The sequence below is a fragment of the Plecotus auritus genome (genome assembly GCF_963455305.1).
Source record: "Plecotus auritus genome assembly, chromosome: X".
Classification (NCBI taxonomy): Eukaryota; Metazoa; Chordata; class Mammalia; order Chiroptera; family Vespertilionidae; genus Plecotus; species Plecotus auritus.
This window is the reverse complement of record NC_137784.1, coordinates 8427301-8673329: the sequence shown is the minus strand read 5'-3', so window position 1 is coordinate 8673329 and position 246029 is coordinate 8427301. Positions and strand designations below refer to the sequence as shown.

The 246029-nt window shown below is 39.3% G+C and overlaps 5 protein-coding genes across 8 annotated transcripts in view; 4 read left to right on the top strand and 1 right to left on the bottom strand.

Moving 5' to 3' along the window:
• Nucleotides 1-17821: 17821 nt before the first annotated feature.
• ACE2 (angiotensin converting enzyme 2) lies at nucleotides 17822-56979 on the top strand (the record flags this gene model as incomplete). The annotated part of the gene is made up of 18 exons (XM_080652905.1): nucleotides 17822-18007; nucleotides 26504-26662; nucleotides 29720-29810; nucleotides 30239-30382; nucleotides 31762-31874; nucleotides 33659-33764; nucleotides 36007-36104; nucleotides 38302-38471; nucleotides 40549-40775; nucleotides 43280-43424; nucleotides 44932-45030; nucleotides 45968-46090; nucleotides 46509-46702; nucleotides 47507-47565; nucleotides 50085-50185; nucleotides 51593-51709; nucleotides 54122-54316; nucleotides 56035-56979. 18 exons carry the CDS (start codon nucleotides 17822-17824, stop codon nucleotides 56141-56143), a joined length of 2436 nt encoding a protein of 811 aa, XP_080509031.1. The 3' UTR covers nucleotides 56144-56979.
• Nucleotides 56980-59443: 2464 nt separating this feature from the next.
• BMX (BMX non-receptor tyrosine kinase) lies at nucleotides 59444-105857 on the bottom strand. Of its 2 annotated transcripts, none has more exons than XM_080652527.1 (19): nucleotides 105616-105857; nucleotides 99424-99570; nucleotides 97985-98089; nucleotides 96582-96663; nucleotides 93938-94057; nucleotides 91671-91735; nucleotides 87322-87443; nucleotides 82138-82206; nucleotides 81412-81465; nucleotides 80804-80858; nucleotides 79268-79347; nucleotides 76689-76816; nucleotides 73178-73252; nucleotides 72060-72231; nucleotides 68996-69212; nucleotides 68034-68098; nucleotides 65000-65118; nucleotides 61855-62012; nucleotides 59444-59909 (listed from the first exon to the last, which is right to left on the bottom strand). In XM_080652527.1, exons 1-19 carry the CDS (start codon nucleotides 105616-105618, stop codon nucleotides 59835-59837), a joined length of 1911 nt encoding a protein of 636 aa, XP_080508653.1. In that variant the 5' UTR covers nucleotides 105619-105857; the 3' UTR covers nucleotides 59444-59834. The 2 variants fall into 2 exon arrangements, with proteins under 2 accessions (XP_080508653.1, XP_080508652.1); XM_080652526.1 differs by having other exon boundaries at nucleotides 87268-87443; nucleotides 105616-105734.
• A 4851-nt stretch (nucleotides 105858-110708) lies between these two features.
• PIR (pirin) lies at nucleotides 110709-203356 on the top strand. Its single transcript, XM_080653490.1, has 10 exons — nucleotides 110709-110961; nucleotides 112264-112403; nucleotides 118092-118184; nucleotides 135630-135713; nucleotides 137767-137973; nucleotides 167607-167691; nucleotides 172573-172617; nucleotides 188745-188827; nucleotides 199010-199076; nucleotides 203033-203356. Exons 2-10 carry the CDS (start codon nucleotides 112308-112310, stop codon nucleotides 203143-203145), a joined length of 873 nt encoding a protein of 290 aa, XP_080509616.1. The 5' UTR covers nucleotides 110709-110961; nucleotides 112264-112307; the 3' UTR covers nucleotides 203146-203356.
• An 804-nt stretch (nucleotides 203357-204160) lies between these two features.
• Nucleotides 204161-234177, top strand: VEGFD (vascular endothelial growth factor D; the record flags this gene model as incomplete). The annotated part of the gene is made up of 7 exons (XM_080653489.1): nucleotides 204161-204250; nucleotides 217768-217969; nucleotides 220927-221117; nucleotides 224179-224327; nucleotides 226424-226524; nucleotides 232719-232914; nucleotides 233535-234177. 7 exons carry the CDS (start codon nucleotides 204161-204163, stop codon nucleotides 233659-233661), a joined length of 1056 nt encoding a protein of 351 aa, XP_080509615.1. The 3' UTR covers nucleotides 233662-234177.
• Nucleotides 234178-238957: 4780 nt separating this feature from the next.
• Nucleotides 238958-246029, top strand: part of PIGA (phosphatidylinositol glycan anchor biosynthesis class A) — a 14672-nt gene continuing 7600 nt past the window's right edge. For 2 of the 3 annotated variants that reach the window (XM_080652848.1, XM_080652847.1), the window contains exons 1-2: nucleotides 238981-239018; nucleotides 241167-241940. In XM_080652848.1, coding sequence (XP_080508974.1) covers nucleotides 241226-241940 — 715 coding nt within the window. In that variant the 5' untranslated portion in view covers nucleotides 238981-239018; nucleotides 241167-241225. Of the gene's footprint in view, nucleotides 239019-241166; nucleotides 241941-246029 lie in introns of all 3 variants that reach the window. The other variant, XM_080652849.1, reaches the window with a different exon arrangement.

Genomic DNA, 246029 nt, shown 5'->3' with positions numbered 1-246029 from the left:
GTGTCCTACATTACCCACAAGCAAAGCATAAATAGCATAAATATCCATCTAGAAAGACACCACATGTAGATCTGGTAGGGAGACAGTGGGTAGGCATTTTCAACACAAAGAAAAAAAAACACCTCCAAAAACTCTAAAAAAAAATCTTTCAAGTACACATCACCTCTAACCCTAATAATAATATAACTTCCCCCCAGAGGATATCATCCTATATAATCCCTAAAGAGAGACAGAGACAAACTTGTGGCAACTCAGCTAATTATCCCAGTATTAAATTTAACTCAATTAGGTAATGATCATCACGTTTTTAAATGATTATTCTTTTTTTTTCTTTATGACTATCATTGAATCAGTTGACATTTATTAAATCAATTAGTGTACCAATAAATTCAGTTTAAAAAATCTGACTGATGGACAAGCTGTTTTGTTGAATTAATTAGTCAATATGGTAGAACCTTGTGTATGTAGTCAAATTCTAATGATATTTAGACTCTCTTACATTGAGAATGGAGCCTGTGACTTATCTGCCAGGTACATGGGGATGAGTCACCTATTCTGTTTTTACATTTCCTGGAGCTCTTACAAGCAGATTCAAAGTCCCTGGGAGGATGGGGCCACAGCCAGCAGTGGAACAATTCATTCATATGATAAGCCTTTGGCCTTTATTTAGTACAGTTCCATGGACAATCTAACATGTTCTTTGAAGAACTAAAGAAAATTTAAATTAATGAATATAAGAACTCAAATCTGCTTGCTCAAAAGTGACAGAAGCTTGCCAATGTTAATTTCTTTGCCATTATTTAAGGTTAATTGAGGCTCATGTTAATTCCCATCACATGTTTTAGTATTTGCTTGCTAGATTATCATCTGCTTAGCCATAAAGGGAAATACCAAGGTTCATTTTAATTGTACAATGATTGCAGAAAACCTCAGGTTTATAGTTTCAAACATAATGCTTTGACACAGCACATTCCAATAGATGAGCAAATAAAATGTCATTTACAAAACCTACCCAAGGATTTTGCCAGAGTCCTTGAGGGGAGGGGATTGAGGTGTTGTGGGGGCCAGAAATTAGAGTACTTGGCAGTTTTCCTCATAGTTTCGTACTTCTTTTTTCTTTGTCTTGGGAATCCAAACAGTGCTTTACATATATCAATTATAATTGAAAATAAATATTCTTTAAAAGGAAAGTTGCAGTTCTTGTTACTGTAGCCTCTGAAATGTGCCCTGTATTACCCACAAGCAAAGCATAAATAGCAAATGATCTAAATCAAGTATAGCACAGAAATGGCTAACAAATTGAAAATGCTAAATAGTGAAGCAAAAATATGATCCCAATTTTAAAAAATTTCCAGTTGAGAAATATATCCAATCTGTTTAAGATTCTGATTCTTTCCATGCCACTGCCCATAGTTCTGTATTCAGGATGGACAAAGAATAATCCTAGCAATCACACTGCACATTACTCAGGCATGGAGTTTCAGGCACCCCAATACCAGTTCTTATCCTCCATTGAGTACACACCTGCCACAGCATAGATGACATATGCAACTTATTCCAGGAGAGGAGTTGATGACAAAGTGTTTTTTTAAATGGAAATAAGCTAAAAGTCAAATGATAATAATTAAAACATGGAAACTGAAAGAATCGGTTGCTATGAATTCTTTAACACAATGTATGAGCATTTTAAAATACTGTATAATTTGGGCAAGACATTTAAATTGGCTTAACCTCTGTTTCTTTTAAGTAGGATTAGTAACACTTGATATTGAATGAAATAAATAATAAAAATCCGTAAAATTAGTGAATAACATGAACCGTGTGATTCAATATACCTTATAAAGTGATCTAGTAACCACCCAAATTAAACAGTTATTACAATGTTATTGACTCTATTCTCTATGCTGTACATTACACCCCCAGTATGTAATGAGACCAGTGCATATACACACATATAGGGTGTCCCAAAAATGTATACACACTTTAACAGCTGATAGCTCTTACATTTTGAAAATGAAATGTATTTTAATAAACACTGCCTTTATAATTATTCGAAGTGTCTATACATTTTTGGGGACACTATATATATACACACATATACATACATTGGCAGCTTTACTGTTGGGAATAGGGAGTTTACTATTGTGCTTGGCACTGACTGAGGTAGAATCATGTACACATGTTAGTTCTTGAGAGCACTATGATTATAGCACTGTCTAAACCAGGGTCCCTTAACCTCAGCACTTGAAATTTGGGCTCAAATAATTCTCATTTGTGGGGCCCTGTCTGGTGCATTGTACAATGTTTAGCAGCATCCCGAGATGTAGTAGCACCCTCCCCCAAGTTGTGCAAACCAAAAATGTTTCCACACGTTACCAGTTGTCCTCTGGGAAGCAAAATCACCCTGGTTGAGAACCACTGCTCTATACCACTGATATGGATTGGCTTTAAAGAGAACAAAATTATTGCCATGCCATCTGACGTTGTCACCTGGGAATCTATGATCTCTAATCACTCCCTATTACTGAACATTCTCACCCTACTGAGAAAAACAGCTTTTTAACAAGGTAGGGTAGAGCCCCGATGCTGTCCTCTCAGTGAAAATCTTGATAAGTGCAATATAAGAAGTGCAAGGAGAAACTGTGTTGGTAACTAATGCAAGTTGTTTTTTTAATTTCTTTATTGATTAAGGTATTACATATGTGTCCTTATTCCCCCTTTACCCCCCACCTCCCATTGATGCCCCCACCCCCCTGTTGTCTGTGTCCATTGATTAGGCTTACACCCTCCCCTACCTTCCCTGAGGTTTGACGGTCTGATCGATGTTTCTCTGTCTCTGGATCTATTCTTGTTCATCAGTTTATGTTGTTCATTATATTCCACAAATGAGTGAGATCATGTGATATTTATCTTTCTCTGCCTGGCTTATTTCATTTAGCATAATGCTCTCCATCTCCATCCATGTTGTTGCAAATGGTAAGAACTTCTTTTTTACCACAGCATAGTATTCCATTGTGTAGATGTACCACAGTTTTTTAATCCACTCATCTGCTGATGGGCACTTAGGCTGTTTCCAAATCTTAGCTATGGTGAATTGTGCTGCTATGAACATAGGGGTGCATATATCCTTTCTGATTCGTGTTTCTAGTTTCTTGGGATATATTCCTAGGAGTGGGATCACTGGGTCAAACGGGAGTTCCATTTTTAGTTTTTTGAGGAAACTCCATACTGTTCTCCACAGTGGCTGCACCAGTCTGCATTCCCACCAGCAGTGCACGAGGGTTCCTTTTTCTCTGCATCCTCGCCAGCACTTGTCATTTGTTGATTTGCTGATGATAGCCATTCTGACAGGTGTGAGATGGTACCGCATTGTTGTTTTGCTTTGCATCTCTCTGATGATTAGTGACTTTGAGCAGGTTTTCATATGTCTCTTGGCCTTCCTTCTGTCTTCTTTCGAAAAATGTCTATTTAGATCAGTTGCCCATTTTTTGATTGGGTTGTTTATCTTCTTATTGTTAAGCTGCATGAGTTCCCTGTAAATGTTGGAGATTAAACCCTTATTGTTGATATCATTGGCAAATATGTTCTTCCATGCAGTGGGATTTCTTGTTGTTTTATTGATGGTCTCCTTTGCTGTGCAAAAGCTTTTTATTTTGATGTAGTCCCATTTGTTTATTTTCTCTTTAGTTTCCATTGCCCTAAGAGCAGTATCGGTGAAGAAATTGCTTTGGCATATGTCAGAGATTTTTCTGCCTATGGATTCCTCTAGTATTTTTATGGTTTCCCGTCGTATGTTTAAGTCCTTGATCCATTTTGAGTTTATTTTTGTGTATGGTGTAAGTTGGTGGTCTAGTTTCATTTTTTTTGCATGTATCTGTCCAATTTTCCCAACACCATTTACTGAAGAGACTGTCTTGACTCCATTGTATGTTCATGCCTCCTTTGTCAAATATTAATTGAGCATAGTGGTTTGGGTCGATTTCTGGGTTCTCTATTCCATTGATCTCTATGTCTATTCTTGTGCCAATACCAGGCAGTTTTGAGAACAGTGGCCTTGTAATACAGCTTGATATCTGGTATTGAGATCCCACCTACTTTGTTCTTCTTTCTCAGGATTGCTGTAGCTATTCGGGGTCTTTTTTTATTCCAGATGAATTTTTGGAAAGTTCATTCTAGGTCTCTGAAATATGCCATTGGTATTTTAATGGGGAGTGCATTGAATCTATAGATTGCTTTGGGTAGTATGGGCATTTTGATGATTTTGATTCTACCAATCCATGAACATGGTTCGTTCTTCCATCTGTTTATGTATTCCTCTATCTCTTTTTTCAGTGTCGTGTAGTTTTTCCATGTATAGGTCTTTTACCTCCTTAGTTAAGTATATTCCTAGGTATCTTAATTTTTTTGGTGCAGTGGTAAATGGGATTGCTTTCTTAGTCTCTCTTTCTGTAAGTTCATTATTGGTGTAAAGAAATGCCATAGATTTCATGCCATTAATTTTGTATCCTGCTACATTACCGAATTCATTTATTAAGTCTAATAATTTCTTGATGGAGTCTTTAGGATTTTCTATATACAGTATCATGTCATCTGCAAAAAAAGGACAGCTTTACTTCTTCTTTTCCAATTTGGATGCCTTTTATTTCTTCTTCTTTTCTGATTGCAATGGCTAGTACTTCCAGCACTATGTTGAACAGGAGTGGTGAGAGTGGGCATCCCTGTCTTGTTCCTGTTCTTAGGGGAAATGGTTTTAGTTTTTGCCCATTGAGTATGATGTTAGCTGTGGGTTTATCATATATAGCTTTTATTATGTTGAGGTGTGATCCTTCTATTCCCACCTTGTTGAGGGTTTTTATCAAGAAAGGGTGTTGGATTTTGTCAAATGCTTTTTCTGTATCAATTGATATGACTATGTGACTTTTATCTTCCAATTTGTTCATGTGATATATACGTTTATTGATTTGCGGATATTGTACCATCCTTGCATTCCTAGGATAAATCCTACTTGGTCATGGTGCATGATATTTCTGATGCAGTGCTGGATCCGATTTGCTAGAATTTTGCTGAGGATTTTGGCATCTATGTTCATGAGGGATATTGGCCTGTAATTCTCTTTCATTGTGTTGTCTTTATCTGGTTTTGGTATTAGGGTGATGCTGGCTTCATAGAATGAGCTTGGAAGTGTTCCTTTCTCTTGAATTTTTTGGAATAGTCTGAGGAGGATAGGTTTTAGTTCTTCCTTGAATGTTTGGTAAAACTCCCCTGTGAAGCCATCTGGCCCCGGGCTTTTGTTTGCTGGAAGCTTTTTGATGACTGCTTCATTTCTCCCATAGTTATTGGCCTATTGAGATGTTTAGATTCTTTCTGATTGAGTTTTGGAAGGTTATATTTTTCTAGGAATATGTCCATTTCCTCCAGGTTGTCCAGTTTGTTGGAATAGAGTTGTTCATAGGATTTTTTAACAATCCTTTGTATTTCGGTGGGGTCTGTTGTTATTTCACCTCTTTCATTTCTGATTTTGTTTATTTGGGTCCTCTCTCTTTGCTTCTTGGTGAACCTGGCTAGAGGTTCATCAATCTTATTTATCCTTTCCAAGAACCAGCTCTTGATTTTGTTGATCTTTTGTATTGTTTTTTTTCTAGAAGCTGCTCTACTTGGGTATTTTTTCCTACCTTGTTTTCTAGCTCACTGATGTGGTCCTCTGCTTCTTCTAGTCTACTCTTGATGCTTTCTATTGAGTTCTTTATAGCAGTGATGTCATTTTTCATTTCTTCTTTGTTCTTCTTCATTTCCTCTTGGTTCTTACTCATATTGTCGAATTTGTCTTCCATTCTTTTCAGCCACCTTATGACCATTTCTCTGAATTCTTTCTCTGACTGATTGCTTGCCTCCATTTCGTTTACTTCCTTTTTGGGTGATGCCTGCTTTTCTTTCATATGCGGGTTGTTTCTTTGTCTCCCCATGGTCTCTCTTCTCCGGGTGTCTGATTATGTAGTTCTCTCTCTCCTGAGCTTTGGTGTCCAGAGTATTTACTGGGGTTCAGTCATGTAAACCTGACCAGGTACTCTTGTAGCTGATTTCCAATCACTAATGCACGTTTGATGTCATCCATTTTTTGAGCTGTCCCTCCACGACTTTCATGCTTCTTCATTCCTTGATTATCCCTCTCTTCTATGTCTGCAATAAGAATTGTTTCAAAAATCCCTTTCTGACCAGAAAGAGTATGGACTTGAAGCCAGACTGCTGAGGTTTGAATCCCAGTTCATTGCTTTCCAGCTTTGTGATCTTGATTCTGTGCCTCATTTTCTTCACCTAGAAATGAGGATGGTTCTATTGCTCACTGCATAGAGTTGTTGTGGGGATTAAATGAGGGAGCACATGTACTAGTACAGCAGTTAAACTCTTCCTGGCACATAATAAGCACTCAACAAAGTTTCAATATTATTATTGTTACTGTTATTAGTAGTATTAGTCTTTATGATTCAGAGTCTCCTCTCCTTCAGAAAGCTTACCTTATTTCTTGGGCCCATGCTGACCTTCTAATTCTCTGAAATCATGAAAACTTTTTAATCTTACAAATTAGAGTTTATTCACATCATCTTTCATGTGTGTCATCAGAGTAAAATTTTTCCAACAACACAGGTTGTATGAGCCAGAGATTATGTGTTCCACATGGTTTGTATTCTCTCATACATCTCATTTATTGGGTAAGGAGTTAACACTGTTTGCCCACTCTTATCTGGTTACTAGAGGCCCAGCACGTGAAATTGCACCGGGTAGCCCGCCACTGCTTGCTGCCCAGCCCACCCACCCGCTGCTGCTCGCCATGCTCACTGCCCTGCCCTCCCGCCGCCTGCCTTGCTGTGATCAGAGCCTGTAGGCCATGGGGGAGGGACCGAGAGGTGCTCAATGCACCTCCTAGTGACCAGTCGTTTGGTCATCCTGGTTGTCACAGACACTGGCTTTTTATATGTATAGACTAGAGGCCCAGTGCATGAAATTTGTGCACAGGGCAGCGGGGTGTCCCTCAGCCCAGCCTGCACCCTCTCCAATCTGGGATATCCCTCTCACAATCCAGGACTGCTGGCTCCCAACTGCTTGCCTGCCTGCCTTCCTGATTGCCCCTAACCACTTCTGCCTGCCTGCCTGATCACCCCCTAACTACTTCGCTGCCAGCATGATTGATGCCTAACTGCTCCCCTGCCAGCCTGATTGCCCCTAACTGCCCTCCCCTGCAGGCGTGGTCACCCCTAACTGCCCTCCCCTGCAGTCCTGGTCACCCCTAACTGCCCTCCCCTGCAGGCCTTGTCCCCCCCAACTGTCCTCCCCTACAAGCCTGGTCCCTCCCAACTGCCCTTCCCTGCTGGCCATCTTGTGGTGGCCATCTTGTGTCCACATGGGGGCAGCCATCTTGTGTGTTGGAGTGATGGTCAATTTGCATATTACTCTTTTATTAGATAGGATATCCTACATAGTCAGTCAGTGGGTAGAGGCATCAGTATGATATTGATACTAAGATGGAAACTCCCTCCAGACCAAGGTACAGTTCAGGAAGATCTTGCATGTTCTGTCTTCTGTGCCTGAAATTCATAAGAACCCAAACTCATGGTTGGAATAAAATTTATTTTAAAAAATATATATTTTATTGATTTTTTACAGAGAGGAAAGGAGAGGGATAGTTAGAAACATCGATGGGAGAGCAACATTTATCAGCTGCCTCCTGCACACCTCCTACTGGGGATGTGCCTGCAACCAAGGTACATGCCCTTGACCGGAATTGAACCTGGGACCTTTCAGTCCTCAGGCTGATGCTCTATCCATTGAGCAAAACCGGTTAGGGCTGGAATAAAATTTCTTTATAGAAAATATCCCCAGAAACAACCCCTCTACAGTGGGTAGAAAAGCACTACCTATATTACCTATATGAAAGACATCCTTCCTACTTCCTTAAGGCAGAGCCAAGTTTAGTTGGATGTCTACCATTTTCCAACATAAACCAGATGTATATCTTTATTAGTCTAATCCATTTATCCAAGTCCCCTGGGAAAGTTTCCCTTGTTATTATAAAAATTCATTGAAGCCAACCAGTGTGGCTCTGTAGTTGAGCCTCGACCCATGAACTAGGAGGTCACAGTTCAATTCCTGGTCAGGGCACATGCTGGGTTGTGGGCTCAGTCCCCAAAAGGTGGCATGCAGGAGGTAGCCCATCAATGTTTCTCTCTCATCATTGATGTTTCCATCTCTCTCTCCCTTTCCCTTCCTCTCTGAAATCAATACAAAATATTAAAAAAAAAAATAAAAATTTATTAAAAAAGAGAGATTCACAGGAAAAACAATTCCTCTTTTCCCACATTGTTGTTTTTAGATGTGATGCCTGAAATGAATGTAGCCATCTTGTGACTGACCACAAGCTTTAATCAGAGCAGAGGTCAACATGCTGAGGGTGATACAGTGGAAAGATGAAAGAAACCGAGGTCTTTGATGATATCATTAAGCCACTAAATTAACCAACTCTGGATTTAACCTGTCATAGTCTTTTATGTGTATGTTAATATGTTTTCCTTATTGTTTAAGCAGTTGAGTAAGAGTTGCTTCTTACTTGCAGCCCCAAAGCATCCTGACTGAATAGATAATTTGAAAAGACCTTAGAGAAGTTAAGAGAACGTAACAATTAGCTTTTGCTACATTAAAAGCCACCCCCAAAATCCATGGCTTAAAACAACAGCCATTTATTTAGTTCACGATTCTATGGGTTGACAGTTTTGTCTGTGCTCACCCGGGAAGTTTTGGTCTCAGCTGCTCTCACTCATACATCTGGAGTCAGTTGCCAGAGAAACTGGAGGCTTGCTGGTATACAATGGCCTCAGTTTGATTGTCTCATTTCTGGTTTCTCAGTGAGTGGTTTCTGACTCTCTAGGAGTTTAGCTCAGGCTTGTTCAGTGTGTGGCTATTCGTCCCTCAGGAATAGAGACAGAGAGAGGAGAGAGGAGAGAGGAGAGAGGAGAGAGGAGAGAGGAGAGAGAGAGAGAGAGAGAGAGAGAGAGAGAGAGAGAGAGAGAGAGAGAGAGAGAGAGAGAGAGAGAGAGAGATTCTTGAGGCCTAGCTTCAGAATTGGCCTACTATTACTTAGGCTACATTCTGTTGGCCAAAGCAGATTCAAGAAGAAAGGAAATACATTATATCTCTTGATGGGAGATGCTGCAAAGTCACATTGTAAATGGTGTTGATACAAGGAGATGGGAAGAAGTAGTTTTATAAACTACTACAGATATCCTATAGTAAATATTTGCAAAGCCCTCTCCCTAATTAGTTGAGCATTATGATGAATAAATTAATTAAATGTGGCCACCTCCACTTTTTAATTAGACTTGGGCTGTTTAGTTAGCCTCTTTAAGTCTTCATGTATACTATTATTAAATGGAAATTATAATAGTTTCTTACTCATAGGGTGACAGTGAGGATTCAAGAAGATAACGCTTATAAATTGTTTAACACAGTTCATGGCATATCAATACCAACCATTATTTGTAATCTATAAAGACAGATCCATACTCTAGTTAATGCCCTAAAATTCTCTTTCTCATTCTTTCCTCCTCGCTTTGTTAAATAAAACTTAGGTAATTTTTTTTATCCATTCTGCCTCTACTCATCACCCCATTACTATTTTAGTTGGCAGCTTGACCACAGCATCTCCATACATGTCAGAAGCTCTGTGGCCCCAGTGGAGAGCTTCAAGGTACTGGATTGCCAATGCCTAATGCTCACTGATGAGTGTTCTTGGGGCCTGGTCTAATGCTTTGCCTTGTCCTGGACCTTGAAAACTCTGAATTTTTATTACCAGTAGCTTTCTCCTCTTTCTCCTTAGAGGAGTGCCAGGTTGAAATTCCAACTGAGTAATAGATGGAGATTTTTGTCCTCCCCCACTGTTTCTCCAGTTTACTAAGGAGAGTGTTACTTTGAGGCATGGATCCAGACTACCAAAAGTGTCTCTAGAGTGTCTGTGCTCTTAAGCATCATAGGTTTTTCAGCACCATCTTATGGAAGTGTTGGAGTTATTCCTGAATGTCAGGTTCATATTGAATTTGTATAAATCTTGGGCCTAAGGAGTTCTTGACCAAATAAATTCAGAGGGGATGCTGAATTATTTCCTAAATATTATCAAGCTACCCAGTGAGCTGTAACTGACTCCTGCTCCCAGCTAATTTTAGGGAGATTCCAGTGTTGCAATAGGGGAGAGAAAAAAAACTTGGGGTAACACCAACCACAAAACCCAGTGAAAAGGCCGAGAAGAGAAAGACATTCAGTATGAGAGCTCCTCGAAGTGTTTTCTCAAGTTATAAATCCTGAATGCCTAACATCTGCACTTCAAGGAGGATCAATCTGGAAGTGAAAAATTGAAGGGTAGCCCAGCCAGTATGGCTCAGTGGTTGAGCACTGACCTATAAACCAGGAGATCATGGTTGGATTCCTGGTCAGGGCATATGCCTGGGTTGCGGGCTTTATCCCCAGTAGGGGCTGTGCAGGAGGCAGCCGATCAATGATTCTCATGATGTTTCTCTCTCTCTCTCCCTCTACCTTCTTCTCTGAAATCAATAAAAAAATATTTTTAAAAATAAAAAATTGAAGGGTAAAATCTTTAATCCCATGTTCATATGAATACATTCAATTGAAATTATAATGGATCAGCCTTATTATTACTTCATTCTTTGTCATTAAAGACCCTCCTGATATTTGCCCACCTGTCTTCAGTCTCATCAGGAATCTTCTTTGGTTGATAAATATGTTCAGTGCCTCATTCTGAAGTCTGAGGTAGAGGCCAATAGGGATGCAGGCTTATTCTAAGATATTTAGAGCCAATTGGGAACTATTAACCAATTAACCAAAGTGTAAAAGTCTTTAGTCACCTCATACTCTAACTGGGAGGCAGAAGCTGGTTCCAAAAGGAGTTTTCTATGCTTTAAATGCCCAATTGGCCTTGACCTGAACTGGTTCTAAGCTACTTGACTTTGACCATCTCTCATGTAAGCTGCCTTCCCTGAATCTGTACCTTGGTCCAACTCAACCTTCTTGTCCTCCTGAGATGTGTCTACTTTGCTATAAACCAATGAAAAAATGTAATGCTCTGGCCAAATTCACGAACCTTCCTGATGGCTCCTTGGGGCTGGGGGTTGTTTCAAGTAACCTTTTTCCTTATTTATCCATCCAAATTTCCTCTCAAGGTCTGGACTAAGTAATAGTTTTCAGCACATTGGGAGTCTGAAGAATTAATATTGTTTCCTTTTGGTCTTAACTGAAAAGACATATTTGGCTAACCATCTCTAGCTGACAATTCTCAAATTTTTATCCCCACCCCTGATCTTTCCACCAAACTGCAGATTTGTTTATTTAACTGCCTTCTCAATACCCTCACTTGGATCTTTAACATATATCACAAACTTAACTGAACTCTTACTCTTCCCTTCAAACTGTTTTACCTGCAACTTTCTCCTAAATCGATGTCAACCTTGTCCTTCTACTTGTTCAGTCTAAAAACCCTGTAGTAATCTTTGACTTTTTCTTTCACATCCTACATCCAATTCACCAGTAAGTCCTGTTGGTTTTACGGTTGAAATGTATTCAAGATCCAGCTACTTCTCACAGATTTTACTGCTACCATCAAGCCACCATCATAACTCACCTGGATTATTTCAATAGCCTCCTTACCGGTCTTTCTGCCTATAATAGTCTTGCCCCTATGTAGTCTGTTCTCCACACAGCAGACAGAGTGATTCTTTTCAAAGGTGAGTGAGATATGTCACTCCTCTGTTCAAACTCTGCCATGGATTATAATTTTCCTTAGGATAAAGGCTCAAGTTTTGCTCCTACGGCTCTAGATGTAAATTTATGCTAGTGGCTCTAGTGTTGCCTGATATTTTGCAGTCTGGGTATGAAAATAAATTAGGGTTACATGGCAAGCACTGTATTATCATAAATTCAGATCAGTAATAATCAGTACAAACTCCCTGAAATCCAGTTTGTCCTCCCAAGTTTGAACTTTGTTGGAAATATTTCTCAATTTGGCTACTGAAGATTATATTTGCTTCATCTATAGGGAAAAAATGACCGCTATGCAACTAGAAATGTAAACAGGAAAGAGCTTTAGCTTTTCTTTTGGGCTAAAAAGCCAACTTATTTACTTTCTCTAAAGTACTTATAAATTCATTTTGTATAATAAGTATGTGGTCAAAACCAATTTTACTAAATGCAAATAATTATTGGCCATGTAAGTTTTAAACTCTATATGCTTTATATTCTTGATATGCTTTCTTATTCCTGTCAGAAGAATTATTCTATCAATTTTAAGATAAGAAATTGCCCAAAGCATCATTTTTTTCCTCTGAAGTTTACCAAAGTTATCCTCTCAACTTGGGGAATTTGAAGAAGTTTTTGCTAGAGCTATTTTGCAATCTCACCATTTATGACTATTGGAAGTATGTAAAAAGTATGAGCAATAAGGGCACTATGGATCTCAAAGTCTATGCACTTTGCTCCAGCAGAGTGGAGACCCACCCTCAGATCTGAGCCTATGAAGAGGGAGCTCTCTGATTGAACTCTATGGTTATCTAGTTTCCATTTAGGTTTTAGCTGGTAGCATATCAGAAACAGGGAGGGGATTTATGGTGGGCAGGGCTACTAGAAGTAGATTCTTTAAGAAGTGACAGTGAATTCAGAGCCTACATAGATAGCAGAATTAAGAGCAATAAAGCTGTTTGGAGCCATTTAATGTAAAGCCTTGAAGACATTGTCACATTACAGCTTACTCAGTAAACAATTTTCAAGTTGATGACAGTGAGTCATTGTAAAAAAAAAAAAGAGTGAGAGATACAAAATAATGTACAGGCAACATCCTGATTAGGATAGAATATATTTTAGAAACATTTCTACCTTAAATGGTTTAAAAATGCAAAACTGGTATAACGCAAGCAGTACATTTTAGTTTTGTTTATGTGAGCCTGTTTATTCTTGGACTATACCAGTTTCCTACAGAACTGCTATGGACAATTCTCCCGTTTCCCTCATTTCTTAAAGTTCCCTAATTATGACACAACTCCTCTCATTTCGAGTGGCTTTTATTATTAGGCTCACAGCATTCTTTTCTGTGTTCTCAAGTATTGATTCATATAATACACTACCCCTATGAGATTGTTATTAGCTTTGAAATAAGGAAATTAGGTACAGGGGAATATTACCTGCCTAAAATCACATAATAAGTGGCAGAGTAAATCTGTTATGCTACTTAAGTCTTCTAAATGATGGCCCCATGATGGAGGAGAACTGTCCACCCTAAGTCTTCTCTTCCATGTCTGAACTGTGCTTCAGATGACATTATTTTAGATCCATTTATTTATTTTCCTCTGGATGCTCTCATTGTCTCTGAAAATTGTGGTTATCAGAAATGAGCATGATGCTCTAAATTAATTTGCATCTAATACTTGTATTAACAAAGTCTAAGAGCGTCTAAGATGGATTTGCCTTTTGTTGGGCAGCCAAGTTGGATTTACAGCTCATATTAAGCTTTTATTCAACCTGCTTGACTGGGTTGCTGTAGTAGCTCCCTGGCTGGTCTACCTGCATCTACCCTTCTCCCTTAGTGTCTCCTTGCTAATCGGCAGTGATCCGGTTAAAACTTTTGCCAGATCACTTCTCTGCTGGGAGCCCTCCAGTGTCTTCCCACATTACTCAGAGTAAAAGCCAAAATCCTACAATTGTCTGTAAGGCCCTCCTGGTGTGGCCCCCAGCCTGGGCTCTGGCCACAAAGGCCTCTCATGTTCTTGAGATCTGCCTATACTCTTTGCACTTGCTCTTCCCTCTGCCTAGAACAGTCTTCCGCTAGATATCCACACAGCTTTCATCCCTTCCTTCAGGTCTTTGTTCAAATGTTAGCCCTCTCTTCCCCATCATTTACCATCCTCCTTTGCTTATTGCAAAGTCATAGCATTTATCATCAGCTATTTGTTTCTTCCCCCTACCCAATGTCATATAATATGATAGCCACAGGAACATTTCCTGTCTTATTTATTAGTGTACTAGTATATCCAACATATGAATAGTGCCTGGCATATAGTAGTGTTAATGTAAAAAAAACCCACATTGAAACCTGTAAAGGATTTTTGTGTGTTTATTTGAGCCAAACTGTCGGCATATGCCGGGAAGCAGAACCTCAACGAATTGAGATCATGCTCGGGAGAATGGCGGGTTACGTTTGTATTTATACATTGCAATCAAAGGAGGGACATAGGTGGGTTACATGAAATCCATTGGTGATAGATTAAGGAGGTGGGAGACAGCAAAGTGGGGCAGCGGGAGACCCCTGGGATTGGATAAAAAGTAAAATGATGGACACATACTTAGGTGGGTGCAGGAACAATCAACATGATAATGAAGGAATTTGTGGTATCTGTCCTGGCGCCCACCACATTTGGTTGTGCCCCAAGGGGGTCCAGAAAAATGGAAGTTACAAGTTACCCAGACATTTCAAGGGTATGTTATCATAGATGCAAAAAGACAGTTAAGATAAGGTAAAGGTTGACTGGCCTAGGACGTAACTGTCCACCATAACTGCTTTTAGTTAAAGTTTGATTTCAGACCATCCTTTGTGGTTCCTTTACGTCTCTGAGTTTGCAAGACCGCCATGCAGGCCTCCCCTGAGCCTGTCAGGTCAGCATGTGGCCCCTTTCGTCCACAGTAGGTAGACAATAAATCATTATTGAATCAAAATTCTTGTTGTTTTGGACGTGAACTATTGTTGATCAGAGGACTGCTTAATCCTACAGTGTGTGGTTGTTTCTGGGATATTTAGATCTGTCTGGTAGAACTTAACACTTTGTTAAATCTCTTATTGAAATGGAAGATACACCATCTTTGTTTGTTTGTTTGCTCTTCTATTCTTTTATCCGAAAGGAAACGAGGCAGGCAGCATTTGACTTGTTCCTAGTGAATCCTTAGGTATCCTATATAATAAAAGGTTAATATGCAAATTATCCCCTCAACTGGGAGTTCAATCACGAGTTTGACCAGGGGGCAGGGCAGGCCTGCCAACCTCCTGCGTCCCCTCCCGGAAGCCGGCTGGCCCCATCGGCTAGATGGGGCAGGCTGGCGGGACCCCACCTGTGCTGGGCCTCTATACAGTATATTTAGGGCCAGAGATATATATTTTCCAAGTGCAAACCACATTCCACAAGTTATATTTTATAGTTTTGTGAGATGTCAAGATCAAGAGCTCTTCCTTTTACCCTTTATGCCTTTGTAAAATTCACCCTCCAGCCTTTTTGAGAAGTAGAACAGGTTTTCTGCATCTCCAATCTCCTAATGTTCTCTGGCTTCATTCTTTCTCAATGACAATCCTTCCTTTAGGCCAGTTGTTTATATGGGTCCCACCCCCTGGAAATGAGGTGGGATTTCCTTTAGTGGATTTATTTGCATTTTCAGAATGGGCTGAATGCTTCTGGATAGGTGTCAGAACAGCGACATCTTCTCATTGCAGAGTGAAAAAATTCCACCAATACAGTCACTACTTGCAGTTGGCCATCACTGAGTTGATTTTCCTACAGAATTATTGCGGACAGTTTACCTATTTCCCTTGCTTCTCAAAATTTCGTGGCTTCCAGAATTTTCCTGCCTTGCTATCTCAGGTTCTTTGACACTGTTTTTAGCTTTCAGAGTTTACATCCTGCTTTCTCCATTTTAATTTGAACACATTAATCTTATTTGCTGCCTTAGTGAATTGGAGTTGGACTACTCCCATTTTTTTCCTGAACCCGAGCTTCATTCAGGAAGTGACCTCAGTAGAGTTTTGTTTCAGCTTTTATTTACGGTAAGATTGTAGCTCTTTGTTCAGAGCCTTAGGCTAAGTTCTCCCTTTTCTTGACTGGTTATTCTTCTAATGCCTGTAAGAAGTGAGTGGGTCTCAGCTCCTCAAACGTGGGAGGAGCCTTACTGAAATTTCACTGATTTCTCGCCCCCCAGGTTACTTTCTTTAAAGTTTGTTATTTTAATTACTTAAATTTATCAACTACTTAACTTCTTAAAAGATTTATGTATGATGAGTCACAACAATGGCTGTCAGAACCTACCTCTTTTTGATGTGGTGGGACCAAAATCCATGATTTTCACAGACACACGGCATCAGCACTGTCCCTCTGCTGGTCTCGATCTACACCCCATCACTGCTCTTTACTGACTGCAACTTAAAGGCCTGTACTCTAGAATCGAGCTGCTTGCCTTTGTGTCCAGGCTCTCTCACGTACCAAGGGAGTGAAGTTTGACAATTTGTTTCACTTCTCTGGGTCTCAGTTTCCTAATCTGTATAATGGTGATAAAATATTTACCTCTAGATTGTTTGTAATGCTTCAATGACATACTATAATGGAAAACACTTGCTTATAATTATTTTTCCTATTCCACAGTAATATGTACAGCTTTGCAGTAAGGGGAAGAGGTGAAAACTTTTTTACAGGCTTAATTACTGTAATTTCACCTGGACCTGGAAGACTTGTTTTTCTAGGTGAAGAAATGTTTCCCCTGTGCGAAGGTTTCATAATCACAGTCACCCAGACCCACGAGCCTTGCCATTTAAAGAGGCTCCTCTCCTTTATCTGTGGCATGAATACCTACACCTTCTGAATGAGGACACTGATTCAGCTCCTGAAGATTCGCCAGGATAACCACTAAAGTTTCTTTGAACTCTATATTGCCATGATCCTATGGCTAAAGATAACCAGAGCTTGACATGGACACTCCTTGAATTTCATACCTTGCAGAGGCATTCTCATTTCCTTGTGACCTTGCCTGAGGTTTGAACAGGTAAGTGAAAGGGAAGGAGGCACACAGTGAAGTCAGCCATAGAGCCAGTGTTCACCATAGTAATCTCAGAAATAGAAACTGAACCTTTTTAAGTTTTTCCAAGCTAGATCAGGAGAGTTAACCTGTGGAGTGGAGGGGAGTCTTATTATTTTAAAAAAATAATTGTGTGAAATTTAAAATGTATCAGAAAGAAATGAATTTCATAAATACAAGGGCTAAATAATTTATTTTAAAAAAATATATTTTTTTATTGATTTTTTTACAGAGAGGAGGGGAGAGGGAGAGAGAGTTAGAAACATTGATGAGAAACATCAACCAGCTGCCTCCTGCACACCCCCTACTGGGGATGTGCCCGCAACCAAGGTACATGCCATTGACCAGAATCGAACCTGGGACCCTTGAGTCCGCAGGCTGACGCTCTATCCACTGAGCCCAACCGGTTAGGGCTAAGTCATTTATTTAGGAAGAGAAAATGTTACCCAAGTAGATAGTTTCTGTGAATATAAGCTTGAAATAAAAAGAAAGTAGGGATAACTCACTGTTAATGGAATTGTCTGAAAAACATAAGTAACAACATTGCTTACATGATCCTTAATTCGAGCCTTCTTTGGGTCACTGTAAAATTATAACACCTTCAGTGTATTTTTAACAGCTTTTTAGGAATTATTAACCAAATGTACAAGTTTTGATTTGGCCATAAAAGCTAGGAAAGCTATGATTCTCTGGGATTAATGAATAACATTTGTTTATTTGATTTACTTTAAAAATCATTTTAAAATATGCGTACATATCTGTCCTCTCCAGGATGAACTTTCTATTGGTTCATCAGATTGTTTACTGTTGCTTCTTCCTTTTTTTTCTGTCTTCCCTGCTCAGTGCCCAACCCAAGTTCAAAGGCTGATGAGAGAGAAAAACTCATGAGGAGGTTTTACTCTAGGGAAAGTTGTTCAGTGGATGGGATCTTGGCGCACAGGGAAAGATGTCAGGCTCTTCCTGGCTCTTTCTCAGCCTTGTTGCTGTAACTGCGGCTCAATCCCTGACTGAGGAAAAGGCCACGATATTTTTGGAGGATTTTAACTCTAAAGCTGAAGACCTGTCTCATGAAAGTGCGCTTGCTTCTTGGAATTATAACACCAATATTACCGACGAGAATGCCCAAAAAATGGTGAGTGCGCATGGCTTCATATGAGTATTTATTGCTTCTTACAGGTTAGATTACTGCCGATACAACTGAAAAGGAAAATCGAAGAAATACCCTGAGCTGGGAAGTTGGATATTTGCCTCAGTATTTCTGATTCCGAAGTCCCAGATGACTTAATTGAACTTGGGGTTCATTTTGGAAAATTGTTACAAAATAGTTCACTGGTCTCCGTTCAGATTCTTGGAAAACAGTGAATATGCCTCATAAGGTTGCCACCATAATTGTCATCATTGTCAGGGTCTCCAAGCATTTCATGGAAATGCCATAAGGTAGTGATGTGAGCAGGAATATCTAAAGACTCTCTAAAATAATATGTTAACTGAAAAATGCACCTGGAGGCTTGGTGAAAGAGCTAGATAGTAATTATCTAACAATTGGTTGGGTGGGTGAGGCTAGACTTAGGAATTTCTTCCTTCGCTGTCACAGAGCTCTCTCCGAGGGACTTGCAAAAGTCACAGAATCCACCCAGAGCCCTCCAAGAAAAAATACAATTAAAACAGTTCTGACAAATCTCAGAATGTTCTGGGAAGCAAGATGTTTTGTTAGACGAATATACGGGTTTGAGGTTTCTTCTCTTACAGATCCCAAAGAAGTATCCTTCCACATTTAGTGCTGGATATTGAGCAACATTATTTAAGAAATAATTTTTGTGGCACTTGTATGGCAATACATTCCTTCAAAAATGTAGTTCAGAAGTTTATTTTTTCAAATGATTAGTAAGTTTGTATGCTTAAATTGAATAACTCATTCACTGGACAAAATAACTCTGACACCTACTATTTTATTTGAAATCTGTAAACAGAGTTGTTTTTTCCTTCTTTTTCTAAAGCTCAAAGAAATCCAGGAGATTTTGACATCCCAGTGTTGTCAGAGAAGATCATGTTTTTCTTGTCTCATGTTTTTGTCATACCTCGTTTTCATCTCTTCCTTGTTGCCATTTTCTTCCTTTTTATTTGATCTCTGTTGGAGGTGCTTGTAGTGTATTGTGCATTTGTTTTCATGTTCAGCTGAACGGTCCTGTAGGTGGTGATGAAGGTGTACCAGCATCATGCCTAAAAGCTCTAGAACCAGACTGTCTAACTTCAGATCCTGGCTCCACCACTTTCTAGCTGAGTGAACTTGAACTAGTTAATCAACCTCTCTGCACCTTAGGTTTTTTGTCTGTAAAAAAAATAACATAACTGTCATGTTTGCCTTATAAGTTCATTGTGAAGACTGAATTAGTACATGAAACCACCAGAATAGGACTTGATGCTCGTGAGCCTGGAAAAATAATAAGATACCATTGTCGTGAATGTGAGAGGGAGTTATAATTGCTGAAGAGACTTGTAACACTTCTGTTGAATGCCCAAAGGCTGAGAAGGCCTGTTATACAGTGATATGCAGTGATGTTTACTGAAATCATCTCTGGATCACTAAGTGCTATTACTTTTGAATTGCACCTATTGATCAGAGCAAAGGACAGAAATGAAAGAACATAAATATGAAGTGTGGCCAACCTGGAGAAAGTTTGGGCCTCTTAAAGGAGAGTGAAAATATTTGAATGCAAGAAGCAAGCAGGGGCTCAATTTCTCCTTCCTCAAGCAGTGGTGAAGGGTGCACTTAGGTGCACCTGTGTGAGTTTACCCGGGGAGGGGAGCAATAGGCAGGGAGGGAAATGACCCTTTCTTCTATTCTCTTATCACATATATATTGATATGCCCTAACGAAACAGGCACTACGGCAGATGCTATGAGAGGTACCAAGATGAGCAGGATGCTTAGAAATGCTGCCGGTGGCCATTTTAGAAATGAAGAATTTTTCCCCAAAGAGAGCAACTGGAGTGATTTAATGAGATCAGAAAGAATTAGGAGGGAAAGCAGAATTAGCTATACAAAGCCTGACTCACAAAGAAAAAAAAAATAGTCTGAGGAGAAATAAGAAAGGATAGCATGTTCACAATTGTATTGACCAAATCCCTTCATGCTAGAAACATGGTACTTTTGAAAACTCAAAAGAGATAAATTTATAACAAATAGAAGGAGGTGCTATTTACACCACAGGTGGTAAAACTGGTAAGACTTGTAAAACTAGGCCATTCATTTTTTCAACCCTCCCCCCCACCCCGCCACCTCCCTCCCCTTCGGCAAACATCAGTTTGTTCTCCGTATCTATGGGTCTGTTTTGTTTAGATTTGACATATAAGTAAAATCATACAGTGTTTGTCTTTCTCTGTCTGACTTATTTCACTTACTATCCTCTAGTCCATCCATATTATTGAGAATGGCAAGATTTCTTTTCTTTCTTTCTTTTTTTTTTTTTTTTTTTTTTTTTGCCGAGTGATATGAAAACTAGGCTATTCTTTAATCTAGAAAAGCTAGACATTGAAAACTATAAATAGGTTCTTGAAGTATTTAAGCAAATGTAAAGATTGTAGATCCACTCCGGGTAAGGAAGTATGGTCAAGTACATTGAGGGACCCAGTTCTTTACCCTTTCCTATATCAAAGCCCAAGGGTATGTCACTTTGCAGTGCCATTCCACTGAAAGTGATGTAAATGTGTTCATCATGTCACTTAATTAGATCAATGGGATGTTAGCAGACATGATGCAAGTGGAGGCTTCGAATGGACTTGAACGATGGGGCTTGTCTTTTGCGCCTTTGCTTTTGCTATGAAAACATGCCTGGGCTAGCCAGCTAAAGAATGAGAGACACATGAAGTAGTTGTCCCAGCAGAAACCAACGCCCCCAAAGTGGTAAGCTAATCAAGTCAATATCAGCAGAGCTGTCTGGCAACCTCTGTGATCCCAGGCACATAAAAAAATACACTTATGCCCTGACCAGTTTGGCTCAGTGGATAGAGCGTCAGCCTGCAGACTGAAGGGTCCCAGGTTCGATTCCGGTCAAGGGCATGTACCTTGGTTGTGGGCACATCCCCAGTAGTAGGTGTGCGGGAGACAGCTGATCGATGTTTCTCTCTCCATGTTTCTAACTCTCTATCCTTCTCCCTTCTCTGTAAAAAAAAAAATCAATAAAATATATTTCAAAAAAATACACTTATACCATTAAAGATTTTTGTTTTTTTGTTATGTAGTATTATTGTAGCAATAGATACTATGGTAAGGGAAATTTGGACCATATTTCAGAGTCAAAATATTGGATTTGTCAGTCTATGAATCTGACCTAGCATGTTGATTTTTAGGTCAAGTTGTGTGAACATACCTTAAAATAATAGAAGGCATCAAAACTTGATCAGTGTAGTGTCCCAAATGCTCCCTACTTAGGAGAGTTCCATCAGATAGAGATAAGGAGAAAAGCTTGGTTCAAAACGGGTTTCCAAATAGTTCAGAAATTCAGTAAAAATAAATTATCAAACACTTGTAATATATAATACATTTTCCTCTTTATAGCAAATACAGTTTTCATGTTTGAGACTTGAGTATTCACAATTAAACTGTATGTATTTTCCGAGTAAAATAGTAGTACTTTTTTTTACACTGTCCCTTTTTTGTAAATTTATTGTTGGCTTGATTTTTGAAATAGGATCCATATAAAATCAAAAGGATTTATTTTTGCAGAGAGGGAAGGTCTCCTGGACAGTTTTATTTCTGGAAGAGAGCAAAAGGATCCTATTGTGGCAGAGACATCCTGGTTCATTGTTCCAGTGATTGTCAGTAACTCCTTGCAACTCATGCAGCTGAAGTGGGTGTTGAAGAATGCCCTCTTGGAGCCTCAGAGGTCTCAAAGAACCCTTAATAAATATTTCTTGGGGAGCTGTAAGAAACTGTAAAGAGAGAGCAGGATGCCCATAGTTAGCCTTTGGATACTCTCTGGGGCTTCTTCAGCCCTTTCTTTCTGGGGTCCCCTAGAGTTCTCTGGCATTTCTGATTCCTAAACCTTGATTCCTCTGCCTTTAGGGCTGGAGTCACAGTGAACTTAGAACAGGGGAATTTTAAACTGCTATTATCTGCCCAAGAGAAGAATGTCGACTTCATATCTATCTCCAATGAGTCTGTCCCACCCTCCCCGACACAAATAAATACCTACACACAGGTACAGGTTGGGAAAAGCTCATTGTGCTGGGAATACAATGAAATTCAGGAAATCTGATGCTCTCATGACTCTTCTGAGATGGCTGTTGATAACCTTGGTCGAGTCACTTACTTCTTTGTCTCTTGAAATGGAAGGGTGTAGATGTGAAAGATAATTCAGTAGATAACATTTTTGAATGGATAAATTCCTCCTGTAGACAATTAACATTGGTGAAGTGTATTAGAGGCCTTGCTCTTACTGGTTTCCTTTTGTCATGAAAACTTGATAATGTCCCAGTTCAGTGATGTAATTTTGGTGAAATTAAGATTGAGCAACTCAACATGATATGGTTAAATACACCCAAAGTTAGCACAATTATTCATCGATCTAAGCACTCTGACTGGATGCCAGGCAACCACCAGCTACACCTAGGGAGGGTAGTCTGGTGGTGAGTGACTGCTGCTGCCTCTTAGTATGCACCAGGTACCTGGGTAAAAGAGCATTCCATTAGTTTGGCTAAATCCTTTGGTTTAGAGCAGTTCCATGGGGATTTCAGATCTCGTTATAGGACTTAGAGAATGAGGTGATTTTTTTTCTTTGCTTTTACTATTGCAGGCTGTAACAACAACTTAATTGTGATTTAACTTATGCAGCATAAAATTCACAAATTTAAAGCATACAATTCAATGCTTTTTAGTATATTTACAGAATTGCACGATCATTACCATCTCTAATTTTAGAACATTTTAGCTACTCCAGAAAGAAACCATTTGCCCAGTAGCACTCTTTCTTCCACCCCCAGCCCTAAGCAACCACTAATCTACTTTCTGTTTCTGCAGATTTGCCTACTCTGAACACTTCCTATCAATACACTCGTACCATAGGTGGTCTTTGTGACTGGTTTCTTTTACTTTGCATGTTATAGCATATAATATTACTTTGTTCATTTTATTGAACAAATAGTATTCCATTGTATGTATTTTTATTTACATTTTATCATAACATTTTTGAAACATGTGAAAGAAGAAAGACTAGTATATCGAATCTCCTAATAATCATCACCTAGCTTCACCAATTATCAATCAACACTTTGGCCAATCTTGTTTTATTTTTCTCCCTGATCCACATTTATTGAATTATTTGAAAGAAATCCAAAACATCATATAGTTTTATGTGTAAGTATTTCAACTTGTGACTCTCAAAGTAAGAATTTTTACAACAACCTTAATAATACTCCCATGCCAAAAACTTTAACAATGATTCCTCAGTATCATCATATAGTTTGTCAATAGTCAAATGTTCCCTACTGTCTCCTTTAAAAAATTTTTTCAGCTAGTTTATTTGAATCAGAATCCAACAAGATTATTTCCTTTCAGTAGTTTTGATGGATGTACTTTTTTAATCTACAGAGTCCCTCTCTCATTTTTTTTTCCAATTTATTTGTGGAGAAATTGAATTGTTGGTCCTATAGAAACTTCCACTTTCTGGATTTGCTGATTGTGCACTCTTAGTGTTGCTTTACATGCTCTTTTGTCCCCTGTATTTCCTGTAAGTGTATAGATCAAAGTCAAAGGTCAGAACGCTTTTTCTGTAACAGCCCCGATAGTAAATATTTCAGGCTTTATGGACTCTCCCACCTTTATCCTACTCTGCCACTGTAGTGTGAAAGCAGCCATAGCCAATATATAAATGGGTGTGAATATGTGACAATAAACTTTTATTTACAAAATAAATGGTGGTCAGATTCCCCTGTAGATACCTGATCAGACTCAGGTTGCACCTGTGTTATTTCATAAATGTAGAAGTTGAATTTACACTACTAGCATAGTGCAGGAAATTGTGAGTTGTTTTCTAAGTTGATTGAGAATAAAATTATTCCTATCATTTAGTATCAAAATTTTACCAGAAATTTTTCTTGACAGTAAGTCATTCTGGATTGGGTGAATAAGGGTAGGGATTGAGAATTGAGTACTGGGTTGCATCAATGAGTCTGTGCTGTAGACAAAATTATTCTTTCTGTAGCTCACTCTTCCAACTCATGCATGTTAGACAGAAGACTAGAATGTGTCTAATGCAATCTAAGTCAGTGGTTAGAGAGCATTAGCTTTGGAGGTAAATATATCTGGGTTGGCATCCTGATTCTTCCAATTACTAGTTGTGTGACCTAGGTAAAGTTATTTATCCACTCTGTGCCTCATTTTCCTCATTTGTGAAATGGAGATAATTATAACTACCTCACAATATTGTTTGTGACGATTAATTGAGAAGTAGTTTCTGAGGGGTTGTTTGAGCTCAATAAAGAGAGAAATCATTTTCCATTTCTACTGCCACTTTTTCACCTCTTGTCTGATCCATTGTTATCACTTCCATGCACCACTTCCATCATGTCAGATGCCTGCTTGGAACCCCTAAGTGACTCCCTGGTATTCACAAGTTAAAAGTAAAATTTCTTGGTCTGAAAAGTGCAGTCATGCCTGGAATCTGTATTAGTTATCTATCGTGTAAAAAATTACCACAAGCTTAGCAGCTTAAAGCAACACACATTTATTAACTCACGGCTTCTGTTAGTCATAAGTCCAGGAAAAGCTTAGCTGTATCTTCTGCTCCTGAGTCTCTAGTTGCCATCAAGGTCCTGGTTAGAGCTGTGGTCTCACCTGAGGCTTGACAGGGGATGAATCACTTCCAAGCTAATATGGTTAGTGGTAGCATTCAGATCCCTGTATGCTGCTGAACTGAGGTCCTTAGTTTCTTGCAGGATGTCAGCCAGAGCATCCTTAATTCCTTGCCATGTGGTTATTTCCACAGGATAGTTCACAACATGGCATCTTGCTGCATCAAAGTCAGCAAGGGACAGAGTCCTCCAGCAAGATAAAAATTACAATCTTATATAACATAAACATGTATATCCTGTCTTCTTTGGTATATGCTACCGCTTAGAAGTGAGTCCTGCTCACACTCAAGGGGAGGAGATCACACAAATGTGTACCACCAGGAAGTAGGGATCGTGGGAATTATCTTAGAGTCTGTCCACCACAAGATCCAAGATCCAGGTTCTGGCAGATGATTGCCAGCTCCACTATTATTTCTCTCAGACCCTTAATGCACACATGAAAAATGGATACAAAATGGTTTTCTATCTAATGGGATTGTTAAGAAGATCAAATGAGGTAAATTATTTTGCAAAGTACTTTACATACATCCAACTCCTACCTACTTTAAGGTCTGTCTTAGGTCCCACCTACTCCATGAGGGCTTGGCCAAGTCTAGTTGTCTGAATGAATCTCTCTTTTCCTATAACTGAAACTGCTTGACTTACTCATAGTTGAAATATATTATCATATGCTCTTATGTCTCATTAATGAAAAATTCATGATGCATATCTTATCCGTCAGATAAAACTCCAAGCAATGTAAGAACAAGGATGTTTTTCTATTAAGTACTAAAATAGCAAACTTTCCTTAATCAATAAAGAGAGAAAAAAATAGCACACTTTTTTTTGAAAGCATAGGATGCATTGGGCACTCTACTAAGCATTTTCTTATTTATTCATTCTTCTTACCCTTAAAACAATCCTTTGAAATAAGTTTTATTATTACTCTAATTTTACAGATAAGGTAACTGCAGCTCAGAGAGGCTAAGTAATCTGCCCAAGGTCACACAGCTAGTGGGAGGTGTTTGACTCCAGGAATGCAGCTCTTTCTTACTTGCCTCATATGCTTGCCACTTTTATATGGTCTAGAGAAGTACAATGTACAAAGTAACTGCTCACTTTAGTCTGATAAATGGAAATTTGTGCATTGAGGGAAGACTGTACTAGAGAAGTCTGTAGGAGTCCATTTGCCTGCTGATGTTCAAGATGGGGGAGAAGTGAGTCCTGGCATCATCATGTGCTTGTTAGTTTATTTTGAGGGTAAAAAAATCAACATGGCTACCAAATGGCCATATTCTGGACAACCTTCTTTGGGGAACATAATTTAAGATCACAATATCTGGTAAGTCATGGCACTGTGGAGCTTACTGCAAACCAGTGCTCATTTCTCATGGTTCCCATAGTCATGAGAGTCTGTAGTCACATTAAGTCCATGCTAAGCTCTACTAAGCTCTCCCTTTTGAACATTCACCCTTGAATCCTGATCAACTCGCACATGTCACAGTGCTAAGGCTATAAATTCCAGGGTCCTACAATGTGAATCATCTGTGAGAATTTACTTCCAGTTCTAGGGACAGGACTCTTGGGAAAACTAGGCAGTGGGCCAGAAAGAGAGAGTGACCAAGAGTGGCCTGGTCACTCTTAACCTAAGCCTCGACCTTCAGCAAAGTAGAGAACTAAAACACTTCGGAAATATTAGATGTTCCACCAGATGTTTTTTGGACCATATCTTCTATTCTATCTGTTCAAGTAGTGTCATTCTGACTTTAATTTTATATTTTATATTTTTGTCATTTCAGAATGAAGCTGACAGCAAGTGGTCTGCCTTTTATGAAGAACAGTCCAAGCTTGCCCAAACTTATCCACTACAAGAAATTCAGAATCTTACAATCAAGCGTCAATTGCAGGTCCTTCAGCAAAATGGGTCATCAGTGCTCACAGCAGACAAGAGCAAACGAGTATGTGAACATTCTAGCATTGATCTCAAGAGTTGAAATATTGGGGAATAGTAAACATTCATATCACCCATGGCTGCTTCCTTTATCTGCAAAGAGTGGCATGCTGACATTAAAAAGAACTCTGGGCTTAGGTGGAGTGACCACATAATTTATCATCCAAACTAGAATCTTTTTGAGAGTGAAAGAAGACATGTAATAATTATGTTAGGACACAGAGTTAAACTGGGATTGTTTGGGCACTGTAGTGTATATGGACACCCTAAACAGAGGTTATCTTCCTGAGGAACAGGCAGCCTGAATAATACACTTAGTCTATGTGCATGGTTCACATTATGGGTGATTTTTGCCTCCCATGGACATTTTAAAATGTCTGGAGACATTTTTGGTGGTCACAATTTGGGAGAGGTGATATTGGCATGCGGTGGGTAGGGATGCTGCTAAACATTCTGATATGCACAAGGCATCCCCAAACAACAAAGAATTATCTGGTCTAAAATGTCAGTAGTGCCAAGTTTGAGAAGGATCATATTGAAGTCTAATCCTTTCCTCTCTTCATTCTTGACTCTCCTCTGCAACCTCTTTAACAAGCGGCTAAGAACCTCAGCTCAAACTTCTTTAGGGGTGGGTGATTCACCTCTTTCCAAGACATCAGTTTCACATATGGTTTCCCCTAATTGATGGAACGATACTCACTCCATTGAGTGGTAGGGGATTTACCTACACTTTGTTCTGCCATCAAAAGCCAAATTGCTCTTTCCTATAATAGTCTTTAAATAAATGAAGGCTGCTAATATTTTTTTAACTAGTTGAGTCCTTTTCTCTCTAGGCTAAACATAGCACTCTGAGTTGGTTCTGGTCTGCACAGAGGTGAGCAGCAATGTAACATTCTGCACCTTGTGCTCTATATCTACTAAGACAATCTAGGACTATACTAGTATTAGGTCTTATTGTTTGATTGTGTGTGTGTGTGTGGGGGGGGTTTGACAAATTCCATGGTTGACTCATATCAATGTCACTGTCAATGAAGTCTCCAAATGTTCTGAAAGGATACCTTTTAAAATTATATTCTTAGGTGGCTAGTTTGTACACATTTGAGAAAGCCTATATTCGCCCCTGTTTCATTCCATCTCTCTTGCCCAGGAGTCAACAAACTTTTATACAAAGGTAAAGATAGAAAATATTTTAGGTTTTGTGGGCTGTATTGTCTCTGTCATAATAAGTCAACTCTGCTGTTGTAGTGGGAAATCAGCCATAGCTAATGCATAAACAAATAGGCGTGGCTGTGTTCCAATAAAACTTTACAAAAACAGGAAGCAGATAGGATTTGGTCTGTAGATCATAGTTTAAGACTCTTCATCTAATCTATTGAAATATTTGGCTATTTAACATCAAAGTCTTATTTCTTAGTTGCTTTTCCTCTGGAACTCTGTGTTCTAATCTGCATCTATAAAAAGAAAAAAAATGCATGAGAAGAAGAAAGATGAAACCATATGGCCCATATCTTCTTACAAGTTGATATTTATTATTTTGCATTCTTTGGATTTACTTACTAACTAGGTGTTAATCCACATTATCTTGTCCATTCCATGCTTCCCCATCTTTCCCACAAAGATACCATGTGAAACTTTGCCCATTGATCTGGTCTATCCTAGTTGGAACCGGACATTCTATTTTTAAAAGATCCAGATACTTCTAATGTGCAGCCAGGATTGAAAAGCATGAAATGCATGTAAGAGCTTGAAGTGTTTGGGAAGAGGGGAGACTCAAAGATGCATGAATTCAATGGAAAGGAAGAAGGGAGAGGTTGAAAAAGCAGGCAAATAGAGAGACCATGAGGGTTTTTGTGCCATGGTAAGGAATTTGGGTTGATTCTTTGGACTATTGGATCTTGTTGAAGTGTTAAGCATTAAATCTATTTTATGTCTTAGGATAGCAACTCTTGTAGCAGAATGAAAGAATAATGGAAGCAGGAAATAGGAAAAGGGGAAACAGGGTATTTCATCTGGTATTTCTTAAATCATCTGTGGGAGAGAACCAGCCCTCCTTCCCTTCCTCCCTTCCTCCCTTTCACCTCTTCTTTTATTACCAATCTATCGCATGCCTAGATGTCATGGAAACATTAAATGGTCTTAAAAGTTTATAAACATTTATTCTCTCAGTTACTGTACTTATCACATAATGGAAACAAACCATTTGCTGACTTGCATCGATTCATGGACCATATTTTGAGTAGCACTGCTTTATTATGTCTACTCCCCTTTAAACTCTAACTACAGGGTACAGTTTAAACTTTTCAGTATGACATAAAAGGTTCCTAATAATCTGGCTCCTGCTTATCTCTCCATTCCCACGTCCTTCAACCAGCACTACTATTCTAGTTTCCTTCAACGTGTCATCACTCCCTGAAAAGGCCATGTCTTTCCCAACCTCCTTCCACCTTTTAGGCTCTGCGCTCCATCTCTCTTTTCTACTTGACCAATTTCTGCTTCTCTTCCAAGACATAGCTCTAATTTGCCTTCCTTTTTGAAGCCATTCCTGAATCTCCTCCTCATACTCCCACATTACTTTTTGGTGACAGTTATAGCCCATATCACTCTGTTATATAATTCTTAATGTCATGGCTCCCTCATTGTCCCATGACTGTGGGGTCCTTGAGGATCAGTGACTTGTTCATGTCAGAACTGTCAGAGTGTAGAACATAGTAGATGTTCAATAAATGTGCACTCAGTGAATGCGGAATGTAACAACAATTGCACTTTGTGCATGCGAAGGTGAGAAATGTTTTGGGGATTTTAGTAGATCTGTTTATTTTAATCACTTCACATATATTTATTACAAGTTTATAAGGCTCTGTTGATAACTGATGGTAAGGAGATTTAACTGAGAGATTCCTGCCCGACATAAAGGAAGATACTTGGCAAAGAAGTTGTGAACTGCTGTATTTGGATTCATAAAAAAAAAAAAAAAAAATCACATGGCTAAAAGGACATCTTTACATTAGCATTTTCTTTTCCATATTTCTCATTTTTAACAGTGTTTATTATCTTTAATTTGCAGTTGAGCACAATTCTAACTACAATGAGCACCATCTACAGTACTGGAAAAGTTTGTAACCCAAATAATCCACAGGAGTGCTTAACACTTTCAGGTAAGCTATTAATTTTGAGCAGTGATTATGATATTCACTTTTCCCCCAAGTTTTAAAAATGAAATTGATGTTAGATAATGGCATTGTGCCTTTCACATGGATAATCCAAAGGTGAGAAGATTCCAAATATGTGATTCAGCACATAGACAAACTTAGCATTTAACAAAACTACATTTGTAAAGTCTGTCATATTCAAGTAACTTAATTAAGTTAGCAGTTAAATGATGTCAGTGGTTTATTTTCTCCTCAAATATTTTGGAACTATAATAAGGATGAAGAAATTAATGAATCATGATATTTCATTTTATAACTTTATGACCTTATGTCTGCCAGCCTTACTTTTAATTCTTGAAAGTTCATGTAATTGTTTACAAATAAAAATTTTACAAACGCAAGTTTATTTCCCTTTGGGTGCTTTGCAATTACAGGCTTGGAAGACATAATGGAGAAGAGCAAAGATTATAATCAAAGGCTCTGGGTTTGGGAAGGCTGGAGGTCTGAGGTCGGCAAGCAGCTGAGGCCATTATATGAAGAGTATGTGGTCCTGAAAAATGAGATGGCAAGAGGAAATAGTAAGTTTGCTGGTCTGTAGAGGTCTTTGAGGCCATGGTGTTTTTTCCCCCTCATGGATTACCAAGGCTGCCCTTTGATATAAGGTATATCCCTAAATTAATGATCCTCTGCTGAATAATTCATGTTGCCTGTCTCAAAGAGGAAACTACTAATAAGGAAAGGTGAATTGACATTCTACAGTTAAAGAGCTCAACTACAGGGCCTCAAACCAATCAGGTGTCTGGGAAGGTCTCAGGCCCCCAAGGTTCCTGAGGTTGTCTGGGGATTAAGTGGGAATTCTATTTCTCAGAAAGAATGAGAAACAGAGGCAGCCTCTCACCTAAGCTCCCATCTAGCTACAGTTCATTCTCAAAAGTCATTTGTGTGTTTACCTCAGGGTGGTGTCACAGAAAGAAAAAAATCAGATTAATTTAGGCTGGAAACTCATTACTTTCTGCAGTAGTAATCATAACTCAAATCACGTGGTCATAAAAATCTTAACATGGGGAGGAATTCCCATCTTTCTTAACTTACTCTCCTGCCTGGGTAATGAGCTGAAGCCATGGCATTATGAATAACTTTATTGGGGTTGAGCAAGGAAGAATTTTTTCATCTGTGGTTTCCAGATATTTTTCACTGATACATAAACTCATATTCTCAAGCTATAGGTAAGCTGGAGAGAGTAACTCATCACCATATCCTTCCATCCAAATATTTATTTCTCTCCTCATCTTCCTGATCATTCATTGCCAATGTGCCTGTAAAAATAAAATTATTAATATACATTTGCAAACTTTATTAGCTAATAACCTAACACAAGCTCATGTTTCCTGATGATGAGATACTACATAAAATGTAAAGAGATGTACTGTTTATACATATGATTTGCAAATAAATACAGGCCCACTGTGGCAATGTCTAAGATGAGTTGGGTTGGATTTTAAAATATATGGCCCTGAACAAAATGGGAATTTAAAAATGCAGATGCAATCACATATTTTAAAGCTAAAGATGTAAACTGATCTATGGAGAGAGTAGAGACCCAGGGTTAGGAAAGTAGGAGTGTGCCTCTGTGCCTTACTAGTTGTGTGCAACCTTGGACAAGTGATTTAATCATCTAAAAACAGGCTGTTAATCTGCACAGTGGGGATTATAATAATGCCAATCTTGTAGAGTGTTTGAGTTTATTAGATGAGATAATGCAGTTAAATTTCTGACACAGAGCAAGTGCTTAACAGACATAAGCTAGTGTCATTATTCATTTGCATTCCTTTCAGTTGATATTTAGAAGGACAGTAAAAAATGTGACATATCTTTGGATTTTTTAGCCTCCAGGCAAGGCTAATACATATATACATTATGCTTTTACTCTTTCTTTCCCTTGTGTTCTTCTAAACAGATTACGAGGACTATGGGGATTATTGGAGAGGAGATTATGAAACAGAGGGAGCAAATGGCTATAACTATAGCCGCAACCAGTTGATTGAAGATGTGGACCGTATCTTTTTAGAGGTAACTAAGGAATTGTACCCAGAGACAGATGTAGGGCAGTGCACAGGAAGAAGGGAAAGTGATAAAAGGCATTCTGGCTTGTTCTAACACACTGGTCAGTCATTCCCAGGCCTCATAGTTATGTAATATTAGAGCTTGAAAGTATTTTAAAGAATAACAGGACAATTCCTACAGATGATCAGTATTGCTCTACTCTCAGTATTGCTCAGTATTGCTCTACTGTCAGAGCCTTTCTCAGGACAATTGGTACTATTGTTTCCTTATCTTTATAGGAAAGAGAGAGTCTGTGAGTCGAAGTACCCCATGGACTCTTCTTAATGTCTCCCTCTTCCTTCATTTTGATCCCCACATCTCCTCCTTATTTCTGTGCCTTCAAACTTCTTATGTGTAGTTACTCTGTCTATCCATAGTTGGGCAGAGCTATAAAAAAATGAAAGCAGGACAAATATCCCCCCCCCCCAAATAAAGAGAAGTGGGCAAAATATTTTAATAAGTACATCATCAAAGAAATGGCAAATAAGCAAGTAAAGCATTATTAGGAAAATTAAAACTATAATTAAAAACTACTACACACCCACGAGAATAGCTGTAATTAAAAAAGACTGACAGCCTGACTGGCATGGCTCAGTGGTTGAGTGTCGACCTATGAACCAGGAGGTCACTGTTCGAAACTCAGAGCACATGCCTGAGTTGCAGGCTCCATCCCCAGTGTGGGGCATGCAGGAGGCAGCCGATCAATGATTCTCTCTCATCATTGATGTTTCTCTCTCTCTCTCCCACTCCCTTCCTCTCTGAAGTCAATAAAAAATATATTTTAAAAAAGACTGATAATACCAAGTATTGGTGAGGATATGAAGATACTGGAGCTCTCATACCCTGCTGACAGAGATGTCAAATGGTGCAGTCACTTTGAAAAATAGTTTGACAACTTAAATGTTAAACATACACTTACCATATGACTAAGTTATTCCACTCTTAGGTGTCTATATGACAGAAATGAAAATGTATATCCATACAAAGACTTATACATGAATGTTCATGGAAGCATTATTCATAATAGCCCTAAACTGGAAATAACTTAGTCATCCCACAACTGGCGAATTTTATCCATGAGATATTAAATGAAGCAGACTCAGGTGTATTCATACAATGGAATGCTAATCAGTAATAAAAAGGAATGAACTACTGATGCATGCAATAACATGGATGAACCTCAAAAACATTGTTAAGTGAAGGAAGACAGACACAAAAGGTTACATATTATATAATTTCATTTATATGAAATGTCCAGAACAGGGAAAACTACAGAGACAGAAATCAGTTCAGTTACCTAGGGCTGAGGGCAGGAGTGGAATAAACTGCAAATGGGGGTAAGGAAATGTTCTAAAACTGGGTGGTGGTAATGGTTGCTCAACAATATAAATTTTCTAAAACTCATGAAACTATACACTTAAAGATGGGTAAATTTTATGCTGTGTAAATGGTATTTCAATTTAAAAACAAAGGAAGTAGGGTAGCATCTTAGAAACGAATATTTTTGCATCTGCTTTTATTTTGGAACCTGTATTTCTCCAGGTGTGTTTATTGCTTTATGCAATGGAGCTAGTTATCATCAGCATCTGGAAAGAAGGAATACTTTCAAACTCTCCATAACGTTTGAGAGGAACAGAAATGGAACTTTAGGGGCATTCTACTTGTCTAAAGAAGCTTCTATTTTTAGCATTGAGGATTGGAAATAGGAACCAGCTTCTCTTGGTCTTAAACTTTCTTCCTGGGCTTTTCAGATTAAACCATTATATGAACATCTTCATGCTTATGTCAGGGCAAAGTTGATGGATACCTATCCTTCCCGTATCAGTCCGACTGGATGCCTCCCTGCCCATTTGCTTGGTAAGAAACTCCACAAATTCTTCGTATACTTTGTTCTATGTTATTTCCACTAATAAAGTTCTTTTATGGAGTGAGGCCCAACATAAAACTTTTGGAAAATTCTGTGAATGGAATTAATAACATCATAGAAATTATATTTTGAAAGCACTGTCTTCAATAGAAAAGTCATTTTAAAATCATTCTCTATTGCATTACTTTATTTTGTACATAAACAGTTATTATGTTGGCTACAATTCAAAGGATAAAGGGGTGATTAAGACAACTAGAGAAGGAACGCCAAGTTCAAATGAGAGTGTAAATGGGGAAAATAAGTCTTATTATTCAAGTTGGTTGGCTAAGCTCTTGAGGTGAATTTGAGATCTTAGTATCATATTGTCGGAAGAATGAAGCTTGGTAGGCTGGAGGTAGTCAGCCATGAGAGAAAGGCTTCTAGAATTAAGGTATAGCCTGAGTTAAAGCTTCATAAGTTCATTCTTAACTGTAGCAATTACTTTTGCTGGAAAGTACTTGGTTTGGAATCATATGAGTATGTATGAAGTCTTTATCATGAAGGAAGATGCCTAGCTTAGGAGAAAAATCAATCTTCCAAAAACCTTGGATCCTGCCACAGAACCTTTGTAGACCATGCAAGACCTAAGGCCCTTTATTGAACCTGCTAATTCCCCTCCAGAGAGTGACTATCCTCCACTTCCCTCTCCATCACCCCAGAAGCTGAAAAATTCATGTCATGTATACATAGTATTACTACTACAGTCAAGCTAAGTTACTGGCAGCCAATTCTTCTCCAAGGCCAAGCCTCGTTCAGCAGAAGAGACTATGGACAAAGGACTTGTGGAGACTTTTTACTCTAAAGCAATATATATAAATACTCTCTACAATGTCTTTGCCATGCATTCTTCAGTAATTCAGTTTCTGCTTAAACCTATCTGGTGTGATGTAGCTTTTTCTTTCTTCCAAGGCAGGCTATTCCATTGCTCCATGGCACTAATTATAAGAAATTTCTACTTTGTGTGGAACTGAATTAACACCCCCTATTGCCTTACATTCATTACACCTAATTCCATGTTATGAGGTTACCTAGGGTATATCCATTCTTCTTTTACAAGATGGCCTTTAAGATATTTGCAAATAACCATCATAGAAGACATAACATAGTATCTGGCACAAGAATATGTACTCAATATATTTTTGTGAGCATTATTGTTATCATCATGCATACACCATTTTCTTATTTTAAGTTAAATGTCCTACACAGAATTTTTAAACCATTCTTTTAAAATATCACTTTTCTAATTGTTCTTCTTTGGATAAGCCATCCTTTGTTGATGTCACTCTTCAAATATCATGCTCAAAACCGAACAGTTATTTTAATGAGGTTTAACCAACATAGAGTAAAAATGGAACTGTGGCTTCCTTTGTTCTAGATACTTTGATTCTATTCATTTACGTTATGGTCACATTTGGGTTTTGGAAGCGATGTCATACTGTTTGTTGGGTCCCTTTTGGCCTGTGTTTCAGCCTTATGTCACATATCACATATTTCCACAGTGAATAGATATATCTTTCTTTAAAACATGACTTCATTGGATCATTCTTTGTATAGTTAAGTTGCCCTATCTTTTGATGTCAGGATTCTGGTCCTGCTATTAGATTGACTTTTTCTACATCCATCTTCCCTTTTAGGGCCTGGCCTTGAAATTCACTTTAACATTTATTTGAGATGTTTGAAAAATTACCCAGTTAAGTGTATTACTATATTATAGGAGTAAAAGTGAAACGTAATCACTAATTACTAGAGGTCGCTGAGTGATGATCCTATATGATCTCTCTTGAATCCCAAATTAGGGATTACTAATAGTTTAATTTGTAGTATTTTTGCCCCTTGGATGGTGAATTCAATAAATATGCTTCTAATCTATATTAGCTATGATGTTCCACATATTTAATAAATTGTGCTTTTTGAACCTTAAATGGGAGAAACTGGGATGATTCCCTAACAAGTTTTGCCTAATTACAAAATCTTCTGCCATTTTAACCTTTTATAGGTGATAGAAAAAGATGGGAGTTTTGAAACTAAAATAAAAGAAGAGAAAAAGAGATAGTGAAAAGGAAGCACAGAAATTAGATTAAATGTAGAATACTATGTGGCCTGTTTATCAATCTCACCTCATGCACTATGTAAATATCAGTTCTATACTTCTGCTGTCCTTTTTGTGTATTAACAAAATCTTTTTTTTAATAGGTGATATGTGGGGTAGATTTTGGACAAATCTGTACAATCTGACAGTCCCCTTTGAACAGAAACCAAACATAGATGTTACTGGTGCAATGAAGGAACAGGTAGGAAGAAGAGGCATTGAAAATAAAATCTAAATCCTTAACTTCATTTCTTTTTAGGCTATCTTTCTCTTCTAGCTAACAGATGTTAATTGTTATATGAAACTATATAAATAAAAAATTTCAAGCTAATTAAATGTATTCCTCATGTAGCTATCTCTTCATGGAAAAGTGGTTTACAATTTCAATGACATCAAGTACCTTGAATAACAGGTAGAGTATTGATCTTACTGAGAGATATTAAAAATGAAGAGGACCTAAGTTTTCCATTAAACAGTGAAATGTGGAATTATCAACTGGCTGGCCACACTCTTTCCAAAGTTAGTCATTACTAAGCAATCAGTCAGTAATCTCTATGAATAATGAAAAAAAAAGGACATCATTAGATAATTTTTGCATATTTAAAATTTATTATTAAAATATTATAAGAGTCTTTAAAATAATTTTTAAATTACCTTTCTGTTGCCATTTTGGTATAATTGTTTAAATTCTTTGTGTTCCCTTATATTGATGACATTATAATATATTATTAAATTCAAATAATAGTCTACATTTCTGGGTAGAATTCATAGTCATACTTCTATTAGCTGTGTAAAATTTCTTCAGATAGTTGCACCATAATTTACATTTTAGGTATTGCTGGACTTTTTTGCTTATTAATAATTTTAAATCTGTAAGCAATGAACATTTTCACATATATAACATACCCCCCATACTCCTGGGAAAAGTCCACAGCTGAATAAAAACATGAAGCTGTAAGGGTCTCCAGACTCCTGCAGCTGTTCTAGCCCTATTTTATAGTTGAGCAGTAGCAGAGGCCTATCTTTATGTTACCCCTTAGCTTGTCTACAGTGTTTTTACACCCACCGTACCTCCTAATGTTACCTTTACAGTAAACCTCTGGGACGATCAGAACAGGTATTGTGATAGTTCCATATTGTAGCTGAGAAAACGGAGGCTCGGGTAAATGATTTGCCAAAGTAAAAAAGGCAGTCAGTGGCAACTAACGTATGAACTCAAAGCTCCTAATATTTCCAGTGTAGTTTTCTATTCATTCATTCTTTATTTAACAGATGTTAATTGTTCTTACTAGTCTACACTGTTGTGGTATACATTCATTCTGTTCAAGAATGCCTTGCTCAAAACCAGTATTGGCTGATATTAAGTCTTTATAGGTCAATAATTTTAAAAAGCCATAGTGTCATATCCTGTTTCATATCCCCAGGGCTGACATAGGAGAAAAACCAGACTTCACTGGTCTTTGAGATCAGAGGAAATTTTCTGTGTCACTAGAAGTGATTCATGAAGCATATGCCGATTACACAAACTTAGTTTGCCTGATGTGGGCCTTATCTCCAAAGAAGTGTTAGCTCCAGGGACACTGGTTCCCACAAGAGTTTGTTGGATGGGAGATATCTACTGCTGCCTGTGTCTGATTCCAGAATATTCTAAAGTTTAGATTCCCATACAGACTATAAAGCCAATGCCCAACTACACATTGGCTATTGGGTCAGATGTGGGCCTTTTTGGTTCCAAAAGCCCCTGACTTCATGTCCACCTTACTGTTTATGTCTTTCACTGAGCCTAATACCAAGGCCTTACTCCTTGAAGGAGCTTAATCGGTGATTGTTGGTTTGAGTTAAATAATTTTTTATCAAAGAGGTCGTTGTTGTTTCTGTTATACTTGGAATATAAAGAATAAAGACAAAAATACATCACACATAATGTCACCCAGTCTATGAATATTTTTGTGCATTTCCTCATTAAGATTATGTACTATATAAGTGGTTTACGTATTCTACTTTTCACTTACTAATTTATTACATTTTCCATTTCACAATGTCATAATTATTTATTTAACCATTCTAGTGGTTATTTCCATTTTTCCTTATTAAAAACCATTTTACATGTTGTACACCTTAAATTTACACAATGTTATATGTCAACTATTTTTCAATTTAAAACAATAATAAACAAAAAAACAGTTTAAATTTAATTCTTTGACCTAATTTCTGAGAAGTTCCTAGGTTAGTTCTCTAGAGACAGGATTACTGAGACAAAGAGTATAAATACTTTGAAAATTGTCCATGCATGACGTCAAATTGCCCTCCAGGAAGGTTATGCCTTTGTACATATCCAACACAAAGAATGCTGTTGTTTTAATGCTAGAATTAAATGCTGTTCTTTTTTTTTTTTTCAGTCCTGGGATGCAGAGAAGATATTCAAGGAGGCTGAGAAGTTCTATGTGTCTGTTGGACTTCCTAGTATGACTTCAGGATTCTGGAATAACTCCATGCTAACTGAGCCAGGCGATGGCCGGAAAGTGGTCTGCCACCCCACAGCCTGGGACCTGGGGAAGGGCGACTTCAGGTAGGGAGGCTGATATACAGCTGGTACTAAAATGGGAGACAATGGAGGCATGGAAAAAGATGAATTTAGATTCCTGCTCTGCTTCTCTGAGCACAGAATTGATGAATGAACTTCCCTTTAACGAAAGCTGGGAGTCCATGAGAGTACATCTGGGCTTTTCCAGGAAAAGGGGATTGTCAGCAGGCCCTAACTTGAACCTTTCGACCAGTGGTTCTCAACCTTTCTAATGCCGCGACCCTTTAATACAATTCCTCGTGTTGTGGTGACTCCCAACCATAAAATTATTTTCGTTGCTACTTCATAACTGTAATTTTGCTACTGTTATGAATCGTAATGTAAATATCTGTGTTTTCCGATGGTCTTAGGCTCTACAGCAGCGGTTCTCAACCTTGGGTCGCGACCCTCAGGTTGAGAACCGCTAGCAGCGTCCAAGCAAAGATGTGGTCTCAGCTGGAGCCTTGCCTCAGCCTCATCCCACAGGGCTCTCTGGAGCGTGATTTGTACCTGAGTTGGTCATACCTTGAGACAAGGTGTATGTAACGAACAAATATGTACTCTCATATTAGTCACTCATTGACTGTGGACTGCCTGAGTCGGGGAGGGGAACATAACCTCCTGGCTGAGGCACCTCACATTTAGCCAAAAACAGTGAAGAAGAAAGCAGCTATAGGCTGTTAAGGGCTATGCCTCAGGCAACTGGAAGATGGGTGGATGTGCCTGGTAAAATAGATCTGGGCAGGAACCCAGCAGAATCCACTGGAGTGGCAGTTGGCAATCCTTTTCTATAAAGGCTCAAATAGTAAATAATTTACATTTTGCAGGTCTCTGTCGCAACTACTTAGCACGACAATAGCTCTAGGTAACTAGTGTGGCTGTGTGCCAATAAAACCTTTTTATCAAAACAAGTGTTCAGCCTCAGACCATAATTTACTGGCTCCAGTACTATAGTGAGGCTTAATATAAGTATACATAAGTTTTCTAGCACAGGATCTTACATACAGTAGACATTATATATATAGTAGCTATTCTTATATTTTAAAAGAGAATAGAAAATAACCAAGTTAGAAAATTAGGTTATGTTGGGGTATATAAAGAAGGTTGAGTGTATTCATAAGCAGTGGGGAGTCCAAAGGGTATTTATCAGGGGGATGATATGGTCAGAGTGGTAGCAGGAAAATTAATTTTGGAACCTACTGAAATATGATCCTCCCCCTACATTCATCTGAATGCTGTTGCCAAGTTGAAAAGAACCACTACATAATTGCCACATGCAGTCCTTATTCCATTGGGCCACAACAACATTAGATAACATTTACAAATTGTCTTTGAAATGCTGTTTTTCATTGGCCTCTGCATTGGCATCCTCTTCTGGACTTATTTGACTTGTCTCCCTAACCCCTTTGAAGAATCTTCATCTCCCCACTCTGTACATACTGGGACCTCCTAGGACTTTGTCTTTGGCCCTCCTTTTCTTGCCATTCTGCCTATACCTGCTTCCTGGACTTACAAGCTAATTATTCCAAACGAACAATTTCCAGACCCTTCTCCTACTACTTCACTATTCTGACTGTACCAAACTGCTTGCAGTGTCCTGAATGGCATTTTTTTCTTAAGCCTTTCTTACTGAGCACCTCCAGGAATGTCAACCTCTTGTCCCTCCCTGCCATCTACCTGCAAACTTCTACATGCTGATCAAGGTTCAGAGTGCTCATTGCATCCTCAGTTATGCCCTTCTTGGTACTTCTAGAACACTGTGCCTCTATTCACTCATTGTTATGCCCCAAACCATGCCTACTGATCACTTACAGAGTACTTGCCTCAGAGTTTTTGTAGTAGAGGACTCTGCTTATTTTTCTTTCTGTTAGCCTGTGACCAGGAGAACAGGATTCAATCCTGCCCATCACTTTATATTCAGCACCTAGCATAGTTTCTATGACCTAAAAGGTAGGTCCTCAAGATTCACTGGTGAATGAATCTTGGAAAGATGATCCATGCTACCAAAATCCTATACAACTCTACTGTGATGGTTAAATGAAACTCAATGAGATTCATTTTAATCTTGTCCATTTATGTGCAGGATCAAGATGTGCACAAAGGTGACAATGGATGACTTCCTGACAGCCCATCATGAGATGGGACACATCCAGTATGACATGGCATATGCCACACAACCCTACCTACTAAGAAACGGAGCTAATGAAGGATTTCATGAAGCTGTTGGGGAAGTCATGTCACTTTCTGTGGCTACACCCAAGCATTTGAAAGTCATGGGTCTTCTGCCATCTGATTTTTCTGAAGACAATGGTACAGACATTTTTTTCATGGCTTGTTTGGTGGGTTCTTTAGTTTGATGTGGGGAAAGATATTTATTATCATGCATAGGATATATTTAACTTTTCCACATAAAGTATAAGGTATTTATGGGTAACTAGAAATTGCTACTTGTAAAAAAAAATAAGTATTTATCACGACATGCCAATTTGTGGTTTTGTAGCTTTGAAGAGGGCATAAGAGAGGTAACTGAACGAATGGTCTTGGGACTCTAAGAAACATCTAGTAAGATATCTTTAAACATTTAAAATAGGCCCACAGAACAGAAATGACTTATCCAAGGTCGCCTAGCTAATTACGGTTAGAGTTCTGACTAGATCCTTCTGGTTCTAGGTAAAAATCTTCCCAAAATGTTAGAGGGAACAGATTCTAAAAACCATTTTGCAGAAGAAGCAAACTGAAGATGAGAGGGAAAGTAACCAGCCCAAGGTCAAAAAGCAACGTGGCTAAACCAGAGCCCTAATCTAAAGCTTTCCCCATCATATTATGCAAGTAAATGATAACTTGAAATTTGGGAGTTCTTAAAGAACAGGTGGTGGAACATCATGATTGGAAAGGACTGAAATGTTTTGTTTATCTGCAGGAAGCATAAATCTGCCCCGTAACATCCCTTCAGATCCAAACTCTTTTCAACATCTTTGCTTAAGATAGCCTGTTTGTCTTTGGATGGCTTAGACTTGATAGAACATGACAAATGTTCACAATATCCAAATTCTTCAGTGAGGATGCCATGGCTTTTTATTCTTCTTTGTAAAAGAAGGACACTTAGAGCCAAATATATTCTTCTCTTTTGAATATTTCTGTCCTCTTAGTTATTTGATACATAAATATGAGCTCTGCTGGTTGGACAGTTCGGTCAACAAGGTCAAGGTCACAAGCTCCATTCTTGTGTGGGCAATTCACTTTGCCTTGATTTCTAGCTCTAGACCTTACTGATCTCATGAGAACCTGGGAGTATGTCAGTGTAAAGCCATCAGCATGTCTGAAAAAGTTACTATAAGCAGGCCCAGTGGGTAGTAGATGAGTAGCAGCATCTTCCCATGAAGGGAACAACAAACAAAAGGAAGTTCACCATAACCACACCTGTTTCCTAATTTTAAAATATCATCATCAAGTCAACTAATAGACAATTATTTGTTTTATCATTAAAAAACATTCTCTAACAGCAGGAAAAGATAGTTGAATCACAAAGACAGTACTAAACATGGTTAAACCACTTGTTTGAAAAACTCTTCTTTTCTTGGTTCTGCCCTGATTGGTGAAGGATGTTAAACAAGTAAGTTCCTTTTTCTCTTTTCCCCTCCACTTCTTCCAAAAATATTAATTGAGCACATACTATGTACAAGGCATATGTCTAGACCAGGGGTGGGCAAACTTTTTGACTCGAGGGCCACAATGGGTTCTTAAACTGGACCAGAGGGCCGGAACAAAAGCATGGATGGAGTGTTTGTGTGAACTAATATAAATTCAAAGTAAAGGAGCGGAGGGGAGAGCAAGAGAACCGGATAGAACAGCCGGATCCGGCCCGCGGGCCGTAGTTTGCCCACGGCTGGTCTAGACACTAGAGATAGACTGGTGTGACAAATAAATAATATTCCCCTGGTTACATTTCAGTAAGCTTCATTTGTACACTGGAGTGAGCTCTACTGCCTTTTTATATCACTAATAGAGGATAAATGAAATAACAATTTCTTAAAGCATTTTAAACTCAGGTAAGGAAAATGTCAGTACATGTAAAGAATATTGCACTTCTGATTATCCAGTAGATCGTTAAGGGAGGGTCTTGTTTGCTTGTTTGTTTTACTGCCTGGTTTACTGGCTTTTGGCCTCCTTTGTTTATTATTTGTTTATTTAACAAAGACACAGAGTGCATCATGTAGCAAATGCCAGGCTAGATGCTGGGTTGGAGAACATCCAGCCCGAGTTCTGTGTAAGGCCTTCAAAATCATCTGGTCTGGCCCCGCCAGGGCAACCGTAGGTGGGACTCGAAATTCAATAAATCTAGGAGCTTTTTTTCATGGCAACATACATTTATATTAAGCGAATGATGTTATAAATATCCAAATGCCCCTTGGCAGAAAAAGATTCTTCACCCCTGATATACAGTCTTGAATGAAACATCACCAGTCACTGCCTTCATGGAACTTACAAAAAATAAACAGTATGACTGGGAAAAGAGATGAAATAGCTTTATCTCTGATAACAGGTATTAAGGAAGGCAATTGAAACTAATAAAAAAATGAGGATTAGGGGTTACTTGTGGGTTTATCTTGTCTGTTCTATCCAAGACTTCACTTCAAATCCCTTAGGTGAGAAAATGAATATATACATATTATGTCCACTGTTAATATTTCTCATGTAATCATCCTTATAGTAAGTATATCTTGAGGAATATTTTGAGATTAGGAAATTAGCCAACACAAAACATCTACTGTCATCCTCACTTTAATATTTACCCTTTTCCATTTTACTTTCAGAAACAGAAATAAACTTCCTACTCAAACAAGCACTTAATATTGTTGGAACTCTACCGTTCACTTACATGTTAGAAAAGTGGAGGTGGATGGTCTTTAAGGGTGAAATTCCTAAAGAGCAGTGGATGAAAAAGTGGTGGGAGATGAAGTAAGTCAATGAATGTACAATCAGTAAAATGTTTTCTCATAAGTTTGCTGTTTATTTAAAAGCGTTTGACTGATAACTTGCTTGATAATACATCTTTTAAGGGCGGCTTTTCTTTCCCTGTCTCACTTCCTCACTCGTTTGCCAATGTTTCTCAGAACCTTGTCTCAGGGTCTGCTTCTGTGATAATGCAATCTAAAACAACTAGGATTGGGGTTCAAAATAACTTGGATTTCAACAGTTAAATCTTGAAATATGCTGAGGTGGGCCAAATATGTGAAAATGAGAGAGAAGTGCATTTGGGCTAGGGAATGCCATCACTAGACACAACACACACACACACACACACACACACACACACACACACCATCACCACTACTACCACAACACATGAACTTCTATTTTTTTTAAGTCTTTATTTGGGTTCCCTCTCCTCAGATAAATGTGTTTTGGCTCTGCCTCCCACCCAGGCAGGACCAGGTGACACAACTTCTTGCACTGTCTTCTTCAGTGTTTGGTCAAACTGTGATATTATTTAGGAAGTGATCAATTTATTCATTATATTTATTCTTTTAAACAAAAAGATCAATTCTTCATTTTAGGCAAAGCCCTGGGGATCTAATGCTGATCATCCCAGATATCATTCTTCAAAGAACTTTAGTTTATGAAGAGATGTGGAAAATGAAACTACTGCAACATGTTGTATTGTGATGGGAAGAAATGGGGATCCATGAGCAGCCAAGTGGTGTTCCATGGCCCAGTTTGATAGGTCAAATGAGGAGAGGCATCCAAATTGAGCTCTGAGAAAGGTGCAGGAGTTAACCATGTGTATGTAGAGGGAAACAGAAAGAATTCCAAGCTAAAGAGAGCCTGGCACATTTGGGCAACAGATAATAATTCCTTTCAATAGTTTCAGCACTACATTATTTATTACTGTTTCTCAAGTGCTTTGCATAGCACCTGACACATGCAGATATGAAATAAATGGGTTTTGGATAAAAAATTACAAAAGAAGACAGAAAGGAAAGGCGGGATGGAAGGAAGGAGGGAAGGGCAGAAGGAAGGAAAGAGGAAAAGAAGGTTCACTGTGCTGCCAGTTGGGTGGAGGAAACATGGGGCAGGCCTCTAAGAAAGGGCCATTTGAACTAGCCTTGAAGAATAAGTAAGATTTCAACTTTATAAAATTCTGTCTGCACATAAACTGTGGTGCCAGAGGGGAATTATTAGGACTTTCACTGTTTGTTTTAGGCCATGCAATGCACTTTATTAAATCAGTATTTTGAAGACACAGTTATTTGCTAATGGTATAGTCTGGCTGAATTAAAAAAAAGGAAGAGATAACTACATAATAGGCTGTAGTCTGTCATTTTTGGCATGGTTTCTATTTCGCCTGACAGCCAATTATAGTATAAATACCATTGGCTGATGAAACCACACTAACTGCACCCAACTGTACCTCCTCATAGTGAGTCAGGCACAGCTAATGTATCTTCTTTTTTACCCCCCAAAGGCGAGAAATAGTCGGAGTGATGGAACCTCTGCCCCATGATGAAACATACTGTGACCCCGCATCTCTGTTCCATGTTGCTAATGATTACTCATTTATCCGGTAAAGTATACTTTCTCCTCACTGTTTAACTAGTAGGGTTTGTGGACAGCTGTGCTAATGGCAGATAAAAAGGGATCTATTAAGCAAAGGCTATAATTTTTCTTTCTATCTCCACCCACTTTCCGCCTTCCCCCGCCGCAAACCTCAAAATAGATGATGAATTTCCATTCAATTTAACTCAACACAATTTATTGGGTTAAATAAAACTGTTTGAGATCTTTTCTCTTCTATCAAGGAATTTATGGTACCTGGTGATAAAAACAAAAAAGTATTCACAATTCAGAGTGATTGTAATAGAAAGACCATTTTTAACATGAAGTGCAAAAACCCATGTTCTTCACCTATTAGCCCCAGACTTGAATTTGCTGAGCCTCAGTTTCCTTATTTGTACAGAGGAAATAATATTATTGACCTGCCATAAGGACTGATTGGTATCATTTATATGAGAAAGAGCTATCCATCTGTAAAACACAAATGTGAGCTAACATTTAACAAAATAATACTACCTTTTTATCAGCTGATATAGAAATGCATGTAGCGCCGAAACTGGTTTGGCTCAGTGGATAGAGCGTCAGCTTGCAGACTGAAAGGTCCCAGGTTCGATTCCGGTCAAGGGCACGTACCTTAGTTGCGGGCACATCCCCAGTAGGAGGTGTGCAGGAGGCAGCTGATCGATGCTTCTCTCTCATCCATGTTTCAAACTCTCTATCTCTCTCCCTTCCTCTCTGTAAACAATCAATAAAATATATTTTAAAAAAAGAAATGCATGTAGGTTATGATGAGTCTATAAGGGTTCATGTTTGGGTCTTTCTGGAGAAAGAGGTTTGATAAGTATCTCTTTGATTACTAGGGCCTCAGAATTTAAATATGTGCCTCAATATGACTTTATCATAGTAACTAAACATGGGCCTGCTTGTTTTCTTTGTCTCTTTTACAGTTATTTCACAAGGACCATTTTTGAATTCCAGTTTCAAGAAGCCCTCTGTCAAATAGCTCAACATCAAGGTCCCCTGCATAAATGTGATATCTCAAATTCCACTGAAGCTGGGAATAAGCTGCTGTAAGAAATGCTTCAAAATGTTGAACCTTTCCTACTATCCAAAATTACTCATTTCAACACCTACGCCTATGTTTAAGTTTGATTTCTTTTATCTAAAAAGAAAAATTTTGGCCTCAAAATGTACTCATCCACTAATTAAATGTTTATTTTGTGGTCATACGGGAACCTAGACCATGTGGTGGCTGGACAGGTCACCTCGTTTCTCCATGTCAGTACTACAGAGTTCCCTTTGTAGTGTTTGGAAAGGAGAAGAGATTGAAGGATAAATACATCTATTAACATGCCTTATTTTCTTATCTGCCAGGAGCAAACTTACCCAAGCCAAAGAGGAGAAACCATAGATCATACATGTAAATATATGTACACCTGAAATCCCTCAAAAGGCCCTGAACTTACCCTGCCCCCTTTTTTCATGTAGTGAAATGCTGAAACTTGGAAAATCAGAACCCTGGACCTTAGCACTGGAAAAGATTGCAGGAACAAAGAAAATGGATGCAAAACCACTGCTCAACTACTTTGAGCCTTTGTTTACCTGGCTGAAAGAGCAGAATGGGAATTCTGTGGGATGGCACTCCGGGAATTATATGGAATACTCCTCTGACTGGAGTCCATGTGAGTTTACTGAGTTGACACATTTCAAATCCCTCCCTCTCTGCTTCCCCTGGTTTTCTCTGGCCCCAAACTACCCCTCCTCCTGGTTTGTTAGCCTGATATTTAAAATAAAAGAGTATAACAGCCCCAAACCCACTGTACTCAAATCCTACTCTTCAAAGACAATAAAGCTTAATAATGATTTTTAATAAAGAAATTATATATATATATATATATATATATATATATATATATATATATATATAATTATGTCTGCAGAGCCAAGTAATATACTATTTTATATCTTTTATTTTGTGCCTTTTGGTGATAAAAGGAGGTGGAAGAGTAGGCAGAAGTGCATGTCTAAAACTGGCCAATAGAGAAATAATAAGATAAATAAATTGTTTAGAAAGATAAAAGTAATTGCCAGAAAAAAGTTAATTCAAGAAAGAAGATATAATCCAGGAAGCAGTGGATTCAACCCAGAAAAGCAGCAAAGGGATGAAATTGAAAAGAATATTTGATATATTGAAATAGTTTGTATCTTCTCTCCACCCCCAGCTGTACCTGAATCCCAAGCCTCTCTGGGATTCTCTGGGACTTTTGAGGTCTGCACTGCCTCTGTGTACAAATTAGGCCATGGCTTCCTGACCCTTGAGAAAGCACTTACCACTCCTCCATTACTTCTCATTTTCCAAAAGTGTGTTTATATCTCTTTTAAAATTCATTTACTATCATTTTAATGGGATTTTAGGAGGGGAAGGAAATAAACACACATGGTCAACCTGTCATATGTAATAACAGCTATGGTTTCTCTTTAATCAGATGCTGAGCAAAGCATTAAAGTGAGGATAAGCCTAAAATCAGCTCTTGGAGAAAAAGCAGTGAGTATTCTGGGCAGTGCGTCCATGACCTTTCAGTGTACTCCCTTAAGTAGGACACAATAACACAATAAGCCCACAATAAGCCCATTCCAGCGGGGTCTACAAGATGAGAGCCCACATGGTTCTCTTAGGAACTGCAAGTCCCCCATTCTGGCCTTTGGCTCTTGTTTATTTACTTTCAGCAACACATTCCTTATTGGATTGGCTATGTCTACTTTTTCCTTGTTACCTTGAAGGTGTTATGAAGACCATTGAGAACTTAAACTTAAATATCAAATACCCACCCTTACAATTCACTCTTATCATTATTACTTGTATTTGAGGAGGAGAACATAGTTATATTTTGAGAGATTGTTTGTTTTTAGAAGTAATGCAGGGAGCTTTGCTTTGCTTTGTTTTATTCAATCTATATCCTGGAAGTGTGTTAAAAATGCAGAATCTTAGGCCCCAGCCCTGGACCTGACTATTCAGAACCTGCATTTGAACAAACCTCCAGGTCATTTGTAAACACGATGAAGACTGGGACACTCTGATTTAGAACACTGTTTCTCAAACCTGGCCGTACACTGGAGTCATGTGGAATGTCTTAAAAATGTTAATGCTTGAGTCCCACTCCCAGAGATTCTGACTTAATTGCTCTGGGGTGTGGCATCAAGAGTTGGGAATCAAGTGTTTTGAAAGCTCCCCAGGTGATTTTGATGACAGCAAAGCTGGAGAACCACTGATGTAGAGATGCATTTTTGGATAACAAAATGTTTTACAGAAAATCATATAACTTACACCCTCTTGTGAGTTACTTTAATCAGCTAGTGCTTTCTTCTCAACACTGTTTCAGGTTATCTAGTCTGAAGAAGTAGTGGCTTTGATTGGAGAAGGGGAGAATGTTGTCTCAGGCAGATGGGAATCAAAGGACTGGGTGGGGGGCATGGCACCCTGAAGGTTCTGCAGGATTAGAGAATAATCTGGGACTATTGGATAAAACAATCCAAGGTGCTATAGTAAATTGTTATTTGCACTGGATAGATCCAAAGATTGCATTTCTATTCCTTTACTTTTCCTGGGAAGTTAAATATTATGAAAGACTCCACATTTGTTGTACAATAATTTTCATAAATAAGACAGCCGAATATAAGTAACATAGTAGGAGTGAAACTGAACATTTTAAAAAGAAATAATAAAAATGGAGATGCATCACTTCCCAAGCCCTAAAAGATACACTTCCTATTTCTTATCATTGGGATTCTTTCTCTTTCTTGCATTATTAGCTCTCCATTGACCTCATAAATTTTAATTACTTTAAAGTATCCTGCAGATTAGGTTCCTTTTCAATTATCTTCTTTTTTTTCTTAACATTTGTCTCATGTGCTCTTTCCATGCATTGAGGGATTGGTAAATACTGAAGACTATTGCCTTCAGAAGGTTTGAACATTCTGAGGCTGATTCACGGAGCAAACAGCTCTTCTGATGAGACCAGAACTATACTTTTAGCACATCTACTGCACATCAGGGCTAGAATGTCTGTCCAGCTCGAGCTATTTCATGGCAAAGTTTAATTGGATCTTTTGAGAAATCATCCTTTTTACCAAAGAACTTAAATGCATACATGCATAATGCACACACATAGACAAAATTGTGGGATGAAGGCCCAGGGAGGGGGCCGAAGCAGGGTGGAGAGGTCAATGGGGGGAGGAAGGGAAGGGGACATCTGTAATACTTTTATCAATAAAAATAAATTTAAAAAAATATAGAAATAGTAACCAGAATATTGTTAGTAGTGAATATTAATAATGTTATTACTATTAAAGCAACCTTTTCCAGAACTTGAGTGATATCAAACTGAAGCTAATGTAACAGTTCTTTTGTGAAATCTTGTAATTGTTTTTCTTAAAAGAGAAAGGACAGATGCAAAATTTGTGCCATTCATTAATCTCTACTGCCAACTACTGGAGGAAAGAGTGAATACTTTTTTCTGTTGTAATTAGTTTTTCATAGACTATGCAAATACACAAGATATTTGTTTAGCACTGAAAAGAACAAATTACCTTATTTATAAAATTATTTTTCCTTTGAATCTCAAGTTTTTTTCTTTTGCACTATACATATTTGAGAACTTATTATAAAATAGTAAATCTCAGCACACTTGTCTACAATATATGGACATTCAATCAAAACCCACGGCTTGCATGACTCCTGTCTATAAGCCTACCTTCAGAGTGTTTATTTCATGTTACAGAAACTGACGTTAAAGAATCAGCGAATCTGGGGGTTCTTAAAGTGTGGTTGCCTGACCATCAGCATCAGTTATCATCTGGGAACCTGTTAGAGATACAACTCTGAGGGTGGGGCTCAGGATGCAATGTTTTAACTAGGACTCCAGATGATGCTGATGCATACGCTGACTTAATGAATAACAAGGATCTTTGGAATATTAGAAAATTTAAAAATAATGCTTGTGGGCTATCAAGCCTTGCATGTATGCTATGATCCCTACTGAGCAGTGTTTTCTTTTGAATTTGCAGTATGAATGGAATGACAATGAAATGTACTTGTTCAAGTCATCGGTTGCATATGCCATGAGAGAGTATTTTTTAAAAGTGAAAAACCAGAGGATTCCTTTTACGTGAGTTCATTTGCTGTGCTTTCAAGTTATTCCAAGTAGTACTTCCCTCATTCTTGGGTCTGAGGAGATAATTTTGTTTAACTTTTTATTAAAGTGAAATTAAGAAAATCCTCCTAACAACTTTTAAACTTCTTTTATATCCTAGAATGTGGGCCATTCTATTTACGGAACTGTGACTTGTTTGACTTGCAGATTGCAAAAGTATTGTTCTTATTAAACGCTTTCTCCTCTCCCTTTCAATTCCCTCCCCATCCCCTTCCCTCCTCTCTTCTTTTTTCCTCTCCTCTTTCCCTCCCCCAAATGCTCCCATGTACCCTCAACACTGAAAGAAAAAGGTATAAACCTCCCTTCACAGAGCTTGTATTCTAATGGATATATTGTGTGTGTGTGTGTGTGTGTGTTACAATCAACAAAATATATAAGAGAAATAAAATAGTATTAGATAATGATAAGTGCTAGGGAGAAAATTACAACAGGCAGGGGGGTAGGGAGTGTGGCGTGTATGTGTGTGAGTGTATAGAGTTTAATTTTACGTAAAATGGTCAGAAAATGCCTCAATATTTGAGCAAACATCTGAAGTAGGAGGGAGAGAGAGAGCCAGTAATACAGACAATGTTTCAGTCAAGGAAAGTAGCAGTTGGAAAGATCCTGAGGAATGGATATCCTTCACCTGTTGAAGAAACAGCAAGGAGTCCAGTGTGGCTGGAGCAGAGTGAGCTAAGAGAAGACAAGCAGGAGGCACTGTGGTTAGGGTGGTATTGGGACATGTGGGTTGGAAGGGGAGAAGAAAGTTCATGTGGGCCTCACAAGCCATTCTAAGGACTTCGGTTTTTATTCTGAGTTAAAAGGCCAATAAGCTACATGATCTGCTTCAGATTTTGTTAGGATCACTCTGGCAGCTGTGAGAACACATTGTACTGTAAACCCCATGCCTCACCCACATCCATAGGTGTAACATACAGTTCTGTTGAGTGGGGCAAGATTGCAATGGTGTAAACACACCACCTCTGGCCATGTTACTGCCCACCATATTATTCATTATAATCCCGGTCACTAATGATTCCTCACTGATTCTTCTGGTGCTTTTAGTTTGGATTTTTCTATCATTGAAAAAAATGTGATTTTTATATGGTGGCAGAACAAATAGTGCAAAGACATGCTATCACAACTTATGTAGCTGAGTTCATGTGCTTTGGGCATGTTAAGCTTTTTTGGGTAGGGAGTGCTGGTGTGTGTGTGTGTGTGTGTGTGTGTGTGTGTGTGTGTGTCCTATTGTTTGCCCTGACCCATATTTCTCGACTTAACCCTGTGGTCCTCTACCAATCTCCTTTTCACCAGTGGAAGTCTTATTCTACTCATTGTGTTCTCTGTGTTACAAAGGAGGATGTTTCTTTTGTTTCTCCACAGGGCGGAGAACGTGTGGGTGAGTGATGTAAAACCAAGAATCTCCTTCAAGTTCTTTGTCACTTCACCTAATAATGTATCTGACATCATTCCTAGAAGTGAAGTTGAAGATGCCATCAGGTGATATTTTACTTTCAAACTATAAGTTTGAGGGGCTTAACAAATGCAACAATCACCATAACTAACTCAATAGTGTGCTCTTATTGTGTGCCAGGCACTGGTCTGAGTCATTTACATATTTTATGTAACCTTTTTAAGAAATATGTTTTTATTGATTTTAGAGAGAGAGGAAGGGAGAGGGATGCAGAGATAGGAATATTGATCGGCTGCCTCCTGCACACCCTCCCCACTGGGGATTGAGCCCACAACCTGGGCATGTGCCCTGACTGGGAATCAAATAGGGACCTCTTTATTCATGGGCCGATGCTAAATGACTGAGCCACATCAGCTGTTTTACTTCATCTTAAAAACTTGGGGTTTTATTCCAGAAGGATCTCATAGCAAGGGAATTGTCTTCATTTGAGTTCCTCCAGATGCAGGCCCTTAGACAAGGATTTGAGTGTAAGCAGTTTATTTGGGAGGTTATCTCAAGAAGCACTGGTAGAGCACTGTGCACAGGAGACAGAGAATGGAAGGAAGATAATACATCACATATTACCAAGCAAGTTACCACTGTGGGCAACTAGAGCTCCAATTTTGCTGGGGAATTCTGGGATACCATGTAGAACATGCACCTAAATTGTTCCAGCAGAGCTGGGGTATTTATTCACCACCTCCCATCAGTTATTGGTTGAGAACTGCTTACAGGTGACAAATTCCCCAGCATTTCTGGCCTGCAAACAGGGCAGAATCTTGTGGCCTGAGAATGCTCTCACAAAGGCAGCAGGTACTGGATGAAGAAAGTCTAGCCAGCACTCATGGAAAATGGTTTCAGTGTGGAAGGGACATGGACAGGTATTGTCATCATTTGCTATGGGGACTTGATTTAACTCACCAAAGTCTGAAACAAAGTAGGCAAGCATAGATTTCCTTAGACATGGTTAGCCTCCTCCACACAAGGAGAGAGACTTGCTGTGGGCAGTGAGTATTTAGAAGGAACATCTTGCCCAATTGCCTCAGCTGTTTCCCAAAACAGCAAAAGTGAAGATGGGTTCCCCTTGTATTAAAAGGCTTAGGATATTTGACAGTCTGTTCGATGCTTCTCTGCCTCTGTATCTATCTTTTTGTTCATCAGGTTATAATGTTCTTTATTATCCATAAATGAGTGAGATCATGTGGTATTTTTCTTTCACTGCCTGGCTTATTTCACTTAGCATAATGCTGGGGAGTGTTGCGGTGGGGCGGGGGTGTGTAAGAGATCAACCGAAGGACTTGTACGCATGCGTATAAGCATAACCAATGGACACAAGACACTGCGGGGGTGCGGGTGGTGAGGGGAGGGGAGGCCGGGGGAAGGTCAATGGGGAAAAAAAGGAGACATATGTACTACTATTTGTAATACTTTAAACAATAAAATAAAAAAATTTAAAAAAAGGCTTAGGATAGCCTGCTAGGGAGAAGCACACTAGATGGCCCTCTTGAGCTGCTATTCACCTTTGGAAGCAGAACTAAGACCTGCTGGGCAGTGTATGTGCAGAGAAAATCTGGCTTAGGTGGGTGTACAACCTAACCAGACCCAGAGACTCACTGCCTCCATGAAAGAGCCCAGCCCCCCTGTAAGCTGCAGGGGACCTCAAACTTCCTATTTCCAGAATGACTTGAGACACTTTCAGGCTAAGGTTGTCAAGGGTTACATGACTAATTCTGCTTTGAGCACTCTATTTCCCTGGGTGGGCTCTGACCTCCTGACCTGCACTGTACTCAAGGGTAGGACGATGGGATGCCAGACACTTTAGTTTTCGATCCAGAATATTATCCATTTCACTATTTTTTGTTTTGCTTTTAAAAGAATTTTCATCCTTTTTTTAAAAAAAATCTATAAAATTCAGCCATGTCCCATGCCTGTGCTGGAGAAATTGGCAAAGGCCCTTTTCCCGTGTTCCTGCCCAGTGCCTCTTCCAAATGTCAACACCTTTTATTTGGAAAATACAACTGGGTACAGGACCTTATTCATTTATAGAAGAGGTGCATTCAAATTGTCCTTTTCCATTATTTGACATAAAGTCATTGTAGATATACTCTGATAGAAGGGAAGTTCTTGCTACATATACTAACTTTGCCTTTGCAACATAATCATCACAAATGAACAAATGCCAGCCATTTGCATGTTTCCACACTTGCAACCAATTATCCAATGAAGCTGTTGCCAAACCTAATCCAGATTGCAAGATATTAAAGGTGCATAATTGTTAAAACATATCATTCCTTGGACCTAGTGATATACTTTGATTTCATTGCTATTTAAGGTGTACATTCTTAGGACAGGCCTTATCAAATCCTTTCAGGAACAATGATATAAGGAGTAAATAATTGCACACCATTTTATTTTGCCTAAATGTTCCTTTTGCCTAAGTGTTTTACTTTTGGGGATAGGATGTCCCGGAGTCGTATCAATGATGCTTTTCGCCTGGATGACAACAGCCTGGAGTTTCTGGGTATTCAGCCTACACTAGGACCCCCTTACCAACCACCTGTCACCATATGGCTGATTGTTTTTGGAGTTGTGATGGGAGTGGTAGTAATTGGTATCGGCGTGCTCATCTTCACTGGGATCAGAGACCGAAAGAAGTAAGTGACCTTTCCTAGACTTATCTATCCTAAAACAGAAAGGTTTAGGGAAAACTAATTGGAAAATTTGCCGTAAGTGGTAGGTTGTACAGGATAATTGCCACATTTCATCAGCACTTCGCTTACCTAGTAAGCCCTACCACACAGCAGAGGCCCAGCCTGAGGTTTACTAGCATTCCTTGGTAAACCCAATCCTGGCCACAGCATCGTTTTCCTACTGGCAAGAGGCACTGAAAACTCAGTAGTGGGCTGGCTCAGGGGATTATCCTTACTGATGAGTCCTCCATGGTCCATGCTGGATTTTTGATAGGTTTGAACTGTCAAACATTCAAGAATGAGCTCTGAGCTTTGCTTCAAACCGCTACTCTTTAATCATCTTCATTTTCTATCAGTTAGCATAGATTCACTATCATCTCCTTAGTTCATGGGTCAGGGACCCTCTAATTTGTTCTTGAGTTGAAGGTCCAAGTTCATTGAGGATTTATGGTCTTGCTCTGCCACTAGATTATTTTTTCCTGGTCTTGAGAAATCATTTACTTTTGTTTGGCTTATGTAATTACACTTTGGGCTGTTTAAACACATTATTGATGGAATTTTTACATGCATTAGTCAATTTTGCTCAATTTTCCTCACTGTAGAGCTTTTTAGTTCCCCAAAGAAGCTTCATTTTAAAAAATAACTATTAAATAGAATCTATCTATATGGTTAAAATTTTAAAAATACAAAAGGATACTTAGTCTCTCTGTCACTCTTTGCCTCCAACTTCCCGTCATAAAGCCAACCAAAATTATCAATTTCTTGGAGACCTGTTGTATTAGAATCTTAATTTTAGTAAGTCCTCCCAGGTAATTTGTGTGCACATTACAGTTTGAGAAGCACTCTTCTACATACTAAAAATTTGCATATGAGATACTATTCCAAAGTTAATTCATTAAATACATTATTTGGGGACACCTATCCTTCATGCCACACACAATGTAAATAGAAGGTACACAGAAAAATAACACTGGCTACCCTGCTCAGTACTTTCATACATTAATGTTTTTGGAAAACCTATGGTATAAGTGTGTAATTATCTTCATACATATGTAAAACTGAGATTCAGAGAGGCTAAGTAACTTTCTCAAGTTTACACAGCTAATGAGTAACACATTGGGATTTGTACCCAGTTTCCAAAGCTGGTTGTTGTACCACAAAACTGTCCTAACCTGATCTTTATACTTTGGAAGTTGCTAATATAGTAGGGAAGCTCTTTAATATGGGGTGATTGGCTAAATGACCACTGAGTTCCTAATAATAATAATAATAATAATAATAATAATAATAATGGTTAATATTTATTGAGGGTTATATGCTAGGTACTGTCAGTGCTCTGCCAGTAATAATGCTCTCCAAGCATTATTTCATTGTCTTTACATAGTTGCCATCATTTTCTGAATAGGCAAACTGAGGCACAGAGGCCCACCTTTCTCTGACTCCAGAGCTCAAATCCTAACTCGTCTCTTATGCTCTGCCAGCCAGGGTGACAACCTTGGAGCTAAAAAGTGAACCCAATGCACTGCAGGTGTGTATAGTCCATTAATAGGGAACTGATATGCAAACAAATACACCAGTGATTAGATGTTGAGATGTAAAAGATGCCTGGGCCCAATAGGGCCCAAGGGAGGCAGTGTCATTCTAACATCACTGTATTAAGGTGACTTCATTTTATTTAACAGGATAAACCAAGCAGGAAATGAAGAAAATCCTTATTCTTCTATGAATTTGAGTAAAGGAGAAAATAATCCAGGATTCCAAAGTGGTGATGATGTTCAAACTTCATTTTAGAAAAATCCATTTTATTTCCTCTTGAGGTGATTTTATTGCATGTAAATGTTCATTTCACATTAAAGAAAATATGAGATTATAAAGATGTCATTAAACATCAAAACCATGGCTCTGTTCAGGAAAACTATCCAGGGAAGACGTGCTGAGGCCTGGAGGGCCTCTTTACTTGCATTGCTTTTAGTATTTACTTCTGCCTCAAAATTTGAGAAAGTGTGTCTTTGGTCTTCCAGGCTGTTCAGGGGTAACGGAAATACAAATGTTTGTTGTGTTGCTGGAGTTGGGAAAAAAAGCATATATGGCTGGAGAATTCAGTGTAAGACCCTTATATGGAGTCTGGATGGATGGCTTTTAAGAACAGTGCATGTAAACTGATGGAGCTACAGATATTGAGAATGACACACATTGTTCACTTTATTTTAATTCATGTGTAGAGTATGACATCTTATCTTCATATTAACTTAAATCTAAGTACAATAGCAATTTGCCCAGTGATGATTGGACTAGACCATGTGTTTCTCAGGGTGACAAGTCTAAAGAAGAGAGAAGAATCCAGAGAGTGTCAGAAGATGTTGCCTTCTCACTTCCAAACTACTTGATCATCATCTCCCTGACAATATTAAAGTAGCCCCTGGGGCCTCCATGACACTGCCCCCACCTAGCACACCTGGTAGAAACTCACTTCCATTGTTCTCTAATGGTGGAGTGAATGGAAATCCAACTGCATGTCACCCTCTGAAGTGGGCACTTAATCTCTTAAATCTTTTGTTTTTACCCACAATGTCTGAGTAGCACTGAGCACAAAGCAGATACTCAATAAATACTAGATTTGCACACTCCTGTGGTCTCCTGGGTACTTATGTACTGGGGCTTCTGTGGATTCTGTCCACTTCCAGGGACTGGGTTGCTGTTTGAATGTCTGGGACCTTTGACCTCTCAAATGTCTTAGAATGTATTCCAATTTTTAAAATGTATTTATTGTATGAAGCAACTGAAAATTCACTCTAAAAAAGTTGAGTTAAGATGATATATACCCTTAGGTTAGGAATCACAAACCTGATGTGCTTTTATATATATCTCAGAGCCCCTAGCCCAGTTCTGAGCACAGCATCCACTACATACATAAAGACTGATTTAAAATAGAGTAAATAAATGAAACTATCAAAACTCTACCTATCGATTCACTCTGTGTGGTAATCAGCATAATGTTAGATAACTTTGTTCTTAATAAATTCTATAGAGATATGGGTCAGTTAGCCAAGTCACGGGAGGATGAACATTTTCTTCACTTCCAAGAAGTGTAAGCAGCTCCCTGGTTTAAAACAACAACAATGAATGCCAGGTATCACACTAAACAAGTTAAACAGCATTTAAAATTATGATGCATGTTTTAAATAGTATGGATGTTGTTCCATTACCTGGCCCCCCCTAGCATCACTGGACTTACTTTCTGATAAAGCTCCACATTAAAATCTTCCTTGACTTGATTTTTGGAGCCAGGCTTTTAAGCCAGGCTTTGGCATCTTTTCATAGTAGACAATTCTGTATTGTTTGAATTTTTGTAACAAACATGTATGACTTTAATTATAAGGGTGATTATTTTTAGATCAAATACATAAAGATAAGAAGAAAAAGGGAGAACAACCGTCAAGGGGGTGGGGCAGAAAGACCTAGTTTGGGCCTGGAAAATCTTCCTCTGGCGGGTAACAGTCTGTGCTGCAGTCTCTTGCAGACAGAATCTGAGAGCATAGCATGGCTGGCACTCCCACCGGACTGTGACCCACTGAACCTGGCACCGAGAACATGCTAAATAAATGCATGATGAATGTATAAATGCCCTAATAGTTCTTTTTAAAGTTTCATTTCATTATAAATTGAGATTTGTGTACTTCTGTAAAAAAACAAGACTATTATAAGTAAATTGTGCTGAAAAGAATGGAATCATTAAATGTCAAGAAACACATAACTAAGAGGGATAATTTGAAATAGCTGGGGGGTGAGGGGATAAGTGGGACAAGAAAAGGTATGAATCTCTTGAGGGAGATTATTAACTTATAGCTAGAAAGTAGTAGCAGGGCTTAATTAGGGTGTCTTTTCATTGTAATAGTGCCCTCAGCATAACCTCTCTTTCCCTTCTTGATATTATAGAGATGACAATGAAGGACTCCAAGAGAGATGAAAACCTATGGGTTCAGCAGCAGGCTGTGAAGGAGGGAAATCTCAGGAAGAGTTTTAAAGCTAAAGTATATTTTAATAATAGCCATGGGAAACTAAACTCATACTTCTGCACCTTTGTGTCAAGAAGGAAGACTGAAATAGAAACTTCAGTTGTCAAATTAGCCAGAAGCCCTAGGGCTCCAAACTCCTAAGGATTTAAAATGACTAGAAAGCAACAATCTTATCAATTCTAGATATAAAATCTTGGTTACACTTGAGTTAAGATTTATAATGGTTAAGGGTAAGGAAAAAGGCACAGTTATACCTTAGCACCTTTTAAAATTTGCTCTATGTGAAACATAGTTAACATATTATGGAACTAGAGGCCTGGTGCATGAAATTCATGCATGGGGGGGGGGGAATCCCTCAGCCCAGCCTGCACCCTCTCCAATCCGAGACATCCCTCTCGCAATCTGGGACCGCTGGCTCCTAATCACTCACCTGCCTGCCTGCCTGCCTGATCACCCCTAACCCCTCTGCCTGCCTGCCTGCCTGATCGCTCCTTAGTGCCCTCCCCTGCTGGCCTGATCACCCCTAACTGCCCTCCCCTGCTGGCCTGATCACCCCTAACTGCTCTCACCTGCTGGCCTGATCACCCCTAACCACCTCTGCCTCAGCCCCTGCCACCATGGCTTTGTCCAGAAGGAAGGCAGGACAACCAGAAGATGTCCAGTCGACCTGGTCTAATTACCCTTTTATTAGTATATTACCTTTTTATTAGTATAGATAATATTGTTGAACTTTAGTTTTCTATTAGTGTACATGGTGATATAAAGTCATTGTTCTAATCTAAGCTTCAAGCAAAGCTTGACAATGGTCTGTGATGAGAATTGTGTTATTTGGATTAAGTTGTGGACCACCTAGTGATGCCCACCATATAATGAAGTCTCCTAGGGCAGTTCTGTCTGCACAGGAACATCTGGACACTTGTTAAAAATGTAGATTCTCTGGCTGCACTCAGACCTGCTCTACCAGAATCTCTGGGGTAGTTCCTAGGAATCTGTGTTTTAATAAACTCTCCATTTGATTCACATGCATGTTAAAGATTGAGAACATTGAAACATGAAGGCAAATGTCCACATTTTTGTACTTATTAATAGCATATTTAATTATCATGGGAGTGACGATATAAAGAAAAGAACAAATATGGAACAAATAATTTTTCAGTTCTGTTCAATCTTTACATGTGGTATATGCCCTCTTTACTGCAATCAGGAAATGTGCTTCTGCTATAGGCTTGGAAGTATAATATTAAGAGCAGCATAAACAAAATTATTAATTTGACCTAAATTTCAAGGAAATCTTTTCTTTCCTACCTTGTTCATTTCTAGATAATATAACAGACAAACAGCTCACAGAATACCATTAAGAAGAACTCACTAAATTAGGTATTCTGTGCCTTGCTACGTTCCTTAAAAAGAATGAAGATGTTGGCTAACATTTATATCCATTCTTATCAGATCTCCCAGTTTCTTCTTTAAGGCTTGTCTTTTTCCCGAAGTGGTTCAATGGAAGCCAGAAGTTGCTGAAATGTGGGACGCTTTTCTGGAAGCTAAATAAAAGAAAAAAAATTGGTTTAGTTTATGATGGTTGTGATTAAAAATAAAATATATAAAATATTTATACCTGAATCCTAAAGCTAGCAACATTTAAATGTGGAAACACTACAGACATTTTTACTAAAGAGACAACAATTATAGTCCTACAAATTGAAAAGAAAAAGTAAAAGTATCTTTGTTTACATAAGATATGATTGTATACTTGGAAAAATGAAGAGAATCCATGATAAAACCAACCCATATAATAAATGAATTCATCAGAACGGTATATAAAATTAACATACAAAATCAATAGCCTTCATATATATGTACAATAACCAATTAGATGATATGAGAAAACCCATTTACAGTAGCAACAACACCAAAATAAAATACTAACAAAAATGTACCTCCAAATCAAGAAAACTTTAAAACACTGCTAAAAAGTATAAACTTAGATTTCAATACGTAGAAAAAAACATTGCTTGTTCTTGAGCATTACAAATCAATATCATAAAGGAGTCAAATTTGCTAAGTTAAAATATAAACTAAATACTCTCACTTTATAAAGGGATTTTAAAACTTGAGGCAGGGAAAACAAAAACCTGTTAGGAAAAAGATCAAAGACATGACACATAATACTCAGGAAGATATACAAATGCCCTTAAAAATATACTTCATTTATAACGAATAGGGACATATGAAAGCTGCTCTAACTGCCATTTCTCATATATCAGATGGGCAGAAAATCAGATAAATTGGAACCTAATGAAAATTGTGAATGTTTTGCAATAAAATATAAGTTGAGGGGAGAGCCCTAGCTGGTTTGGCTCAGTGAATAGAGCATCAGCCCACGGGTCAAGGACACATACCTCAGTTTCAAGTTTGGGGCACGTGCAGGAGGCAACCAATTGATGTGTCTCTCTCACATCAATGTTTCTCTCTGTTTCTACTCTTCCACTCTCTCTGAAAATCAATGTAAAAAATATCCTCAGGTGAGGATTAACAAAAAAAAAAATTGAAGGGAGACTAAAATGCTCACTAGGTGCAGAATCTTAATGGGGGATTGTCTCTGCAAACCCTCTCAATGGATTCTACCATACTTCACACACACATGTGGAGCAGCTGTGGGAAGAAGGCAGTTCCTTCCTGTTCAGGGCTCCCTGTCCAACTGATGGTGCAGTCCTAGTGTCTGGAGCTAGAGTGGCGAGGGTCAAGGAGGTCTGGCTTCAACTCAAAATCCCTTGTTTGCTCCTCTTCTTCAACTGACCAGTGATGGCAGTAAGTCCTGTACTTGTTTCTGTTTATATTGCGCATGTATAATGTGTATAGTTAGAAACTGCTTGGTGTTTTCAGTTCCACAGTATGAGTACACGTGTGTGTGTGTGTGTGTGTGTGTGTGTATACTGAGTTCTGTGAGGGCAATCAATCTGCAATTTCAGCTCCATGTCTACCCCAAAACATATTCTTATGCCTTATCTGCATGGAGTGCTTTTACTCAGCATTTGGTAAGTGTGGGAAGAGAGGACGGAGTCATGTCCATTATGTATTCTCTACACATGGTTATAAGTTCTCTGTTACACATTTTCTACTCGAGGAGAAACCCCATAATGTGGTTAAGAACAGGGACTCCAAGACCAGCCAGTCAGCGTCTTAATGGCTGTATGACCTTGGGCAAGTCACTTAAACGTCTCTGGGTCTGTTTCCTCTTCTGTTAGTTTTAGCCATGATATCAGTGTGTTTACTGATGAAGAAATAAGCTAATATTTATGAAGTTTGTCGAACAGTGTTGGGTATAAGTTGTTAAATGTTGGCACCTGCATTTCTTGTTTTTAATTACAAACACTTGCGGGCAGAGGTCCCCGGCCATTTCCACCTGATCTGAAGCTGGTGCCTCCCCCTCAACAATGCTTTACCTAGGGGTGGCATGGCACCCAGTTCCCCTGGTGGTGCACTTGCCTCATGCCAGCAGCTGTACATGATCTGGTAGACGGTGTCCGATGCCAGTTTGGGCCGGTAGAGCCTGTGGCCCTGGGAGACCTTCACAACCACCTGGGAATTGTCGTACAAGTCGTAGGGCTGTTTCCCCAGGCTGAACACTTCCCACATCAGGATCCCTGCACCACACCGAGGGGCGAGGGGCGGCGGGCAGACAACAAGGAAAGAGAGCCAACATCAGAGGGTACCCAGTTTGTTGAATGAGCTTCACGTGCCAGGTCAGGAAGGCTATGGGTCAGAGCGAGGGAGCCCTGGGAAATGAGTCCTTGCAGAAAGGACAGGGTACGAAGGGTGGGTCATCACTTCTGGAGCTTGGGGTCTGTCCTCCATGTTTCCTGAGTTGCAGTCACCCATTTTTGCTGGTAAACGGGTAAATAGCAAGGACAGCTGCAGGGGCAGCTACTTAGGGCCAACATTCTTGGGCTGCTCCAGAGAAGCAACTGGGGTCTGGGTAAACCCACACACTACCCAGCTCCAGCTCTTAGGAGTTATTGATCAAAGTCATCACTTTTCCTTTTTCTCTGCCTTGGCAGTTGTGTGAAACAATTTCATTGCACAAATTACCTTTCAGTGGAAATGTAAAGATAAAATCATTGAAAGTGTTGCTGCTTTTCTTTTTGCAACAGTGGGTCATTATATTTTGTGGGTCAGGTATCCCTTTGAGAATCTGATAAAAGCCATTGGCTCTCCCTTGGGAAAATGAATGCACAGCATTTCTGTGTTTGGTTTCTGGATGTCCACAGTCCCCCATCCAGAGCATCATGAACTCCAGGTTAAGAAACTGAGTTCTGGTTATTGTGGTCAACAGGCTGGCACTTGGGGTCAGTCAGATGTGGCCTTTGAGGCCCAGTTCTGCCACTTACAGTCTGGGCAAATTTCTTACCCTTCTCAGTCAGGTTCTCTGTCTATAATATGCAGATATTTGCACATCACATAGTTACCATGAGGATTAAATAGGGAAAAACCCCCACACAGAACACTTTAAAGAGCACAGGGCATTTTAGCTGCTCTCTAAATCTGGGGTCCTCAAACTTTTTAAACAGGGGGCCAGTTAGTTCACTGTCCCTCAGACCGTTGGAGGGCCGGACTATAGTTTAAAAAAAAAACCAAAAAACTATGAACAAATTCCTTTGTGCACTGCGGGCCCGGGACGAGTCGGCTGCTAAGCAGGACAGGCAGCGGCACCCGGCGGGCCGGATAAATGTCCTCGGCGGGGCACATGTGGCCCGCGGGCCGTAGTTTGAGGACGCCTGCTGGTGGCTATTTGCCATCATCCTCATAGCCAAGTGAGAGAATTTCAACAGTCAGCCAGCATCAAAACCATAGAAAATCAGAAATATGTAAGGAGGAAGAAAATTGTTCTAGAACCATAACTGAAGTACTACCTTCAAAAACTTCTCTTTTACAAATATTTTACATAAAATAGGATAATACTACAAGTTGGTATGGCTGCATTCAAAAAAACATTCTGAAACAACTATCCAAAGCATCTTGCTCCCTCACAACACTCTTCTTTGTAAGGATAGCATCTTATCTCAAGAATAATTTCATTGCTAAAAATATCTGTGCAACTCCTTTTTGAGAATTGCTTTCAGAGGCCCTGGTTCATTTTGAATATCTTTATTGGGGACAAATTATTTAAGAATGGATTTAGTTTTTGAAAACAGCCAGAAAATGCCAGGAGCCAAGTTCTGGTGCAAAGATGAGTACTTAATCTGGATAATTCAATTTTTGGTAAAAAAACAAGGTAGAACTATTAAGTAAGCATACTGTTTTTAAAAATATCTCTCACAAGGCATATTAACTGGAGCAAGGAGATTGAAACCAATTTTGACAAGTTAATCAGCACAAAATATTGTCAAGTATTCACCAAAATGCTATCTTTGTGGTTTTTCCTTTTTCTGTATACACTGGATTATTATTATTTTTTACAATGAACAATAGCACTTTTACTAAAGGAATATTTTTTTTTAAATCATGTTATATAAAAAAGTAAATGCCTAACTAAAATTTGCTTTTAATTTTTTTCTATTATTTTATTTTCCATCACCATTTAGCCCCCCTATCTTCTTTTCCACCTCCATCCACCTCCTCCTGCCCCACAATCACCACACTATTGTCTGTGTCCATGACTAAATTTTTCTTTTTAAAGGCAGTCTTATAGATGTCATGTAGAAAGTCAAATTATGCTTATGGACCAAGACAAGCATGAAATAGGTTTTAGTTGAATTAAATACATTCTATAGCTTGATAATAATTTGGATTATTTATCCTGGATGCATCTGATGGTGATTGTAAACAGGTCTGACATCCCTCACAATGTAGAAAAACATCAGCAAATCTACAAAATCACAATTTAAGAATTAATTTCAGTTTTCTAATCATCGTTACTAAATTTAGATCTTTTAATAAAATGGAGGCCAGAAAACTTTTTCTGTAAAGGGTCACATAGGGACTATTTTAATGTTTTTTTTTTTGGTCATGCATCTATGGCAACTGCTCCGCTAGTGCCGCACAAAATCACCCAGAGACAATACTAAAACGAATGGGCATGGCCTGGTGCCAATGAAATTTTAATTACAGAAACAGGTCACTGGATTTGGTCCTGGGCTGTGGCTTGCTCATCCCTGATTTAAATTAGGAATTTTAATGAGGACACTAGTTGAAATTGGTATGGGCCAAAGAGAACACTGAGTCATATTTGTGTGTTTTTTTTTACATCAGGCATGTCCCCCAAATGGGTCAATTCAGAAAGGAATGTTTATCACAGCTGCTTTCATGCTGAAAATAGATGATTCCGTTGTAAACCCTTCATGCAAACTCGGTTTTCGTTTTCAATGACTCATTTTTAAAAATTGCTTGAAATCTTCAGTAGAACAGCTTTTATGAGAAGGTGGTAGCAGGATGCAAAGTATAGAATATGTGCAGACATCATAGCACCAACTCAAGGAAACATCATTTTCTTTTTCTGTCTCTTGCTTGCCTACAGGTAATTTTGTAAGTGCTCAGGGTTTTTGCTAAAAATGGATGTTGTTACCCTTGTGGTTTCCTGTTGTGGAAGCTGGCTTGTGAAATGGGGCTGAGGCCTGTGTGGCCACATTCTTACCGAATGCCCATACGTCTGACTTGCTGCTGTATTTGAAGTAGTGAAACACTTCTGGGGCTGACCACTTGACGGGAAACTTGGTTCCTACTGAGCTGACATACTGGTCATCAAGAACATACCTGTGTGGGAGGGGGAGGACATCGATACAGACCTTAAGCTGCTTGGCTGTGCAGAATGGGAAGAACTCTGCTGGCTGCCATTGGCTGGTGGTAGGTAGTACAGGCAGCCAGTCAGCCGGATGCCTTGACCTTCTGGATCTGTTGCTTCCATTCATAGTGTATACTTAGCTATAGCCTGCTTTTGACTTGTAAGCTTTAAAAAATGATACCTAACTTTGAAAACACCAAAATATGAATGCAAAATGTTTGGTAAATATAGAAAAACACAAAAATGTAAACATAAAGTCACTCAGAATCCCACCCCAAAGATAACCTGTAATTCTACCACTCAAGACACATTTTTGCTTATAGTTTCCAATCTTTTTTTCTGTATATAACATGAAAAAAAATTAGGTTTCTGTCATGTTGAAATTTCCTTTTATTTTTCCTTTAACAGCATATCAAGAACATTTTGTCCATATGGTTACATTTTCTTCTGCATCATCATGTTTAATGGCTGAATTCCCTCTTAAGAATTAACATAATTTGTTTAACCATGTAAATAGCTTCTAATATTTTGCTGTTATAAACAATGATGAACAAAAATATCCTATGGAGTTATTAAGACCATAAAAATATATGTTCAAGGATATTCACTATACTGTGGCTTATAATAATGATAATGAAAACAATCTTAATGTCCACATGTTGAGGAGTGAATTAATATAATGTGGTACATTAATACAATAGAATAGTATGCAGCTATTAAAAAATAAGATAACTATATTTACCATAAGAAAAAGAGACCGTGGGTATATGATTATATGTAAAAGCAAGTACATATAATGTGATTCCACCTTTATGGAAACAAACAGTAAATGTACTTACTTGTATACATGACTGGGTATACCTAGGAACCAGGTATGGAAGGACATCCACCAAATGTGTTAGCAATAGTTATTACTAGTGCTGAGAATGGGGTAAAGGGTCAAATTCTACTTTTGACTTTATACACCATTGTTACATTTCTCACAATAAGCACATACTATTTATATAATTAATATAGGGGAACCCAATATATTTGCCCCCCAAAAAACAAATAAATAATGACTCATAAATAGGACAATAAGAAAATACAAATTATGGAAACTGAAAATTTAGATATAATTTATAGGAAAACCATACACAACAAAATGTGTTAGAGATATATACCATAATTTAAAACATCAGAAATAGCTGGTTTGGCAAGTCATTCTATGTAAATAATAGTAATAATGAATAACAACTTCATAGGGTTATATATAGCACCTTCCATACTTTCCTCCCTGGGCCTCTTCAGCTCCGCAGACACCACAAGACACCCAGAAATTACACTGGCACCCCCCAACTGATAATTTTGTGTTGTTTAACCCTTTCTTCAAATCATTAGGACCAAGTTAAGTCACAGGCATCTGAATGATGTGACACATAACTTCATGACAGAAAGGGCCTGGTGCATGGCCCCCAGCATCCCTTATTCAAAGTAAGACTTGTGTTCCCTTTTTCTAAGCAACAAAGGACTTGAGGTATATTCCCTGTATATTGGCACAACAGCCAATATTCCTACTTTAAGAACAAGGTGGGAATCAGCCCTGTTCTGGGAGCTTCTCCCTGCCCTCAGGAGCAAAGATCAGCTTTTCCTTTTGCATTTGAGAGAGATACATATATGGAATGTCAATGCAGGAGACTCAGTGTATCATGTTTGGAGTGATGGCAGGTAGCAGAGCTAAAGGGTACCTTGCAATACTGAGGGGTCCCAGAAGAGGAGCACTTCGTAATACAGAATTTTGGAGAAAACTTAGAGACAGATCTTCCTATGGTGTTTTAGGGCTGTTTGCTAAATACAGAGCTGGCCTTGGTAAACTCATCAGATCTGTTTGAAACTGCATTATTCCTCCTCAGCGTTATGTGAGTTTATGTTGAGTCAGCACAATTTTACAGCTGTATTTTGTCTCAATGTCAGTAACATCTACTTGCCCTTTAGACCAACTGTTGGCATTTTGAGGGCAGGGAATATCCCATTCATATCAGTATGCCCCATAAGTCAAAGGAGTCTAGTAGGAACTTGATAAATGTTTGTTCAATGACAAAGCTAGTATGTATGTTTTCATTTCCTATGTAAAATCATGAAAATTGGCTTTAAGGCTTAACTAGTATGAGAATTCAGAATTAGGGAATGGAAACTTTTAAAGTGCTATCAGAATCAAAATGATTCTCCAAATGATGAAGTGGTGATAGAACACCCATCAAGAGAATCTCAGAGTCTACTTTCATGCCTTACTTCATGATAAAGATAATTTAATGACATGACAACAAAATTTTACTGGTGCTAATGCTCTACCCATTTGGATATACAGTATATTAAGAAAACCCCCAGACAGGGCTAAAGGAACCTTGATAGACTCTATCGATCTATCAATTATCTATCTATCTATCTATCTATCTATCTATCTATCTATCTATCATCTATCTATCTATCTATCTGGCATCTATCTATCTATCTATCTATCTATCTATCTATCTATCTATCATCTATCTATCTACCTATCATCTATCCATCCATCCACATATTATTTATCCAAATCATCTGACTGTTACATGTTATATTTAAATATTTAGGATCTTGTGTGGAATTTATTTATAAGTTTAGAAAATATTTATCAGGATGTTGAAAGAACTAAAAGGGACTTTGTATGATTTCTAAAGTGCAACTTCACCTTACAGGTAAGGAAATGTGTTTCATAGGTAGGCAAAGGTAGTATGGGGAAGGGAATCCAGGTTTCTAAGCCCCCAATTCAGCGCACGTTCTGTATCCCCACAGAGCCTTTAATGATGATGGCATTGAGTTAAGAATGGAAATCCCCCTTTCATTGGTTGCCCCTTTGGAACTGGCTTACCTTGTCATTCCAAAGTCAGATACTTTCACAGAGAGATCACTGTCCACCAAGCAGTTCCGAGCAGCCTTTGGAGAAAAAAACCCCAACAACACAAAATCATCAAGCAGTAAAGGTGACCATGAATCTTCTGTCATCTTTCTTCTCTTTGGCAAAATTCCCAGCAAAATCCAAGATTTCCTAGCAAAACCCCAAATGTTGGGGAGTTGTCTTTTTTCCCTTTGCAATTTTTGATTTTACAAAATAAAAACATGCTCTCATAAGTATTTTCACCCACGCATCCATCCTTGTCAAACACAAAAGGTATTACCCATTAAACACAGAGCCTGAGCTCCTCAACGAGAAGGGAAAATCAGTTCGAGAGGTTTCCTCAAGGATACCGTGCAGCAACATGCACTCTTGAGGTATAAATGCTGTACCAGAGACTCCAAATGCACTTGCCTAGTGTGCATGTCATGTTTTCTGTTCAACACAAGAAAATCTCTAAAGATAAATACCAGTGCATACCAAGCAGAACGCTTTTCCCTCCCCTTCTGACTCAAACACATACACAAGTTTCACTTCTCTCTGGTTTTTGTTTGTTTTTATATTTTCAGTTATTGTATTAAATGACTGCTTTAGCACTAAGCCCTTCTTAGAGTAAGGGTCAATTTGGGTTTAATGGTTCCTAGAAACACTAAATTGACCAAAGACTTTCCTTTCCATCCCTTTTCCTTCAAACAACACACAAAGACCTTGATGGCTTCTTTTACTCTCTCCATTCTTTCTGAACTTCAAATATTTTATTTTGAAATTGTGATTTCTTTTTAAATTATACAAGTGTCATGTGCTTAAGCAAGTCACATGTGAGCAAAGTAAAAGCTAAGGTGGCCTCCTTGCCTTTCCTCCCAATGGCCCCACTGCTGGAGGTGGGAACTGTGGATTGCTTTCTTTCCTTTCTTTGAGTTTCCAATGGCTTTGCTTACCAAGTCCCGATGTATGAACTGGTGGCTCTCCAAGAAGGCCATGCCTTCACAAACATCATAGCACATTTCTAAGAGCTGGTAGGTTTCAAGTCCTTTTCCATGACTCTTCAGATAATTAAGCAAGCAGCCATTGGTTATATATTCAGTCACTATGTATATTGGGTATCTCTTTGAGCACACTCCATAGAATTTCACCAGCTTGGGATGGTTGAGTTTCCTGGAAACAACAGATTTTCAAAGTTAAGTATTGAATTTCCACACTCCACTTTCCAGATGTCCTGAAAAAGTATCACTCTCAGATATTTGTTTGTTTGAATTCCCCCCTTCTACTTGAACAGGGAAAGAAGAAAAAGTTTTGAATCTTATTTTGGATCTTATTAGTCTTTGAAGGAAAAAATGCTGTCTTACATTGGACATTGATAACCCCAGCAGCAATTTAGTGGTTATGGATACTGTGCTCAACTTTCATACAGAGAAGCAGGGAAGCAATGGTCTGGTGCCTTGGAAATCCTGTTTAGTCTAGTGGCATCTCGAGGACTTCCATGACTGATTTGGATGAACCTACACCCTAAAATCACACACTTCCATTTTAAAGCATCTAACTTTCATGTCTAAATATTTCGTTCTAAAAAAATTGTATCAAAATATGAATGGCATAGATAAAATGAAAATAGTCACTATGTTAGGAAAATAAGACTAGGCATAATTTTTCTTTTTTAAAAAACTCATTGTTACATTATTTTTTCAATAATAAATTTAGAAAATAGTAAAAACATGACATAGCACTTCTAGTAGGTTATGATGGATGGACACTCATCTGTTATGATGTTTATCAACTTGTCCTTATGTAATCTATTCTTATCAATTTACAGGATGATTCTTTAACCTTCAGATGTGTAAAGTAAACCTAAACTTAATATGTCAACTTTTAAATGTTTTTAATAATTGAAGAATTATTAAATATTTAGTTATTTTCTTTCTTCTTGATTTAACTGTAGGGACATGCCTTATCCTATTACTCAGGGTGATGAGCCCAGTTATGCACCTTTCAGCAACTGTAGAGACCTGGTACTCATCAGTTCTCTCTTCAGAGGGAAGGCTTGGGGCAGGACAAAGGTCCGTCACCCAATAAAAGCTCTTACTTGAGCAAATTCTGTCACTAACCAGAGGGCACATGGTGGGAACACCATGTCAACTGGTATCCCCCACCTGATAAGCCTCAGTTGATCATTACATGTGGGATTTAACATTTACCCTTATGGTACACTTTGACCTCTTTTTTATAACTAGGTGATTTGTTAATGACTTTTTATGATTCTGCTTGATTACCAGCCTTCTAATAGCAAAAAGTATGTTTTAAAGTTATACCAGGACATGGGGGTAGGGGGGTTACACCATGAGCCTAAGGGAGTTTCTGTGAGATTTTTCTGTCCTACAAAAGGAAGAAGACATCAGGGATTCCCTCCCCAGTTTTATGACAGTCCAATTGCCAAAAGCAGAATGAGCTACATAATTTGCAGGAACTGGAGCAAAATGAAAATGCAGGGGTGCTTATTTAAGAACTAGAGGCCTGATGCACGAAATTCATGCATGGGGTGGGGGTGTCCCTCAGCCCGACCTGCACCCTCTCACAATCCGGGATCCCTCGGGGGATGTCTGACTGCCAGTTTAGGCCTGATCGGGCTTAAATCGGCAGTTGGACATCCCTCTCACAATCGGGGACCCCTCGCTCCTTGCCTTCCGCCTGCTCGCTCCTAACTGCCCGCCTGCACTTGCCAGCCTTAAGCCCAGCTTCTGTGGGAGAGCACTGACCACCAGGGGGCAGCTCCTGCATTGATCATCTGCCCCTTGGTGGTCAGTGCACATCATAGTGACCAGTCGCTCTGGTTGTTCTGGTCATTCCGCTGTAATGGTCGCTGGGCTTTTATATATATATATATATAGATTACTAAGAATTTTAGATGGTGACAGAACTGCCTTAAACCAAGTGTGGAGCCCTTCTAAGGTGGGTTACATGCCCAGGCAGCCAGCCCTAGCAAAGGTTTATATTCAGGGAAGTCTCAGACAAAGCTCTATGGTTAGATACCCTTCAAAGTCTGATTCATCATATTGACAAGAAGAGGTAGAATCATTAAATTAATTCTTTGTACTTGCATAGGGAGAGAGAGAGAGAGAGAGAGAGAGAGAGAGAGACTGAATTAAAACAGAGAGAGAAAGAGAACACATTCACATACATACATATGTAGTGCTTGGAGTTGAAGCCCATTGGGAAGGATTTGTTCATTATCAGTGAGGAAAGAATAAGGTAAGAAAGGGATTTATCAGACTGTATTGAAGGTACCAGGAAGCAAAAGGATATTGCCTATAGGGCATTCGTTTTCAGTATTGTCTTAGTCCTGGCCACTAGAGGCTCCTGCCCTAAGGCATGTGCTTTACAGGGACCCACTGTGTTCTGCATTCCACCATGTACCTCTCCACAGGGCAAGGAGGCCAGAGGGCCAAGGAGACATGCTCACTCAGAACCCATACCTCCCTTTTTCCATCACAATTGATGTACCAGGACTATAATCCCCGGTCCACATAGTCCCGAGGCCTTTTCTAGGACCTGTGCAGACTCTTTTAGGATCTGCCCCCCAGGAGTAAGCCACCTAACCAAGATAATTAGCCAATAATTGTTTGTGGGATACACAGAGGGATCTTGGATATATGAATGCTATGTTTGAACACAAGTACTGAATATAGTGCAGGACAGAGCAGGGATTCGGAGGAGAAAGGGGAGGAGGGGAGTTTGTGGGGGCCATGGGCCAGAGGTTGACTCCTCTAAAGAGTCTTCAGAATTCTAAATTTGAATATGGCCTTTCAGGCTGTCATGAAGGTATACTTGTCAAAAGAGGAGCACAGCCGATTTTATTTAAGTGTGTTAGCTTGATTTTAACTTCTAAGCATTTATATCTATGATATATGGCCACTTGCTCCAGGTCTTGCAAATATTAGAGTCAGGCCTGTTAGCATGAATGTCCTCCCATGGTGAGGGCTAAACTGCCTTTCCTCAGAAGAAACTTACATCATGGTCTGAGCCTCCTGGAAGAATTCATCTTCTGACATGGAGCCCTCCTTGATCATCTTAATGGCGACATCATACTGCCCCTTCCACTTGCCCAAATGGACCACTCCAAACTGTCCACTTCCCAGCTCTTTCAACAGGGTAATCTCTTCTCTTTTCAGTTCCCAGATTCCTAATAAGGTAAGACAGGCGCTCTTTAGGATGAGAATATAAGGCTTTGGGGCTAACAACTTCCCAAGCAATTTCTCCCCCAATAACAGTTTCATATTGGCAATATGAAGAACAGCAAGAATTTTTAGTTGACCACTTAAAAAACCCTTAGTAATGTGGCCTTATGACCTATTAGGCCACATGGTAATACCAATAAGACAATATATTTCTAAAAGCAGCTATGATCATTGAAAAGAAAGCTTACAGTAAAACCACTTTGCCCACTAGAGACATCATGGAAAGACTCAGTGTCAAAATGTGCTGATGCTCTTAGCTTGGTAAAATATATTTTCTTACATATGTGACCTGGGTGGATGTCATTATCCTAAATACACAAGGGTGAAAACTGGCTCCCTTTCTTCCAGGCACAGAATCCTAGAAGAACTAACAGGCAATGGGGTTCTAGAAGCTGATTATTGGATCTAATAAGAGAAAAATTTTGACAGTCTTTTTGTCAAATGCTGGAGAGATTACAGAGTTAGGTTGGGAGGACAGAAAAGTTATTTGTTTATTTGTTTTTAGAAAATGAACAAATATATTAGAGCTGAAGCCCTTCCTGGCACAATCTGACAAGGACAGCCTTCCTGTCTTCCCTATTTTTTTTCAGTAAATTAAATATATATGTGTGTGTGTGTGTGTGTGTGTGTGTGTGTGTAATATTTTTATTGATTTTAGAGAGGAAGAGAGAGATAGAAACATCAAAAACATCAATGAGAGGGAATTATTGATTGGCTGCCTCCTGCATGTTGGACCGAGCCCACAACCCAGGCATGTGTCCTTGACTGGAATCAAACCTAGGACCCTTGAGTTTTGCTCTATCCACTGAGCAAAACCGGCTAGGGCTATATGTATATTTTAATAAAAAAAGGTAGGAAATGAAGTGTAAGAGCCCAAATGTATGTCCATACCACTTCCCAAAGACACGGAGGTGGGGACCTTGTTGGCCTTGGTCGACACAGGGTGGCGGAGTCGTGTGATCATGCCTGCAACAGAATCAGCATCATATTATCACATCACATCACATTACATCACATCACATCACATCACATCACATCACATCACATCACATCACATCACATCACATCACATCATCAGTTCACACCTCTGCTTATACTCTCTCCAGAGCAGCTGGAAAAGCAGAGTTTAGGTTGTGATATGCAGAGAATGAATCCCTTCTGATCATAGTCATCCTGTAGTTGTATCAGCTTACTTGACTTAACTAATTAGCTCAATGTAAAGCAAAAATTAAAAGAATAAAACCACTTTGTCATCTTGAAAATCCCATCAAAGTGAGTGGCTTGATAGAGTTTTTCATTTAAAAAAATTCCCATTTATATGTTGCTATCTTTTGATAGTCCTATATTTAAATATGTATAAACACAGCACACACATTTGGTAAAAAAAAATTCAAAGTGAAGAGGGGTACAAAATAAAAAGTAAACCACTTGACTTTTAAAAAATTAAACTGTCAAGTCATTTTAGTTGTTTACATCAAGTTATGATAAAGCTGGGTTAAAATAATCATAGTATTTATAGTGGCTTGAGAGAACTCATTCAAAAATATATGTTTGTTGCCTTTAATTGTGTGAGGCTTTCCAAGTCCTAGAAACTGTCACAGGTGTTGTTTTACTCTCCTTCCTTTTTCTATATTTATTTACTTTTTATATGAGTGGTCCTCAAATGTTTTAAACCTTACACCTTTAATTGTAAAAAAATATTAGTGCACTCCTCCAAAATATGCATATACACAATTGCTGCTGTATTGATACATTATGTGAATCATAAAGTGTCCTCACAAATAGTAAAGTTAAGAGAATGAGATTTTAAAAACCAATCTAAATAAACATTTTACTGTTTGTTTTTTTTCTTATACTGTGTGAGGTTGCTTGTGCATGCTCTGGAGAGGAATCATCACACTTGGAGATGTCTATATAATCCCTTACCAAGGGTCCTTTTGAGGCATTACAGGTTAAAATAAACAATTGATGAAATTGGGACAAAAGAAAAATTCAAGTAGGAACCAAAATTAAAGCGAGGAGTGAGGCCAATTCACTTAATGTGCATGTAATCAGGTTAGGTAAAGTTGCACGATTTGACTCTGAGCCCACAGCTTATTATTACTCACTGTTGGAAATTCATCCAAGCACTGCCTCTAAGTGGCACTAGTCTTGAAAAGACATTTAGAGGGAATTTTTTTAAACTTCTTTTTTTCTACATTTATTGAGATGTTACTTACATATAACCTATGTAACTGTAAGGTGTATAATGTGATGATTTGGTACATGTATGTACTATGAAATTTTTACCACAATTAGGTTAGTTAACACTTCCATTAGGAGGGATTTCTATATACAGTTTTGCCAGTCAATCAGGCAAAATTTGGTGAAGATGTGTTGGTGAAGATGAAGGCTGTTGCTGTTGGTGGGAGTGTACATTTCTGAAAAGCATTTGACAGTCTTTAAATTTTAAACGTTCTTAACCATTATCTCAGAAACTAGTGCCCTGGTGCACGGATTTGTGCACATTGAAAGGAAATTAATTAGAAGGTGGCCAGTGAGGCGGGACTGGATGAGATGGGCCGGACATGCCCTAGAGTCAACCTCCCACAGTCCCTTCCAGGCCAGGCACACTGGGGTGGTGCTGTGGTTCAAAGGGCATCTGCAGAGTGAGTGTGGTCCCTCCATCAGGCGGGGTCCCTCGGCCTGGCCTGTGGGGATCAGGCCAAAACCAGCTCTCCGACATCCCCTGAGGGGTCCCGGATTGCAAGAGGGCAGTTCTCGGGTGATGCACCCCAAAATCGAGCTCCCTCCTCTCTGGTTCCGGTTGCATCACCTGAGAAGTGCTGCTGCCAAGTCGCTGCAGCTCAGCAGCTCCTGTGTTGAGCGTCTGCCCCCTGGTAGTCAGTGCGTGTCATACCTACCAGCCAGTGAGATAGTCATGTCACTTAGCCTTTTATATATATAGACTAGAGGCCCGGAGAATGAAATTCATGCATGGGGGGGGGGGGAGTGAGGGGCCCAGCCCAGCCCAGCCTGCACCCTCTCCAATCTGGGACCCCTCAAGGGATGTCCGACTGCCCGTTTAGGACCCATCCTGATAGGATTGGGCCTAAACATCCCACACCATCCTGGTAGGATCGTGCCTAAACGGGCGGTCAGACATCCCTCTTGCAATCCAGGACTGCTGGCTCCCAACTGTTCGCCTGCCTGCCTTCCTGATTGCCCCTAACCGCTTCTGCCTGCCAGCCTGATCACCCCCTAACCACTCCCCTGCCAGCCTGATAGATGCCTAACTGCTCCCCTGCCAGCCTGTTTGCCCCTAACTGCCCTCCCCTGCAGGCCTGGTCATCCCTAACTTCCCTCTCCTGCAGGCCTGGTCCCCCCCAACTGCTCTCCCCTGTAGGCCTGGGTCCCCCCAACTGCCCTTCCCTGCAGGCCCGGTCGCCCCCAACTTCCCTCCTCTGCCAGCCTGGTCACCCCTAACTGCCCTCCCCTGCAGGCTTGATCACCCCCAACTGCCCTCCCTTGCAGGCCTGGTCCCTCCCAACTGCCCTCCCCTGCTGGCCATCTTGTGGCAGCCATCTTGTGTCCACATGGGGACAGCCATCTTTGACCACATGGGGGCAGCCATCTTGTGTTTTGGAGTGATGGTCAATTTTCATAGTACTCTTTTATTAGATAGGATTACCTTTCTAGGGAATTTGGCTGCAGAAACACTCATATAGTTGCACTGAGCTATGTTGGCAGGACTGCACTGAAATATTAATTGTAATGGGAAAATAGTGCATATGATCCAACTGATAATCAATATAGGGTTAGGTGAATATCTTATGAAGTAATTCTATAATAGATTTCTCTATAGCTGTTAAATAGACCAAAGTAAGCTATATGTATCTGCATGCAAAGACCTCCAAGACATGTTGAATAAAGAAAGCAGCTGGAAAGTGGCATGTGTAGAATGATCTCATCTCAGTAAAAATATAATGTATCTATTTATGCATATACATATATACAAATAATGAACAATAAGTGTTAGTACCAGCATAGAAAAAATTCTTTCAGAACAGATACCAACTTGTGTATCATTGGAGAGATAACCTACATGGACATATCTATAATGTTTGAATTTTGCAATCAACTTCTATAGGCAGAAAAAAACTGCAAATATTTTTATAAAGACAATCTCTATGTTTAAGTTATTCAGCTCACTCAACTTAAATTTTCTGGCATTATAGAGTGTATAATGCTATATTCCAGGAAATATGGGTTAAAAATCACAGCAGGCATAGAGCTTGAGAACATTTTTTTTTTTACTTTCATGGTTCCCTATATAATTGAGAATATTAGGAGGATCAGTAGCATCCAAGAAAACTGATATTTATCAACAAGGACCCATAAAAGAAAAACTGAAATAAATTACCTGCTGAATTGTGTTGATGATAGTGAATAAGCTTTGGAATGGAATCAAAACAGTAGTTTTCTGCCAGGTACAATTTGTTCTCAGCATTTGTATGCACATGGTAATGTTTGACGGTTCCTTTCTTATCACTAGTAATTAAGAAAGACTGTTAGAACATTTTTAATAAACAATTGAAGCTTCATTGCATGATGGTTAATTATATTAGGTGTATTTGCAAATTTTGGAGAGGGAAGTCAGAGAGGGTTTCCCAGTCTTGATATCTGGCATTTTTCTGGAGGTATTCATGACAATTACTAATTATGAAAGAGGGCTCTTCTCCAAACTCAACATATCCTTTGTGCACATACAGAATTCATGTACAATAAAATTCCAACTTTCTAGACTGTTCCTCCCTTAGGAAGTATAAAGCTGCAATCTTCTTTTGATGATTGAAAGCCCTGTAATTCTTCAGGATCATTATTCTAAACAGTAATTCTTTTTAATGGTAATAATGAAAATTAAAATGTGGGAGGCAATGGTGATTAGGCTGTGTGTATTCTTTCCTGGAGGCTCTCTGGGGAGTGGAACGGGCAGGATGGAGTGGGTGGGGGTGTCCTTTAATTCCTCATGTAAACTTGTACCATTTGTACATAAAACATTTTTCTTTTGCTCTACTTTTAGAAGACAGTGGTAAATTAGGCTAACTGATTTAGGCTAACCAGGAATAATATGTCTGTCTTAGATTTGAGAGGATTGCAGAGTGGTTAAGAACTGGACTTTGAGTCCAGTTCTACCGCTTGCTGGCTACCTTATCTGTTTGTTATAAAGATTGGGGAGATTATATACATACCAATCTGCATTATGGTTGGCACATAAGACACTGCTAATAAATTGTATTTGTTGCAATGCCAGCCTAGTTAAAACTGCAATTATAAAAGGGAGAAAGGGTACTTTCTTGTTGCAAATGGCTAACCAGCTCTTAGTGTCAGTATGAAACTCATTCAAGCCCATTGATGGTGTTTAGTAAAAGAAGGCTTCTCTATTCATTGATTTGGATTATTTTAACTTGATTCCTTATCCATTTGCTGATTTTTTCTACCTGGTCACCTTCAAAAATAAATCTGGTGTCAAGAAACTTGACTAGAAAGACTTCTGATATTAGGTTTGGCTAAAACTGCAGGACCAGAGGGCCACAGAGCTTTTGATATTCGGTGAACCAAGTCTTCTACCAGTTCTTACTGAGCTGGCTTCAGCCAGCATCCAGATGTGCAACCTAGTACATGAGATGCATCGGGGAATTCTGGCATTGGAAAATTCCGGATGACTGCTTAAAATACATCTTATTCTCTCAAATTGGAGATAGAAATTCTCTAAAAAGCCTCTAAAAATAACTTTTTATCACTTAATTATTGCAAAAATACATATATACACCACAGGGTAGGACACACATTCAATCCAACCATTGAAAGAGGATTGTGCACACAGAAAAAAATTTTGTTCAAATGCTCCTAATCAAGTTTTGTCCATGTTATTATTTCAGAACATTGGGAGTTTCAGTGTAGAAACCAGTGTGGTTGAAGGAACATGAACTTTGGGCTGTTAAAGGCACAGCTTCAAGTTGACATTTATTAATCTTGTGGATGGGTCTTCATAAGCTCTCTTTGAACCTCAGTCCTCTCATCTGCAAAATGGTGCAAATGAAAACAGCTTTCCTATTTGCTTCACAATATGCTTAGAAGGAAAAAAGAGCTAACAACCAATGGGAAAGTGGCTTGTGAAACTGAAGTGGTACCCTGATGTTGGTAAGGATGATGTGCATGAGATGACTGTGGATGTCTTTTATGCCTAGGTGTTGGGATGGAGGTGGTGGAGCAGGTAGAATTACTCTTTCACAACAACAATAATAGTAATTGTTATTAGTTTATTGAGTGTTTATATATGCCAGGCACTGTTCTGATCTGATACACAAAATTATTTTATTCATGGAACATAGTATTATTATGTTTCATTTTCAGATAAGGAAGTTGAGGCACAGAGTTTAAGAAACTTGCTCAATGCCAGAAAGCTTTATAAATGGTAGAGTCAGGATTTGGAACCTGAGGAGTGGCTTCAAATCAGAACTCATAACCACATGGAGAGGCCAGCATCCTAGAAAGAAACTATCTGGGGAACACAGCTACACTGATTCAACCTTTTGCTAACTCTGCACCCACTGTAAAAACTTACTAACTTCAGACGTTAGAGTAGGTTTCTCAGTCCAGTTTGTGGCCAGGACCAACAATGTAGAGGCTCCAATGCTATTTTTCTATTTTTAGGCTTGGGACTGAATCGGGAGGAGTAACCCAGGATTCCTTTAACAAATATTTACTGATGCTGACGCGTGCTGTGCACTGGGCACTTTGCTGCCACCTGGGATAGGCAGGAACGGACCCCTGAGAACAGCCTCTTGGAAGTAGCGGGGAGAAAGGCCACTACAAATAGTCTCATTCAACATAAATACTTAGATCGAAAATTTCAGAGTTTAAATATGATGACTAAATGACCAGCATATTCAAAGAATACATAAGAAAATAAAAAAAGCAAATCCATGTCATACTTACTTCACAGCCTTACTAAATAAAGACACTGTGTACATTCCCACCTGACTGGAATTTCTAACCATAAATGCTCCTTCTTTTCCCTGAAAAGGAAGGAAAATAAAAAGAAACAGAAAACATTTTTGTTGACCTTGAAAATGATTTTTTTTTTCTGGTAGGCAGTAGGAAACTAGATCTTTTAGATTCACTTTATTTTTTATTTTGTATCTTTTTTAAAAAAAATATTTTCTTTATTGTTGAAAGTATTACAGATGTCCCCTTTGTTTGTTTTTCCCCCATTGACCCTCTCCTCCCCACACCCATCCCTCCCAAATCTTCACCACCCTATTGTCTGTGTCCATGGGCTATGCATATATACATATAAATTCCTGGTTAATCTCTCCCCACCCCCACTTCCCCACCCCCACATTCCCTCTGAAATTCACCAGTCTGTTCCATGGTTCTATGTCTCTGGATCTATTTTGTTCATCACTTTATTTTGTTCATTAGATTCCACATATGAGTGAGATCATGCGTTACTTATCTTTCTCTGACTGGCTTATTTCGATTAGCATGATACTCTCCAGGTCCCTCCATGCTGTTGCAAATGTAAGAGATCCTTCTCATAGATTCACTTTAAATCTCATTGATGACACAGATTATTCAACAGTTGGTGCAGAAGAGGACCCACAGTGTAGCTTCTTTCTTTTCTCAGTTTCTTCCCAGATCTACCCTGTGTGCTTCAACTCTTTCTTACCAGTTAACTCTGAATACTCCCTGATAATTTTCTCTGTTTTGTATTTATGTAAGCCTAATGTTTTAATCTTTCAGAAATAAAATTTAAATGCACGTGTCATCATATCATACTCTTGAAAGTTTTAGAAAACCAAAGGTGTAGAACAAATCTTTTACTTCTATGCTTAACTTGTTCTTAAGGACTTGTGTTAATTCTAAACAAATCCACATTCAGACAGAGTAGATAAAAAATTAAGAATGTGTCAAAATACCAAGTTAGTGAAGTCCCCTCCCACATTGACTCTTGGCTGGGCCATGTGACTTGTTTTGGCCAATGGGACATTAGCAAACATGAAAAAAACAGAGACTTGATAGTGCTTGCACTGAACTGTAGGGTTCATCCTCTTCAGCCATTGCCTTGAGTTTACCATGCTGTACAGAAGCCCAATTTAGCCACAGGGAGAACTATGGCATCCAGGTTGATTGCCTCAGCTAACCCCAAACCCCCAATGACTGCATCCACATGAGAGACACTATACCAAACCTGCATAAAAACTGCTGACCCAGCTGAATCACTTACAGAATTGTGGGAAATCATAAATGTTGTTATTTCAAGCCATTACATTTTGAAGTGGTTTATTACACAGAAATATATAATGGGAACAGGGGAAGTGGCTATATGTGAAGGGCATGGTAACCTATAGGCTGGACAACCAACGCTATGATGATGTGACCCCTAATTAGCACTAAGGTTTCTATAAGAAGTGCATTACCCAACAATAGAAAGACATTCTTAGGTGCTATTTTAAAGACCAGATTATTTACCTTTTGTCTCAGTAACTGTTCAGCTTGTGACCTGGAGATGTTACCTGCAAACCAGCTGCAATAGGAAAGAATTCAATATTTGACAGTTAGTAATGTTTAATTGCAGAATTTGTCATCTAGCTTTCTAACCTGTAAATTGAGACATTGGCCTAGATCAGGGATTTCCAAACCTGGCTGCTCCAGAGAATCACTTGAGGAACTTTGCAGAAATATAGATTCCTGAATCTCCACCCCCCAATTATGATTCTGGGTAGGGCCTGCATATGTTTAATTTTAAGTGGGCTGGCATTTAAGAACCTTTGGCCTCTTTCTAGGTCAGTTGTCAGCAAACTCATTGGTCAACAGAGCCAAATATCAACAGTACAATGACTGAAATTTCTTTTGAGAGCTGAAAACCGACTTCTGCGCATGGGCCACGAAGTTTCAATCGCATTGTACGTGCGTGCCCGCACGTGGTATTTTGTGGAAGAGCCACACTCAAGGGGCCAAAGAGACACATGAGGCTCGCGAGCCGCAGTTTGCCGACCACTGTTCTAGGTGATCTCTGAAATACAATAGAAACATCTCTGTCTAGTTTTAGAGGTACACAGAGAAATTTCAAAACTCACTCATAGTCATCCAGGTTTTCCTCTTCTTCAGATGAACTTGACTCAGTGAATCCCCTTAAGAAGAGAGGAATAAAAATGAATTTTAAAAAACACCAAGAAATAATCCGAGTATCTAGCAGTACAATATCAAATCCCACCCTGCTTTCATCCATGTAAATGAAATGTAGACTATTAGGTTTCCCTTTTTGCACTTGGGGAGGTATCAGCAAAGTGAAGAGAGAGTGACTCAAAAACTGAGTTCATGCTCAGTTTAATGAGAAAATGGCTGTTTGATACAAGAAGTCCCCAGGAGGTCCCCAGGAATGAAGATTTCATTGAGCCTTTCAGAAAAGTGGGCTCATGAAATAGATGAAGATGCCTTCAGGGACAGCTGTAGTATAAAGTTAAAAAAATCTCAGGCTGTGTATAGAACTATTCTTAGAGAAGAGTTATTCAACTCAAGGTTATTTTTCTTCCTGCTAGAGATGCCTGCGCCAGGTATATTAGTGTTCATGTTAACATCAGTGTGCATCACCGATGATGGAAGTGAGAAATCAGAGTGAGGGTAATGGTAACCCACAAGTTATCAATTCAGACCAATTTAAGGATTCAGAGAAGCAAACTACATAGATTTGGGGAGTTTACTTTAAATGTAACGTCTAGTTGCAAAATTATTGCAAATTTGGTTAGTTTTCTTGCAAATGAAAGCAAATCCCCAGTGTAAAGGACTATCTAAATTTGGCATACCATGACATCTTTGAGGTGCTGTGATTCACATTTTTTTCTCTTTGGTTGCTGCATGCAAAATCTTCACTGCTATAAAAAAGGAGGTACATTTCATAAATTTATATTTATTTCTAAATGTTAAATGACCAAATTAATTTTGTTAGATGTGTTTTAACTTTATTAAACATTGCGACCCATGTGTTTCACTTGCTTTGGAAATTTAAGCTAATGAGTCATTTTCACATTTCTGTCCTTGCAGGGTCTCCAATAAAAAGCAGTAGTTTAACAGTATTCATAGACAAAAACAAATTGTTAATAATGGCTCATAATAGCCCCAAACAATAGAAAATTTGGATTAATAAATCATCTTTACTGGTTTTGCCCTGCTTTTCTTATAGATATTTGCAAGCATTATATCACATCCATGTTTAAAATAGGTTATTTTTTTTCTTTGCTGTTGTTATTGGAATTAAAAGTCTTGAAAATACTGAACTTTTAACTCCATGTGGACACAGATGGATCAGCAACATTTTTATCATCCTCTGTCATCCATCCTTTTCTCTTTCATTTTGGGTGTTGAGCAGAACATGAGGACTTCTCCAAGTTCAAAGTATGTTTTACTTGGAATGTAATACCTATTTCCTGTTTGCCTTCATATCCCAGGCTCTTATTCAAAAATCACACTTCATAACTGACAAGTTTTCTTAACAAGGAAATGCTCCTCGGGTTCCATTTCCAGGAGTGCCTCCCTCTCCGCCTTCCCAAACATCCTTGCTCACTAGCATAGCTTTTTCACTCCATCTCTTCAGAAGAAAATCCATATTTAAAATGCTAAAAATATAGTTAAAATGTTCAACTAAAATTTTTTAATTAAAAAGTTTGTCCATATAATGGATTGCTATATAGACATTCAAAATGGTGAGATAGGTTGCACAGCAACACTAATATACTGTACACTTAATAATGACTAAAATGGTAAAATTTGTTATGTTGTACCACAATTACATTTTTTAAATTAAAAATTAAGTATATCTTCATGTATGCAAATGGGAAAAATGTCTAAGATGTTAGGTAAATAGAGCAAGTGGCAAAGAAAACTTTATGGTAAGACCTGATTTTTTAATTCTATATATATGGCAACATGCATTGAAAACATTTTAGGGGAATATACATTGAAGAGTCTACAATGTTTGAATGCTTTAATTAGAGCATGGATTATTTTACTACTCAGAAAAATAAAGAGTAAAAAGCAGCTCAGGCTAAGATAGTATGAATGACAGAAAGTCAGATGTACTTATATGAGTTGAAAATCCATGACTATTTTTACAATTCAAGCTCCATGAAGAGCGTTTAGTAATTATTATAATTCATTCATAGGGGATGTAATGCTGTTTATGCTAAGAAGTAATTAATCAATCCTTTGTTCAGACAGCTAGTTTCCTGAAGTTCTAGGGGAAAACCTAGGGTCGGGACTATATCTTGGGTGCAAAAGCTAAGGGTGGTGTCAAAAAACTCAGTAACCAAGATAAGTAGTGTTTTAATAAAATATTTTTAAAATAAAAATTAATGCAAAAATCTATAATGAACAAAATATCAACATTTTAAACAAAGCAAGGATCTGGCAATCTATGAGTTGGTAGCTCTGCAGCAACCCCATGTGAATCAATAGTGCTGATTACTTATTTGAATACTGGTCAGTCAGTTTCACTGCACACCTCCCTTGATGAATCACTTGGGCCTCTGACAGGGAGGGGACCTGGCACAAAGTTGACAAGACATTCACCCTCCTTGAATCTGGGCTTATTGTCTCCTTCCAAGAACACTAGACTTTAGGCAAATAAATGTAACTCCTGTCCTCAGACACCAGCTATAGATTAATACACTTGGATTCTACCTGCACTTTGGAATGAAAGCTACCATGACTTGTTATACTGAAGACAATAGCAAGAATTCATTTATATCCTTTCAAGTTCCATAGAGCCCCTATGGCTGTACATTGGTATAGTGAGGCATTTTCTTTAGGTAAAAATGGTGAAGATGGAAAGAATAAAACAATAAAAGGACAAAGGAGAAAATAAAAGAGATATATGGTGAGTCAGAGAGATTCTCTGCATGCTTTGTGGAGAAATACAAACATCAGTACCCTGGAGGGATGCTAATAACTGGGTGACAGGATGTCAGACAGTGAATAGCATGATGGGGAAGAAGTATAAGGCAGCACATAAGGAAGGGTAGTCAATTGACCCTTTCTCTATTGTCATCTTACAATTCAATTTCATATTTAGTGAGCATCAAGTGTGGGGCTCACTTGGTACTAAACCCCAGTGATATATACAGTTTAGGTACTGTCTTCAAGGTAGTTTCAATTTTGGCTTTAGACATGAGGAGACTGAGAGAAACCAAGATGGTGGCATAGGTAATCACCTATACTTGCTGCCTCTCACAACCACATCAAAACCACAACTAAACGGCAGAGCAACTACCACCCAGAACCACGGGAAAGCTGGCTCAGTGGAAATTCCACAACTAGAAGGTGAAGAAAGCTCATCGGGACCATTAAGAGGTGCCTCTGGATGTGCTGCTTTTTAAACCAGGAGGGAGATACAAGCACCCGCATGCTCTGAACTCCAGTTCCAGGCGAGACTCTGGGGGACCCAGACACATTCGGGGAGAAACTGGACTGTCTGGCATTGGGACAGGAACGCGAAGGGGGCTTACTCTTAGAGGTGCTCACAGGTATCATTGTTCCTGCACGGAGGCAGGGAGGTGCATGGGACTTGGAGAACCAGGGACTTCTCTAGTTCAGGGCAGCCATTGCTGTTTGCTCCACCCTGGTGATTCCCAGAGACTCTGCTCCACCCAATTTACAACCACACCCAAGGCTTTTGCATATGAATGGCCTGTTCTTTCGCCTAAAACAAACTGCAGCTGGGTCCCAGAGCCCCAGAGATTCCAAAAGAAGTCCCACTACCTGGCAGCAGCAGCGGCCTTGCTTCACAGCTGAGCCTCCTCTGGGCACTTCCAAACCCCATACAAAGAGGAGGAATCTGCAGATATCTCTGTAGCTCCTGCTGGGCGTCCTCAGACAGTGGCTGACCTTTCACCTCCTTGGAGATCCAAGAGCCAGTGTACCCAGTGGTCAGAGTGAGACCATATCGGATTACAACTCTTCACATCCATAAGAGACACACTCAAGGGGCAGACTCAGTGAGCACCAAAGCCCTACTGAAGCAAGTCCTGCCCCATAAGGGTGTCCCCTATGCAACAGATCTTCCAGTGTAGACACAGCTGGTCATCACAGCCAATTGGCCTGGAAGTCAGTTCCTCCCAGTGACACCAACAACAATCAAGGGTTAACTACAATAAGACTGTGCAAACAGCCCACAAAGGGGTACACCAAGAGCATCCACCTCAGGTGACTGGGGAGGCTGTGCCACTGGGCCCTATAGGACACCTACCACACAAGGCCACTCTATCAACTCAAGGAGACTTAGCAGCTACCCAGTACATAGAAACAAACACAGGGAAGCAGCCAAAATGTGGAGACAAAGAAACAAGTCACAAATGAAAGAAATGGATGGAAGCAAAATACTGGATATAGAGCTCAAAACCATGGTTATAAGGTTACTCAAGAATCTTCTAGAAACCTCCAAGAAATTTAGTGAGACCCTCAAGGATATGAAAAAGGACCAATCAGAAATTAAGCATACACTGACTGAAATAAAGAATTATATACAGAGATCCAACAGCAGACTAGAGGATCCCAAGAATCAAGTCAAAGTTTTGAAATACAAAGAAGCAAAAAACACCCAACCAGAAAAGCAAAAAGAAAAAAGAATCCAAAAGTATGAAGATAGTGTAAGGAGCTTCTGGGACAACTTCAAGCGTACCAACATCCAAATTATGGGGGTTCCAGAAGAAGAAAGAGAACAAGATATTGAAAACCTATTTGAAGAAATAATGACAGAAAACTTCCCCCACCTGGTGAAAGAAATAGACTTACAAGTCCAGGAAGTGCAGAGAACCCCAAACAAGAGGAATCTAAAGAGGACCACACCAAGACACATCATAATTAAAATGCCAAGGGCAAAAGACAAAGAGAGAATCTTAAAAGCAGCAAGAGAAAAAAAGTTAGTTACCTACAAGGGAGTACCCATACTACTGTCAGCTGATTTCTCAACAGAAACTATGCAGGCCAGAAGGGAGTGGCAAGAAATATACAAAGTGATGAATAGCAAGAACCTACAACCAAGATTACTCTACTCAGCAAAGTTAGCATTCAGAATTGAAGGTCAGATAAAGAGCTTCACAGACAAGAATAAACTAAAGGAGTTCATCACCACCAAACTAATATTATATGAAATGCTGAAGGGTATTCTCTAAGAAGAGGAAGAAAAAGGTAAAGATAAAAATTATGAACAACAAAGTGACAACAAATACATATTTATCAACAAGTGAATCTAAAAATCAAGTGAATAAAAATCTGAAGAACAGAATAAACTAGTGAATATAATAGAATCAGGGGCATAGGAAAGGAGTGGACTGACAATTCTCAGGGGGAAGGTGTTGTGGGGGGTGCGGGAAGAGATTGGACAAAAATCTTACACCTATGGACGAGGACAATGGGGGGGTAAGGGCATGGGGTGGGGTGGGAACCGAGTGGAGGGGAGCTATGGGGGGGAAAAAGAGGAACAACTGTAATAATCTGAACAATAAAGATTTATTTAAAAAAAAAACAACATGAGACTAATCACATCCTCAGGAGGCAAGCTTGAAATTCTACTTGTCATTTGGCCAGTGATGCCCAAGCACTTTACAAATCAGCCCACTCTAAACTCTTTTCATATAAAGGACATAATTTAAATATTCTGAGTTCTGGAATGTGGGGTTATTAGGAGGGAAGGGGAAAGAAAAAAGATGGAATAAAATGCTCAAGTATTACTTAGATCATTAGATTGGATAGACTAAATGGAAATGTTGTGCTGCTCAGTCCCAGTGGGGCCACTGCTTCTGGCTCAAACAGTGAACATTTTGTAACAGGACAAGCCTATCTCAGCTAAGGCCTGTGTCGTCCTTTGAAACTGAGGTCCAAGGCAGTGGTGTAATGTTTGTTCTACCTGCTGGGCAACCAGACTAAGAGCTGAGGTTTACCTTTTCAGTTTTCTTACTTGCCACCAGTCAGGGCAATCTTCCCTTGGAACATACCGCATATTGACGTTTGGCTGGGAGTCATAGTTTTTCTTTGAGTCACTGTCATACTGCACTAGAGTGGTACTTGAAGATGGTTCATCCATTTTGAAAATAGGAACTGCTCGAGGAATCTTCAGCTTTGGAGGATAATATATATTAATAGATCATAGTGAAGCACACTCACAGATTCATGTACCAGGAACTAACAACCAAGGTATATCAGATTTTAAATTAAAAAGTTAAGAGTGAAGGAAGGCAGGAAGGAGGGAGAGAGGAAGGAAGGGAGGGAAGGGGAAAAGAGAAAACAAAAGAGAGAAAGAAATAGAGTGAAAGAAAAAAGAGGAATGAAGGAAGTAATATAACAGAAACTGTCAACTTTGCTGGTTGGAGTTTGAAGTGGTAGAACCATATTGAAAAGCTGTTTACAGAATCTACTAAAGCTGGACATGCACATGCCCTATGATCTAGAAAGTCTATATACGTACCCAACAAGGAAATCAAAAGACATGTAAAAGAATGCTTATAGTAGAATTATTTAAGTTAGATAAAACTGGAAATTACCTAAATTTTATCAGGATAAAATATTAAAGATATTGTGGTTGTAGTAGGCTAAATAATGTTCCCCCAAAGATGTTCATGTCCTGGTCCCTGGAACCTGTGAATATGTTACCTTACATGGTAAGAGGGACTGTAGCTGTGATTGATTTAGGGATCTTGTAGTGGGGAGATTATCCTGGATTATTGGGGTAGGTCCAATATAATCAAAAGGGCCCTTATAAGAGGAAGACAAGAAAGTCAGAGATTAAGAGAAAATGTGTGTATGGAAGCTGAGATCAGAAAGGAAAGAAGATGCTACCCTACTGGCGTTGAAGATGGAAGAACAGTTCAGGAACTAAGAAATGCAGGTAGCCTCTAGAAGCTGGAATAGATTTTCCCCTCAAATCTCCAGAAGGAACACAGCTATGTGGACCCATTTTAGACTTCTGATCTTCAGAACTACAAAAGAATAATTTTGTGTTGCTTAAAGTCACTAAATTTGTGGTAATTTGTTACAACAGCAATAATAAACTAATACAGTGAGTTCTGGCCAGTGTTCTCAGTGGTTAGAGTGTTGGCCCATGCAACAAAGGGTTGCAGGTTTGATTCCCAGTCAAGGGCACACATCTGGGCTGCGGGATCTCTCGCCACCCCCTCTCCCCCAGGTCAGGGCTCACTTGAAAGGCAACCGATCTATGTGTCTCTCTCAACTCCATCTCTCTCTCTCTCTCTCTCTCCCTCCCTCCCTCCCTCCCTCCCTCCCTCCCTCCCTCCCTCCCTCCCTCCCTCCCTCTCTCTCTCTCTCTCCCTCTCTCTCTCTCTCTCTCTCTCTCTCTCTCTCTCTCTCTCTCTCTCTCCTCTCTCCCTCTCTTCCTCCCTCCCTCCCTCCTTCCCACTCTCTCTCTGAAGAGCAATGAGAAAAATATCCTCAGGTGAGGATTAACAAAAACAACAAAAAGAAACTAATACAGTGGCATATTCACACACTGAAATTCTATATGGCAATGAGAAAAAATTATAACCACATAATAAAAAATGAGAAAATCTCATAAATTGAACAAAAGAAGACAGACAATAAATGACTATATGATTCCACTTACATGAAGGTTCAAAGCAGGCAAATAATCTATAATGCCATAAATCAGGCTAGTGATTACTGTTGGTGGAATGTAGTAACTGAAAGGAAGCATGAGGGTATCCCTAGGGTTCTGTGATGTTCTGTTTCTTAATGTGAATGTGGGTTATAAAGATGTGTTCAGTTTGTAAAACTTTATCAAACTGAACATATTTAGGACTTGTATACTTTTTTTAAGTGCATGTTATACTTCATTCAGAAATTTACATTTTACATATATACACTGAATTTTTATTTTTCCACACTGTATTTTACTTTTTTCCAGGGCGTAACATCCTGGAAATTTTAGTTATGCAGGACACTGCAATTTATGAGCTTTGGGGTGGTTATCTTCAAAGATAAATGCAGTGGAAAGTTCCCTAATCAGAAATATAAACAGAATAGCTAGAAAGCAAATTTTAATTTTCGTCAGCTCAGTAAGTCCTCTACTGAATACTCTGATAACAACAAAACAAAGGAAAACATACTTTTCACAATACTCTCTCTGATCCCTGATCCCTAGGGCGGCTTATAATCAAAACAGACCTTGGTCACTGATTTGCCTGACTGATAATTTTCAACACATTTCCCAAAGAATTCCTTGCCCATAGACTAGATGCAATGGTGTCTGGCTCCTAAATTATACTCTGCTCTTAGTTGTGTTTAAAACAAATTTTATTGGAGTATAATTTACATACCATAAAATTCACTTTTTATAAGTATAGAATTCAGTAACTTTTAGTAAATTTATTCAGTTGGGCAACTATCACTACAACCCAGTCTGAGCACATTACTATCATGCCGTAAGATCCCTAGTGTCGGGCAATCCCCATTCCCATCCTGGCCTCAGGCAACCACTAATTGACCTTCTGTCTCTATAAACTTGCTTAGTCTGGACATTGCTCTTAGTGTTTCAGAAGGCCATAATTTTAAGCTTCAGGACTGGAGCATGCATCCAAGACAAAACAGCAATATCACTGATAACAAAAAACACACCCAAACCTTAATAAGTGTATTAGTTTCCTGAGGACTGCCCTAACAAATTAGTACATATTTGGTGCATTAAAGCAACAGTCTGTCACAATTCTGGAGGTTAGAAGTCCAAAATCAAGGCTTCAGCGTGACCATGCTCCCTTGAAAAGCTCTAGGAGAGAATTTTTGCTTGCCTCTTTCAGCTTCTGGTGGTTCTAGACATTCTTTGCTTTGTGGCAGCATGACTCCAATATCTTCCTAGGTCTTTAAATGGCTGCCTTCGCTGTGTATCTCTATGTCTTCTCATCTTGTAAGGATAACAGCCTTTGAATTTATGGACCATCCTAATCCAGTATGATCTCAGCTTGGTCCTTAACTAATTACATCTGCAAATAACCTGTTTAGATCGCAATCTGAAATTCTGGGTGAACATGAAATTTGGGGGACCTAATTCAATTTTTGTCCTTCATGTTGGTTCACAAAAAAATTATATTGTTTTTACTTAGGAAGATAGAAGTAGTGTGTGTGTGAATGCGTGCAACTGAAAATAAGTATCCAAGACAGCATAGAGCTGATGGGTGGGTGCAGATGCTCCCTTAATTTCAGATGAGCTTCCAGAGAATCACCGGGAGGCCATTTTATGTCTCTCTTGGCATTTGAGGAGGCTGATGCCCGCCTGGGAAAACTAAAAGCAGGAGACTATGGCTATGAACTCAAGAAAGCAGAGCACAAAAGAGAGCAGCAACCTGTATTGTGAGAGCAAGCCGCATACAGTTTCACTAAGTAAAGCATCCAAGGTTTTGTTTGTTTTTCTGGAGGCCAACTTCACCCCTGGGAGAGGGCTGGCTGGAAGCCATCTTGAAAACTCTGCTCAAAATTGGTGAATTGACCCAGCAGAAAAGTTGGGGGCTAAAATCCCAAGAGCTAAGGGTCAAGACATTTCCTCTGTCATAAAACTACATATTTCCAGTGGAAAATCTCTAAGTCTCCCATAAGATAAAGAATCAGCATTGGAAAAGCCACCACTACCAAAGCATGATGGGACCAACCATATATGACTGTCTCTTTTTCAGTGGACTGCTCTTTCTGGGCCCCAACCCTGAAAAGGTCAGAAATTTCAGCCTCTCCATGAGCCTTTCCCTAAAGCAGGCTGTTCTCTGATGCAGACTTGAGCTACGTGAAGGAGAAGTTTTAACTTGGAAAGATATTCGAAGTTGTGTGATTATAGCATTGGATGGGACAATTAGAGGCTGTTCTCATGACTACTGGTAATTGGGAAAATTTATGTTACCTGAGAGTGACTAGAAGAAAACCCACTGAGGGGCTTTGAAAGGAAAATGGAAAGAAAGAATTATGTTGTTTTCTGCTAGTGTTCTATGTGGTCCCATTCCTTCACCAGAATTGCATGAGGCAGTCTTGGCCATGCTAGTGGTAGTTCAGGAATGATAGCTAGTAACAGCTGCCTGTTATATGTGATGCTATCTCCCACATGCACCATTTTAGTGACTATTTATGTGCTTACAGGTTAGAAAAAGGCCCTGTTACTAAATATAAAAATAAAAAATGGTAAATGGTTCTGTATTTGAATTTATTATTTGATATTGCCATTGCTATTGATGATGGCTCAGTTTCTCTCTTTGTTGGCAGTTTGAAAGAAGTCCATATTTTCTAGTCTGGAATCTGGCAACTCTTGATTTATTTACTATATCCTGATCATGGGAACAATTAGATGTTGACTTACCATTCTGTCTGGGAAGGTGGGAACTCTTAGTTTCTCTTCCTTTGTTGCAATGTGCAGATCAGCATCTAAAATATAGAACCAAGTAATATCAGAAGTAACTTTAAATAAAACAAAGCAAAACATCTAATGTTATGATTCAAAAGAACTGGCTTATGTAAGAAATACTGGAGATTAAATAAATTTTGACACAAAATCTTGAGTTATTGTTGTTTTCCTGTATAACACCCAAATAAAACACCACTCCTCCACCATTATCAGTATCCTTCCAAAATAGATAAAAGAGTCAAGTTCCTCTAAATCCTAAAAACTATTTATTTATACTGAATTTCCACCTTGTATTTGAGTAGCATATATCTAATTGCTTAGGAAGGACCTATGACCTTAGGATTCAGAATTCACATCTGATTCATCTTTAATTGACTCACACAGATGCTTATAAATAGCTGATTTATAAATGAACAAACCTGTTTTATTCATTTTTCTGTTTGTATGATAATTGTTGGTTTCTCTTTCTACCCACACATATAGATAGATATCCAGGCGGTGAGTGTGAAACCATTATATGCCTTATAAATGGGGTGGCCATGTGGTTTATTGACCAACCTGGAACATTCCTGATCGTGATAGGTAGGCTTTTGATATAATTATACCAGGTCACCAGCTGCAGAATGAGACTGTCCCAAACAAACTGGGGTGTATAGTCAACTTTTTCCTAGGACACGTACCCTGGAAAGAGGGTGGTCCAGAACATTTTGGAGACAGAAGGAAGCAAAGACACTCAATCACTTCCTTTCTGTGCCCATGGGGCTTTCCTATAACTCAGCAAAGGAGTCAAGAGAGTAAATTATTCTTGGGCAGACAGACAACATTACAGCTGCTTGTGAGACAGAATACTTCTGTATTCTGTAGTTTCATCAGAGGCTGGGAAAGAGCCTGTGGCACCTAGAACACATGGCAGGTGGCATCCAGCTGGAGCCTAGGAAGATAATCCAAAGGCAATGCTTTCTCTTGCCTTTCTCCTGATCTTCCCCTGGGAGTTAGGGCAAGGTCAGAGTTGGAATCCGTCCTGCTGGGTAATGATATCAGGCCATGCACAGAATAATTGGGGGAAATGATTAATGCTGTAAGGAGACATTTTCTTTAGTCCCTCACAGTGGAGGGAAAATCCACATACAGTAAATTCTGAATAGTTCATTAAATCACTATAATTCAAGAGTATAAAGGGCAATGTGATCCCATTAAGATTAATAAATATTCATTGTGCAGTCTAATTGAAATGGAAAACACAATGCATATTTATTCATTGATTTTGTTGTAAAATGACCAGCAGTAACATTAACATAATTGTCAGGTGTCAATACTGTTATGAAGTGAATGTGGATAACATTCCATATGTCTGTGTGTGTTACCGTTTATGAAGTTTTATCACACAGCTGATCTCATTCAATTCTTTAAAGTCATTGTAATCCAAGCAAATTTTGTTCAGGCTGCTATAACTGTTTTTGTTTATTGACAACTTCATGTCATTAAGCAATGGTAAACTGAAATATATAACACTGTCTCATGTAAGTATCCTGGTGAAGGAATGGGACTCAAGGGCACAAGAAGAAAGTAACATAATTCTCTCCCTCCATTATCCCTTCGAAACCACTCTGTGGGATTTCTTTTCTGTCCCCAGATAAAGTCTCAGGTAGATTTCTTTAGGAATAGAACTCTTTACTACCTCTTCTGATGTTATTAAGAAATCAACCAACATGTAGAAGAGGATGGCAAACCACTTTAAAAATATATATTAAAACTTGGCCACCCATCATTTTGTTATATATGGTGATTAAAAGTTTTACTTAAATTTTATCCATTGCTATATTTTAAAAAATAATTTTTTTTTCAGTTTATGATTTAATTTATGAACCATGGTAATATGTTCACCATGTTCTACCTATTTGGAGTTTATCTTAAACCAAAAAGAATTATAGGAGGGAATAAACAGCTCCTTGCTTGATTTAGGATTCAAATTTGAAAAATATTTCTCATGGAGTAAAAGAATGACAGATGTTAATATTGTTATTATTTTAATAAACATTACTCAATTGACCCTAGAATTAAACTTCATTTTCCAGATAGCATCTGTGAGGCTGAAATTTCATGATGCCAACCAATCTGGCACACCTTGTTTTCCTGAACTGGCGAGCTGTTTTGGCTTGTGGCAGATTTGCCTAATAGGGCACCATCTACCCAGGGTCCACCCAATAGAGGGGTCACCTTACATGCTTCCCAGAGAGTACATCCCGGGGCCGCTTTGCAACTCTGCTGGCAGCACAGGAACTTCCCGTCCACGAAGAACCCACTGTGGTACTTGATCAGCAGGTGGGGGTTGCCCCTTATCTCTGGGGAGCAGGCAGGAAGAAAACACATTCAGTAAGTGCTGTTATCAAAGAACAATGAAAACATCATTTTTGCCAGCAACCAGGGTAAGAGCAAATGGCTCCCAAAGGATATGTCTTTCATTTAGAAGTTAAAAAGCCCAAAAGAAAAATCTAACCATGTATATAGTAAGAACACAATAACTATATCAGTCTTTAAAAAAAAACTAGTAGAAAATGCATATTGATACAAGATCAGCTTGGTGTAGGATTTTAGAAATACATCCATAAAGGAAGGAAGCTTGTTATAGCACATGCATGTTGTGCTCTTGTAGCAGAAAGAGGCTGGAGGGTAGGACTAGATATTAGGAAAAAGAAAAAAAGGTTGTAATAAGCATATACATTCCCCCCACTTTTTATTTTGAAACATTTCAAACATACAGAAAAGTAGCAAGAATAGTACAATGAATGTCCATATACCCTTTACCCAGATTCAATTTTTAACCATTTGCCACATTTGCTCTCTCTCTCTCTCTCTCTCTCTCTCTCTCTCTATATATATATATATATATATATATATATATACTCTCTATCTCTCTCTATATATATGCATACACATAGATACCTATAGCTCTATATCTATTTAGATCTTATTCTTTTATTTTTTTAATTCTTTATATTGTTAAAAGTATTACATAAGTCTCCTTTTTCCCCATTGACCTCTCCCCAGCCGTCCCCACCCCCCAGCACATTATATTTAGATTTTAAATCATTGTTATATTTGCTTGACCATTTGAGAGCAAGTACAGATATTATGACCTTAGTAATGTCACTCAAAAATACTTCAGCATGTAACTTCTGTTAACAAGGACATGCCTTTATATAACCACAATGAAATTATCAAATTCAGGAAGTTTAACACATATACAATACTATTACTTAATATATATTTCATATTCAATTTTTTCTCATTGTCCCAATAATATCCTTTATAATCATTCATTTTCTTCTGATCGAGGATCCAATCCAGAGTCATAGCATTTAGTTATCTAGTTTCCCTTGATATAGAACAGTTTCTCATTTTATCGTTCATGACTTTGAACTGTTTACACTAAGAAATTAATGGTTTATGGGGCTTTTCTAGGAATATGTGCATATTTTAAAACCCATGGAAATAAGACAAAGAAATTCAAAGAAATGAAATTCTAAGAGTGCAATACGGTGTCTACAGCAAGCTAGTGTCTCTCGAAACAGCAGAGAAATCTACAAGGTCTTAATAGAGAATAGTTCAAGAAGAAACTGTAGATGGGGAGGGTTGGTTCAACATGCGGCTTCAACTCTTTCCATCTTGATTTTTTATTCATCTTAATGACTTCTTATTTTGATCCCAAGGGAATTCTGCTCCTCCTTTACAACCCTGACTCAAGGAAGTATATGGAGAGAATAATAACCACTTAGCTGGGTTATTGAGAAAATTTATGTAAAGCATCCAGCACAGTGTTTGGCTCAGAGTAGGTGTTCAATAAACAGTGGGCTTTAGTAGTATTATTCTCTTAGTTTAACTCAGCTCAGCTTACCTGAAAAGGCTGGCATTAAAAGAAACGTCACTGCCTGGCCGGCATGGCTCAGTGGTTGAGCATCGACCTATGAACCAGGAGGTCACAGGTTCGATTCCCAGTCAGGGCACATGCCCGGGTTGCGGGCTTGATCCCCAGTAGGGGGCGTGCAGGAGGCACCCGATCCATGGTTCTCTCTTATCATGGATGTTTCTATCTCTCCCTCTCCCTTCCTCTCTGAAATCAATAAAAAATATATTAAAAAAAAGAAACGTCACTAAATGCTAATGAGAATTAAAAATAAATTATTATAGAAACCACAGCAAACAAAAGGAGTTAAGTTTATAAAACACTAGTTTCTGACCTTGAGATTTTCCAGAAGCCTAACATATATACTGTATTGGTTAAAAAGTTGTATTTGGGTAATTGAATTATGAGTTCTCCATTGCTAGGTATGTGACATTGGCCATGTCTCTTTAACTTCACTTAGCTGAAAAAATGGAGACTAGTATGACCCATTTTCACAGAGTTGTCAAGAGGGTTACCTAAAAAAATGTTTTCCAAGTACTTGATACAGTAGCTGGCAAATGATAAGTGCTTAGTAAGTGTTAGCTATAACTTTATATAAACATCCAAAGTACAGTAACTAAAGGACCTGACACAACCCCAAAAGGACCTAGACTAGACTTTGCCCTGGAAAGGCAAGCAAAGTGGGTGGGAAGCAGGTGGCCTGGCTTCCTCCAAACTGCTGGGAAGGACAATAGCCAGCACTGTGCAGGGCAGGGAAGGGGCAAGAAGGGTATCTGATACCCAAGCTTCCTCTATGTAACAATGAGAATGCAAAATGCGGACAAGCACAGCATATTCTCTGGGGTTGGTAGGAAAATCAGTAGATTCTGTCTTGGCATTGAGTCCTTTTACTGTCATGTGTGTCTCCCACCAACCCTCAAAAGAACTCAATTGATGACTCCTTTTTATGACTTTAAAATTACCATTTTGTAATGCTTTCAACCATTGACTTCGGCTCTCTTCATTTGATGCATAGACATAGAGAAGCCCATCTTTATAGACAATCTGGAAAGGAAAAGATTTAGTGCATTTAGCTATAATTGCATCACAGTTCACTATGGTGCAACTGCAAATTTTCTGTTATTCAAAAGAGACCTTGAGTTTGCTTATATAATATCCATTAGCTCTGGAATTAGGTAGAAAAAAAATCTACTAATTTTTATCCTCCACCTTTCAATGTGTTTTATCCCAGACACCTCTACACTTTGGAAAATCACAGCAGAGAATTAAAAAAATTATAAAATGTTAACTATAACAGTGTTTTAGTGTTCTGGTCTACCCACCTATCCAGTACATAACTCCCTTTACAGCCAGTTGGAAAATGTTTATCTGCTGTATTCTTAAAAATACTTTCAGGGATAGAATGTCCTTCATTTCTACTATGCCATCCTCACCAATTTTCATATAGTCTCATCATTATATAGTTTATGCTTTTAGTGAGTAAAATCATGTCTTCCTGGAACTTATCTCTTTGAGTCATGTCCCACTCTAACAATCTTCAGCATGTCATTTTTCTATTCCTTAAGACACTGTTTAAATGTTTGAGGATTACAATGTCTCCCAGATCCTTCTCTAGTTTACTCACTTTTGTGGCGGAAATAATACAGACGATTTGTTAAACACCTACTAGTTTGGAAGATCTTTCCTAGATGCTTTAATATTTTAATCCTATTTCAAATTTGTGAAAAACTATGATTATGCCCATTTTCAAGTGAAAAATAAACTCAGAGAGAAACAGTATGTTGTCCATAGTTACACAAGTATAAGCAGTGGCTAGGATCCCTGTGGGGCTCCAAAGCCTGTGTCCTTTAAGTACTTCATACCCCTGTGATACAAATTTGAAGCATCTTCCATGAACACACACTCCCCTGGTTTCTCCCAATTTGGTAATGATCTTTTTTAAAGCAGGAAGTACAAATTGTTCAGCAATCAGATTATTTTCTCATTTTCGGCCACAGTTCTTTCATACTAGCACTGGGTAGTCTGGACAATGGAAGGGTAGTCCATCTGCTTTTACATCAGAAAGATAACTATTCATGATGTAATAAAAGTAGGGCTTGACTTAATTCAAGCCACTTCCCAAGGGTACTGTAGGCACACTCCCAACTCCTATCTAGAAGTGTTCCAAGTCTTGTCATTGCCCTAGTGAATCATTTTGCAACATCTTTATTTATCCCCGCTATATTGAGTTCATAATAGAAAATATTAAAAGAAGAGCCATCCATCCAATGGAATGTTGCCTCTCCCCTTACCTGAAATGGGTACTGTCTTTCCACAGGGGTAAAGAAGAGCCATCCATCCAATGGAATGTTGCCTCTCCCCTTACCTGAAATGGGTACTGTCTTTCCACAGGGGTCTGCTCCTCGAGATTGACTTTCTCCACACACCTGATGTTCTTAATATCAATTGATCCTTTTCTGCTACCTCTTTTCTGAATTAAAAAATATATAAGATGCCTCATGTGATACACAATGGTGCACAAAGAAAAGCATAAACTTAAGGTTATGCTTGGAAGGAAGATTGGGAAATGGGGTGGGCATGTGAGACTCATTTGAATTCTTCTGTAATAGACAAAATCCAATGACAGCAGAATATATTTTCAAGTATGGACACAAACTCATATATGCCTCCCAAAGCAAGTCTTTAAGCAGCACTTCATAATTTTGTTTGATAATCTTGAAACACATTTCAAATCACCTACCATGTGGTTAATCTACTCAGGGAAGGTGGGTGGGAAGAGATCAACCAATGAACTTATATGCATATATGCATAACCAGTGGACACAGACAATGGGGTGATGAGGACCTGGAGGGGGGGTTGGGAGCATGCTGGAAGAGGTCAATGGGGGGAAAAGAGGGACTTCTGTAATACTTTCAACGATAAAGATAAATAAATATAAGATAAAATATAAATATAGATAAATAAATAAAATAATAAAAAATATTTAACTCCACAAAGCATCTTCATTTTGTTTCAATTTTATGACAGTATTTCAGTTTTTCTATTTTATAGAAATAGCCTGATTTCCAGCATTGTGTTACGTAGGATCTTTCACCTTCAGCACTATTTAAGGCCAGATAATTCTTTGTGGTGGAGGCTGTCCAGTGCATTATAAAATGTTTAGCAGCATCCCTGGCCTCTACCCAGTAGAAGTCAGTAGCACACTATTCCCACCAATTATGGCAACCAAAAATGTCCCCAACCATTGTTAAATGTCCCCTGGGGGGGCAAAATCACCCTCAGTTGAGAAACACTGTTCTAAAGTGATTTGCAATTTGTCTTTATAAAGTTGGCCAATGTTTTTTTTTTTTTGTTTTTTTTTGTATGTGTGTGTGTTTGTTTTACAGAAAACAAATAAAAGGTTGGTTGCCTTTAAAAGGCTTCTCTGTCTCTCTATGACTTCCTTTTTTTCTTTATTGATTAAGGTGTTACATATGTGTCCGTATACCCCCATCGCCCCCTACCGTCCCACTCATGCCCTCACCCCCCTGGTGTCTGTGTCCATTGGTTAGGCTTATATGCATGCATACAAGTCCTTTGGTTGATCTCTCCCTCTTACCCCCAAAAGTTAGCCAATGTTTTAAAATTCTTTTTTCTTGAATTAATTATACCTTGTTAAGAAAAGACAAATGTGATGACTGAGTGAAAGTTGATCTTTACTGTGTAAGCTAAGAAACCTGATATTGTTTCATTATAATTAAGCACTTTGTGGAGGCTTAAGAAAAATAAATAGTATAATAGCAATGGAATAAATAGGGCCTCACCATTTTGTCATATTCATAGTAGGAGAGGTTTGTTTTGGTCAAAACAAAAAGCCGCTCTTTGTAATTATTTGGTGACATTTTCTTCTTTTGCTGTGACCTTTTGAGAAGAAGTTCTTCTAGAATGGATTTTGTATCCATACTGTCATCCTAAATAAAATAATTAAAATGAGTATTTGCATCATCTAGCTAGGTTCTCTTTTACTTTCATAATTTTTATTCCACTATTTTTCATTCAAAGATAATATAAATGATACAATTTTTAAAGTTAGATTTAAATTTATAGAGGAAAAGTAACTAAGCAGGCTCTTAACTAAACACACACCTGCACATTTTTTCTACTGCTATGGTTTTCACTTTTATAAATATGCTTAATTTTTATAGCATTTTATGAATTTTACTCATCTTACTCTAGATCATACATTCACCATCTTCATACTATTTTCCAGACCACCTCATCAAAATTCTCCTTGTTCCTTGCCCAGTCAGCATGGCTCAGTGACTGAGTGTCGATCTGTGGAACAGCAGGTTATGGTTCCATTCCCGGTCAGGGCACATGCCCAGGTTGGGGGAGGCAGCTGATTAGTGATTCTCTCTCATCACTGATGTTTCTATCTCTCTCTCTCCCTCTCTCTTCCTCACTGAAATCCATAAAAATATATTTTAAAATATTCTTATTTCTTGAGCATTCTATAAGCAGTTGTTGAATTGATTTGTATAGAATCAAACTTTTAAAAATTTGAACTCCACACAGCTCACCATATCTGAAGTAATTGATCAACTGAAATTTCTCTCCATTAAAGTGACCAGTTGTTTGACCAAATTATCCAAAGTACTGTGAGACTCTGACATCATTTTAAATAACACCCACAGACCCTGATCATGATCAAATCTTTAACACAAATGACATGGGTTTACTTTTCAATATTTCTGAGAATAAAACACTTAAAATTATATCAGAAGAGATTTAAAAAACTAAAAAATTATACTTTATTAACTAAAAACACCATTTTTCTTCCCAAACCATGTAAAACATAAATATTTTCAGGAAATAAATTTATTAATCTGATCATGAAAAGTACTGGTCAGCAGTAGGGCACAAGAGAAACTTTCTTGTGTTCTTTGCTTTGTGAAATCACATCTTTTTTAGCAGTCATATGTCCACTAGTTACCATCTTTCTTTCTTTATTGACAAGCTGAAGGTAATTAACTTTACTCACCTTATGTTGGAGAGCCTTGAAGTGTGCTTTAACTTTAACTCCGAAGCTCTAAGTAAAATGTTACAGCTCTGAGGCACCATCCCTCTTATCCCCTCTGGTTATGCCAGGGTCATGTATTAGAAGATATTTGCATCCTATTTATCACTCTGGATCAGGAAGCACCCACATGGGCATTGCTCTGTCTGGATGGAGGCAGATGCCAAGTGAACCTGTCCAGCCACTAATGGGAACTTCTAACTGGCTCAGGAATATGGTGGGTCCACGATGGCAGGGAGGTGGGAAGAATGGGAGACTAAGAAACACAACTTGGCATTGAACAAACCATGGTCAGGCCCAGCCAGCTTTTGTCCTACTAACCAGACCTAGTTAACCAGCACGTGTACCATGCCACATCTACTTTTCACCTTTGTCTCTATTGGAAACTCTACACATATGCCTGTTCAGATAAGATTATTTTCTACACCCAGAGTCCATGTCCAAAAGAGAATTTGCTTGAAGACTTATTGAAAATGTGGAGGGCCCACTTTTTGTGAGTTAAAGTCCCCTTTTTGGCATACTTGTAGGGCACCTTTGCCTTTTACATTTAAAAATTGACTATCAATGCAAAAAGAGAAAACTATGAAAATTCTTGTCAATTGTCTTTTATATTCACAGCTAATACATTACTCCTCAAAAACAGAGTGCTGGTTAACTAGGTCTGGTTAGTAGAATAGAAAGGTTACTTTTCAAAAATGTTTAGATGCTGAATCAATTTGTAACAGTAAGAACAGTGTTTTGAAAATGCAAATCCCAGTGTCCAAAGTAGTACTCAGTCTTTCCCAGTACTGCATGATGATACACTATTTTGTTCATAGATCTTTCATATTCATCCAATTAAAGATAGTGTTGGGGGGAAAGATAGTGTTGGGGGAATTTTACCTAAAAAAATTAATATTGTGAGTCACAGAAATCACTGACAAATGAAATTCACAAAGTTGCTTCTGTCTAGTGAAGGGAAGAACACTGAGTAGAAAGGAAGGTACCAAGTCCACAACACATTCTCTAATAAATCTCCAAGGATTTATACATGTTGTTTTGTCTAAAGCAATATAATTGGTCAACAAAATTGTTCGTTCTAAAATTCTGCCCTTTGTGAATTTTTTTTTGGCTTTCATTTAAAAAATTGTGTGATATATGTTTATTCTGCAAAGCCAAGAACTACAGACCAGCAAAAGGGGGAAAAAAATCAACATTTTGGTAGACATATCTTTAGATTTTTTTCAAGTATATGCACACATGTGTTTGTTTTTTAAAAATGAGTTCCAGTGGCTCAGTTGGTTGGAGCATTATCCCATGCACCAAAAAGCTAAAGTGCAGGTTTGATTCCCAGTCAGGGCACATACCTAGGTTTTGGGTTTGATCCCTGGTTGGGGCTTGTTCAGGAAGCAAACGGTCGATGTTTTCTCTCTCTCTCTCTCTCTCCCTCTCTCCCTATTTCCCTCTCCCTCTCTCTCTCTCTCTTTCCCTCTCTCTCCTTTCCCTCTATTTAAAAGAAAATCAATAAACATGTCCTTGGGGAAGGAAGGATAAAAAAAAAATACCCCATGAGTTCACATACTGTATACTAATATATGGATCTGTAATCTGTTGTTCTCATGTAACGAGCACTTGGAGCCACACGACTTTGAAGTCCTTCAAAATTCCATTCCCAAAACCGGACTCTCATTCTTCCTAAAAAACTTGAAGAATCCTGTTTAGGTGGCTCATACTTTTGTCATCTCCAGATCAGTTTCCTCTAAGACAATACCTGGTTCCTGCTCAAGTTTGGACCTACCTTTCTTCTTCTATTTGCTTTTATCTCTTTCTTGTATTTCTCTGTTCTTCTATATTAGCCTAAATTTTAAATTGAAGACATTTCTCCAGTCTCCCTTGGTTTAGGAGGTGATAATGAGTGATGACTAATTTTTAGAAATGTAATCTCTCTTTACTTGTATTAGCACAATAAGTCAACAGGGCTCAGGTATCATTGTTGATTCAAATGCCTGTCCAAAGACTCGCAAACATGGCTCTGTGTATCCTTATTTAAGGGAAATTCAGTTGGGAAGGTAAAAAACAAAACAAAACAAAACACCTTTCAAAATAAGATTAGATCTTAAAGCTAGTCTGTATTAACCAGAAATCTATTTCCATAGAGGAGCTGGTAGGATTTGGCTGGAATCATATTACCAGCTACATAAAATAGACATGTCACTTTGCCTGCCAAATAGCCCAAGCTACCTATTTCCATAAGCACATGAAACTAGAAAGAGATTAAAGCGCAGGGAGGGTGGCAACATTTTTAAAAAAAAAAAACTTAACAGAAATCAATATAGTATTTTCTGTAAGAAAGCCAGCAAACATTATATACCCTATAATATACATAAAGATGCATGCTGAATTAACATGACTTGGAATCACTAGAGTTATTTAGTATTTATGAGGAAATATCATGAGAGTAAGGAGCTCAACTCTGTAGGTCTATTCAGCACACTTGAATTTGAGCGTCCAGTGTGCTTAGAGTGACAATGAACAGGTTTGAGAGCTAGGTTTCACAGATGGTTAAGATGCAAAGTTTCGATGGGGTGGTAGACTCGGAAGGCTTGGAAGAGATGATAGTACTGTCATTTGTGAGCTGTGTCACACTGACAAAGCCTCTTTCTTGCTATAGATGTCAGTTTTCTGATCTGCAAAATGAGATGGGCAACAGCTCTTTCACTTTATTTAACTTAAATGAGAAATCTTATGTGAAAATACCAGGCACACTCTTGGCACCAAATCATGATTTAAAAAGAAGGTGGAAGGAAACAACTCATGTGCTAGAGTGGCGTCTGTTGTCTTTGCTATGAAAGGCTCAAGCAAGGGAAAAAAAATTTCCCTTAAGATAATCAAGAAAGATGGTATGGAACAGAGAACATTAAAATTGGACCTTGAGGGATATGCATGATTGTAGTAATAATAATCCTAGCTAACATTAAAGGAGGACTCACCATGTGGCAGGCACTACTTAAAGCACTTTAAAAATATGCTTTCAGCCTGGCTGGCAAGGCTCAATGGTTTAACCAAGAGGTGAGGGGAAATTGAGGACCCTGTGACAAACTTATCTTCAAATATTTGTCCCAGGCCAGGCCTGCTTACCTTCCTGTTTAATAACTGAACAAAATATGATGGTAAATTAAACAGGAACAAAAAGCTTAACTCAGAATCAGGTGAGTTGGTTCAAAGTATAGCTTTTAAGATGCTGGCTAAAGACAAATACCAGCTCCACTGAAGCTGCCAAATCACTCTTTCATATGATGTTATGTAGGAGAGAGAAAGCTACAAGTGTCTTGGCATGATATAGACAGAAATACTTTAACGTTGACATGCAAGTTCTTAGCATTTTGAAACACCATACCTTAATTGCTCCAAAATGAATTTATGAAGCCAGATATTTTAGGAAGTCCATTTTTTGCACAAAGAAGGTGAGCATTCCAATGTCATTTTTGTTGGAGCTAAAATTTGCATTAGGTGTGACATTCACATTTGGTGTCTAAGCCCTTCCTTCTTTTCAGCCACCTCTTTCCTTCTGCCCCCTCCCCTTTGCCAGGGCACTGCTCTGGGGACATTACTTACCAGAAAAACAGAATGTGATAGATCTCTGTCCTAATGCTTTATGCTGAATTAGTTTAACACATAGCACTGCTGAGGGAATACAGGTTGGTATGTGCAATAGCACCTAGCTCTGGTGGGTTCAAATCCCTGCTCTGTCTCCATGCAACCTGGCATGTTACTAAACCCTGCTAAACCTCAGCTTCCCCTTCTTAAAGGGGGTGAAAAAAAATAACCACCTCAAAGGGGTAGGAGGAGTCGAGAGAAAATGTCGGTAAGATGCCTAGCACACTAGTAGATGTTCCAGATACCCATCATCACTCCATAGGCAAATTTTTAAAAGGTCCATAGCAAAGTTTAAAACAAAATGATCCTCATACCCTTACCACCAAGCTCCTGGGGATAGGAGATAATGGGAGCCAGGAAGAGTTCCCATGTATTCGCTAGTCAATAAGCACCTACTCTGCAGGTATGTTATAAGCCTTCAGTCCTGGAACTGGACCTTAAAATCAGGTTGAGCCAGCCCCTTAGTGACTGCATGTTTGTGCCACCAGATTTCTTACAAACCAATGTAAGATGCTACTTAAAATGTACTCCCTGGACCAGCAGCGTCAGCATCACCTGAGAGCTTCTTAGAAATGCAGAGTCTCAGTTCCCACCCCAGACCTACTACATCAGAATATGAATTTTACTGAGACCCTCAGGTGATCTGTGTGCATAGGAGATTTTGAAAAGCACTGTCCTAGACCACATTATAGCGTACTATTTTTTAAACCCAATGAAATCACCACAGTCCACAACAATTTTCAAAACTATATGGATATAGGTACACCTCATCCGCTTAGGTTCACCTCCCTCACATCTTTTTATCTCCATCTAAAATACCCCTTCGTCTCTAATTTTGGGAGACTTCAGGAACCTAAGAACCAATATTTGTAGCTGAAACAAAATCATAAAAACAAAGAAAAAAGAAGGAATGAATAACATTTCTTTGCCTTTCAGAAGCAGTTATGAAGCCAATATGGAAAGTCACGGAAAGGCAATGCCTAAAAACTAGTAAGGAGAAAAATCAGAGGAAATAACAGAAAGCCAAATGGAGCTAGTGGTGATATACACATAACCTGACAGCTTCCCTGAACAAGATTCTGAGCCGGTGAAGGGCAGGGTGGGGGGGGAGGGACAGAAGGAGAGAATTACACAGTCCCATCCAAAGTCCCGGAGGAACCCCAGCAATTTCAAATTCCTATTTTTTGTACTTTTTAAAGTTGGCTCCCCAAAGTTTGTGAACTTGAAGCTCTACAACACCCATATTCGAACCTGTGTTCCTGTAGGATATGACATTGCATAGCCACTTGCCGCTTAAACGCACCATTTTGTCTTGTTCCGATGCGCGGTCCACCGCAGTGAAGTCAATCTGCTCTTGCAGGAACACAGCCTCAGCTGACCTCCTTCCAGCAGCAGCAAATTGTCTCACATTTTCCCTGCTGCCGGGTCAGAAATGGCTACATTACTCAGTGCCCCCAAAAGGTTTATTGTCCTGCAAGGCCTTACACAATCCCACAGGAAACCGCGCTCAACACTTAGCCAACACTTGTTGATCTGATTGAATGCAACAAAGACGGAGACAAAAGCATATTTCTTAAAGGTTCCAACTTTGATAACCAGGGCTCCTGCTTTTCCCAGGCAGCTCTTGGGTACATGTGATAACCCTGCCTTTGTTTATAGAACTTGAAGCTGGAAAGGACAAGGAAATATTTCTGCAAAACCCCACTCTGCCTCTGACTTCTCTCACATGAGTCAGGAAACCATGAGGTAACGCCAAAGTGTACAGAGGATAAGCAATGAAAATTTCAACTCAACATTGGATAAAGGGAGGTGCTTTGTCATCTAGCTATTTATGCACCTCTCTATCCATCCATCTGTCCACCTAATCGGTATTACTACTACTACTACTACTACTACTACTACTACTACTATTACTATTGTTAATTTTAGTGCAAAGTAAGTTGCTGGCATCAGTATACTTCATCCATAAACACCACAGTGTACAGAACATTAACTAGGTGGTTAATTCAAATTAGCCTTTATTTTAGCTCCAATACTATGATCTTGAAAGCAGTTTTCATTTGGCCAGAAGACACAACTTTATAAAAGCTGAAAAATGAGAAAGGTTATAATGGTCACTGAGATAAGTATCAAGGGAATCATTCACCTAAATTTCTCTATTTCCCTGGTTCACAGATGAATCGGCCTTTCAGGGCTGAGAGTATTGGGCTTGTGATGAATTCTAGGAAACTTCTGTTGCTTATAAGAAAGGCTCATAAGCCATCCTTTTCTGGCACACTGCCAAAAGCACATGGGAAAGACAGAAACACAGTTATGAGTTTTGTACAACTGACGATTACATGCAGCTTCTGAGCCAGAACCATGGTCGATGGAACAAACCAGGTCTGTGCAGATTGCTCTCACAAGAGTGGAAATGGGAGTCATGTATCCCCATCTTTTCTGGATATATTTGGATGTCCTCAACCACCAACACATTAATGGCCTTCATAAACTAATGCTTACAAAATATTCAGTCCCAGACTTAGCGCTAATTGATTTCCTGGGTTCAGTGAGTTTGTATCCCTAGTACGGAACTGTCCGGAGATATTTGTCATTTAATGAACAGTAGCAACAGTGTCACCAAAGTCTAATCAATCTGCAAGAAAGAATTTTTTAGTTTACTGCTTGAAGGAGAAAAAAAAAAGTTGCAAATAATGAGATGTACAAGATGTCCATATGTTTCTATAAAATATATCTTGGAGAAGAAAGTCAATAAGTCATACAGAAGAGAAAAACATATTTTTTGAGCAAAGAGGAAAAAAGGTCAAATAAAATGTATTGATTATACAGGTATCTTTAAAGATTATCATGCTGTTATTTGGAATTATTTAGGGAAAGCTCTCTTCACTGTCATATCAGCATGTAGTTTTCTTTGTTTCCCGGGGTTCCCAAGACCATCGATGGTCTGTTATTTACCCACTCATATATCCAGCTGCCTGCTTCACATCTCTGTCTGGGTGGCAAATGACAGTGAGAAAAGTGCTGAAAGCTCTATGTCACATTTCTCAGCTCAAAAGTGAGCCCTGCTATAGTGAAAGGTGACATGCCCCATATTCTATTTGTAAAAATTTGTCCCCTCCTAACTTTGTTTTTCCTCACTTTAAGTCTTTTAGCTTTTCAGGCCTGACAATGCATGCCCTTTGACTTGGCTTCTACCTGTCACTGGATTCTCAAAGAGAAGAAGAAAGGGAAGCTCTTACTCCTGTTATAGTTTCGGAGGTGGAGGGGATTCTGAGGCTCAGAGGAAGCTTTAAAAAGGTGATAAACTGAAAACCTCCCTAAGAGTATCACACATCCAGTATAGAAGTGGGTAAAAATGTACAGCGAAGTCATTCTCTCCTGTTTTCTTTTATTATGAAGTTGTCCCTGTGAATGCTACCTGTAACAGAGGAGCCTTTCAGGACACCTGAACTTCCAAGGTTAATGCTATGGCCTGTGGAATTCAACATTTAATCTCTCAAGTCTAGTTTAATAATTGTTGATCTTGCCCAGCCGACATGGCTCAGTGGTTGATCATCAATCTATGAACCAGGAGGTCATGCTTTGATTCCCGGTCAGGGCACATGCCTGGGTTGTGGGCTCTATTCCTAGTGTGGGGGGGTGGGGGCATGCAGGAGGCAGCCAATCAATGATTCTCTCTTATCATTGATGTTTCTATCTCTCTCTCCCTCTCCCTTCCTCTCTGAAATCAATAAAAATATATTTAAAAAATAATTGTTGATCTTGCTGGATTGCTAGTTGCCTTGGTAATAACATTTATTTAGACATATCTACTTTCTAATAGGGTGAATATTTGTAAGTGTTTTACTTTAGCCCAGAGAGCTTTGAAAATCCACTTTATCTCTCCTGTCACATAAAAGCATATTTTCCAATTATCACGAAACAAATGACTTGGAAACTGAGTGGCTTAAAATAACCATTTTTATTTGCTCACAATTCTGTGGGTCTGGAAGTGGAGAAGGAATAGTTGGGTATTCATGTTTCATCAGCTGGGTCAGCTAGGGCAAGGGCAAGAGGACCCACTTCCAAGTGGGTTTCTTTGTCTATATATCTGGACGTTCGTGTCCTTGGCCTCTGTCTCTTTCTTCACATGGCATTTCTTCCTCCAGGACCTCTCCTTCACGCGGCATGGGCTTCTCTTAGAATGGCAGTCTCAGAGCCATTGCCCTTCTTACACGGTAGCTGGTTTCCAAGAGGCAGGAAGCAGAAGCTGCCAGGCCATTTCAGAACCACACCCAGAATTGGCACAGTGTCACTTCCACCATATTGCATTGGTAAAACAGCTACAAGCCCTGTCTAGACTCAAGAGGAAGAGAGGTAAGCTCCACTTGTGATGGGGGAGATTGTCAAGGTCACACTGCAGAAAAAGTCAGGTCTGATGGGAAATACTGTTGGAGCCATCTTAGGAAAATAGAATTTTCCAAAGGATGCTGAACAGTGACACTGGTTAACAACTAGTAAGTGTGATGATTACTGTGTCAATCATCTCACCCGGACTTGAAGGGACAGAAAGGGAAGTTTTCCCAGAGGGAGTGATATCCCAACTGAGAGCTGAAAGATGAATGGTGATAAGCCAGATCAGTAGAGAGAAAGTTCCAGACAGAGTCACAGCAAGCCAACAAGAGAGAGAATGCACATTCCAAAACATAAAAGAAGTTCGTGCGAAGAGGGTGTGTGTGTGTGTTTGTGTGTTTGTCAGTCCTTGAACAAGTGTGGAGGGTGAGGCCAGGTTAATGATATCCTAGGGTTTTCTCTTGAGGACAATGAAGGTTTTAGGCAGTTATTCCATTTCCCTTCCACTTGGAGAATGGATTGGCCAGTGGTAGGCCTGAAGGCAGGAAGATTACGGTGGCTAATAGAGAAGATGGATGGTGGCAGTCAAATTGTGAAGGACTATATGCATTTAAGAGATTGGGAGCAGAATTAATAGGATTTCAAGATGAACAAAATGAGAACACTTGTGTTTCAGGCTCAGGCAACTGGCTAAATGTTGAACTTTTTTTGTAGGGAAGGCTATTTACTAAAGATTGCAAAGTGCCAGACAGCCCATGCTTCTATATTATTTGGAGACAGTTGCAGAAGTAAATAAATGATGATATAAGGCACAATATTTCATTTCATGGCATTTTTAATGCTCATGTGTATTATTTCATTTAGCTTGAACCATCTAAGTAAGGTGGGGAGGGGTTTTGAGCTCCACTAACAAGAAGTCCAGGGGAAGGCCCTTGTACCACTACTAACCTCTATTAGAGCAGGGATCTGCAAACCAGGTCTGCAACCACATCTGGCCCACTGCCTAGTTTTCACTTTGCCTGTGAGCTAAGAATGGTCTCTACATTTTTAAGTTGTGGAAATAAAAAAATCAAAAGAGGAATAATATTTTGTGACAAGTGAAAATAATATGAAATTCAAATTTCAGTATCCATCATTAAGGTTTTATTGAAACAGCCACTCATTTCTGGTATTTAGAAGACAGAAACATACCTGGTACCCCTGGTTAAGAATCCTAGCAATGTGATCTCACTTATGTATAGAATCTAATGAACCAAATAAACTGATGAACAAAATAGAAACAGAGTCATGGATACATGAAACAGACTGACAAATGTCAGAGGGGAGGGGTCTGGATGAAAGAAGGTAAAGGGATTAGGCAAAGAACATATATGCGTAGCTCAGAGATAGAGACAACAGTGTGGTGATGGCTAGAGAGAAAGGGGCTTCAGGGCTGGGTGGAGGCAGGCAAAGGTGGGGGGTTTGGGGACATCTGTAATAGTGTCATTAATAATAATAAAGGGGAAAAAAGAATCCTAGCAATGGATTAAAAAAATCCTAGCAAAAAAAAAAAATCCTAGCAATTAACTAGATCCCTTCAGTGGCTTCTGTAACTCCACCTTCCCCTGGGAAAACTCTCCAATGCCTCCCTACCTCTTTCTAAGTGGCAAACAGCAGGCAACTTATTTATGTAACAAACGATTGTGTAGTGCTAGTGACCTGCCAAGCTCATTTTATTTTCATCACAACTGTAACAGGTTCTATTGTATGATCATCAACATCCCCATTTTACAATGAAAGAAACAGAGTCTGAGCCACCTGCAAAAGGTCACAAGGCTAACAAGTGGTGGAGCATGCTTCAAACCTGGAGAGTCAAGCTCTGTGGGTTGTGTGGCAAGCAGACTCCAGTTAAAGACAGGTTTCCTACTGAGTCCAGCTGGGACCTTCACCATAATCAGAGCACTTGTCAGGCCAACACATTCCTCCGAGGGTCCAGTACTCTCCCCCCACCCCCTTCCTGGCTCAGGGGCGCAGCTCTCCAAGGCGGGCGGAGCACAGAGGCCAAAGGGCAGCGGGGCTGGCAGGGGAGAGGGAAGGGCGGAGCAAGAGCCTCCGCAAGACATACGCCCCTGCCCAGGCTCTGTGAGACCCTTGAACTCCCGCTTCCCGCTTCCCGCCTCCCGCTTCCGGCCTCCCGCCTCCCTACAGCAGCTGGCAAAGTGCTGAGTCACGGTGAGATGAAGGTTTCCCCGCGCCCTGCACGCCCTGCACGCCTCCTCCCTGCGCTCCAGCTCACTGCCGGCGCCCACATAGCTGCACAGACTCTAGACGCCGCCATGTGAGTACCTGGGCGCTCACTGGGTGGGTGGTGGGACGCATGGGGGATGCAGGGCAACAGGGATCAGCACCCAGCCTTCCCCATCCGGCTTCTGACGCCTAGGGAAGCCTCAGAGGGAGATGACTAGAGATGATTTGTAGTCCTTTGCAATCTGGTGAAAATGGTAGCCAGCTTTTCTTTCTGAGTTGTAGGAGCCTGGAAGGACCCAGCAATAGTCCAGATGGGGTCAAAATACTTTCGAATTGCTTGTAGGTGATGACTCTTCTTTCTGTACAGCTTTGAAGCTTGAAAACTTATTTCTGTGTCTGACAGTCCAGCACCCAATAAATATTGATTGATTACCTGCTCCTCTTAGTGGGCCTTGACTGACAGGGTAGGGCATTGCCAGGTAGAGTGCTTAGAGCACTGACTGCACTCCTTTGAGGTAGGCAGTCTTATCACTCCTGTTTTACAGACGGAAAAACTGAGGAAGGAGAGACTTAGCAGTTGGCCTTAGGCCACACACATGGTACATGGGGAAGTTGAGATGCAAACCCAGGCTGTCTGGCTCCAGGGTTTATGCTCCTAAAGCATCAGTTGGTTTGCGTGGGAATCTTTGAAGGGATGGATTATATTTCTCTTGAAGAAGAGCTTTAGGGATTGAGGTTACTATCTGCAAGCATTTGAAGAGGAAAAGGGACTTGTTCTGTGCTCGGTCCTGAAATCCTGGATGCGTTGACAAGGGTAGCTCCTCCAGGAATTTCCTGTGCTCTTGAAGACTTCATGAGAAAGCCCAAAGATTTCTTACCAGAAATGTTGGTCCTGGACTTCAGGGATAGATGGGTCTTTGAATTTGATGATGACCCTCAAAGATCCCTTTCAATGCCACGATCTTCAGCATCTGGAGAGAGTCATAGACCTCTTGTTTTTTCTCTGTGTTCCTGAGTCACCTTGCAAAGCTCTCTCAGCCTGGGGGGTGGGCGGGGGGAGGGAGAAAAGGGGAGAGCAGTCTGAGAAATTTCAGTGAGGTAAAGCAGATAAAATGCCCACATTGCTAAACCTTGTAGAAGATGGCTATAGGATCACATGAGATAACAGTAGTAAATAATTAGTAGCTGGGAACCAAGTAAGTATTCAAACACATTCGCTCACCATCATGACTGCTGTTTAAATCACCTAACCCACATGTCGTACATAGGAAGCAACCAATAAGTTAGTATTTTGGGTACGATTGATTTAAATATCCTTTATTTTGTAGTCCTTAGCTATGGCTTAGGACTTAGTGACTACTCTGTTTTGTTCCCCCCACCTTTTGCCTTTCAGCCTCTACAGTTCAGCATCAGAACAGTTCCTTTTTGGACTTCGACATGGTGTTCTCCAAGAAAGTCACCCTCTCAGTGCTCAGCCAGGAGCAGTCAGAAGGGGTTGGAGCAAGGGTCCGCAGAAGCATCGGCAGACCCCAGGTTTGTTGGTTTGGTGGCTGTTTTGTGCTTTTTTGAGGAAGGGACTGGTAGGACACTGAGGGCAAACTTGGGAATAGCAGGCCCAAAACCAACATGAGCTGCTTTGTGTGGGGCCATAGGAGCCAAGTCTAAATTTGGCATTTGTGGTCCCCCACGGACTAACTCCAACCAAAAGGGGATTTCTGTATTGTGGCTATAACTAGTATTTCTGTATTGTGGATATACCTAGTGCTGAGCAGAAGGTGCAGCTGAGCTTCATGAAATGTCTCCGCCTCTCTCTGCACACCCACATCTCATCAGCCCTAGCATGCGTATCAGCAGACATGCGTGTTGTATGCCCTCAACTTTACATGCCTACAAGTGAAAGTACAAGGGAGTAACTCTGAGTCTCAATTCCAAATTCCTAATAGAGAGAACCTGATAGGCTTGGCTTGGGTCAGGTCTATACCCTTGGTCAGTCAGCCATTGCCAGGGATATGGGTTCATAGGGAGACTGCGGGGACCCAAAACTGTCATCCTTTTGTGGTGGAGGAGGAGGTAAGTAGGGGCTATCAGAGAAGGCAAGTATAGGTTATGTAGATGTTTTTCAACATTACAGAGCTCTTTAATTTGAAAATTATGGGAGACATGGGACTTGTGGAAAAGAAAATCTTATATGCCCATTAAACGATGGTTATAACCAGGGAGTACTGTGCCCAGCACCCTACCAGATTAAAAAAAAAAAAAAGCCAAAAAGTTTTTTGAGGTATTAGTTTCAGGTGCAACATAATGATACAGTATTTGTATATATAGTGAAATGATCACCACAATAAGTCTAAATAACATCTGTCACCATACATAGTTATAATTTTTTTCTTGTGATGAGGACTTTTAAGATATCTCTTAGCAAATTTTAAATATGCAACACAATATATTAACTATAGTCACCATACTGGATATTACATCCCATGTAGGGCAATGGATTCATTTTGAAGTGTATGTCCCTCTTAAAATCTGCTCTGATATTCTCATACTCTTTCTATCGTTAGCTTTCTCTTTAACTATGAATATCTTTTGAGGTCCATCAACATTGTTTTCCAAAAGATAGATGCAAACAAGATTATCCTAAGGGATTATTAAATGCACAATGGATGTTGGGAGATGCAGGTGGATGTGGTGTCATATTCTACTAGGCCACATCACCAATAGGACAGTTGTAAAGAATTTGGACACCCATCAGTAAACCCATTATTATTTGTTGAGGGTAACTAATACTTTAATTACTCCATCTGTCAGGAACACATCTGCTGAGGGTTTCTACATTGTTTTTGACTTGTGAACCCCTTTTGATGGTTTGGTGAAACTTATCAATTCCTTCTCAGAATATTGTTTTTTAAATGCATAAAATACATAGGATTACAAAGGAAAACTTTGTGGTTAGCAAAATATTATAAAACAAATTTGTAATCTAATAGTTTTACATTAAACAGCAAGACTTGGTGGCAGTTATAACTACCTAATTTCTAAGTTATGAAGAGCATGAAAAATAGTTCAGTGTACCCCAAACAACTATAATATGCTATGAAAATAGCTTTGATTTGTATTGGTGACAAAGTCACAGGTACTAGTATTTTACTGTGGTTCTTTTACTACATTCATAATTGAAGGAAGTGTCAAATTTCAGTCTGGAGATGGATGCTGGTGACTGTGGCACACCAATGACAGTGTTCTTAATGCCACTGAACTAATACTTAAAAATGGTTAAAATGGTAAAATTTATGTTATGTATATTTTACTACAAAAAAAAAAAAAAGAAAAAAATTTCTGTTAGAGGTTAGTGAAAATAAGGATGTACTTTTTTTCCTCAACCAAGTTCACAGCCACCCTGAATTCTATCCCAGGTAAGAGTCCCTGGCTCACAACCTTTGCTTTAAAGACCCCAACATTTTACATATAATCATATATCTTACATCATGGTGGTTATGTAGACTATACATTTTTATGTCAACAATAAAATAAAATAAAACAAAAAAAACTTTCAGTAGATTGTTGAATTTGTGTGCATATGTACAATATATGTTACATATATACACCTGTGTGTGATATACATATACATGTGGTGTGCACCCATAGATAGTGAAAAGAAGAGTCAAAACCAGAGACAGAGTCAAAGAACGCATTTGATACTTTCATGTCTAATAATATGACAGAGTAGATACCTTGAAATAAACAAACAAATAAATAAAATTAATTAGGTAGCAAAATAAACCAGACAAAGACAAATATCATACGATTTCACTTATATGTGGAATCTAAAGAGGAATATAAATGAGCAAACAAAATAGAAACAGACTCATGGTTGCCAGAGTGGAGAGGGTTGGGGGGCTAAGGGATTGCTAAGTACAGATTGGTAGTTACAGAATAGTCTTGGGCAGGGGTCCTCAAACTTTTTAAACAGGGGGCCAGTTCACTGTCCCTCAGACCATTGGAGGGCCGGACTATAGTTTAAAAACAAACAAACTATGAACAAATTCCTATGCGCACTGCGGGCCCAGGACGAGTCGGCTGCTAAGCAGGACAGGCAGCGGCACCCAGTAGGCCCGATAAATGTCCTCGGCGGGCCACATGTGGCCCGCGGGCCGTAGTTTGAGGACGCCTGGTCTTGGGGATGTAAAGTACAGCATAGGGAATATAGGGGAATATACCACAACTATGTATAGTCCCAGGTGAGTGCTGGAAATATTAGGGAGAGCACTTTTTAACATATATGATGGTCTAACCGCCATGCTGTACTCCTGAAACTAATATAAAATAATGTTGAATGCAAACCATAATTGAAAATAAAATTTAAAAAATTAATTAGCTGAACTGATAGGAAGTTAGAGAAATTCACAGTGTACAAAACCAATGAGAAAGAAAGGAGAAATTAAAAATCTAAACAGTTTCATAGCCATTAGGGTAATTGAATCAGTATTTTTTTGAAGGTTAAGACAAAGACAACAGGTCCAGATGAGTTTACAGACAAATTTTACCAAATATTTAAGGTACAGATAATTCCGATAATGCACAAATTCTTCAAAAGATGAAGCTCCAGGGAGTCCTCAAATCACTTTATGAAGTTACCTTGATATCAAGACCAAACAAGGACAGCATGAAAAAGGATAATTACATCACATTTATAAATATTTTACAAGAATCATAAAGTATTAATCAACCAAATACAGCAATGTATAAAAAACATAATATATCATCACCAAGTTTGGATTATATGAAGAAAGCAAACGTAGTGTAATGTTAGAACATCTCTGTAATTTACCAACATTAACAGATTAAAGGTGAAAAAAAAATTTCAATCAGTGCACTAAAAATATTCAATAAAATTCAACATCTATTTATGCTAAAAAATTAGTAAACAAGGAATAGAAGGAAAATTCCTCAAACTTATGAAGACATCTACAGAAAACCTGCATTGAACCACCTGGTTACTGGTGAAACTTTAAAAAACTATCTGTAAAATCAGGGACAAGATAAGGAAGTCTATTACCGTCATTTCTACTCGGTTTTATTGTAGAGGTGCTAGCTTGCAAAAAGAAGAAAAAGGAATAGAAAGTATAAAGATTTAAAAATGAGGGGAAAAAGTTATTTGCTGATGGGTGTTAATTGGAATAGTTCCTTCCTCCTTATAATGCAGCAATTTTCAACCTTTTTCATCTCATGGCACACATAAAGTAATTACTAAACTTCTGTAGTACATTTTTAGAATATTTTTTTGCTGATCTGACAAAATATATTTTTTTTCTGATCTGACAAAAAATAGGCGTAATTGTGATTCATTCACACCTGATGGCTATTCTTGTGTTGGAGGTTGTCATTTTTAAATTTGACAATCTAAGGGTCAAGAGGTCAGTGCCCCTGACTAGTCAGGCATTGCATGTTTTAAATCTTTCCCCACACTGTTGAAAATCACTGCTGTAATGGGATTATGTACTCCCACCACTTTTAGCTTCGTTAGCCCTGAGTCCCATATGGAGAGTTTAAGTTCTCCCCTCCCTGACTTTGGCCTTGGCCATGTCATATGCTTTGACCAATATGATGTGTTAATGTGATTGTGCACCATTGGCTTGGCTCATTTTTGCTCTTGACCTTGGCTATCAGAAAAGCATCTTCTAGATAGTGACCACTGTTAATGCTTGGGACCCAGAATGAGAAGATATGTAGAGGCCAGCTAAGTTTAGCAACCTGCTACAGCTTTAATGTAAGTGAAAAATTTGTTTGTAAGCTTCTGGGCAAAAGCTTATTGATTAATATACTGATTCTGTGAATGTTTGCAAAGAAAACCCAAAGAAACTACAGATAAATTGTTAAAATTAACAAGAGCATAGAAATGTTCAAAATTGCCTTTCTATCCACATTTCTAATCCCCAGAAGCAAACTGTTTAAAAATATAATTTAAAAATACTATTTATAATACCTTTAAAAATGATGTTATCTAGAAAAAATTTATGCAAAATATTTGTGGAGAAAATAACAAATCCTATTAAAAGACATTTTCAAAGACCTAAATAACTGGAGATAACGCAATATTATGTAAATGTGCATTTTCCCCAAATTGGTTCTTAGATGCAGAGCAACTCCAATCTGTTTCTACCTCTCACTTGAGCTTGATATTTATCTTCCGTTGCCTTCTAGCTTTTGCGCAATATATTGGACATTAAATATTTAAAGTTCCATTTATATAGATAACATTTATGCAGATATCGCAAACTCAATGTGAATTAAAATGAAGTCACCATCGCTGCTTTTACTATATTCCTTGTGCTTCTGGATGGCCCTACTATCCTCCCAGGCACCATAGCTAGAAGTTTGGGAATTGTCTAATGCTCTTTCTTGTTCCCATTCTTCATCACCACTGCCATTGTCTTAGGCCTGGCATTTGTCCTTGCCTGGAGTATTGAAGTGACTTTCTAAATACTCTTTGTCTCCTTTCTCTTCCTTTTCTAAACCACCTTCCATATGTATGCTAGAGTGATCTTTCTAAATCTGATCATCCCAACCTCTGATTATAATCCATCCTCTTAAAGATAAAACCCAAACTTCTTTAAGGTTTGACCTCTCTCCTCAGCCAATCTCTCATCATCATTCTATGTGCATCCTTTGCCCCAATGGAGTCATTTCCTTGTAGTTCTTCAAGCTTGCCAAGCTGTGTCTTTGCTCTTTTTCTTGGAATAATCTTCCTTCTCCCCCTTTTACTGAACTGCTATATTTACTTCAAGACCCAGTTTAAGTGACATCTTCCCTGATCCTGCCCCACTCTCATACGTAATAAAGTGTCTTCCTCCAGAGCACTTACCAACACAGTGCAATCAATGACTTTCTAGTCTGTCCCCCCATGAGATTATGAATCTGTTTAGGATACAGACTGTATCAGTTTCTGCTTGACTGTTTAGATCTTATATGATTATGAAATGTTTGTCCACTCTTCACACTTCTCATAAAATGTCAATTCTAACTTAATCAGTGAATCAGTGTGTGTGTGTGTGTGTGTGTGTGTGTGTGTGTGTGTGTGTAAGGATTTCTTTTCATTTCAGTAAGTTGCTCACTGGCTATGTGGTTTTCAATGAGTTCTTGCTAGATCGGTTCATGAATGTAGTTCCTAGTAGTGTGGCTTAAAAGGCATGCCTAATCTGCTGAATTTTATTTTTATTTCAGTTAAAAAATCTGGATCCATTTTTACTGTTTGATGAATTTAAAGGTGGTAGACCAGGTGGATTTCCTGATCACCCACATCGTGGTTTTGAAACAGTAAGTAAAATAATTTAACTGCAAATGTGTGTATTTTAAAACTTGCCTCTGTTTTTAAATTTACTAATCATTTTTAATCATAAATTCAACTTCCGAAGCCATGAGTATTGGAAAAAATTAATTTATAAGTTCCTGGCTATTGACTGGCTATTAGAGAATTGTAATATCTACTTTACATGAAGTATACTCAAATGGGTATATTTACTGTTTTTTTAATATTCTTTGCATTTGTGCTACTGGAGACATTCCTATTCAAGCAGTTAATTAAGAGCAAGAATTGACTTCTTAAAATATTTATATAATTAAAATTTATTGGGGGTAGAAGAAAAACTTGCTAAGATATGATTAAAATAATTTTATATTTAAAACTTGCTTCTCTTCAAGACTATTCAGAAATAACCTCATGTAATATATTTTAAACCCAAAAGACAGTCTAAGATCACTATGAGTATTTAATCTCAGTTCTAAGGAATTTTATATAATCAAGGTGGTTAAAATAGAACATAGCCTAAAAATTAGACATACATATACATTTACAAAGTTAACTGTAAAATTTATAGAGATTCTGCTGCAAATTTGTTTTCAGTTTTAGATGTAGAAATAGAAATGTGTAATGTAATATTGTGGCACTTTCAAAGATTCCTGTTCCCCACATATACATATATTCTGGAAAAATACCAGGATAGTTACAAAGTTTAGCCATCTGATCCTTGAGAAAAACCAGTAATTTTAGGAACACACCAGGGCTTGTTAAAGATTTAGTGTGTTTGTCAAGCAAATTATTAAATGAGTAAATATTTATTGAAAGCTGGTGACAAGCAGGCATTGGTGTTGAGCGATCTTTTGCATGCTAGTGTGTGTGTTTGTATGTTGGGGAGTGTAGGGAGAACACAGAGGGAGGGAGGCTAGCAAAGAATGAGGCCTGACCATTGATTGCCTCCAGTATGCAGTCTAGTTAAGGAGGCAAAAGATGGACAGGTAAGCAGTTCACCATTACAGGGATGAACCAAGAAGCTTCTGGAAATAGTATGAATGATAAAAGTAGTCAGGTCTCCTTTTGTCATTTAGCCATTTGCTTTCCAGTTTCTTTCTCATTCCTTTCACCTACCCTACACTCTTGTTGGATTCTGACCCAGTTCCAAATCATGTGGTATGAAGACATCTCACCACTTCATCCTATTGCTCCAGTTACCATTTTGCTAATCTTTCATGGTCTTTTCAAATATTACTTTCTCCATCAGGTTTTCCAGATAATCCCAAGTAGATGCACTTGCTCCTTCATTTGGTCCCCTTTAGCATTATATTTTTACCGGGCTCATGCACATTAGAATATCAGGTCTCTATGGTGACCCCAATCATATCCTGTCTATCCTTTTTTTAAAATATTTTTTAATTGATTTTTTACAGAGAGGAAGGGAGAGGGATAGAGAGTTAGAAACATCGATGAGAGAGAAACATCGATCAGCTGCCTCCTGCACACTCCCCACTGGGGATGTGCCCACAACCAAGGTACATGCCCTTGACTGGAATCGAACCTGGGACCCTTCAGTCCGCAGGCCAACGCTCTATCCACTGAGCCAAACCGGTTAGGGCATATCCTGTCTATCTTGAATTGAAGGTGGCATTTGAAGAATTGCCTTAATTGCCACCTCTCTTGGCCATGCCCAAGAGGACTGCAAATTGCTTCAGCTGAGATAATCCCACACGTCTCCATGTTTTCCAGTTGGATATACTCCATAACTAATGGCTGAATTTAACTGGATAATAAAAAGAGATGGCTTTTCCTGAAGACAATGAATATATAAAAGGACAAAATATATTGCTTTCCTCTCCGCTATGAAAAGGGGGACCACTGTAAATTGTAAAGTAGTTCAACTTTAAACTACTCAGGGAGTTCAACTGTAGAATATTGGTATTTGACTCTTTTCTTCTGAGTAAGAATCTTCCTTAAAAATATATTCATAATTGTAGTCAATCCTCATTGTTTTGTGGATTCTGTATTCGTGAATCATCTACTTGCTAAATTTACTTGTAATCCCCAAATCAGTACTTTTGATTCATGGATGTGCACAGACAGGCCCAAGGTGCATGTTCCCAGCTGAGGATGAACAAGGTGAGGCTCTGCTTCCTGTTTCAGCTCTCATATTGTAAATGGGTGTCTTTGAGGCCTATGTAATGCCACATTTTTTACATGTTAGTGCTTTTTTTGTTGGTGAATTCACTCTTTAAAATGGCTTCCAACTGAAGTACTGTCTGGTGTCCCTAAGTGCAAAAGGCTGTGAGGTGCCTTACAGAGAAAAATACGTGTGTTACATAACTTTCTTTCAGGCATGAGTTATAGTGCTGTTGGCTGTGAGTTCAATATTAATCAATCAACATTTGTTAAATAAAGTGTCTTTAAATGGAAACAAATATAAAACAAGGTTATGTGTTGGTCAGTTAATGAAAATGTGGCCAGAAGCTTACAGGATCACATTCCTGTGTTTCTCTAGAAGCAGTGGCTCAGTGTTTGCTAATTCAGTGATCATGGCACCTTTAATAGAATATTACTACTAAGAGTAACTAGAATCAACTGTATCAGTTTCCCCCAGGAGTGTAGATAAGCCAAGGAGTCATCTTTGTCTTAATATAAACTTTAAAAGTATGCAATTTAAAACCAGTTCCACTTGTAGGCTGGTATTACCTCCTTTGTCTTCAGCAAGGGAGCATCCTCGAAAGGAGTTGCACATGTTTGTGTCTTTCCACAATGCCAGGTTTATTAGGGAAGACCACACCAATAAGCCAATAGAGTCATATGCAGGTTACACACGGAGAGGGGGAGTTTATGCGATAGAAGCGAGCAGAGCGAGTCCCAGAGCAAAGTCCCAATCACTGGCAGCATTTGCAGGTGGAAAGGAGTTCGTCATTCCCAAGCCAGGTGACTACAGTGGCAGCACCCTTCCGGTGGTGTGAAATCCAGCAGGGCTCTGACTATGACCCATGGTATGGCCAAGCTCAAGCATTGGGTGGTGGGAGCTCGGAGTTCTTATAGTCCACAAAGGGTGGAGGTCCCATTCATATTGGTGTCCCTATGGAGTCCTTATCCAAATGTCCAAACTTGTGGTTTTGGGTGTCCCAGGACCTCTCTAAGAGCATTCCCATTACACCCTATTACCTGTCTTTTTTTGTTTGATAATCCTCACCTGAGGATATTTTTCCATTGATTTTTTTAGAGAGGGAGAGGGAAAGACAGAGAGATACATTGATGTCAGAGAGACACATCGATTGGTTGCCTCCTGCATGCACCCAACTAGGGCCGGGGAACCTGCAATCAAGGTACATGTCCTTGACCAGAATTGAACCTGGGACCCTTCAGTCCACAGGCTGATGCTCTATCCACTGAGCCAAACCGGCTAGGGCTCATTACCTCAGTCTTGACACAGCACTTGACATAACAGTCATGGCTCACTGACTGCATATTGGATTGTCAGAGGGGTCCAGCAAGTATGCTCTGCTCTTTCTCTATATATCCCTGGAGCATTTTCTACAGGCTTCCTATAAATTTTGAAAATGCTAATTAGTACAAAGAACAAAGTTAGAATTACTTCTTAAGTTACCTTACCATCCAGAAGTAGGTATTGTTATTGTTTTGATGTATTTTCTTCTAGTACTTTTTTTCTGGTATCATGCTGTATATATTTTGTGTCATTTTAAAACTTAAATTATACTCAGCATTTTCCCAATATTCTTCAAAAAGCTAATCTTTACTGGCTTTATTAAACATCTGATGTGAAGGTTGTATCAGTTGACATTACTGCAATGATGTATGAGGGTACCTGTTTTCCCTCAGTATCACCAATACAATACATTTACCCAACTTCTCTTTATCTTTTCTGTTTTGACAAGTGAAAAATAATGCCTCATGATAGTTTTAATTTGTATTTCTTTTATCTGAGTGAAGTGATTAATTTCTCATTTTTAAACATTTGTTCACCATACATATTTCTATCCTTGCCCCATTTTTTCTGTTGGGTTGCTGGTATTATTATTTTATAGAAGCTCTTTTTATATTAAGGAAATCAGGCCCTTTTCAGTGACAGGATTTTCAATAGTGTTAGGAGGGATTCGGCTTGTTTTGCATGCCCCTAAAGGTAAACCTTTGGATACATAGCATAGAATCAAACCAAAAGAAGGATGAACTTTATAACAATTCATTATGCAGAGGTAGAACAGCCTCCCTGAGTTGAAGTGATTTTCTGATTTCTGGGAAATACAAACATGCACTGAATGTTAACATAATGGGTGTGTTACCAGAGTCAATGTTCCTTAAAATGGTTGTGTACTACATGAGTCAGTGCTGTGCTGGAATAAAAAAAAATATTAGACCTGAGAAGAATTTTAAAAATAAAAATGAAATTATGCTGTACTAACACATGAATGTAAAATCTAAACACATACCCATATTTGAGTGCATGCTCATTTTTTAAATTAATAGTGATACACAATCAAAGAAATGTGGAGAATATTATTCTACAAAATTCTTATTACCTCAGTGTGATGGGTATACCTGGTCTCACCGGAACCTCGGGCTCCTCCTGAGATTTATTGAATCAGAATCTGCATTTTAACAACATCCTCAAGTGATTGATGTGCACATTAACATTTGAGAAGTGCTCCTCTAGATGACTTTGCAAATTAGAGATATTGTAATTCTATGGGCGTGAGAACCTGATTTTACTGAGTTAATGTTAATAATTTTTTTAACACTTAGCTCTGTGGTTTGGCTAGCTAAATATTTTCTGTTAAAGACTTGCCTGAAAATCGAGGAGGGAGGAATGCCCTAGAGGAGGCACAGCTGGTGGTCACAAGACAAAGGGGAAAATTTGTTCAGTATTTCCTGCCAGGAGTTTAGATTCTGGGGGAGCATTGTTTTCCAAAGGCCTGAGTGGTAAAGGGTGGAATCATTTTGCAGTGACCTATTTCTGGTCAGGCCTGATATCTCTCCCCCGCTCCCCGATTTGTTTGGGGCAACTGTAAATGATCAGAAACAAAGAAAGATCTGTAAATTTGGCAACATTCTTCTCTTTTTAATCCATGCCCTGATAAAGTTTAGTTTAGCTTGAAAAACCAGTAACGTTCACACTCTGTTGATGTTCACCTACTCTGAGAAGAAATGTATTTTATGCCTTTTAACATCTTCCTTCAAATTATAGCCTTATGACTTTACAGATTTTAGCACTGAACATCCAGAGTCCCTTGGATCCCCTCAGTCCTGGGGAAACCAAGATGGTTGGTCACTCCTGCCTAGTTAAATTTAAGAACTGTCAGGACTAAACTGTCATGCCTGCTTCTCAGGGACATTTTAAGATGTTTTTGTCTATTATGTTCTTAGTTGAGCTTAGTCATGTTTTAAAAGTTCTTCACTACAAGCCTCAGCAGGTTCGTTGATCAGGAGAACAAACCTTCCTTGTTTCTAAGGGTGTGCCCACTAGAATGGCCACACTAGCATTCACTGGTTGGCAGCCAGCAGAGTTTGCAGGCAATGCCTGAACAATATCCTGGAGAGGAGGGAAAGGTCCCGGTGATTCACACGAAAGCTCACACTGGATTCAAATCTCCTGTCTCCCATACAGCCTGCTTTTTCTAGCTTGCTGTTCACTTTCAAAACTTATCATACCATTATTGAGTCAAGGTTGGGGGGAGGAAGCTTTATTAAATTAAAATCCATTTTGAGGGGAGGGGAGGGAAAATACTCTAGGAAACTAGGAGAGAAGGATACTTTCCCAACATTATAAAGACTGTTGTTCAGTGAACATCCTAGGTCATATCTAACACTGAGATATTAGATATAATCCTATTAATTTGAGAAAAAAAAGACAAAAATATCGACCAGCACTATTATGATTTAATATGGTTCTGGGAGCTTTGAAGCTGTTAGTAAGAGTTATAGCTGTTGGAAAGGAAGAGGGAAATATTTATTTGTAGGTAATATGCTAAAAAAGAAAACCCCACAGTGGTTGCCTCCAGCTTTGGGTGGCGATAGAACTGGAGGAGGACCAAGGGCACAGGACTTGTCCTGAAGTTATAGTTACAATGCCAGCACGTGGATTTTAGCTGATATGTTTATTTGGCATGGTTGAGAGGTGAAGCTAACAGATTATAGGAAAGAAGCTAAAGCCACCCTCACCTCCAAGACATCTCTTGGCACCACTGTGCTAAGAATATCAACCAAAACCTGGATATAAATCATGCAAAAACCACCCATTTTCCTGAATAAAAGCAATGACCACATATAATGGGAACATCCCATTCACAATGGCAATAAGATCACCATACAATCCCAGGGGAAAAATATTCCCTTTTAACCCAGTAATTCTACTTTCAGGAATCTAATTTCCTGGAAAAAAATTTCATCGTAAGAATAAAAGCTTATTATACAAATATTTATTCCAGTGCAATTTTGCAAAGTAGAAAAGGAACAAAGTAAGTATCCAAAATAATAGGGGAATTAGTATATATCTCTATCTCTATCTCTATCTCTATCTCTATCTCTATCTCTATCTCTATCTCTATCAACTCTATCTCTATCTCTATCTCTATCTCTATCTCTATCTCTATCTCTATCTCTATCTCTATCTCTATCTGTGTCTCTATCTATCTATCTATCTATCTGGAAATTATCTGTAGGGAAATTATTATCTATCTGGAAGATAGAATATTATGCAGGGTTATTTATAAAAGAAATAATGTAAATAATTTTTATTACTCACAGACTGTTTAAATCAAGATTTCTCAACCTTGGCACTTTCAAAATTCTGAGTGGCTAATTCTTTGTTGTGAGGGTCTGTCCTGGGATGTTTAGCAGCATCCCTGGCCTCTAAACACTAGATGCCAGAAGCACCTGCTACCTCTAGTTGTGACAATCATGAATGTCTCCAGACATTGCCAGATGTCTGCTACAGGGCAGGGGGTCACCAAATTGCCCCAGTTGATAACTAATGGTTTAATATGTGTGTCCATACAAGGGAATACTGCACAGCCACTAGGAAAAATTGCACAGCAATCAGGAAAAATTTCATAGCTTGCTATGTCCTAATATAGAACCAATCTCCATGATAGTTGGAAAGTGACAAAGGCAAGGTACAGAATTGGCAGCGTCAGATTTGTTTAAGAAGCAAATATAAAGGTATGAAAAAACTATACCTTTATTCTCTTAAAATTGTTTATTATCAATTCTATTGTGGGGAAGACAGACTAATTTAGTGAATGATTACTTCCACAGACTACATTGATGCAAAGAAAATAAAATTACAAAATTCATGTTTTGATGCCAAAAGAAGGTAATGCTTAGAGAAAAAAACAAACACATTATGACAGATACAAATATATATTCACCAAACTTTTTAAAAATTTATTACTTTTAAGTATATTCATATGATTGTGCAGGTATCACCTGATTCCAGAACATTTTCATCTCCCCCCAAAAAAGAGCCCATATCCATTAGCAGTAACTCCTCATTCCCACTTCCCCAAGCTTCTGGCAACCACACTTTCTGTGTCTATGGATTTGCCTATTCTGAACATTTCATAGAAAAGGAGTCATACCATATGTAGTCTCTCATGTCTGGCTTCTTTCACTGAGCATAATGTTTTCAAGGTTCATCCATGTTGTAGTTTATATTAGTACTTCGTTTCTTTTTTATGACCGAATAATATTCCATTATATGAGCATACCACATTTTGTTTATCCGGTCATCTATTGACGGACACTTGGGTCATTTTCACTTATGCCTTTATTCTTGGATATGCCTAAGTTTTCTCTGAAAGTATACCCAAGAAACTGGTAATGCACCTCCCAGGAAAGGATACTGGGTGATGAGGAGGAGTTGGAAAGAGTTAATTTTAACTCCCTCTTTTTCTTTTTGTATCTTTAGAGTTTCAACCTATGCCTATTGGTTATTGAAAATACTAATATTTTCAAAATGCCCTTTTCTTGTGACCTATTTAAAAAAGTGTTCTCGTGAAGCTCCTGATGCTCACCTGCTCTCCAGGACCTTTTGCTGAGGCTTTCGACTTGGGTCTGCTTCCTCCACCTAAAATCAGCCCAGTTTGCGTTCTATTTCAGTCAACCAGATAAGCTAATACTATATGGCAATGCATAATGGGGAGGATGGCCTAGGGCAGTGGTCGGCAAACTGCGGCTCGCGAGCCACATGCGCCTCGCGAGCTGCGGTTTGCCGCTCTGTTGACTAATGAGTTTGCCGACCACTGACCTAGGGGCAGCTTCTTCTAAGAAATATTTGTGGACTATGAGAGGTTCCAATGAAACTTCATGAGTGCTCAATTTATAATCACAACTTTCTCCTCTTCCACATGTAGCCTGGCTGAACAGAAATTAAAATAGTGTGTGTGTGTGTGTGTGTGTGTGTGTGTGTGTACATGCACACACGTGTACTTACGTGCATGTGTGAGTTAGTCCTGTGGGTAGAGGACTTCTACTTTGCAAGAAAGTTAGAAGAAGATTAAGAAAAAATAAGAGATGTCCAGTTGAAGAAGTTTCATGTTCTAAAGGGGAAGCTAGCACTTCTAACAGAAAGGCCGGGGAGGGATTCAGGAAAATTTTAGCCATTTAGTAAAATCTTAAGGAATAAGTTAGATTTGATTCTCTGGATAGTGGGGGTAAAGATGTAGGGCATAGTATGGGGATAGACTAAATGGTGAGTAGTTTATTTGGACTTAGAAATTGGATGTGTGTTTGGTGGGTGGGATCTAAGGCTGTAGGTTGAGCCATTACCAGGGACAGCCTTGAAAGCATAACTCATTCTTTATTTATAAATGGATGACCAAAATTGTATATCCTGAAACTCCCAAATTAATCCAATCATGTTCAATTAGAACTATCTTTAGCTTTCAGACTGTCTTATGTCAGTGGTTCTCAACTGAAGGTGATTTTGCCCATAAGTGGTAATTTCTGGAGACATTTCTGGTCATACCAACTGGAGGATGCTGCTGCCATCTAGTGAGTAGAGGCCAGAAATGCTGCTGAACATCCTACAGTGAACAGACAGTTCCCACAGCAAATAATTAAGCCCTGGTCTGTCAATGAACATAGGTTACATGAGGAAATAGCAGTTTCACTGAAATATTCTTTGAAAGTAGTTCAAATAAATTCTTAACAAATTTCCCCACTTCCCCCCCATCTGATTAATGATTATAAACAGAAACCATTTATGTCTGAGAGACTGCATTCTTAGAGTTAAGTAGACAAATTGGAGGCGCAATGTAATAAAGACTATCAACCAGTTATTAAATATTCTTTGATGTCACCAAATTTAAAATAATTCTTTTTAAGTGATCTAAACATAAGTCCACAATAAATTAACATAGATCATTACATGATAAAAAGCTCCTTGCAGATATTCAACACTTTTAGCAAAGCTGCTTTGGAGTTATCCATCAATCGACTTAAAACGAAATGCCTGACCTGACAGGATTAAACCCATATGACATTTGCCATGCAATAACATTAGCTTCCAGTTTCATGAGAAGCTACACAGGCTTTCAGTACATTACCTCTGTGCTTCACCAACAACCCTGAAAAGTAGGAATTTTACAGATGAAGAAACAGAGGCTCAGAGAAGTGCTGACTTGTCAAGCTCACACAACTCATACAGGGCAGGCTTGGGCTGGCCCATCTGATCCCAGGCCCATGCCTCACCACTCTCCCCTGCTCCTCGAACAATGTTGGTTTCTATACATCTGGTATTGTCTCAACACATTGACACATTAGTATTAGAAATTAGATTCTACAGGTGATACAGATCTCCAAACTAAACACCTCATACTCTTGCTGTTACTCACTTACTATGGGACTCAATGCTTTCAGGGTTCATGGTTGAGGGCTCCAAATTTTCCTGCCTGTCAGTGCGAAGTAATGCTCTCACTTCTCCTCTGAACTTCCAGTATAATGAAGAAATGGATTAGGTTGGTTAGCTGCCTGGATATTTAAGACAATCATTTAACTTTTTGTAGCCACAAGGAGACAAAATTATTAGCGGTAACAACATAATAAATAAAATTGTGCTTTCATTGCTTATGACTTTTTATTACAACCTAAAAACTCTTTTCCTCCTTCTATTTACCCTTTTGCCCCACCCCACTCCAGCTTTCCCCCAATATTCCAATCTTTTAAGGACCAGGTGGGGTCTTGCCTCCTCCATGAATTAATCCCCCATTCCTCCAGATTCTTATTCATCAGAATTCATCTTTGTTCTGTGTTTCCACTGGGACTAATGCACTTCTCTTTAGTATTCATGTCTTTTATCTGCACATTTTCTTAGTGTTTCCTAGGTGGGCAAGGGTTGGTCATTGTGTTCATTTTTCTAATTTTCCACTTATGAGTCTGTGATGACATTTTTATTGATTTCAGAGAGAAAGGGAGAGGGAGAGAGAGATAGAAACACCAATGATGAAAGAGAATCATGGATCGGCTGCCTCCTGCACACCCCACACTGAGGATTGAGCCTGCAACCCGGGCATGACCAGGAATCGAACTGTGACCTCCTGGTTCATAGGTCAACACTCAACCACTGAGCCACACTGGCAGGGCTCAAACCCCCTTATTATAAAATGTTTTGTTGCTTCTTGAAGTCCAAATTTCTGAGAACTGTGGCCCAATAATATCAAGTACAATGAACACATTGACTAAAGGTCTGAGAAATTAAATCCTTATAATTAATCGAATCAGGGAATAATAATAATAATGCACCAATCGAAAGATATCATCTGCTTAATTAAATTAAATATTATTATAATGGAATTTTAACAAAATATTAAAACAAGAATGGGACTTGACATAGTTCCCTTAAACCTCTCTCTCTTTGTAAGAGCCCTGTGAGCCCCAAACCTGCCTGGGACCATGTGTGCAAGGGAGCATATTCAGGCACTTCTTTCTAAAGCGTCTGCCTTGACAGCTTTTAACTAAAGACTGTGCTGAGCAGAAAAACCTCCCTCTACACCACAATGTGGCTCATCGTTTGATGTCTAAATGGCAACCTGCCACAGAGACACATGATCTGATTGCAGAAAAATATTGAGCACACATTTAGGACCAGCAGGGGGCACTCTTAAACAAAAGTGCTTCTAACGACCCACTTTTCCCCTGGGTGCAGACACAACACTTTTGTATGTGGGAAATTTGGCTCATCATAGAAGTTGGCAAATCATTTTCTTGAGATTCCTTCAATATAACCATGGAAATAAAACAATGAACATGAACACCTTGACTTTGGATTTAGAAGATACAAGTTATATCGGTTAAGAAGCTGGCCTGATGATTCCATAAGGAGCCATGGGGAGTTTGTCTGAGGAGATTCCCTGAGAGATTGAATCCTGAGTGGAGTTTGAAGAGGAAGGGCATTCCTGGCTTTGGGGTTTTAGAAGCAGCTGGAAGGTTCTCAGGGAGTCTGCAATTCAGCTCACCTGCATAGTTAGATTCAGGAATATGATCATCAGAACCTCATATTCGGGCCTTTCTCATCAGCCATGAACTCAACTTGTGTTTTTGTGTGTTTTTCCCCCCCTCCTTTTCCTACTCAGCTACCAAGAGAAAAACCACCATTTGAGGGCAAATAGAAATGAAAAGAAAACATAGTTTTATCTATAACATAGGCTTTTTGATTTAAAGTATAAGCCTTGCATTTATAATATCAAATTAGGTCATCACACTCTTCCTTCTGAGTACCAGCCAGAAAGAAACAACAAACTATATTATATCTTGTTCTGTGACTCTGATGAATTTATAGCTCTTTGAGGTATACCTTTCCTAAATTTCAAATTGCAAGTGACACTTTTCTTTCATTATTGTTGTGGGTTTGTGCCCTTCTCCTTCCGAATACAAACACACAAAATACAAAAAGAAATAAGAACAGACAAGGAAGCGAAAGTATTTAGTAGAGACCCGTGAAAAGCTTAGGACTAGAAGGAGGAAAGGATGAGCAGGATGAGGAAGCATGACAAGTCCTTTAAGAAAACACCTGTTTCCGATTACACATTTCTTACTTAATTAGACACATGCAACTCTTGAGTTTAAACATAACATCCCAAATCCATCAACCACCCATGGCAAGTCTCCAGGTGTTTGCGATTATGTAATGTCCTAAAAAATCATCTGGATTGTGTCAACTTAAAAAGTGTTGCTTGAGATTTTTAAAAAATTATTTGCAGGCATTAATTTAGACTTAAGGCATCAGTGTAGCATTTATAGCACTTAGCAAAAATAAATAAATTGAAAGATAGATAATCAAAGAGTCAGTCATTTCTTTGGTTTCAGATTTCCCCCCAAAGGTTAAAAGTATGTTTTTTGCTGTAAGTAGTCAAAGGTAGGCATTGCAGACTCAGCAAATCTTCATAGACCAGACTTCTCTAATTCAGATTTTATAGTATTTAGGATGGGAGAAGTGAGGTTTACTTTTGTATTACCAGAGAGAAGTAGAAATCCCCACCTCAAAACTAGAGGAAAAGAGGGACAATTGGCTTCTCAATCTTTTAGAAACAATGTTGGAATTGCTTTCTAAAATAAAGTTTGCAAAAACAAAACCAAAACACCAACAAAACACACACACACACACACACACACACACACACAACATCTCTCTTGGTGTCCATGTACATTTCCATCTTTAAATGAAATAATTTCATAATTTACTTTATAAAGTTGCCTGACATATTTTGAGATGATTAACAACTCGAAAGCCCCTCAACTTGGATAATTGAAAACTCTTTCGGGATGGAAAAAATATGGTTTGAAAGAGACTCCTTTGAGAACCTAAAGGAGAGTTTCAGTCAAAACAATGAAAATTGCCTTTTTTATGAAGTTATTTTAATTAAAAATGCATGCATAACAGGAAAAGAAAAGCAATTCTAGACAATGCTCCTGGTAGTGGGGCTGCTTCTTTGAAATTTGCAATTTTCAAGCTTTGTGCTTGAATCCTGTTTTGGCCTGAGTGTCCTCTATGGTATTTCCAGATCTTCTCCACTTGCTAATACATTGAAGTTAGAGCTAGCTATATTGTCCTCACATGTAACGTGGAGTTATTCTTCTGATTCTTAGTGTTTTCCCTTATGTCTCCCTGCCTGCCCAGCCCTAGTTCACCAAAATAAGGAACAAAGCATATCACTTATTTTCATTCACGGATTACCAGCAGCATCTTTATATTTTCCCAAAATAAATGACTTGTTTTTGTTGTACAAAAGTACAGTACTCATTCCAGAACACCCAAACTATAAGTGGAAAGGTCACAACATGTGGATGCAATTCCACCATCTGGAGATGACCACAGTTCACATTTTGCTGTGTGTCCACCCAGGCTTTGTAACCACACAGAAACTTCATTTCTTTAATCTGACCTTTTCTCCTTTTGATTTAAACTGGCCTTTTCCAGCCTAGGAGCATCCTGATTCACCTGCCTCCTTCTCTGTTGCATGTTCACTAAGCCCTCAGGACGAGATTCTGGTCAGCATCAATTAATCTTAGGAACAATGTCTAGGTCTGTTGACCATAGAGACAGGTCTTTGGTCAAACTAAATATGTCATCTAGGCCTCAGTTGTGTTTCAGCTCCAGGCCCAGAAAAGCAGAAAGATCCCACTGACCATACCCTTGGAAAAGCAGATAGAGCAACGCCGTGGCTGACATCAGGACCAGCTGCAATGATCAGCTACCCCTATCCTAGCAACAATCAATCAATAGAGACCACGACCCTAACTCCCTTAGTTACTATGATTAATGATTTCTCCCCTATATAACCCATCCCCTGGAAGCCACAGGGAGCCAGGTCTTAGATAACAGCTCACCTGTGTGACTCCAGGTTTGGCATCATTTCATTAAATAAACCTTTAGTTTTTTTGCAGAGAACTCCTGTTCAAGTTTGATTGGGCTTTAATGTGCACAGGTGAATGAACCCCTTTACATGGATCATTGTATATGAACCCTTTAAATAAAATTACTGTTCTGTAACCTGCTTTTTTGATTAAATAATATGTCATTTTCTGTATCAGTAAATAGAGATTTATATTACATATATAAATATTACTTCTAACAGTTGCATAATATTCCCTTGTATAGCTATACCATTATTTAGCTAAGTGTATTCTATTAACCCAGATTATTCCTCTTTTTGTTATAATAAAAATTTCAATGATCGATTTGTATGTACGTTTTATATCATTGTCTCCTTAGATTTAAATCTTAGAAGTGTATTTTTTTACATTTAAATCCTTCATCCATTTGAAACATGTTTCTGTGTATAGTGGGAGCTTACTACCTTTTTTCATATGGTCAGTCACTTGTTCCAATACTGTTTATTGGAAAATCGATCCTTGCCCCACTGATTTGAAATGACTGTCATCATTTATTAATTTTCCATACAAATGGTTCTCTTCTATTTCTGAGCCAATGTTGCACTGTTTCCATTGCTGTACTAAGTTCCCAGGTGGGGATTTAAGACATAAAATCTGGTCAGGGTTCTCCAGAAAACAGAACCAATAAGATATATAGAGATAGATATAAAGAGGAGTTTATTATGGGAATTGCTTCACATGATTATGGAGGTGAAGAAGTTTCACAATCTAGTGTCTACAAGCTGGATAACCAGGAAAGCTGGTGATATAGTAATGCAGTTCAAGGTCCAAGGTCCAAGGTCTGAGAACTGGAGTGGGGGTTTGCTACTGGTGTAAGTTCCAGAGTCTGAAGGATGAGAACTAGGAGCTCTGATCTAAGGGCAGGAGAAGATAGATGTTCTAACTAAAGAAGAGAGAGCAAGAACTGGCTTTTCCTTCACCTTTTTGTTCTGTTTGGACCCTCAATGGATTGGGTGATGTACCATCCCCCTGCATTGGTGAGGGCTGTCTTCTTTAGTCTATGGACTCAAATGCTCATTTCTTCCAGAAACACCTTCACAGATACACACAGAAATAAGGTTTCGCCAGCTATCTTGGCATCCCTTAGCCCAGTGAAGTTGGCACATAAAATTAACCATCACAATCTAGAACCTTCGATTTCTGTAGTCACCTGCTTGGGTAAAAGTTGCTACTGAGGCCATTCTGTACACTGTACGCTTAATGACATTGCTCTGCAGGATGACACATGGAGAGTCCTTATGTCAGCTAGCTCTGATTTGCACTGTAGTAAGTGCTCTATAAACATTTAGTTTCAGGAACTGGCACCCAATAGTTAGCTGAAGAAGAGGTGGGATTATTATAGGGTACAATATAAGATTTCAACAGTACGATGGTATCAGGTCTTTCATTGACGTTAGTTTGACGTATGAGAAGGCAAAATAAACAATGCCTGTTTTTCTAGCCCAAATTATGAACCAGTTGAGAAGATAAAAGAGTAAGAAAGATGGCAGACAAAAATATACCTTTATTTCTGATAAAGCTGAGATTGGAGAATGTGGCTTATATCTGCAGGCAATTGGGCTTCTGAATACTGAACCTGAAACAAACAGACTTTATTCAGATATCATTGGCTGTGCTGGATTCCTGCAGGCCACCACCATCAGGGTTGGCCCTTCTCACAGAGACAGAGAGTAAAAGAGGGCACTTGCTTTCTGTGGGAAGGAGAGGAGCGGGGCTTCAGCTATGCGAGAAATTTTTGCTTTCACGTCCACCAGTCAGATTAAGTTGTTTCCTTCCCAGGGGTGGTGAAGTACAGTAAGAGCCTAGGAGTGTTAATGTTAAAGGAGTACCCTCCACGGGGATGGAAATATCAAAAACATGGAAACCATGGTTAGTGACTACTCTGTTGAACAGCCCAGGATTTCTTTTCACTTTTAGATTTAGTATGGACCTGCCTCTGGAAAAGTTGACTTTAATTCACGTGAATTCATTTCACATATCTTACAAACATTCATTGAGTACTTAGTGAGTTTATGTGCCTGGTTTCAGAAGTACTTTTCCTTCAGTGTTCTCAAGTTAGCTTTTAGGTCTGTCATCCTGCATACCTCGGTGGATGTGGCATTGGCCACTGGGCCACTGTTGTTTCAACAGGAACTGCTTCTCTTACACCCTGAGCTCCAGGACCCACCATGGCAAGGCGATGGCCTATGGGACTAAGGGGTTAAGTGGGGGCTCCTCTCATTGGGCTGTGAGCTCTGATATGCTCAGGTCTGTCTCTGCTGTAAGGAAGTGGCTCCTATATGAAACTAGTGGCCCAGTGCACGAAATTCGAGCACATTAAAAGGAGATTAATTAGAGGAAATAATTTAATATTGCTATTTGCCCTTTCACTATAATAGAAGTATCAGAGATGAAAGAAAATTAGTAAAATGTATATGAAAACATTCCTCTTGTCAGAGTCTGGGGCACACCACGGGACCCAGAGTCAAGTCCCTGGCCACCCACATGTGCCTCAAAATCGTGTGAGACCCAGATCTGGCCAGCACCCCCATCCCCCCTTGGGCTAGATCCAGACCCTTGTCAAGCCCCGCTGGGCAGGGGGCGTAGCCTCAGGTCCCCTGGCCCGGCACTGGGAGGGGGGCACAGCCTCAGGTCCCCTAGTCCAGCATCAGGACAGGAAGCGCACCTTGAGGTCCCCTGTCAAGCCCTGCCAGGTGGGGGACATGGCCTGAGGTCTCCTGTCAAGCCCCATGGGGGCGGGGGAGGGCATAGCCTCAGGTCCTTGCTGATTGCTCATTAAGGCTCCTTATGAGAACTTGGCCTCAGCTGTGGGTGCAGCCATCTTTGTGATGGAGTGATGGTTAATTAGCATATTCTCTCTTTATTAGATAGGATTATCTCAAAGACGTTGTGTGGGCTAGCACGGCCCTTTCACTGAGATTCATTCCCTCAGCTGGCCCTCCTTACTACCTTTTTTTAAAAATATATTTTATTGATATTTTACAGAGAGGAAGGGAGAGGGATAGAGAGCTAGAAACATCGATGAGAGAGAAACATCCATCAGCTGCCTCCTGCACACCCCCCACTGGGGATATGCCCACAACCAAGGTCCATGCCCTTGACCGGAATCGAACCTGGGACCCTTGAGTCCACAGGCTGATGCTCCATCCTCTGAGCCAATCTGGCGAGGGCCACTCCGTGGTATTTTTATTATTTATTTATTTATTTATTTATTTATTTTAAATATATTTTATTGATATTTTACAGAGAGGAAGGGAGAGGGATAGAGAGCTAGAAACATCGATGAGAGAGAAACATCAATCAGCTGCCTCCTGCACACCTCCCACTGGGGATGTGCCCGCAACCAAGGTACATGCCCTTGACCAGAATCGAACCCGGGACCCTTTAGTCCGCAGGCCGACGCTCTATCCACTGAGCCAAACTGGTTTCGGCCCTCCTTATTATCTTAATTACTCCTGAAACACTCTTCAGCCTATTTTCTGTGGGAAAAGTAAACAACTATTTACAGCTATCCAACACCTACTTTTTCTTCTGCTTGTTTTTCAAAGGTATCTTACCTCCTAGAAGGGGGCAGCATGGCCCATGAAGACTTCTGTGGACACGTTGGTCAGTTGAACCCAGGAGACCTGCAGGTATGGCTAAGGACAAGGAATTGCTGATAGTTTACTAGTCATTGGGTGTGCATGCTTGATCTGCCAACTGCCCGTACATTCACACCTGGAAATTTGCACAGGTCTCTTATATTCCTCTTTCACACTTTTCTTGATTCCCTCAGTCACTTTTTAATTCCCACCTAGTCTTTCTCTTACATTTCTCAAAAGCGTAATCAAGAGTGTCTGTCTCAACTTCCCTTATCTTCCATTTCATTCTTCACTCACTGAAATCAGCATGGACCTCTCAGCAATCCCCACACATTTCGTGAAGCTATTCAGGTTATGGTCACTCATAATGTCCCAATTGCCAAATTCAGCATTCCAGTTTGAGTCCTCATCTTTATAGACCTTTCTGCTGTATTTGAAATAGTTTACTACTTTATCTCTAGCTCATTTGAAGGGGTAGGTGTTGTCACTTAAGACAATGACCCAAACCCTGACACCATCCTAGTCTTGTCTGATATGTATTAGAATATAAAATTTCTAGGAAATGCTTGGGTAATCTTTGCAAGTTTCGTAAGTCTCAACTCTGTATCAGCTACTTTCTGGGATCATTTACATTTCTGGCAGATTAATAACTGCAAATATTTGACTCATGGTGTTTTAATGAACGTGGAATTTGAAGGAAAAAAAAGCAAAAGGATAGAGTTGTGGCCAAAAGTTAACAGTAACCTTTCACTGGAGCAGAATATAAAGTGGAGATGGCCTTGAAATGTCTATATGATGACTAGTTGTGCCCTGACCAGGGAAGTGATGATTCTTCTGCCCTCCATGCAACAATTATAAAGTATGTCTGTGTGGATCCCAGTGGGGTTAAGCTCCAGGTACCCACAGATGTAACCTGCTCACTAACTCCCCTTTTTGGCTTTCTCCCTTGCCTAGCTCACTCTTCCCTGCTTGTGCTTTCGGCATTACTTTCCAAATAAACTACCAGCACTGAAGTCTTTGTCTCAGGATCTTCTGTGGGAGAACCCAAGCTAAGAGAGGCAGGAAATCTATCATGCTCCATTCTTCTTCCCTAATATGCTCTTAATAAAGAAATAAATGAATGCTTGAAGAATCTGCATAATGTGGAGACAATGACTGTTTTCTCCAAGTAGTGAGGGCTCCATGACTGGAATTGAGCAAGCAGACTCAAGTCACTCATCCATGGTATAGTGCAGTGGTTGACTAATGAGTTTGCTGACCACTGACCTAGACTCTCGATTCCAATAATTACAGGCTGTTGTTGTTCCTTGTGATTAAGCCCCTAGCCCAGTGGTCGGCAAACTCATTAGTCAACAGAGCGGCAAACCGCGGCTCGCGAGCCGCATGTGACTCGTGAGCCGCAGTTTGCCGACCACTGGAGTGGATATTGTGGGGCCTGCACATGTATCTTTAGGCCCTTGCACTTATCCATTCTCTAGCTGCTGCGGATATTGGCTGCTGATGGCTCGCAGCTGCATCCCACCCTGGGCACTGCCCTCTGCAGCAGGAACTGCCTCTTCCAAGGTTGTGCTCCCTACTGGGGGGTTGGCACACAATCCCTGGCTTGCTGATGTGGGGATAAAAAAACCTGGCTACCTCATCTTTAATTTGGGACAATTCTGAAGGTTTATCCAACTTCAGACCTCTCTGTTAGATTGGCTAAGGCCTTTGTTGTAACTGTATTACTGGCGGGCTTCTCCCCTGCCCAGTCATGCTTTTTTTTTTAATTCTTAAGATGCTCCCAAGAGCACTTCCCAATATACTGTCTGCCTGCATCTCCCCATCTCAGTGCTCAGCTGAAGACTCAGGATACTAAAGAGAGACTCCTTCTATTTGTATGAATTTCAGATCCGATGCTTTGATTTCCTATAGGAAGCATTGACACATTGGGAAAACTAGAAAAGATTTCAGCAGTTGTCATTGTTTTCTTAGTCCTCACAAGGCCCAGGACTGTGAAAGAAGCACTTGTAAGGTACCTCACTTAGTTACTGTGTCATAATGGTCCCACCTGCAGACTTATTCAAGTCTCGGTTACATTTCCTTCTTGTTGGTCTGGTATTTGCAGTGGATGACTGCAGGCCGAGGCATTCTTCACGCCGAGATGCCATGCTCAGAGGAGCCAGCCCATGGCCTACAACTATGGGTTAATTTGAGGAGCTCAGAGAAGATGGTAGAGCCTCAGTACCAGGAACTGAAAAGCAAAGAAATTCCTAAACCCAGTAAGGATGGTGTGACAGTTGCTGTCATCTCTGGAGAAGCCCTGGGAGTAAAGGTAAGCCAGGCTGCTGTGTGTGTGGGAAAACTGAGTTGCTCAGTGACATAGGCTGGCCCCATCCAGATTGTCAGTTCTCACTGGGTTTATCACAGTTCATGTGCCACAGTTCATGGGATGGACTTGCTTCAGAGGTGTCAGAATAAGTGGAACCTAAGGGGACCCAGAATTTTTTGCCAAAGAGTTAGAAAAATTATAAGAAAACAAGTTCATATTAAAAATGTGGTCAAAAAGCAATTTTAAAGGTATCTCTTAATATGTGTGCAGATTTAATGTCTTTTCTTTAGTTTATTGTGCAATTTTATAGCCCCTTGGAACTGCAAGATCACTAACACTAAGAAACAAACAAAAACCAAAACCAACTCCATCCACTCCCTGAAGGTTTATTTTAAAATTAATTTGAACATTTATTTATCCTGTACTTGTTTTACCCTGTACATTCTTCTCAACTAAGACTATGAAATTTCAGCTTAGGTTCCCACCATTTTCATCACGTAAGATCAACTGAGATTATGGACAGATTTGTGGTAGGAAAAGGGTATGCTAGGTACTATGTCAATTGCACATGAGAACTGCTGCTGGGGAGGCCAAGTTTGAAGTAGCAGCCAGCTGGGGAGTTAGCTGCATAGAGTGGTCTCTTAGGTAGGGTTTCCCAGAAGCAAAGCCAAGATGAGAATTCACGTGTAACTGATTTTAAAGGAAGTTCCCCCGGGGGATAGTAAAAGGAACCAGGATAGGAAGGGCATGAGCCGAGCAAGGGTGTCATCTTTTTTTTTTTTTTAATAGTATCTTATTTTTTTTAATATATTTTATTGATTTTTTACAGAGAGGAAGGAAGAGGGATAGATAGTCAGAAACATCGATGAGAGAGAAACATCGATCAGCTGCCTCCTGCACACCTCCCACTGGGGATGTGCCCACAACCAAGTTACATGCCCTTGACCGGAATCGAACCTGGGACCCCTCAGTCCGCAGGCTGACGCTCTATCCACTGAGCCAAACCGGTTTTGGCAAGGGTGTCATCTTAGGTAAAGTCCCAAAGAGGATGGGAACTCAAGGATCAGTACACCTCCAAGTTGTCCTGATCCATCCCAGTGCTAGGCAGCTGGGCTTTCATGCTGTCTTACCCCAAGTCATTCCTCATGGCCATTGAGTTTGGGGTGAGGGGCACAGAAATGGGATCCCAGGGGACCTGATAGGGGCCCTGACACCCAGTTTCACACACGCCAACAGGAGTTGAGAGCATCAAGAAATTATGAACCACTTTGCCATTCTCCCTGTGGGCAGCCAGCACTTCAAACTACACACTAATTTATATAAACTTAAATTTTGTTTAGATACACTCACAAGGACAATGGCTTGGCAGTGGCTTCTAGCCAACCACTCAGTGGGGTGCATTTCATGGGCAATAGGATGTTGATGATTTTTGGTTGGGACTTACAGATTTTGTACTTCCTACACTATAACCACAGTTCTTTACCTGTACCAGCCCTGGGCATGTGCATTATTTTGCTTTGTGTTTCCAGTGCAATCAGTAGTAATTGAAGGAAAAGGAATCAAACTGTGCTCCCTAGTAAGCAAATATATCTGCCTGCTCTCTATGTGTACTTTGCAATTGGGAAAATGACCCTTCATTGTGTTCCTGTGACTCATTTCTGTTTCATCAAGCATTGGGCAGTGCCCTTTCTAGCGGTGTGGTGAGAGTTTCCTTCCCGTCAGTGCCACAGAGGACAATTCAGATACTGTGGGGTCTTTCTGGTATAAGGCAAAAGACATAGCCGTGTGTGGAGTCAGTCAGGGAGGCCAAAGGAGAGCTGAATTCATGCACACGAGAAGCTGCATCCTCTGTTTCCTATGGGGCTTCTCACTCCATGTTTCCAGGACTCTAATGTTCTAGGGCCGTGGTCGGCAAACTGTGGCACATGCGGCTCTTTGGCCCCTTGAGTGTGGCTCTTCCACAAAATACCACGGCCTCGGCGAGTCTATTTTGAAGAAGTGGCGTTAGAAGAAGTTTAAGTTTAAAAAATTCAGCTCTCAAAAGAAATTTCAATCGTTGTTCTGTTGATATTTGGCTCTGGTGACTAATGAGTTCGCCAACCACTGGTCTAGGGACATGTCGGGAGATACCTCCGTCTCCACTTCAACCAGAGCACAAGGCTTTGTGGAATTGTCTTTAACATTTCCTTTACAGTGTTGAACTATCTGCAGCTAAAAAGAGAATGAGACCACTGATTTAATAGGCAAGCAAAGCCAACAATATCACAAATCCTCCGAGTTCACAACTGCTTTTCATTTATAGAAAACACAATGCCATTTTAATGTCAGAGCTGATTCCAATTACAGGCACAAGGACATTTAAAGCACTTCCAAGCAGCAGACTGCATAGTCTTGCAGTCACAACCAAGAGTTAGAGACAAACGGTAATGTTTTAACTTTGTAAAATAATGTCTTAATAGCTGCGGGCCTCTACGTTTTTTTTATTTTTGTTGAGTAAAATCGTTGAAGTGAATTACATTTCCCTAAGTCAATGATGGTTTTTATTATGAGAGCATTTTAATAAGGAACTCTTCCAACCCTGTTTAGTATTAATTTGAATTTTGAGAAACAATGTGTTGTTGTGGGTACCAGCATGGACGCTGGAGACAGATGGCCTGGATTAGAATTCCCACTGTGAAGCAGCTGTGTGGCTTTGGACAAGCCACTTAGCCTCTCTGTGTTTCAGTGTTCTCATCCATCAAATAGGATTGCTTGAGAGGATTAAGTGAGTTTTTATACATTAAGCTACTAAAACAGCATCAGGCACATTGTCAGCACCACATAAGTAGTAGCTGTTACTATTATTATTTTGATTACTTCATGTTACCTTGGGTAGGAGCTGGGCTGAGATTTATGCGTGCTCATTATGCTAAAGGGACTTGCTGGGATTTGACAAAGGTAATTAACGCGCTTTGAAGAAAAAGACACCAGCATGAGTCAGTGTAAAGATAGGGGACTATTGGCCATTTTTTTCTGGGTCTCATAAAAACATAGTTTTCTACATCTGAAACCTTAAATTATGCTCACCAAGGACTGACTGGATCTTAAAAAGTCTAGATGTACCATAAAACAAACTGAAGTCAATATTAGGTTAAATTACCAGGTGGGGCTGAGAATATACCTTTTCAAGAGATTGTTGTGCTTATAACTAATATAGAGTCAATAGCAACTCCCACCCCCACAAGTAAAATATCTAGGAAATGGAATTAGTGACCATTCCAGCACTTCTCTAACTTCAAAATTCATGATCACCTGGGTGCCTTGTTAAAACGCAGATTCTGATTCAGCAGGTCAGGGTGGGGCCCTGAGTGTCTGCATTTCTAACCACTCCCAGGTGATGCTGAAGCTGTGGTCTGGGGACCACTATCTGTAATGGGTGTAATGACCATGACATCCAAGACAGGGGGCTTACTCATCACTAGGACCAGTTTGATTCCGAGCCTATAGAAGGTTTTAGGGTTCAGCTCTGTGGTTTTTGGCAAATCTTATTTAACCTTTCTGGATTTCAGTCCCTACACCCACAAAAAAGGCTAGGGGGTTTTGTGCAAGATACTATTTAGTTTTTGCAAGCAACTCAGCTGTCCTTTTGCTCGTCCCAAGACAGATGTGTCCCTGTTTCTCAGTTTGTATGTGTCTCAGCCCTTGGGAAGCCACAGCCAATTTTGAGCAAGATTCTGCCAGAAGAGCAGTCTAAAGTGAAGGCTGAAAGGGGTGGGGGGAGATTGATAAAGATGGGATACTTAGAATAGTTTCTGTCACTTCTGGAAGGTCAAAATCACATGTTTATTTCATGAGAGTATGAAATCCTCCAAACCCCATTCCATCCTTATCAGGCAGCCAATCAGCAATATTTACTGCCAGTTTTCTCTGGAACATGATTCTTTTTCCAGCAAACGCCTCTACTTGCCTCCTGCTGTTTTAAATTCCATTATGTCAGAAGAAAACATTAAGGAGGCCTCAGCCCCAGTGGGGTCAGAAAAAAGCAATCCAGAGCCAGACTGCCTGGGTCAAGGCCAACACCACCACTGACTAACGTTAAAGAAGTCACTTACGCCTGCTGGGCCTCAGGGTACTCATCTGAAAATGGAGGTGCTTATACTGACCCAGAGGATCATTGGGAGGATTAAATTGGTTAATATGTGTACAAAACGTAGAACAATACTTCTTTGCAAAAACTGTGTATAGTGTTCGTGTGCCCTACATATGTAACAAAAGAATCTTCCTTCTGAAGGACAGACTGTACATTCATGTATTGGATGATAACCAAACGTTTAAACATTCATTTTCCAAAACAGCCTCATGTAATTCACTCAGATCTTGTTACTATGGTGTCTCCAGGGCCTGAATCAATGCCTGATACATACAAGACCATCAATAAATATTTTCTGGGTCCATAAGTGAAATCATTAAAATGTAAATGAGTGCTGGAATGAGAGAAATGTAGGCAAAGTAGTAAGAAGATAAGACAATATAGGGATTAAGAATTACTGTAATAAGCTTAATATGAGCTAACTAAAGAGTTGAGAGAACAATAAAATAAGCTAAACTATAATTTAAAATAAAATAAACTATTTAAGGGATTAGGAAGTAGGGAAATAAAAACCAGATTGATTTTTTTTCTTGAAAAGTGAATACTAGGCTGTTTTTTAAGACCCAAACTGTTTCCTGCAGGTTTCTTAAATTGAAACAGTGGCAACAATGAGGAGCAGAGATTTGGGGCTCATGGTTCTTTTTGGGGGTACACAGGGAGGCATCTTGCCTGCTTTAGCGTCTTTACTGTGGGCTTTCAGGGCATGCTAGATCTCAAGTAGGGGAACACATATCAGCTTTCAATGCATCCCTGCTGGATATATCTGTTCTTTACCCTGGTTTAGCTCCAGCAGGCATTGGAAGACCCTGTAACCCTTTGGCAATTCTCTCCCAGCCTGTGTTGGTTGTGGGTTGGTATGAAATGTATAACCCAGTCTGTGATTGTCACCTCTGATTCAGAGAGCTGATAGAGTCTTCGGGCTGTGGCAGGCCATTGGTGTCCACACATGCAGAAACACACACTGTCCTGGACCCGAACTGGAGAGAAACACCTGAGAAAGTAGAGAGAAACTGGACAGCTGAGAAACCAGAGAGAAAACCACATTTTCCAGCTTTTGCTTTCATTTGAAACACCTTATTACCAATACCAGTGGCCTGGTGCACGAAATTAGTGCACATTAAATGGGGATTAATTAGAGGAAATAATTTACTATTGCTATTTGCCCTTTCTCTATAATAGAAGTGTCAGAGATGAAAGAAAATTAGTAAAATGTATATGAAAACCTTCCTCCTGTCAGAGTCTGGGGCACATCATGGGACCCAGAGTCAAGTCCCCGCCCACCCACATGTGCCTTAAAATTGCATGAGACCCAGACCTGGCCGGCCCCCGCCCCCATTGGGCTAGATCCAGACCTGGCCAGTCCCACCCTTGTCAAGCTGCGCCTGGCAGGGGACATAGCCTCAGGTCCCCTGGCCCTGTGCCAGGATGGTGGGGCATGGCCTGAGGTCCCCCAGCTCAGACCAGGGTGGGGGGAGTGCCTTGAGGTCCCCCAGCCCAGACCAGGGTCGGGGGAGTGCCAGAGGTCCCCCAGCTCAGACCAGGGTGGGGGAGTGCCTTGAGGTCCCCCGTCAAGCCCCGCTGGGTGGGGGGGGGGCGCAGCCTCAGGTCCCCCGGCCCAGCACCTTGACAGGGGGACATGGCCTGAGGTCCCCTGTCAATCCCCGCTAGGTGGGGGGCATGGCCTGAGGTCCCCTGTCAAGCCCCACCAGTCAGGGAGGTGCAGCCTCAGGTCCCTCGGCCCGGCACTGGGAGGGGGGCACAGCCTCAGGTCCCCTGTCAAGCCCCACCAGCAGAGGAGTGCAGCCTCAGGTCCCCCGTCAAGCCCCGCTGGGCAGGGGGCATGGCCTGAGTTCCCCTGACCCAGCACTGGGGGTGCACCTTGAGGTCCCCCGTCAAGCCCTGCTGGGTGGGGAGCACAGTCTGAGGTCCCCTGTCAAGCCCTGCCAGGCAGGGGGGCTCAGCCTCAGGTCCCCTGGCCCAGTGCTGGGGTGGGGGGCATGACCTGAGGTCCCCCAGCCTGGTGCTGGGGCAGGGGGAGCAGCCTGAGGTCCCCTAGCCCAGCACCAGGACGGGAAGCGTACCTTGAGGTCCCCCATCAAGCCCCACTGGGCGGGGGGCGTGGCCTCAGGTCCCCTGGCCTGGCGCCAGGGTAGGGGGTGAGGCCTAAGGTCCCCTGTCAAGCCCCGCAGGGTGGGAGTGTGGCCTGAGGTCCCCCGGCCTGGTGCTGGGGCGAGGGGGGTGGCCTGAGGTCCCCCAGCCTGATGCCAGGGCGGGGGACGTTGCCTGAGGTCCCCTGTCAAGCCCTACGGGGGCAGGGGAGGGTGTAGCCTCAGGTCCCTGCTGATTGCTTGTTAAGGCTTCTTATGGGAACTTGGCTTCAGCTGTGGGTGCAGCCATCTTTGTGATGGAGTGATGGTCAATTAGCATATTCCCTCTTTATTAGATAGGATACAATTTGTCAGTATTCCTTCTACCTTACTTGGATTTAAAAGTTACAGTTTATGTAGCTTTCAGGGAAATACTTTTATAGCAAGTCCAAGCAGCAGTGGGGTTTTGATAATCATAATACTAGAGAGTAAACGTAGAACATTTTTGCATTGTACCTATTTCTCTATTTCAGGGGAAATTTGGATTCTTTGAATGTATGCTGCACATTTTAAATAGTCCTTGCTAACTTTGCAGTTGACCCCAAATTCTCAGCTCTTCCCGTCACCTGCCTTTCCGAGTTGGCTTCTGTTCACTTTGTGATATGGGGAGAGCTCGAAAGAATAACTCTCAAAAATAGCATTTTAAAAACTATTAAATCAGGAAAACAGGTAGCACAGGCACACTTTGTTTTTTTCTCTTTTTGCCTTTGAAGTACTCCAGCAAGTTCATGGATCTAGTTAAAAAAAAAAAAAAGATAGATATTCTCCTAATGGCAGAGATTGCGTTGGAGGCAGTGGGTTTGTGACAGGGAGCTTGTGATAACAGGCTCCAGCTGTCCCCCAGAGCTTGCAGAGGGAAAACAACCCTTGCTCAGAAAGGAGTTCTCCCTTCCAAAGGCCTCTCTTTTAATTTATTTTATTTATAAATCAGAGTGCTCTGTGATAGACTTAAAAACTGGAGATTCTAAAAACATTCCCTTTGGGCTGAGGGGTTGGGTAATGATGGACCTGAGACTTCTCTCAGTATGTCTTTTCTTTTTAATTTGAAAAATGTAAACACATATTTAAAACATCAAGTTAAATCAGAACAGAAAAATTAAAATGAAAAACAAGTGGAAACAAACGAAGAACCTAACATTTGTGTAAAGATATCAACAACATCACCACACAGAGAAAATATTTATTTTAAGGGCTTTTAAACATAATTCTCTGAGTGTACATTTTTAGTGGGAAATATACTAAAGACAAAAAGAACAGCACAAACTTTTGAACTTCATAGTTTTTTTTTTAAATTGAATTTATTGGGGTGACATCTTACCTAATAATAGACAAACATGTAAATTGACCGTACCTCCGCTACGCCACCAGCCAATCAGAAGTGATATGCAAATTAACCCAACCAATATGGTGGGTAAATTTGCATACACAGGCGGGGCGGGCAGCCCCAGGCCCCGCCCATGAGGTCCCCGTCCATCAGGGCCCAGGAAGGCAGAGCGGGCAGCTCCAGGCCCCAACCGTGGGGTCCTGGTCCATCGGGGGCCCAGGAAGTCGAGGCGGGCAGTGCAAGGCTTTTTAGGCTGCTGTAGGGCATGAGGGAAGGCCCACATTTCCTGCTGTTTCTAGCAACACAATTGTCTATTTATTGTGCCTGAATTCTTCTGCCCCCTTACAAGGACTCCAAATTCCCTTGGGGGTTGATTTTCAATGATAGCTGTTCATGGGAATTACTTGAGGAGAGAGAGAGAGAGAGAGAGAGAGAGAGAGAGAGAGAGAGTGTGTGTGTGTGTGTGTGTGTGTGTGTGTGTAAAGTATTCCAAACAACAAGTCTACCCCTTCAGAAATTAGTGTTCCAATTCTGTTCAATTTCCATAGATTCTGATTTTGCTGATTTGGAGAGTATCCAGCCAACAGTAAATTTTAAGTGTCCCTGAATGATTTTAATCTGTGGGTTAGAAGCCACTGCTTATGTTTATGCAAACACAAGAGACAAATGTCCAGGTAAAATACAGAAATCTGAATTGTACAGCTCAATAAATGTTTACCTATGTCTACACCCAGGTAGCCACAATCCAGAATGTTCTGTTGAATCTTTCTCCATTAGCAATAAAGGCAGAACCAGCTACTTATCTTGGAGAGAGGAAAAGAAAGGAGTATGTGTGGGAATATGTAATAATACCTCAAAACAGTACCTCCCAATAATTTTATTTATCAGATTATAGGCTCTTACTCATCTGTGTTGTACTTACTGGCAGTCAGTCTGACATCCCTGAGGGGTCCCACATTGGAGAGGATGCAGGCCGGGCTGAGGGCCCCCCGCCACCGCCATGCACAAATTGTGTACACCGGGCCACTAGTTGGTTAATAAAATTATATAGGTTTCAGGGGTACAGTTCTATAGTACATCATCTGTATATTGTATTGTGTGTTCACCACCCCAAAGTCAAGTCTCCTTCCATCACCATTTAGCCCTCTTTACCCTCTTCTACCTCCCCCCACCCCCTTTGCCTCTGGTAATCACCATGCTGTTGTCTGTGTCTATGAGTTTGTTTGCCTTTTTGCTTAATCCTTTCACCTTTTTCACCCAACCCCACAACCCCCCTCCCCTCTGCAGCTGTTTGTTAGTTTATTGTTATTGTTCATATTGGCATTACAATTTTATTTTTTAATTTTTTTGTTTCTTGATCCTCACTTGAGAATATATGTGTGTGTGTGTATCCTATCTAATAAAAGAGTAATATGCAAATTGACCATCACTCCAACACACAAGATGGCTGCCCCCATGAGGTCAAAGGTCCTGCCCCCATGTGGACACAAGATGGCCACCACAAGATGGCCAGCAGGGGAGGGCAGTTTGGAGGGACCAGGCCTGCAAGGGAGGGCAGTTGGGGGCAATCAAGCCTGCAGGGGAGGGCAGTTAGGGGTGACCAGGCCTGCAGAGGAGGGAAGTTGGGGCAACCAGGACTGCAGGGAAGGGCAGTTGGGGGCAAGCAGGCTGGCAGGGGAGCAGTTAGGCATCAATCAGGCTGGCAGGGGAGTGGTTAGGGGGTGATCAGGCTGGCAGGCAGAAGTGGTTAGGGGCAATCAGGAAGGCAGGCAGATGAGCAGTTGGGAGCCAGCAGTCCTGGATTGTGAGAGGGATGTCCAACTGCCTGTTTAGGCCCGATCCTACCGGGATCGGGCCTAAACAGGCAGTTGGACATCCCTCGAGGGGTCCCAGATTGGAGAGGGTGCAGGCTGGGCTGAGGGACACCCCCGCCCTGTGCACGAATTTCATGCACCGGACCTCTAGTGTGTGTGTGTGTGTGTGTGTGTGTGTGTGTGTGTGTGTATGTGTGTGTGTGTGTGTGTGTGTGTGTATATATATATATATATATATATATATTTTTTTAAAGCATAATGTGCTAATTAGACTGGACATCCTTCCAGATGACCTTCTGGACGAAGCCAGGGCTGCGAGGGAAGCCCGGGTCCTGGGTGCCAGAGGGAAGCTGGTGACAGTAGCTGGGGGAAGGAAGCCCTACTCTTGCATGAATTTCATGCATCAGGCCTCTAGTGTGTGTGTGTGTGTGTGTGTGTGTGTGTGTGTGTGTGTGTACACTAGAGGCTCAGCGCATGAAATTCGTGCACAGTATGGTCCCTATGGAAACTACCTTATAGAGATAATGGACATCTATTTTTTTAAACGTCCATTCAATGTTTAATGTAACAGTATTTTTCTGATGCCTGGCCTGCAATCAGGGCCATCTTCCCCACCTGCACACAGCCGGCCCTGGCCCCTGATGCCACCCACCCCTGGTTCCCCATTTGCCATTGGATGATCAGTGCCTGACAGCTGGGGGTAGGGACTGAGAGGTCAGCTGTTCCCACCTGCTCGTTGGCCCTCCCCCCACCATGGGTGGCCATCAGATGATCGGAGCCTGCTGGTTGGGGAAGGAGACCAAGAGGTGGTCAGTGCGCCTCATAGTGACTGGTCCAGTGGTCATTCTGGTCGTTCTGCTGTTAGGGTCAATTTGCATATTACCCTTTTATTATATAGGATATATATTCCTCACCTGAGGATATTTTTTTCACTGATTTTTAGGGAGAGTGGAAAAGAGAGTGAAAGACAGAGTGAAATATTGATGTGAGAGAAACACATTGATTGGTTGCCTCCTGCACGAACCCTGACCAGGGCCCAGGCCAGGGAGGAACCTGCAACCATGTACCTGCCCTTGACTGGAATCAAACCCAGGACCCTTCAGTCCACAGTCCGATGTTCTATTCACTGAGCCAAACTGGAATAGGGGCACTTGAGGATATTTTTCCATGGATATTTTAGAGAGAGTGGAAGGGATGAGAGAGAGAGAGAGAGAGAGAGAGAGAGAGAGAGAGAGAGAGAGAGGCATTGATGTTGCCTCCCACACTGGCCCCAACCAGGGGCAACCCAGGTATGTGCTCTTGACTGGGAATCAAACCTGAGACCCTTCAGTGTGTGGGCCGATGCTCTAACCACTGAACAAAATCAACCAGGGCAGCATTACAATTTTAAAACAGTTTTAAAATCAAACAAAGGAGTAAATTTGTTATATTTTTAGGAATCAAAATTTTCAGTGTAAGAAAAATAGGTACAAATGCAAAAGAAAAGAGCTAAGAAAAATACTGTTACATTAAACATTGAATGGATGTTTAAAAAAATAGATGTCCATTATCTCGATAAGGTAGTTTCTAGAGAACTAGTATGTTTGATCATTTTAGGAATCCAAGATTTTTAACAATGCAATTTTATGTTTCTGATAACAATTTCATTTTCTTCTGGTTTTTATTTACATTGATTTTTCTTTTTTGTTCCATGTTTAATTAGATGTTATGAGGAATTCTAAAAAAAGTCCCACCTAAGTGAGTCAAAATCACCCAATGAATTCTGGCTGAAATTCCTTTTTGAGACATTAAATAAATGTATTTTAATGGGCGACTGTAGGGAGAGAATTCCAGCATAAGGCAGAGAGCCTTCTGGGCCCCTTTGACATAGAGCAAAGGGGAAACAGAGCATTTGAGGGGAAGGGATATTATCAAGTGCAAAGTAGAAATGTGGAGTTGATTTCACCATCTCTGTCTCCTTGCCAGTATTCACCAAAGTCCAACGTACGTCCCCTCTCTTCAGTGAAGCCTTCTTAGCTGCCCTAGATCCACACAGCCATCTGTCAACCACACATGAGGTTTTTGGAGTGGCAGTTATTTAATTCATGTGTCCCCATTTCTCTATGAGCTCTGTTCATTCAGCATTAGGCACCTGCTGTGTGCACATCATGCAGTGCCCTAGAGATATATGAATGAGATACAACCATTGTCATCAAATAAGATCACATTCTAGCAGGGGAGAGAAACGGGTAAACATCAGCAGTATAATGTGATACAAGAAATGCTAGAATAGCAGTATGTAAAACTTGCATGGTAATCTGGAGGAGGGAGAATTGATTTTGCTTGTGTGGATGGAGGGAGGGAAAAAAAGAGAGGGGGCAGAGGTCATGTCTTACAATCCTATATAATAATCCTATATAATAAAAGGCTAATATGCAAATTGCCCAAATGGCAGAACGACCATTTGCTATGACGTGCACTGACCACCAGGGGGCAGACGCTCAACGCAGGAGCTGCCCCCTGGTGGTCAATGCGCTCCCACAGAGGGAGCACTACTCAGCCAGAAGTCGGGATGATGGCTGGCAAGCACAGAGGCAGTGGCAGAGCCACTCAGTCAGATATCCCCCAAGGGCTCCTGGGCTGCAAAAGGGCACAGGCCGGGCTAAGGGACCCCCTCCACCCCCTGCCCCCGAGTGGCTTGGATAGTAGGAGTGTAATAAGTGTGTGGGGATTGTGATGGGATGGGGTGCTGCATAGGCAACCAGACTTGGTGGGGTTGTGACAAGGAAAAGGGAAATGATGCAAAATATTGGGCTGGAGGGAAATCCAAGACCAAGTTTGTCTATTCCTGGATTTTGCCTAAGGCTGACTTTGGTTGTATGTATAATCCTGCATCTCTCTTTCCCAGGGTTTTCCATAGCATGGTTTGTGGTTAGGGTAGGGAGGGGTGCTGTGTGCAGTCCTGTCTCATCTTGAATTTTACAAAGCAATTCATTGTATAGGATTTGCCCAACACTGACCAAGTAGCCCAAGCAGATGATCGGTATCATTCCACAGACAAGTGCAAAACTTGGTTCTGATTCAGTATTGAGAATAGGCACAATTAGGTCTGTTAGTCTTGCTGTAAATCAGAGGACAACAAAGAAATGCACCCAACACTTCAAAGACTTGTCCTGTGGTAGGCAGCCATAGTTGGCACTTCATTTGCAGTTAGGAATGCTAAAATAAACAGTGGTCAGCATCTGATCAGATCAGCTGTACAAAAGCTTGTTCTTGCCCAGAGCAGCCCACTCATGCCAGAAATACCATTCTTGGTGTGTACAAAGGGTGCCAGATGTTTTTATTCCTTCAAGATGTCCCTGGTGACCTAATCACCTAGGAAGTACATTCCAATGGTGTTGACAAGCCCTACTTTGCCAGTAAATGAAGGGATAGGTGTACTTTTAAACCAGAAGTTACATCTGTGCCATTCATACATCATTGGCTCTAGTAATTGGGATTGAAAATTAGCAAGGAAATTTTGACTAAGAAGATAATGAAAGCTATAAAAGGGGTCACCTACAATAAAGATGAGTGACCACTTCACATATTAGTGTAATCACTTCTTTAGCTGTCAAGGCTTATACTTTTTGGATATAGTAAGTCTTTCCCCAGGAACACATCCTATCTAATAAAAGAGTAATATGCAAATTAACCATCACTTCGCTAGACCCACAAACCACGCCCACCAGCCAATCATGAGCGAATATGCAAATAAACCCAACCAAGATGGCTACGGCCACAGAGAGCAGGAGGGAGGCTTGGGTTTCCCCAGCAATGGAGGAAGCCAAGCTTTCTCTTCCCTTGCCGACCCAGGCCTCCACTCAATGCTACAAAGTTTCAATTATAGAAGATAGATAAATCCAAACAGAAATGGTGGCAACCACGGAGCTGGAAAGAGCAGGAGGCTAGGGTTGCCCCCAGCGATGGAGGAAGCCAAGCTTTTCGCACACCCTGGCCAGCCCAGGCCTCCGCTTAAGGCTACAAAGTTTCAATTATAGAAGATACATAAATTCCAATAGAAATGGCTGCAGCCACGGAGCAAGCAGAAGGCTTGGTTCCGCTCCAGGCTACAAAGTTTCAATTGTAGAAGATAAATAAACCCCAGATACCAGGGCCTCCACTTGGGTCGCCAGGGGGCGTGGCCGGCCTGCAAACCACCACAGGCCCCTCACCCAGGCTGTCCCATGCCCCAAGGGAACCCCCACCCTGATCCAGGACACCCTTCAGGGCAAACCAACTGGCCCTCACCCATGTACCAGGCATTTATCCTATCTAATAAAAGAGTAATATGCAGATTGACCATCATTCCAACACACAATATGGCTGCCCCCATGTGGTCAAAGATCCTGCCCCCATGTGGACACAAGATGGCCACCACAAGATGGCCAGCAAGGGAGGGCAGTTGGGAGGGACCAGGCCTGCAAAGGAGGGCAGTTGTGGGTGATCAAGCCTGCAGGGGAGGGCAGTTAGGGGTGACCAAGCTGGCAGAGGAGGGAAGTTGGGGGCAACCAGGCCTGCCGGGAAAGGCAGTTGGGAGGGACCCAGGCCTGCAGGGGAGAGCAGTTGGGGAGGACCAGGCCTGCAAGGGAGGGCAGTTAGGGGTGACCAGGCCTGCAGGGGAGGGCAGTTGGGGGGGACCCAGGCCTGCAGGGGAGAGCAGTTGGGGGGGACCAGGCCTGCAGGGGAGGGCAGTTAGGGGTGACCAGGCCTGCAGGGGAGGGCAGTTAGGGGAAAACAGGCTGGCAGGGGAGCAGTTAGGCATCAATCAGGTTGGCAGGGGAGTGGTTAGGGGGTGATCAGGCTGGCAGGCAGAAGTGGTTAGGGGCAATCAGGAAGGCAGGCAGGCGAGCAGTTGGGAGCCAGCAGTCCTGGATTGTGAGAGGAATGTCCGACTGCCTGTCGGACATCCCTCGAGGGGTCCCAGATTGGAGAGGGTGCAGGCTGGGCTGAGGGACACCCCCCCCCATGCACGAATTTCGTGCACTGGGCCTCTAGTTACATATATGTTCTCTAGCCACAGTGAAATATACAGGACAGCTTCAGGGAGCTTCAGAGGCTCTTGCATGTTCCATTAAAAGCTGAGCCCTTGTGGATATACATGAGATAGATATCAGTATTTTAAAGAACTGTATTGGCATATATACTGTATAAAGCTATGCTGTTGATAGCTGTAAACACTACTTTATTTTGACTGCAGCACAAGTTCTTGAGATCATGTAGCTTTTAAACAATTGGGTCAAACTCACACTAAAATGTAGTGAGAAAATTTGGTGTCAGATATAATTCTGATTACTTAAAGCTTAATTAAGAATTCTGCTCTTCTGGACAGGTAAAGGAAGCCCTAACACAAGCTGAAAAATCTATTACATTATCAAAGCTGTATCATCAGAGTCAATCCTTTGACAGTATGATTGATTGAATATTACATGTACTGTGGAGTCAAGTAGACCAGACCTAGGTCTAAATTTTAGCTCTGTTGTTTAATACCTCTGAGACCTTAGGAAAATAATTCTTGAGCTTTTATTTATCTGCTCAATAGGGATAATAACGAATAGTATTTGAGTTACTTGTATGTTATATAATGTGCCTACGGACATATAGGGTACTTAACAAATATTTCCTTTTTCCTATCTGTCTCCCTTTCTGTTCCCACATTCCCTTTTATTATTAGTCTTTACTGATAGCAAATCTCTAGAACTTCTTGGGAAGGGAAATGAAAATGGCTAATATCTCTTGTGGGCTCACAGGTTACTAAGTTCTAAGCCCAGAGCTGTCCAATGAAAATATTATGGGGCCAATATGTAATTTAAAATTTCCAGTCGACACATTAAAAAAGTAAAAAGAAATTAATTCTAACAATATACTTTAACCCAATTATTCAAAATACCATTTCAACATATATCAGTATACAAATATAATGAGATATTTTGTATTTTTGTACCAAAGTTTTGAAATCCAATGTGCAGTTTACACTTAAAATACATCTCATTTCACACTGGCCACATTTCATGTGCTCAGTAGTCTCATATGGCTAGTGATAACTATATGGAGCAGTGATGTCCTGAGTGCTTGACATGTATTCATTCTTTTACTCCTTATTTAATATGGGTTCTCTGGAAAACAGGTCTTGTGTACAATCCCAGGGCAGTGAGAGTGAGGGAGAAGGGAAGTGAGGCAGATACTTGCTTTGCTGGTGCAGAATACCTGTTCAGAAAACTGGACCTAAAGACTTCCTAATGGAGAAAGAAAGAGGAAGAATTTTTCTGTCGTTCCACATCTTCCATTCCTTTTTGGGCAAAGTGTGCCTCCTGGGAGCAGATTTTGTGCCCTTCTGAGTTGTGATACCTAGCCCCTTGAGGGAGCCTCTGAGGAGGCCACATCCCACATCCTGTGGCTTGGATCTTCATTCCAGTCTGGGTGTGGATCCAGAGCTTCAGTAGGTCTATCAGGTCAAGCCCAGGAGCTCTGGAGCTGCTGTATCTCCCTCCACCGTGGGCAATCAATGCCATTCCTTATTTGGCAGTCAGGAAGAGGCCAAGGCTGCTAGGGATGAGAACAGTGATGGCACCCAGGGGTCTCCATAAGTGGCCAAGAACTCAGGAGCTAGTGAAGCTGAGAAACTCTGAGGAGGCACATAAAATGTGTCCAATTGATTTCTCAACCTAATGTTGGAGAGAACTGAGGCATTCTAACAAGATGGCGGCTGCCCAGTTTGTGCTCTTAAACACAAGCTCATATAGGTCATTACCAGCTTGGCACAGCTCAATATAAATCCGATTTCCTGCTAAGAGCAGGTTTTTACCCACATAAACTTAAAAGACAGAGAGGGCCTGAGAGGAGAGATAGATATTGAAGGGTTCAGAGGACATTCTTGACCCATCTGTAATTTTGCTCAGGAGCTGACCACTTCTGGCTTGCCCAGGAATTCCCGAACCATTCTGTGTCCCAGCTGGGAGGCTGGTACTGACCTTTCCATAGGTCTCCAACCCGTCAGCAGATTTAGCTGGACAGAAACGTTCCATTCATTTACTTCTTCCATTGCTGTAATGGGCAGGGTATTAATATCTGAACGAAGTCCTTAGAGCAGCATGAGTCTAGAATTGATAGTATGAGATGTTGTTCAGAGCTGAACAGGAACTACTCTTCCTTTTTCTTCTGGAACTTCTATTGGAATCAGAATGCCTGGCAGCAATAGACATGAGAGGTCAGCTCTCCAATTCCAACACTTTGCAGATGAGGATGCTGCAACCCAACTAAGCAAAAAAGTCTTCTCCAAGGTCAGACGGCTCATTGTAGAAGGAACCTAGACCCACACTTAGGTTTTTAAATTTTTCCCATTTTATTTGCACAGTACCCTTGCCTTATCACACCATTTAGTTTGGGAATACCATAGTTCATTTTCATGGAAGGAAGTTTCCGAATGAACCTCTTTCTCTACGTCAAAAGAGTACCATCATGTCTGTACAAGCACACACCTCTGACCATGTCACAATGTCATGCAAATGATCACATAGGAGAAGCCCTGTGCCATAATAAATTCCCCCTTAATCATATCTACATAAAGTTATCAGTCCCCAGAGCTCTAACAAATCTTAACTTTGCCAAATAGTTTCTCATCTTGATGTACTTTCTTGCAAGAACTCATAAAAATATCTTAGTAAATACCAAATGTAACTAATAGAAATTAAAAATGTTATAAAGCCTGGTGAAGAATATTCTAGCATTGGTTAATAGATTTGCTGACTCACCTTGGAATACCTTACCCATGCTTGGGTGATAAGGGATAGGAAGGCTCCCTGTTGTCATATACAGGGATCATTTGTGGTTTTATTGTACTGTTGCCTTTGTAGGATTATAGATGGATTGGTCATATAAGAGATGAGCATATGCTCTCTGTTTTCAATTTTCAAAAAATTAGAACATTTGTGAGCCAATTTTGTTCAAGAATGCTGACTCAAAGGGTGAAGAAATCAAAGTCCAGTTTCACAATTTACATGTCTGTGGTTAAATTTCAGGACTGTGAAATCCTCTTCCCCTTTAGCTTTCCTACCCTCACTACTACTCCCCTAAAAAACAAAAGGTGAGAAGGAGAGGGATGAGAGTATTACTGTTGATTAAAGTGTTGCTTGAAAAGGATGCTATAGAGAATAGACTGCAGGATACTTTGGCTATGTCCAAAATTCTTGTTTAGCTGCACAGTTTGATGCTCAAGACTTTTCACAATCATTATTGTTCACAAAAGTTAAAAATGTTGTCTGGACCTCTCTAACTCTCACCCTATACAGAGCCATTGGCATTTTGCCTAAGAGTTTCTTGTTTTCTCTTTATGTAGCACTTCATGTATATGTCAAAATATGATTACAGGGTTTTAATCCTTCCCACGATACCTTTGGCACTGGGGATGGAAACTAATCTCTCCCACTCCTTATCAGAATTTTTTAAAATAACCAAGAATTCAGAAATCAGAGTGCTTTGGATGGAGGACAGAAGACATCATTTTGTTGAAGACCATCAGCCTATTCTAAACAATGAGAGTTGCAAATTTGATTTAAATAATGTGGTAAATCAACTTTTCACTTCCTCAAAGCCTTAAGATCTCCAGGAAAAAGAGGAAGGTATGGTTCTTTACACAGGGGCCAAAGAGGTGTGGTAGTGAGTTTCCTGAGTGTGTAAAGGTATAAGTGGTAGAGAAAATGTTCTGTGTTTGCTTTTTTCCCTAGTGCAAAGCCCAGCAGACTGAGTGGGAAAGTGATGGAAGAAGACAAGGAGGTGGGGAGCCTGTGGGAGAAGTACTAGATGATGACAAGAATTCCTTATGGCGTACATCTTCCTCTGTTAGTTGGGGTTCCTGAACTAGTTAGGGACGTTTTCTCCATTGAGGCTTTTCCTTGTGGTTGACAGAAACAGAAACTACCTGAAATAGACCCAAGTGTATATGCAAACTTAATAATGATAAAGAATATTACTATCAGTTAACTGGGACAACTGGTTAACCATTTATAAAAAGAAACCAGTTTAGCTCATGATCTCACACCTCATAGTAATATAGATATGGCATAGATCAAACAATAAACTGCTTAAAATGTTGAACTAGAAAAATGTAGGCAAATATTTAATTTCATCTTTGGATGGAGAAAGACTTTCTAAGTTTAAAAGCATTGGAAAGAAAAGATAGATCTGTCCTATATTAGAACTGCCATCAATGCGATTAAAGGCCAAAAACAAACTGGGAGATTTTTATAACAGATATTATTAAAAACTAATAACCTTACTTTATTTATAAAACACATCTCATATTAATTGGTAAGAGAAGCTCCCAACCCATTGACCCCACAGCCCCTAGATTCTCTACTCCCTCTCAGAGTCATACTTCACAGATGATTTGTCTGCACACATTATCTCCACTTCCCCAGTTCCCCAATACTCTCAACCTGATCTCCACCCTCATCAGCGCACTGAGTCACTACTGACTTCCATGTGGCCAAACCCAGAGGTCTTTTTTACCCCCGCTACAGTTAAATCTTCCTTTTCATGGGTTGAATGGTTCCTCCTCCTCACTTTGGCCTCTGAGATAATGCATTCCTGTGTCTCTGGATGCTCCTTACTCCTCAGTTTCTTTTCTCATGTAGGTACCTTTCCCTCTACCAGACCCCCTGAAATGCTCAAGTTCCCTGGATCTCAGTCCTGAGTCCACTTCTCTGTCATTGAATGTCATCTCCCTAGGTGACCTTATCCATCTCATGGATTTATAGCTGCATAGTATCCCATGTTGTAAATGTACCACAGCTTTGTTATCTGCTCATCTGCTGATGGGCACTTGGGCTGTTTCCAGATCTTAGCTATTGTAAAGTGTGCTGCTATGAACATAGGGGTGCATATATCCTTTCTGACTGGTGTTTCAGGTTTCTTAGGCTATATTCCTAGAAGTGGGATTATTGGGTCAAATGGCAGTGCCATTATTTTTTTGAGGAAACTCCATACTATTTTCCATAGTGGCTGCACCAGTCTGCATTCCCACCAGCAGTTTCATTCCATGGATTTATATGCCATTTATAGTCTTGTAACTCCCACATTTATATTCACAGCACAAGTCTAACCTCTGAGCTCTGTATACTCTCTCTCTGCTGACATCTCCATTTGCATGGCCCCCCGGCATGTCAAATTTTAAATAGCAAAAGTTGAAGTCTTGTTTTTCCCTACCCCCACCTGTCTTGACAACAAACAAATGAAAACTTGTTTTCCTTTTGGTGTTCTCCATTTTAATGAATGAATGGCACCATCACTTGCTGCTCAAATTTAAAACATGGTGGTCATCCTTAGTCCTTCTCCACCCTGACCCACATCCAGTCTATTAGTAAAACTCTATTTCCAAAATAGATGTTAAATTTATCTATCTCTCTCCCTGTCCAACCCTGGCCAGGCCCACTGCAACAGCCTCTTCAGGGGGCTCCTCTCCTATTCGTACTCCTTTCCAGTTCTCCACATGGTAGTAGCTCAGGACATCTCTTGAAGATAAATTTGGGTCAACATGTTGTCATTGAACTTTAAAGAAATCCTAAATTCCTTACTCTGACTTATACCTGAGGGAGTTTTTTCTAATTCTGTGAACTCATGCCATTCTCTCCAGCAACTTCTTTGTGTCTAGATATTGTTGTCCACTCAGTTCCTGATTCCTCCAAGCTCTTTATTGCCTCCTGGCCTTTGTACCTGCTGTGCTCCTTTCTCTGCCCAGAAACCTCTTACCCCCACCTCTTCTCATTTGAGGCTTTCTAGTCCCCATTTTATTTTCTCTCTCTGTACTCTATTTCTTTTACAGTCTGTATAATTTTATATTTATTTTGTTAATTGTCTACCTCACTAGAAAGTAAACGCCACGAAGTCTGACCAGATATTTTATTCACCAATATACATATTCAATGACTAGCACACTACAGGCTCTCTATCAGTATTTCTCAAATGAGGGAGCTAATGAATAGTTAATAAAAACGTAAATAGGTTAGTGAGAAGATAGTTTATAAAAAGGGAAACACAAGTAGCCTAATTAATATACATGAAGCACCTAGAATTGTACCTGTTAGGTACTAAGCCCTATATATATTTAGATATTGTTTTATAGTAATACTGTTTAATAGTATTTGGTAAATTAAAATTAGTATTGTCACCTAAACTGATAGTCAAATTAAAAGAGTAAGGAGATATCAACTTTTGCTTCTTAAATTAGGTAAGATTAAAAATATTAGATGGTCAACATTTTGATGAGATAGGTACTATTTACAGATAGTTACCAAGTGATTTGACAAAAAACAATTTGAATGAAAGCAAGTCAGTTAGTATAACAATTTACTAAAATGAATTTTTGTTCAAAAACAAATACTTGCTAGACAATGGTTGTTCAAGCATTGCTATTTGTACTATGGAGTTGGTGCCTTTAAACATTTTCAGGTTAAGCTTTTTCCTTATTTTTTTCTTTTTGCCTGTTTTTTTTTTTCAGATTCTCAGTTGTTTTTTTTTTCTTTACCTTTATTTTCAGCAATTAACCCTTTCGATGTTTGTGGCAAACATATATTGGAAAAAATCTAAGTGGGCAACAACAGGGGAATTGTTGGAATGAGTTAACTTGCTAGCAATAGGGAGTTATACGAAAGAAAATTTGTAGAGCACATACTAAGTTGAAAACTGCCTCGTGGTGAGCGAAATTAACAAGTCTAGAAAAACCAATGACTACTGGTAGATATGTTCAGCAAAACTGCTGTTTATGCACATGATCATGTTGACCAGTTTGCTTTTGGCCACATTGCATTTAGTCAGAAACCTACAGATATATCAAGCACCCTTAAAATGTCTACAGTTTTAGACCCAAAATTTCACTGTGAAGGAAAAAAAAAACCAGAAATGTGGTCAAAGATTTATCTGTAAAGATATTCATCAAAAGTTAGCAACCATGCAAAAGGAAAAAAAACTTACAATAACGTTCAACATTAAGGGCATGAGTCAACATGAGGGTGAGCAGCCAGGAATAGGTAGAAACATTATTTCTTTTTCTTATTGGATATTGAAGATTCACACTTGTTAGTATAGTTACTTAGAATAATTTGCTTAAGTAACATAGTATAGTAAGATTGAGAATTTAAGTGCATTTTCTGAAAAATCATCATATAATAAAGGGTCTTTGAAATTGTTCCCAGAAAGAAATGTAAAAGCATTTATTACGGCTCTGATATGTAACAAATTGCTGCCACTTGCTTTTAGGGAAGGAAGACCAGCATGGTGGCAAAATTAGCAGCATTCAGGGATAAATGGGTGGCAGTTAATTGTGAAAGTAGCTGTGGCAAGATGAAAGATATTTGCTTTGCCACTCTCACACATAGCAATCAACTGTAGCATGCTCTGGGAAGACGTTTGCAAGCCAGATTCCTTCCATGTGGAAGTGATTTAATCTCCTAATTAAGATCACATTTACAGATAAAAACAGGAAGGAAGCAAGCTTGACAGGGGTATCATACCAAAAGCCAGGTTAAGGGGGAAGCCTTTGAAGGATATAAGATGAAGGTAGTTGGGGTTCGGAAGGAAGTGGTTTTATAGACTGTTTGGTCTTGGTTGTTTTGTGGTCATTATTGGAGTGGTGTCTTTGGCTCATTAAAGGTTTAATTCTGACATATTTATAGAGAACGAGAGACAAGATTTGTATGGGTTTGGTAGTACTCCTGTTGTTGGTTAGCCAAAATTTACCCCTAACCGCTTATGAAGAGTTATTTACCTTCTAGAAACTTTGCCTACTTGATATTTGAACTTTAAGATTTTAATCCAATAGGCTTTTCACATACAGACTAACTCATTTAAAGATAAGTTTTCTAAATACTTTTAATAGAGAATTATGAAATGAGAAGAAAGACAAAAGAGGAATAGCTTTGGATTTTAGTACCTGTGCCAGCACTATTAATCAGGACCAACATAGAGAAAAGGAAGAGGGAAATTTCAGTGATGGAAAGGTTTTAGTTTTGTTCATGCTGAAACATCTGTAGAGGAATGTTTTACTTTAGGTTAGACTGGACCAATTTATTTTAATCCTATGGAAATAGATACATAGCTAAGTTTCTACCAAAAATGATTTATTTAATTAAATTCTCATTGTATTATGAAGGTTTATTGATAATTAATACTATACATAAAAATAAACAAAACAGAACACAGAAAAGAATGTGCCTATTGGTGATATTTATTTATTTTTGCAAATCAGCAATGTGTAATAGAAAAATTAAATCCAGGCTTGCTTAAACTGTATTTGAAGCTGATGTTATCATCCTTGAGTTAAACAAATATAATTTATATTTGCTATTTCAACAGAGTTACCATGGAAGATAAAAACTAAAAAAACAAACAAACCAAAATCTACCTGCTTTTCAAAAACTATGTGTGTTTGAGAATTTTATCACATTATTGATTAATTGAAATAGAATAATGTACTTTTAGGTTGGGGTAGTTGATTATTCAAGACGTGTGTCATATTGACATCTTCAATAATCTGATTTTTTAAAAAATATATTTCTTTATTGATTTCAGAGAGGAAGAGAGAGAAGGAGAGAGAGATAGAAACATCAATGATGAGAGAGAATCATTGATCGGCTGCCTCCTGCACGCCCCCCACTGGGGATCGAGCCCGCAACCCAGGCATGTGCCCTTGGCCGGAATCGAACCTGGGACTCTTCGGTCCGCAGGCTGACGCTCTATCCACTGAGTCAAGCCGGCTAGGGTTGATTTTCAATATAAAAAGGGTATTAGAATCAGAATTCTATTTAGGTTAATAAGGTGATGAAAAACACCTTCAAAATAACTTAAAAGTTTCCCTTTAGTCCTTTTCATGCTGAAAGACAATAGAGTATATTTGTGGCTTTGTAATGTTGTAATGTCTCTAATTGGTTTCTGTTTAAAATTTACGAATGAATAAAATTTATGAAAAAATAGTAACTTACCTCTCTAAGACTGCAAGTACATAGATACACGTGTATGTGCGCAAAACACACATACACGTGTATCTATGTAGTTGCAGTCTTAGAGAGGTAAGTTACTATTTTTTGGACAACACAAATGAGGTTGAGAAATTAGAGGCAGGAAGAAAAGTAAAAGCTAGCCCAGACAGCAAGATTGATGACTGAGCCCTAACCGGTTTGGCTCAGTGGATAGAGCGTCGGCCTGCGGACTGAAAGGTCCCGGGTTTGATTCTGGTCAAGGGCATGTACCTTGGTTGCAGGCACATCCCCAGTAGGAGGTGTGTAGGAGGCAGCTGATCGATGTTTCTCTCTCATCGATGTTTCTAACTCTCTGTCCCTCTCTCTTCCTCTCTGTAAAAAATCAGTAAAAAATATATTAAAAAAAAAGATTGATGACTGAGTTTGAGGGTAAGAATAGGCCTAGTTGCCCTCCTCACCCCAGCCACATCTCACTTTTCTATAGCTCTAGTCTGAGAAGTCAGAAGGGAATTTTAAAAATGAAAATGTGGAGGAAAACATTAATTTTCTGATTCAGAATTTTAGAATCAGAGAAAGACTTTAACAATCAGTGAGACTCAAGACGAGATTTTCAGATGAGTGAACTAAGCCCAAAAGAAGAAAAGTTTTTCGCTAGTCAGCAGGAAAAGCAATCCTAGCATCAAAGACTTGATTTCCAGGTCAAGATTATTTTTATGACTACATTCTGGGAGGATATTAGTAAAAATTAAAGAACCTCTGTGATTAATCTCTGTTGTAGGCAGGGATGCTGCATCTGCCACTGAGGCAGAGGTTAGGAAAGACATTTATATATGTGTTTTCTTAAGTTTTAAAAAAAATTGCCAAAACCGGTTTGGCTCAGTGGATAGAGCGTCAGCCTGTGGACTGAAAGGTCCCGGGTTTGATTCCGGTCAAGGGCATGTAACTTGGTTGCAGGCACATCCCCAGTAGGAGGTGTGCAAGAGGCAGCTGATCGATGTTTCTCTCTCATCGATGTTTCTGACTATCTATCCTTCTTCCTTCCTCTCTGTAAAAAATCAATAAAATATATTTTAAAAAAAATTATCTTTGTTTTTGAAAGTATTACAGATGTCACCTTTTTTTCCCATTGACACTCCTCTTCCCCTGTCCTGACCCCTCACCGGGCCTTCACCCCACTATTGTCTATGTCCATGGGTTATGCATATATGCATATAAGTTCTTTGGTTGATCTCTTCCCTCCCTCACCTTCCCTCTGAGAATCCTCAGTCTGTTGGATGCTTCCATGTCTTTGGATCTATTTTGTCAGCTTATTTTGTTCATTTGGTTCCACATATAAATAATATCATGTGATACTTGTCTTGGCTTATTTCACTTAGCATAATACTTTCTAAGTCCCTCCGTGCTGTCTCAAAGGGTAAGAGATCCTTCTTTTTTACAGTTTGCATAGTATTCCATCGTGTAAATGGACCACAGCCCTTTTATCCACTCATCTACTGATGGGCTGTTTCCAGATCTTAGCTATTGTAAATTGAGCTGCTATGAACATAGGGGTGCATATATTCTTTCCGATTGATGTTTCTGGCTTCTTAGGATATATTCCCAGAAGTGGGAGTCACTGGGTCCAATGGCAGTTCTATTTTTAATTTTTTGAGGAAACTGCACTCTGTTTTCCATAGTGGCTGTGCCAAGCTGCATTCCCACCAGCAATGTACGAGGGTTCCTTCTTCTCCACATCCTCGCCAGCACTTGATTGTTGATTTACTGATGGTAGCCATTCTGGCAGGTGTGAGGTGGTATATCACTGTTGTTTTAATTTGCATCCCTCAGATGATTAGTGACATTGAGCAATTTTTATATGTGTCTTGGACATTTGTATGTCCTCTTTGGAGAAGTGTCTATTCAGGTACTCTGCCTATTTTTGATTAGATTGTTTGTCTTCCTTTTGTTGAGTTGTATGAGTACTTTATATATTTTGGAAATTACTCCTTATCAGCTATATTGTTAGCAAATATGTTCTCCCATGCAGTGGGCTTTCTTGTTGTTTTGTTGATGGTTTCTTTTGCTGTGCAGAAGCTTTTTATTTTGATGTAGTCCCATTTGTTTATTTTTTCCTTTGTTTCTCCTTTGGGCAACTAGGCGTTGTATCAGTGAAAATTTTGCTATGTGAGATGACCTTTAAACCAAACAGGGGTTCTTTTTCTGGAAGAGGACAAAATATTGCTCATATAGAGGAGTCATCTGATATTATGTGACATTTACCCTTGATCTTCTTAGAGGTAATTTGAGAAGGCTTCATTAGACAAAACCAGATTCTTTCCATATGGTGCCTTGCACACCTAATGATTCTAGAGAATCAGCTCCTACATCTTGCTGGTGCTGCCCTTGTGTTATATATGTTTCAAGCTCCTCAGATTGATTGTGAATCTTTGGCCTCAGGTTGCACTTGATGTCACAGGTCTTTCTGGTTTCATTTATGTATGCACAAGGGAATTTGCTTTCCTGTCTTTGAAGCTGTATTGATGCATCTTGACCTTCTAAGCCATATAAAACCACCTACCAGACCATTTAAAGCCCAGAGCTTCAGTACATTAAACATTCATAGGAAAGGGAATAATTTTCTGATAGCATTATTTATAACTCTCTATTATACAATTTAATATACAAATGTACACTTTAATCATACCAAATCACCCTTCCTGAAAAAGGCATTTTGCTACATGCATATATGCATATAAGTTCTTTGTAGGTAAAAACATTGATGAATATCCTATGTATACTGTACATAAATTTATTATTATACATGAGATTTTCCATTAGGAAATGTCATTCAATAAATATTTATCGAACACCTACTATGTAACAGGCACAGTGGGTTGGCCTTGGATAAACATAATGTCCATGTTTTTGTGGAATTTACATAATTATTCTCTGCAAAGTGATGCCTTTATGAAGGAGAAAATAATTCCGAGCCCAATAATTTTGGACTATTTACACATTAATGTTTTTAATAACTGTAATCTTTTATTAAAATACTAGAGGCCTGGTGCACAGATTCATGCACTGGTGGGGTTCTCAGCCTGGCCTGCGGGGATCTGGCTGAAACCAGTTCTCCAACATCTCCTGGGGATCTGGCTGAAACCGGCTCTCCGACATCCCCTGAGGGGTCCCAGATTGCAAGAGGGTGCAGGCCAGGCCAAGGGACCCCACCGGTGCACAATCTGGGCTGAGGAGGGACTGCAAAAGGACTCCAGGGTGTGTCTAGCTCATCTAGCCCAGTCCTGATGGGGAGCATTCGGGGCCTATTGGGGCGGGCCAGCCAGAGAGGGACCGCAGGAGGGCTCCAGGGTGTGTCCAGCCTGTCTCGCCCAGTCCTGATTGGCTGGACCCCAGTAGCAAGCTAACCTAGTGGTCTGAGCATCTGCTCCCTGGTGGTCAGTGCACGTCATAGCAACTAGTGGAACGGTCGGACACAGCATTATTAGGCTTTTATTATATAGAATAATGTATAGACCTAGAGATATAGAAGCATGAATAGACTCTTGAACCTCAGAGGGAAGGCAGGGGAGGGTGGGTGGGAAGAGATCAACCAATGAACTTGTATGCATATATGCAAAACCTGTGTACACAGACATTAGGGTGGTGAGGGCCTGGGAGGGATGGGAGTGGGCTGAAAGAGGTTAATGGGGGGAAAATAGGAACCTATGTAATACTTTCAACAATAAAGATTATATATATATATATATATATATATATATATATATATATATATACTGAGTAGCCAGATTATTATGATCTCTGAACGCATAATAATATGGCCACTCAGTGTATATCCTATATAATAAAAGGCTAATATGCAAATTGTCCCCTCGACCAGGAGTTCAACCAGCAGGCAGACCGGCCAACTGCCCATGTCCCCTCCCCCTGGCCAGGCTGGCCGGACCCCACCCATGCACGAATTCATGCACCAGTCCTCTAATACACACACACACACACACACACACACACACACACACACACACTGAATGGCCAGATTATTATGCATTCAGAGATCATAATAATCTGGCCACTCAGGGTATAACATATATACAAACAAGTATACAAATCAAGTGTACAGCTCAGAGCATTTTCATCAAGTGAACACAGTCATGAAATCAGAAACCAGGTCAAGAAACAGAACATAATTATTGAGTAAATTAAGCAAGACCAAAAATTACATGTATATGATTCCATTTATATAAAATTCAATAAAGTGCAGGCAATGGTTGCTGGGGGATAAGGAGCATGAGATGGAGGGATTACAAAGAGGCATGAGAAAACTTCTGAGAGTGATGGGATATGCTTACTATCTTAATTGATGTTTTCAGAGGTTTATATATATAAAAATGTATCAAATACTGTGAAATAGCCCATTTATTGTCTATCAATCATATTTTTCAAAAGTTGGACTTTTTTAATTTGCAAATTAATTTTGGGGGTAATGACTCAGAAGGGACATGAGGAAGCCTTCTGGTGTGATAGTTTTCTTTGGCTTGATATAGGTATATAGGCAAAAAACAAAACGTAGCAAAGAAAAATCTGTATACTATATTTCAGGTTTGTGCATTTCACTGTATTTAAGTTGCAACTTCATAAAAATAAATTTTACAAAAAAAGTAAAAAATAAAAGAAACAGAACATTATCAGGCCCCAGAAACCCCCTTTTAAACTGATCCAGTTACCAAACTTCCCAAGGTAACCACTTTTCTGACTTTTAGCAACATAGACTAGTTTTGCTTTTTTAAAACCCTCACCTGAGGATAATTTACTGATTTTTTTTAAGGGAGGGAGGTAGAGAGTGGGAGAGAGAGAGAGAGAGAGAGAGAGAGAGAGAGAGAGAGAGAGAGAGACACGTCGATCAGCTGCATCCCATAAGCACCCTGATGGGATCAAACCCACAACCTAGGTGTGCGCCCTAACTGAAATCGAACCCACAACCTTTTGGTGCATGGGACGACACTCCAACCAACTGAGCCTCACTGGTCAGGACTAGTTTTCTTTGTTTTGAACTTTACGGAAATGGAATAATATGGTATATTATCTTTTGTGTTTGCCTTCATGTGCTTAGCATTATGCTTGTGAGATTTATCTGACTTGTTATTTGTGGTTGGGTTCATTCATCCTCCTTGCTCTGTAGTATTCCATTGTATAAGTATATTACAATTCATTATTTATTTTATCATTAAAGACATTTGGACTATTTCCAGTTGTTGTCTGTTACTGAAAATGTCACTATCAAGATTTGTGTACATGTCTTTAGGTGACCATTTCTGTTGGGGATACACTTTTGAGTTGGAACGCTGGGTCACAGCTTATGCACATATTCACCTGTATTACATACTGCCAGCTAGATCAATGAACTAATGACCTAATGAACTCTAAAGTTTTCTAAAGTTTTATACCAAGTTACAGTCCCTCCAGTAGTGTATGAAAGTTCATTACTCTATATCCTTACCAAATATGGCATTATGTGCTTTTTCATTTTTTGTTTGTATTTTAAGTTTAAAAAAACTAGCACTTGGGCTTTATGATAAACAATGAGGCATCATCAGGTTTATAGCAACAGTGATCATCCTTGGCTTTCGATCTATGCCAGTGACTCAGAATGGTATCATATTGCATTACAAACTCTATTTAACTGTTGCCAGACTCAAAGCCACTGTGTACAATGGAAAATCCTGTAAAAGTTTGCGTTTCTTACATTTGAAGTCATGGCTTTTCCAAGCCAGCAATAGTAGACCACCATTTTTTTTTTAAGAGGTCCAAGTTAGAACAAATAAAAAATGCTTACGGGTCCCTTTTTTATTTCAAAATACACATAGCTTTATTGGGACCTAGGGAAGAAATATACAGTTGGATGAGAGATATTAAGTGGAAATTTGGAGCAACTGCTGGCCAGTGAATGATTAACATCTGACCATATTTGAGAAATGGCTGTTGGGAGATAGCTGCCATCCTGAAATAGCTTGTCACCCATATTGTAAAGCCAGGAAGGCTAACTTTTAGACCAAGACCCTTAAGAGGGAGCTGTAATGGCAAACCATCCAGCCCCTACCCCCTACCCTGCTTTTACTGCACCTTCCAAAGGAGGAATTGTACGTAATGGATTCAGGCCCCAGGCCCTCTAGAAGGGCCCAGTGGAAGTAAAGAAGAACCCTATTCTTGGAAAGATGCTGATGGTTTCCCCTTTCTTTTCAGTCCAAGATTTACACTCGCACACCAACCTTATATTTGGATTTCAAATTGGACCAAGGAGCAAAGCATTCCCAGCCTGTTCCTAAAGGTATGATGGGTTCTGGGGTTTAGTGATCATTACAGGAAAAAAAAGGAGGGAGGGTACTTTCTCTGGAATGTTCTTGATTCTGAACCTCAGCACAAAGGTCTATGAATTTAGTTTATGTTAAATTGTGTGTAAACTAGCCAATATTGATGGGTCCTTTCAAGTTATGAAAATCATAGAATGTTAGGGCAGGACCCTCTGGGCCACTTCCCTCATTTTACAGGTATGAACACCAAGACCTAACAATTAGCCAGGTATCAAGGCCACATAAAGGCTTTCTGGACAAGGCAGTGTTTTCACGGATATCTCCTGACTTCCTGGCTACTATTGACTTTCAGTGTTCCTGGAGGCAAATTCTGACCTTCTTACTTATGAGCAAGCACATCGCTAATTGAGATACACATATCTTTGATTGTGGTACACACAACTTCGATTGAGATATACACATTTCTTTTTTAAAAAATATATTTTTATTGATTTCAGAGAGGAAGGGAAAGAGAGAGAGAGATAGAAACATCAATGATGAGAGAGAATCATTGATTGACTGCCTCCTGCACGCCCCCCACTGGGGATCAAGCCTACAACCCGGGCATGTGCCCTTGATCGGAATCGAACCCGGGACCCTTCAGATCCCAGGCCGACACTCTATCCACTGAGTCAAACTGGCTAGGGCAATATTCACATTTCTTGATAAAAGTATTGCTATGGAATACTTACCTTTAGGCTGACATTTAAATACAAAGAATAATTAGAAAACTCCCAGGAATTTAAGGCCAATTTTATTGAAAATAAAAATAAAAATAGAACCAGAGGCCTGGAAACATGGAACAGACTACCGGATCTCAGAGGGAAGAGGGAAGGAGGAGGGGGTGGGTGGGAAGAGATTAACCAAAGAATTTATAGGCATATATGCAGTGCCCTTGAACACAGACAATAGGGTATTGAAAGCCTGAGGTGGGGAGGGAAATGGGTGGAAAGGGCAAGGGGGAAAAAGGGAGGACATCTATAATACTTTCAACAATAAAGATTAAAAAAAGAACACTTTAAAGAAATGGTTACACCTGAGGTCATTAGTCATCAACCTCAGACCCATTATTTTCTTTTTTTTTTCTTCATTCTGCTTATTTTTAAGTACAACCCCCCCCCACAAATTGTCATTCACTTAAACATATGCCTACCCTTATACATAATTTTTATGACAATAAGTGTGGTAGATACTTTAACTTTTTTCTTTTTTTGAGTTTGTGTCCCCGTCCCCACATTCCCTTTTCCTCCCTTATCGGCCCATAGTGGTACCTTCTCTATATATACCACATCTAGGGAAATCACAGATGTATCTACACTTACTTTTGTACACTGACATATATATGCATGTAAATATACACATTTTGGGTTATTTTGTCATTGTTTTACTAAAACACATATATGTATAAGGAGTAGTTGTAAAATTCAATGAACTAGTGAACTCTAAGACTGAGAGGCAGAAGGAAAATGAGCTGGATTAAGCCAAGGAATGTAGGCCAAGTAAAGCTCTCACTAGGGACCTTTGCAAGAATTGGGAACCTCCATGGAAATGAGAGCAAATGCCACAGAAAATGATTTACATATTTAAAAGCAAAGTTTTACATTTTTTATGTTTGACTAAGGGAGTTCTGACTTAAATGTGTTACTGATTAAACTGTCCTACAGGGCCAGAGGTAAAATGTGACCTCCATCCCAGCTCATTTTCTTTCTTATTGCCTGAGGAAAGGGAAGAGTTTCCCAGCTGCAAAGAGCCAGTAGCTTGGAGAGGACATTTGTAGAAGACAGGAAATTGTAGGGCCAGTGACCTCTGACAGCACAATAAAAATGTGGGGATCGTATCATTCCTAGTGCAGGACATAAAAGTGGGAGGAGAGGTGGGGGAAGAAAGTGAAGAAGGATTTGAAAAATCTCACAAGATAACTCTTTGCTGATGCAAGGCAGAGAAGGAATTCTAATAAAATGTGGTGGTTCTTGAACAATTTGGCTCCTGCTTTGCTGTATCTTTAAGAAACAATGCTTGATGAAATTAATCTAAGTTTAACAGAAGCAAGAGCAGATGGACCACATTTTAAAAAGAAGGGGGGGAAAAAAGGAAATCACCCTTGTTCCTATACCATTCCTTCTAACCCCGTGTCTTCCAACTAGTGACATGAATTATGTTATTACTAATGAAGTTGGATTCTATATCCTAATAGAAGACTTTTTCACAGGGCAAAAATAGGTGAATGTACTTGATAGATTGAGTTGGCCATTCCTTTCCAGGGGTCCTCAAACTTTTTAAACAGGGGGCCAGTTCACTGTCCCTCAGACCATTGGAGGGCCGGACTATAGTTTTAAAAAAAAAACTATGAACAAATTCCTATGCGCACTGCAGGCCCGGGACGAGTCGGCTGCTAAGCAGGACAGGCAGTGGCACCCGGCGGGCCGGATAAATGTCCTCGGCGGGCCGCATGTGGCCCGCGGGCCGTAGTTTGAGGACACCTGCGTAAGCAAATGTTTGGTCCTTTTGGATCATGTAAGAAAATAAACAGGGAAAGAAAACAGACCCAGGCAATTATGTGTAGATTAGTTTTCTGCTTGGAGGGTGAGTAGGAATGAAGCAAAGGGGGTAGAGGAGACATGATATTAGAACAATCAAAATAATCCCCAATAAAAACCCAGTTGAGCAGGTGAAAACTTTGAGGTTCTGTCAAATTCAGAAACCATTACTTTTTAACACCTTATATAAATTATGATGTGTCCTTACAATGGAATGCTTTGCAGTCCTTCCCAAGGATGAGTTATTTATCTAAATTTTTACATGGAAAGGCATCCAAACAGATCATTGAGTTAATTCTCGTTTTTAAGCAAACACTATATAGTGCATAAAAGATAAAAGAAACAAAGTACAAATACAGAATTACTAACAATATTCATGTCTGGGTAAGTATGAAGATTGCAGAAAGATTTCTTTTGTTTAGATAACATCACATACTTTCACGGTATTAAAATACAGGCATGGGCAAAAGAGGGTTTACAGTTGTTCATACAGAAGAATACATACAGATTATTACAATAGCTTTATTAACTCAAAAGAATTTCACTCAGAATTATAAACCTACTTTTGTCCACACCTGTATTTTCAAGTTATGTGTATTACTTTTTATAATGGAAAAATCAATAAAGATATTTATACTTTAAAAAATTTAAACAATTTTCAATGGTGAAAATTTTAAAAAGCAGCTAAGGGAAGGAATGGGTTTTGTCGCAGAGTTTTAGTATAAATCAGGCTAAATAGGGCTAGGGAAGCTTAGCATCAGTACAAAGCAGAGAGAGAAGGCCTCTGGTAGAGCCAACCCATCCAGATAAGACACATGGAATTGGGGCTGTAAATTGTTAGCATGCACTTTCACATTTACCATGAACCTCCCTCCCTGAAATTATATGACTTGAAAATTTGGCTGTGCCTTATTCATTTTCCTATCTCTACCCACAGTGAGTGGTAAATGTTCACTAAATGATGGTAGACTGAACTGAGAAGACTGAGAGAGTGGGTCAATAAGGGAGAAAAAGTGTGAGTGAGCTATGAGCAAATAGTGTTACTTCCAGAGGCCTTAAAACTTATTCTAGTAAAATCTCAGGGAGGAAAAACTGTCCTCTACTAGAGGACTCAGTTAGAGCCCTGCTCTTCCACCTTGAACACTGACCTGCATTTACTTCCTAGGTTCTTCCCTTCCCTTCCCTTCCCTTCCCTTCCCTTCCCTTCCCTTCCCTTCCCTTCCCTTCCCTTCCCTTCCCTTCCCTTCCCTTCCCTTCCCAAGTACAACCCCCCCCCACAAATTGTCCCCGTCGGCCCATAGTGGTACCTTCTCTATATATACCACACTGACATATATATTCATTCCCTTCCCTTCCCTTCCCTTCCCTTCCCTTCCCTTTTTTATTATTGTCAGTATTACAGATATGTCTCCCATTTTGTCTCTTTTTGACCCCCTCCCGGATCTTTTCCTTTTCCACTGAAGGCATGGAGTGATATCCTAATTCCCTTTTGAGCTTGCCATTTATAGATTCATGTCTCTCAGTAGCACCACAACATCTCTTCTGGACCATGAGTACAATACATAAATGTCCATGAAAATCCAGTACTGGTACTCAAAGATCCAAAGGCAGGTGGTTCATGGTTCTGAGCTCTTGGTTCCATGGGTCACAGTAGGAATATGGTGAGTGCTGTGTACCCTCTTCACAGAAAAGTTTCCACACTAGAAAAATTCTGGGGACAGTTCCAGGGAGTGCACAGGCTGTCCAAAACCCATTTGTGGCCCCATGGATTATGCATCCATGGATTTCATACTTTATTTTAGGATAGATAAGAAGAAATTAATTCAATGAAAACTAACGTGCAACTAAGTAAAGGAAAGCATATTTCTAGCATTTTGTTCCTGGAGAGAAAGAAGCACAATGAACTATAGATAAGCCAGACTGGTGTGTTGCAGCTATTAGCATGATGTTAGAACTGGAAGGGACAGTTTGTTAATACAGCAGTTGGTATATAGATATATATAGATGTATAGCCAAGCAAATTGTACACTGTCTATTTGGGTGGCTCTACAACATTTGGGGCCAAATCATTTAGGTTTAGGAGTGTGTGTGTGTGTCCATGTGTAAGTGTGTGTGTGTTTTAAACAGTTCACAGAACTTAAATTTTTAAATATATATCTAAAAGGAAATAAAGGATTTCATCTCCAAATTTATTTTTTATATCTGTTATATAAATTTATATATTTGTATTTCATATAGACATATATTGTTAAATATTGTTATATCTTTGTTCCTTTTGGTATTCTAGACACTAACCTTTTAATTTTGCTGGTCCTTTTTCAGGGTGGACAAGCTTCATTTATACCATTTCTGGAAATGCGTATATTGGTAAGTGATGTGTATGCTGCTTTGGGTTCCATTGCAATATAATTAAATTACTGAAGGGGAGGAAAGGTAGGAAAGGTAAGATGAACCTTTTTATGTAATTGAATACTGCACTTCCTTCCGTCCAGCATCAGCTCTCTTTACATCCTAGTATATCCCGGTACACCCAGGATGGGTCACCACTCAGCTTCCAGCATGTTCAGAGCGGGAGGAGAAGACAAACACCAGTCATGACATCAGCCATTTTACTGTGGCCTGTGTGCAGATATAAGATCCAGGCACGATTATGTGGCTTGACACTTTGCTAAGATCTTGACAACCTCCATACTGATAAAGGGATAGAGTTCTAGCAGGCTTCAAGGGGAGCAGGAATCTATTTCCCATGAGGTGGAAGATGCTTTTCTCTTATCCTAAGGGTTGTATATACTAGTATGTCACTTGTTGAGTCTAGTCTAGAAGGGACGTTCAAGACTCAAACAACTCTCATTTTATCGATGAAGAAAGTAAAGTCTAAAGCAAGTTATTTAACTTGCCAGGGTTAGATCCAGGACCAGAACCAAGAGTTCCTCAAACTCACTTCCTACACTCCACCCCATATTCTTTGTACAATGACAATGCAGTGACCATACCATCTAGCTTGTCATCCTACCTCCTCAGGGCCCGCTGACCAATTTCCTACTGCCAGTAATGTCTATGTCTCTTGGCTTGAGGCTTTCTATGAAACCTGGGAAGGCTATTCTAACCCCAGCCAGTGCTGGAGAATTAACATTCCTGGAAGCTACCTCACTAGTCAGGTCGGATGACTCTGAGCCTGTGAGTGAGGCCTTTTCCTAAAGTTTCCTATGGGATTATGTTCAAGCAGCCCACTGTGGGTGTGTGTTTGATAACACACCCTTCATTGTCTGCCTTCCCTTTCCTAACTTTCTTAGAGTGGTGTTTCCTAGGACTGCCTCCCAAATAAACTCCTTGTACTCAAATATGCATAAAAGGCTTTGCTTCTGGGAAAACATAAAGTAAAAGAACCAGCCTTCCCTCTCCCCTTTCCTACCCCATATGGACAGTGATAGGTGGTGTGGATGGGGGATGGGACATAGCACCTGACTGCTCCAAAGGCCAAGAATCCCATTTCTGAGACCCTCTTGAAGTTGGGTACTTTCCACCCCACTTTGGTAGGCTAGCCTCCTCAACATTGAACTTCCTGGGGCCCTAACATAGCCACCTCCTTGGGCAATATACACTATTAATCCCAGACAGATGGCTTACTGATAACATCTGCTCAGGACTTGAAGGCCACACCCAGAGCCATTTAAACCATTCTTTATCTTCTCCAAAAGTGGTGTTCAACTGCCTGAAATCATTTTTTTTTGAAAAATCATAGTAACACAAACCCATGTATTTTGATTTTATGCAGCAGAAAGGGGCTTAGTCCCTCTTTCACTGAATAGCATTTGAATTATGGGTCAGAAGCAAAATTATTTTATTTTAGCATTTGAGAAAATGTGAAAAAATTATGGTAGTATCATAGGACCATGTGCACACAAACCCTTTTTTGGAGGTAGAATCCCAGACTTATGATTTCAGGAGAAACAAAATAATCTTGCACAAATGGAAAGTGATCAAGAAAGCATATGAGAGGGGGAAAAAATGGCAGTGGAATAGACAGACATGTCCTGAGCCTTGTCCCAGAGCAGATAGAAAGAACAGCTGAGGGTCGCACAGGGAGTGAGTTGAGGGACAGCTGTACTCCAGGAGAAGGTGGGGGACTGCTGGACGGGGCTCCCCTGACCGGGCAGCCCCCACTGTTTCTGGGTTCCCACCCGGAGCCACCAGCTCGGACGTGGAGACCACGCCATCTTGAAGGGGAAAGTGGATGTTATCGAAAGCCTGAAAATCTACAACTGTGGCACCCAGCAAACAGCTGCGAACCCCAGAGCACTGGTCCCCAATTAGTGCAAACATGCGGATTCAGAGGAGCTCTATACTCCACCATGGAAAGGTCAGATTTCGCCTGGGATAAGGTGAGGTCTCTGGTCCCAGCAGGACAGAGAAATGCGCGCACTGCAGGAGCTGGAGGACAGGGGGAAGTCTACGCCTAGAAAAATCCGTGGCTGTTGGGGCTGGCGTGATCTGTGAATGTGGAAGGGGGTCCTCAGAGCTGATAACAGAGGGGATCTCTAAAAAGCAACCCATTTTGATCTGACGCAGAAGGACAGCCTAAAAATTTTGAAAGTGTGCCGGCTGCTTGGACACAAGGGGGAAAAGGGGATTGAGCAGGCTTACGTGCAGACCCAGAGTTCGCACACTCGCGCTTTCTCCTCTTTGAATCCTTGCTTCTGATTACTGAGCCCAATACATAGGATCACCCAGTTGGGGACACCCTAGGAGACTGCAGGGGAAAGTTGTTTTTCTGGAACCTGGGGATCAGAGCGGGGAGTGACCATCAGAGAACCAGCTCTGGGGCAGCCCACTCCCACAAACCGGTATTGAGTGCCACAGGGAAAGCAGGATCTAAGCATTGGCTAGAGAGGACCTATAGACCCGGAGGTCAATCCAGAAACACTGCCACCCAGGGGCTGAATCACAAATTGACTCTTGTGTAATCACAAATTAAGGAATACAAGAAAGTAAGACACACCACCTACTTAAAAATCAGGACTGGCTTACAATACTGAGGAGCAGCAGAATGCAGGGAACTGCAATACTGTCCTGACTGGGAAACAGGCGTGCTAAACAGAACATTAGAGGAAGTGAATGAGCTTCACTACTACACATTTTATTTTTATTTTTTAAAATTTTTTATTTATTTTATTTTTTTCATCTTTTACTTAAGAAACTAATTTTTTTTCTTTTTTCCTCACTTGATTTTACCTTTTTAATTATTACATTTCTATTTTCAATCAGGATTATTACTACTATTATTTTACTTTTTTTTTTAAAGTGTCATTTTATTTTCTCTTTATTTGACTTTGAGATTAGGGTCCTACATTCTATTTTCATCTTTCCTTTAGCATCATTATGCTCTATCTCAACTCTAACTTTATGCCATCACTCTCTTCCTAACTTTTCCCCCTTTGTTGTCCTGTTTATCTTACCCTTCTCCTGCTTTAGATTCTCCCTATTCTTTCTTTTTACCCCCTGTTAAAATTTCACCCTACTTATATATCTAATTTCCAATCCCCTGCTCTGAGTTCATACACACCTCTCTCTTCTCTGTCTTCACTATCCAAAAAATTGTTTTTTTTTCTCTGTCCTTTTGTTGTTGTTTGCTTGAATGTTGATTACATCGATTTTTTATGCTTATTTATGAGATTTTTTTGCTTATTCTATTTTGTTTTGTTTTTTTTTTGTTTGCTTTGTTTTTGTTTGTTTTTTGCATCTGTTTTCCCTCGCCTCACTTGATATTAGTTGTTGTTTGTAGTTTGTATTCATCTTCAGGTACTTGTTGCTGGCATTTGCTGGGATTAGTGGCTGTTCTATTGGAGTTTTTTCCCCATATATATAGTTTGTTCCCTTTTTCTTTCTTATTCTCTTTCTTTTTTCTCTTACCTTTTTTTCCTTTTCCCAATTTCATTTTGGCACTCCTTTCTTTTTTCTCTCTCTCTTTTTCTTTCTCTCCTATCCCCTAATTTGCCTTTCTCTGGTGGTCACCTTTATTTGGGGTTATTAATATTGTGAATACATTTCTATTCAGTGCCTTGTGTGTTGTACCTGGTTGTGTATTTTTTTGTGCCTTTAAATCAACGCAGGAGAGAGAGGACTACATAACCAGACACCTGGAGAAGAGAGACCACGTGGAGACAAAGAAACAACCCACATATGAAAGAAAAGCAGGCATCACCAGAAAAGGAAGTAAATGAAATGGAGGCAAGCAACCTGTCAGAGAAAGAATTCAGATAAATGGTTATAAGGTGGCTGAAAAGAATGGAAGACAAATTCAACAATATGAGTAAGAACCAAGAGGAAATGAAGAAGAAATTAGAAATGACATCGCTGTTGTAAAGAACTCAATAAAAAGCATCAAAGGTAGACTAGAAGAAGCAGAGGACTGCATCAGATCATACACCATGACCAAGTAGGATTTATCCCAGGAATGCAAGGATGGTACAATATCCGAAAATCAATAAACGTGATACATCACATAAACAAATTGAGAGATAAAAATCACATAGTCATATCAATTGATACAGAAAAAGCATTTGACAAAATCCAACACCCTTTCTTGATAAAAACTCTCAACAAGGTGGGAATAGAAGGATCATACCTCAACATAATAAAAGCTATCTATGATAAACCCACAGCTAACATCATACTCAATGGGCAAAAACTAAAACCATTTCCCCTAAGAACAGGAACAAGACAGGGATGCCCACTCTCACCACTCCTGTTCGACATAGTACTGGAAGTATTAGCCATTGCAATTAGACAAGAAGAAGAAATAAAAGGCATCCAAATTGGAAAAGAAGAAGTAAAACTGTCCTTATTTGCAGATGACATGATACTGTACATAGAAAACCCTAAAGACTCTATCAAAAAAAAATATTAGACTTAATTTATGAATTCGGCAATGTAGCGGATACAAAAGTAATGCCAAGAAATCTATGGCATTTCTATACACCAACAGTAAACTTACAGAAAGAGAGACTAAGAAAACAATCCCATTTACCATCACACCAAAATAATTAAGATACCTAGGAATAAACTTAACTAAGGAGGTAAAAGACCTATATGCGGAAAACTACAGGACACTGAAAAAAGAGATAGAGGAAGACATAAACAGATGGAAGAACATACCATGTTCATGGATTGGGAGAATCAACATCATTAAAATGTCCATACTACCCAAAGCAATCTATAGATTCAAGGCACTCCCCATTAAAATACCAACGGCATATTTCCCAGACCTAGAAAAAACTCTCCAAAAATTCATCTGGAATAAAAAAGGACCCTGAATAACCACAGCAATCCTGAGAAAGAAGAACAAAGTAGGTGGGATCTCAATACCAGATTTCAAGCTGTATGACAAAGCCACTGTCCTCAAAACTTCCTGGTACTGGCACAAGAACAGATATATAGATCAATGGAATAGAATAGAGAACCCAGAAATCAACCCAAATCACTATGCTCAATTAATATTTGACAAAGGAGGCATGAACATACAATGGAGTCATGACAGTCTCTTCAATAAATGGTGTTGGGAAAATTGGACAGATACATGCAAAAAAATTAAACTAGACCACCAACTTACACCATACACAAAAATAAACTCAAAATCGATCAAGTACTTAAATATATGACGAGAAACCATAAAAATACTAGAGGAATCCACAGCCAGAAAAATATCTGACATATGCCAAAGCAATTTCTTCACTGATACTGCTCCTAGGGTAATGGAAACTAAAGAGAAAATAAACAAATGGGACTACATCAAAATAAAAAGCTTTTTGCACAGCAAAGGAGACCATCAATAAAACAACAAGAAACCCCACTGTATGGGAGAACATATTTGCAAATGGTATCACTGATAAAGGTTTAATTTCCAACATCTACAGGCAGCTTATACAACTTAATAAAAGGAAGATAAATGATCCAATAAAAAAATGGGCAACGGACCTAAATAGAATCTTTTCGAAAGAAGAAGGAGGGCCAAGAGACACATGAAAACATGCTCAAAGTCACTAAGTATCCGAGAGATGCAAATCAAAACGACAATGCGATACCATCTCACACCTGTCAGAATGGCTATCATCAACAAATCAACAAACGACAAGTGTTGGCGAGGATGCGGAGAAAAAGGAACCCTCGTGCACTGCTGGTGGGAATGCAGACTGGTGCAGCCACTGTGGAGAACAGTATGGAGTTTCCTCAAAAAACTGAAAATGGAACTCCCATTTGACCCAGTAATCCCACTCCTGGGAATATATCCTAAGAAACTAGAAACACCAATCAGAAAGGATATATGCACCCCTATGTTCATAGCAGCACAATTTACCATAGCTAAGATTTGGAAACAGCCTAGGTGCCCATCAGCAGATGACTGGATCAGAAAACTATGGTACATCTACACAATGGAATACTATGCTGCCATAAAAAAGAAGGAATTACTACCATTTGTAGGCACCTGGATGGAATTAGAGAACATTATGCTAAGTGAAATAAGCCAGTCAATGAAAGAGAAATACCACATGATCTCACTCATTTGGGGATAATGAAAAACATTATAAACTGATGAACAAAAAGATAGATACAGAGGCAGTAAAGTATCAAACAGACTGTCAAATTACAGCAGTAAGGTTAGGGAGAGGTGGGGGAAATAAGAGATCAACTGAAGGACTTATATGCATGTATATAAGAGTAACCAACGGATGCAAAACATTGGGGGGTGAGGCATGTATGGGAGTGGGGTGGGGGGGGCAATGGTAAGATATGTACACATATAATACCTTAATAAAAAAAAAAGCCATAAAAAAAATGGGCAACTGATCTAAATAGACACTTTCCTAAAGAAGACAGAAGGAAGGCAAAGAGACATATGAAAACCTGCTCAAAGTCACTAATCATCAGAGAGATGCAAATCAAAACAACAATGCGGTACCATCTCACACCTGTCAGAATGGCTATCATCAGCAAATCAACAAAGGACAAGTGTTGGCAAGGATGCGGAGAAAAAGGAACCCTCGTGCACTGCTCGTGGGAATGCAGACTGGTGCAGCCACTGTGGAGAACAGTATGGAGTTTCCTCAAAAAACTAAAAATGGAACTCCCATTTGACCCAGTGATCCCACTTCTAGAAATATATCCCAAGAAATTAGAAACACGAATCAGAAAGGACATATGCACCCCTATGTTCATAGCAGCACAATTCACCATAGCTAAGATTTGGAAACAGCCTAAGTGCCCATCAGCAGATGAGTGGATTAGAAAACTGTGGTACATCTACACAGTGGAATACTATGCTGCGGTAAAAAAGAAGGAGTTCCTACCATTTGCAACAACATGGATGGAGATGGAGAGCATTATGCTAAGTGAAATAAGCCAGTCAGAGAAAGATAAATATCACATGATCTCACTCATTTGTGGAATATAATGAACAACATAAACTGATGAACAAAAATAGATCCAGAGACAGAGAAACATCAATCAGAATGTCAAACCTCAGGGAAGGTAGCGGAGGGTGGGAGTAAGGGGGAGAGATCAACCAAAGGACTTATATGCATGCATGTAAGCCTAATCAATGGACACAGACAACAGGGGGCATGAATGGGAGTTGGGGGGTAATGGGGGAATAAGGACACATATGTAATACCTTAATCAATAAAGAAATTTAAAAAAAGCATATAATTCCTAAGGTGGTATGGATACCAGAAATGTGTGTGCAGAATGAGTAAAAGCAGGGGCAGCAAACTTTTGGTAAAGGGTTAGATAGGAAATGTTTTCTTCATTGTGGGCCATCCAGTTTCAGATGCAATGACACATTCCTGTCTTTTTTCTTTTAATTTAAATTCTTTACTTTTTAAAGTACTACATGAGTCTCTTTCCCCGCCCCCTCACCTATTGACCTCTCTCCCCGGCTGCTCCCACCCCCCAGGACATGCCTTCACCTCCCTAGTGTCTGTGTCTATTGGTTATGCTCATAGCATGCATACATGTCTTTGGTTGATCTCTTACCCCCTCGCCCCCCACCTTCCCTCATAGGTTGGACAGTCTGTTCAGTGCTTCTGTGACTCTGGATCTGTTTTTGTTCATCAGTTTATGTTGTTCATTATATTCCACATATGAGTGAGATCATATGATATTTTTCTTTCTCTGACTGGCTTATTTCGCTTAGCATAATGCTCTCCAGTTCCATCCATGCTGCTGCAAATGGTAAAAGTTCCTTCTTTTTTAGTGCAGCGTAGTATTCCATTGTGTAGATGTATCACATAGTTTTCTAATCCACTCATCGGCTGATGGGCATTTAGGCTGTTTCCAAATCTTAGCTATTGTAAATTGTGCTGCTATGAACATAGGGGTGCATATATCCTTTCTGATTGATGTTTCTGATTTCTTGGGATATATTCCTAGAAGTGGGATCACTGGGTCAAATGGGAGTTCCATTTTTAACTTTTTGAGGAAACTCCATACTGTTTTCCACAGTGGCTGCACCAGTCTGCATTCTCCCCAGAACTTGTCGTTTGTTGATTTGTTGATAATAGGCATTCTGACAGGTATGAGATAGTACCTCATTGTTGTTTGATTTGCATTTCTTGGATTATCAGTGATTTTGAGCATTTTTTTCATATGTGTCTTGGCTTTCTGTATGTCTTCTTTTGAAAAGTGTCTGTTTTGGTCCTTTGCCCATTTTTGGATTGGATTATCTTCCTTTTGTTAAGTTGTATGAGTACCCTATAAATTTTGGAGATTAAACCCTTATCAAGATAACATTGGCAAATATGTTCTCCCATGCAGTAAGCTTTCTTGTTTTACTTTGCAGAAGCTTTTTATTTTGATGTAGTCCCATTTGTTCATTTTATCCTTAGTTTCCATTGCCCTAGGAGCTGTATCGGTAAAGATATTGCTACAACATATGTCTGATATTTTGCTGCCTATGGAGTCTTCTAAGATTTTTATGGTTTCCCAGCTTACATTTAAGTCCTTTAGCCATTTTGAGTTTATTTTTGTGTATGGTGTAAGTTGGTGGTCTAGTTTCATTTTTTTGCATGTATCTGTCCAATTTTCCCAACACCATTTATTGAAGAGACTGTCTTGAATCCATTGTATGCTCTTGCCTCCTTTGTCAAATATTAATTGAGCATAATGGCTTGGGTCGACTTCTGGGTTCTCTGTTCTATTCCATTGGTTTATATGTCCTTGTGCAAATACCAGGCAGTTTTGAGAACAGTGGCTTTGTAATATAGCTTAATATCTGGTATTGTGATTCCTCCAACTTTGTTCTTATTTTTCAAGGTTGCTGTGGCTATTCGGGGTCTTTTTTTATTCCACATGAATTTTTGGAGAGTTTGTTGTAGGTCTGTGAAATATGCCATTGGTATTTTAATGGGGATTGCACTGAATCTATAGATTGCTTTAGGTAGTATGGACATTTTAATGATGTTGATTCTACCAGTCCATGAACACTGTATATTCTTCCATTTGTTTATGTCTCCCTCTAGCTCTTTTTTCAGCATCCTGTCATTTTCTGAGTACAGGTCCTTTACCTCCTTGGTTAAGTTTATTTCTAGGTATCTTAATTTTTACATTCCTGTCTTTGTAGTATAAAAGCAGCCACAAGTAATATGGAAATAATTGGGGTGGCTGTTCCAATAAAACTGTATTTATGGCCACTGAAATGTGAATTTCATGTATTTTTCATGTGTTGTTATTACTAAACTAAAGGGGTTTGTTTGCCTGCAAACATGAAAGCCCAATATGATGTTAATAGGAGTTTGTAGCAAATAAAGTAAAGGTTTATTTAAGGAAATGGCGCCAATTTTGGAGGCACAGGTGAGCTAGAGTGCTAACATCTGGCTCCCCGTGTCTTCTAGGGGATGGGTTATATAGGGGGAAAACATTAATCATGGTGATAAGGGAGTTGTGGTCCGGGTCTTTATTGATTGGTCAGTGCTGGGATAGGAGGTAGCTGATCATTGCAGCTGGTCCTGATGTCAGCCATTGCGTTGCTCTGTCTGATTTCCTAAGGATGTGGTCAGTGGGGTCATTCTGCTTTTCTGGGTCTGGAGTAAAACACTGTTGAGGCCTAGATGTTATTTCTAGTTTGACTAAAATTCTGTTTCCAAGATATACAGACCTGAGGCTTGGTTCCTAAGATTGCTTGATGCTGACCAGAACTGTATTGTCCTGAGGGCTCAGTGATTAAGGGAGGGGGTGTGAAAGGGGGAAGGAGGCAGGTGAGTCAGGTGCTGGATGAGGCCAGTTTGAATCAAAAGGAAAGATAGGAGAAAAGGTCATATTGAAGAAATTAAGTTACGTCATGAAGTACTACTCTCAGTATTTTTCAACCATTTAAAAATGTGAAAACTTTTAGTGGGCACTGCAAAAGTAACATTTGATTCTGGTTAAAATGTTGTAAGGAGAAAGGGGAGAAAATGAACAAATAATTCAAAACCCGTTTTAATCAGTAGTCATAGCCTTGTTTTCTGACCTTTAGTCTAAGAATTTATAGGTAAAAAGCTCAACAGTTCAAGGGGGAAGAATGAATTACACATCGATTTGTTTTTCTGTAGGTGAGGCATATTTTCCCAAGTCATCTCTACTCACTGGCCTGGTCCCCCTCGTGAACATGAGCCACAAATGCAACACATCTGGCAGGAAATGGGGTCACAGTCTATAGCATGGGAGTGAACTTGCATCTAGAGTCCAGAGTAAACTGGACCTTGGAGAGAATCCAGCTCATAAAATGGGCCTCTTGGGACTCTACTTTAGCCAATTAGTGACTGGCCAGATTACCTCATTTGAATATTATCTCCTTCCTTTCGTTCTGTGGACCTCCTAACAGAGATGTTAATGAGAAAAACAAGAGGGCAAAAACAAATCACTAGAGAAAAAGAAATGACAAAGTAGAAATAGCTATTGAATATATACTGATTTATGACATCTATAGAGAGAATTCAGAAAATGCATTCTGACTTTGCCTCAATTTTATCTTCCTTATAAAACCAGGATGGCACCTGCCAGCCACAGAAGGTAGGAGCTGATAAGCAAGTGATTTTTCTTGTCAAAATGTCAAGCACCTCTATTCTGTTTAAATAGGTATTATATATACACACTTTGTGCATCTGGCTGCATTAAATAGACAACACTTTGGGCTCAGAAAATAATCTGAGGCAATTTCATAAAATGGAGATTTAGGTGGACTATTAAAATATTAATTGGTGCATGAAGTGCTTAAAAGATGAACATCAGTAGATTTAGAGTATAGACTGGTGAAGTTTTGAACAGTAGAAAATGCTGGATGTCTAAGTTAGTCATCCAACATTATAAACTTCAAAGTGAGTATGGTGAATCCATGGAATGGTCTTCTAATGACACCCTAAAGAAAAGAAGGAGTTAACAGAAATAAAATAAGTTGAGTAGAATTAATACTTTTTATTTTAAAAAGTATGCACTTGAGATGTCTTATGCTTGTCTGTGATTTTAATTTTTGATACATTGGTGTTTTTTTTCAAGCCTTCTAAGCTGGCAATTAAATAGCTTTAAAAAATGTATAGGAGAGCAATATTTTTGACAATCTTTAACTGAGGCAAGTCCTGTGATCAGCCCTCAGCTGAAATCTTTGCAGTATACGATTTTAAAAATCTAAAGAAAATTTTAAAAAAACCTACATGGTTAGAAAACCAGTAGATCCCACATACACTAGCACAGAACCCCTTCCCTGTAGCTGTAGTGAAAATGGCATTACACATTAACACGGAGATCAAAAGGATAGAAAAGTTTAGATCCTGTATCCCTGAAGCTTGGGACAGTGTATCAGCCTGGATTCCAGTCCCCTAGAAGGACCATTATCAAGTATACTAGTACTGTTGGGGCTTAGAAAATATATTTAGGAATAAAAAATATTTGTCTGTGATTATTGAATTAACAGCTAACTGACTTATGGGTAGTAAAATGTTTCAAACTTATTTAAATAAGTAATTATTCATGCTTATTTTGTGCTCAATTCTTTGCTTCTGGTTCTGGGTAGTGTTAAGAAGTTTGACACGATTCCTGGATATCAAGAAAGGTGAGGAAACACACTAAAAGCCCTCCGAATTGACCTCCACTTACCCAAAATGAACTGGCCTAACTAATGTGCTTCATTCCATGGTGATTACCTTGAGTGAGGCGCCTGAACACTAGGATGATCAGCTCTCCTAGCTACCTGCCCACTGCCCCTCCCTCCAGCCAAATCCAAGTGAATCTGACAGTTACTATGAGTGCTCACAAGTCTGTTTATGCCAGTTGCACCAGTAATTGCAATTATGCGGTTTAATTAAACAAGATGTAAATTAATGAAATAATGTGAAAAGTTAGTTTTTCTAGAACAACTAAGTCAAATGCTTTGCAAACATGGACTAAAGAAAAGTTTTGAATTAGTATGAGGGAGATGACAGTAAAAGATTGGGGGAAACGAATAATCTAGAAGGATTTCAGTGGCTCATTATGTACCTGCTTTACAAGGAAAGATAGTGCTTCAATCCAATCAGCAGACCTGCCTTGGCTTTCTTTCTAAAAAATTGCCAGATGAAGGCACCGTTACACTTTAATTTAAAATAAAATGTTTAATACAGTTTGTCTTTTTCAGTTAATGAGCTTGATTGAATTAGATAAGAAGGCTACAACTGTATGTATAAAATTGATGATGTCAAAATCTATGATGGAATTTCCAGAGCACGTGGAATAGAGTAAATGGGACAGCAGTTCTTACAAAGAGAAGTAAAAAAAGGGAAAGCTAGCGTGTGGGGGAAAGCTGCACAGCAATTAATCACATACTATAGATGTAGCACTAACTTTAAAATATGTTTGAAAATATTTTGCCCATTTATAACTGTTTAGGCAAACAAAAATATTTATAATTCAATTGTTTTCAGTTAAATTTTCCTTAACTGCACTATTAGGTTTAGCATTCTTGGCAAAGCTTCTCAATGGAAACTATTTATTATCTGATTTGGCTCCATTTATAATTCAGAATAGTCAGAAACAATAAAATATATTTTCTTGGAGACTTATTTCATTCTCAGGAGATAACCAGATGGGTTAAATAGCATAGAAATGACCTGATGATAGAATCAGTCTTTGCTTTCTTTGATCCTGTTGTAAATATTTCATAAAAGAATACAGCAGGTAAGGTACACTTAGAATGATTAACCTGGAAACCTGACTCCAGTATCTGTAAGAAAGGTCTCCCTTCCAGGGGAGCATTTCAAAGGGGCTCTTCAGGATCAACACTGTGCTTCCTCTCCTGGGTCAGCAAGGACAGTAAGCAGAAATGGCATTTCTTATAAAGCTAGAATAAGAGCTCATGGGAAAACATGAGTTCTTTGTTTGTAAATAAAGATGTTCTCACAGACCAATGAACACCATAGTCAAGCAAGCCCCTGATACGAGGTGCAGAGAAATCCCAACCCAGCATTCTTTTTGAGTGCTGTCTCTTGCCAATTTACTCCATTAAAATATAGGGAAAGGGGCTGTAAAATTGTTTGAGTCTATGTATCAGGAGCCATCCTGCATGATAAGATTAGGGACCAGGAGTAGACCATGTGAGTAATGGGTTTTATGTATGAATTAATTGAAGGTAAAGACATGATTCCTTGCTCCCAGAAAATCTCAGTAAAGCACACTTAATAAAATGCTGCTCCATATCACAGTTAAAAATATTACTTGATTTTAAATGAGATTATTCTTAGATTCCCAGAACTCTCTTTTATTGTCAAATCCTTGCATGAGTGTAAAATCAACAGAGTTCTGTCATTCACTTTCATGGCATTTGTTGGCCTAAATCTTGGATGGAGAAGAACCCTTCAGTGGTATGCTGGCGCTGGCTCCTTCCAGCTTGCAGGAGCTGGTTGTGCACCTCTTCCCTGACCTCACATTGGTAGCTTGAAATTGGCCACAGTGGGAGCATTTACACCACATAAATTGGCACACACTGCAAATCAGATTTGTTCTCCCCCTTGTCTTCAAAAATTAGTTTTATTTTTTTTAATTTAAATTATTTATTGTTTAAAGTATGACATGTCTCCTTTTCCCCCCCATTGACCTCTCCCCAACTGCTTCCACCCCCAGCACATGCCCTCAGCCCCCTGTTGTCTGTGTCCATTGGTTATGCTTATATGCATGCATACAAGTCCTTCGGTTAGTCTCTTACTCCCCTCCCACCAAACCTTAGAGGCAAAAACTAGTTTTAAACATTGACTAGCACACCCCTACCTCTGGGGCAGAAGTTCTTGATCTTTTTTTGTGCCGTGGACCCTTTTGACATTTGCCAAGGCCCCCCCTCTGAACGACGTATTTTTTAACTCATTAAAGTCATTAAAACGTTAAAAGAACAAGTTTGTGATATAGTTATATGTGTGCTTCTCTAATGGCATTTGAAATAACATGACCCAGCAGCCGGTCTACTCTGAATTCTAATTAGTGATTAGCATAAAGTGTATTTTGAGATAGCTGTAACACTGTAATGTGATATGAAAACATCTGTGGTTTCTACTGGAGACAAAGTCAGTGGTCCAGTGAATACTACTGTGCTTTGTTGGCTATATTCATAACTGAAGGAAAGGTCACATTTCAGTTAGGTGCTGGTGAAAACCAAGATGTAATTTATCTCCCATCCCAGTTCGTGATTGCTCTGAATTCTATCCACAGACCCCTTCGGAACCTTGGGAACACATTAACTCTGGGTTGAGAACTCCTTCCCTATTAGAATCCTATTTCATGTTCGTGTGCATCAGAATGAACCCTGTTGCTTCATACAGAGTATTAGCAAAGTGGAGGATTTCTCTAGAAAATATAGCTATATTTGGACTCCAAGCAATATTCACAAAATTCAAAAATTGTTTCTGTTTATATAATAACTCCTTCAGCTATTATTTTTATTTCAATAAGCACTTCCTTATTGATTATTATTGTCCTGTAGGTGTATTCGCCTAGACATCTTTCTGAGCTTCTTACCCTACTTAGAACTTTCTGTTGTCCGTTCCCATGGCTGTTCTATCCTGCCTTAGCATCGTCATTCTCTAGCTTTCTCTTGACAAAGCACTGTTGTAATCTTCAGGTCACTACATTATTCTGCTCCTAGTGAGAATCATATTAGATTCTTCTCTCTCCCACTGTTGCCAAATCCTTTCGGTTCTTTCTCAACTCTACCTCTCAAATCCACCCCTATTTTTGTGTGTCCACGCTCTGTTTAGACTATAATTCATTTTCACTTAGACTGTTACAATAAACTCCCAATAGATTATCCTAACTTCAATCTTACCCCCTCCAACTTATTCTATGCTCTGCTCCAAGAGTTATTTCTCCAAGATACAGATCTCTCTCTCTCTCTCTCTCTCTCTCTCTCTCTCTCTCTCTCTCTCACACACACACACACACACACATACACACACTCTCTCTCACACACTTTCATCAAAGGCCCTCCATTCTATGTGGATGAGCATAGCCCTCAGGTCTCACTTTGATCTACTTTTCCATCTACTTTTTTTCATCTACTTTTCTAGTCTACTTTTTCATCATTCTTTCTGGAAGAATGTTCCAGCAATGGTAGAAGATTCACTGTTCTCCCAGAGATGCCCTACACATTCCCAGCGCCTTACCTTTGCACAGTCTGTCTTCTTATCTAGAATGCCCTTCATCCTAACTTTGCCTTTTGTGTGGTTCCTCTAGTAGAGCTCTGTTCAAGTCATAACTCCTCCACAATAAACTCCTAAGGTCCTTAGACCTGAATTAACCCCTACATTCTCTGTTCTCTCATTGAACTTTGCTTACACTTTATTGTTACCTTTCAGACACAATTTCATTTATGTTATTTCATCTGTGAGTCTTAGTACCGAAGGGATAGAAATGTATCCATCTTGAAGATCCCCCCCCCGCCCCCCACAGCATTTAGCTGGGCCTTTTTCATAGTTCACTAGCTATCCAACTTATATTTCAATTGAATTATTTATTATTTTGGGAATATTATTTTGTTTCTGCCAATGACATTTTGAATTATTTGTATACAAGGAATTTGCTTTGCATTTATTTGTATTTTTTCAGTACTAGAAATTGTAGGTGCTCAATAAATACTTGTTGATGATAGCATTTACTCATTTCCCTAAATATGCTTAATTCTTATGAGGCTTATAAGTTACTCAAGGAAACACTTTTCTTAGCATGTAATGTCAAGGACTTTGCTTATTAATTGATTACATAAAAGGTGTAAATGGAAGAAGCATAATGTAAGATTCACCTCCCTGTTCTTTTCTACAATGGAAACCAGCCAGTTTCAGACTTTAATAATGTACATTTAATCAACCAAGAGATTTAAGAAGAGTCCTAAGACTGTTATTTCTGAAGTTAAATGAATTTTACAGTACTATGTAGTTAACCAGATTTGTATCCATATGATAAATGTACTATGATGAGTATTATATTTAGTGGGTCACCTTTTTTTGTAGGGCCTGATGATGCACAACAAAAAATAGAACCTCATCACACAGCAGTGCTGGGGGAAGGTGACAGTGTCCAGGTGGAGAACAAGGTAAATATTAAAAATCTTTAATTGCCCTGGCCAGTATGGCTAAGTGGATAGAGCATCAGCCTACGGACTGAAGGGTCCCAGGTTCGATTCTGGTCAAGGGCATGTGCCTGCCGTTGCAGGCTCCTCCCAGGCCAGGGCCCTGGTCAGGGCTTGTATAGGAAGCAACAAATCGATGTGTTTCTCTCACATTGATGTTTCTATTTTTCCTTCTCTCTTCCACTCTCTGAAAATTAATGGAAAAATATCCTTAGGTGAGTATTTAAATCTTTAATTTTTCTTAACTTGTACTTTCTACTACTTTGCAGGAAGATGCCTGAATCGCCAGTGTTTATCAACCCCTTTCATTAACTTCTGTTATTTCTATTCGTTTATTTTAAGGTTTTATCAATACTGATTTCTCGTCTTCAAAAATATTCTATGTCCCTATTGTATACCCCTAGAAATTTGAATCTGGAGACAGCACATCTTCCTTGTCTCTTTCTTTATACAATTGATTTATTTTTAGTGTAAGGGAAAATAGATCAGCCCTTCAGGAGCATAAGCATCGATGTGCACATACTCACAGAGAGCCCTTTAGAAGTCCCCCCCATGTTGAACTGAGAGAAACCTATGATGCATTTTATAGTCCTTTTGTGTTAAAGCCCTTCTTTTTAAGTAAAATTTCTGATATTTTAGGAGTCTTAGGAGCTTCCTTCCCCAGGTTACCAAGTTTCTTTCCTATGTTTATTCATTCCCTTGGGTGATTCACTCACCCACTATCTTGTGTGTCGATGAAGCCAATCTGACTGCTTTGCATCATTCTAATAAAGAAGATTGAAGAGACAATTTTGCAAAAGATCCTGAAAAGATGAATTTTGAAAAGTAGGGATAAAAACTGTTTCACTGTGCAAGCAACTGGTGGAGATGCAATCTGACTGACTCTGGCCCTGTGACCCTGGCATTGTAGAATGCAATGGATTTGAGGAAATATTCTATACTAGAGGCCTGGTGCACGGAATTTGTGTACTTGGTGGGGGGGAATCCCTCAGCCAGGCCTGCACCCTCTCACAGTCCAGGAGCCCTTGGGGGATGTTGGACATCCTTAGTGTGCTCGCCAGCCATCAGCCCAGCTTCTGGCTGAGTGGTGCTCCCCCTGTGGGAGCGCACTGACCACCAGGGGGCAGCTCATGCATTGAGCATCTGCCCTCTGGTGGTCAGTGCACGTCATAGCAACTGGTCATTCTGCCGTTCTGTCGATTTGCATATTTGCCTTTTATTATATAGGATTAACCCATTTTCCTGGCAGCTCGTCTACTGCTGCCTTAATCATCTGTAACCATGAACTGTGAAGTAAATAGAAGAAAAACTCATGAGCACCAGATGAAATTCATATCTCAGTGTCTATGCTCTCTGTTATTAGGTTGACCTTTATGAAACTGCCACTTTTGACATACAAAAATGGCAATTTTATTTCTTTCAACCCCATGCAGGAAAGAGGCATGGAAGCTACACATAGGCCAGAACCTACTGATAGCAGATTAGTTTGTAGCACTATCCTCTTTAACTTGATAACCTCAATTCTTTGTATAATATAGCAGAGGGCACATTGTTAATGTTAAGTACTTGGAAGCTGAAATGAAACAGCAGAAAGAAATGCTGAGGGGAGCCAGAAAGATGGGAGGCAGCCAGGATAGAAAAGAATTGGGTGAAAACAGCAGTGTATTGATAAGCAGTGCTCCTAGAGGATGCATCTGGTTTCTCTGTTATGTGCATTCTGTAATTATTGCTGTCTATACACATGTCTGAGCCATAAAGGCATTAGAAAGATTTCTATGAAAAATTTTATTTTAAAAATTAACATTTAAATCTGCATCTGTTGCTTATATTCATGAAGAGTAGAAAGTCCCCTTTAAATTACAACAAAGAAGAGGCTGTGAAGGTGTGAATCTTGGCTTTACCACTTGTTAGCTGTGTGACTTTGGACATGTTTCTTAACCTCTCTGAGCTTCAGTTTCTTTGTCTGCAATGAAATAATGATGCCAACTGCATGGAGCGGGGATGAGGTTAGAAAGAATATATGTGATTACATTTGTCAAGAGTTGACTGTATCTGGCATAGGGGTCAGTAAATTATGTCCAATAGGCCAAATTCAAACCACTTTGTAAATTAAGTTTTATTGGACTAAAGCCACACCCATTCATTGCTGTTTGTCTATGGATGCTTTCACACCACAATGGTAGAGTTGAGTGGTTGCAATAGAGACTGGATACCGCAAAGCCTAAAATATTTACTCTCTGGCTCTTTATGAGGAAAAGATTGCTAATCCCTGGTCTAGTACATAGTGGGTGCCCAACAATGCTAGCTGGAAAATTCACTGATCTAAACACTTTACTTAACAAATACTTGTGCTAGATACAGGTTATCTAATGAGGATTCATATCTTAGGCCTTAAGGTTTAGGGCATAGAACAGTTTCTACAACAAGCAAAAAGCACTAAAGGACCTTGATTCCCTCAGGCTCCAGCCCAAGGTTATCTTCACTTGGAACTAGATTAGCCTGAGCATTAGATAAAGAAGGAAAATGTGACTTCCCAGTGCTCCCCCCAATCCCATTTGTACTGATTTATGGTCAAGAACGAGGAGTTGATACACTCCCTGGCTTCCTTCTAGCACTCAGAAGGCAGATTGTCTTTTGTTACCATTACTCTGAAGTCTTCCATGGCAGGCAGTAACTACAGGAGGCTTGGTTTATGCTAGATGTAAGAGTCTTTCATCCAGACCCTTTGACTTCTTAGAGGAAGCCCTAGCTCCAACAATGGCTTCAACATGGCCTTAACTTTTCAGAGTACCAACTGGGCCCAAGCAGCACAGGGAGCTAGTATAAGTGAAATCATATCTTTCTCGGTCTGACTTATTTCACTTAGCATAATACCCTCTAGGTCCATCCATGTGGTCACAAATGGTAAGTTTTCATTCTTAAAACAGAGGCTAGGCTGTGCTGCTCACCCTGGAACAGTCTCTGTTTCAAGAGATAAGGCTCCCTGTGCTGCTTGGCCCACCGTCGGTAGGTACTCTGATTGCCAGGATGGCTCCATGATCAGGGGCACATGGTTTGATTTGAAAGTTTTGATCTCACCTGCAGCCCCATGTTTATAATAGTATCATATTGAGAAGGCCTTAAACCTCATGGATTAGCAAATTTACTTGTTGTTAGTCAAGGTAGGCAATCAATTCCTCACGGGATGCCATCAAAACCATACTTGAGAGTAATGGCACTCTTTAACTGGCACCATTCATGGGGAATTCATTAAATTAATACAGATTAACATTTGATTAAAATAAAGATGGGAAGACAAAAATAAAACAAAGCATCCTATTAAAGTTAGAGATAACGTTTTTGCTTATTTATGTGTAAAAATTCATAGCAAGCTATTAATTTTTATTTATTTTTATTTTTTAAATTTATTTTTATTTTATTTTATTTTTTCATCACCATTTATCCCCTCTATGTTCTCTTCCACCTCCACCCATGCCCTTCCTTCCTACCACCATCACCACATTGTCCATGTCCATGAGTTCTCTCTCTTTTTTGCTTTTTGCTCAATCCCTTCACCCCTCAACACCCCCTACACCAGAGCTGTCTATATGCTCTCTATCTATGATTCTTTCTCTATTTTGACAAGCCATTAATTTTTAAAAACTGTTAATAGTTCATTGTTTTGTCTTTTAATTGGCCTAAGCAGTTTAAACAATGAAATCTAGTAAGAACAATTGTGTGCAATTAAGTCATGCTACAACTCAGTTTCTTTCTGGTAACTTTTTCAGGTAATATATCACTATAATAAATGTTCTTGAAGCAAAAGCATGCCCTTAGATTCATTCCCAGAGTCTAATCAATCAAACAAACTATGACTACATACTCATAGTGTAGAAGTTATCACCACTTTAAATGAATCATAGAGCCTTCATCTGGGCTTTACTAATTTATTGTTGGCATCAGTGGAACCCAAGACATATCTTGGCAATAAGATTTATGGCCTAACAAGAGCAATTTGTAAAAATAAATTATTAAGTAAACACAGAAGGGCCTAAGTCTGAACCAGGAACTCTGAGAATGTGCACCAAAGTAAAAGCAAATAAAAAAGAAAACATGTAGAGAAAAAGACATGGTCTGCGCCCCAAAAGATCCTGAATTTTAGTTGGGGTAATTATACATGAAGCAATAAGTGGGCCTCTGTTACCTTTGAATGGGGTCTTTCAGCAAACCCCAAAAAGGCATTGACTTAGATTGACAAGGGACTCATGTGTTAAACAGGACTTTCATTATCTGCTTTTGCATGATTTCCATCATTTGACATGATACTCAAGCTCACTCAACATAGACAGGACTTTTCAAGATAACAGAAATTGGAACTTTTAACTATATCAGCACTCAACTGAATATCCAGAAAGATTATTAGCTTTCACTAGTTAAGGAAAGAGAAAAGATACATTAAAAAAAAGAAAAAGACACAAAACATCTGGTTTAGGTTAGAGCAGAAGGGGCCGCTCAGAGGTTAATTTCGTGGAAAAGTCATTAGAAGAAGCTGGGACCATCCTTCAGATTTCTGAAATGAAAACCAAACCCCTGAACGCCTCAATACCCAGCAGTTTAATAATTTTTCATTTCAGACCAAATGCAAGTGTCCGTTTATCTTATTGTCCGAATTATAAATTGAAAGTCATCACTTGATTTGAGTAATATGTAAAGGAGCAAAACTTTATTATTTTTTAAATTTCTTTATTGTTAAGGTATTACATATGTGTCCTTATCCCCCCATTACCCCCATCCCCCCACTCATGCTTTAATTTTTAAAATATTATTCTAAAATGTATAAACTGTAGATGCATCTTCTCAATTAAAAAACTTGCAGTTTTAAAAGTCAGTGCAGCCCTGACCAGTTTGGCTCAGTGGATGGAGCACCAACCTTCGGACTCAAGGGTCCTGGGTTCGATTCCAGTCAAGGGCATGTACCTTGGTTGCGGGCGCATCCCCATTGTGGGGCGTGCAGGAGGCAGCTGATCGATGTTTCTCTCTCATCGATGTTTCTAACTCTCTATCCCTCTCTCTTCCTCTCTGTAAAAAATCAATAAAAATATATTAAAAAATAAATAAATAAAAAAATAAAAGTCAGTGCATCCGTGACACAGATGGTTGGCTTCAAAGTCTTTAGAGAATAAACCTTTTTTGATAACTGTGCTTTCTTTGGTTGAATTTTTAGTCATTTAAACATGGCATTAAAAAAATCATTTCAGATAGAAGTCTGTTCCTTTTCTGTGGGCTTAGATTCTATTATGCACAATTTCACTTATTCATAACCTTGGGACATCAACATATCAGTGAGCTATAAAGTATGATGTAAGTGGACCTAGACTAATTTTTAAGTTTCTGTGCCTGTTTTATATAGGTATTTTTATTTCCATAACTGATGTTAAACTATTTTATTGTATTGGTATCCACAAGTACTTTTCTGTCTTCTAGCTTTAAATCTCTTACAAATATGATAACCACAAATCCTGATTGTTAGCATTGTGTATAAAGCAAGAATAAGTAGGAATTGAGCTAAAGCACTGATCTTTAGTGTATGTGGTTTATGACATCTATTTTTAAAATTTGAATTAACAGAAACCTTTTTAGGCTTACTCTTTGATTTTCAACTGAGTTCAAATCAGCAAATTTTGGCAGAAAAATGTTTTATGGGTAGGTAAGGTGAAGATGTATAAATATATTCAGGCATAGGAATACTTAAACATATTTTAAACATAAAGATATGATTAAATCATCAACTGGGTGGATGAAGTAAATGACACCAGCCCTGGGATTGTAGGGAGTACATTAAAACTTTTTCAGAAAACATCTACCCTAAATTCACTTTTAATTTCTTAAAGTTGGAGGCAGAAGGAAAAATAAATGTTAGTCCCATAAAATACAATTTTTTAACTACATGGAAAGTTAAAGAATTCATTATTCATTTTTATTGACTTCAGTGATAACTCTTCTGGTACCGGTAACATTATAATGCTTTCTAATTAAAGAGCTTTATATTAGTAAAAACCTAGAAATATAATATATAACATATTATTTTATCACATATTTAGAATTATGCTATATTATTAGAATATTGGTGAAGATTTAAAAATTTTAAAGGCTTTTTAAAAAGTACCTAATAATTATGGCTTTACTTATTGTTTTATTCTAAATCAGATAAACCTAAGAGACACCTCAAAAGAAATACATAATGTTCAGTTATTTATTACTGAGTAGCACACTACCATATTTTTCCATGTATAAGACACTATTATTTTTCTAAAATCCTTAGATTGAAAATCAAAGGGCATCTTAGACACAGAAGTCAGCCCAGGAGGGAGCCCCATGGATGTGTAGCTTGACATACCATGTCAAACAGGCTTCCTCCAATCAAGAGCCTTATTGTTACTGACATCAGCTAATGCCATAATTGGAGGTGGAGGTAGAGGTGGAGAGTGCACAGATACAAAAGGGACTGGAGCATTCTGAGCCCATAAAGATGTCAAAAAAAAAAAAAAAGATAAATACCGGTAAAGGATCGTCTTACTCTGCAAAATTCAAACTGAATGTAATCAGCTCTGCAAAAGAGCATGGACATGGAGCTGCAGAGAAACAATTTGGACCTCCTCCCACTGAGTGTATGATCAGACAGTGGAGAAAACAGGAAGAACAACTCCTTAAGATGCCAAGAAAGAAGAAGGCCTTAAGAGGAAAACCAGCAAAATGTTTAAAATGTTGATTTCTTAATTTTGGGTTGGAAAAGTGGGGGGTGTCTTATACATGGGGGCGTCTTATACACAGAAAAATAAGGTACTCACTAGTGGCTTAAAATTGTTATTATTAGAGGCCCGATGCATGAAGATTCGTGTAAGAATGGGCCTTCCTTCCCCTGGCTGCCAGCACCGCCTTCGCTCTGGCCAGAGCCACATTTTCGCTCCAGCCCAGAGCTGCCTTTCCGCCTTCCCACACTGCCCAGAGGCCCAGAGCGGCTGGGGTGGTGCGGAATGCCTGCGTTGTCACCATGGCAACGACACAAGTGTCCCTCCCCACCCCCGGCATCTTTGTTGGGTTAATTTGCATACTCACTCCTGATTGGCTGGCGGGAATTGTGAAGGTACGGTCAATTAGCATGTTTCTCTTTTATTAGTGTAGATTCTCACCAGTGAGGTGGGGGTTCTGCTGGTTTCTCTGGCATTACTGGGTCAGAGGACATCAGTGGTGGAGGGAGTTTTTTAGCCACACTGTGAAAGTGCTCTCTGGAAGGATTCCTGTACCAATTTAAAACCTCCCAAATGAGAAATAAAAGTGTATCTTTCTCTGCACTCACATTAACACTAGATATTAACATTTTTTTTCAGTTTCAAGGGGAAAAAAATCTAGTCTTAATTTTAAACAAAATCTTTTAGAGACTTTAGCACAATAGGACTCTTTTGGAGATAAATTTGCTTGAGTAGATATCCCTTGGATATTTTTATAAGGTTTCATTTAGTGAAACATTTCTGGAGCATATTTTACATTAATAGTAATAAATATCAAAAGTAATAAAATCTTACTTTTGGATTTGGATAAACAATCTTTCATTTAAAGATTATATTTTTATTACAATATCATTGACTTTATGCTGTACTTTACATCCCCATGACTATTTTGTAACTACCAATTTGTACTTCTTAATCCTTTTGCCTCTTTCTCCCATTCCTCCAATCCCCCTCCCCTCTGGTTACCATCAGTTTGTTGTCTGTATCTATGAGTGTTTTAATTTTGTTTGTTTGTTTATTCTGTTCTTTAGCTTCCACATATAAGTGAAATCATATGATATTTATCTTTCTCGATCTGACTTATTTCACTTAGCATAATACCCTTTAGGTCAGCCGTGGGCAAACTACGGCCCACAGGCCGGATCCGGCCCGTTCGGCTGTTCTATCCGGCCCGCGGAGCCGAAAGAGCGGAGGGTTCTCTTGCTCTCCCCTCCGCTCCTTTACTTTGAATTTATATTAGTTCACACAAACACTCCATCCATGCTTTTGTTCCGGCCCTCCGGTCCAGTTTAAGAACCCATTGTGGCCCTCGAGTCAAAAAGTTTGCCCACCCCTGCTCTAGGTCCATCCATGTGGTCACAAATGGTAAGTTTTCATTCTTTTTTATGGCCAAGTAATATTCCATTATATATATATATATGTACCACTACTTTTTAATCTACTCGTCTATTGATGAATACTTGGGTTGCTTCCATAGCTTGGCTATTGTAAATAATGTTGCAATGAACATAATTGCTGCATATATTCTTTCAAATTAGTGTTTTGGGTTTCTTCAGATAAATACCCAAAAGTGGAATCGATGGATTTTAGGACAGTTCCATTTTTAATTTTTGAGGAAACCCCATACTGTGTTACATAGTGGCTACACTATTCTGTATTTCCACCAACACTGAACAACGGTTCCCTTTGCACTACATCCTTGCCAACATTTATTTGTTGATTTATTGGTGATAGCCATTCTGACAGGTGTGAGGTGATATTTCATTGTGGGTTTTAAAAATATATATATTTTTATTGATTTCAGAGAGAGGAGGGGAGATGGAGAGACAGATAGAAACATCAATACGAGAGAATCATTTATCGGCTGCCTCCTGCATGCCTCCTACTGGGGATCGAGCCCGTAACCCAGACATATGCCCTGGCCAGGAATCAAACCATGACCTCCTGGTTCATGGGCCAACACTCAACCACTGAGCCACACCGGCTGAGCTCATTGTGGTTTTAATATGCATTTCTCTGACGATTAGTGATGTTGAGTATCTTTTCATATATGTATTAGTCATCTGTATGTCCTCTTTGGAGAAGTGTCCATTCAGGTCCTCTGCTAATTTTTTACATTGGATTGTTTGATTTTTGGTGTTGGTTTGTTTGAGTTCTTTGTAATTTTTGGATATTAGAGAATATGTTCTCCCATTCACTAGGTTGTCTTCGTTTTGTTGATGGTTTCCTTTGCTGTGCAAATAACTATATGTGGTGCCAGGTGGGTTCTTGAAATAACAGGGGGAGCACTTTGTAAAATATGTGATTGTCTAACCACTAAGCTGTATACCTGAAACTGATATAAAATAATATTGAATGTGTACTCTAATTGAAAACAAAATAAAAATACATTTTAAAAATTACAGTTGGCTGTGCCTGAAGTTACCTTAATGGCCTTAACACAAATTCTGAGGTCAGCTTATTCTACTCCTTGTGCTCATGTCTTCAGGTTACAGAGTCTTAGAGTAATTTTTTTGAATGGGCACAAATAGAACTAATTTCTGCCTGAAAATACCTGAGTTTGGAGTGCTCCTACTTTGAAGACAAATTTCATCTGGATGGGGAGCAACTGAGAGACTTCAGTAGTTACCAGGAAATACTACTTTAAAATGGAATTTTAGATGAACATTTAGTACCTAAACCTGAGGTCTGCCAGGTCTTCCTCTGTATAGATCTGGCTTAAAATAAAGAGACGTGTTATGTTTATGTTGAACAAAATTATATTGTTAGTGCGAAATTACAAATCCTATAATCACATAGTCAATTCATAGCCAGGTCAGTCACACAGTTTGTCTTAAAGATGTTTCTAGTTAAAGAAAATCTTAATTTAAATTCTTCCTTATCTGAGAAGGTTAATACTTTCATAGTCTAGACCAGTGGCCGGCAAACTCATTCGTCAACAGAGCAGCAAACCACGGCTTGCGAGCCGCATGTGGCTCACAAGCCGCAGTTTGCCGACCACTGGTTTAGACTTATGTTCTAAATGCCACCAAAAATCTTAAGGAATAAGCCTTTCCATATTGAGTACTACACAGATAATATATCTGGAGTTTATATTCAGAATTAGAAACTTTGTCCATTTGTCTAGCATGTTAACTTCAAATTATTCCTAATTTAATATTCTATATAATAAAAGGCTAACATGCAAATGGTCTCCTCTACCGGGAGTTCGACCAGAGGACAGGGCTGGCCGGCCAACCTCCTGCATCCCCTCCCCCTGGCCAGCCTATTGGCCTCGATCAAGGCAGGTCGGACCCCACCCATGCACGAATTCATGCACCAGGCTTCTAGTTCAAAAATAAGCATGTTTATTGACTGATGCTTTCCACCTTGACTTTAGGATCCTGAGAGAAGCCACTTCGTTCTAATTGCTGGAGAGCCATTAGGAGAACCAGTTGTCCAACATGGTAAGCCCAAAAGATGTGTTCCTTGAAATCTCAGTTAATGAAGAGCATTTTGTTTGCTTTTTTAAAAAAAACTTTAAAAAAATTCAGGCATTTAAGTTATTCTATCACTTATTTGTGTTTAAAGATAGCCACAACCATCTATCCACTACTTGGGAATGAATTAGCTAAGGCCTTTGTTTCTTTTATCATGGAATGTCCTGAATTATGTGTCCACAAATTAAGTGCAGGATGTCATAGATTGTTGGACTAGGGAATGTCTGTAGTGTTGATGTAGTCATGGCCCTTTTATAAATGAGGAAAATGAATCTCAATATTTTACTTATTTACATAGCAAATCCTTGGGTAGCATCTACTATTTACTTGGATTGGTTGAAATGTTTTCCATATATTAATACATTTAATCTTCAGAACAAACTTAGGAGGTAGGTTCTGTCATCCCCATTTTACAGACGAGGAAACAGAGATGCAAAGGTTCATTGGCTTGCCTGAGGCCACATAGTTGGATTCACACTCAGGATCTCTGGTTTCCAACCATCCCTTCTGCCTTGCACAATGCCAGTTGCCCCTCACTCTGCCCTGTGGCTTCTCTAATGGGATACGATTGTTAACAGTGGAGCTCAGATTTGAACACTAACTCCTGATGTTTTGTGCTCTCTCCACTATAGCAAGAGTCTACATCATGAGAGATTAAATGCACACCATTTTTATTACAGGGGAGTTCAAAGGTTCAATTATAGAAGAGATAAAAACTGTAGTTTGAAAGAGGATTTATGAGATTATTGACAACTAGCAAACATTTTTCTTATTTATAACCCTTATGGTTGATCAATGAAAAACATGTTTTCTGGGGAACGTAATGTACAGCTTGGCAATGATAGTTAATATTACTATATCACACATTTAAAATTTCTCATCACAAGAAAAAAAGCTGTAGCTGTGTAATGCATGTTAAGTAGACTTATTGTGGTGATCATTTTACATATATCGAATCATTATGTTGGATACCTGAAACTAATATTATGCTTATTGTACCTCGATTTTAAAAATAAATACATTTGGTAATGTAATAGAAAGAAAAAAAGAACATGAGGAAAAGGAAAAAGAAACACAAAACTTTCTTTCTGGTTTCAGTTTTCTTTTTCTGCTTGAGGATTTGAGGAGATGAGCTTCCTCAATCTGACTTTGAAGGGCTCCAAGCTTCCAGTAATACTTCCCTTGTTTCTCAAAGTGTGGTCTGTGGACTAGCAGCATCAGCATCACTTGAGAGATAGACGTGCAGAGTTTCAGACCTTACTCCAGACCTCCTGAATCAGATTATAAATTTTTATAAGATTCCAGATGATTCATGTGCACACTATAAACTGAGAGGCACGCCAGCATACCCCCAGAAAAGTGTCAAAATGGAAGCCCAGAAGTGCACTGATTTTACAGGAAAATAATTAGGGGATGAGAGAATTGTTCCACAAGTCTAAACTATAGCAAAATTATGACATGCAGGAAATCAGTCCTTGGTCCAGCACCTGCTCTCATTTTCCGAGTTCCAATACTTTCCTCCATGTGTGCTTTAAAAACATGGCTTCTCCAGGGTGCACTTTTGGATTTATTATTTATTTCACACATGAGGGCTCTCTCATTTTTTCCTACCTGAGAGCATCCAAATCTCCATCTCCAGACTCCAGATGAAATTTCTCTCATGAACCCCAGATCGATATTTCCAACAATGTACTAAGCACCTCTGGCAGGAAGCCATTTTATTGTCTCTAGCACCTTCATGTCAAAATATCCAAAACTGAAATCCTTGCTCTCCCTACAGCATCCTATGGCCTGTATCTCAATTATCCTTAACAATCCTACCATCAGCCAGTCTCCCAGGTCAGGCATCTTCTCTATTTGGATTCCAGAGTCTTCTTCAAAAACTGAAAATCAGATCACGTTATTTTCTACTTAACTCGGTGATTCCTGATCACCTACAGAATTATGTCCAAACATCTTTCAGTAGATGGAATTCAAAGTGCAGAGGGGTCTGGCCTCTTCCTATACATCAGATCCCCCCATCCTTTCCTCCCTCTGATCCTTCCTTCAATCACTGTGCCTCCATTCTCAATTTTTCCAACATGCTAATCCCGAAATGCCATTCCTTCACGTATCCTGTTTGAATATCATCTCCTTTGTGAATCCTCTACTGGACCTTTCTTCCCCTTTCTGTACTGATTCCATACATTTTACATACTTTTATCACTTCATGTATCACAGTGCTTGTAATAATTTGTTTTCATATCTGTCTGTGTGATAGATTTGAAGTCCTTGGAGGAAGAGTCTGTCATTAATCGCTAGCTCCTAGCACAATGTTTGTCCTTTAATAGTCACTGAATAAATACTCAATAGGTAGGTAACTGAATGAATGAATGAATTCAGAGGCTTTCTGCCTGTTTCTCCTTGTATGATAATCTATTCCCTGCAACATCTCCAAAGGCCTCAACATCATCAAAGCATATTATAGTGAGAGTCGAAGCCCTGATACACTAACAGTGGTGAAGAAATTCTAAGTAATACAGTTCTATTTTAACTTGGGTCTCTCTGAGAAGTCCCCTTAGATGAGGAACTTTTATAAAAAGGAATGTCAGGAACCTATGCAGACTGGTAGAAGAAATATACTGAATGGACAAATCTGTCAACTGCTTTCAAGACATGTAAATGCCACCAAGGGGATCTTGGGAGTGTACAGTCGAGGACGGTGTCCCTTTGTCCCTAAAATGTGTGAAAAAAAAGGGAAGAGACAGACATTACAGACTTATGCACTTTTAGAAAAACCTGAATTTAAACCTAGGAATTAGGCAAAGGGACCAGCAAACCACTGCATGTTTTTGTAAAGAAAGTTTTATTGGAACACAGCTATGCCTATTCATTTTCATATTGACTGTGGCTCCTTTTATGCTTCAATGAAATAGTTGAGTAGTTGAAACAGACTGATCACAAAATCTAAAATATATAATATTTGTCCCTTTACAGAAAAAGTTTGCCAGCCTTAGAGAATCCAAAATATGATGCTTTCTTGATTTGAAATTTTTGTAATTTCCTGTTTATTGTCAACAAACTGTTACTAGTCTTCAAAAATTACATGCCCAGCCAATGTGGCTCAGTGGTTGAGCATCAACCCATGAACCAGATTCCTGTTCGATTCCTGGTCAGGGCACATGCCCAGGATGTAGGCTCCATCCCCAGTAGGGGGCATGCAGGAGGCAGCTGAACGATGATTCTCATCATTGATGTTTCTATCTGTCTATCCCTTCCTCTCTGAAATCAATAAAAACAGATTTTTAAAAATGACTTAGACCTGTCATGTAAGTACACAGTCTCATATACTGTGTAGACACCAAATTAGGATGAGATTTGCCAATTCTTTGTACCAGTTTGGTTCAATTATTGACATTAGCTAGTGCTATAAAGCTAGTACAGTAAATCTTAAGAGTTCTCATTGCAAGAAAAAAAATGGGTATTAACTAGATTTATTGTGGTGATCATTTTATAATATATACTAATATAAAATCATTATATTTACACCCAAAACTAATATAATGTTGCATGTCAATTATATCTCCAAAAATAAGGAAGAATAAAAAAAAAGCCTAACAACTACCAAATGATTGTAATAGAACCAAACCTAAGAATGTTTTGAATAAAGGAACTGCAGTTGTTGATGACAACTTTGTAATGGATGAATGAGATGTAATTGCCTTTGTTTATCTCAAGTTCGGTCTTTATAATCAAACACAGTCCTAGTCAAGAAACATGTGCTACCATCCTCAGAGATTGGATGCTGTGAAAATAACCTTTTACTGTTCAGATATGCCTGGAATTGTTTCAAATTAAGAACGACAGGAGCACATACCATTTCTAGTGGTAAAAGAACATGTAGTTGTCACCCAGAACTCTCTGAATGTCTCTTTCTGCCTTAGGTCCATTCGTGATGAACACCAATGAAGAGATTTCTCAGGCCATCCTTGATTTCAGAAATGCAAAAAATGGGTTTGAAAGAGCCAAAACCTGGAAGTCAAAGATTGGAAACTAGCGAAGAGCAAGCACAAGAGCAGGTCTCAATGCTTTCTGAAATTTTGCCATTTGTGGCATCCATTCAGTCAATGCATTCAATTTCCAAAGCTGACTTAGCCAGTGCTTCTGAAGAATTCCACACAAACGTGACAGCATGGTTTTTATAGCAATGTACATGAGATATTTCCTGGCACATACAAATAAACCTAATTGTTGCTTCTTTAAAAATCAGTATTCTTCATTTTATGTATGTTTCCTTTTCATGTGTGTATGGATATTTTGTTATTTTTGTGAATGTCTGAGATTTTAAAGCATGTTTGATTGCTTCTGTGTGTCACTGGCAGTTGATGCGTCATGAGCATCTGAGGTCCCTTACTGAGCACTGCAATTTCAATACAGAGTCATGCCTATGTGCAGAGGTTTCACATTACAGGTTATCTGCGTTAGAATAACAGCAGTCCTGAGCATTTGAGTCAGTTTTTAAAACATCCTTGCTATTGGTAGGGATGTGACAGGATAACAGCCAAGACTTCCCTGCATATTCTGCCAAAATCTGTGTCAGATTTAAGACACATGCTCCTGCAAGCTTCCATGAGGGTTGTGAAAAGAGTTGGAATCCAGAATTGGGTTCCAGTTTTTCTGTAGCTGCAAACATTGGTGGACACACCACCTCTTTACAAAGCAGCTAGAACCTGGGGCATAGGGTAGAGAGATTTTTTTTTAATTTGCTGGGCATGAAATGGATTTAAAGTGCTTTCTCATTGCAAGGGAAAACATGTTCACCTCCTGATTATTCTTGGAGCATGAGAACATTTAAATTTTTTTTCATCTCTCTGTCTGCATAAGATTGTGCAAAAACATACCTTGACTAATTGAAATCATTTCATTGGATTTTTATCACAACTGATTGTTTATTTTTCCATGTGAAATCTTGGGGTTTCGAGCTTTCCTTCTGGAGAATGCCTTTTGAAACAGTTTTCTCTAGCTATCTATTGTCAACTACTTGGTAATCAGTGGGTATTAAAGTGTTCAAAATGTACAGACAGTGGGCAGTGGTGAATATTTTCATGATGTTTTATCTGCAGTTGGTGCAAGACTCCAGTGATGAACATGGATCAATGAAGGTAGGTGAGCTCAATTTTTAATATGATGTAGATTTTTTTATTGGCTTACATGGAAGACTTTTCTTTTTTGCATCCTCCATTTGTTAATGAGTGTTCTGTTTCTTAGGCATCCTATGATTCTTGCTATGAGTGTTTGAAAATGCTGAGGGGTGTTTTGGGGATATAAAAGAATATGAACGAATATTCTAGAATCTTTTCAAATGGGCAAATTTCCCCTCAATTTTATATGTGGATGACATAGTGATTTGATTTTCTAATGAAGCACTGACTTATTTTTGTAACACATAACTTTGTGGCCATTTATTTTCAGGTTGTTTGTGAGCACCAAATATTAGTTAATTTAATTAGTTCATTACGTCTGTCAATGGAAACCTATGTGTTTGCCACAGAAATTTTCTGTCTGGTTTTCCAAATTAATCATTGCCACCATCTAGAAAAAAATTTTTTTGGAAGTTAATTTAGTTTTTTGCTCTTTGAAACTTGTAAAATTCAACAGTAATTGAATCTGTGATTCTATGAGCAAGCATTAGATAGAGCCCAATAGACTGAGAGTAATGCAAAAAATAAATAAACTGGGATGTTACTGACTGAGCAGTATGTTTTATGTATTTCATAGAATATATATTTTTTGCTTTTTATTTTGAAAATGATTCTGATATAATTGTTTTAACTGAAGCAGTGCTAAATCATTATTGATTTAGGAATTTCTGGCTGAGAATAATCAATCAAATGTGGCCTTGAGTTTTTGTAGCTGTTGTTAAGACATGCATTTTCACCAGGGGTGAATGTGCCCCCAACAGGGGAAATCGGTCCTTGGGGCTGAAAGTCTTATTCTTGTTATGTATAAAGCACAGATAAACATGCAGTACATAAACAGATATGCAGTATATCTTTAAAGGGTGAACTCTGGCTAGGGGTAGAGAGAGACCTTGTCAGCAGTTACACTTTTCTAACTCTCCAGATTCCAAACGCACGTGGGAGAGGTCACCATCATTCAGCTCCCCTTCATTGCCACCAGTCTCCATGTTGGATTTCAATGCCAGGTGGAAAGGGATCCAATTTTGAGCCTATTTAACAGGAGAGAGAAAAATCTGACTTGTTTGAAGCAAGTAAGACTTTTCAGACTGTTCAGCTTTTTCTTACGTGCACAAAACTCAGGTTTAGATGTGCAGAGTTAATGGAGTTGCACTTTTACCCCCACCCCCACCCCAGTATTATTGCATGGAGTTTTAAAATGTTCCCATTGTACTTTGAAAACGTCAATGTATTTGATGGGACAGGAAGAGACTATTTGTTGTAATTAAGTACTGTTCTTGAAGTTGTTCAACTCTTAAAGAGCACAGACTCCAAGAATTCTTTAGGTGCCCTGGGCACAGTGAGGTTTTAAAAGTTTCAAATTTACTGCTACCACAGAAACTCATTTAATGGGGCAACAGAGGAAAGCAGTTGAATTTGCATGTGACAGAAAACATGTCCTTCCACGTGGAAGATGCAGCATTATATGCTTAATAATATTATTAATGATTTTCTTCATATATATTAGAATTTCCTTTAAAAAGTAAAGCTACATATATTCAGCGTATATTCACCCAATCCCCAGCTAAATTAAATATGTCTGATGTTAAGTAAAGATTGCCTATAGTTAAACAGAAGTTTTGGTATAGATGTGACTGAGTGGTGAGGGAAGGATAAGGAGGTTTATCATCTATATATATATAAGGCTAATATGCAAAGTGTCCCCTCGGGAGTTAGACCAGAGACTGGGAGTTTGATCGCTCTCTGTGATGTGCGCTGACCACCAGAGGGTGGCACAGAACAAGGAAGGCCCTGGCTGGCAGCTGGAAGGAAGGCCCCACCGGCATCCGGAAGGCCCCGATCAGCCCTTATCACCGGCCAGGCCTAGGGACCCTACCCATGCATGAACTTCATGCACTGGGCTTCTAGTATTGTTTATAATACTTTTCTTTCCCCTTCTAACTTTTTCTTTAGAGAAAATCTAAAAAGAAATAAATATGTCTCTTAGTGTTAATGTTCCTCTTGTTTAAAGCAAAGTTTAGTATGAAAGCATATTCAGGATAGTAGTGTTTGGACACTGGGATATGAATTTTACTTTTTGCTTTTTGAGATGAATTTGTTTTATTTATTATACAACATTTTCAGGGTCCTCCTCAGTAGTAGGTCCAGGGGAAGGTTTTTCTCTCTACTCTTCCCTCTTCTAGCCACCTCTTTTCCAGAATGGATGGCAATGCCAGTTCTATCCCCAGATTACCCTTCCCCCATATTCCCCCATAGTCCTTACTTTCTGGTCTTGAACATTCTCCTTTTTTTTTTTTTTCCAGCTTAGAATATAGTTGCCTCTACTATAGTTACATGAATCTGTGAATACTTTTTTTCTGTAGCAACCATGTAAACAGCTGCTAATACCTTGGACAATTGTGTTTAATGCCATTTGAGTATATGGCATCCTAATTTCATTAGCCATGCCACTTGTACTCAAGAGAGCTGTTTAGGGTAAGCAGTGCACGGAATTTGTGAACTGAGATAAATATGTTTGAAAATCTCAACTCAAATCTGTAAATACTATTTAGCTGCTAAGTTTCTCAATCTAAGCAGAACACATTTTCTTCTAGAAATAAGGTTAACCCAATGCCTTCTTAAAAATTCAATAATATAACCAGATTAACCATCTAGATGTGAGATCTATTTCTGTGTCTATTTTCTTTAGCTTTTTTTTATACAGGTAGCATAGTCATATACAGTTGTGCAGGGTATGCACTGAACAACTCTAGGAAGCTCCAACCACGTAGACCTATATATGTATGTGACAGTCCTGAGTACAATAGTGTAGATACACTGGGCATTTGATAAATAAATACCTGCAACCTCACTGTCCTGTTATTCACATTCTGGCCAACACTGTTTCTGGTATATTTGATATGCTACTAGGGGAAGCCATCTTCCATAAATCTTTTCAAAGTCACTAATGCAGACATATCAATAGAGTGATGAAGAAATAATTCCGGGTCATGGTAGGCTTTCCCAACTCTTTTCTGGCAAAATTTGTTTCCTTCTCCCCCATACTTCCTTTTAGCCTTCTTTTTCTTTACTTCATTAGTAGAATAATATTGCTGGGTGCTGTAGTCATTCAAATTCTACATAAGACTGGAATATGTCCAAGATCCACAGGATGTGGGATAACTACAACTTTCATGAAAAAGCTACATGGCTGACAAGACTTCATAAACTTTGTATCACTTGCCTTCTCTGGAAATTTTCTCTAAAGTGAATTGAATAACAAGGACTGAGGTGCACTCTCCATATTTAACTCCAGGAAGCAGACTCATGCTGACTCCCCTCCCTATTCCCACTTTCAAAGTCATTAACAGGAAAGTCCATTCACTTTGTTCTTAGTCAAATGGCCCAACAAGCTTTTGTCCAATTTCTATGAGGCACAGTTCTTGGCATAAAAGACATTTGAAATGTTTTCCATTAATTTCTTCATTTATGACCTTATCATTGAATGTGTTCAATTACATACTTCTATATAAAGACATATTCTATCCTAGGTAGTCACTTTTAACTATTGGTTGAAGCTTTTATATCACTACTAGAGGCCCGGTGCACGAATTCGTGCACAGGTGGGGTCCCTCAGCCTGGCCAGACTGGGAGGGGAAAGGAGAGAGACTGCAGGAGGTTGGCTGTGGGAGCACACTGACCACCAGGGAACAGCTCCTACATTGAGCATCTGCCCCCTGGTGGTCAGTGTGCATCATAGTGACTGGTCGTTTGGTTGAAAGGTCGTAATGGTTGCTTAGGCTTTTATATATATAGATAGCATATTATTGGTATTTAGAATACAGTAGAACCACCTGCATCTTATATTTTGAATATAGTACTACTTTGTATGACTTATTTTTTAATTTAAAAACATGATTTGGATTGTAGATAAATCTTTACTCTAGACCCCTAAGGGTTCTAGAAAAAGAATAACATTAAAGCTGAATATTGAACAACTTCCATTAGGGAACCCCTCTTGGGATAGGTTTATAAAGACAATTTATGGAATGAAAATATAGTATTTGGACACATGGATGCTTCTATGTAGAACATGACATAATAAGATCTGAAACTCCAGGTACATTGATTATTTTCACAATTGACTAGAGGTACTAGGGAAATAGGGACACAAATAACAGTAAAATTGTTTCTGAGCACATTTCTAAGTTTAACTCTCTTCTACCACTTGAGATTAGCAGAGAGGGTGGGAATCTGCATAACTTGGATGTCATTAAGTTGAGGTGAGATGAGACATTTCTTCTTTGGTTGCATTTATGATAGCAACTCCACTTTTCTCTGTTTGCCACTAGTTTTAGTCTCTACCAAGATACTAGGACTTTATAAAGCAAACACACTCATAGGCCCCCACTGCACCATGAAAGCCTTGAGTGGTTGTGGTGTCCTAGTTCATAAAGAATTTCTCCCTTGTCTCTCATTAGAACTGTTCAGTATTTGACAATTCATTTTTTGTTGAGTACCTACTATATCCCAGCACTGATCTCAGTGCTGAGAATGCAGCAGGAAATAAGACAATTCAAGTGTAATGGAACTTATATTCCAAATGTGGTGGTTGGAAGCAGACAATATACGAATCTATACCAACTCAGGGTGCTAGTGCCGTGAAGAAAATTAAGCAGGGGGAGCAGACACAGAGTACCAGACACAGAGTAATGGGTGGGAACGCCTTCTCTGACTCATTTTCATTTGTGCAGACTCCTGAAGAAAGTAAGGGAGGCAGAGTCCACCATGGTGTAATGGCCATGGTGAGGGAAGGGTGGTGACTCGAGTGTTTGGGTATTAGCCAGGGCCCAGTATGACTGGAATAAGGAGTGGAGGCCAGTGCTGCAGTCATTGAAGTTGAAGAAGTAGCCAGGGCAGATCATGTAGGGTATGGCTGTATTCCTGTAAAACTTTACAGCCACTGACATTTGAATTGTATAACATTTCCATGTATCAGGAAATATTCTTCTTTTCATTTGTTACAGCCATTTAAAAACGTCAAAAATAGCCCTAGCTGCTTTGGCTCAGTGGATAGAGCACCAGTCCATGGATGGAAGGGTCCCAGTTCAATTCCAGTCAAGGGCACATACGTCGGTTGCAGACTTAATCCCCAGACCTGGTAGGGCACATGCGGAAAGCAAGCAATCGATGTGTCTCTTTCACATTGATGTTTCTGACTCTCCCCCTCCCTTCCACTCTCTCTAAAAATTAGTGAAAAAAATCTTTAGGTGAGGATTAACAAAAAAAAGTAAAAAATAATTCTTAGCTCATAGGCTATAGGCTGGATTTGGCCCACAGGTCATAGTTCGTCAACCCTGATATATATCATTACACTATTCATTTTTGTTTGCTTGTGTCTAAGATTATTGCTTTGTTACCCTCCATTAGAATGAAAGCCTTTTGAGAGCAGGGACTTGTCATTTTCTTGTTTACTAGTACTTTAGTGTCCCAATCACCTAGTACAAAGCCTGTGATAGAGTGGTACTAAGATATTTGTTGACTGACTGATGGACTAAGCTTCTACAATTTTGACATAACCAATTTGTGAACTACTACATTAAACAGTCTCCAACATCAACTCTTATTATGGTTTGTCTGATTTCATTTTTTTTAAATCCTAAAGCATTTTTTATAAGGCAGTATACTCACCCTGGTATATTTTCCTATGGGGATTAGAGAATATTTGGGTGGAGGTATCAAAAAACCCTTCAGTGTCCTTCCAGCTGCAAGCTATTCTATAAAGTGTTCACTTCCAGGAGCCAGTTATAGAAGGAAGTCACCTTAGCCAATTATTCCAGCTTGGTGGTCACAGAACAAGAGATGGGCAAAGCAGAATCTGGCCACACAACAGATCTAATTAAAGCTTTAACAACTTGATGATCTCCCTCATCTTTGAGATCCTTGAGAAGTGCTGTCTATGTTTTCATTTTACACCAGCTGGGTTTGTGAAGATATGGTAAATTATGGCAAAGTACTCTGGTCAGAAATGTTATCAGTCAGGCTAGACCACAACATGCTCAAATAACAACCCCAAATCTTTAGGGTTCACAAACAACAGAGACTTATTTATTGCTCATACCACATGACCATCCTGGTTCATCCAGGGTCAACTCTACATCAGGATGATACTGGCTAGCATCCACATCTTGAATGTCATTAATTACCATAATGGAGGAAAGGACATTCCTGGAGAGTCTTGCCCTGACAGTTAAATGCTCTGGCCTGGAGTGACAGACATCACTTTTGTTTACAAGCCCTTGACTCACCACCTCATCAACCACAAGGGGCCCAGAAGTGCAATCCTTCCATATGCTCATATGGTAGAAAGCTGTAAATATTTGGTGAACAGTATTAATGACTAACACACACAACTCGAGTTGCTTCTAAATGTTTTTCAACGTACCTTTGAGATGGGAAACAGCCATGGTTGGACGCTGGGGTAGACTCACTGAAGGAAGACACTCAGGATTATTTCTGCTGCTCAGGGGGCTCCTTCTCCCTGAAACAGGAAAGCTGTACATTCAGTTCAGTAAACATCTGTGGAATGTCTTCCATGTGCCAGGCATATGAGTGGAAGTGATGTTTTTTATAAACTAAAGAGGTCTTAGTTATTTGCGTCTTACCAACAGCCAAAAAGTTCAATTTGACCTGTGGAAAGACTCATTTTAATACCAAAAATTTTAAGTAACTCTTTATAATGAGTCTCATTTTGTTATTCATTGTTACCTAAATAACTGTAACACTCACATGGAGAAAAGTACTGTTTTCCTGAAATCTAGGTTTGGCTAAAATAGTTCCTGGAGAGAGAAAAATGATATGTGTTGAATATTGCTATGGCAAATATTTTGTTGTTGCCTACTGTTTTATTTTGGAGAGAGTCAGGAAGAGTGTAATTTTGGTTGAATGAATACCCTGAGTTCATCCTAAATAAGAGACTCCCCAAAAGGAACAGAGTGGGATGATAAAGTAAAAGCAGCCTTTGTAATAGTGTGCTTGGTTTATAACTACACCGTCACAGCAAGACTCAGGATCACTGAGTATCTTAGAGAATGCAGAAGATATTGGTGAGGAGGAGAAGGAGAGCAGTGGGTATTCACATGGAGCCACTGCATCTTTAGGAAGAAAGATGAAAGGGGGCATACTGGGCTTCCAGCAGCACAGCCAAGCTGCCTTGTAAAAAGGATGATGAAGTTCTGCATACAAATTCTCTGCCCACCCAATGGATTATGTTAGAAGTTACGTTGAAATAGGACTGTAGTAGTTAGTTATGGCCACAATAATGCTGTGTGACAAAGCAGTCCAAATTTCAGTGGCTTCAAACATCAAAAATCTATTCTCACTTATATTTCTGTGGGTCGGCTGGGAGTCAAGACTCAAGCCATGGGTTGAGTGTGGGTCTGCCCCACATGTCTTTCCTCCTCCTTGGATCAGTGGGCTAGAAGGAGCAGGTGCTTGTGGTAATGGTGGAAATCTAGGAGAACTGTGCAATCATAAGTACATTTGAGTCCTCTGCTTGTATCATGTATCCTATTGGTCAAAGCAGGTCACATATCCCAACATCATTGGGCTGAGAAATAGACTCCTTCCTTGGTGTGGGGAGCAGGAGAGGCAGTGAAATTGTTTGTAACAACCTAATTACTATAAAGGCTCTGGGTTGTTTCCTTAGACATTGGGCCCTTGATCTTTGAGATCAATGATAAAGAGACTCTAATTCATGAATATATATACTCATGGGGTTATTCAGAGCATCCTTTTAGAGCTTTGCCACTCAAACCCATCCCACACTCATGTGCCCCCACATTTTCTAAGCACAGATGCATCAAATGGGAGCAGAGACATTTTAGTAGAGTCCAGATTTAAAATGTATAGGGGGGCATAGACATCACCCCAGATGCTAAACAATGTGGCTGGGGAGAAAACCACCAATAACAGTCATCAAATTGGAGGCTTTGAAGGTCCCAGACATCTTAACCCTTTAGAATCCCCTTAAAATACCCAGACAGCTATGCAGACACTTTCACAGAAGTGTATGCATGCATGTGTATGTATGCACGTGAGCATACGCACGCACACACACTTTCCCTGCATATGTAGTTCCTTTCCTTAATCTAAGTTTAATTAAACAACCTGGATTTCTCATATATATGCATTTAAATATAGAACTGCACAAGTAAAAGAGCTGCTGGCAGCATGAGCCTTCCCACTCCCCATTCCCCACCAAATGGCCAGGTTTATGGATTTCAGAGAGGAAGGACCAGGCCTTCTGCTGGTTCTAGCTGAGCATCCGGAACAGGTGTAGCCAGAGCAGTGATTATTAGCAAGTGCCCACAGTTGGTATGCCCCCTACTGTTATGTACTATCTATTGTGGGTAAGGACAGACCCTAATAAAACACAAAGGTTTAAGAAGTGGGTCATTTTTTTCTGTATTCTTCTATAAAGATGTAAAACCTGAGCAGATACTTTAAATTGGCCTTTTATCTGAAAACTAGAGGCCTGGTGCACAAAATTTGTGCACGGGTAGGGTCCCTAGGCCTGACTGGTGATCAGGGCCAATCGGGGCCTTCTGGCTGATGGCCAGGGCCTCCCTTCCCTGGCTGCCAGCTGCTGGCCAGGGCCTTCCTTTGTTCCGTCCCACCCCCTGGTGGTCAGCACATGTCATAGCGAGCGATAGAACTCCCAGTCTCCCGGTTGAACTCCCATGGGGACACTTTGCATATTAGCCAGGAAATGTTTTTTTTTTTTTTAAAGGAAAAGGAAAAGTCTGCCCTTGATTTACCCTGGAAAAGGTTTCCTCTTTTTAATTTTTATGTACTCTAATTGGAGTTGCCTCATCTTGCTCTTTTCAAACCCACCTCTCTGGTTACTAAGGAAAATCAAGGGCCATCAGAGACCTATAAACCCCAGCAAAGGACCATATGCCCTGCTCCTGAGAAAGGAAAGGAAATGAACTTCATTGAGTGTCTACTCTATACCTGATCATTTCTCACATATGACCTAGTATAAGCTCCACATCAGGTCTATGAAGTATTATTAGCATTACCATCTCTAAATGGGGAAACCAAGGCTTAAGGAAGTTTAAAAATTGACCCTCAGTCAAATAGCTAAAAAGGAGCAGTGCCTGAATTCAAAGCCAGCTTAGTTTATTTTTTTTAAGTTACTATATAGTAAAATCAACATTATTGCATTTTGATGTGCAGTTTTATGAAATTTAACACATGTATAGATTTGTGTAATCACCACAACAATCAAGATACAGGAAAATTTTCATTTATGCTACCCTTTTATATTCACACCCTCCCCCAACCTCTGGCAACCTCTGATCTCTTCTCCATCACTATCATTTTGGTTTTTTTGAGATTGTCATAAATGGAATCGTACAGTATGTAACCTTTTGAGATCGGCTTCTTTCACTCCCAATGCCTTTGAGAGCCATCCAAGTTGCTATGTGTACCACAGTCCATTTTTTTTTTATTGCTGAGTGGTATTATGTGGGATGGATGTAGCACAGTTTGCTTAACCATTCACCCACTGAATGACATATGGGTTATTTCCAGTTTTATTTTGGTTATTGCGAAGAAAGCCAAACTATAAACATTCATATAAAGCTTTTTCTGTGAACATAAACCTTCATTTATCAAGGGTAAATTCCTAGGAGTGGGACTTATGGTTCATATGGTGAGTGTATGTTGAACTTTACAAGAAACTGCCAACACATTTTCCAGAGCGCTATAACATTCAAAGCCAGTTTTGAACACTTTGAATCCATGTTCTCACCTCTTCAATCAACTGTCTGTCCAGACAGAGGACAGAGGGGTTTATTGTATCAGGCAAAACTTCTTTTTGGGAGATGTTATTTCCACTTGGGACTTGAAGGAGGCAAAGTCACAAAACTTCAACTTGGACTCACAAGTTTAACATGGCCCGAACAGATTTTTTGACAGATGGAAGAGTGAGAAATGGGAACAGAGGGGCAGTGGTGGGGGATACCTCTGGAGAACAGCTGGGAACCTGGTGGTGCAACTTGACCCCAAACCAGGGGAAACTTTGCAGTTTTGGATAAGCCTTAAACACCAAGTTAAAGGTGTAATGCAAAATTCTCTTCCAGTGAAATTGAAGTTGCTAAGAGTTGAAGGGAACAGGAACTATTTGTACTGCAACCTGATCTGCCTCCCTAAACCCACCACAAAGAACTGTGCCCCCAGTCCACACTTGTAAATCCCTAAGCAAATCTAGGGAAAGTTGTGTGAAATGTGTTCCCTCCATTGCTCACACGGAAGCTTCTGGGTTTTCCAAATATACAAATTCTATTCACCTCACCCCCTTATGAGCAAACTTCCTGAAGAAATATTGCCAACACAGTTTGACAAAATAACATCAACAGTTTGTAAAGTCTTGAGAGCATAGGCTCAGAGCCACACTTCTCAAGAGGTCCAGTGAGGAGCTTTGCTTAGCTGGCCACCTTTTTCATCTAGAACAGGAGGTTTCTTCATATGTGAAGTAAAAATATAAGACAATTTGAAGAAATGCTTAAAATAAGTATAATTAGGACCCTTAAAGAGATAAAGAAAGAAATCATATTCATAAAATAAAATTACAAGTTAGGAAAAACATACAGAAATGGAACAAAAAGCAGATAGGAAAGAGAATGAAATAGAAATATTTGAAATTAGAAATATGATGGTTGAAATTAAAAGCTTAACAAAATAAATTGTAGATCACACAATTGAAAAATTGGTAATTGAAGAGATGAATTTCATTTATGCATAACACGAAAATTAGTTGGAGAAAAAATTGATAAATCTGAAAAAGATATTTAAGATATATGTAAGATCATTAAAAGACTCCAATGTATTTCTAATAAGTATTTCAAAAAAAGAATAAAAACAATGTAATACAATGGAGTAATGAAAAATATAATGATTGAGAACAGAACTGACATTTTAAAAAAGTGGTAGCCTCAGATTTAAACTGTTATGAAGGTCTCTGTCTCAACTTCTCAACTTTGCTGTTGTAGAATGAAGGCAGCCACAGATAACTATGTAAATAAATGGACATGGCTGTATTCCAATAAAATTTTATTTGTAAAAACAGGAGGGCAACAGGCTGAATTAGGCCAGGGGGGTATATTTTGATAATTCCTAATCTAGAGAATTAACTATTGTATATGTTTTCATGTATATTTCTCCAGATATTATATATGTTTTAAATTATATATGATTAATTAGCAATGGTTAATTGTTTATATATTTGATGCACATTATACACACAAATAATTTTTCAAAAGATATAACTGAATCATACATGACCACACTTGCTCTTCTAAGCACCCACTTTCAGACAACTCAGTATACATCATCATATCTAAAAAAAAATCTACTCCCAAAACACTGTTGAATGCAGATTCATTCTTCCCAATACACACCTATATCACTGGTTTTGATGCTCGCATAGTATTTCATTGTATACGTGTACAGTTATTTATATAACCATGGCCCCAATTTAGAACAAATAGGCTGCATACTGAAAATCTTTTGTTGGCCAAGTCATTTTTTTTTAATTTAAAAAATATTTTTATTGATTTTAGAGAGAGGAAGGGAGAGTGATAGAGACATAGAAACATCAATGAGAGAGAACATCATTGATCAGCTGCCTTCTTCATGGCCCCTACTGGGGATCAAGCCCACAACCCAGGCATGTGCCCTGACCCAGAATTTAATTGTGACCTCCTGGTTCATGGGCCGACGCTCAACCATTGAGCCACACTTGCCAGGCTGGCCAAATAATTTTTACTTACAAATCCAGGCATCATATCAGTCAATACAGTTCGCGCAACTGTGTGGAAAGGCAATTTTCAGCATAAACTGAAGAAGCGTATTTTATGAGAAAAACACACACCCATGTCTTTGAAATAGCAAACAGATTTAAAAAGAAAAAAGGCTCAAGAGGATTAGAAGTCAGAAATTTCAGGTTATTAGAATCTTAACAATCTTTTTTCCTTGTGTGACTTTAGGCAGGTTCCCCAGGACTTTATGGGTCAGTTTCTCAAACAAATAATAGAATGAAAACAATTGTCATTGGCTCCTGTCACAAAAATAGTGCAATTTAAAAATATATATTAACTAGAGGCCTGGTGCATGAAAATTCATGCACTGGAGGGGGGTCCCTCAGCCTGGCCTGCCCCCTCTCACAGTCCGGGAGCCCTTAGGGCAGCCGTGGGCAAACTACAGCCTGCGGGCCGGATCCGGCCCGTTCGGCTGTTCTATCCGGCCCACGGAGCCGAAAGAGCGGAGGGTTCTCTTGCTCTCCCCTCCACTCCTTTACTTTGAATTTATATTAGTTCACACAAACACTCCATCCATGCTTTTGTTCCAGCCCTCTGGTCCAGTTTAAGAACCCATTGTGGCCCCCTAGTCAAAAAGTTTGCCCACCCCTGCCTTAGGGGCAGGAGGCGACCTGGTGATCAGGGGAAGGCGATGCCCCATCACACCTCTGCTGCTGCCACTGCCGGTAGCACAAGCCTCAGCCAGCCCTGGTTACCTGAGCCTTGGGCGGTCCTGGGCGGCTGGGCAGCTGCCATCCGAGGCTTGCCTGAGCCTCGGGCTGGCCCTGGGCAACTGGGGGGCTGAGGGCACCTGCCACAACTCCCTAACCCCGTGGGGCTGAAAGGACTGGGGGACTCTGGTGGGGCTGAGGGGACTGGGCGCCACCATCTTGTGGCTATGGGCACGGCCATCTTTCTGACAGTGTGACAGTCAATTTGCATATTCCCTCTTTATTAGATAGGATTACCTGTGGCTGCTGTACCAAATGACCACAAACTTGGTGGTTTAAAACAATGGAGATGTATTCTCTCTCAGTTCTAGAATTCAGAATTCTGAAACCAAGGTGTAGGCAGGAGCTCTGCTCCCTCTAAAGGCTCTTAGAATCTTTCTTTGCCTCTTCCAGCTTCTGTTGGCTATAGGCCATCCCTGGCTTGTGGCTGCATTATTTTAATATTTACCTCTGTCTCCAAAAATCTTCTCCTTTGTGTTTGTGACTTCCCCTCTTCTGTTTCTTATTAGAATACTTGTCTTTGTATTTAGGATCCACGTGGATAATCCAGGAGGATCTCATCTCAAGATCTTTAATTCTATGACATCTGCAAAATTTCTTTTCCCAAATAAAATCACATTTACAGGTTCTGGGGGTTAAGATGTAGACATATTTTGAATCCCACCATTGTTTTTAAATGTTCTGAGTTCCTAGGGGGAAATAAGTAATCCCTTTAATTAATCATGTGAGCAGAATGTGATTAAAAAATACTAGTTTGTTTTCCCTAGGTACTGTTGTACATTTGGATCATCTCTCTAATTTCTTTTCAGCTCTATTTACATTTTTAAGTGTTAGCAATGAAGGTTATCAGACAAATTAAAACTTTAGTAACTTGGTTTCATACCACTATTTTGTTTGTTTTTCCAAGCGGTCAATGTTAGAACAATCTGAACAGCAGATTAGGGCGGCTTCTGGCTTGGAGGAACTGCTGCAAATCACACACTTCGAGGACTGGAAGCTGTGGAGATGCCGACTGAAGCTGAAAAGTTTTACCACCCCAGACTCTCGCTCAGCATCCCATCGGTCCACCAGGTTTGCGGCAACTTTCTATGACATTGAAACATTAAAAGGTAGGTGTGTGTGTGTGTGTGTGTGTGTGTGTGTGTGTGTGTGTGTGTGTGTGTGAAGGCCAACTCTTGCTCTTTCTCAGATAGTAACAAATTCACCAACCTCTGCCAAAAGTTTGAGCAGGGCAGCATGTGTTAGGGAGAGGAACAGGGGCCTGATTTCATAGCTTTGGTGTTAACGGAGAACCCTACTTTCCTAGATCTACTCTTGTTTTCCTATATTAACTCTGCAGAGAAATATAGTCAGTATGATTTTGAGATTTAAAAAATCAACACAAAAGAACACTTTAAAATACAGGAGTATATTTAAGTCAAAGATGTGAGGGTAAAACACCCCAGACAGATGGTTTTTAATTTTTAAAAAATCATTGTGTTTACTTAAAAAATAAAACAACCTTGGTATTCATTAATAAAAAACATTCTACTGCTATACATTCATAGAGAAAAACTAATAGTTTAGATATAACTTTTTATTTCTTTGCTATTCTATGTTTTTTTTTAAAGTGAAAAGGAAAAGTTGGAAGCTAAGTTGTAATAATGTATGCTGGTATTACTAGCAGAATAACTGATTCTCTCTAGACGAAATAATCTAAACTCCAGACTATAAAATAACATAATTGGAAATAAAGGGAATGATTGTTTCATAGTAAGGATGGTGGTCCTTTATAAGAAAACCATTGTCTATATGTACTGTGTCATAATGAATAAAATGCATGCCAAATAAAATTGTGTGGCTTCCAATTAGGCATTTAACTTTTTTTTAATGACATGTCAACATAATGCAAGAAGCCACTGTGGCAGTGTTGACCTAGCATTTTATTTTATTTACTTTTATTTTTATCTTTATTGTTGAGAATATTACAGATTTCTATCTCTTTTCCCCCATTGCCCACCTCTACCCAGTTCCTGCCCCACCCAAGGATCTAGCATTTTAGAATTGATTAAAATATGATTGCCTGCTAATGGATTATATTTATCAAATAATTCAATTTGACTAAGCCAAAATCATTCTTTTCTTTCTTTCTAGAGTTATCTTTACTTTTCCCCACTTGTAAAAAGATGAGGTTGCACAGGCCGCTGTTGTTGGCTGTGGGGAGGCTTTGTGTAGGAAGGGATAAATTCCTCGACTGCATCGTGGGCCTGCGTGTGAAGAGGATTCTTTGTGTTTTTGTATGACTGTGTGTCTAAATGAGTTGAGATCATTGGAACCATGGCCTAGAACCCACTTTAGCCAGAGGTTTGAAGCTCTAGTCACTTCTTTGTGGTAAATTAGCCTTGACTTTATGAAAGCAAAGAGGTCAGACCTCACCTAAGATCCAAGGCCTTAACCAGATTACCTGTGTAAAGAACTGAGCAGGGCTGGAGATACTCTGTGAAGACAGAGTTAGCTAAGCATTACCATAAAACCAAAATTAGGTGATTTTAAAAAGCCAGTGACATTGACATTTCCTAAGGAGGAAACCATAAAAAGTGTAAAAATATTTTAAAAAGCTGTAAAATATCTCATTATGTGGGGGATCATCTGAAATTTTGACTAGGTTAGAAGCAGTAAATAATCAAATGGGCGTAGTACATCACTTATAATTTGTTATCAACTCTCCCTCATGGATTTCAGGGTAATCTTGGAGGCAGAACAGACATGCTGGCGGTATGAAGACGAGTAGAGTTATGCGGGCTTTACTCGGTGACATTGGTCATAGTTCCATACAATTTTGATTAAAATCTTACTGCTCCAATTCTCAAAACTTAGTTTTATAAAAAAGCAAATGGAAAACAATATTTAAATAGAATTTTAAACAGTAACATCTTCATAATTTAATCACTTGTTTTTTTTCTAGGATTCATGATTAATGGTAGTGAGATACCTATATTAACACCTAATTGCATAATTTATCTCTCATATTTATAGACTTCAGGCTCTTTATATAAACATTCAAAATCAGAAATTTAAAAAGGTTTCTTAGGATAAAAGATTTTATTATTATTAAAAAACGTTTAGGCAAATTGTCTAGTGTATGTAATGTTTCTCAGCAGGCCAAACATCTTGTATTTTGTGACTTTCAGTGATTGAAGAAGCAACATATGAGCAAAATTGAGATTAAGAGGGGAAAAATATGGAAACATGTTTTAAGGGAATAATTTATAGGCTATAGTCAGATCTCCAACAATATTATGTTTGTGTTCTTTAAGCAGATGTTCCTCTGTCTCTTCTAGTGGAAATATGTTCACATATATGGGAATGGAGAATATTCTGGGAAGAGACCAATACAAATTTTTGAAGATGGGGTAAAAATGGAGAAGAATTTATCTATTGCTGCATAACACTTAACCTAAAACTTAGCTGCTTAAAACAACATTTTTTTAATCTCACAGTTTCTGTGAGTCATAAATGCAGACATGGCCTAGATGCGTGTCCCTCCTGGGCCTCTCCAAAGGATGCAGTCAAGGTGTCAGCGTGGGCCACAGGTAGCATCTCGAAGTTCAACTGGGGCAGGATGTGTTTTCAAGTTCACTTAGTGGTTGTTGGCAGGACTTAGTTAAGCAACCAACAAAAATTGTATTCCTCAATGGTGCTAAAATCTGTGCACTCCTGGCTTCAAGTAGAAGAAATGCTATTCATCTGTGTCATACAAATTGCTTAATAAATAACACATGTTATTTCTTTACACTCTTCCATTTGCTTCTTAATTGACCAGCTTATCCAGATGTACCAATGTGGTTATATATAGGATATGGTGTTCTTCACCAAAGAAAAATAAAATTATATTCTAGAAAGGTATTGTATAAGTGTGAAGGAATAGATTTTGACTCTAATTTTTCTGTAAACAACCTTTGGTTAAAGGACCGACAAAAAATAACTAGTAAAGTAAGTGCTATGACTGTGTCCAGCATAACCCTGGCTCACATTGGCATGCCAGGACCGTTTCTTCTGCTGGCACCAATGAGCTTCCTCTCTGCAGTTATAGATGAGGAATGGCAAAGAACCCAGTGCAGCCCTAGAGAGACGTGTGTGGAGGTCGCCAGTGAGCTGGGGAGTAGCACCAACAGGTTCTTCAAACCTCCCTGTGTCAACGTTTTCCGGTGTGGCGGCTGCTGCAATGAAGAGAGCGTCGTCTGCATGAACACCAGCACCTCGTATGTTTCCAAACAGGTATGAGGACACCGGCTAGCATGTCCTCTGCCAAGCCCCAATGACGATAGTGTTGACAGCTGCAACTGAGCTTTTTGCCAAACACTGTGCTAAATGCTTTGTGTGTGTTGTCTCATTTAATCCGTGAAACAAGCTAAAAAGGGTATTTTTATCCTTCTTTATAGATGAGAAAACTTAGGCTCAGAGAAGTAACTTATGGCAGAGCTGGGCTTCAAATCTAGGTCTGTGAGACTCCAGAGCCTGAATTTTTATCAGTCATTGCCTCTCTGATGCTATAATCATATGGAAGTTACTAGAATAGACTTTAAAAGGAATGAAGACAGTTGCACTGCCTTGTTGATTAGTTAGGTTCTGTGTTGTTCAAATGGAGTGACTGAGAAGAGTTTAATGGGTTAGGCCCTAACCCTTAGGGGAAATGAGGAAGGGCTGGTGCAGTACCCAGAGCTAGCAAAAGGGGGACCTGCTTCCACACTTAGACTGAAGAGTAGTTATGGGACCCAGAGAGAAAGTGAGGAAGAGGGCTGCAGGACTGGCTGGAGGAATGGCGGCCACGGTCAACCCTTAGCCTGGCAAAGAGTGGGGGGCAAGGGGTATGGGAGGCAAGAAGACCTATAGATGTCATTCATAGATGTCAGTGTCCTGGGACACAGAGCCCAGTGGGGAAGGAAAGAGAGGATGCCATCTCGGGAGAGGCAAATGGAAAATATCTAGCATAAAAGACATTTGAAAACAATTCTGCAGTCTCCATGAAAGAAATAATTCTTCCTTTTCCATCTCATAAAATCCTTTTTGCTCAGTAGATAAGTTTTTCTTTTTATTGCTACTATATTGTTGCAAAATATAATTGTTGCATAGGAGAGAAGTAATAACAAACTTAGGAAAACATATTAAAAAGCTGTAAGTCAAACTATATTTCTTTTGGCGCTATTTTGCAAATTCCTTTAATTATCACATTTGCCTATATTGTCTTTATTCCGTTATGCATAAGTACTATATATACACACACATACACACATATATATACATATACATATATATATAGTAGTACAATAAAATTAAATATGCACCAAATATATCCATGTTAGGTGATTATCTTAATTAGATATAAAGAATGGAATGCTGATTTGTTTGGCAATAGGTTCTTATCCTTAATTTTGTTCCTCCTACCCCCTAAAATACCCCTTAAACTGTAGAGTTTCATTTTCTAAATCCTTTTAGAGAATCTCACAACTTGTAAATTCCGACCTCTACTATTTGACAATCAGGTCAAAAAATAACAAACATGGCTAAGCACCAACTGTCAGAAAAAACAAAGCTTGCATTAACGTAAAAGGCTTTAGTTCATGACCACGTTATTCCTTAGAGCATAGCTGAAAAATTTCACAAGAAGATGAAGTTTATGCAAAGTAAACACTCTAAAAACACTCTCTTACTTAGACTCATGGAATTCCATTACATATTGAAAGGTCAGAATAAACACAACGTTAATGGATTGTTTTCACTTAATAGATAGTTGAGTACTTTATTTTAACTGCTGTACTCAACAAATGATTAGTTTTACAGAATGTACTTAACTGTAAGTGTACAGCAGTTTTTATTTCCAAATATGCATATTTGAACATTTTAATTGTGTTTTTTTAACTACCGAATGTACTTAACTGTAAGTGTACAGCAGTTTTTATTTCCAAATATGCATATTTGAACATTTTAATTGTGTTTTTTTAACTATCTCTCATCCCAAAGTTATGTACTATTTCATTAAATACCTCTTAGAAACAAAGTGAATAAATGAATTCTCTATGTAGAAAAGACTACATCGACTGGTGATTGAATGGACAGAGCATTAAAATCAAGTTCAAATTCATCTGTATATCATAGAACCACTCTAGAAACAAAGTAACTGACATTTCTCTAAATTCTACTTCCCAAGATCCCACCTTGCTCCTTCTGGTCACAGCAATTTCATTCCAAAAAGTAATAAAGTATATTCTTAACAGTATCACCTCTGCTTCTAGAATAGACCGTCTGGGTTCAAATGTCCACTCTTCTAATCAATAGTTATGTGGCCTTAGGCAAGTTGTATAACTTCTCTGTCCATCTATTTATTCACCTGTAGTGGTTGGGGAAGGTAATAAAAACCCATCCTATATCATTGTAATAAGGAATAAATGAATTAATATAAAAGTGCTTACAATAGGGCTGGCATATAGAAACATAGAACGAATGACATTCATGTTACCTATAATTCAGTGGTTGGGCATGATGATCGTGTATCAGTCAGTTATTATTGCGTGATGCTGCATAATAAACATCCTAAAACTCAGGGGCTTTAAACAACAAAGACTTATTCTCACTCATGTATCTGAGATCTAGTTAGTTTAGAGTAGGCTCCATAGGGCTTGACTCCAAGCTACAGGTTGAGTTCATGTCTGTTCCCTGTGTCTTTCATCCCTTGGACCAGCAAGCCTGTCAGATCTTGCTCTTCTCGTAGCTTCAAGCCCTACAAAGTATGCACAGTTCAAGTTTGTAGTTGTGTCATATGGGCTACCATCCTGTTGACTAAAACAAGTCACATGGCCAAGTCCAAAGTCAAAGAACAGGAAACTATATTCCTTCAATGGAGACAGTATGAGAAGTGATAAGTTGTTTTTGAACAATAATCTTTCACCATGGTCTCAAAGAAACTTCATAGGAAAAAAAGAAAAGAAAAAGGAAACTTCATAGGTATAATTTCATTTAATCTTTACTGTTTACACTCAAATTTAAATCAGGAGCATGGAGTAACAGTACCATTTTACAAGGGCACCAGTGGCACAGAAAAATTAGGAGATTTAATCAAGCTTAAATACATGGTAAAATTGGGTAAGTCCCCAGTCAGCTGACTCCCAGCCCAGCCCAGCCCAGCAGTCTTTCCACTATGTTACCCTTTATCCTTACTAGTTCTGTTCTTGATGAAAAAACTTTGCTAAAGTCACTACCATAAAGGACAAAGGCAAAAATGCAAACTGTAGAAATTATTCTTTTAAATATATGTGTATTATGGTTATTTTCTCTACTCCAGCTCTTTGAAATATCAGTGCCTTTGACATCAGTACCCGAATTAGTGCCTGTTAAAGTTGCCAACCATACAGGTTGTAAGTGCTTGTCAACAGCTCCCAGCCATCCATACCCCATTATCAGAAGATCCATTGAGGTCACAGAAGAAGATGGGTAAGCACTTCTTGTATTTGATTTGTACTTGTTCTTGCCTTTGCCTAAGCTGTGTGTGTGGAATACTTCATTAATTATAGAGTCATCACTTTCTCTTCAAGTTCTTCATTTTTTAGCTTCTAACTCAGATCTACTGGTAATAACTGTTTGGAAAATATGTTTGGTTTTTTTTTTTTATCAGGTGTTAGATGTATATTGCAGTAGGACCAAACAACTCAGTGCTTATGAACTTAGCATGCCTGCGTATGGACACCTTTGTTCTTAATATGCATAGTCTAATGCAGCTGTGAACTTTCTTTCAGCCTCAACTTTGGCACATGTTCCCTCATTCCAAAACACCATTAAATAAAACTCATTCTAGGCCAGCCGTGGGCAAACTACGGCCCACGGGCCAGATCTGGCCCGATCGGCTGTTCTATCCGGCCCGCGGAGCCAAAAGAGCAGAGGGTTCTCTTGCTCTCCCCTCCGCTCCTTCACCAGCAGCAGTGTTAACATGGCAACGTCGGGAAACACAGCCGCAGCTCCTTCTTCTGAGTGGGCGGATTTATATCCCCCATTCAGTAGAAGGAACAACCTCTCAATCTTCCAGAGGCTCCTTGTAATGCCCGCGGACGCGTCCCCCGACATCACCCTGGGAATGCGGAGACACATTATCGTGGTGATGTAGGGAGACACGCCCCTGGAGAGCACAGTATCAGAGCATTAGCTAAAAAGGAGACCAACAACACTGTTCCCACTGAAGTTGATGTTTTAAAGACCAAAAACCTTTCAACCCAGTCTACATTGCCATCTACATCTACGTCCCGGGCATAATTTGGAAGTTGCACTAAAGAAAATGTTTAATTTACTGTTTACACATTTTGTTCTTTTCTATTTGTTTTAGTTTTAAATTATTTTATTATATTTAAGTTTAATTTGAAAGGCTTTTGTACCTTTCCTTTGTTAGGCAATTTTATTTTGCCTTTGCCATCTTCAATATAAGGTATGTTATTGTGCTATGATTCCTCCATTTTTTGAAATTTCAAATTATAATAATTAGTGTTTACATTCTTCTTGTTAAAATGTTTGAAATGAATAAAACTATTGAAATAAAAAAAAAGACCGTACCCTTTTATGTAATGATGTTTACTTTGAATTTATATTAGTTCACACAAACACTCCATCCATGCTTTTGTTCTGGCCCTCCGGTCCAGTTTAAGAACCCATTGTGGCCCTTGAGTCAAAAAGTTTGCCCATCCCTGTTCTAGGCTGTTCATACATCTCAGCCCCAAAATTAGCGGTGGGAAAAAGGTTCCTGGAGTCATTGGCGAGTGCCAAAATTTTCTGCATCTGAGTTTGGAGATTTTTCTAATCCTTCCTCTTGATATTACCAAATGAAAAATTCTTATTTTAAATGAAAATTACTTAAAATTCAATTGACTTTGAAATTTTTCTAAGAGTATTTTGTGATTCTTTATGACACAAATTATAACACCCTGAACTGTTCTGGAATCAAAGAGAAGAATCATTGATTTGGAAAAAAAATTGAGAAACAAATGAAGGTCAAATTACAAACACTGAATAAAAATATAAACTAACTATGTTGAATACTTAGATCTTGCAAAGGTAAATCAATAAACACATGTGTGAGTGGCAAGTGAAGGAGTGAGCTGGTGGTTATATGTTACTTAACAGTGAGCTAAGAAGACATCTCCACCTCCCTTAAGCAGAAAAGAAAGCTCATCTACAAGGCACATTTATCCTCAAGATGTTCCTGCTGTTCTAACCAATGTTCTTTATTTTAAAGAAGGTAGTGCTATGTTAGAACACTATTTACTTTGGGTAAATAGGCTCTGTTGACAGCTAATTTGCATCATTTTAACACCAAATCTTCTTAAAGATTATAACTTCCCCAAATTAGTTTCATTTCCAAAGGTTTCTAAGTAAAATATTTGTAATTACAGAATTACTAATAATATGAAGTTCATAAATATGAATTAAGCTATTTGGAATCTTAACTATTCTCACTCAGAAATGTATGCAATGTTTTTTAAAAATGTTTCAAAGGAATGATTGCCCTTGAAAGCTTTTAAATCTAGTTTATTTCTTTTTCCTAGTTGTTCCCATTCCAAGAAACTCTGTCCTATTGACATGCTATGGGATAGCAGCAAATGTAAATGTGTTTTACAAGAGGAGAATCCACTTGCTGGAATGGAAGGTAATGAGAGCAGTATGAAATAATAATAGTAATAATAAAAATAACAACAATAGCAACTAACATTTATTGAGTGCTTAATATGACCAGGCAATGTTGTAAGCCTTTTATATGTATTAACTCATTATATCCTCACAATAACCCTATAATGTAGTATTATTATCCTCTTTTTTACAATCACAAAATGTACATACTACTATGTCTAGTGATTTTCTCAAGGTCACACAACTAAAAGTGATAGAAGCAGTCAGATTCCACAGCCCTCTGTGCTTTAATTATATAGCAAACCCACTAATGCATTATCTGCTTTATAATATTAAAGAAAAGTCCAAAGCAATTAGAGCATCCCAAAACATTTAATTTGAAAGGGGATGGTAACCTGTAATGAAAGCCACTTCAGAACTAAACAGTTAATCACATTTTACTAATTTATTTATATAAAAGTCTCACCAGAACATAAAGTAATTTTGGATTTCTTGGTTTCTTTTAACTGTGTCATGTGAAAACATGACAGTAATTTGAAAAAAAGGGGGGGCGGATAAGAGGAAACTCTTTCTGAAACTAAATCAAATTAAAAGCAAAACACAGCTATTAGACTAAGGGGAATTGGGAACCAAATGAGATAGGCAAACATCACTGCTCATAACTCATAATGCTGTGATTTTTGGTGATGAGCATTTGGCTAAAAATTAATGCATTTTTATTTATTTACCAGAGAAGTTGATATGATTCCAATGGAAAAAAATTGTAAAGAATCATGCAATTTTGAACTTTGCTTGTTTTAAACTATGATTTGCAAGCAAGACCAGTAATGATTCAACTCTAAGGAATCAGTCCTTAGAAACCATAAGTAATACCTTACTTCCTATATTTCTGTCCGTCAGCATGAAAGTTTAACCCAGATTTTGAGGGAAATATAATGTTCGTGTAGTTTAAATGCCCATGAAGATCTTGAACGTTATCTGCGTCCTTCCCACCAAAATTCATCCATCCTCTGCTGGACATACATCAGTCATGGAGAAACTCACCACCTACTGAGGCAGCATAGTTACTCTGACCATACACTTATTGTCAGTAAACTATATTGAACCCAAATCTCTCACTCCAGAGCACTACTGTCAATGGAATTATAGTGAAAGTCACATATATAAATTGCATTTTATAGTACTCACATTAAAAAGGTCAAAAGAAACAGGTGAAATGATTTTTCATATATTTTATTTAATCCAACATATCAAAAATTGTGTCATTTTAACATGCAATCAATATAAAATTTATTAATGATTTATCCTCATTTTTTGTGCTAAGTCTTTGAAATCCACTGTGAATTTTATACATACAGCACATCTGTATTTGGAGTTGCCATTTTATGCTCAATATGGTCTGTAGCTACCATGTTGGATATACCAGCTCTAGAGTATCAACTCGTTATTTCAGAGTCCTGTAAAACAAGTATAATTCTTTCTCCATGTGACTCATTTATAACAGTGTTAGAAAGTTATTGTGGGAGGCAATATACATAGAACTTATAGGCTACTAGTATTCTAGTCAAGGTTTTCCTGGTCCACAGCTTCTGAGAGAGATTTGTACTCAGGAGATTTGCATGCAAGTACCATGCATTAAAGTGTGAGAGGGAATCAGGACTGGGCAGAGGGAGAAGATGAACTGTGTTGCAGTTGCTAAGAGGTGTCAGCCAATCCTATGGGGAGCTGAAGCTGGGATGGTCCTTGGGAGGATGCCCCCCAAATTCCATCAGTTTATTGGTAAAAATGATAAATGGAACAAGGCTGTGTCTTATGAACTTGTCATTCATTGTATGTGGGCTACCTCGGGGAGGGGATGTAACCTTAGGTAACATGGCCTCTTTCTGCTGAAGGTAATTCCTAGGGAGGGACGCAGCTGGTGCACATGGGTGCTGAGGGTTAGGCAGAGTAGTGGGGAAAGAGAGAAGTGCTCTGAGCAGGTGGAAAATGTATGCTCAGGACTGGAGGTGAGAGAGCATAGCATGTTGGAGTGCTGGAAGAAGTTGCATGGTGGTGATATAATGGGAGAAGAGGGGTAGAAGAGAGAGAGAAAGCTGGCGAGATTCAGAGGGCACTCTATGAACATTGTCCCAGAGCTTAGATGTGATACTAGGGGCAAAGAGAAATCAACTGGTTCAAGCAGGAGACTGACAGCAACAATTAGCATTTTAGCAAAATCAATCCAGTGACAGAGTAGAAGAGGATGAGTTGTCCTGGGACCGGAAAGGAGGCAGGGTACCTTTTGAGAAGTTGTAGCATTGATGGAAGTGAGAGGCATGGGGTAACCTGGATCACGATCACTTCTAATTTTCATGTCCCATAATTCAATTAATGTGGGTCAAGTTCCTGGTCACATCTCCAATGGTCTTATCCAATGGACGACATATACTGAGCTTATTGTTCACTAAACACCTTTAGCACACTTGTGGCAGTCAACTGCCTTTTGTACAATGACCTCGTCCCTGAAAGAGCACATTTGAATTAGTGAATCTAAGTCCAATTGAATTTTATCCAGTTAGATTCAGGTCATTGCTCTAAACTGTTTTAAAATACCAAAAAATGAAAAATTGAGTAGTCCTGATTTTGTATTTTATATTCCTCAAGATAGCCACAACTTCAAGAATTTATTTGGAAAAAAATCCATCAGTTTATTGATAAAAATGATAAATGGAACAAGGTTGGGAACAGAATACATTCCCATCACATCATCAACCTCCCTAGGATTAAAATCAATATATAATACTACAAAGCCATTGTAATCAAAACAACCTGGTACTGGCACAAAAACAGGCATATATATCAGTGGAATGGAACAGAAACCCCCAAAATCAACCCACACCTTCATGGTCAATTAATATTTGACAAAGGAGGCAAGAGCATACAATGGAGTAAAAATAGTCTCTTCAATAAATGGTGTTGGGAAAATTGGACAGGTACATGCAAAAAAATGAAATTAGATCACCAACTTACACCATATACAGGAATAAACTCAAAATGGATAGAACACTTAAATGTAAGTGGTAAAGCCATAAAAATCCTAGAAAAAAAACATAGGCAGTAAAATCACAGACATTTCTTGTAGCAATATTTTTGCCAAAATATCTCCTAGGGCAGAAGAAGCAAAGGAAAAAATAAATGAGACTACATCAAACTAAAAGGTTTCTGTACAGCAAAAGAAACTATCAACAAAAAGGAACTCCATTGTGTGGGAGAACATATTTGCCAATGATACATCTGATAAGGGGTTAATTTCCAAAATATATAAAGAACTTATACAACTCAACACTAGGAAGACAAATAATCCAATTAAAAATGGGCAAAGGACCTGAATAGCTACATCTCCAAAGAGGACATACAGATGGTTAATAGACATATGAAAAAATACTCAAAGTCACTAATCATCAGAGAGATGCAAATTAAAATGACAATGAGGTACCACCTCATACCTGTCAGAATGTCTGCCATCAATAAATCAACAAACAAGAAATGCTGGTGAGGATTCGGAGAAAAAGGAACCCTCGTGCACTGCTGGTGGGAATACAGACTGGTGAAGCCACTGTGGAGAACAGTGTGGAGTTTCCTCAAAAAAACCTAAAAATAGAACTACCATTTGACCCAGTGATCTCACTTTTGACAATATATCCTAAGAATACCGAAACACCAATCAGAATATATGTACCCCTACGTTCCTAGCAACGTTATTTACGATAACCAAGATCTGGAAATAGCCCAAGTGCCCATCAGTAGATGAGTGGATTAAAAAACAGTGGTACATCTACACAATGGAATACTACACTGCTGTAATAAGGATGGAACTCTTACCCTTTGAGATAGCATTGATGGACCTGGGTATTATTATCCTAAGTGAATTAAGCCAGTCAGAGAAAGACAAATACCATATATATTCACGAATGACTTCAGGGTATCACCTTTAGCTAGTTGCTGTTTCATTCAGTTCTCCTACATCCAGTCTCTGTTACCGTTAACTTGTCTAGAGAGACTGAGGCCTGCCTCTGCCAACTATCTTGCTGAAGTTCAGCTAACACCTAAGTGGGCTGTGTTTCCCTAAACCATGGGTCTAAGAATGGAGTTAGTCTTACCCTAAGTTTTCTGAATGAGTCTCTACTGCCACCTTGTGATCCATGCAAATCTGTAAGCGCTTCTTAACTATCCTTTAACAAGCTATTCTCATCTTGCCTCAAAGTGACATTTGCTTCTCTGGCATATGGCTTACAAAGCTCATCTTTTTCCTCTTCAAAGATCATTAATTACCGAGCAGTTAAAACTATGAGATTGGATGACACAAGGTTGTCATTATTAATGGTCAGATAGTGGCAAGAACATATGGTGTAACCCAATGTTTTGGAATGTTGGATGAGATTTTTCAGTCTCCATACATCAGCTGGATTCAGGATCCTTTTATTACACCAAATAAACTCAACAAATATTTATCAAGTGCCTATTTTATGCCAGAACAATGATATTTGGTTCCTATAACCTTTAGGATTTTTTAAAAAAATATATTTTATTGATTTTTAGAGAGGAAGGGAGAGGGAGAGAGAGATAGAAACATCAATGATGATAGAGAATCATTGATTGGCTGCCTCCTGCACGCTCCCCTACTGGGGATCGAGCCTGCAACCCAGGCCTGTGCCCCTGGCCGGAATCGAACCTGGGACCCTTTAGCCCGCAGGCTGACGCTCCGTCCACTGAGCCAAACTAGCTAGGGCGGGTTTTTTTAATTAATGGAGGAAACCATTAATTAACAGAGAAATAAACAGACAAATATAAGAAGTCTAAAAAAGGACAGGATGGAAATATGCACATAGCAAGGGCACTTGGCTAAACTTGCAGAATTTGAGAAAGATATTGGGGGAAAGAATTACTAGCAGAGGGAAGTACGAGCCCAAAGGCATGAGACACCCTGGCATATCAGAAGAAAAAGTACTATAACTACAATTGGTATGGGTGAAACATAGGCAGAGAGAGAGAGAGAGAGAGGGAGAGAGAGAGAGAGAGAGAGAGAGAGGAGTATGGTTCATGTCAGTTCATGAAGTGTCTTGTATGTCCTGGTAGGAAAATTGGCTTTTATTTTGAAAGAGAGGGTAACCTTTGAAGGTACTTAAATCAGTAGTGATTAGATTTGCATTTGATAACCTTATGGCGAATGAACTGAAAGGGTAAAACTGTGTTGGCAAATGAGTGACAGCCATCTACACAAAAAATACAAGGTACTGGCTGAATTGAGGCAGGGGTAGTCATGATGGAAAAGAATGAACAAATTCAGGGAGGCAGAACTCAGAAAGAATGAATAAATTCAGGGAGGCCCAACTCAGAAGTGGGTGGACATGGTAATTAGGTTCAATATAGCAGACGAGTCAAGAGTAATGGCACCATTACTTAAATCAGGCAAACTGGAGAGAAGCAGATTTGGGTAAGAAAGTAAACATGTACTTGCTCTGAAACCTTCAATAATGCTAAGGTGATATAGTCAAGTTCTTCTAAAGTTTCTCTTTCATTTTTGGCAATGAATTTCAACTTGATTATTAGACTTGGACATGGAGCAATTGTACACTTTCTAGAAGTGTCTGTCAGCTAAGTGTATAAAAAACTTCTCAGAACCTCCTCTCTCAGCTGAATATATCTCCCAGAAGATATCTGTGAAATCCAAGTTCATTATCCCTATTTCATTTTTATATCAGTGTTGTGATCTGTGGTGAGGAAATACATCACTGTTTCTATCCACAATCTGAAAAGGCTGAAGTGTATTCCTACAGTGCCAATACTTCTGTTCCTCTCTCCTTTTAATCTTCACCTAAAAACTGGGGATGACTAGACTCATAATCCTTATACATCCTATATTTTACTATTCACACTTGATTGTAAAAGTTTGCCTTTTTAACAAGTCACCAACCTAAAAATCTCTAAAAAATGTTACCAAGAATATTCGGTTTATAACATTTTTATCACAAGCTGAAGAGAACACATGGATTCTGTATTTTTATTATGAAATTAGAGGTGAATCTCCTTCATTGTGGAAAGATTAGGGGGAAATCTACAGGAAAGGAGATTTCGTGAATTCAAGTGATTTGAGAATGATGTAAAGAATACACTTTGGGAATTATGTTACCCATGCTATAGCTATTGGACAAACTCTTCTCTATTTCTGTGTAGACCCCTCTCACCTCCAGGAACTGACTCTCTGTGGGCCGCACATGAAGTTTGATGAAGATAGTTGCGAGTGCGTGTGCAAAACCACCTGTCCCGGAGATCTCATCCAGCACCCAGAAAACTGCAGTTGCATTGAGTGCAGAGAGAGTCTGGAGAGCTGCTGCCGGAAGCACAAGGTATTTCACCCAGATACCTGCAGGTGAATGGCTTTTTCACTTTTGCTTTAACTTGACTCATCGACATTTAATATAAATGCCATTTTGATTCAGTGGGATTCCTTATTAAGCCATCTTTTTCAGTGCCCAAGCCCCTTTTTGACAGTAAAGCAGAGGTTTGGCAACTAAGAATAAGCAAGAGATTACAGAGTGATGATTCAGAGATTACAGAGAAATCAAGAAAATCCTGCTTGCTATTATTGGCTTATGGATATTAAGCAAAAACTAGAATGATGAAATGTAAACAATTATTTGCAGGGGGTAGTGGGGGGTTTCAGATCAGTAGACTCTTTGGTTCAGTATCTCTCAATATATGAACATGTATGTTTATTTGGTTGTTTTGTTTTTTTCTTTGAGAAAGAGGATATCATTGGATTTATGTAGCAAGAAAATTATTGATGACTAGAACAGTTAAAGGTTACTGAGTGCACTTTAATAGATTTGGATTCCATGTGGGATAACTATTCAGGATTTTATATTGACACTTTAAATACATATCTGGAAAATTTACTTTAAAAACTTAAATCAGAACAGAGCTATTTCGTTGAATTGTAGTCCTGGATTCTGAATTCTCACGTTTATTTATTTATTTTTTTTACAACAGCTGTGAGGATGGATGCCCCTTTCACACCAGAATGTGTACAAATGCTAAATTAGCCTGTGCAAAGCATTGCCGCTTTCCAAAGGAGAAAAGGCCGACCCATGAGCTCCACAGTCAAGAAAACCCTTGATTCAGCTTTGTTCCCAAGTTCCTCCTCCCGCATTTTAAACAGCATGCCACTTTGCCAAGTTGCTGTCACTATTTTTCTTTTTTTTCCAGGTGTTGGAAAAAATTCATTTCACATAGTACTAGGTGAATCCAAACCAACCTTCCATTAAACAGCAGCTGAGGATTCCCTGGTTCCTTGATAGGTATCTTCTCTGCACACTAAGGGGTGGAGAAGAGGGAGCCTGTGTAACCCTTTCTGTTTGTTTGGTGAATGAAAAAGGTTTGATCATCATGGAATGATAAGTGCTATGTGACTGATTACTCACAGCAGATGAGGCAATTTGAATTGTCTCTGAGTCCTTTGCTAATTGCAACTCTCGTGAATTATTCTGATTCTTCCTTATGCAGATTTGATTCATATGATCAGCACTGATTTTCTGATTACTGCCCAGCTTGTAGTTTTGAGTTTACCAAACTCCTGTCTGTTGTTTCATATTTAAGTGTATTTAAAGAAAATAAACACCATTATTCAAGCCATTGAATTTTGTGTGTTATTTAATATGGTTCCACTCTAAATTTTATGCTAAAGAAAACAATGTTGTGAAGAGAGAAAAGAATTCAGAAGTGGGGCTTGTGGGGAGAGACATAAGCACAACAAAACTTGACACCAGTTTTGGAAAACGTAAGGAGTAGCTATCACAAGGTTTAAGATGCTAAACAATGTTAAATAAATGTGACCCCAAAATCAGTTGGAAACCAATCTTTTCCTTGAGATTCAATTTAACTTGACTTGACCCTCATCCCAGGGCAAAGGGGAGCCCACGGACTCCCTGGACATCTTTGGATCTGCCCCCAAACTTACTCAAACCATGTTTTGGTTAGTGGCTCTGTCTTCCTAATTGCCATTTAGGTGGAGCTATTATCAGGAATTCTGGTCTAGGACAAAACTATTTGCAATTTGGCTTTGCACTAAAACCCCTCCCTGTTGCCTCCTCAACCCCCAATAAACACCAAGAGATTTGCACTTGGATTCTGAGGCTGGATCTGATCTTGGGTGGGGCTGGTCCTCAGGGTGGAGGTGGGGTAATTGGCCTATTGCCTTATTAGAATTCACTGGTCATTGTACAGAAATACTTATCATACTAATAGTTTTGGTATGTGGGCTGATAATTCTCAATTACCAAGAGCTTAAAGCAAATACAATAAATGCCAGTGATGTATGATAGCCCTAATTATCTAAGCCACAATGCCAGAGAGTTAGTAATATGACAGCTCCGATTATAAATCTGTGACTAAGGCAGTGTGGTGGGTGGTTGTTTAGAGATGGAAACAGATTGGAGAGCATAATGATCAAGTTGGATGATATTAAAATGCTGTCTGAGATACTTGATAAAAGAGATGACACAAATAATCAATTTTAAGGCTTTTAAGGGAAGCAATAGATTGGTGAAAATTGTAAGCTTAATGAATTTGGTCAATAAGAGCTAGACTTTGTCTAATTTACACAAAATCCTCAGTGTGAGAACAATGTATTGCATATAGTAGATGCCTAATAATTATTTAATAAATAATAAAGTATTGCATTGATTTTGTGATCAGGGAATGGGAACTCATCTGACACTGGAATGCCCAAGGTGAACTCTCATTCTCCAAGGCCTCTCTACATTTGGTTTTCCATCATTCAGTGTCTTGTGAGAGCTTCTTCACAGCATAGCCAATGGTTTCCAGTTGGAAAGGTTCCAATAGGACATGCCCCAGTACATAAGCACTTAGAAAGTTTCTGCTGTGTTTCATTTACAAATATCCTATTGGTTAAGCAAGTTGAGTGGCCAAGCCCAGAGTCAGTGTGGGAGGGGCTTAGACAAGAGTGCAGATATTGGAAAGTGGTTCATTGACGGCCACCAATGTAAATCTCCCACAAAGGCCACACGTGGAACTCTGTTAGCCTATTATTCTACAAGAGCTGAACCTTGGTCCATGTGTTCTTGCGTTCATATACAGAGTCCAGGACCTACATGGCTTTTGTCTGATTACCATTTTGCATTTTGGTTCTGTTTCTCATACATGGAAGTGTTTATGTTCTTTTTAAAATAACTGCTATAACATTTTAATCTCACTTATAGCTCTTATTTTTCCATTTAAAGCAGAATGACGAGTGAGGAATCTCAAAATATTAATTGAAAACGTCATCTTGGCCAGAAGTCTGGCTCAACATCAAGTCCATTTTCCTTACTAAGATCCTCTACCAGTTCGTTCCAATCTTTACTGGATATGCCACACTTCTCCTGTCTGAACCCTTCCCTCACCCGTCCCCTGTATAATAATTATACAGCACTGTCCACTGAACAGTCAGCACCTGTCTCTGTACCTTGATCATGTTGTTCTGGAATGGTCTTGCTCCCAAAAGATGCATAAGCATCTTTACTTCTACTAGCTAAATGCTGGTAGCTAGAAATACTCTATCTCTCGAACTCCCAGTGATTCTTTTTGTGTTTCTCTACTGGCACGTATCACTTACTACCTGTCATCATACTTACATATGCCTTAACTTTGTCTTGGTTCCTTGGTGGTAAAGATCATGCCAGGTTTTCCTTGCCTTGTGACTTAGACATAGATAGCAGGCTCTCACTACAACTGTGTCGCCTTCCCATTTCAACACTATCCAATGGAACTAATTTACATATGTATTTACAAAGAGCTGATTTCAAGGGAAGGTGATCTCCATATTTATTTTCCACTTTCTCCATTTATAGGTCATTTTATATTACAGCTGCTACTGATTACCTTTATATTTTATGAAGTATAATCAGAATACACTGCATGTAAGTATTTTAGTCTACTTTTAGTGGTTTCTAAGAAAATTCTCTAAAGGCATACCTTGATACCATACATTCAGGAAGAACACTATACTGTAATTAGAATTATCCCCAGATTTATAACTTAATTTTGTTGCTACAACTGTTTTTTCACTTTAGAAAACAGAGACCTTTGCTTAAGGTTTAACTGATTATAAATGGAGTCTTGTACCCAGGTGAGATTGTGAACCATGTGCAGAATCATGATTTATTTGCCTTTTAATGCTCAGCACCTAGGTTAGAGATTGAAGCATGATGAATGTTCAATGTTTTCAGACTTTTTTGAAATCTATAGCCTTTGTTGGAACAGCCTGAAGTTTTCTCAACCCCCTCCCCACAGAGACTCAGCAACAGTGTACCTTTATGAATATCTATTTATAAAGGTCAGCTTATTCTACAGTATTTAAACACAAAGAGCCTTTCAAGAAAAATGAATTTCTTTATACTACTGGTAAAAGTTATATAGACAGATAAAATAGGTTTTAAAACATATGGACTATGTTTAATAATCCTTGTATTCCACACAAAATCTTTTACAGAGTAAGCACTCAGTAAATGTTTGATGATAAAGATAAAAATATTTGTTCTGATTTGAAAAAAACATCCCAACTCTTTTGAAGAAGTATTGGCATTAAGATCTTAGCAGATTCATGGTACAATTTCTAAACTGTATTGTGATCAGAACTATGGCCGTAGCAAACCAGGGACTCAATAAATGAGGCTTAACCCTCATTTATACTTTTTAGGATGTCTGCCCACACTCTTTGTCTTCACCTATTGCATAAAATGAAAAGGAGACCAAAGCAATGTTGTATACCATCTGGTAGTATTAGTGTTATCTGTGAAGCCAACTTCAAGTTATTAAGCTTGAATAAGTATCCTTGAGTCTTCATCATCTTGTGCTCTGATGCTTCAATAACACAGAGCTGAGAATCCACTCCTACCTGTGCCTTACTCATTAAGTTGAACTCATTAATACACTTCAAATCCTACAGCCAAAATGCTCTTTGAATTATATCACTGCACTGTCATTTTTATAAGGTATACTCTACAAAATATTTTCAATACATTTTATTGGATATATAATATGTCAGGGACTGTGCTGGCATTGGATAAAGAAATTCATTAATAAAACTAACTAAAACTTAGTCCCTGTCTATTACCAGGAACAGACCCTGCCTCAGCTTACTATCTGGCTGGGAAGGCAGACATTTAACAAGCAAATACAAATTGTCAGTTTTTGGAAAGTCCATGTGAGTTTCCAAGAAGACACAAGTTTTCAAGAATCAGGTTGAGGAGGAAGGGGGACTGCAGCCAGACAAACAATTTGAATATCACCTGATAAATGCTGTATCAGCAAGTGGCCAAAGTACTATCAAAATACAAAAGAGGGAGGATTTACTTCTCGCTGAAGGTTTGGGGAGAGCATCAGAAAGGAGCTGACATTTTCAGGGATGAATAGGTTTTCTACTGGCTTAGAAGAGGTGTTAGTGATGGTCTCCAGGAAGGCATTCGTTCTCAAAAGTATGCAGGGCAGGGCTAGGGAACTTCAAGTTCGAACAGTGAAAGGTGGATCAGACCACTCCCACTGATTCATTAGCTTCTTGGCCAAGCACCACTATAGCCAGTTGAACCAGTTTGATTGGGAGTTGATATTTCAGCTCAGAATTTTTTTTTCTCCAGAGTATACAGTTGCAAGATAAAACACAAAATGCCCAGTTAAATTTGAATTTCAGATAAATGACGTATAATTTTTTATAAAGTCCCCAATATCTGGGACATACTTATATAAAAATATCTGAAATTCGAATTTTTTAAAAATCTGATTTGACTTACTTGTATATTTTCATTTGCTACATCAGGAAACCCTACTAGAGTGGTAAGAACCAGAATTGTTTGCTGTGGCAGATACGTCAGAAACAGAATGACACCAAGACCCCACCTTAGAGAACAGGCTTCAAGAAAAGAAACGCTGTAACTAGGCAACCAAGGTTCGAACCCACCTGACCACTCTACCGTGCTCTAGATCCAGCTTTAGAACTGCGGTGCATTCTGGGAGTTAGTTTTCTAAGTTCGGGCTTGCTTTCAAAGGCCACCAGACTACAACTCCCAGGAGCGCTAAAGGGTCGCTGCGAGGCACGCTGGGAATTCTGGCTCTGTACCATGCGGAGGGGCCCTGGAGGACTGCTTGTGCAACAAGACGCCACGGCCGATTTTTATAGATTCGCGACATTAGGTATTCATATGAAAGGTTAAACCAACGATTACTGCTTTCAATACGGAGCCAACAATTCTTCCATAACTTTGTGGAGACATGCGCATGCGCGCTGAAGTTACAGCCCAAGCGGAGGAGTGGGGTCTGAGCGCCGATCCTGCACGTGATTCCAGCGCCTCTTTGTCATTGGCTGCTTCGGGGGCGCGGTGCTCGGGCGCGGACGCCCAGGATTGGTGTTGGGGAGCAGAGGGGTGGGACTCCAGCTGCTGCCGCGGGAGGTCCGGACACTGGCGGCCATAGGACTCGCCGGTAAGTGCGCGTCTGACCTCCTCTTGCTGGCACTCTCCGCCGCTTCCCGGGGGGGACAGGACTGCCCCCGTGGGAGCTTGGCTGGCCGTGGAGGGGCGGGGCCGGGCCGGCCCGGCTTGTGGCTCGGGAGTCCGGGGCGAGGGTCTCTGTATTCCAGTAGGGCTGAGGACTCGCTGGGGCAGATTTAGTGCAGCTGGGTCTTCCCTTCCTTGACACTGGCGCTCCCCAGTGTCCTCTCAGTGAATAGAGCCGGGGCAGTACCCGGGAGTGGGTGGAAGCCCCGTCCTCTTGACCCCAAGCCCCCGCTGGGTCTCCCTAAGGCTCCTTGGGAACCTCTGCTGCTAATGACTGGCCAGGGACTCCTCGGCCAGCGTAGAGACTTGATGGCTATCTCGCCTTTGCCACTTAAGTGGCTAGATGGGGACCCTGGACAAACCGCTCAACTTATCTGGCTTTTCATTTGTAGAGTAAGAGGTGTTCGCCTCTCCTTAGCTTTAAAATCTAAGATTTTGTGAATGTACCGGTTGTTGAGCTTTTACACCATAAAGCTGTTTAGGTGGAACCGGATGGAAGTAGGCAGACTCCCCACAGAACATCGGAGGTTGATGAAAAACTGGTATCTTTTGGCTCATTACTCACTGTTTTCGTTATCATTAATCTTTTTTAAATTGACTTGAACTTGAAATTCGGATTTAGGTGACAAACCACAATTAAAATGTTGGTGAAGCCACTTAAAAGTACAAACTTGAAGAATCTCAGTATTTGATAATATTGAATCATAATTGGTAAATTCCCGTCAACAAACACACAGTATTTCTGAGACTATACAAAGTGTCCCAAAAAATGTATTCACACTTTAAGAGCTGATAGCTCAATTTTGAAAATGAAATGTATTTTAATAAACAGTGCCTTTATAATTACTCAAAGTGTGTGTATACATTTTTGGGACACCTTATATTTAAAATATAGGTTCATTTGTTGGAGAGAATAGATAAGACTTTACACCTGCAGTTAATTTGCATTTTATGAACGTTCAGGTGAAACTGGAAAGCTAGACGGTTAGGATGGCTTCCCATTTCGTATAGTTGAGTTTCTGGGAGCACGGAAATCTCATTTGTGAAGCTGAGGGAGAGTTTCAGTAGGTTTCCAATACTCTGGCTTTAAAAGTCTAAAAGTCTGTAATAGTACTGAGTATTTGAGTGGGTATTTTGCACTGATACGAATCTAGGATTCCCCTGAGATAAACATTTCCTACTTTAGATGTAGAAAATGGTCCCAGATTCAGCCAATCTCTATAGTCTTTTTTAAAATATATTTTTATTGATTTCAGAGAGGAGGGCGAGGAAGAGAGAGAAACATCCATGATGAGAAAGAATCATGGATCAGCTGCCTCCTGCACACCCCACACTGGGGATCAAGTCTGCAACCCAGGCATGCCCTGACGGGGAATCGAACCGTGACCTCCTGGTTCATAGGTTGTTGCTCAACCACGGAGCCACACCAGTCGGGCTCTAGTTCAGTCTTTTATCTTCAGACTCCAAACTGAAGGGAGGGACACTTGTGGCAGAAAGGCCCCTGTAACTGAAAGGAAGTTTAATATGAAGGGAGTTGTTGATCACCATCCCTGAGTACAGAAGGAGAAAAGTGGATGTCTGCAGCATGTGCTACCTGTGGCACTTGCAAAAACTGCTCTCAAAAAGACATCTCCAGCTCCAGCTCCAGGTATATTTTAGTGTGAACCACACAAAGGTCAGACTAGCAGAACTTTATGAGATTCATTGAATCAGTGGCTAAGTTCTCGAGTGGGGTTGACACCTTATTTCTGTAAAGAACCCTAATATGTAATCATTGGAGTGAACTGGTTTGTTAGCATGGCAAATTATTACATAGGATGGTGGAATAAATGATTTTTTTTGAAATTATGTGTAGCAGTCTTTTTAAAGCGAAATTAAGATAGAAAGACATTGCAGGATGTAGTTTAGTTGTATGGCACATAGCAAATGCTAAGCTGGCAAATTCCAAATGAGTAAATTCATGATATGCTTTGTTTTATTTCTAGGGGGAAAGCTAGCAAATTTACATGAATATTAAAGCCAGGGATGTAGAATGCAGTTCTCTGAGCTGAGATCCTGTTTTCCTCTTTTTCAGGTACTAAATTACATATCTTAACTGGGTTGCTGTAAAGGACTAATGCCTAAACTCTCAGCATGGCCTATCGAGGAGGAGGTGGGCATGGCCATGGTCCCTCAGCTGCGCTTTACCCTGTTATCCCTGGAAGTCTTTTCACATGTAGAACTCATACTCATAATATATGCATGGTGTCGGACTTTTTCTACCCAAATATGGGAGGCGTGGAAAGCCACATTTACCAGCTCTCTCAGTGCCTGATTGAAAGAGGACACAAAGTCATAATTGTCACCCATGCTTACGGAAATCGAAAAGGCATCCGTTACCTCACTAAAGGCCTCAAAGTCTATTACTTGCCTCTGAAAGTTATGTACAACCAATCTACAGCCACAACCCTCTTTCACAGTCTGCCTTTGCTCAGGTACATATTTGTTCGAGAGAGAGTCACCATAATCCACTCACATAGTTCCTTTTCTGCCATGGCCCATGACGCCCTCTTCCACGCCAAGACAATGGGGCTCCGTACAGTCTTCACGGACCATTCCCTTTTTGGATTTGCTGATGTCAGTTCGGTGCTTACAAACAAGCTTCTAACTGTATCTCTTTGTGACACAAACCACATAATTTGTGTCTCTTACACTAGTAAGGAAAACACTGTGCTAAGAGCAGCACTGAATCCTGAAATAGTGTCCGTCATTCCTAATGCTGTAGATCCTACTGACTTCACTCCAGAGCCATTTAGAAGGCATGATAGCATAACTATTGTTATTGTCAGCAGACTTGTTTACAGAAAAGGTAATGAAATGAAACAAAAGCTGCAGTCGCACTGCACAGACTTTTTTCTTATAGAAAGCTGTTGAATACTTGTTGATGATGATTGTTTGGCTTTTTATTTTGTTTTATGGTTTTATGACTACTGCATTAAATATAGCAAAGAAAGGTTGAATATTGTTTTATATATTCAGAAAGTTTTGGAACAGTGGTGAATGCTGCCTTCCCCTCCCCCCTCCACCTTTGGTATTTTAATAGTTACTTAAAAATAAAACCAACCTGATGCTGTTTAACAGATCAGGATCAGGTCTTTAATAATTTTATTTTTTAAAATATGTTTTTATTGATTTCAGCGAGAGGAAGGGAGAGGGATAGAGAGGTGGAAACATCAATGATGAGAGAGAATCATTGAACGGCTGCCTCCTGCATGCACCCTACTAGGGATCGAGTCCATAGCTCCGGCATGTACCCTGACCAGGAATCGAACCATGACCTCTTGGTTCATAGGTCGACGCTCAACCATTGAACCACACTGGCTGTACCCGGATCAGGTTTTTTTAAACGTTAAAACAGCCCTGGGCATGCAGTAAGAAGTACAGGGCTGGGACCACCTCCAATTTCTAATTGCAAAAATAATGTCTTCGCAGGTATTTTGAAAACTAAGAAAAGCACAAAAGTGAAAACTAAAATCAACCGTTACTATACTATTCAGGGATGACTATAGTGAATATTTTAATTGGTAGCTTTCCTGTCTTTTTTATGCATATCTTCAAAATCATTGAGCTTGTTCTGCCATTACTGTTTTGTATTGCATTTAATCATAGATAAGACGTTAGTGACATATTGTCAGGTAAGTGATGAAGGAAAGTACTAGTGCTGTCCCACTGTGTGACGGAGGACAAGCTACAAACCATCTCTGAGTCTCAGTGTTTTCATTTGTGTAATTTGGGTAACAGTGGGACTCATGTGAGAATTCATTGATGGTTCCTATGAAGCACTTAGCCCAGTTTTACTTGATGAGTGTTCGTTGTTATCAAGAAGGACTTTTTTAGTGCCTCTGCAGCACTTCATGTCCCTGCAATAGAATTTGTAGAGCCTCATTTACTGTCTGAAACAGTCTGGTTAATCCAAACATAAATGGTTTTCTGGATGCTCTTTGAAAACCTATCTAGTAATCAGAATTAAAGTAGGGAATCATTAAAAAGATAATATATAACCTCCCCTTAAATATTTGAGTTCAACTCCAAATATTATTAATGTGCACTGAAATACCAATAGTTTGATGTAGGCCTTCAGGCTTAAGAGTACAGGTCCACTGATTTTAGCTGCATCATTTTCCCTGCACAGTTATGTTCAAAAAGCATCGTTTACAATTGCCAGTTTGGTTTCTTTTAAATGGGGTGAGAACCCAAAGGCATATGAAGTAACGTGCTTCCAGATGTTCATTTGTTTTTGATTTTATATAGTGGTTTAGGATACCCCCTAATATGACAAGAGCTTTTTCCTGTGACTTTATTCTTCAAACTGTTCAGCTTAGTTTCATAGAAACTCATTTTGTCAGTTTCAGTGCTTTTAATTAAATTACCAAACATAGTAACAAGTGCAACTGGCATCAAACAGATCTGGGGACCACACCGCTGATTCTTGGTAAGTGTTAAGGTTAGTGGTGGGATCAGAAGTGTACAGATGCACTAGGGCCGTTGTCATAGAGAACCGTGGTTGGTCAGGCTCTTAAGAGAGGTTGGTGAGAAAACTTACTGAACTGCTTTTTCTGGGTTAAAAGCAATGAGATGCTGTCATCCTCTAACCAAGAAGATGTAGTTGACCAGCATTCTGGATTCTGATATTGCTGATGTGTTTGTTGTAACTTAGAAAATGTGTTTACGATGTTTTTTAATCAAATAGTATATCTTTGTGGGAGAGCTAGCTAAGGAAGTATGATGCATGCATGATTGAGGATCAGAGCAAAATTAACTATATAATGATTAAACTTGTTACATGGATTCACTAGTTATGGTATTTTAATAAGCTGAGATAACTACCAACAGGGTGAGGTTATAGCCTTTCCTGTTCTCAATTCAATAACTTAAACACTTATCGAACCCTTTCCATATGCTAGACATCATGCAAAGATTAACATTCTGTAGCCCAGAAGTGAGCAGTTCTATTAATGGTCCATCAATGATTAACAAATTAATCTCCTTAGGTGTTCATTTGGACCAGATATCAAAGGTCCACCGGAATGTATTAAGTAAGGAACAGGAGAAATCAAAATTCTTACCACCCTCTGGCTGGCTTCTTCCCTCTTTTCTTTTTGCTCAGTGAGGGTTCACAGTACTGCTGCAAATGTGCAGGCACAACCCACTTCTGCTGACAGTGGTAATGACAGCTTATGTTTATGTTCTGCAGTTGATAAAGCCTGTGCATGGTACACTGCTTCACTTGACCCTCCCAGCAGCTGTAGGGTATCTGTTATGTGCATGTAACAGACAGTCTCAGAGAGGGTAAGTAATTCGCTCAGGTTACACAGTAAGTAACAGATGACAAACATGAGTTCAGCTCTTCCTGGGTTAAGGTCCGTTTCCTCCACCCTGGCCCAGCCACCATTATCTTAAGTATAGGTTCAGAAGATTCTTTAAAATATTGTTAGATTGATCTGTAAGACAGTTCGAATCAGGACTTTTCCTTGTCCATTTTGGGTAACTGGAGATTGAAAGTCCTTTTGTATGTTCCACTCTTAGAGGCACCAGAACATACTTTATTGTAGGGGAAAACCTTTTATTCTTAGAATAATATTATGGATAATTGACAATATTAATCAGTTCCATTTCTTATAAGGCAATTGTCAGGAGTAAATGACATAATATATTTAAAGTATATTGCCTGACAAAGCACTCAGTAAATGTTAGCTATTATCAGTAATTACGATTATTACTCTATATGTGTTTGTTTTTGCTTAAAGAATGGGTTTTTAACATTTGTATTAGAAGGGAGAGTGGGGAAAAAGAAATAACATGAAAGAATTATAGGAGGCTAAATGTTAAAAGTCATTAAGCCACTTTCTTGTTCATCTGGAAATCCAATTGATAGATTTGGTAATAGACTTGAAACAAAGATAGCTCAGATTTTAATGAGAAGCCTTCATAATTCAGAAAAACCACATGTGAATTTATGTTTGCTAGTTCAATCATTTTGAAAATACTAGCAGAGTGTACTTAAGTCCTATTTTGAATTACTTAATAAAAATGACATATTTATAGGGTGTCTCAAAAAGTGTATACACACACTTTGAATAATTATAAGGGCAGTGTTTATTAAAATACATTTCATTTTTAAAATTGAGCGATGTATCATCTGTTAAAGTGTGTATACATTTTTTTGGGGGGGATACCCTGTATATCTCCCAACATCTTTTTTATAATTGATCTGCTTATATTTGGGGAGATTGATAGTGCGATTCTCGTGTGTATGTGTGTATGTATGCATTTCTTAAATTAATAAGCTACCTGGGTTGTTTTGCATTTTTACTTTGTGTACAATTCGTAATTGTTAATGAGTTAATTTCTCAAATAGTGTCAACATTGCTATCACTTTGGATAGCCACTTTCAGACTAGTAGGGCATGATTTATTTTATTGCTTCACATACCTGAGGTTGTATTTACATATTATAAGAAAAACTAGAGGCCCGATGCACGAAGATTCATGCAAGAAAGGGCCTTCCTTCACCTGGCTGCCGACACCAACTTCGCTCCGGCCTGGAGCTGCCTTTCTGCCTTTGCTCGGGCCCTGAGCTGCCTTTCCGCCTTCCCACGCTGCCCAGAGGCCCAAGCAGCTAGGGTGGTGTGGGACACCTGTGTATGCAAATTAAACTTCCATCTTTGTTGGGTTAATTTGCATACCCACTCCTGATTGGCTGGTGGGCGTCACAAAGGTACGGTCAATTTGCATCTTTCTCTTATTAGTGTAGATGTTTCATTAGAAAAAAAAAGAACAAAGATGCACACTTCTGTTCTCTGGAATGTAATGGCCTGGCTGATGGGTCCTGCCACCTTCACTTACCCTCCTTTGGGGAAGTGGGCTATAGCGGGCTTGGATGGACTATTCTTTTAAAT

Excerpts from the sequence above, each read along its gene's own strand:
- BMX (XM_080652526.1), bottom strand. Across the intron at positions 87,444-91,670 it reads CCACCTTCCCAGACAGAATG|CTGAAGATTCCTCGAGCAGT; the intron begins GTAAGTCAACAT and ends TATCCTCCAAAG. Across the intron at positions 81,466-82,137 it reads AGCACCTCAAAGATGTCATG|GGGATTCACTGAGTCAAGTT; the intron begins GTATGCCAAATT and ends TCTCTTCTTAAG.
- PIR (XM_080653490.1), top strand. The coding sequence starts at position 112,308 with ATGGTGTTCTCCAAGAAAGTCACCCTCTCAGTGCTCAGCCAGGAGCAG. Across the intron at positions 167,692-172,572 it reads TTCCCAGCCTGTTCCTAAAG|GGTGGACAAGCTTCATTTAT; the intron begins GTATGATGGGTT and ends GTCCTTTTTCAG. Across the intron at positions 188,828-199,009 it reads GTGTCCAGGTGGAGAACAAG|GATCCTGAGAGAAGCCACTT; the intron begins GTAAATATTAAA and ends CCTTGACTTTAG.